The 279876-nt window shown below is 47.5% G+C and overlaps 3 protein-coding genes and 1 pseudogene across 10 annotated transcripts; 3 read left to right on the top strand and 1 right to left on the bottom strand.

Annotated features, from left to right (window-relative positions):
* Positions 1-58341: 58341 nt before the first annotated feature.
* LOC144116361 (serine/threonine-protein kinase Nek7-like) lies at positions 58342-189867 on the bottom strand. 7 transcript variants are annotated; one of them, XM_077651136.1, is made up of 9 exons: positions 189682-189867; positions 189369-189431; positions 132956-133044; positions 120900-121013; positions 97542-97650; positions 88153-88212; positions 85754-85848; positions 61727-61840; positions 58342-59462 (listed from the first exon to the last, which is right to left on the bottom strand). In XM_077651136.1, exons 1-9 carry the CDS (start codon positions 189767-189769, stop codon positions 59319-59321), a joined length of 876 nt encoding a protein of 291 aa, XP_077507262.1. In that variant the 5' UTR covers positions 189770-189867; the 3' UTR covers positions 58342-59318. The 7 variants fall into 7 exon arrangements, with proteins under 7 accessions (XP_077507262.1, XP_077507258.1, XP_077507259.1 ...); XM_077651132.1 differs by having other exon boundaries at positions 88105-88212; positions 189682-189864; XM_077651133.1 differs by having other exon boundaries at positions 88105-88212; positions 120900-121010; positions 189682-189864.
* Positions 80697-81634, top strand: LOC144113241 (uncharacterized). The gene has a single exon (XM_077646247.1). The coding sequence runs from the start codon at positions 80867-80869 to the stop codon at positions 81632-81634; it is 768 nt and encodes a 255-aa protein (XP_077502373.1). The 5' UTR covers positions 80697-80866.
* On the top strand, positions 82518-84700 carry LOC144113176 (uncharacterized; annotated as a pseudogene).
* Positions 189868-193904: 4037 nt separating the features above from the next.
* LOC144116360 (large ribosomal subunit protein eL34-like) lies at positions 193905-223072 on the top strand. Of its 2 annotated transcripts, none has more exons than XM_077651130.1 (4): positions 193905-194082; positions 194214-194307; positions 204540-204643; positions 206177-206425. In XM_077651130.1, exons 1-4 carry the CDS (start codon positions 194018-194020, stop codon positions 206337-206339), a joined length of 426 nt encoding a protein of 141 aa, XP_077507256.1. In that variant the 5' UTR covers positions 193905-194017; the 3' UTR covers positions 206340-206425. The 2 variants fall into 2 exon arrangements, with proteins under 2 accessions (XP_077507256.1, XP_077507257.1); XM_077651131.1 differs by lacking the exon at positions 206177-206425 and adding an exon at positions 222937-223072 and having other exon boundaries at positions 193911-194082.
* Positions 223073-279876: the final 56804 nt, after the last annotated feature.

Genomic DNA, 279876 nt, shown 5'->3' with positions numbered 1-279876 from the left:
GGCTTTGGCAGGATTATGACAGCCGGGGAAGAGAAGGTGGTCCGCTGATGTGCAGGGGAGGCCCAGGGAGCGGTAGCCAGCCTCCATGATAGTCCTTGCGGAGACAAGGGCAGGGCATACACACAGGAGGTGTTGGGCAGTCTCTTCCGGGTAAGTGCAGAAGAAGCAACCCGGGGAGTCAGAGAGGCCGATGCGGAAAAGGCGGAGACTGTCCCGGCGAAGGAGCGCAGCTCTTTTATACATATGCCGTGACGTCAATCATAGCGCAGCGCCCCTAGCGAAAAGAGCGGGAGTCAGGTGGTGGCTGCGGCCGCGCGAGTTGGGGCCCAGCTTTTCCTCCGTGACGTCACGCGCCGGCGCAGCGCCCCTAGCGGGAGGAGCGGGAGTCAGGTGGTGGCTGCGGCCGCGCGCGACCGCGCGAGTTGGGGGCCCAGCTTTTCCTCCGGCTGTCGTGACGTCACGTCACGTGGTTGCGCTAAAGGTCAATGGTGGCTGCCCGGCCGCGCCCAAGGGCTGAACTGAGTGATTGCAATATACAACGCATAAAAATGTTTTGAAGCGAATAGCTTCCCTACGCTAGTCAACACCGCGCTTCACGCGAGCCGGCGTATGTCGGAGCACGAGTGATGTCACGCACGGCCCAGTTTCTCTCTCTCGCTCCCTAGTCACTAGTGCGCTTGCGCCGCTAGTGGCATCGAGCCACTAACCGTACACTCAAGAAAATCGCCCATCTGTACCCCGGAGACGACGCGGCCCTCCTCACCGCCCTCAAAACCAAATACATCGACACCCCCATCCTCCCAGCACAATCTCGTACACGGGAGGCCCAAATGAGAGGCTGGACGCCCCCATCACCACTGCCGAGGTATACGCCGCGGCTCGATCTGCCTCACGCAACACGGCAGCTGGCGCGGACAAGATCAGAAATGGGATGATTCGAAACCTGGGCAAGTCGCAGATCGAGGTCCTCACTACTTACATAAATGACACCCTATGGGAGGCGGGAGAACTCCCTGCAGAGCGTAAACACTCCTAAATCGTGACTATCCCAAAACCAGGTAAACCACCAAGCCTGGAAGCATTACGACCCATCTCCCTCACCTCTTGCCTGGGCAAACTATACGAGCGCGTTATCCAGACCCGCCTCCAAAACTACATAGAGGACAACAACCTCTTTCCACCCACTATGATCGGCTTCAGGAAAGGTCTTTCTACGCAAGACGCTTTCCTCCTTCTCAAGGAAGAAGTACTCACTAACATCCCGAGAGGCGGCGAGCACCTAATTATGGCACTCGATCCGAAAGGCGCTTTTGACAACGCTTCTCACGGCGCCATCTTGAAAGAGCTCAACATCCTCGATTGCGGACCCAAGACCTTCAACTACATCAAAAACTTTCTCAGCAACCGCACGGCCACGACTGGCATGGGATGTGTCCGCTCCGGCACAGAGCAGACACCCAACAAATGCACTCCCCAAGGCTCTATCATCTCTCCTCTCCTCTTCAATATAGCTATGATCGGCATGGCAAAAGCACTCGAGGCTATTGAAGGCATTGGCTATACTATCTACGCCGATGATATTACCATCTGGTCCACCTGGGGTTCCCTTGCCGACAAAGAAAACACCCTACAAGAGGCAGTCAATTGCGTAGAAAGACAAGCAAATTGCGGCCTCCGCTGCGCACCCGACAAATCCGAAATTATCCGCATTCAGGGCTATGCCTACAAATCTCCCGGCGACATCGAGGTTTACCTCGAAGGCACGAGAATAAAGGAAGTCCTTCTTATCCGCATCCTGGGCCTTTGGCTTCAGAGCGACAGGAAAGCCAACCACACGTTACAGCGTCTCCGGACAACTGCCCTCCAGATCTCCCGCATGATTCGGCGCATCACCCGCAACCGAAAAGGCATGAGAGAGGAGGATACAATTCGACTGATACAGGCTCCAGTTATGAGCCGCCTGTCATACGGTCTCCCATTCCTACCACTTCTGGGGAATGAGCGAGACAAAGTAATGCCATCATCCGTACCGCCTACAAACATGCGTTAGGCCTCCCGATGTACACGGCCAGCTGCCACCTCGAGGACCTGGTACTGACCAACACAATAGAAGAAATTCGAGAAGCCGTCCTAGCATCGCAAAAGGAACGCCTCCTCACCACCAAAGCTGGACGCGCAATCTTGGAAAGAGTGGGTTCCCCGGCTGACATACGCGCCGTCCAGGACAACCGAGACCTACCCTCAACTCTGCGAACTCGCGTGTATGTAGCTCCACTCCCGAAGAACATGCTCTCGGACTCACAAAAGGGACGACGAAAGGCGCGAGTGGACTATCTGCGCCGCACACATCGACAGGCACAAAATGCTGTATACGTCGACGCAGCCATGTACCCCGATTCAACAAACGCGGTGGCGGTCGTCTTGGACACCAATTTCAAGGAAATCGCCAGCACGTACCTCCCTACGAAACTGCTCTCCCACAGTAGCAGAAACTGCTGCAATTGCCCTCGCAATCCAGCACGGCGATGCTACGGAAATGAGCTAAAAATTATTACCGACTCCCAGTCCGCGTGTCGCCTCTTCCTCTCTGGCAGACTTCCACACTCCGTCGCTCCCATTCTGACTACCCCACAAGTTCAAAATTCCACATGCAAGCACCAAATCACTTGGACTCCTGGGCACGAGGGGCTCGAGGGAAACGAGGCAGCGGACAGTCTAGCTCGAGGATATACTAACCGAGCGACTAACCTCCCCGACCTCACCCCTCTCCCCTCTAGGTACGGCGAGCGCCTCCTCCTTCTCCGAACACAAAGACAAGTCTATCCCCCACCACACCGTAAGCTAACGGCGGCAGAGGCGAGGGACTGGCGACAGCTACAGACGAACAGCTTTCATAACCTACACAAGTACCACATCATCTTCCCCGACAGATATGACAGAATCTGCCCCTGGTGTGGCGGAATTCCAACAACATATGTAACGTGGGGCTGTTCCGGTCCCAAGCCCCCCGAACTAGACAAACATCGCTCCGAGGAACAGTGGGAGTCTGCCCTGCTCAGCTCTGACTTGGCGACGCAGCGAAAGCTGATATCCCAAGCAAGAGCAACTGCGGCGGACATTGGGGTCCTGAAATAAGGACTCCACCCAAAATCTGTATTTTCGCCTCTCTATCCTACGTTTAATAATAATAATAATAATAATAATAATAATAATAATAATAATAATAATAATAATAATAATAATAATAATAATAATAATAATAATAATAATAATAACTGGTTTTGGGGGAAAGGAAATGACGCAGTATCTGTCTCATATATCGTTGGACACCTGAACCGCGCCGTAAGGGAAGGGATAAGGAAGGGAGTGAAAGAAGAGAGGAAGAAGGAGGTGCCGTAGTGGAGGGCTCCAGAATAATTTCGACCACCTGGGGATCTTTAACGTGCACTGACATCGCACAGCACACGGGTGCCTTAGCGTTTTTCCTCCATAAAAACGCAGCCGCCGTGGTTGGGTTCGAACCCGGGAACTCCGGATCAGTAGTCGAGCGCCCTAACCACTGAGCCACCGCGGCGGGGCTCCTACGTTTTTGGAATAAATGTTTTCTACTACTACTACTACTACTGTCCTCTTTCTCTCCCTCCTTCATCGCTTCCTTTACGGCGCGTTTCGGGTGTCCACCGAGATATGTGAGACGGTTACTGTGCCATTTCCTTTCCTCAAAACCCAAACAAAACAAGTGAGCCAACGGCGTTCATAGAGTTCATTGGCGTTGACAATTTGCAAAGACCGTTAATTTTCAGGAAAGGAAAGGCGCACAACCGGGTCCGTGGAAACCTCAGTCTCGCTTTCGCCTGGAATTTTCTGGATTAGCTGAGCTAATCCACATTAATCTTTTTGAACGGGAACCTTGCCGTGGCGTTCGATAACGTTGCATTTTCTCCTTTGTCTGCTCTCATTCTGAGGTGATCGAGTAACATTTTTGAAATGAATTTGCATATCGGCGCGTAAATATGGTCGCTACGTAATGGTCGTAGGCGACTTCCGAATTTCATTATTTTCATTTGTGTCTGGCTCGCAGTGGGATGCTGACGGCCTCCGTCAACTGCCCGCAATTTTGTTGGCCATTGAGACGTCGTGGTTAGAGCAGCATGCTGGACTGCTCAATGTGCGCAGTGTAGTAGACGACCGTGTTGCTTTGCCGTCGACGCCGGTTTACTCCATTTTCGGTCACTGACCGGTGCTGCTTGTGCTGCGGTGGTGTTTCTAGAGCTGCGATTTTCTCTGCAGTTTCTGGAAGGCAACAATTATTCTTCTAGCCCAATTATTCTTCTAGCCCGGAAGACTGGAGGTAAGTAACGCTCCTCAACATGAACTACAAAGCTTTTGCAGCTATTGTAGTCCGGCGCTTGAGGGGTGTGATGGCAACCCTTATGGGTAACCAAAAAGCTTGCTCAGTAACGGACAGAGAGATTAACAGACTCTCATTCGTCACTCGCGATATTGCCCGCCGCGGTGGCTCAGTGGTTATGGCGCTCGGCTACTGATCCGGAGTTCCCGGGATCGAACCCGACCGCGGCGGCTGCGTTTTTATGGAGGCGAAACGCTAAGGCGCTAGTGTGCAGTGCGAAGTCAGTGCACCTTAAAGATCCCCAGGAGGTCGAAATTATTCCGGAGCCCTCCACTACGGCAGCTCTTTCCTCCTTTCTTCTTTCACTCCCTCCTTTATTCCTTCCCTTACGGCTTGGTTCAAGTCTCAGCCGAGATGTGAGCCAGATACTGCGCCATTTCCTTTCTCCAAAAACCAATATTCATTTTCAGTCGCAATATTCCCTCGTACACTCCGGGGCGCTTGTTGGGAGGTCTCTGTTTAGATCAGGAAAAGGCGTTTGATCGCCTCGGGCATGGTAACATTTTTGGAGCACTCAGGGGTATCGGGTTCCCAGAAGGCCTAAATAAGCTCATTCGTAAGGCATACGAGGGTATCCGCAGCACTCTCGCTATGGATGGCTGGGAGAGTTCCCCCTTCCCCGTCACCCGTTGGTTTCGACAGGTTTGTCTTCCCTCGTAAATACTGTTTGCGCTGAGCATCGAGCCTTATCTCAGAGCCATAATACATCTTTGCTTTCGTGGCCTTCCAATCCTGAACAGTGGAGCAGTTAAGGTGGCGGCTTTTGCTTACACTCCACCCCAGGAAATAGATTGCGTCAGTCGGATCAGTCGGATATAATTAATGTGGATTGCTGGGTCCGATAACTGTAATTCCATGTGATAATTCAATAGAAGGTGATTCGACGTTCTAGAAGAAGACTCATGCAAACCTTAGAGGGTCAAGACAACCGGTGCTGGTGGTAGTGGTTGTTTATTAAAATAATAGTAAAAAGGAAGGAAAAGATTTTTGCTAGCCCCGGCATCTGCCATCGATACTGAAGCACCTGAGCTGGGGCAGCGGAAATAAAGGATAGCAGGCAGAATGGAGAAATGAAATGAAAGAGGTGAGGGGACAGGAAGAGAGGATACGGGGAGAAGTAATATGTACAAACTATTTACACAATAAGAAATGTGTCCAGGTTGTGCGCGTGATTAGTTCATTTTAGAGGAATTAAATCACACACGCGCACAGCACTGCGTTCGCTACAACTAGAGTGGGGCGTCCAGTTATTAATCGTTCAAGGTAGAACTCGCGGAGCGTTCGGTCACTGCGTGTCACTAGCCGACGGAGAACAGACGGGACGTCAAGCCCGTGTGTTCGAGGAATGCACAGAGGCTCACCGATGTTCGCTCACGAGTGCGCGCACTGCCCTGCGGCCACAATAGCGTCTTGATGGAGTCTGGTAGTATGCCCTGCGCCCTATAGGCCGCGAGCATATCGCGACGAGCATCGGCGAACGCGGCACAGTGAAGGAGCAGGTGTTCTAGTGTTTCCACTACACCGCATCCGTCACACACATCACTCGTCGCGATTCCGGGATGCACCCGTCGTTCTCCGGGCCACACGCAGCCAACGCGCGCGCGGAGGATCATTGCACGTTGTGACCGTGTAAGTGCGCGACAGCCGGTGATACTGTCGATGCGCTCACCTCCTTCGATGCGTGGGTCGGGGTGCTGCTTTCGGAGATGGTCGTGGATGGCCGCATGCACGTCCTCCAGCGCAAGGGGCAGATCGCTGGCAGGTATTTGGTGTACAACGGTCGCGAGGTCGTCAGCTTCTTCGTTGCCGGCGATGCCGCAGTGACCGGGCACCCACTGTGCACGCACAGCACATCCTCTCTGCGCGAGGCGCTCGATGCGCGAGCGAATTTCCCGCACTAGTGGAGTACCGCGGCCGTTAGATTGCAGGCGGGTGAGGGCGGCGCGGGAGTCGCACAGCAGAGCACTCCTTGGCGGCGGAGGGCCGAGGGTGAGCAGCAGGTCCAGCCCGAGCCGGATCCCCATCAACTCCACCGTGGTGGAGGAGCCCAGGAAGGCTGCGTGTTGGTGGCTGTGCAGTCGCAGGGCGGGGATGGTGGCCGCCGCAGCAAGGGAGCAGCTGTCGCGGGCCACTGAGCCGTCGGTGTACACGAGGAGATGGTCCTGGAGCTCCTCGTGTATGACGGCTCTGGCCAGCTGCTGCACAGCACAGAGGGGTGTGCTCCGCTTTCCTGCAATGCCGACGATCTCTCGCTGTACCTCCGAGGCAGCAGGCCAGGGCGCGCAGGACCCGTAGGCGGGTGTGCCTTGTGTCAACTGCTCATGCTCGAGCAGCATTATTTGTCATACTCGAGCAGCATACTCGAGCAGGTTATTAACATGGATACAATCGTACCTATCTGATCACCGTCAGTTTGTCGAGCTGCATAAAACATACTCCAATTACGTTCCTGTCGATTCTGGCGTTCTCCATGGATCCGTCCTCAGCCCCCTACTGTTTTTGTTGTTTATTAATGATATTGTTAAAGACCTGGCAGTACGTGTTAAGTTATATGCGGACGACTGCGTGCTGTATGAGAAAATAAGTTCGACTGATGATCAAATTAGGCTGAATAATGATTTTGCAAAAATAGTTTCTTGATGTGAGAACCGCGCCGTGATTTAAAGGATATCCGGCGGTAGTGAAAAGCCTTTATTGAAAGAGGTGAGGCTCTCTAAAGAGCCCCACAATGGGTGGAGTCCTTATTCCGGGACCTCATTGGTCGAAGCCGCCAGCTTAGCCCTCTTGACCAAAGCCTTTTGGGCCTGAAGGTCCTAACAGCCAAGCAGGGCCGCCTCCCATTCCTCTCTGGTAGGGTTGAGTAAGGGGGGGGGGGGAAGAGCTGAGTTGCGCTGGCAAGCCCAAACCATGTGGTAGGTGTCAGCCACTTCCCCACAGTGTTTGCACCTGCCAATGAGCGCGGGATCGAAGTGTTTTAGTACTGCCGGGCACAGCATTGTGTTCGTGAATAATCGGAGCAGAACGCGTTCGTTTGCTTTCCCCAGTCCCTTTGCAGGAGCCGGGGAGAGGCGATGCCTATCCTTATAATAGGATGTGATAGCTTTGAAGGAGAGTAAGCAGCTACCTTCAGGTTCCAGGTGCTCAGGAGCCAATGGGAACGCCCGGTGATTGAGTGCTCGGGCCGCCGCGTCTGCAGCTTCGCTTCCTGCTAGGCCCTGATGTCCCGGAGTCCAAACCAGGCAGCGGGGAAGTGTCGCCGTGTACAGCGGCTAGAAAGAAAAGCTCAGCCAGGGCAGCGTCGTGCCACTCGGCCCAGCAAGTAAAAACAAAAGCTGCAGAAAAGATACACTTTTTATGTATTCGCATTTTACAGTATTGTTTATTTCAATTAACAGTTTTGTGCAGCTCCTTGAAACCAGCGATTCTGATTGCAGTGACCGAGCCTTCGTTGTAGATTTCAAGGACACTGCCTAATTATGTTAGCTGAATCAGCAGCGCTGAATCAGCGCTGAGTATTAAGATATTCGATACAAAACTGCGTGTATGACGCCGTCGTCGAGCGTTTGGTAATCCTCCGTTCAGAATCAACAAAAGAGAGAAAAAAAAAAAGTATCACTCCGCGCTGTTCTGTGGGCGTGTGCTGAGGCGGGCAAAAGCCCTGATTTTTACTTTTTCTCCATCAAAATTTTTTTGAGGGTGAAAAAGAATCAATATTTTTTTATTCTTCGGCGGGCGCTCGAAGCAAGCGGACGTGTTTTTAGGGTCTCGCCATTGAGGCCACAGACACCGAGGACGAGCGAAGGCCTGTGTTCGGCGGTGACAATGAGCAACGCAGGGCAGGCCGCTCACGCTCACGATCACGGAGACGAGCGCCATCCAGAGCAAGGTCGTCCAGCACCATTCGGCGAATGCAGGCCGAGATCGCTGATCTGCGGGACACGGTGAGGTGCCTGACGGCGGCGCTCATCACCACCTCGGAGAACCTCGAGTCCGTCATCGGGACCTTGGACGTGTCGTCGACGGACCCACGCGTTCTAGCCTTGAAGGACGCCATGGCGCTCGCTCACCAGACGCAGGACTCCATGGCGGCTCCCTCCCCGCCATTTCTGACCACCCCTTCGCTTCCTGCCGCCATTGCTACTCCTGGGGAACCGGCTGAGATGCCCTCTCCCCCTGATGCTGCTGCGGGCTCACCCTGCATCAACCCCCCTGTTAAGTGGAAGCCCACAGGGCGGTTGGGACAACCCCCCCCCCCCCCCCCCCCGCACCTGTTACCAGGAGCGGTCATGCCCGGGGGGAAATCGAATGTACGTCGAGGCGTGACGCCCGCGCTTAGGGTGAGCTGCGGCACTAATCCTTTCTGTTCCGACGCGTGGCAATCGGTGTATCGAATGCGCATGCAGCGAGCTGCGTACGCGGAGTCACGCGCCCAGCACGTTCCAGGAGGAGCGAGGTCCACTGGGCTCGGACCGGCGAGCCCTGGGCTCCGCCCACTTGCACATACGGTGCCACTGCACTGCGGTTGGTTAAAATTGGGCGAGAGCTGGCTTACTAAAGCTCCGCCCAATTATCGAAGGGGTTAAAACCCGCTGCAAAGAATGACAGGACGAGCGCGCCGAGTCTCAAGCTCGGCCGTTTTTAACAGCCTTTTTTAAACAGCCTTTCTTTAAACTGCCTTTCCTTTAAACTGCCTTGTCATCACTGCCTTGTATTTTGGTCCCGTCTTTAATAAATAAGTTTTGTTCTAAGAAGTTGGAATTGCTGCCCCAACCGGCAAGACCTGAAGTGCTCTTCGTACTGCTAACCCCGTTCCCATCGGTAGGAGGGCAAGGAAAGTTTAACTCCCCCTTCCCCTTCCCCTCCCCTCCCCTCCTGAAGCAGAGGAAAGATCCCGCAAATAGTTTCCTATAATAAACTGCACATCTGCAACCAAAATTTTAACTTTAACCCAACGTTTCGAAGCCGACTCGGCTCCTTCATCAGGGGTGAGTGAGGGCAGTAGCTAGCGTCTTTTAATTATGGAGGGGGGGGGGGGTGGTGAAAAGAACGATAGCTATGTCGCGAAAGGCACAGGGGGGGGGGGGGGGGGAGGGAGGGGGGTTTAGGCGCACTGCACGCTGCAAAGCGCAACAGTGTTTGTGGGCTTGCAAACACTGTTGCGCTTTGCCTACCTGTTCCCAAAGACCGGCCGCCGAGAGAAAGAGCCCAAGGCATTGTCTACCAAATTCCATGCGCCGACTGCGACGCAAGCTACATCGGCGAAACCAAAAATTTCAAAGAAAGAATTCGGCAACATAAGAACGACGTCCGCAAATTCGCAAGAGAGCGCAATCCAGTAGCCGAACATTCCGAGGACTCCGACCATAGAATGAACTTTGAAAAGACTCGCATCCTCGGAACCGAAACAAATTACCACAAGAGGCTCCTTCTGGAATCCTGGCATATCCAAACGAGCAAATGATGGAGGAAGATGTCAGCTCGCGGAGGCTGTTTGACACCCTGCGGCGCATCACTGAACCACAGGCAAACCGTCAACCGCTGGCCGCCCTCGCAATCTCCAGCGGACACAGCTTTGAAAAGTTGGCAGAGCGGTTTGCCAACCAGTTCGCGCCGCCCAGCCCGCAAACGCAGCTAACATAGCTGCTCCTGAGAGCCCCAGAAGCAACGACAGTCCCTCGCCCGTCGCCTCGGAAGGTCCATGTGATGCGCCGTTCACCGCGGCGGAACTGAACGATGCACTACAGCGCTGCCGCCGCCGCTCGGCGCCGCGACCGGGCGGGTACGTCACACACCAGATGCTGCGAAACCTGGATGCGCAGCAACGACAGATCCTCCTGCCGCAGATCAACCTGGTGTGGGAACGCGGGGAGCTACCGGAGGATTGGCGAACCGCGGTCGTTTGTCCCATCCGAAAGGCAGGGCGCTCACCTACGGAGCTGAGCGGACACCGGCCAGTGGCATTAACATCGGCGGCAGGTAAGCTCATGGAGCATTGGCGTTGCAGCGTCTGAACGAGCGGGCTGCGGGGGCTGATTTGTTTGACGAGCGGCAGACGGGTTTCCGTTGGATGCGGCGCACGGCTGATTCTATATCGGACGTTGTTACAGCGCTGGAGCATGCCAGGGCAGCAGGCCAGGTTGCGCTGTTGCTGCTACTAGACGTCTCGGGCGCTTTCGGCAACGTACACCGCGCACCAATTCTCGCGGTGCTTGAGGGGGCCGGTGTGAGCGGGCGCCTTTTGCAATACGTTCACGGCTTCCTGAGCGGGCGCACCATGCGCGTACGAGTAGGGGGGGTAAGCTCTCCAAGCCTCGCCCGGTGGACATGGGCGTGCCGCAGGGTTCTGTCTTATCACCATTTCTGTTTAATGTGGCCATGTCTGTGGTGCCGGCCTCCCTCCCCACGAGCGGCCGACATCATGTATACATGTCCATATATGCCGACGACATAGCTCTGTGGATCCGGGGACCACGGGCGAGGCGCTCCGCGTGCGGGGGTGCTTTCAGGGAGCTCTGACCGCAATCGATGCCAGCTTGCGCGGCCTTGGTCTGTCGCTGGGCGCGGACAAATCGGTGGCCATGGCCTGCTTTTCGCGCCCGCACCTTCCGCCACTGTCACTGGCCGGGACTTCGATTCTTTAGCGTAAATCGGTGCGGTACCTTGGCCTGGATATCGACTAACGATTTTATTTTCTCCCCGCGGCGGCCAAGGCCTGTCTGCAGATGAAGAGGATCACCGCCGCCGTGCACAAGCTCACCGCTCTAGGCCAGGGTGCCCCAGCAAGCCGCGCTGCGGCTATACAATGCCGCAGCTTTGGGGGCGGCGCTCTATGCGTTGCCGCTCGTCACTGTGCGCAAGCCGTGCTGGAAGAAACTCGAGCTTTTGCACCGCAAGTCCCTGCGCGTGAGCCTAGGCTTGCCCAAAAACTCGCAGTGCGCCGCAACGTTCACCGAGGCAGGAGCGTGGCCACTTGAGCTCCAAGCAGCGCGCAGGGCACTGAACCACATCGACCGGCTTCACCGCGCACCGGACGGCGGCTCGCTGCTGTAGCGTCTGCGCTCGCACCCGCGCTCACGAATTGGCACGGCGCTGCTCCAGTATGAGCAGTTGACTAAAGGCCCACCCCCCTACGGCTCCTGCGCGCCCTGGCCTGCTGCCTCGGAGGTACAGCGAGAGATCGTCGGCACTGCGGGAAAGCGGAGCACACCCCTCTGTGCTGTGCACCAGCTGGCCAGAACCGTCATACACGAGGAGCTCCAGGACCATCTCCTCGTTTACACCGACGGATCAGTGGCCCGCGACAGCTGCTCCCTTGCTGCGGCGGCTACCATCCCCGCCCTGCTACTGCACAGCCAGCAACACGCAGCCTTCCTGGGCTCCTCCACCACGGTGGAGTTGATGGGGATCCGGCTCGGGCTGGACCTGCTGCTCACCCTCGGCCCTCCACCGCCCAGGAGTGCTCTGCTGTGCGACTCCCGCTCCGCCCTCAGCCGCCTGCAATCTAACGGCCACGGTACCCCGCTAGTGCGGGAAATTCGTTCGCGCATCGAGTGCCTCGCGCAGAGAGGTTGTGCCGTGCGTGCACAGCGGGTGCCCCGTCACTGCGGCATCGCCGGCAACGAAGAAGCTGACGACGTGGCGACCGCTGCACACCAAATACCTGCCAGCGATCTGCCCCTTGCTCTGGAGGACGCGCGTGCGGCCATCCACGACCATCTCCGAAAGCAGCACCTCGACCCACGCATCGCAGGAGGTGAGCGCATTGACAGTATCACCGGCTGTCGCGCACCACGGTCGCAACGTGTAACGATTCCCCGCGCACGCATTGGCTGCGTGTGGCCTGGGGAACGACGGGTGCGTCACGGAATCGCGACGAGTGATGTGTGTGACGGATGCGGGGAAGTGGAAAAACTGGATCACCTGCTCCTTCCCTGTGCCGCGTTCGCCGATGCTCTTTGCGATATGCTTGCGGCCTATAGGGCGCTGGGCACACGACCAGACTCCCTCAAGACGCTATTGTGGCCGCAGGGCAGTGCGCGCACTCGTGAGCGAACATTGGTGAGCCTCTGTGCATTCCTCGAACACACGGGCTTGTCGTCCCGTCTGTTTTCCGTCAGGTAGTTAGGCGCAGTGACCGAACGCTCCGCGAGTTCTACCTTGGACGGTTAACAACTGGACGCCCCACTCCAGTTGTAGTCAACATAGTGCTGTGCGCGTGTGTTTTTATTGCTTCATCATGAACTAATCACGAGCACAACCTGGACACATTTCTCATTGTGTAAATAGTTAGTGTATATTACCTCTCCCCCAATCCTATCTTACTGTCCCCTCACCTCTTTCATTTCATTTCTGTATTCTGCCTGCTATCCTTTATTTCCGCTGCCCCATCCTTCAGTATCGATGACAGACGCCGGGTCAAGCAAAAATGTTTTCCTTCCTTTTTACTATTATTTTAATAAAAAACCACTACCACCACCTCCCTCAATTTTGAATCCATGGCCCTCCCTCAACCTCAATTCCAACTGGCCCTCCTTCATCTTGCCCCTCACTATCAGTCGCTTTAAAATTCGAGTTATTTTTGTTTTCGGCAACTTTTGGCGTTATGGCTGCGTAATAAACATATAAGACAAGCCCTCGAGGCACTCCTGGACGAAAGCCTACATGCTTATATTATTGTGCGTGTACTATACCGATGTAAGGAAATGCAATCATAGCGGAGCCTAGGCGCTCCGCTGCTTGAATTTCTTTTGATCGAGCTTTTACCTGGGTCGCACGAAAACGATGTGAGAACCATCCTAGAGTGACTGACGGACGGCTCTAGCATCTTCTGCCTGCCACCCAAGTAATACTGCGATGAAAAGAAATGAGAACTGTGGAGCGCCAAGGACCCGCTTGTTCGCATTTCTTTCCATCTCACCTGTACGTGTGTGTAGCGTTGTTTGAGCTTATACGTGAGACAAAACCGACACAGTTACAAGTTGAGCCCCAAAATATCAATCTGTCTTTACTACTGGAACGCATGCATGCATACATGTGCTCTGCACTTATAACATTTCATTGTTGTCTATATGCACTGCTCAAATTAGACAGCGCGTTGTTGTGTCTGTGTACAAAAACTAATGTACGCCAAGAATATTTAGAAAACAATGCAGTAGCGTTTACCAAGACAATTACAATAAGGGCTAAATACAGAATAGACTCACAACAAGGAAAGTTTGTAGGTCGCTTAATTACCCTTACCCGATGGCATTGTGATAGCGCTGGGACTTCTGAATTTCACTGCTTCTAATCTCCCGCCATTTTTTTGCGGTTTGTGGCATGCTCGTCTGACGACGCTTCCACGCGCGCTGATGAAAGGGGATGAAGACGATGCTTTCAAACTACAGCGTGAGAGACTGGCAGTTTAACGCGCGTGAACGCCGGTAATTGACGAAGACGACGACATCGCAAGCACAGTTTGAGATAGTTCGTTCAGGTAGGATGTTAAGATTTCTTCCAACTGATTATTCAATTAAGGGAAGTGTATGAACCAACTTACTCTAAACCGGAGTGGCACTTCCTCTTGGTGATGTGCTCAGCCTTACCTCGCGTCTAGTGGTCTATTGCTCTCTTTTTGCGATGTGCTTCGTGGCATTTCCTCAATGGTTTGTAAATAATTTAGTTAATGTAAATGGAATATGTTTTCAACGCAATAGATATCACGCTTTAAAACAAGCTGTGGTGATGGCATATTGGTCTGAAGCAGCGGCCAGCGGAACTGACTTTTTAGCGCTGCCGCGGTTTAGCATCCCACTCCCCTAGCTATGAAGTTTTTTTTATTTCTTTAGTGCCTTTTTCCCGGTGTGATGCCGGCTTTCGGCTGCAGAGAAACTTTTATGCTGTCGCTTAAAGTAAAACTTTATTCAGGCCACTTCAAAATCAAATTTGTCGTTAAATGCAGCAATTGGGCTGAATAATGGTAATAACGAACTCCACGAGTCTTGAACGACAAAATCCTGTGGTTGCTATTTTAGTGCCCTAGCGCTTCCACTCTGCCGCAAAGCGGTGTCTGTCTGCCCGAAGCCTGCACATAGTACGTGGGCCACCTTGGTCACGTGACGTTGTGAGGTCATTACAAGCTGCCCCCGGATAGTGAGAAACTGCCCACCGTGGCAGTTCAATTAGTGATTAGTCGCGAGAGATCCCTCAGGAACAACATGGGCCTCAAAAGGCCCACCGATGGCAGCAACTGCTATCGCAGGGCAGTGGCGCGTAGCTTAACTGTTGCACCTCTGCGCCGGGAGCGGAATCAGGACTCGCAGGGATCGGTGAATGTAGGGACTGACCAATCCTACCGCAGTGCTAAGGCTTTGATTTCGGCTAGTTCGTTGTAGCTGTGAAACATATTGACTAGCACATACACAGACAGGGACCAGAGTAAGAGTAGAGTAAGAGACAGGGTGTACCCTGTGTCTTACTGTGTCCTGTCTCTTACTCTTACTTTGGTCCCTGCCTGTGTATGCGCTTGTCAATATGGTTCTACCGCAGTACAAGTCTAAAATGATGCAATATCACGCAAACTGACATCATATGACATATCAGGCTATAGTAAGTAAGCCAGTTCAGCCAGGTCAAGCAAAAGCATAGAAAGTGCGGATAAACCGTGCAAACCCGAGGCTAATGGTGCTAGAGCACGATAATTCGTAGTCAACCCCAAGCTAAAACGCCTGTGATTTTTTTACTTCCATGTCTGCGCATTATCCATACCTTGAGTGTCAATTTTCTACAATGCCTGCAAGAAATTTGGTTCATATAATCAGGCGCGCGATTACGCGGCTACCGCCCTTACCAGGGAGAGAAATAAACCAAGAGATGTTCCTGTTATTTGGAGAGCAGTGCAACTTTTTCTTTTTTAGCACGCCGTACAATGCAAGGCGGAGCAAGCGATGATTCAGACCAAGGTGATTAAGGTGCTGCTTTATTTCATGGTAAGACTACAGTTGTCGCCCTTGCTCAACACATTGTCGCACCGCTTTCCTATACTGCAATTCCAGCGAAAGTAGACAGATGATACGATTGTACTGAACTACTCACAGTGTGAATGAAAAATTCCACAGCAACGCCGCCAACACGCTTTGATTTGACAGTGGAATTTCGTAGAAGCATTTTTGCGCCGTAGCCAGTTCTTTGAAACCTCACTAAGCTGAAATCGGGCTTCGTTCCGGGAAACAAGGCTTAAAACTTCGGAATTCAACAACCTCACTGTGTGCAATTTTTACATGTTTTACTCCCACTCTTATCATCCGACAGACTCGGGGCTGTTAATGAAAATGCTGACTGCGGTACCACGGTTCCCGTTAGACCGGCGGCCACCCGCAAGGCCTGCAAGTGCCCCCTTGTTAGCGCACTATACAGGATGTTTCATCTAAGTCTTTACACAATTTTAAGTAATAGGTTTTTTAAGTTAGAAGAGCACTTTTTTCCGCATAGCACTGTCACCGGTGTAGTACATCGAGGCGACGGAGAAGGCGTTCGCTCACCGCCTTTCGTGTTCACCTCGTGTACCTCCGGACTGCAGAAACTACGTCTTCCCCGGGAACCTTCACCCCAAGAATTAGTGCTTTAGAACGGGAATTTATAGCGTGCTGCACAGACAAAAAACGTTATAGTTCGGACCACCACCCTCACCCTCAGACAGTACATCTTGCCCTCCCTCACCCTCAACTCATCATGTGTTCTCTCTCTCGCCCTCACTTCACCATCTATTTCCTCTCTCACCCTCGTACTCACGAATTTTCTCGCGCCCATCCTCCCTCACCTCACCGAGTGAAATCCTGATGAGGTCAGGGTGAGAACGCCCTCATGAGGGCTCGCCCTCGTGAGGATGCCCATCTCTGGCCGTGGGGCATGGAATGTTCACTGTTCGGGCTAGGGTTGTGGAAGAGTGAAGGGGGAAGTTGGAGAGCTGGACACAAAGGCCTGTCTCCAGGGCCCATTCCTGCCTAGTGGCTGCGCACCTTCGCGCGCGCTCGGCGGAAAAAGTATGTCATACTGGCCGCCGAACTTTCCATAAAGAAGTAGAAAAAGACTCACAGGCGTTGGAGGGCGCGTAACTTCGACCGCGCTAGGAGCACCCTCTCCCCTTCGTTCTCGCGCTCGGCGTCGACGGGGCGAAAGAAAAATCGAGAACCTCCCAGAACAGACGATTGCTCCTACCCAATAGGAAGACGAGACCGGAACGGGAAAAGGAGTTAGTTTTTACGGAGAAGGAGGGAATTTGTACAAGGAACTGTATGCGTATGTGAACGCCTGCTTTTGCGCTAGTAACAGACAGACGCGACGAGCGTCTATGAAAAGAAGTTGATCGCGGGCTGCGATTCAGCCCTGAGCCGCCGGTTAAGCTTGCATAAGACCGCCCGCTGAGGAGCTCCCGGGGGACGCACCACTCTCGGTCAGCCACGGACTATCCAGCAGCGTGCGCCAGTCATCGGGACGGCCATCGTTGGACACCTGCGGTCGCGACGGACTGACCAAGTGTCCGTTGCGGTGAACAATTAGCATCTATTCGTGCGAAAATGCTCAGTCGGAAGAATCAAAGTGGTGCGTCTAAACGAAAGGCTAAGTTAGAAAGAGAAGAGCGCGAAAAGAAGCTACCAAAGATGTCAAAGTACCTACTGAATGCAGCTTCCGCGGAGCAGTATGATCGCTCTACCCAGAAACCGTGTCAAACTCCCAATAGTACCGACTGTGCTTCTGTGGAGGACTTGCCAACTTCATCACCACCGTTTCCTGGCAAGAAGCAAGGTTTTACTCATCTTGGTTGTCTGGATTCTGTGAAAACGGTGCCAACCTCGGTCGTCCATATTTCTGAGCAGCCGACGCTAACCGAGCCCTGTCCTGTTCCTGAGTCAGCAATGTCTGTGCTACTTGGCCGGGCCCCTGCCACAGAGCTCCAGGTGTCCGGTTCGCCACGCCCGATTTCTACTGCTGCTGATCAACAGGTGCCAAACCTCCCGGATGAGCCTCCTTCTACTGACGAGCGCCAGGAAACAATACTCAAAGAACCGACTCACTTGTTTCCTGTTAGTTTGGCTTCAAATAATCACGTTCCCACCCACAACGTGTGCCTCGAGGGGACGAATGAGACGGATTCTTGTTGCGGCAACAAAGAATTACAGACAACCCCGCAGAAAGAGGTACTTTGCGAGATTCTCCGAAGTGGCCATGCTAAGTGGCCGGATGTTACTACTGACAGCTTTCGGAGTGTGTTTTGAGAAAGGGCCATTGTATTTTCAAAATCTGGCAGAAAATTATCCGTCTTCTGAAAGGCAATACAAAACTCAGAAACTCTATATGTCACCTCATCTTTTCGTGCGAAAGGCTGTAAATGGGGAGGCGTACGAGCGACACTGGTCAATGTACTTGGAGTCCAAAGGTTCCGTTTACTGTTTCATGTGCAAACTATTTTCGATTTCAAGCAACCCGACTGCTTTCACCACGCACGGCTTTTCTGATTGGAAAAGAGCAAACGAAAAGGTTTGCGCACATGAAAATAGCGTCGAGCACCGGAACTGCGTGGCAGCATGGCTCGCCCGCTCTAACTCGAGCAGCACAATTGACAAGGAGCTGGTTAAGCATCTTGTCACTGAGACCGCTTACTGGACAGAGGTGTTGAAGCGCGTAGTCGTTGTAGCTAAGCTTCTATAGCTCAGCGCAACCTAGCGTTTAGGGGCAGTGAGGAGATTTTTGGTTCACCGAGAAATGGCAATTATATGGGAGTGCTTGAGGCCATTGCCAAGTTTGATCCCTTTCTAGAGGAGCACATCAAACGCTACGGGAACAAAGGAAAAGGTCACCCATCGTATCTGTCAAAAATCATTTGTGATGAATTTATCGAGCGGCAAAGGCTGTCAAGGAACGTCTCGTTGACGAAGTGAAACGCGCAAAATACTTCTCTTTAATTGTTGATTCGACTCCATACCTTACTCACGTTGATCAGCCGTCAGTTGTTTTACCATGCTATTTAAATGGGAAAGTGCACGAACGCTTTCTTAGATTTGTTCCAATCGAATCGCATACCGGCTTGTATCTTTTCGATACCGTGATGTCCCTCTACACGACCAATGGCATCTCAGTTGATGATTGTAGGGCCCAGCTTATGATAATGCGAGTAATATGTCAGGAAAATACAAAGGACTGCAAGATGAATCAAACACCTGAACGAATTGGCAGTCTACGTCCCGTGTGCTGGTCATTCACTGAACTTAGTTGGCGCGTGTAGCGTTGACAGTTGCCTTAAGGCCGTCATATTTCTCACTGTAATTCAGAGACTGCATGTGTTCTTTGCTGCCTCACCTTAGCGATGGAGGTATATTTTGGAGAGCATGGGCGGAACTGGCAAGCAGCTTGTTTTGAAAAGTCTATCTGAGACCAGGTGGTCAAGACACGCTGAAACATGTAAGGCCATTGTGAAAAATTTCAATGCAGTCTTGTGCTGCCTTGAAGCTATATCAAAGAGCGAGGAAGAAAACGGTGACACTAGGAACGAAGCGCACTCTCTCTTCAAGAAAATGACAAAACTAGAGACTGCATTCATGGCGATTTTCTGGAGTGAAATCTTGGAGCCCTTTGACAAAACGAGCGTAGCACTTCAGAAACCAGGCATAGACATTTCAACTGCTGTAGACCTGCTGAGCTCTCTAGAAGGCTTTGTTAATTCTTTGCGACCTCTCTTTGATACCTTCGAAGAGAGAGCACGCACACTATGTAGCAATGAATGTTATCAGGATGAGGGCAAACGCATCGTTTTGAGTAAGCACCCGGGCGGAAAAAGCGATAGTGCGCTACAAGGTAGAAAAAAGTTTATCGTAGAGACCTACAATGTTGTACTTGACAGTCTAGGCTCTGCTTTGCGAGTGCGAAAGGCTGCCTACACTGAACTCTGCGAAAGGTTCGGATTCTTAAAATTGCTGACAGAAGTTCGAACAGACTATATCTGATTTCGCCAAAACGAAGGCGCCAAAGATGCCATTTTAAAAGAGGACTGTTTGCGCTATGCATGAATGGTTCCTATAAGTTCACTGTGTCGCCTCCCAGCCTCCACGTTGCGAATGAAACGCTGAGCAGTGTAATTCAAGATATGCAAATCTTCGTTGTTCGTCTCTTGTTTGTTCTTCCTGTGATATTTAGTGTGCTTATAAAGAATTGTATTTTTGTTGTTTTTGAGAGTGCAACGTTTATTTGGTGTCGTCCTTGCTTGTCGTACCTTTAACGAAAATATATTCAATGTTTTGTAATTACAGTTGGTAATTTTCATCTGTATTCTAGTGCATTTTTATGGTGTTTGTGTTACCTTAAGTATTGTATATACTATTGCATATTTATAGAGTAACGTGTACAACGATTACTGCAGTCTGATGCTTGAATTTTATTAAAGAATGTTTTGGATACAACCATGCGTCTCCTCACGGGATTAAACTTAGTGATGCAAACAAAGCCTAGCATCAGAAGGGTCGACATATGAGCTGTGTTGTCTTTTCTACTTTCTTGTTCGTCTTGAGTGCACCATACTTTTCCTTAAAGCCTAGTTTTTGCCGAAAACAGAATGCAGATTAATCACAAAGTGAACATATCTGTTGGTGTTTACAACAGCACGCGTTTCAAGCAAGTTTTGTTGTTTTCTGGAAAAATTTGCAGCGCAGCAGTAACAAATACGAGACGAGAAGGACGCAAACACAAGCGCTGCTGTTTTCCTTATAATAATAATCCCGTTGATCGCACTTCGTTCTTTTTAATTTGGTGGAATTAAAATGAAACATGACATATTTCCAGTAGCGCAGCAGGCGACGGGGGGGGGGGGGGGGGGGGCGCTCAGTGTAGGGAAAGGGGGCCTGCATGCGCATTAGCCCCGGGCTCCCATTTTTCTTAATCCGGCCCTGCCCAGCGCGCGCCTATTGCCGCCGCCGACTCATTCAGTTCTCAGTGGGCGGGAGTCAGCCCCTTAAACAGTTTCTTTTGGAAGCCTTTTCGTTGTCTTCCTGACTGCTGGAGTGTCGTCACCACAACGTGACAGTTTGCATCAACCTTCGAACATTTGAAAATAATAATAATAATAATAATAATAATAATAATAATAATAATAATAATAATAATAATAATAATAATAATAATAATAATAATAATAATAATAATAATATAAAATTCATTACGTAAATGAGCATTAAATAACTAAATAAAAAAAAAACTCAGACTCCCCCCCCCCACTAAAAATCTTCTGGAGTCCCTGTACGTACTCAAATAACTAAATAATAATAATCCCCCATCGAGGTGCCCCCGCATCTGCTTTACTGTCTCCGCTGACAGTAAAAAGGAACCCATGGATCGCTTAGCTTGACAGCAGAGTCAGACGTCGCCGACTTTAAAATGACCCCCCCTCCCCACACAGAAACTTTGGAGCTCGTCCCTCTTCAGGGGAAAAAAGGTCGTCGGCCCTTGGCGACCCTGACAAGGCGTTCGTGGTCTCACTCCCTGTTGCGCTCGACGCCTACCGAAAGGTCGCATGACGACCGGAAATGAGCGGTTTCCACGAGCCAACCTCGGTACAACAGAACAACGTGTACGGCCGGTCAGCAGCCGGGGAGGAGACGGTGAGACACGCAGCAGTGTTCGGGGGCAGCCATCTGCACTTGGTGGCGGCAAGTGTACAGCGCCCGAAGCGCGCGACGCGCTATCATTCTAGTAACCCCTCTCCACTTCCCACGGAGACGGCGAAAGGGGAAACAACCCACCGGTTTCTAACTTAACGAATACTTAGTACTTCAGCATTCTGATGTCAAAGCATCCTTCCTCAGTTGGTGTCATGGCTGATGAGAATTTCGCACCTTTGTAGTTTGCCAAAAGGGAATTCAAGTAATATATACATCCAGTTTCTACCAATATCTGCTTGGAAGTCAGGTACTGAAGCCTTGTCCTCGTGCACACTGGATGTATGAAATGAAACTGACAATGAACGGTTTATGGGGCTTTAACACATCGGAAAGCAACCCGGGCTATGAGGGACGCCGTAGTGAAGGGCTCCGGAAATTTCGACCACCTGGGGTTTTTTTAACGTGCACTGACATCGCACAGTACACGGGCTTCTAGTATTTTGCCTCCATCGAAATTTGACCACCGGGGCCGGGATCGAACCCGCGTCTTTCGGGTCAACAGCTGAGCGCCATAACCACTGAGCCACCGCGGCGGCGGTCTGACAATGAATGAACCATATACTTCGTTATGTATTATCGTCAACCAAGAACGGATTCTTGTAACTTGAAAACCAAAACACTGTGCATGTTTAGTTCAGAACTTTTGCATCAAGTTGTAGATTTAGAATATGGTTCAGAATGTATGTAGAACCAAAAACTGGCACAGAGTTCAATCTTGGGTGTGTTTACACTGTGAAGTCTGTTTCAAAGTGTACAATGTACAGTAAGCACTGCAAATGAACAAGACATTGAAAACAGAAACAGCAAAATGAGAAGACAGCGAAAGGAGAATGAGTACTAGTGCATTTGATTTTCCACTTCGATGTCACGAAGACTGTTGCATGGAAATGGTAATGAAGTCTGCCTGCATTTCTTCTGCACCACGAAATATTTTTGTGTTAAGTTCACACTTCAGTTTCATTTGACACTGATGGTATATGGCACCCCAGTAAAAAAAAAGACCATTGGAACCAATTGGACATTCCAACCGGTTACAATTGAATCTTCCAATTGGCTCCATTTGTTTTTAGCCACCCGACCAATTGGGCCCAACTGCACCAACCAATTGTACCTATTAGACGAGCTAGGCAGTTACTGCGCCCAGGTAATGTTCACATAATATACTATACGCTCATACTATGCGCACCCGCCGCGGTGGCTCAGTGGTTAGGACGCTCGGCTACTGATCCGACCGCGGCGGCTGCACTTTTATGGAGGAAAAACGCTGAGGCGCTAGTGTGCAGTGCGAAGTCTGCGCACCTTAAAGATCCCCAGGAGGTCGAAATTATTTCGGAGCCCTCCACTACGGCACCTCTTTCTTCCTTTCTTCTTTCACTCCCTCCTTCATCCCTTCCCTTACGGCGCGGTTCAGGTGTCCAACGATACAGGAGACAGATACTGCGCCATTTCCTTTCATCATATTATAATATAAGTAATTACAAGTAATTTTCTTTAAAACCAATTGATTGACATTGCAAATTAAAAAAATAAGATGTTAACGTGGAGTGGTAGAGGGCGGGTCTCGTGAGTGACCCGGGGGACGTACTTCGCGACTGGCGAGTTTGAGACAGGCGTGCAGGTCTTCAGACGTTGGCACTTGGAAAGGCTTCCCTCAAAAAATTATTTATTACAATAGTTACAAAACTTATTTACATATGCCGACAGATTTCGGCCTCTCCACTTTAACTAAAAAAAGGCAAAACTCCAACACTCTCGCGACTCCGGGCCACCGTCGGCCACCACACGGCCAACCCGCCCGGCCGCCGCTCAAGCAACTCGCTTCTCCAACTCTGCGACCCCGGCACCACCACCGGCCGCACACGACCGATCTGTCCGGCTGCCACCAACCAACCTCCCGCGCTCTCCTTAGCGCGCACCCATCTCCTTGTCCTCCCGCCAAAACTACACCCTCAGCCAATAGGTGACTTTCCCGCCACATTTCGGACGCAACATATCACAACACAAAAGAAAAGCACACAATATAAAACACACGCCTTGCAACACAAAAGAAAAGCACAAAATATCGAACACACGGCTCGCTGCAAGCTGCCGTGGCTAACTAGAAAAATGCCACAACGAGCGGAGAGAAACCATTTACGACACATGCGTCCTGTTAGCCGCTCTGGCCTAGGGTGCCCGGATGCCCGCTCGCCTCCGGCGCTGGCCCATCGAGCAAGCTGCTGCGGCCAACTAGAAACATGCCACAACGAGCGGAAGAAAAACCATTTACGACACATGCGTCCTGTTAGCCGCTCTGGCCTAGGGTGCCCGGATGCCCGCTCGCCTCCGGTGCTGGCCCATTGAGCAAGCGGCCGTGGCTGACTAGAAACATGCCACAACGAGCGGAGAGAAACCCTTTACGACACATGCGTCTGTCGGACCATTCCCCATCGCTTAGGCCGAGGCTCCTGACACTAGCGCGCGACGCCGCCCTGAGAGCCTCTAACACGCAGAACACCAAAGTAATGTTCAACAGTCTAGCAAGAGAACAGCAGTTCACAGTGGCAGCAAAGGGGCTGGAAGTGGTAAAGGAATACGTATACAGCTGATCCGAATCATGAGAGAAAAATAACTACAACCTTTGTCCGTAAAAGTTCGAGACTGATTTATTTTCTTCTCCAGAAATGATTCCCCAAAGCAAATGTTGGTGCTTATGTGTAGCGCCATCTTTTCGGGCTGTCCTCAGCTATTTATGTTAATTGCTGTGGCAGCCGCTAGATGTGACTAGTCGTCTGCGCATTCTACTGTGAGTGAATGTGGAGAGGTGGACGTGCATCTCGAACAGCGTGTAAACGTGAAATTCTGTGTGAAGCTTGGCAAGACAGCCACACAGACGCATGAGTTCCTTCGTGACGCTTACGCCAACGAGACATTATCGCGGGTGCGAGTTTTCAAGTGGCACAAGAGGTTCGCTTCGGGGAGAACGTCGGTGGAAGACGAAACAAGGCAGGGGCGCCCTTCAACCTCACGTAATGAAAACAACGTGGCTCGGATCAGGGAAATCGTTCAGCAAGGGCACAGAATTACAGTCAGCAAGCTATCAGATGCTATCTAGATTAGTAACGCAACATGCCACCAAATTTTGCGTGAGAACTTGGGGAAACGAAAGCTGAATGCCAGACTTGTGCTGCACTCCCTCACACAGGACCAGAAGGACATACGGGCATCAGTGAGCGCTGATTTGCTCTCCGAGGCAGAGAAGGATGCTGCATTCGTCGACAGCATCATTGCTGAAGACGAAACATGGTGTTTTCAATACGATCCTCAAACAAAGAGGCAGAGCGCCGAATGGCGGTCCACAAGCTCTCCGGCGTCGAGAAAGGTGCGGCGACAGAAGACCAAAACAAAGATGATGCTGATAGATGTTTTTTTTTCGATTCCAGAGGTGTCATACACCACGAGTTCGTCCCACAAGGGCAGAAGGTGAATCAGGAATTTTATATCCGCGTGCTCCAACACATGCGTGAAGCACTGCGACGCCGTCGTCCTGACTTATGGGCATCTGGACAATGGAGCCTTTTCCACTATAACGCAAGGCCGTACACTGCTCTCAGCGTGACAAAATTTCTCGCCAAGCACAGCATTACTGAACTTCCCCATCCGCCATACTCGCCTGACCTCTCCCCATGCGATTTTTTTCTTGTTTCCTCGTGTGAAGAGAGCCCTAAAAGGTCGCTGGATGGGGAGCGTGGAGGCCATTCAAGACGCCAGGACAAAGGAGCCGATAGCCCTGCCAAAAGAAGCGGTTTCCAAAACCTCAAGAAACGTTGGAACGTTGCTGTGTAGACTGCAAGGGAGTGTATTTCGAAGGGGTGCTGCACAAATGATTTCAATGTTAAATTTTTTTAATGAACTCAATCTCGGAACTTTACGGACAAAGGTTGTAGAAGGATAAGAATGGGGTGGAGCGCATATGGCAGGTTCTCTCGGATCATGAATGACAGTCCAATCTGTGTCGGCGTGGAAGACATCGCGTGGCCTGCGACCGGCCGTCCCCCCCCCCCCCCCCCCCCTGCGCATTTGCACGCCCCTGCGCCGAGTACTCCTGTCATGCGCGACGCAGCATCCCGCATTTATTTCCATATTATTTATTTGTACATAGTGTATATTACCCCTACCCCTATCCTTTCTCACTATCGCTGCCCCCTTTCTTTCCCTCTCCCTGTCCTTTTATTCCCGCTAGTCAGGTGCTTCAGGTTCCAATGGCAGATGTCGCGGCTAGCAACATCTTTTTGTTCCATGGTTATTTTATTAATAAATAGCCACTAACAACAACATTACCAATTTCCCTCAAGAGAAAAGTGTACAACAGCGGTATCTTACCGGTACTCACCTACGGGGCAGAAACGTGGAGGCTAAGGAAAAGGGTTCTGCTTAAGTTAAGGACAACGCAGCGAGCCGTGGAAAGAAAAATGATAGATGTAACGTTAAGAGACAAGAAGCGGGCAGAGTGGGCGAGGGAACAAACGCGGGTTAATGACATCCTAGTCGAAATCAAGAGGAAGAAATGGGCTTGGGCTGGGCATGTAATGCAAATCCAGGCAAGCTAATCGCTGGTCCGTAAGGGTAACGGAGTGGATTCCAATTGAAAGTAAGCGTAGCAGGGGGCGGCAGAAGGTTAGGTGGGCAGATGAGATTAAAAAGTTTGCAGGCAAAGAGTGGATGCAGCTGGCAAAAGACAGGGTTAATTGGAGAGACATGGAAGAGGCCTTTGCCCTGCAGTGGGTGTAGTCAGGCTGATGATGATAACTCACAATTAAGTTTAGCAAAATACACAGAGTGAGACACATTTCTACAATTTAACATATTATGAATGTGCAAAAGGAAAACTGATTTGTGAGGACTGCAGGGAGACACTGTCTGGTGCCAATCAACATTTTTACTGCAAAACTGAAATTAGAATACTTTTGTGGAAATTAAGACCAACATACCCGCATATATCACACAGGAGAAACACTACAAATTCCGACTCCAGTAGCATATATTAGCTCAATATGTACATCCAGTGAACACACTTCAGCTCCAACTTATATACCCCATTTATGAGGCTCTCATGCTGGGGCCTATGGCGCTTGCCCCCTGAGTGCAGTTAATTTAATTTTGACCACAGTAAATTAGTTGGTGGAGATGTTGAATACAATTTACTAGGTTAAGCTGCTGGTAGCTTTCATTATAAGAACCAGATTAGTTTTGCCTTGTGTACCAAATATACAAACATTCATATGGACACAGTGGGTGCAGCTAGCGAGACCAATTGAATGCAATGGGTAAGACCAATTGGGCTCACCAACTGAAATACCAGTTCGTCCAATTGGTTATACCATTTAGACTGTCCAGTTGGAACACCATTCAGTTGGAACCAGTTGGAAACTGAACAGGTCCAATTGGAACCAGTTGGAACCAGCTGGAAATCCAATTCGTTCCAATGTTTTTTTTTTTTTTTTTACTGGGATGTGCTACTGTGCTCAATATGAGCTGCAACGCACAAGATGTGGTAACTCAGTTCTGAAGCAGTGCGAGCCCAGTGCTGCAGGGAAATTATACATTCAGGCGTCACTGCTAAGCTCAACTACACTGGATGCCTGTGCAACTTGAGTGCTTTGCGTGTAAGCCCCCGTTGTGTAAGTGTAAGCCTCTGTTGGTTCAAAGCTGCTGAATGTGCGTCTGTGATGTGGTGAAATATTTTGCTTTGAAGTTCAACGTTACAGCTAGACGGGCAAGTTGGTGATGCTTTATTAGAGCAACAGTGCAAAAGATGTGGACAGCAGGGAAGAAAACATAGGAAAATAGAGCAGCGCGTAACAAAACAGGACACAAAGGAGAGACACAGAACGACACGAGCGCTCGTGTCGTTCTGTGTCTCTCCTTTGTGTCCTGTTTTGTTACGCGCTGCTCTATTATTATGGATCACCGACTCGCCCAACAAGCAACACTTCTGAAACACAGGACGAGAGCTGAAACGCACGTGGTGCGACATGGAATCAAGGTTGTGTACCCCGATTCCACGTAACAGCACGTCTATAGCTAGGTTGTTTGCTTGTTCACTCGTGCTCACCTTATATTGGTCTTGTTTCCTGTGAATAACCCATTAAGACCCAACATTGCATACAAGATACAGAGCACAAAAATAAATTTTCATTGTTGTCTGCATATTTACTTGAACTGCTAGCATACTTCAACGCTCTTTTTTATTTATTTATTTATTTATTTATTTATTTATTTATTTATTTATTTATTTATAAATCCTGTCAACCCTCAGTTGACAGGATTTATAAACAGGCGCATGTGCCCGGAAAAGATAATGAAAAACAGGCGCATGCGCCTGTTTCCCCTCACGGATCACTTTCGTCGTGGTCGCCTAGGTTTCTGACAGTCGGAAGTTAGCACCTGTGTTGTGTGCATGTTTCTTTGTCCCTTGTCCCGTTTTGCGCTACCCTCACATCAACTGATATGTAATTTTTCCTTAATGAATCTCCAAGTTTTTACATTTTTGCGATAAAGAATCATGTCCTGGAAATTGATAACTTTTATCTGACCATTTCAATGGGTGGGAATTAATGTGTTAAACTTTAGTTGTGAGGCAGCACTTGTCGTGCGTTTTGTTACCCCTCGTTAACGTCTTTTGCACTCTTGCCCTAATACACCTCAGGCTAACAAGGCCTCTAAACCATATTTCAGTCAATCTTGGGGAGTTGTGCTCAAGATTTTTGGGTAGGAAACTACTCGGTCGCTATAAAAAGGGGCCAGAGACGCCCCTCACATGCACATTGTATCAAAGGGAAAAGGGTAAGTTACTTGACACAGCCCATCCCTCATTTAGTGGCCGACTGTGTGCATTTGATATGCAACCACTTCTGCTGATATTGCAGGCCATGAAGCATAAGATGCACTACTTAACAGAAGAGTGCATGCACTAGCTTTTCAAAAATGCACATATAATGATCCAGGCAAATTAGCGGGCATGTGGCAAAAGTTTCGTGTGCTTACAATATTTGCAGAATGCATGAGTATCGAGGTGTTAGTCGAAATACAGCTTTCAGTCATAAGATTTAGTATTTTGTTTTCAAATACTTGGGATCAATAACCAGTAAATTATCACGCTACACAATTGGAGAGCCACATCGTTACATACAAAATTATGCTGAAAATTCACTTTTATTACGCCGGCCTTATGGTTATTAAAGGGACTATGCAATAAATTAATTGAGGTTACATAATGCAGACGAGAGATTGGCATTCGACCACTCGTCACCCCTATGCAAGAATTTTTGAGCTAGCATCAATAACAACCAAGATATAGAAGATTAAAAATTACGCTCCACCTCTCCCCCCTCAACTCGTACACCCGGGGCACCAGAAAAAAATAAAGAAAACAAGCCTGGGACTGGACCCCGCCTATAAACACGTCATCTGCTGACGTTCGGGTTGCAACTTCCGGTTGTCGCACCCAGCGCCCCAGCAGCAGCATCGGCAGCGTCTCCGCGGTCTCTCTTCGCCTTTCTGGATTGCGGCGCGCGTCGGATTCTTTTGCTTGTCGCCTGTTGCGGACGAAAAAGACTCTGCGGGTGGCCCCGCAGCTCCCGACAGAGGTAAACTGGAACCATATGCGCGAAGGCAGTGACCTGGCTCGCGCGGCGGCACGAGCAGACTTTCACGGCTACCGGAAGTGTGCCCGCGACGTCGTGGCTCCAACGAATGACAGCGTGTGATGGCCTGTCGACGTCAGGGAACTAGTGACGCATATTTTCACGATTTTAGTTTCAAAATCCGTCACTACGAGAACACCAATCGGACCGCGAATTTTGAAAAACATGGTTTTTAAAAATTCATAATAAAACTCCGGCTCAGTTTGGAAGGCTCATACTTAGTGTAAATGCTCTTTAGCATCATTCATAAGCACTGAAAACCTTTACAAGCGACTTTTAATTAATTGCACAGTCCCTTTAAAGGACCTGCATTAAAAGTCTCAAGCTGTTTATGATTGACCAGACACATAACTCTAGGGGGTTTTCGAAAGTTTTGAAAGTTCTTTATTTAGCATAAAGCATGACACACAACTTCAGGGACCCAATAGAAATTGTTTAAAGGTCTCAACCACTGTAAGCTAATACATATTATGTAGACAACAGCAAAAAATAACGGAACTATTTAGCAGTAAACATATTACAGCAGTAGGCACTGGACACTAGTGAAAACATCAAGTAAACATGTTACTTTTAGACAAAAACACAAACCAAAGCACTAAAGGATATCGACTAGGATGAATTCAGCAGAAAATGATTGAACTGTTTTTGAAGGGCATGAAAAGTAGGCAAAATTTGAACGTTATAATCAAGACTATTCCACAAATGAGTAACCATAAATTCTAGTGTTTGTCGACCATAATTCGGCTGTATTACAGGAAGCAAGATCTGATGCCTTGTAGTAGATATCTTGGTGTGTAGTGAGTGACGAAGATGGTTTATGGGGGTTTAACGTCCCAAAGCGACTGAGGCTATGAGGGAGGCGGTAGTGAAGGGCTTCGGAAATTTCGACCACCTGGGGTTCTTTAACGTGCACTCACATAGCACAGTACATGGGCCTCTAAAATTTCGCCCCCATCGAAATTTGACCACCCGCGACCGGGATCGAACCGCGTCTTTCGGGTCAGCAGCCGAGCGTCATAACCACTGGCCACCACGACGGCTATGAGTGATGAAGACATACTGTTGTTAAATTTAGTATGTTGTGACAGATTTTATAAATTAAGCAAGCGATATTATAACTCCCTTGGTCGCATATATTTAGGATACCCAGAACAGTAAATAATCCGGATGTGCATATTGTATATTTTGTGCGACAATTCGAAGAGCTCTTTTTTGAAAAGCATATAAGGGGGCCATGTGTGATGACTATGTGCATCCCCAAACAAATATACTACAATGTTTGAATGAACAAAGGTGTAATAAAGGTTAGCAAGTACTGTGATGACCCCCATAATGCGCAGGTCCACACGGGACGGAGAGGCAAAGAGACACCGTATGGCTCAGTTTAAACAAACAGGTATATTCAATAATTACACATGATTAAGGTTATACATCAGAGGCTGGGGCGTCCGAGCTTACGTGCCGACGACTTCATGGGGGCGATGGAGTGGCTCCGGAGTTGGGCTCGAGCGGTTGCTGGCAGAAGCTGCACGCCGTCGGGCTTCGGCGCTGAAGGCCCTCTTGGCGAACGATGTCGTCCTGAGCGTCTATGCAGTAGAATTTCAATAGTCGTCCGTTTCTTCGAGGATGGTTCACAAACCCTTCCTCTAGTGTCGTTCGGCTTGGAAGATGAACAGGAGGCGAGCTTGTAGATGATGACAGCAGAGCATATTTTACAACATACATATGCAGAGAGTTAAACTGGAAAAAGCAGAACTGAATTTACAAAAGAACAAACTTTGCACTACTTTACTCATCGACCGGGCAGGTTAGTGCCTAAGTAGCATCACATTACATGCTAAGCATGGAGCCCCAGCTCAGACTGGACTGCATCCGTTTACATGCGCTTTTAAGCACTTGATTAACAAAGGACTAAGGGCGGTCATTTCCAGTGGCCCGCCCAAAGCATCAATTCTCCAATCCAAAATAACATGCGAGATGGGGACAACCCCCTTGGGTTGGGCTTAGCCTCGAACCCAGAGTCTGTTAACAATACAAACTAAATAAACAACAAAAACGCCACCACTCTCTCTCAAGTGAGAGTATACACAGGCTCTCTCTTCGGAGCTAATTCACTAGCGCCTGTCTTTCCACATTCTTGGCGAGTACTGCCTGTCCGCCATGACAGGTGTCCGTCACGGCCCTTCTGGGAAGCTGTGGGTGCCTTCCCGGCGATAGCCCACGACAAAGGGGGGGGGGGGGGGGGAGGGAAAGAATGTTGTCTTCGCGGTAGCGCATAGCGTCGGCTGTGGTACGGCGCGCTCTGGCCCGCTGACAGCTCCCTTGTCCTGGAATGTGCCCGGAAATTGGGGAGGATAAAGCCTGTTTCCCCGGGGCGGCGGCGGGTCCGGTTGTTCTGGTCGTCACTCAAAGAGCATGGCTGGGTAATTGATGATGCCGCTGTCACGGGTCTCCGTCTACGCCGCGCCGTCGAACGTGGATCCTCGTAGCACACACGGAATGTCACACTCGCTCACCCTCCAGAAGAATGTTCTCCGAACATTTGAGTCCACGCAGCTCCCCTTGTCTTTCTGAATCGCCTCGCACAGTGCGTCCGACAAAACACTTTTCGCTGCACTCAACACCACTGCACAACACCATATGCCTCCGCTGTCAATACTGGCGTCTCCAGGGGCAGCACTGATCTTCTTTTACAGATAAACATGAAACTCAGCACCCAAGCCTCTCCTTTCTAGTCCAAGCTGGACGAAATAAATTTACCACAGTTATAAAGGAGCTCCCACTTCTAGCACGATCACGGCACAGACAAAAATATAGATAACGAAAGGAAGTAGGGCAGGTTCTGCATGCGCTCCGCATGCTCTCCTGTGAAGGTGTTACTTAATGACAGAAAGGTTTAACTACCAACTCCGATAACTTAACACATAAGCACATAGCAATGTTATGAGCTGCGGCATTACACAATTCTAACCAGTTCACAACTCCGCTCTGTTTACGCCATTAGTCCGACTTAGCTTTCCGATTTCGCCGCGGATATCGGCCTTCATGAGTCATACTAAGTAAGTCTGTGCCCCTTTGTCTGCTTTGGGACTCGCGAGGGCTCGTGGCAGGAGCCTCTCCAGGCGTTATCTGCGCGGCAACCTCGCGCGCTTCTTCTTCTAGCAATGCATGAAGTAAATCCGGTGGCATTCCGGCCGTCACCTCTGGCGCCTGCCGAACAAATGCAGGAGAGGGCGTTTCTTGCGAACTATCTGCGCGCTCCGCTTCACTTCTGTCCCCATCAAAATCCGCGCTTTCCCTTTCCTCATTTCGTGAATACTGAACCGGTGCCGACTTGAGGCGATTTGCGTGTATCCTTATCAAACGCCGGTTCACGTCTCGGACTCTGAAGTTTACCGGAGAAAGCTTCTCGACAACCTCGCACGGTCCTCTCCACTTCGTCTGGAACTTACGAGCTAGCCCAATCTGCCTTTGGCAGTTTTCAATGTACACGCTGTCCCCCACATCAAACGGCGCGTCTCTAGCACTGCGATCGTGCACCTCCTTCCTGCGCTTCGCCGCTTTCTTTAAGGACTCCTTTGCGATGTCCCTCGCCACTTGCAAGCGCGATTCTAGCTCAACCTTATAGTCGTCCAGTGAAGCGTATGGGACACGACGGGGGCCCTCTGGCACTTCACTAGGCTGGTCCGGGTCTCGGCCGTAGAGAAGAAAGAATGGCGATTCGCCCGTGCTCTCGTGTGCTGCGGAATTGTAGGCAAACATTGCATACGGGAGCCACAAGTCCCAGTCCCGCTGGTCGCGCGAAACAAAATGCGACAGGAACCCGGCCACGGTTTGGTTCAGTCGCTCCACCGCGCCGTTGCAAGCCGGATGGTACGGTGTTGTCTGCTTCTTAGCGATCTTAAGCAGCTCGCAAACTCTCCTCATTAGCTGCGACACGAAGTTCGTTCCCCGATCTGTCAAGAGTTGCCTCGGGGGTCCATGTCGGAGCACGATCTGTTCGACAAATGCTCTTGCAACCGTGTCTGCCTTCTGATCTGGGAGTGCTACCGCTTCCGCGTATTTTGAAAGGTGATCGACAAATACTAAAATGTACTTGTTTCCGGAAGTGGTCGTGGGCAATGGGCCCATTATGTCCATACCTGTCCGCTCGAAGGGAGCCGAAACCTCAGGGAACGGCTGAATTGGAGCTGGTCTTCGTCCCTTGGGTGTTTTTCTTTCGAGACAGGAATGACACTTCGCACAGTAGTCTCTAACATCCTGTCGCATGCCACTCCAAAAGTACAAACGCTCCACACGCCTGCGTGTCTTTGCTACGCCAAAATGACCGGCGCATGGCGCATCGTGAAACTCGCGAAGAACCCTTTCTGTCCACGACCGAGGTATGACGACTCTCTCCCAAGCGGTTTTCTCTGGTCTCCCTTTCCTGGTTGGCCTCGTGCGCCGACACAGGGTGCCGTCTTTGTCAATGAAATAACCTAGCTGTTCGGGGTGAGACGGTGCGCCCTCTAAGCTTTCGATTATTCGCTTCAGGTCAGGATCTTTGCACTGCTCTGTGCATAATTCGGCGGGGTCGACTACGGGGACAAACTCATCTATAGCTGCCACGGCAGCTGTGCGGCTGAGTGCATCAGCATTCAGATGTGTCTTTCCTGACTTGTGCTCAACTTCAAAGCAGTATTCCTGCAGGTGTAGATTCCATCTAGCGAGTCGCGAGCTAGGGTCCCTGACACTCATCACCCATTTCAGAGGATGGCAGTCTGTGACTAGCTTGAATTTGCGGCCGTAAAGGTAGCATCTGAAGTGCTTTACTGCCCAGACAACGGCGAGGCACTCCCTTTCCGTAGCTCCGTACTTTTGTTCTGTGGGGCTCAGCTGTCGGCTAGCAAAAGCAACGGGATGTTCTTTGCCCTCAATAACCTGAGATAGCACGGCACCAACTGCGAACTTTGACGCATCTGTGGCCATAACGAAGGGCAAACTAAAATCCGGGTGGCGCAACAGCGGTGCACTCATTAGCTTCCTTTTCAGGGCCCCAAAAGCATTCTCCGCGTTTTCGTCCCAGCGAAAGGCGACATTTTTGGCTGTTAAGGCGGTGAGCGGCTTAGCGAGCTTGGCGAACTCCTCTATGTGCCTTCGGTAGTTACCGATCAGGCCGAGAAACTGCCGGACCTGGCGGACGCTAGTCGGGGATGGAAAATCCGAGACACACCTTAGTTTCTCAGGGTCCGGTCGCACGCCGTCAGCTGAAACAACGTGCCCGAGGTATTTCACCTCGTTTTTGAGGAATTGGCACTTAGAGGGCTTCAGCTTGAGACCCGCTGCTCTTAGTCGCACCAAAACCTGCTCAATATCGCGCAAATGGTTATCAAAACTGTCACTGTATATGATAATGTCATCCATATACACGAAGCACAGCCTCCCCAGAAGACCTGCCAAGATAACATCAGCGGTTCTCTGCCAGACAGCAGGGCTGTTGGCCAGACCCATCGGCATTCTTTTCCATTCATAGTGCCCTGAGGGCGTGTTGAATGCCGTTTTCTCGGCATCTGCCGGATCCATTGCTATCTGCCAGAATCCCGCCGCCATGTCCACTACCGTGAAGTACCTGGCAGAGCCCAGCTGAGAAAGCGTCTCCTGTATATTGGGGATGGGGTATGGATCGATGCGAGTTACGGCATTTAGTTTGCGGTAGTCCACTACCAATCGATACGAGCCATCTGGCTTTTCCACCAATAGTGCTGGTGCTCCCCAGGGTGACTTTGAGTGTTCGACAATGCCGCGATCAATCAGGTCCTGCACCTGCCGCTCCATCTCCTCACGTTGGGAGTAAGGAATCCTGTACGCACGCTGGTAAACGGGCGATGAAGTGCCGGTTTCTATCCTGTGCTTTATAACGCCACAGCAGCCCAAATCCAGGTTGGACGCGGCGAATACCTCCGAGTAGTCGTTCAGCAAACCAGCCAGAGCCTCCCTCTCCCTGGATTTTACGTGAGAAAGATCGAACGACACCTTTGGAGCAGCCGAAGGACTAGCATGCTCTACAGTTGCGAGTACCGTATCGGTGGGCTCACGTTGCTCTATCGCAGAGGTGAAGAAAGCCAATGTTTTGTTCTTGGGAAGGCTCAGTGGCTGCTGGCTACAGTTAACCACCCGTAGGGGCACTCTGTGGGCGTCATTAACTGTCACGAGGCACGCGGCTGCCTTCAGGCCATTGCTGAGAGAGTCGACCGGCTCAAGCACTCCCACGGCGCCGCTCTCTACATCTGAAGGCACAAACGCGTACAAAATGTGCTCCGACCAAGGAAGGACGACCGCCTCCTCGACCAGCCGGACGGCAACCCGCGAATATACCTTCTCCAATGATCCCACTGTTTGACGGGTGTCAATATCGGTAATGCGAATCTCAGCCCCTCTCCTGTTCAAAAACGGAACTTTTGAGCCGCCCGCATTAACCTCTTCCTCAGAGAATGAGACTACTACCTTCCCTTTTCTCAAAAAATCCTGCCCTAATATACCTGACACTCCGTTTGGCAGAGACACCGTGTCCGGGCATACGTAGCAGGGGTGCTCCAATGCAATTCCGCCGAGAGAGAAGTGTAACCGGTAGAGTCCACTTATGCCAAGAGGATCCCCCGTTATGCCTACAAATTTGGTTGCCATACCACCAGACGCTTCCAACACCTCGCGGTCCCCCTTCCTTCGAAGCGTGTTAAAACTGCTCTCCTTAAGCAATGTCACCTTTGACCCCGTATCTATCAACAATTCCATACAACAACCATTTAACTTGCAACGCACAACAGGGCATGCCTCGTCGGCCACACAAACTACCACCACCTCATCATCTACTGCTCCCTCCCCACGCTCCTCAGGCTGGGGAGGACTAACTAGTTTTTTGACTCGGTATCTGGAGCCCCGCTGTAAGCTTGCTTAGGGCGTGTCTCGCCTGCTTCTCTTTGTGGCTCCCCACGGCGCACGTTTTGGCAGAACCTGGCGATGTGTCCGCGACCCTGGCAAGCGAAGCATACGATTTCTTCAGAATCTCGCATACCGCGCCTGTAGCTTTGTGGCGGTCTCCGGTTTCCAGCGAATGGGCGCTGTTGAGCGCGCGCTTCAACCTGGCGTTCTACCTGCTGAGTTAGCAGCTGTTCCAAGCGATCTAACCGCTCTGTCAAGAGAGCAACCTCAGGGTTGAGCACCGCTCTCTCTATGACGCGTACTCTCGCTGCGGCTGTCGTTAACGCCTCATTTCGTTCCTCATCCAATGCGGCCTCCACGGCTTGGTCGAAATTGCTCGGCTTGCGCGAGAGCACGAACCGGCGCACGGGGTCTTGCAGACCAGCCACGAACAAAGCGGTCATTTCCTCTTTAAGTATATCCTCCGCGTATTTCTTCCTTAGCTGGTCTCCTTCCTCCTCCCTGCTTAACGTATCGCGTGCTAGGCGCTGAAGCCGCGACGCAAATGTTCGCACGTCCTCCCCTACCATCTGTCCGGCGTCACGGAACCTCTGTACCCGCACGTGACGTGGTTCAGTGTCGAAATGCTCAAACGCGAGCTTCTTAAATTCCGCAAATGATTTTGTGGATTTTACTTTTTCGTCTCGCCAGGCAAAATCATGAGCAGCTCCTGCCATCTTACACCTCGCCATTCCCAGCATTTGAGCATCGGACCATCCCCCCATTTTCCCAATCTCTTCTAGCATGGAAAAGAAATCGCCGATTGGAACCCCTGTCTTATCTCCCGTAAACGTCGGAATGACGCTTCCTAATGCCAGCATGCTTGCTCCGAGCGACGGCTGTGGAGTGGGAGCTCCCTCAGATACAGTCATTTTTTTTTTCAAGCCCTCCAGTGCCTCAAGCCTCTCAAATGGGGGTAAAAGTCCCACAATCAGTCCCGTGATTCCCTTTTGATTACAATTTTGAAGTCATGAATGTCACAGCATTCAGAGGACATTTGCTTTTGAGACCCCACTTCTGACACCAGTGTGATGACCCCCATAATGCGCAGGTCCACACGGGACGGAGAGGCAAAGAGACACCGTATGGCTCAGTTTAAACAAACAGGTATATTCAATAATTACACATGATTAAGGTTATACATCAGAGGCTGGGGCGTCCGAGCTTACGTGCCGACGACTTCATGGGGGCGATGGAGTGGCTCCGGAGTTGGGCTCGAGCGGTTGCTGGCAGAAGCTGCACGCCGTCGGGCTTCGGCGCTGAAGGCCCTCTTGGCGAACGATGTCGTCCTGAGCGTCTATGCATTAGAATTTCAATAGTCGTCCGTTTCTTCGAGGATGGTTCACAAACCCTTCCTCTAGTGTCGTTCGGCTTGGAAGATGAACAGGAGGCGAGCTTGTAGATGATGACAGCAGAGCATATTTTACAACATACATATGCAGAGAGTTAAACTGGAAAAAGCAGAACTGAATTTACAAAAGAACAAACTTTGCACTACTTTACTCATCGACCGGGCAGGTTAGTGCCTAAGTAGCATCACATTACATGCTAAGCATGGAGCCCCAGCTCAGACTGGACTGCATCCGTTTACATGCGCTTTTAAGCACTTGATTAACAAAGGACTAAGGGCGGTCATTTCCAGTGGCCCGCCCAAAGCATCAATTCTCCAATCCAAAATAACATGCGAGATGGGGACAACCCCCTTGGGTTGGGCTTAGCCTCGAACCCAGAGTCTGTTAACAATACAAACTAAATAAACAACAAAAACGCCACCACTCTCTCTCAAGTGAGAGTATACACAGGCTCTCTCTTCGGAGCTAATTCACTAGCGCCTGTCTTTCCACATTCTTGGCGAGTACTGCCTGTCCGCCATGACAGGTGTCCGTCACGGCCCTTCTGGGAAGCTGTGGGTGCCTTCCCGGCGATAGCCCACGACAAAGGGGGGGGGGGGGGGGGAAAGAATGTTGTCTTCGCGGTAGCGCATAGCGTCGGCTGTGGTACGGCGCGCTCTGGCCCGCTGACAGCTCCCTTGTCCTGGAATGTGCCCGGAAATTGGGGAGGATAAAGCCTGTTTCCCCGGGGCGGCGGCGGGTCCGGTTGTTCTGGTCGTCACTCAAAGAGCATGGCTGGGTAATTGATGATGCCGCTGTCACGGGTCTCCGTCTACGCCGCGCCGTCGAACGTGGATCCTCGTAGCACACACGGAATGTCACACTCGCTCACCCTCCAGAAGAATGTTCTCCGAACATTTGAGTCCACGCAGCTCCCCTTGTCTTTCTGAATCGCCTCGCACAGTGCGTCCGACAAAACACTTTTCGCTGCACTCAACACCACTGCACAACACCATATGCCTCCGCTGTCAATACTGGCGTCTCCAGGGGCAGCACTGATCTTCTTTTACAGATAAACATGAAACTCAGCACCCAAGCCTCTCCTTTCTAGTCCAAGCTGGACGAAATAAATTTACCACAGTTATAAAGGAGCTCCCACTTCTAGCACGATCACGGCACAGACAAAAATATAGATAACGAAAGGAAGTAGGGCAGGTTCTGCATGCGCTCCGCATGCTCTCCTGTGAAGGTGTTACTTAATGACAGAAAGGTTTAACTACCAACTCCGATAACTTAACACATAAGCACATAGCAATGTTATGAGCTGCGGCATTACACAATTCTAACCAGTTCACAACTCCGCTCTGTTTACGCCATTAGTCCGACTTAGCTTTCCGATTTCGCCGCGGATATCGGCCTTCATGAGTCATACTAAGTAAGTCTGTGCCCCTTTGTCTGCTTTGGGACTCGCGAGGGCTCGTGGCAGGAGCCTCTCCAGGCGTTATCTGCGCGGCAACCTCGCGCGCTTCTTCTTCTAGCAATGCATGAAGTAAATCCGGTGGCATTCCGGCCGTCACCTCTGGCGCCTGCCGAACAAATGCAGGAGAGGGCGTTTCTTGCGAACTATCTGCGCGCTCCGCTTCACTTCTGTCCCCATCAAAATCCGCGCTTTCCCTTTCCTCATTTCGTGAATACTGAACCGGTGCCGACTTGAGGCGATTTGCGTGTATCCTTATCAAACGCCGGTTCACGTCTCGGACTCTGAAGTTTACCGGAGAAAGCTTCTCGACAACCTCGCACGGTCCTCTCCACTTCGTCTGGAACTTACGAGCTAGCCCAATCTGCCTTTGGCAGTTTTCAATGTACACGCTGTCCCCCACATCAAACGGCGCGTCTCTAGCACTGCGATCGTGCACCTCCTTCCTGCGCTTCGCCGCTTTCTTTAAGGACTCCTTTGCGATGTCCCTCGCCACTTGCAAGCGCGATTCTAGCTCAACCTTATAGTCGTCCAGTGAAGCGTATGGGACACGACGGGGGCCCTCTGGCACTTCACTAGGCTGGTCCGGGTCTCGGCCGTAGAGAAGAAAGAATGGCGATTCGCCCGTGCTCTCGTGTGCTGCGGAATTGTAGGCAAACATTGCATACGGGAGCCACAAGTCCCAGTCCCGCTGGTCGCGCGAAACAAAATGCGACAGGAACCCGGCCACGGTTTGGTTCAGTCGCTCCACCGCGCCGTTGCAAGCCGGATGGTACGGTGTTGTCTGCTTCTTAGCGATCTTAAGCAGCTCGCAAACTCTCCTCATTAGCTGCGACACGAAGTTCGTTCCCAGATCTGTCAAGAGTTGCCTCGGGGGTCCATGTCGGAGCACGATCTGTTCGACAAATGCTCTTGCAACCGTGTCTGCCTTCTGATCTGGGAGTGCTACCGCTTCCGCGTATTTTGAAAGGTGATCGACAAATACTAAAATGTACTTGTTTCCGGAAGTGGTCGTGGGCAATGGGCCCATTATGTCCATACCTGTCCGCTCGAAGGGAGCCGAAACCTCAGGGAACGGCTGAATTGGAGCTGGTCTTCGTCCCTTGGGTGTTTTTCTTTCGAGACAGGAATGACACTTCGCACAGTAGTCTCTAACATCCTGTCGCATGCCACTCCAAAAGTACAAACGCTCCACACGCCTGCGTGTCTTTGCTACGCCAAAATGACCGGCGCATGGCGCATCGTGAAACTCGCGAAGAACCCTTTCTGTCCACGACCGAGGTATGACGACTCTCTCCCAAGCGGTTTTCTCTGGTCTCCCTTTCCTGGTTGGCCTCGTGCGCCGACACAGGGTGCCGTCTTTGTCAATGAAATAACCTAGCTGTTCGGGGTGAGACGGTGCGCCCTCTAAGCTTTCGATTATTCGCTTCAGGTCAGGATCTTTGCACTGCTCTGTGCGTAATTCGGCGGGGTCGACTACGGGGACAAACTCATCTATAGCTGCCACGGCAGCTGTGCGGCTGAGTGCATCAGCATTCAGATGTGTCTTTCCTGACTTGTGCTCAACTTCAAAGCAGTATTCCTGCAGGTGTAGATTCCATCTAGCGAGTCGCGAGCTAGGGTCCCTGACACTCATCACCCATTTCAGAGGATGGCAGTCTGTGACTAGCTTGAATTTGCGGCCGTAAAGGTAGCATCTGAAGTGCTTTACTGCCCAGACAACGGCGAGGCACTCCCTTTCCGTAGCTCCGTACTTTTGTTCTGTGGGGCTCAGCTGTCGGCTAGCAAAAGCAACGGGATGTTCTTTGCCCTCAATAACCTGAGATAGCACGGCACCAACTGCGAACTTTGACGCATCTGTGGCCATAACGAAGGGCAAACTAAAATCCGGGTGGCGCAACAGCGGTGCACTCATTAGCTTCCTTTTCAGGGCCCCAAAAGCATTCTCCGCGTTTTCGTCCCAGCGAAAGGCGACATTTTTGGCTGTTAAGGCGGTGAGCGGCTTAGCGAGCTTGGCGAACTCCTCTATGTGCCTTCGGTAGTTACCGATCAGGCCGAGAAACTGCCGGACCTGGCGGACGCTAGTCGGGGATGGAAAATCCGAGACACACCTTAGTTTCTCAGGGTCCGGTCGCACGCCGTCAGCTGAAACAACGTGCCCGAGGTATTTCACCTCGTTTTTGAGGAATTGGCACTTAGAGGGCTTCAGCTTGAGACCCGCTGCTCTTAGTCGCACCAAAACCTGCTCAATATCGCGCAAATGGTTATCAAAACTGTCACTGTATATGATAATGTCATCCATATACACGAAGCACAGCCTCCCCAGAAGACCTGCCAAGATAACATCAGCGGTTCTCTGCCAGACAGCAGGGCTGTTGGCCAGACCCATCGGCATTCTTTTCCATTCATAGTGCCCTGAGGGCGTGTTGAATGCCGTTTTCTCGGCATCTGCCGGATCCATTGCTATCTGCCAGAATCCCGCCGCCATGTCCACTACCGTGAAGTACCTGGCAGAGCCCAGCTGAGAAAGCGTCTCCTGTATATTGGGGATGGGGTATGGATCGATGCGAGTTACGGCATTTAGTTTGCGGTAGTCCACTACCAATCGATACGAGCCATCTGGCTTTTCCACCAATAGTGCTGGTGCTCCCCAGGGTGACTTTGAGTGTTCGACAATGCCGCGATCAATCAGGTCCTGCACCTGCCGCTCCATCTCCTCACGTTGGGAGTAAGGAATCCTGTACGCACGCTGGTAAACGGGCGATGAAGTGCCGGTTTCTATCCTGTGCTTTATAACGCCACAGCAGCCCAAATCCAGGTTGGACGCGGCGAATACCTCCGAGTAGTCGTTCAGCAAACCAGCCAGAGCCTCCCTCTCCCTGGATTTTACGTGAGAAAGATCGAACGACACCTTTGGAGCAGCCGAAGGACTAGCATGCTCTACAGTTGCGAGTACCGTATCGGTGGGCTCACGTTGCTCTATCGCAGAGGTGAAGAAAGCCAATGTTTTGTTCTTGGGAAGGCTCAGTGGCTGCTGGCTACAGTTAACCACCCGTAGGGGCACTCTGTGGGCGTCATTAACTGTCACGAGGCACGCGGCTGCCTTCAGGCCATTGCTGAGAGAGTCGACCGGCTCAAGCACTCCCACGGCGCCGCTCTCTACATCTGAAGGCACAAACGCGTACAAAATGTGCTCCGACCAAGGAAGGACGACCGCCTCCTCGACCAGCCGGACGGCAACCCGCGAATATACCTTCTCCAATGATCCCACTGTTTGACGGGTGTCAATATCGGTAATGCGAATCTCAGCCCCTCTCCTGTTCAAAAACGGAACTTTTGAGCCGCCCGCATTAACCTCTTCCTCAGAGAATGAGACTACTACCTTCCCTTTTCTCAAAAAATCCTGCCCTAATATACCTGACACTCCGTTTGGCAGAGACACCGTGTCCGGGCATACGTAGCAGGGGTGCTCCAATGCAATTCCGCCGAGAGAGAAGTGTAACCGGTAGAGTCCACTTATGCCAAGAGGATCCCCCGTTATGCCTACAAATTTGGTTGCCATACCACCAGACGCTTCCAACACCTCGCGGTCCCCCTTCCTTCGAAGCGTGTTAAAACTGCTCTCCTTAAGCAATGTCACCTTTGACCCCGTATCTATCAACAATTCCATACAACAACCATTTAACTTGCAACGCACAACAGGGCATGCCTCGTCGGCCACACAAACTACCACCACCTCATCATCTACTGCTCCCTCCCCACGCTCCTCAGGCTGGGGAGGACTAACTAGTTTTTTGACTCGGTATCTGGAGCCCCGCTGTAAGCTTGCTTAGGGCGTGTCTCGCCTGCTTCTCTTTGTGGCTCCCCACGGCGCACGTTTTGGCAGAACCTGGCGATGTGTCCGCGACCCTGGCAAGCGAAGCATACGATTTCTTCAGAATCTCGCATACCGCGCCTGTAGCTTTGTGGCGGTCTCCGGTTTCCAGCGAATGGGCGCTGTTGAGCGCGCGCTTCAACCTGGCGTTCTACCTGCTGAGTTAGCAGCTGTTCCAAGCGATCTAACCGCTCTGTCAAGAGAGCAACCTCAGGGTTGAGCACCGCTCTCTCTATGACGCGTACTCTCGCTGCGGCTGTCGTTAACGCCTCATTTCGTTCCTCATCCAATGCGGCCTCCACGGCTTGGTCGAAATTGCTCGGCTTGCGCGAGAGCACGAACCGGCGCACGGGGTCTTGCAGACCAGCCACGAACAAAGCGGTCATTTCCTCTTTAAGTATATCCTCCGCGTATTTCTTCCTTAGCTGGTCTCCTTCCTCCTCCCTGCTTAACGTATCGCGTGCTAGGCGCTGAAGCCGCGACGCAAATGTTCGCACGTCCTCCCCTACCATCTGTCCGGCGTCACGGAACCTCTGTACCCGCACGTGACGTGGTTCAGTGTCGAAATGCTCAAACGCGAGCTTCTTAAATTCCGCAAATGATTTTGTGGATTTTACTTTTTCGTCTCGCCAGGCAAAATCATGAGCAGCTCCTGCCATCTTACACCTCGCCATTCCCAGCATTTGAGCATCGGACCATCCCCCCATTTTCCCAATCTCTTCTAGCATGGAAAAGAAATCGCCGATTGGAACCCCTGTCTTATCTCCCGTAAACGTCGGAATGACGCTTCCTAATGCCAGCATGCTTGCTCCGAGCGACGGCTGTGGAGTGGGAGCTCCCTCAGATACAGTCATTTTTTTTTTCAAGCCCTCCAGTGCCTCAAGCCTCTCAAATGGGGGTAAAAGTCCCACAATCAGTCCCGTGATTCCCTTTTGATTACAATTTTGAAGTCATGAATGTCACAGCATTCAGAGGACATTTGCTTTTGAGACCCCACTTCTGACACCAGTGTGATGACCCCCATAATGCGCAGGTCCACACGGGACGGAGAGGCAAAGAGACACCGTATGGCTCAGTTTAAACAAACAGGTATATTCAATAATTACACATGATTAAGGTTATACATCAGAGGCTGGGGCGTCCGAGCTTACGTGCCGACGACTTCATGGGGGCGATGGAGTGGCTCCGGAGTTGGGCTCGAGCGGTTGCTGGCAGAAGCTGCACGCCGTCGGGCTTCGGCGCTGAAGGCCCTCTTGGCGAACGATGTCGTCCTGAGCGTCTATGCATTAGAATTTCAATAGTCGTCCGTTTCTTCGAGGATGGTTCACAAACCCTTCCTCTAGTGTCGTTCGGCTTGGAAGATGAACAGGAGGCGAGCTTGTAGATGATGACAGCAGAGCATATTTTACAACATACATATGCAGAGAGTTAAACTGGAAAAAGCAGAACTGAATTTACAAAAGAACAAACTTTGCACTACTTTACTCATCGACCGGGCAGGTTAGTGCCTAAGTAGCATCACATTACATGCTAAGCATGGAGCCCCAGCTCAGACTGGACTGCATCCGTTTACATGCGCTTTTAAGCACTTGATTAACAAAGGACTAAGGGCGGTCATTTCCAGTGGCCCGCCCAAAGCATCAATTCTCCAATCCAAAATAACATGCGAGATGGGGACAACCCCCTTGGGTTGGGCTTAGCCTCGAACCCAGAGTCTGTTAACAATACAAACTAAATAAACAACAAAAACGCCACCACTCTCTCTCAAGTGAGAGTATACACAGGCTCTCTCTTCGGAGCTAATTCACTAGCGCCTGTCTTTCCACATTCTTGGCGAGTACTGCCTGTCCGCCATGACAGGTGTCCGTCACGGCCCTTCTGGGAAGCTGTGGGTGCCTTCCCGGCTATAGCCCACGACAAAGGGGGGGGGGGGGGAAAGAATGTTGTCTTCGCGGTAGCGCATAGCGTCGGCTGTGGTACGGCGCGCTCTGGCCCGCTGACAGCTCCCTTGTCCTGGAATGTGCCCGGAAATTGGGGAGGATAAAGCCTGTTTCCCCGGGGCGGCGGCGGGTCCGGTTGTTCTGGTCGTCACTCAAAGAGCATGGCTGGGTAATTGATGATGCCGCTGTCACGGGTCTCCGTCTACGCCGCGCCGTCGAACGTGGATCCTCGTAGCACACACGGAATGTCACAGTACATTAACGAGGAAGAAATTTCAGCATCATAGAAAGTACATATGGCCGTATGAGGGTTTTTAATCAATAAACGGACAAGTAAATCAAACATGATATGATTATCTGCCATAGTACAAAAATTGTGTTGATAGCATGCTGATTAGGCCGATTATTGTAAATTACAACTGTATGCTGAGAAACGATATTTTTCCAAAGTGAAAAACGATAAAAACGGTTTTACTAGGATTCAGGTTGATTGCATTCGCTATGCACCATTTATGCATAATTTGTAATTCTTTATTTTCTAATCAGGGCACTTTCATTGCGGTCTGCTAATACTAGGGTCGTATCATCGGCATATAATACATTTTGGGCAAAAGTTAATTGGGAAGGCAGAACATAGATATGAAGCAAAAAAAAAAATGTCCCAAGATGGAGCCTTGCGACATATGCATATCGCACACCTCGAAGCATTACTACAAAATTCATTATTAGGAGTTCGTGAAATATGACTTGGTCATTGAGTTACACCAAGAAAACCTTAGGTCCCGATATGGAACCATACGTCTCTCCAGACTACACGGCCCAACTTAAATTGAACGTTTCCGAAAAAATAGGATGTGCAAGTGCGCGGGCTGGATAAGAAAAATGCCGGCCAAAAAACACCAATTGGAACTTGTGAAAATACTAGGAGCTATTCACTAGTCTTTTAAAAATGGGTCCTTTTTGACTGCGCGGGGCATCATTTTCAGCAATTTATTCGTTGCCGTCGCCAGTGTTCGTCACTTCGTACATTTCCGCGACATTTCTAGGCCACCTTATGAGGAACGAGTGGCCAATTTCACGAAGGATACATGTTCGGAGCATCACAAGTGCTCCGCGCGCAACAAAGGATCGCAGCGTTACGCTAGCGCATCCGGCGGTTTCACAGAACTTACGTCCTGCAACATGGACGGCGTGTCGGCTAGGCAGATGACGTTGGCGGCGTCCTCCGTGCGGCTTGTAAGCACAGCGTGGCTTCCGGCCCAACACCGCGTGCCAGCTGCACACAGACCTCCCAGCACGTCTCTGTTCTGCGACGAAGTGATGAAGAAGGCGCTTGGCAAGGTTGGCGTGAATTTCCCACTTACGAGAAATTCATTTCTAGGTGACAACTTCATTGACGTCGAACACGAGATGCTCGAGCGCTTCCGACACTGAATCAGCAAGCATCGGCCGGTTGGCTGGCTTCTCCGGTTTAAAATTTCAGCAGATTTTTCAGTAAAAAATATTAAAAACTAGTGCAAGTGCTACTTATACATGCAATATAATGTACTGGTGCGCCCTGCTACTTCTGACCCTTTTCCGCATATCATATTTCATTGTGGCTATAGTGAACAAGAATACTGGGGCACGATATTCGCCGATCCGCCCAGAGCGGGGCGTACCCTTGACGCGTACATCGGGGCGGTGCCAAGGTACGTTAACGCAGAATCGGATGACGAAATTGGAAAAAGGAAGGTATGACAACAATAGATACTGTTTGTCTGCTACTTGGCGCCAAGTTCAAGAAACATCGATGCCCAAAGCGCGCCTGAAGCCGAGCATCTGCGGCGCGTAGGTGCGTACGCGTCTCGTATTACAGCCACTGAGCGAAACGGTGCAATGCGTTGCGGTCTCAGCGTATCAGTGCATACACATGCGTTGGCCAGCAAAGGAATATATGGCTCTAGCGTTGGTTCTCAACGCGACACGAATAGTCGCAAGAATAGCGAAGACAGTTTAGCGGTAACTGCGTGAAGCGATGTTCTTCGCGACGCTGCCGCTGCTATACCCACAAGAAGCGACGAAACGCCCGGAAAGCGAGCACACCCCTTCTGCGACCCAACGTTGACAATGGTCCCCGCCACCCACCGCAAATACTTGCTCACAGTCAGTTGGGCGACGCGGACGTTTGCTTCATTTCCTACGGTGCCTTGACACCCACCGGTGGCGAAGAAGCGCAGAGCACCTGCCCAGGCTGTGACCTGCCGCTCCACCGACAGCGCACCACGAATTCTGTCGGCCTGCGACTGGGATGGGCCGTCGGTCTAGTCGCAGACGGCCTGCGATCGAGTTCAGCCCGGTTGGAATTCATTCGCAGCGTCGGTGTGTTCGCTCTGCGACTGACCAATCGGGAGCGCCGAGACGGCGTGCGACGCGGGGTCAGGTGGGAGCTGCTGCCGTGGCGGAAGCAAAACTGTTTATTGTAATGAAAGCATACCAAATATTGGCTTGCATCTAAAATTATGCTGGTCATAACGTCATCAACGCATTTAGCGTAGCGTTTCTGTCGCGTTTAATAATGGGTTTCCAATGCGAACATCAAGCAACCCTGCCTGTCCCTCCAACCGAATTCGCGGGGTACGCGTTGCATGTCAAAGCACTGACCGAAAATCGCACTGCGGCGTCATCGTCTAGGCCGACTATTTTCGTTGTAGTGGTAGTATGTGAAACGGGCCTAGCGTCGAAATGGACTTCGCATACCGGTGACGTACCGGTTTACCGCACTCAGCTCGCGCACGCGCAGTGGCTCCCCCTCACCTCAATGCCACTGCGCATGCGCGAGCGTCAGGCCGTGACGCCAAAGAGATGCGGTGGCGTCAGCGTCAGCAATAGCTTCACTTGAGCAAGGAGAGTGGGAAAGGGCAGAGAAGAAGGTTCCTAGTGGCACATCAACAGGACCAGATGGTATCCCGATTATGTTGATAAAGAAGTTAGGACCAAAATCCAAGCAAACATTAATACAGGTAGTGAACAAAATGATAGTGGATGAGAAAGTCCCCGATGAATGGCGATTAAGTAGAATGAACATGATATATAAGGGAAAGGGGGACAAAGCAGACGTAAGTAACTATCGCCCCATAACAGTGACGTCTGTGGTTTACAGGGTGGTGATGCAAATTATAAAGGATAGACTGCAGGCTTGGGTGGAGAACGAGGGGGTGCTAGGGGAACTACAGAATGGGTTCCGGAAACAAATGAGGTTGGAGGACAATCTATTTTCATTGACACAGTGTATAGAAATTGCGGAAAAGGAACATAGGCCCTTATTGCTAGCATTTCTGGATATTAGGGGAGCCTATGACAACGTTACTCAGGAGCATTTGTGGGACATATTGGGCACATTGGATGTGGAAAATGGAGTAATTAATCTTTTAAAAGATATATATAGAGGTAACAGAGTGCTCATAAAATGGGAAAAAAATGTATCAGGGCCTGTAGAGATACAGCGGGGGCTTAGACAAGGATGTCCTCTGTCCCCTTTGTTGTTCATGTTGTACCTGCAAGGTTTGGAGGCCAAGCTAGAGGGGAGCGGACTAGGTTTCAACCTATCTTTTTTCAAGCAAGGGGAATTGATTAAACAGACATTACCGGGACTAATATATGCGGACGATATAGTGATAATGGCTGACAACAAGGAAGACCTGCAGAAGTTGTTAGACATATGCAGTACAGAGGGAGATAGATTAGGCTTCAAGTATAGTAAGGAAAAATCTGCAGTCATGACATTTAATGAAGAGGGCGGCGAGCATAGAATACAGGAGTTCGTGCTAAAGGTAGTGAATGAGTACAAGTATCTTGGGGTGTGGATAAATAACAGTGTTGAGTATCTGACAGAGCATGAAAAATATGTAATGAATAAAGCTAGTAGGAATGCAGCTGTCATGAAAAATAGGGCACTGTGGAATTACAATAGGTATGAGGTGGTAAGAGGGATCTGGAAAGGGGTGATGGTCCCTAGCCTGACCTTCGGGAATGCGGTCCTGTGTATGAGGCCAGATGTTCAAGCAAGGCTGGAAATTAGGCAACGGGGAGTAGGGAGGTTAGCTTTGGGAGCACATGGCAATACACCAAATCAGGGGGTACAGGGTGATATGGGATGGGCGTCTTTCGAGAGCAGAGAGGCTAGCAGTAAGATAGCATTTGAGGAACGATTGAGAAGGATGGAGGAAAAGCGGTGGGCTAGGAAAGTTTTCAGATACCTGTATATAAAGAATGTTGACACGAAATGGAGAAAGCGAACTAGAAAATTGACAAGCAAATATCTGGACAGCAGTAAGGGGGCAAATAAGCAATTATCGGTTAAGAAAAAGGTTAAAGGAACAGAGAGAGCTTTGTGGAAAACAGGGATGCTGACGAAATCGGCACTAGAAACATACCAGACCTTTAAACAGGAAATTGTCAAAGAAAATATCTATGATAATTGTAGGGGAAGTTCTTTGTTGTTTGAGGCCAGGACTGGAGTTTTGCGGACTAAGAAGTATAGAGTCAGGTACCAGGAGATAGACACTTTGTGCATTGCGTGCGGAGAGGAGGAGGAAACGGCTGAACACTTGATACTTTTCTGTAAAGGGCTTCACCCTACAATGGAAGGCAGCGGGGCTGACTTACCCAAGGCATTGGGGTTTAGGGATAGTGAAGGGAAAGTGGATTTTAAGAGGTTAGAAGTAACCAAGCGAAGGTTATCTGATTGGTGGCTAAAAGCAAGACAGGAGTAAAATTTCACAAGACATGGCTAGGTGGCTTGAGCCACCGCCCGATGTAAAGGGTTCAGCCGTATCCATCCATCCATCCATCCATCCATCCATCCATCCACTTTCGTTGTGCAGGCAAAAAGCGGGACCTTCCACACTGGGTGCCCCACGCTTGCGCGTTGTTGGGCACAATCCACGGCGTGCCGAAAAATTGTGGTGCGGTTGGTTGAGCGGCAATGCAGAAGAAAGGAAGCGGCAACAGTGTTCACGAGTTTATTGCAGTCAGATAGGCGCGAAAGTGATGGACAGGGGCCGAGGAGCATTAAGACAAGTTCGGCCACGGATCGGCTTCGCGGCTAATTATTACCACCGTGCTCATGGGTTATTACGCCGAGCTCGTTTCGCACCTTGGGTTATTATATTGCGTTTCCGCATTCAAATCTAATCAGTTGTTTCGTGTCTCTGACTTAGCATTGTAGCTGTTCGGTCGCGTGGTGAACTGTGCAAAACTAAAGTAGCGCCTGCAACTCGCTCTCATTCTGTCGTGCTCTCAGCGTAAGTTTAGGCGCGATATTCCGTGTGCTTGGGATCGTAAGTTGAACGCAGGAGGCTATTTTCAGATGCTTATCACCTTCAAGCGCGGCACAGTGTGAACGCTGAAGGCGACTGGCGGCAGCTTTTTGTCCTTTTTTTTTGCGCGAAGCGATATGCTCGGGACGTACGTTGTCCGGGTGATAAGCATCTGAAAATGCCCCCCCCCCCCCCCCCCCCTGCGTTCAACTTACGATCCCAAGCACACAGAATATCGCGCCTAAACTTACGCTGAGAGCACGCCAGCGCGGAAGTTCCCCGACTACAAAAGCCGCTGCGCCGCTGGAGCCATTTGGGGCACGACACCGCATATCAACCGGTCATGCAGACGCCTTTCCTTCTACTGCAGGCTATCTTATCCTGGACCATCCCCACCACACCTTTCAACGTTTTCCGTTTGCGACCCTCTGCTGTGCGCGGCGCCGAAGAATCCGCCTGGCTGCCAGTTGAGTCTACGAGCTACCACGCAGACGACGAACTTCACCTGCATCCGTTGCTTCCGGCGGTGAACAGGATCATCATCTGGCAACGTGGTGCCAGTACCAGCGCGGAAGTTCCCCGACTACAAAAGCCGCTGCGCCGCTGGAGCCATTTGGGGCACGACACCGCATATCAACCGGTCATGCAGACGCCTTTCCTTCTACTGCAGGTTAGTTACCTACCCTGTGCCACATGTTTTCGCACTAGTGATCGCTTCCTGCTAGCGGTGTCGTGCCCCAAAGACGCCAAAGACGCCATTGTCTTTTGCCATATATTGTTATGTATTGCCTCCTCCTTTTGTCTTCACGCCCATTTTGCTTCTCTTTTGCTCATTTTATCTGGAGATATCGAACTAAACCCAGGCCCTACCGAAAACGATGCCCCTCCGACCCTCGAATCTATCTCACAGGCCATATTACGCATAGAATCGAGCCAGAACACTATACTTTCTGAGCTCGCCTTGATCAGGTCGACTCAAACAACCATTGAAGACTCTGTGCGTCGGCTTTCATCACGCGTTGAAGTACTTGAAAAAATTGTTGAAAACAACCCTGAAAATGATGCCGCATCTAAAGCTACCCCGGACTTGACTAAACTTTCTTCTGACGTCAAACTGCTGACGACCAAGTACGATGACGCCGAAAATCGCTTACGCCGCTCGAACTTATTGTTCTTTGGAATCACAGACGATCTCGGTGAAACTTGGGCACAATCTGAAGAACGCGTTGTTTCTTTCTGCTCGGACAAGCTTGACATTTCAATTGAAAATCATCAGATCGAACGTGCGCATCGATTGGGTCGATTCGAGGTAGGCAAAAACCGCCCAATCATTGTAAAGCTAACGCATTTCAAAGACAAATCAGGGATATTGCTTGCTGGTCCGAAGCTGAAGGATACATCGTTTTCTATCCGCGAGGATTATTCAGCCAAGGTACGCGTGGCTAGAAAGAAACTTTTCACTTATGGTCAACAGAACAACGCCTCTTTCAAGATTCGTTTTGACAAGCTGCTGATTGGCAAAAAGGTTTTCACTTATAATGCAGATACGGATTCCGTTGTCGAACTAAAACCATAGCGATTACTGAAAACACCGAGACCCCCACAATCGCCTCATTCCAATCCTTCACAGCGCAATCGCTCAATCGATACCTACAATAATGTTTCGCTTTTGCTGACAAATATTCGGAGTTACCTGCCCAAAAAAGAATCGGTTGAGGCGCTTCTCGACGACCACAGCACTGACATCGCATTATTCACTGAATCCTGGCTAACATCCGATATAGATGATATCGAAATTTTGCACGACAATCAATCATTTCACTCCTACCGGCGAGACAGAGTTGGTCGTCGGGGAGGCGGCATTCTCGCTCTGGTGAAAACAAGCCTTTCTTCTACCCCAGTTGATATCAATTGCCATAGCGAAATACTCTGCATTAAATTTAATTTTCCCTCTTGCACCAACATTCTAATTGCATGCTATCGAGCCCCCGACACGGATCCTTCTTTCATAAGCGACCTTCACTCTGTTCTTGAAGATTTGCAGTCTAGATTCTCTCATGCCAACTTCATACTCTGTGGCGACTTCAATTTTCCAGACATCGATTGGGATAACTTGACTGCGTCATCTCGTCCATCAAAATATTTCTTGGATCTGGTCCTTACGTTTAACCTTACCCAAACAGTGTGTGCACCAACTCGAGGCTCAAACATACTAGACCTCGTCCTTGTATCCAATCCAGAATTAGTTCAATCGCTTTCGTGTACTAGTGGTCTAAGTGATCACTGTATCATAACTTTCAACCTGTCCATTGAAATTCATATACGCCAACCGTCTGTTAAATACATCCGTGATTATTCTAAGGCCGATTTCCCAAGCATTAACTCCCACCTTGAAGAATTTCTTCAGACGTTTCAAATTTCCATACATAGCAGATCCGTGAATAACAACTGGTGTCTATTTAAAGAGAAAATGTTATCGCTTATAGAAGCTTACGTCCCGCTCATCTGCATTCGTGGGGATGCCAATAAACCATGGTACTCAAATCCGCTGAGGAAGTTGTCGCGAAAGAAAAAACGCCTATTCCGTAACGCAAAGAAATCAGGATGCGCTAGGAAGTGGGACAAATACCTTGCAAGTCTGCACGAATAAACGCAGTTATTACGATCTTCAAAACGAAAATTCTACTGTCACGATCTCATTGAGATAATGCGGGTAAACCCCAAGAAGTTTTGGAACTTGCTCACGCCCAATAAAAACAGTTCGCACAATATTTCCCTGAAGGCACGAGACGGCTCCGATGTTCCAATTTCCGAGCGCTCCGACGTCATGAATTCCTATTTCACGTCCGTATTTACCCAGGAGCCAACAGCAAGCATTGTTTCCGTGCCAAGTCTAAACTATGCACCTATGCCACCTGTTACCATCACAGCAGAGGGAATTTTAAAACTCATAGATAATCTAAAGATATCCACTTCCCCTGGACCAGACAACCTCCCTGCTAAGATTTTTAAAGCAACTAAATATTTCACGAGCCAAATCTTTCAACTCATTTTTGCCCAGTCTCTTAATACTAGTCAGATTCCAGACGACTGGAAATTAAGCAAAGTTGTCCCAGTTTTCAAAGCTGCAGATCGCTCCGACCCCTCAAATTATCGACCAATTTCACTGACATGTATCTCTTGTAAACTTTTCGAACATATAATATACTCGCACATCGCATCTCACCTTGACCACAACCGTTTCTTCTTTCCCAATCAGCATGGTTTCAGGGCAGGTTTTTCGTGCGAAACTCAGCTGTTCGAACTTACAACTGATCTTCACCTAAATCTAGACTCCGCCTTCCAAACCGATATAATTTATTTAGATTTCGCCAAGGCATTCGATCGCGTCCCTCACCAGCGTCTCTTTTCCAAACTCTCAGCTCTGTCACTTGACCCGCTTGTCTTATCCTGGATCCACTGTTTCTTAACCAACCGCTTGCAATTCACCGTCATCGCCAGTCATGCATCTCAAACTACTAGAGTAATCTCCGGGGTTCCCCAAGGATCGGTTCTTGCTCCATTACTCTTTTTAATCTTCATCAACGATTTGCCATCTGGTATTTTATCATCTGTCCGTCTCTTTGCGGATGACTGCGTCATTTATCGCCGCATCAACAATAGCAGTGATCAGGAATTATTACAGGATGACCTAAGCCGAATTCAGAAGTGGTGTTCCGACTGGCTAATGCAGCTCAACGTTTCTAAATGTAAGTTCATGCACATCTCACGTAAACGTTCGATTCTTCATTTTTCGTACTCCCTGAACTCCATAGCGCTGTCTCAAACTAATTCATACCGGTACCTCGGCATCGAGATAACAACCAACCTAACCTGGGCTAATCACATCACGAAACTAGAGCTAGTGCCTCCAGATCACTCGGATTCATCAGGCGATCACTTTCCATGTCCACAGCAGCCACCAGACAACTAGCATATGAAACGTACATTCGAACTAAACTAGAATACGCCTCAACAATATGGAATCCTCACCAAGCCTACTTGATAGATTCACTCGAAGCCATCCAGAATCGGGCAGCACGCTTCATCACCTCCCAGTATAAATCTCAGCTCAGCATCACAGCGTTGAAATCATCTCTCGGCATCAAGTCATTAGCCTTTCGCAGGAAAACTTCAATTCTTTGTCTTTTTCACAAACTGTACTTTAACTTTCCAGCACTTCGAGAAAACCTTCTACGAGCTCCGGTACGATCATCTCGTCGTTTATTTAACTCCTTAAGCATACAGCGTTTGCACGGCTCCACCAATTATTTCAATAAATCTTTCCTTCCCAGTGCTATAGAAAGCTGGAATAACCTCCCCGAACACATTATCATTGAGACTAATCCTTCCAGATTCAGACAGCTCCTAATCGACCATCTCAACGACAAATAATTTTTTCCTGCACCCTATGCCAGCTTCCAAGCCCTGCTAACTGACCATCCTGTGCTACTTCCTAAGTTGCAATTTGTTTTTGTTTATATTCCTGCTACACTCTGTCATGACGTGATTATTTGAATTTGTTACTTCTGTCTTTTTTCGTCTTGTTCTACTTTTTTTCTCTATTCTATATTTTCTACATTTTTCTGTATTTTTATATTCCTTCTATATTTATATTCATTCTATTTATATTCATGTATGACGGCTGAACACCCCTGTACCCCCCCCCCCCTTATGTAATGTCCCTGACGGGACCCTTAAGGGTTAATAAATGATGATGATGAAGTTGATTTTTGCACTGTTCACCGCGCGACCGAACAGCAACGATGCGAAGAGACACGAACCAGGTGATTAGATTTGAATGCAGAAACGCAATGTAATAACCCAAGCGGTGAAATGAGCCCAGCGTAATAACTCACGGGCTCGGCGGTAATAGGCGCGAAGCCGATCTGCCGCCAAACTTGTTTTGCTCCACGGCCTCTGCCCGTCGCGCCTATCTGACTGCAATAAACTTGTGGAAACTTATGCCGCTTCCCTTCTTCTGCATTGCGGCTCAACCAACCGCATTACAATTTGTCGGCATGCCGTGGATTGTGCCCCAAAACACGCAAGCGTGGCGCATGCACCCAATGCGGAAGGTCCCGTTTTTTGCCTACACAACGAAAGTCACTGCTGACGCCAGCGCCGTCGCATCTCCAAGGTAGATGTACACTGGTAGCGAAGGCTCCATAGACGCCCATTGGTCCAAAAAATGGCGGCTCGTGGGCACTCCAGCGCCCCCTAGATTTTGGGGGGCAAACTACGCAAACGTGACGTAGAATGACGTCACGCATACGTATGCTTTTGGCGCGAATTATAAAGCGGTCTTTCTGTAGAATCCGCGTTTTCGAGCCCGTACCTCTCGAAGGTTGCTGCCTTTCAGCGCGCCCCAACCTTTGCCAGTCAAATGTGCTCGAGTTTCTGCTAGTTATGGCCTTGTTAATGTGCAATTGGGAACGCAATGAAAGTGACTGGTAAAGGAGGGGCAGCATAGAAAGGCAGCGCCTTGGCAACACTTCCAGACACTGGCGAAGCATGCATGATTCGTAGTGCAAATACTGGTGCTAGTACTTTTGAGAGCTTTTGAGTACAGCAAGGTATGATGCACAAAGCACTGGCTCAAGTGCACAGTTCGCAATAGAGTACGGCAAGTATGGTTTTCATAGTTTCATATTCATTGTTTATTGCAGCAACCAAACAAATACAGTCACAAAGCACACCCTTGGCACACAAACAAAAAATACATGTCACAGGCAGCACAAGCAGTATTGTTTAAGTTGGCTAATCATCTCAATAGTCACAGTGCAGACAGGAAAAAGCCCTGAAGTGCCACGAACGTTGTCAGTTAGGAAATTGAAAAGTATAGAAAACAATGCTACGACAGCTTCAATTGAAGCAAACATAACATGACATAAGTAGGCGCATCAACACAGACCATAGAGCACACTGGGATTATTCTTCACATTTAATTTCTTCAGCTGAAAGAATATAGCAGGTGCGTTTACATCTGCAAGGCAATGTTAAAGCCAGCTTTAGCACCCTCAAACGTGCTCAACGTAGGAGCAAATGCCATACATTGAAAAAGACATGAAGCCAAGTACGCACGAACGGGTTACAGCTATGAAACACGAGCGAACAGCCCGGCGAAACCATATCGAAGCTATCGCGCATACCTAGTGCAGACGACACACCTGTGAAAGTCAAGCGGGAATCGGTGTAGCGTGACACCAATGGTACTATCCACGCTGTCGCAGTGTACCGCCTTGGTGTACCACGGAGCATCGTTTCTTCACATGCCGCAAGCTCATCTTGAAATGAAGCGCTAAGCGCTTGAAAAGAAGAGCGCGAAGCGTGCAAAGACGGAAAAAGACTTCGCACTGGCCGCACGCCGAAGGAAACGACAAAACCGAGAAAACTGCCGCAGCGGTCCAGCGGGGTGCAAATCTTACCGAACGGTGACAAAGAAGCGACGTGCAAGGACGACGAAAACTTTGCAAAAGGAGCATTTTGAGACCGGCGAGCTAAATTTATACGCTTTACCAGGCGCGCCATCGCAGACAGCTGGCGATAAGAAATCGCCACTGTGGCCGGGTTAGCCGGGTATCGAAACAAGGCCTGCAAAGACGCGCTGTAATGCACCGCACACTCATGAATAGGGGGCAGGTCAAGAGTGTTGCAAAAATAGAAAATTTGCCAGGTTTTAATAAAATGACTTACCTCTTTCATAAAACAAGGTGCTAATATAGTTTTTCTTTTCTATTGGCAGATTACATTCCAATTTTGTAGCTTTATCATTTCTTTATATGAGTGTTTTGCCCCCCATCCTCTGGTTGTGCTGCAGTTGCTGCAGTCGCGCTAAACCACTTTTCGGCCCAGCCTTCGCCACCACTTTAAATCCGCCTTGGCATCTCTTTGGTCACGGCCTGACGCTTGTGTATACGTCTCCGGCATGCTAAAAACGTCTAATAACTCGTCCAGCGCGTCAATATCGTCTTCGTGCACTCTCCTAGACCGTTGCTCGCACGGCCACCCACGCATTAGACGCTGTAAACAGCCGCCATTTCTTTGTGGGCGATTTAGGTGCTACCTTTTTCGCTGTCAAGTTTCAGCCCGCATAATTAGGTGCGCAACGTCATCACTGCAGCCGTGTTCACTACGTAAATAGCAGCCGCCGCGGTGACGCAAAAATTTAATAAATGTAATATGTGCGCCGGCCAACGCCGACCAATAGGAGCGGGGCAATGTGGTGGCATTGTGAGCTTTTTAGTCGCGTTTTAGTAATGAGAGCGGTAGTCGTAATACGCAACAACGCCGGCCGTGTTGATTGGAGTCGACCGGTCGATGCACCCACGACGATATCGGCTATGAGCCGCCCATAAGGGAGCCAAGGTCAGCTGCCCACCTTTTCAGAGGCTGATTTGGGCGTCGGTTTTTTTAGGCGTCACTTTGTTCCGGTGCAAATCTGCGCTCCCTTCGCTTCCCTCCACGTGTACCGAAAATGCGCGGTCATTGCGAGCTGCTCGTTGTGTGGTGGCTCCATTGCCACTGCGTCGCACCTGTGACAGAGGCGACAGAAGGCCTTACCATTTTGAAGTTCTCCTTTGATATTCACGACAGTGGGCAAGCAGAACACCATGACGTAATTGCGGAAAATCGCCACTGCAGCGCAGTTTTCACGAAAAAGGAGACGACTATTGGTTATCGTTTCATGTTGAATTTGTTGCTCTGCTAAACTGTTCCTGAAAGTTTTTTTTTTTTTTTTGCAGCCATTCGACTGTCAGAACTTCCGATAATTCGGACCTCTTTTCAGTCCCATGATCTACCAATTAATGTGGTTTTACTCTACTGGGAACCAATACATCACTGATAACTTTTCTTCAACCATGCAAACAGTCAGACTGCTGGTTGAGTAAAGGCATCAATGCATTTCACCCACATTTTATGTTGCGCTAAAGCATTCAGCTATGTTTGCATTGCTATTTATATGCTTAAATGTCTATAAAGCAAATCACATATTTAGTCTGTGATCATATTAATGTGCACCTGTAATTCAAACAAAAATCCCTTGGCCCTTGAAGTTTGAAGTAATGAGAGTCTACTGTATGCAGATCAACCAGGTTGTGTTGGCTCAGTAGCATAGCTGTTTTGTCTTCACTTGGATGAGTAGACCTCCAGACGAAAGATTCTTTCCATCATATTCCTCATACCTTCCTTTCGAGCAGAGGCTTTTGCCGAACTGAGTGCACATTAAAACTTGAGGTGATAAATACATTGCTTCGGTGCGAACCTGTTTTCGACAGATCATTTTTTTAGGAGGGGGGCGTCAGCCACGTCTTGATCAAGACCCCCACTGCCACCGTATGCAGTTTCTACCTGCCGATAACAACTTGGGTATGGGGGCTCATACGTGTTGGCACCAAGCACCGTCACCTTGAGACTTTAGGCGGGGCTGTACTGAGTTGAAGTGTTCCTCTTCGTTTGTTATCTTACAGCGACAGATTACTGAAAGTCTTTGAGGTCCTTAAAGAATGTCTTTAGAACTCCCCTACACTGGAGTCAAGAGACAAGAATGTGAATTACCTTGTAAAACCACTGCAACTGCTTGAAGGAAGTGACTAACATGCCATGCACACTTAACAGATACTCATCAATCGTGGTCAACATTCTGGAAACCTGCTGAAGTAAAGTCCTTTATTCAAAATCTTTCACAAAATATGTGCTATAACGTGACTGTCAACAGAAAGCTGCTGGGCTCCTATGACTTGCTCAGGCAGCTACAGCCTTGTAAAGGTATGAAAATAAATGTGTGTGCACACAAAATAGGATTTTCAAAGATGTACACAATGCTAAAAGATCGCTTGAATTAAACTTGCCTTACTATAACATGCATTAGAAAAACGTGCAACCAAGCATCATAGCAGCTGACTTTATCCCACATTCAACCAGTGTGATGCAAGAACATTCTGAAGTCACAGCAAGAAATTAAAGTGGCACCTGCAATATGGGAAGCACCGCAATAGCACGAAAACACTCGCTGTTATTCTGCTATAATTTGTGGATAATGCAATATGGAGGTAAAATATTCTTGAGTATTTCCTGTTGTCTGGGATTTGTTGTTCTGCAATAGAATGTTGCGGCCACACACCTGCCATCTCGAATCCATTACCATTTCAACAGTAACTTGGGCCTCCAAACCTGGCAACATTGCACGATATTCTGTGCGCAGTAATCAACAGATGGAAACGAATTTCATGAGCTTCACACTGTGCCTTTCTACAAAAGCTGAAGGTCTGCATCGAATTCTCATAATGGGCTGTCTGCGTACTTTGCCATAAGCCAGAGGGGAAGGGTCCTGCACTATTGGCATGTTGGCTTTTGACAGGACTTGTTCATCTTTAGTCTTTACTGAGCACTACTGAAGGCAGCTACATTTTCACCATCCAGAGGGAACTGCACACACAGTTGCAGTGCCACAGCTAGGCTACTAGTTGACTGGCTAAAGGCCTGACCTCACATCCAATCACATGAGCGGTGCCTGAACATGCTACTATGCCCTTTCCAGTGCCGACCAAATTTCGCATCTAATGTGCTAACATGTGTGACAAGAAAGCCAATGCCGCTGCTGCCAGTTGAGATCACATCAGGTCAAGGATGGAGTCTGCATCTTGCATGCAGCTGCTCGCACAAAGCGCTCATACATCTGGGTGGCCACGGTGCAAGCATAGCTCATGTCCCGGCGCTTCATGAGGTTTGGATCCATGCAGACCGAAACCAGGGCACGCAGCTGGAAGAACAAACAACAGATACAGGCACACTGTAGAAGTCACTTCTCTCTTCTGACCTGCCCTGACTAGATGGCTATATATATTTTTTTATTTCTCAAAAGGTTTAGATTATTTAAACATCACGCACGACTACCAACATAAAGAGGGCGTCAAGTGCACATGCACTTGACCCCCTAAAGAGCAAAGAAAGCCTTAGGAGCAATGCAAAAAGGGAAAGCAGCTGGTGATGATCAGGTAACAACAGATCTGTTAAAGGACGGTGGGGAGGTTGTGCTAGAAAAACTAGCCACCCTGTGTACACAATGCCTTATGACCTCGAGCGTACCGGAAGCTTGGAAGAATGCTAACATTATCTTATTCCATAAAAAACGAGATGTCAAGGACTTGAAAAATCACAGACCGATCAGCTTACTGTCCCTAGCGTATAAGGTATTTTCTAAAGCAATCGCTAAAAGGGCAGGACAACCTTAGACTCCAATCAACCAAATGAACAGGCAGGCTTTTGTAAATGATACTCGACAATAGACTATATTCACACTGTCAATCAGGTGATAGAGAAATGCGCAGAATATCACCAACCCCTATATATAACGTTTATAGGATACATATATGACGGAAGCCAACAGGAGCATAGGGGATGGATTTTTTATTTTCTAATAATTAGTGGTTTTTTATCAATGGCAGATTAAAAGAAGAAAAAGAAAACAACCACATGCCGCCAGTGGGATCCGACCCCACGACCTCAGAATTTCGCGTCCGGTACTCTACCAACTGAGCTACGGTGACAGCTGTTCACTCCTCTGCTTTCGGGGTATTTATGTGTAGTGTAAGCGAACTTGAGAGTGTTCACCAGTGCCACCCTCGTCCATAGCGGCGGACGTAGTACGTCCTGTATTACCATGAGTGCCACATAGGAATGTGGCCGAATGGTTAGGGTGAAGGTTGTGCGAGAACCCTCTAATGCTACCTATGGCATCAAGACTGCCAGAACCGAGGCCCACAAAACAGCACTAATTTAACACAAACCACACAGAAACACAGACAGGACGGGTGCTGACTCCAATTTCGTTTACTGAAGGCCACATGTTGCGCATATATATATATATATATATATATATATATATATATATATATATATATATATATATATATATATATATATATATATATATATATATATATATATATATATATATATATATATATATATATATATATATATATATATATATCCCAAAGATGGTGAACGCCTGCGCATTTCCACTATGTAAAAAAAAAAACATCAAACAGATGAAAACGTCTGAAATTAGAGGGTAGATTCCTCTTCGTCGCATATTTTTTAGCAGCCTGTGTTCAGTTGCTCACAGAGAAATAGAAGTGGTGCTGACACACGTCACCTCTCTTTGTGATAAAAATGCTTCTGCCAGTTCGCGAGCTAATCTATCTTTACTTCTAGAATTTTGATTTCCCAAGTCATGGTTGAGTTTTTTTTTTTTTATCAGTGCAGGAGCGGCAATGGGCAGGTAGATTTTCGAATGAATCTGTCATGTTTTCTAACGATCTTTCATGTTCCTGAGCACAATGGTTGACGCAGCGCTCAGTTTGACCAACATATACCTTGCCACATGAAAGGGGGATCTCGTAAACCATACCTGTGGCACACGGTACGTAGGGCTTAGTGTGTTTCGTTCCACAGCCAGATGTTGCATTGGCACCGCTGCTAACCTTGGAGCACATCTTGGCCAATTTGCAAGAGGCGGAGAATTTTTAGATTGTGGGACACCTTGTGAGTACACGGTATCACCATTGGTTTGGCTTCGCTGAAATCTTTTCGGCGTTGCCCCTCTGGCCTACCCTTGAGTTTCTGCAGCGGTGGCTCAGTCACGGCAGTCAAGATGTGGTCAGGGAACCCTGCCTTACGCAGTCTTTTTACCTCACCCTGCGAGAGCATGACTTGAGGAGTGCAGATTCCATTGATTTGATTCCATTGTTTTTGATTGAGCCGAATCGAACGGTTAAAAATATTTCTTGGCCCTAGGAAGGTAGCGCCAGCAAACACTTCCGTCCCCCAGCTTAATGTTCAGGTCCAAATATTGGAGGCAGTCCTGCAGAGTACGTAGTGAGGCTGATGATGACTGCGAAGTGCACATGCTTCTGTCATTCGCTCCTAAGACATCAATTGGAACTTTTGACCTAGTCTGACGTAGCTTTCAAGAAACCTTCAAAACCAGCAGCCAATAGTACAGTATGGGTTTTTACTCACCTCGTCAGAATAAAGGTTGCTTGGAAGGGGCGGGTAGTCACTTGCAACTATCTTCTTGAAAAGAGAGACTAGGTTTTTGGTGTCACTGCTGAATGGGCACTGCAGAGCTGCCAACTGCCAACAAGAAAACATGAAGAACAATGCACACTGCAGTGAGCGAAGAGGAAATGCCTGGCAGCAGAATAGATAGAGGTGCTGGCTTCACTAAGGCGAGAGAAATCTTAATGTGATTGTTAAATTTGACAGGCGACATCATGAAACTAAAAACAAGGTCACTTTTCCCTCCCTTCGTGCCCACGTAATACATTACATGGCTACATTGTGCACAAATGGCAGCCCAGTGCGTGATGTAAAGTTTCATGTCAGAAACTGATCACAACTGAGGTGAAAGATTTTTTTATATATCCTCTAGCAATGTTTCAACCCAAAATAGGGAAGGTGGTTCAGAGAAGAAACTGACCGAAAAGGCTGTCTTCTCAGTACTATATTTTTAAAACAGAACAGCGCGCACTATGACAGGGGCACGAGGAAGACACGACACAGACGAGCGCTGACTGGCAACTCTGAGTTGCAAGTCGGCGCTCGTCTGTGTCGTGTCTTCCTCGTGTCCCTGTCAAAGTGCGCGCTGTTATGTTTTAAAAATGACTTACCAACTCGTCTAAGCATCCGTTCTCAGTACTATAGAGGGACCTAGCTGGAAACTAGCACAGGGGACTCTACAAATGTGGCCAGACGCATGCAGTCTCAAACTACCGCTCCCGCTTGTGCCCCAGCTTGCTTCGGTCTCCTCATGCTTTGTCTAGCATCAAACGTGTTGCTGAGCACAGGCAGAGACAGGACCCCTACCCAGCAGTCTGTAAAACCCTAGAGCCATCCTGGAGCCCGAGTTCTCTGTTACACGTCTCTTCCTTCTCCTTTTCGGCCAATGATGCCAAGACGACCTTGGTGTGGGCTAGTTGGTTCATACTGCTACGACACAGACTGACAAAGCGCAACGGAACTAGGACGAGGAGAAGAAACACGAAACACAGGACAGGCACTACTACCAACTTTTATTGCGTCATAAAAAACCAGCACAATTTATACCATTCACATGGACCACGTGATACACTGTCAGCCAGTGGAAATTGCGAAGGAAAAAAAACAATTCTGCCATAACCCTGGTCAACCTGGTTGCTGTCACCAACTGCAAGTCGAGAGTGCTGTCGTACTGCCTCAAGAGAAGAATAATCCCGCTAGAGGTTCAGGCCTTAATTGGTGGACTGGCGCCTTCCTGGGGCCACGCACGACGCGTAGGCAAGACAAGTGAGGTTGTACCAGGACTGTCTCAGATGTATCATCCAGGACGAGTGTTGCAGCCGTGGAGAAGCCAGGAAATTACAGGACTATAAGAGGCTCGCAGCCCAAAGCACAGAGTTTCTGTGGCAGCGAGCACGCCTCAGCTTCCCTGTTAAGAGCAAAGGAAAAAGCCTCGAACAAAATCAAGTCACCGTGCTCGGAGGCGCCAGACTTCCAGAGGACATCAAGGATATTCTGCAGAAAGGGCCTAAGTACTCATATGAGCCGACGGAATACATAATAGACTGCGGAATTATTTTAGATATGGAATTCATTTTTACAATGAAGAGCATGGCACTTGGAATACACTCATGTGGTACCCCATTTTCCTGAATGAATTCTTTCGAAGGAATGGAATCTAGGCACACAAGAAATGAACAGTCGGAAAGAAAATATTTGAAGAAGTTAATCATCCTGCCACTGATACCTAGGTCCGCTAGGTCGGAAAGAATCCCAAACCTTCAGGTGGTATCGTTAGCCTTTTCCATGTCAAAATATACTGTCAGACAGTCTGTATATAAACGCTTCAGGGACTCTGTCTTCAAGGTGAATGAGACTGTCATTTGTAGAACATGCTTACGTTTCTGGACGATTCGATGAATGATGAGAAAGCGGCAACGCTGAAGCTTGTCAAGAATGCCTTTATTCCGTCGCGGCAGCCGGGCAGGTAAAGCACGTGCAGCATTCTGCTGTGGCGCATATATTGTCCCCTGATACGAGGATTTTTCATACGCGTCATCATGAACAAGATAACACAACAATACGTTCCGCATGACAGAGGGTGTTATCAGCAGAAGAACATAACAAGGGATTTTGTTTTCAAGGTGGACGAGATGGTCATTTTGTAGAACATGCTTTTTTAAATCCACAATGGTTGATATCAAGAAGTTCACACGATTCAAGAGTAGACATTAATCTAATATTTAGGACACTTTCAAAACATTTGGCAAGACAACTCGCGAGAGCTATTGGCCTGCCGAGGTAGGCGGCTTTCGAGGTTTCAGGAGTGGCACTATCAAGGCCTTTTTCCAAGCCTCTGGCATTTTCCAGATTCCCATATTTTGTTAAAGGATTTCAGAAGAGCATCTACAGCAGCTTTAGACAAGTAGGCAATCATTTCGTATTGTATTTCATCAGGGCCGGGTGGTGTCTGTTTGGCAGTGGACAGTACTGTAATGATTTCTCACGGTGTAATAAAATTATTGTAAGGTTTGTATTGCTACTTGTCAGCAGTTGTTATGTCCTCGCACTTCAAAAAAGACTATGTGTAGTGCGAGGAACTATAAACTTTGGAGAAATGTTTCCCTATTAAGTCTGGCTTTCGGTAATATTGTAAGCATTGTAAGCTATCAGAAAAAGAATTGTGAAAAGAGAAAAGCTGCCATTAAGTTTACAAACTTGTTCCCCCACTCATTCGGATGCAATTGAACTGTTAATGAATGATACACAGTTTTGCCACGAAGTTTTTGCAGCACTGTGATGGACGTGCCATGCTTCTGCTTGCGCCTTTTTAAAACTGATTAGGTTTTGTGTGTTAAGCATCTTGGGCAGAAATGATTCCCCAAAACAAAAGTTGGTGCATATGTGTAGCGCCACAACTTTCGGGCTAACCTGAGCTATTTATGTTAATTGCTGTGGCAGCCGCTAGATGTCACTACATGTAGAAAAATATGTTGACATTAGTCGTCTGCACATTCTACTGTGAGTGAATGTAGAGAGATAGATGTCCACCTGGAACAGCGTGTAAACATAAAATTCTCTGTGAAGCTTGGCAAGATAGCCACACAGACGTTTGAGCTCCTTCGTGACGCTTACGCCGAGACATTATCGCGGGCGCGAGTTTTCGAATGGCACAAGAGGTTCATTTCGGGGAGAACGTCGGTGAAAGACGACACAAGGCAGGGGTGCCCTTCAACCTCACGGAATGAAAACAACGTGGCTCGGATTAGGGAAATCGTACAGCAAGGCCGCACCATTACAGTCCCCATGCTACGAGATGCTCTTGAGATTAGTAAGACAACATGCCACCAAATTTTGCATAGCTGAATGCCAGACTTGTGCCGCACTCCCTCACACAGGACCAGAAGGACATGCAGGCATCAGTGAGCGCTGATTTGCTCTCCGAGGCAGAGAAGGATGCTGCATTCGTCGACAGCATCATTGCTGAAGACGAAACATGGTGTTTTCAATACGATCCTCAAACAAAGAGGCAGAGCGCCGAATGGCGGTCCACAAGCTCTCTGGCATCGAGAAAGGTGCGGCGACAGAAGACCAAAACAAAGACGATGCTGATAGTTTTCTTCGATGCCAGAGGTGTCATCCACCATGAGTTCGTCCCACAAGGGCAGACGGTAAATCAGGAGTTTTATATCCGCGTGCTCCAACACATGCGTGACGCATTGCGACGCCGTAGTCCTGACTTATGGGCATCTGGACAATGCAGCCTTTTCCACTATAACGCAAGGCCGTACACTGCTCTCAGCGTGACAAAATTTCTCGCCAAGCACAGCATTACTGTATTTCCCCATCCGCCATACTTCCGTGACCTCTCCCCATGCGATTTTTTCCTGTTTCCTCGTGTGAAGAGAGCCCTAAAGCGTCGCTGGATGGGGAGCGTGGAGGCCATTCAAGACGCCACGACAAAGGAGCTGACAGCCCTGCCAAAAGAAGCGTTTTTCAACTGTTTCCAAGACCTCAAGAAGCGTTGGAAGCTGTATACAGTTAAACCTCGATGTAACGAACTTCAGTGTAACGAAATCCTCGATGTAACGAAGTATTTCAGTTTCTATAACTTCGCTTCCATAGAACACAATGTATTTTCAACCTCTGTATAACGAAGTAGTTCTGGTGCACTTTCAACGTAACAAAATTTTGTTGCTGGCTCGAGATGAACCAAAATAATTTAATAAAAGTATACTGCGAAGTTTAGTGGTTGAAAAGTGTGCGCGCACTAACCTGCGCCCCTAAAAACGGCCGCGGCGCAGCTGTACATGGCTGGCAATCACAATGATGATGACGGATGGATGGATGGATGGATGGATGGATGGATACGGCTGAACCCTTTACATCGGGCGGTGGCTCAAGCCACCTAGCCATGTCTTGTGAAATTTTACTCCTGTCTTGCTTTTAGCCACCAATCAGATAACCTTCGCTTGGTTACTTCTAACCTCTTAAAATCCACTTTCCCTTCACTATCCCTAAACCACAATGCCTTGGGTAAGTCAGCCCCGCTGCCTTCCACTGTAGGGTGAAGCCCTTTACAGAAAAGTATCAAGTGTTCAGCCGTTTCCTCCTCCTCTCCGCACGCAATGCACAAAGTGTCTATCTCCTGATACCTGACTCTATACGTCTTAGTCCGCAAAACTCCAGTCCTGGCCTCAAACAACAAAGAACTTCCCCTACAATTATCATAGATATTTTCTTTGACAATTTCCTGTTTAAAGGTCCGGTATGTTTCTAGTGCCGATTTCGTCAGCATCCCTGTTTTCCACAAAGCTCTCTCTGTTCCTTTAACCTTTTTCTTAAACGATAATTGCTGATTTGCCCCCTTACTGCTGTCCAGATATTTGCTTGTCAATTGTCTAGTTCGCTTTCTCCATTTCGTGTCAACATTCTTTATATACAGGTATCTGAAAACTTTCCTAGCCCACCGCTTTTCCTCCATCCTTCTCAATCGTTCCTCAAATGCTATCTTACTGCTAGCCTCTCTGCTCTCGAAAGACGCCCATCCCATATCACCCTGTACCCCCTGATTTGGTGTATTGCCATGTGCTCCCAAAGCTAACCTCCCTACTCCCCATTGCCTAATTTCCAGCCTTGCTTGAACATCTGGCCTCATACACAGGACCGCATTCCCGAAGGTCAGGCTAGGGACCATCACCCCTTTCCAGATCTCCTCTTACCACCTCATACCTATTGTAATTCCACAGTGCCCTATTTTTCATGACAGCTGCATTCCTACTAGCTTTATTCATTACATATTTTTCATGCTCTGTCAGATACTCAACACTGTTATTTATCCACACCCCAAGATACTTGTACTCATTCACTACTTTTAGCACGAACTCCTGTATTCTATGCTCGTCGCCCTCTTCATTAAATGTCATGACTGCAGATTTTTCCTTACTATACTTGAAGCCTAATCTATCTCCCTCTGTACTGCATATGTCTAACAACTTCTGCAGGTCTTCCTTGTTGTCAGCCATTATCACTATATCGTCCGCATATATTAGTCCCGGTAATGTTTGTTTAATCAATTCCCCTTGCTTGAAAAAAAGATAGGTTGAAACCTAGTCCACTCCCCTCTAGCTTGGCCTCCAAACCTTGCAGGTACAACATGAACAACAAAGGGGACAGAGGACATCCTTGTCTAAGCCCCCGCTGTATCTCTACAGGCCCTGATACATTTTTTTCCCATTTTATGAGCACTCTGTTACCTCTATATATATCTTTTAAAAGATTAATTACTCCATTTTCCACATCCAATGTGCCCAATATGTCCCACAAATGCTCCTGAGTAACGTTGTCATAGGCTCCCCTAATATCCAGAAATGCTAGCAATAAGGGCCTATGTTCCTTTTCCGCAATTTCTATACACTGTGTCAATGAAAATAGATTGTCGTCCAACCTCCTTTGTTTCCGGAACCCATTCTGTAGTTCCCTTAACACCCCCTCGTTCTCCACCCAAGCCTGCAGTCTATCCTTTATAATTTGCATCACCACCCTGTAAACCACAGATGTCACTGTTATGGGGCGACAGTTACTTACGTCTGCTTTGTCCCCCTTTCCCTTATATATCATGTTCATTCTACTTAATCGCCATTCATCGGGAACTTTCTCATCCACTATCATTTTGTTCACTACCTGTATTAATGTTTGCTTGGATTTTGGTCCTAACTTCTTTATCAACATAATCGGGATACCATCTGGTCCTGTTGATGTGCCACTAGGAACCTTCTTCTCTGCCCTTTCCCACTCTCCTTGCTCAAGTGAAGCTATTGCTGTAACCGGTCTATCCTCCTTCGATAAATTATGTACCACGTGCTTTGCTGAAAATTTTTCCGTCATCCTTGTTCCTATGTGTTTTATTGCTTCATCCCCTTCTAGTCGAATACCTTCATCTGTAACAATAAACCTTTGTTCTAGCCTAGTTTTATTACTCATTGCATTTAGATGCTTCCAGAATTTTTGGGCTGCTTTTCTATCCTTTTTATTTACTTTTGACATCCATTGGGCACCCTTTCTTCTAATTTTCTCATTAATCAAATAGGATGCCTCCCTTCTACACTTTATGAAGGTATCCCATTTTCTGTCTACTTCGGGTTTTGGTTCCCCCCTCTTCTTGGAATATCTGTGTTCCCTGGATGCTTCCTTGCGCTTTTCTATTGCCCTCTTGACCTCCTCATCCCACCAACTCTTGGGTTTGCATCTTTTCCCTTTTAGCTTTACTCGCACCTTAGCTAGCTCTAGCTCCAGTAATCGAGTTAATTTGGTATAAGTCCATTCTGTTTCACTATCCTCAAAAATTACTTTCTCGATTTGTTTGGCTGCTACTTCCAATTGCTTTTCTGAGTAAAAATTCCCCCCTGATTGTTCATCTTGCTTCAGTCCTGCATTGCTTTTTCTTCTGAAGCTCAACTTGATACGCTTGTGGTCACTACCTAGACTTCTGGAACCATGTTCAACTATGCTCATTACCGCTAATCTATTATACATCCTCTGTGACATTAGTGCATAATCTATCGTCGAGTGCAGACTCCCCGCCTCCCATGTTATGAGCCCTTCACACTTCTCGGTGCTGTTGCATACAACTAAATCATGCCTGTCACACATGTCCTGCAGCATGCTTCCTGTCGAATCCGTGTACCCATCCAGGTCTTCTATGTGTGCATTCATGTCGCCTAATATAATTATCTCGCCCTGTCCTCCTAGCTCATCAATGTCGCTTGCAATACATTCTAACATTTTCCTGTTTTCCTCTTTGGCATTAACCCCTGTCCACAGGTATACAAAGCCAAGGAGTGTTTGCTTGCCTGCCACTGTTCCTTTTAGCCATAAATGTTCCCTGCATCCCAGTCTAACCCTTTGAAAATTCATACTTTTATGAATGAATGCCCCAATTCCACCTCCCTTTCTGCTGCCCTCTGTTCTATTGCAATATTCCCATGCGTAGTCTGGGTTACAGGGTGGTTGCTCCATGTCTCTAAGATGTGTTTCCGCTAAACCATATACCATTAATTCCTCCTGTCTTAACTGTTCTTCTATTTCCTCCCATTTCAGTCTATTCCTGCCACCTTGCATGTTAATGAAACCTATATCTGAATTAACTTGGCCCTTGCGCTTGCGTCTCTTTCTTCCCCTATGGTTCCATTGTCCGTTTGATCTTAATTCTTCCTTCTCTACACTGGTTCCTTCAGAGCTCTGGGTCCCCCCAAAAAAGCTGTTGCCTGGCGACCTATCCTACTACCCACCTTCTTGCCAGTGGCCCCACCGTAGTGGATGCCATCCTGTGCAAAAGGGTGGGGCCTAACCTCGTACACTTCCCTGTTGACCTCCATCACCTCGTATCTTAGTCGTCGACTCAATAGCCTAATTAGCCGATTAGTCTCCACGACCCTCCTTTCCGTTTCGCGAGCCTGCCTCTGGACCTCTGGGATTGTGCATATGGTCACATGCACACTCTCAGAGGCCTCTCTAAGCCTACGCATCCCCACCTCCAACTGCGTCTCAAGATTCTGGCTCCTCCCCTGCAGTACATCATTGAGACCAGCATGGATGACCACAAGGTGTTCGCCATCCATGCTGCACCACAAGGCACCATAAGGTGCCGTTTGCCGCGCCATCTGGGGTAGCACGGGTGACACTGCCGAACGTTGTGTCGAGTAAGTCCGCTAGAGGACACTAGCATCGACACATTCAGTCGCGCAGTTTTCTCGCCCACGCAGTCTAGGCCTTGCCACCGAAGCGTGCACGGCAAGTTTTCTGACGGTTTTGTGCTGCTGAAGTGTACGCGTCGATGTGTCTCGCGCTGTGTTTTTGTGCGCGCGTCTGACATCTCGGAAAGAATGAGTGGGAAACGCAAAGTCCTAGCTCTTGAAGAAAAGGCGAATGTGCTCAAAGCCGTGGAAAATGGTGAAAAGAAGAAGGATGTCGCCGTCCGGTTCGGCATACCGCAGAGCACCCTTTCGACGATTTTGAAAGCAAAAGACTCTATCCTCGAATCCCTGAAGAACGGAACAAACGCTCAACGAAAAAGGTTGAAGGTTCCCACTTTCGAAGATGTGGATAAGGCGGTCTTTGCATGGTTTGTGTCGGTTAGGGAACAGAACATTCCCATATGCGGCGCATTACTGCAAGAAAAGGCGAGGAATTTTGCCTGTCTGTTCGGCCACGACGATTTTCAGGCCAGCAGCGGGTGGCTGCACCGCTTCAAAGCCCGTCATGCTATCGTGGGCAAAATCTTAAGTGGTGAATCAACATCAGCTGACACGACAGGATCGGCTTCTTGGGTCGACACAGAAGTGCCGAAGATCTTGGCGCACTATGATCCAGCCGACGTCTACAACGCCGACGAAACGGCATTGTTCTATCAGATGCTGCCGTGTCGTACGTTGGCATTAAAAGGTGAAAAGTGTCACGGTGGGAAACATAGCAAACTGCGCATCTCGGTCTTGCTTTGTGCCAACATGGATGGCAGCGACAAGCGTGTGCCGCTCGTGATAGGGCGCAGCAAGAAGCCGCGGTGCTTCAGCAATTCGCGCCAGCTGGAAATACAGTACGCATCTGACGCGTGATATTTTCCGTCGCTGGCTGCAAGCCTTCGACGCGGACATGAAAACCGCTGGACGCAAAGTGTGCGTCATCTTGGATAACTGCTCCGCACACCACATTAAAGATTTAGAACTGTCGCAAGTTGAGGTGAAGTTTCTGCCGCCGAACTGCACGTCACTAATTCAGCCCCTGGACCAGGGCATAATAAACAGCGTAAAGTGTGCATATCGCCGGCGGCTAATTGACAAGCTGCTGCTTGACCTCCGACTAGAACGCCCCACTAAAGTGGACTTGTTTCAGGCCCTTGAGATGTTGTCCGCGTCCTGGAACTCCACCTCAAAGGAGATTTTTGATAATTGCTTCCGCAAAGCGGGCTTCAAGACAGCTGAAGCAGCTAGTTCTGAAGCGGACTTGCCCGCGCTGGAAGAAGAGGCGCTTGATGAGAGGTGGCAGCGTCTTCGCAGCGACGGTGCCATCCCGGAAGGAGTCGAGCTGGATGACTATCTTTTTGGAGACTCCTGTGTCCTCGCGACGGAGGAGGTGACGGTGGAAACGAACGTGAACGACGTGTTGGGAAACTCTCAAGACGACAGCGAAGGCGAAGCCGACGATGAGTGCGACATCCCAACCACTCGCGAAGTGGCCGACGCGATTGACGTGCTCAAGCGGTTTGCTAGCGCAGAAGAAGACCAAGATGCCATCCAGTCACTCTGGGCATACGAACGACGTGTGACGCCTTTGTTGATGAAGAAAAAAGCGCAGAAAAAGATAACAGTCTATTTTCACCATTAATAAAGCGTTTTGCCGTGCGTGCACCGCACTCACAACACGTTTTGGAAGTTCCTTTGCATGCTGGGAGGCGAATTTCGGCGTAACGAAATTTCAATTTAACGAAGTAAAGTGCCGATTTTTCCGACTTCGTTATATCGAGGTTTAACTGTATAGACTGCAAGGGAGACTTTCGAAGGGGTGCTGCACAAATGATTTCAATGTTAAACGCATTTTTTTTTAATGAACTCGGTCTCGAAACTTTACGGGCAAAGGGTGTATGTACACCTGGACAATTTAACAGTATCGTGCACCCATCAACCCGCATGTTTGTCAGCACCTTATCATCATGGCCCGGAGCGGCGAAAACAAACGAGGTACGCGCATTTGTACACATGCGCTTACTCTCGCTTCTTTCACCGCTCTGTGCCATGATCTCTACTGCTTTCACACGGATGCATTCGCCAGTCACAGGCAGCGATCTTGCACGCTGCTGCCGGACAAATTCCGCAACCTTTCCTTCCAATTCCGGATACGCTGCGGTCCGCCCACGGCATGATGTTTTCTTCTGGTTGCCACAAGTTGTGATAAGCAGCTTCTGCCTCCGCCAGTACCAAATGCTCTTTTCAGTGTGGGAGTTTCGGAGTGCCGTACCCTTCCCTGGACGGCGAGGCGCACCGTGGAGGCGCAGGAAAGCGGACGCTTTCCTCCTTCCCCACGGGCGAGTAGCCAGAAGGTCTGCTCGACAGCGCTGCGCCGCCTCCTTCCTCAAAACCGGTCGCAAACGCGCACCGCCAGGCGCCGCCGAAGCGGTCGCTGATTGGCCGAATGTGCCAACGGGCAAGTGCGCCGAGATCGGCGGGTACCGGCCGTGGCCGGAGAGAGACGCGACAATGAGCCGCGACAGCGAGAGGACGTCAGGTAATTACCTCCCTTCTTCCCTCTTGGCTGTCGTCATCTTGCCCCGTCAGCTGCACGATCAAGCCAGACAGCAAGGGTCGCAGACAAAGATTCAAGCAGCCAGCGACTTTGGGAGAACCCAATAAACCCGGGAAAGCGTCCTGTTCCGTGTTGTGTTAATTTCGCTTTTCCGCTGCGCCACCATGAGAATGGCCGCGCGTGGTGTGCGATACCGGGAGCTCGGAGTTCACGGCCTAGACCTCAAAGGAGGCTCGACGGCCTAGAAAGAACCCCCACAACTGGCGCCTCAACGTGGTTCTCATGCGCAGACGCGCTTGAGCAACTCGCTCCCGGCAAACATGGTGGATCCGCAGTCTACACTGCCTGATCTGATGTGGCCCACAGAGCTCGGCCAGGGGTCTAGGGAATGCCCTGCCCCAGGCACTCCAGCAGCGGACTCAGCTCAACAGACGGGACGACACACCGCCGCAGGCGCGACGTACAGGACACCGTGGATGCCAGAAAACTCCACCAGATGCCATGGTATCAGCACGCCAGGCCTTGGCGCTCACCCATCATCGGCGCGTGCCGCCTGGGAACAGGCGGGCACATCGCCCTTCGTCTCACACCTGCCAAACAGCACAACCGAGACCGCGCAACATGTGACGAGGTCACCGCTCATCACAGCTCTTGACAGCGAGACACCCGCAAACGCGACAAATCTCGCCGAAGTTCTGGCAAGCGCGTTACAGCAAGCACTGCAATCCGCACAGCCCAGCCCGCGGATCAGAACTCCGATCCCCAAGTACAGTGGCTACCAGCGATCAAACGAGCGCTAACCACTTTTTGCTGGCTCTCGTCCAGTAAGGTCAGACAACTGGCACGAGTGAGCGTGATATGCTTCGGAGAGTGATCCGGGACGGAAGGGCATTCAGCTACAAAAGCGCAACGTGCCCCTCCAACTCGTGCGGGGAAAGGCGTGCTCCGGTGGTGATGCGTGCCTTGTCGTGCGATGGAATCAGCGTAGACGATGACACCACTTCATTCACCTGCCTGGACTCATGGTCCCCGCCATTCTCGGACGAGATTTCTTGGCAAAATCGGCAATCGTAGCTGACATCGGCAACGGCGGCTACCGGGAAAGCCCGTTCACGCCACTCAAGCCGTTCGCTACCGCGCCCGCCGCGGCTGCTCGGATGTCAAACGTCGAAGTGGAGAGGAGGAATGTCTCCCGAGAGAACAACGCTCCCCCCCAGCCGCTGGAGTCATTAGCTGCGGCCTGTCCCCGACACCGCGGCTTTTGTGCGGACAAGGACACGAAATTACACAGTCTCCTCGCAAACGCGGGTGACTTGACAGAGCGTGAGCGCAGCCGCATCTTCTCCTTGTTAGCGACTTCAAGGAGATATTTACGGACCACCCCGGCTGCACACAACTGGTGCAGCACCGCATCGAAACAGCGGACGCACAGCCTTGGAAATACAATCCCAGACTGGTCAGCCCCGCCAAACGGCAGGCGGTTGACGCGGCGCTGCAAGAGTTGCTCGATAAGGGCACTGTTCACCGCTCAACGAGTCCCTGGGGATTCCCAGTCGTACTCGTCCCGGAAAGGACGGTAGCTCGTGCTTGTGCGTGGACTACAGGCGATTGAATGCAGTCACACAGAAAGATGCGTACCCCTTCCCAAGCATTGACGATATCGTCTCAAACCTCGGAGGAGCGAGGTATTTTTATACCCTGGACGCTAGCAAGGGCTATCTCCAGGTAGAGATGCAACCAGGCGACGAGTGCATAACGGCATTCACATGCCACAGGGGTCTCTATGAGTTCGTTAGGATGCCCTTCGGTTTGTCCGGAAGCCCGAGCACCTTTCAGCGGCTGATTGACCGTGTGCTTGGCGACGCCAAATGGCATCATGCCCTCGCCTACCTGGACGACATCGTAATCTACTCCCGTACCTTCGAAGAGCACCTCGATCATCGCGGGGATGTCTTGAGAAGGCTCAGAGAAGCAGGCCTGACACTCAACCCCGCCAAAGCACAGCTGTGCAGAGCGGAAGTCAGCCTACTCGGCTACCGCGTGCGCCACTTTCTCGGGATGGTCGGCTACTACCGCCAGTTCATTCCTAACTGCATACGCCTGCAAGCCCCCCTGACAAAGTTGCTAAGGAAGGCAGCCCCGTGGGAATGGGGAGAGGAAGAGCAGACGAGTTTTCGTCAACTGGCTCAGGCCATCGCCGGTCACTGAAACTGCCAGACCTAGACAGGCCATTCATGATCCAGACAGATGCCTGCAATTTCGGAGTGGGCGCAGTGTTACTCCAGATGGAGGACGAACAACTCCGACCCGTGGCATTTACCAGCTGTGCGCTGACGCCGGCTGAGCGCAACTACTCAGTGGTGGAGAAAGAATGCTTGGCAATCATCTACGCACTACGAAAATTCGAGATGTACGTAAAAGGAACCAAGTTCACGGTCGAAACCGACCACATGGCATTGACATGGCTAACCAGCCTTCGTGAGCCGAGCGGAAGGCTCGCGCGTTGGGCCTGATGCTACAGTGCTTCGAATTCAAAGTGCGGTACCAAAAAGGGGCCACAAACGTGGTTGCCGACGCGCTGTGGCGCGCGCCGGTGAATGACCTCTTCCCAGACGGTGGAGACGAGGAGCCGCCGCAGCAACTTCCCCGCGTGTCGTTAGAGTGGAGCCGAGGGGATAAAGATCTCGCTCAATCGCATGCGCATCTCGTTGGTGTTCAGGTCCCCATCAAGAGGGCATTCAGCAGAAAAGAGCTTATCAAGGCTCAGCAGGAAGACTCGTACTGTCGGAGGCTGGTCGCTAGTCTTAGTTAAGAGACGGACCGCCCGACGAATCTATTCAAAGGGCGCCCGGGAACTGCAGCGAATGCGGTAGGCATGATCTCTAGTGCAGCTTGCAGTGCTGCGAGTGAGCTGGAGAGTTTCCTGCTTGATGTCGACGGAGCTTTGCTGAAATACGTGCCAGGCAAAGAGGACTCAAACAAGTGCTTCAAAGCCATCATCCCACACCAGCTCAGGCAAGCTGTGATGCAGCATTACCACAATGCGGACGGCCATGGGAGCGTGCCAAAGACATGGAAGAAACTGTGTCGGTTCGCTACCTGGCCTGGAATGAAGGTTGAAGTACGTAAATACGTACAAACCTGCCATGTCTGCCAGGACAGAAAGCCAAGAGGGGGAAGGCCATCCGGCTTGCTTCAGCCGACCGTGAGCACAAAGCCATAGAAAATCGTGGCTTGCGACCTGATCAGACTGCTGCGCGCAGCAAAAGAGGGCACAGATTCGTGCTGGTGGTCACTTGCCACTTGAGCGGGATCGCTGAACTCTATTTGCTGCGAAAAGCCACTACGAAGGAGATCCTGGAGAGAATCTCAGGATTATTCTGCCGTTTTGGATTCCCCGACCGGATGATCACTGACAATACATCGTACATCACGTATGTCAAAGGTTTTTCGTGACACGTGCGCAGCAATGGGAGTACGGCAGCAGAAAACGATGTGCTATCATCCACAGTCCAATGTGACAGAGCGTCGCAATTGTGATGTGAAACCTTTGCTCGGGGCATACGCCCGGACGCACAGCGACTGGGACGAGCACCTCGATGCCATCACTTTCGCACTGCGAATGCACGAAAACTGCTCTACGAGCTTCACGCCGGCTTTCCTGATGTTCGGGAGGGAGTTACAGACGCCAACGGACACTGCCCTTGCCAAAAGGAGGGCCTCTGCTCCAGCCGAGACGGCAGCTGCCGACTACGCACGGCGTGTGCGAGAACGCATAGAAAACGCAGTGAGGGTGGCCAGCTGCAATCACGCGAGAGCCAGGGCAAGCCAGATGGCGGCCTATGATCGAGCGCATCGGGCCTTGGAATTCCAAGTGGGAGATTTGGTTCTCAAACGCAACCACGCGCTCAGCGATGCGAACACGGGATTTGCGGCAGGCCTCGCGCCCAAATGGGCTAGCCCATTCATCGTTGCTGAGAAGCTCTCGCCACTTAACTACAAGCTGAGGAATCCGAACTCGGCTCGACTCAGCGGTCCCATCTATGTAGGGAAGCTAAAAAGATACTCCCAAAGGGATGTCGCCGTGGAGAGGGAGGCTCTGGCCATGCGAAATCACGGGGAAAGGTCGCTGACCCCAACGCACTCCTACAATACCTGCAGCAAGCGAAAGCGCTGCTAAGGGGACACAGTGGACGAAGGGAGCCCGAGCCGCGCCGAAGGCTAATTAGCGGACGAAGGACGGAGGGACCCCGGAAGATTGCACCCACCGGCACAAAGGGGCGGCCGAGGCCGCAAAGAAGTCACTGGACTTCAAAATTCCCAGAAGGGGACCACGCGATGACCTCGCCAACCCCTGCTCCTCAGACGAACCGTGACTTGTCTGAATGGCAAGCTACGACATATTAGAATCAAAGGAAAGAGCCAAAGGGGAGCGCGAACGCGTTTCCCAGAGGAAACTGCGGGAGGACGGTCGTCAGCCCACAGTGACCGCGGTGCTCACTTCGAACGCACCACCATGCAGGCATCGTCGCAATTGTCGGTGGAGCGAGCACGGGGACCCGTGCACGAGCGTCCGGCTGACCACCAGCGGCAACGGGCTCGCCGGCAATGGTCATGGAGAATTCGCGACCAGCTGGCGCCGCGGCCCCACGCAGGACCCCCGCCACGTCCACGGCAGCACGGAGGCCGCGACCGCAGCAGCATGGAGGCCGCGGTATGTTGAGACGGCAGCCGGCGCCGCGGCCACAAGCAGGACCACGGCCGCGACCGCAGCAGCACGGAGACCGCAGTACGTTGAGACGGCAGCCGGTGCCGCGGCCACAAGCAGGACCACGGCCGCGACCGCGGCGCAGCGGAGCAGCTCGCTGGCGGGCCGCAAGCGCCTGGCCCCCGCCACCAGCTTTCGGGGGCCGTGCCCGCATCTGCACCCCCCGGGTCATGCAGCCGGGCACCGAGGACCCGCTCTGGCCGGGACAGCCGGACCCCGATGGCCCGTCGCCACCTGGACACATCAGGCCGGCAATGCGCCACCAACTCCTATGTGAGCGTGGCGCCGTGGGATCGGCAGCTGCAGGTGGAGGCGGGCCTGGCGCGGGTCCCCTGCATTTTCCGGGGCAGCACCATCGCGGACCACCTGGCGGCGCACTCGGCCGCCGTGATGCCACCGGAGCCCGCGGCCGCGTACTGCACGGAGTGCGGCGGCTTGGTCGTCAGCCGGCGCACGCACGTCGCCTCCCGCTACCACCGGCAGCACCTAGAGGGGAGCGACCTCGATGCAGAGGTGGTGCGGGCCCGGATGGCCAGGGACCCTGTGTTCGCGGCCAGGGTGCTTCGGGTGGAGGTCGCCCCGGAGCCCCGAGCCCTGGTCGCACAACCCGGGCCCGGGACCGAGCCTCCTGCCACGACGCCATCCCCAGGAGCACTACCCCCAGAAGACGACGAGATCGGGGACATGGTGGTGGATTTTGATCTTCTGGGGGACTTATAGGCGGCAAATAAAGGTAAAGACTTTAATGGAATCATTGCAGTCTACCGTCCACTGAACTCAGGGGACGTTCGGTCTTTAGGGAGGAGGAGTGTGGGAGCTTCGGAGTGCCGTACCCTTCCCTGGCCGGCGAGGCGCGCCGTGGAGACGTAGGAAAGCGGACGCTTTCCTCCTTCCCCACGGGCGAGTAGCCAGAAGGTCTGCTCGAGAGCGCTGAGCCGCCTCCTTCTTCAAAACCAGTCGCAAGTGCGCATCGCCAGGAGCCGCCGAAGCGGTCGGTCGCTGATTGATCTAAGACATATAGAGTCAGGTACCACGAGATAGACACATTGTGCGTTGCGTGCGGACAGGAGGAGGAAACGGCTGAACACTTGATAGTTTTCTGTAAAGGGCTTCACCCTACAGTGGAAAGCAGCGGGGCTGATTTATCCAAGGCATTGGTGTTTAAGGACAGTGAAGGGAAAGTAGACTTTAAGCGGGTAGAAGTAACCAAGCGAAGGTTATCTGATTGGTGGCTAAAATCTAGACAAGAGTAAAATTTCATAAGTCATGGCTAGGTGGCTTGAGCCACCGCCCGATTTAAAGGGTTCAGCCGTATCCATCCATCCATCCATCCATTGGCCGAATGTGACAACGGGCAAGTGCGCCGAGATCAGCGGGTACCGGCCGTGGCCGGAGAGAGACTTCAACGAGCCGCGACAGCGAGAGGATGTCGGGTAATTACCTCCCTTCTTCCTTCTTTGTTGTCGCCATCTTGCCCCGTCAGCCGCACGACCAAGCCAGACGGCAAGGGTCGCAGATCAAGCTTTAAGCAGCCAGCGACTTTGGAGAACCCAATAAACGTTTGGTCCCGGGCAAAGCGTCCTGTTCCGTGTTGTGTTTATTTCGCATTTCCGCTGCGCCGCCGTGAGAACGGCCGCACGTGGTGTGCGATACCAGGAGCTCGGAGTTCACGGCCTAGACCTCAAAGGAGGCTCGACGGCCTAGAAAGAACCCTCACATGAGATCCTCCAAATTTGCACTGTGCCGCCAGGTTGCCGTGAGCTTCCGCGTACCCAGTCACGTTTTTCTTGAAGGCGACGGTGAATTGCCGTCGGGTTCCGCTAATTTCGAAACAAAACGTGAAAAAGGAGCCTTTAACCAAAATAGCTTTGCAACAACGGAAACACAAAATGGAGGTGCCACAACGTCGCCAAGCCGCGCTGCTGCTGATGGCGGTGGTGATGGAGGCTGTTGACTTCAGCCACCCATAGTTGCAAGACTTCCGTAGTTTTTCCGCCAATGACCCGTACATAAGACGGGGGTCTACTTTTCACCATGGCTTTTTGAAAAAACTTCTACCTACATTCCAGTTTTTATGGTATTTTTTAGCTGGATGTAAAGTCCACCTTCAACAAACTGGAAAAACTTTGCAAAATGGTCAACACAGGAAAAAAGCCGCCACAACAGTGTGAAAAGAAACACGAGAGGCCTTTCACCGAATGTAAAAAAGAAGTGGTCTACAATGTACCATTGTCCTGTGGATCATCCTACATAGGACAGACTGGACGTTGTTTAAATGATAGGCTCAGAAAACATAGCACAGCAGAGATATCAAACACAGCACGAGGAAGAATCTGCCTGAACACGTGACCTCCTGCAACTGCACTGCAAATCTTGACAAAAGCAAGGTTCCCAGGAGATACAAGCAACAGCATGTGCACGAATTATTTGAAGCACATGTCATTCATAAAAGAGGAGTGAAGTGTGTGAGCACACCTTCTATCACTTTGAAAAAAAAAAAAAGAATAGTTTTCTTGATTGCTAAGAACGCGGAGAATCTTGCTGCTTGGTTTTAAATTTTTTATGCTGTGGGCATCACCCTGGGGTATAAATTGCGTCGCTGCAATAAAATTTCTTCCAGTTGATAGTCAGCGCTCGTGTTTGTGTCTCTTCCTTATAGTCCCGTCTGTCGCGCTGTTATTTTTGTGTCATGAACCAATTGACCTGGCTAATTACACTCCGGGGTGCTCATGTGAACCAAGGCGTGACGAAGTGCGCCATCATTGACACAGGTGATGCATACTGGGGCCTCGAGGCATCGTGGCAGAATCAGCTAATTGAGGTGGCAGAGCTGATCAACAGATGCTGATGCCGCCATATGTTCTGGGTAAGAAGGGATGGGAGATAGGGGTGCAAGGGTAGTACGGCTGGCAATGGTAACAGGCTAGCTTGGTGAGTTTGGAGAGGTCCACAGCCGAGGCACCGGCCAGAATCATGTGGATTTTCATCGGAAGCCACAGGCAGCAGAAGCTGTGTCATGCAATGTAAAAGGTGACTGGGGTCACCAAGCTCTTCTGTTGACAGACACTGCTGGAAGAGCGTCGTCTTGACCTTGTCATAAGGGCCAAGACGTCTACTACCTCGTCAGCCACTGTGAGCGGTAGTGAGGAGTGATGTGAGCCTGGCTAGGTTCAAGTGTGCCTTTATCTGGATGGCAGAAGGACAGCAACAACTGCTGTGGCCTGGGGAGTATGGACCGAGCAGGCCCTGGATGGCTCTACCTCTGCTCAGCCACAGCGACAGGAATCAGGTTTGTCGGATGCAGAGTGCAGGCAGAGACAGGCCAAACCCAAGAACAGATTTTATTCTAATTGTATCCGATAAAGCCACTGTAGCATGACTGCGCACCCTAAATGCGCAGATACTCTCGGCGCACGTTCCCGCGCCTATATAATCAAATTCTTGAATAAAGCAATCGTTCTTCTTGTTCTGGCCATCATGCTGTTGCGTCGTCCTTGCTAGTTACATGGTGTCAGAAGTGGCCGCCGCGGACCGAATCCCAGCAGTAATGGCGCGGAATGGACCTACTGAAGGTGCCGGAACCTTTGCGTCTATCGGGCAACCTATCGGAAAATTGGCTGCGCTTCAAGCAAAAGTTTGAGCTGTATCTGCAAGCAACGGCAGTAAAGAAGGCCCCGAAAAGTGATGCTTCAAAAGCTGCACTCTTGCTGAGCTTCGCAGGAGACGAAGCGCTCGACATCTTCAACAATTTCCAGTACAGCCCCGGAGAAAGCAAGAAAAGCTACGGAACTGTGGTGCAGAAGTTCAATGCTTATTTCTCCGAGGTAAGCAACGAAATTCATGAAAGATATGTATTTCGTACAAAGAGCCAGATGGAGAAGGAACCTTTTGAGAAATTTGCGCGCTATTTAAAGAGACAGGCAACCCGGTGCAATTTTGGGGATCAGCACGATTCACTGATTAGAGACCAAATTGTGTTTGGTACAAATAACTCAAAGCTTCGTGAAAGAATGCTCGCCGAGAAAGACCTAACGCTACTAAAAGCTGAAGAATTGGCGGCACTAAGGAGCCAAGTTTGGAATAAGTCAGAAGACTGCGTTGACAGTATTTCAAGTCGCACAGTCTCGACGAAAAAACAGCAGCAACGCGATAAAAAGCTGTGTCGCAATAATCAAGAGTACTGCTGCAGGAAATGCAACCGTAAACATAGGCCTAAACAGTGTCCAGCGTTCGGTATTATATGTCATTCTTGCCACAAGTTCAACCACTTTGCAAGTTGTTCCCGGAAGTCGACCACCGTCAGTGAAGTCGGTAAAGCCGACTAAAATGACTGAAATTCTTGAAACAACCTCCCAAAATGGTCACAGGAAGGACTGGACAGTTAAAGCACGTGTAAGTGGCTGTGAAGTCATGTTCAAGGTGGACACTGGTTCGCAGGCAAGCTTGCTACCATTTTCAATATACCGTAAGCTTCAAACCAAAGAATCATTGCAACCTACCTGCTCAGTGCTGCGAGCATACAACGGGGGTGTAATTTCAAGCTACGGAACAACATCACAGAAAGTGTCCGTGGGAGCCAACGAGATTACCATCAAATTTTTCGTCGTAAAGAATGGGCGTCAAGCCATCCTAGGACTCGATGCCAGTGAGGCGCTCGGGTTGGTTCAACACTCGGTGGACACTGTGAATGCCTTCCCTGAGTATGAACTTTTGAAAGAATTTAGGCACGTCTTCCAAGGGTTGGGCTGCTTCAAGGTTCCGTACAGCATGGTCCTGGAACCAGGCGCAGTTCCAGTCGTTCAGCCGGCCCGTAGGGTTCCACTGGCACTTCAGGAACCTCTGGAGAAAGAACTCCAGCGGATGACGCGTGCGGGAATCATCGTCAGAGAAAGGGAGCCCACAGACTGGGTAAGCCCTCCGGTCTTAGTAAAGAAAAGACGGTGCTTTAAGGGTTTGCATGGACCCCAGAAGAGTAAACATGTACATCAAGAGGCAACACTTCCCCTTACCAAGGCGCGAGGACTTGGAAGCACGACTAACAGGAGCTACCTATTTTAGCTGTCTGGATGCAAACGCTGGATTCCATCAGGTGCCCCTGGACGAGAAAACGTCCAAGATCTGTACGTTCGCGTCACCTTTCGGCAGATACCGCTTCTTAAGGCTACCCTTTGGTATCTCGTCCGCTCCTGAGGTGTTTCAGCAGGCGCTTTGTCAGATATTTGATGGTCTACCTGGCGTGCTTATCTATATAGACGATATCCTGGTCTGGGGCTCAACGAAGGAAGAGCACGAAAAGCGCCTGGTAGCTGTGTTGAAAGCTGCTGAAACAGCTGGGTTAATGTTTAATCCTCAAAAGTGCAAGTTCGGCGTAAGAGAGCTACGTTGTCTGGGTGATATCATAGGCGAGAAAGGCATATCGCCAAACCCAGGGCTTGTTAAAAGTTTGGTTCAAATGCTGGTGCCAACATGCAAAGCCGATGTTTACCGTATGCTTGGTGTGTTGAACTACTTCGGCAAGTTCGTGCCGCAGCTATCTGAAAGAACAGCGCTATTAAGAGCCCTTATCAAAGCTGGCACTCTGAGTGGACGGAAAACCACGCCAAAGAGTGGAAAAGCGTCACGCAAATTTTGACCACCGCGCCCGTGTTAGCGATCTTCGACCCGCGAAGGGAAACAAAGTTATCTTGCGACGCATCGCAGAACGGCGTCGGCACCGCTCTTTTGCAGTGTCACAACGAGTGGCGGTCTGTAGCTTACGCATCCCGAGTCCTTACTGAAGCAGAAAATCGTTATGCTCAGATAGAAAAAGAGGCCCTAGCAATTTGCTTCGGATGCGAAAAATTTCACCAATTCGTCTATGGGCGGAAAGTGACGATCGAAACGGACCACAAGCCACTTTTGGCAATTGCTCAAAAGGAAGTCGGTGACATGCCGCCTCGTCTTCAACGATTCTTTCTGAGATTGCTCAAGTATGATTTTGCCTTGCAGTATATTCCTGGGAAGCACCTTGTGCTTGCTGACATGCTGTCCCGATCGACTGCTGACAACCAAGACAAGGCTGGTGCCACGGACGACGTCGAAGTTCACGCAGTCCAGCTACTAGGCAGCAGAGTCACAGCAGAAACGCAGAAAGAACTGCAGGAGGCAACTGCCCATGACTGCTACCTGCAGTCTGTAATCACTAGTTTGTCGTCGGGGTTACCGGTACAAGGTGACCTCAAGCCTTTTGAGCAAGAACTCTCAACGGAATACTTTTAAAGGCATCAAAAATGGTTATCCCGAAAAGCATGCGTCAAACAATGCTGCAAAGGATTCATGCAGGTCATCTCGGCATGCAAAAATGCAAGGAAAGAGCCAGACGTCTCGTATTTTGGCCAGGGCTCAACGCTGCGATCACTTCTATAGTGCTAATGTGTCCTACATGTCGCAAGTACGCTTACAAACAGCCGCAGGAACCGCTTCAAATGTGACCCATGCCAGGCTGTGCATGGTATAGAGCTGGGGCTGACATTTTTTCGTTTGCGGGAGACTCGTACATCGTTGTTTTTGATGCCTTATCAAACTTTCCAGAAGTCCAGAAACTGCTGGACACATCGGCGCGGTCAACCATTGCAGCCCTCAGTGCTATCTTTGCAAGATTTGGCGTGCCAGTTGAAGTATGTACTGATAATGGTCCGCAATTTTCTAGCTATGAATTTGCTGTATTTTCAAGGAAATTTGACTTCACACACATTACATCCAGCCCTCGTTATCCGCAGTCTAACGGGCTTGCGGAAAAAGGTGTGCAGATTGTGACGCGCATCTTGAAGAAAACTGCAGACTCGGGGGATGATTTCTTGTTGGGCCTGCTGGCTTACCGCACTATCCCACTGGAGGACGGGCGATCCCCTGGTGAACTCCTGCAAGGAAGGCGTCTTCGCGCCAACCTCCCGGACTTCAGTGCTGTGACTGCGACCGATGTCAAAAAGCACAGTCAAAAACAAGCTGGAAGGCCATTGCCTCCTCTCCAAAAGGGTACCATCATGAGGCTCAGAGATACTGCATGGTCCCGAAAAGCCCAAGTGATGGGTATGCCCTAACCAAGATCGTACCTGGTAAAAACGGAGGATCAGAAGCTCCTCAGGCGCAACCGCCGTCACCTACTGCAAACCGGCGAACGGCTCTTAGAGGCAAGCGATGACTACATCAATACCACCCCTGCGGACAACGACGTTGGCTACCATTCAACAGCGACAGCTCCAACCTCGCAAACAGTCACGCGTCAACCATCGACAACGGGCGACCCTGCAACACCGGTTATACCACCGCCAGCTTTGAGAAGGTCGACCCAAACCGTGAAGCCACCGTAACGTCTTCAGTATGACGAACGTTTTAATCAAGTGTCTGTATAATCCTTACGTGTGGTGCAATGAACTTTCAACAAGTTTTTACTTGTTACCGGAGGTTTTACTTGTTACCGGAAAGGGATGTATCCGATAAGGCCACTGTAGCATCACTGCGCACCCTAAATGCGCAGATACTCTCGGCGCATGTTCCCGCGCCTATATAATCAAATGCTTGAATAAAGCAATCGTTCTTCTTGTTCTGGCCATCATGCTGTTGCGTCGTCCTTGCTGGTTACACTAATCTCCCTGAGCTCATGTCTCTTCCTTCTCCTCTTCGGCAGCTGATGCCAAGACAATGGTGAAAGGGTGCACTAAGGACGCAGACCAGTGATGGCATGTCACTTCGGTGCTGCCTGCGGCACAACATGCTAATGACATGAAAAAATGCTGAGGGCTTGAACAAGTATCTCGCAAAGGTTGGGCTTTTCTCGGAGGAAAAACCCACTTCAATAGCCAATTAAAGCAAGAAGAGGTCGTAAACAGACGTTTCTACTGGTGTGTCTTGTTATCAGTCTGCATACATTTTGAAACCAAGGAGTATTTTTTTTTCTCCAGTCAGAAAAGGGGAGACAATGTTCAGACGTCCTGTTTGCTTGTGCTGCACAACTGCTTTGTTCACATCAAAAGGTGCAGAGTGTGCCAACTCAAGTCCCAAAGCAACTTGGGCTATGAGGGGCGCCATAGTGGAAGGCTCTGGATAATTTCGACCAGCTTGGGTTCTTTAACATGCACTGAGATTGCACAGCACTGTGGCCGGGATCGACCCCATGGCTTTCAGGTCAGCAGCCGAGCACCATAACCACCGCGGTGGCTGCATGCTTAGGAAGAGAGCACAGCACTGAACTGGATGCATCACACTGCCATGCATATGCACAGGACACAATGCTCCTGCACTTTTAACCCTTTTAAAAGAATTCACTTGGCCCTTTGTCAGAGTAGTAGTGCTTTCCTTGTTTCTCACAAACACATCGAGACAGCTTTGAAACGTTCAGATATACATTTGACTAGCACACTTTGGCTGAGTCGTCAGCACCGTCAATGATGTACAGCTCAGCTCACCTCATAAAGAAGGCAACCAGCTGACCACACGTCTGAGCGAAGGTCATACTCCTGTTCCTGTACCCTCTCTGGTGACATGTAGTAGGGTGTCCCCACTAGAAGAAAAGGCAAGAGGCGAGTCGCTACCACAAATCATATCTTCACTGAAAAAAATGAAGGGTTGAGAATTTAGGCCATCTTTGCACAGGCAATGCGCTATTCCAATTACCACCGACTCTCTTGTTAATTCAAAATTCAACGGCCCAGACATTTGAACCAGTTTAGATCATCAGAAGTGCACCTCCATAAAATGCAAGGCTAAATGTATTTTGCTCCGTGGATGCCTATGCACAGAAACAGTATTTTGGGACCTTTTCTCTGTGTAAATGCAGCTATAAGCATTAGAACAACATAAAATATAAGTGAAGGGCACTGATGCGTTTATTCAACCAGCAGTCTCCAACTGGTTGTGTGGCTAGAAAAAAGTTATCAGTATTGTGCAGGTTTCCCCCAAAAAGTAAAATGATCAATTCGCGCCTGAAAATTTTATCCTTATGGTGAATGATGAGCGCAAACATTAGACAATCCACGAAGAAGAGAGAAACACAAGGACAGGTGCTACACTAACAACTGCTTTATTCTTCATGAAACCGAGACAAGTTAACATCGATACAAGCACAGGAACTTATACTTCGCTGCGTAAAAGGAAACGGAACTGTCTCCAATGCAGTCGTCTGCTTTTTCCTTAATGTGATAAGCTTTTAGGGCCAACTGTGCATGCTCCTTTTTGCTTCTGACAAGAATTGACGTCTCTTCGAATCGCGGTGCACAATTGTGCACCTTTGTCAACTTCATTCTTAACATTTCATGCATGCTCCCTGAGTCGCTCATTAATACATCGCCCTGTCTAGCCACGCAAGCCTTTCCACATGAAAGAGGGAAGGTATACACCACTCCAATGGCACATAGGGCGAAGGTTGTCCTGTGCCTGATCTGGCAACCATGCCTTTTTTGTCTGCTTGCACAAGGGTGGCCAAAGGCTTCAAGAAGAATAAAGCAGTTGTTTCTTCTCTTCTTTGTGGATTGTCTGGTGTTTGCGCTCATCATTCATCATAAAAATATCATGCATCAACTAGCCCCAACTGAAGTTTTACTGAAAATTTTATCAGTGAAAAAAAAATGGGCAATGGCCGTCCGGTTCTGAGTGAGAACTGTGGCAATGACAATCGTTAAAGCAATGCTCTATCACGTGCACACTGTCCACAAGGTCGTAGGCAAGACAGCCTCACAAGTGGCGTCTATGTGAGAAGGCTTCACCGCACAACCCACTAACAGCTCATGATGAGTGCACAGTTTTGGGGCAGAAGCGAGGGGAATGCACATCGGCAGTCAGAAAACGAAACTATGTGGCTATGAGGGCCCTCCACAGATTCAGCGGGTAACAAATGCTGCACAATCGAGGCGGCTTTAGGAGGAATATCTATTGATCTTTAAAGCGCAAAGCTGGGCTAGTTGGTGATCTTTAGATTCTGTGCACATGGCAACTAGTGCTAAAGACAAGGACAGAAGAGAGCATTCGTGGTGTCCGTCCTTCTTTCTTCTGTGCTTGTCTTTAGCGCTAGTCACCACGTGCATTGAATCTAACAATCGTTCGCTTTATCGAGGTGTGACCGGCGCCACTGACCTGATATATCCAACTTTAACCAGCATTCTTTTGTATGCTGGGGTGTCAGAGCAAGATAAATTTTGAATTAACAGCTGTATGCATTAAGCTGGCTTAAAATGCGCTGAATACATAGCCGGCAAACCGGAAATTTCAAATTTGTCAGAATTAACTGAAAGTATGAATAATCCGAGTTTGAATAACTGTGAGTCTACAGTAATGAGTTGTAGAACCTGCCAGAGGATGCAGAAATTCCATTGTTTATAGTAAAGGCTGTTTTTGCAATAAAACCCATAACAAATCACTTTCCAGGCAAGTTACATCAGTATTCTGATTCCTTGCAGGCACTAGCATTTGGAAAATTATTCAGTCGACAATTTCCTTCATCCAATTCATGAAGCTTGATTGATTACAGAATATAGATGAGATTAAAACAAACAGACTGATAACTACGAGACTAGCTGCCAGTCTAATATAACAGTGCACATTTGGGTCAGTTTCAAAAAAGAAAACAAAAAGGCATAAAACAAACATGTATAAGGCATTCTTTAGAATAAACCTGGCAATAGATTAAGTACACATACACACCAAATAAAATAAAGCACAATGCAGGAGTGATTACTCTCTGCATCCACACAGCCATTTGCAGCTCTTGCCAATCAGATATGACTGGCACCAATACCATGCACTGCCATCAGCAGCCACTTACAAAGGGTGTTTGCAGCAGTGCTCTTGAGGTTAAGAAAGCGTGCCATACCAAGGTCTCCCAGCTTGGCCATGCCGTCACGAGTGATGAACACATTGGCAGGCTTCACATCTGCAAGTATAGTCTGAGGTGTTGTACCACAGCATTCCCTTCCATTGTTGCTGAGTGCAATGAAACGGACAGTCATCGCCACCTGTGCAGTCGTTACTTTTTACAAGCCATGGTACAATGGAGCATAAAGGCAAGTTGGTCAGACATGCTAAAGAAAAGACTGATGCTGCGCCATTCTTCTCTTCAAATCACTTCGGGAGTGCTGCAGGGCTCTGTGCTAGGACCGCTACTCTCTTTAATTTACATCAATGATATCGCTTCAAACATTTCTTCACAAATGAGACTATTTGCAGATGACTGCGTTGTCTACAGAGCCATTTGCAATCAACCTGATATAGATGCACTTAAGCATGACCTAAACAGTATAGCCTCCTGGTGCCAAAACTGGGAACTTAGCCTGAATACAGACAAATGTTACCAGGCAACATTTACTAAATCTAAAATCACTAGTGAACCCAACTACAAACTGGGTGATTCGATGCTAAGAAAGGTGAATGAAGTTAAGTATTTAGGTGTTCTTTTGACGGCTGATCTGTCCTTTTCTAGCCATATTACCACGACTGTCCAAAAAGCCGGGAAAATGCTTAGCCTACTCACACGAACCCTTAGGACTGCCCCTCAGATTCTAAAAATTACAGCATATCAGTCGCTGGTAAGGCCGCAATTAGAATATGCGTCCGCATTATGGGATCCCCACCAGCGGTACCTGATTGATAAAATAGAAGCCATACAAAACCGCGCTGCCAGATTCATATCAAGGCAGTACTCCGGACACTTAAGCGTTACAGAAATAAAGAAACAAGTCAGACTAGAACCGCTACACATAAGACGCCAAAAGCACCGCCTGAAACTACTACATGCAATATACACTGACTCGACAGGCATTGACAAGCTTACATACCTCAAACCACCCCATTATGTTTCAAACAGAAGAGACCACAGTTTCAAAATACGCGAAATTACCTGCAAAACACAAACTACATAAGTATTCCTTTTTTCCCCGCAGTATTTCTGAATGGAATAAGCTGCCGGTTGACGTCGTGGGTGCTCCCCGAGATGTATTTTTAAGTCTAATCAGTGATTTGTAATTGCACTGTTCTTTTAAGCCATTGACTGTACACTTTGTCCTCAAGCGCATGCATGCATGTTTTTTTTTGTCTTTTTTGTCTTTTCTTCTGTTCTACTGATCTTGATGCATTGCTCCTTTGCCATCCCTCCCTTTTGGGGTTATTATATTCACGTACTCGTCACTTTATGCTGTACCCACTCCCCTGCTAAAATGCTTCAGCGCTGCAGGGTGTACTCTAAATAAATAAATAAAATGGAACAAGCATTTGGCGCAGTATGTGTTACAATGCGTCGCCAGTGTATTTACTCAGTTTCAATGCAGGGCCTTAGATCCTCTTTCAAAAATGGCAACACTGGCACTAACCACCAGACTAGTTTAATTAACAAACGTTAGTTAACTACTTCACCAGCATGATTTCTTAAATAACCGACGTCTGCCACGGCTTACAATTTGTTCCTGAAAAAACTTTTTTCCATTTCCACCGCCCTATTTTTTTGGAAACTTATAAAAGCTACTGCTGAAACACTTGGTATCACAAATGCGAGATGAAAGAAATGGGCAAAAAGCAGCACCAATGGAATCTAATCACTCTTGCTGCCTTTGCCAAATACATGCAACAAAAAGGAACCACCACAAGAAAAATGAATGAGCATGGGCTGAGGGTAGCAGTACAATAGATGTACACTGAGCTTGAAACAGGCTTTCGAAAATGGTATTGGCCTCGCCTTGGCTGTGTGTTTGGCTTTCCATCCTGCGCTTTGATGATGCCATGGCACACAGTTTTTCTGTCCACTAGGCCACTGCTGTGGTACTCCGAGCACTTGCAAGTTTCCCGTCTCCTTTGCAGCACAGCTGTTAACAGGCACACCACGTGCCTTTCCTTGCACTACAGTACGCAGTTTGTGCAGACGCAGTTTCTGGTCTGTCAGATCTGCACAGGTGTGATGGTGCCCTGCCTTTTCTGTGCCAGTAAGAAAGCTTCCCCAAAGTCGGGGTGCGCTTTCTTGCGTTATATTCTTTCCCTGATAGCCACGCAGACAGTGCTATTGCTCGGAGTCACTGTGGTTCATGGCCGCTGTGAAAGTTTGTCATGACCAAAGGGCGCATGAAAACAGTTCATCTTACGTGGATCATTTTCTTACATTCAGTCCTACATTCAAGCCAACCAAATGGTCTCTTATCCGAGATGGCGGATGTGGCTTTCAACGTCTTCTTACGAAAATTCTTTTGCACATTAGTAATGCTTTCAAACTTAAGCACACAAAATTTCAGCACCACCTCTGAAGAAATTATTCTACAAAACGTTTCTTTCCTACACCTTGTGAAAAGCCTGCAGGCTCGACACAATATGACTGGTTCAACATTCACTCCATTTTTTATTGCACACCACATGTGACAACAATATTTTTTTTTCTACAACACAATTTTTGCTATTTTCACTTTTAAAAGCAGTTGGCATAGACATGACTAAACTGTAAGCAAGACATCACATCAAAATTCTACGATCCTTCAAATGAAAGACTAAGATTGTTATTGCATATAGTGAAGTTGTGCGAGTGCAACCTTAACAAAACATGGTCAACGAGAATAGACATCTGCTCCACAAGGTGAGCGTCTAGTCAGAAAACTTGAACAAAGAAAACAAAAACAAATGCAGTTTGAGCAAAGTGGAAGTAATGATTTGGAGGGGGCTTCCTTGTCCCTCTCATGCAAACTATTTTTCTAGACCACTTCTCCCCGGTGGATTCCAGCACAAAACTTTGGGGCAGCATTACAAAGTGAGGCATACGAGCAGATACAATGGTTTTGAAAAAAACAATTTTTTGGCCATTTTTCGTTATTTAAAAGCCACATCCCACCTTTGTCTTAATAGAAGCCACTTTCCAGCTATGTGCATGCACTAACAAAGGCAGTTTTCTTTCCAGAAACGGCCCACGAAAAATCCACCCACACAAGAACACTTTTGAGCGAGTCACCTTGCACACACTTTCAACTCTAAGTTGCTCACCTGGAGCTGAAAAGTAGTTCAACAAAATGGCACCTCCTGTTTCAATTACACAACCCTAAACAGCAGCACATGGGATATGAGGGACATCGTCAGAATTACTGACAGCACACGAGCACTTTTGCGTTTCACCTCCGTCTAGACATAGCCATGCCTTGGGATTGGCAGCTGAACACGAATACCACTGCGGCAAAGAAATTACAAGGACAGATTTATTTTAGTAGTGCTTGTTTAAGGGATAGTCGACTCATGATTTAAGATGGACTGCTTTATAGCGCAACACAAAGCACATATCACACAAAGGTAGATGGAACAAGCACTGACAAACAACTGTTTATTGGGAAAGAATGCGTGTACGAAAATACTCTGTTGTTATTATAGAGTAAAACCTCGTTGATACGTTCCCCGTTCATACAATTTCCCTGTTCGTACACTCAAAATCGCGGACATTAAAAATGTCCCATAAAGTTACACTATTTTTCCCGGTTAATATGTTCCCGGAAAACACAACTTCCCGGTTACTACGTTTAAAATTGTGACAAATTATGGTTGTATAATACGTTTACTGACCAACCGCACATGTGCAAACATACAAGTGGGCCTTGTAGAAACAAACATACACTCGCCAAAAGTTTCGACGCAAAGGAAATACGACGTTACAGGGCCCGTACGGGTCCCTTGATCACATAGAGCGCCACATGGAAGGGTGGTGGCTTAAGTCGAGGATGTCATGAAGATGAGGACGTCATGGTTTCATCTGACGTGAAATCTATGTTCACGTGCGTCCCTGTGGACTTCGCAGTACAGTGCTGCAAGAAAACGCTTTCCGTAGACAGCTCATTGCCTTCAAGGACTCTGTTCGACGTGGACGACCTATGCCGTCTCTTGCGATTTTGTCTCGACAACACATATTTTGTTTTCAACGTAACTTTCTACAGGCAGCGCTTCGGCACAGCAATGGGAGCCTCTATCTCCGTTGTCTGCGCCAACATCGCATTAGAAGCCATTGAGATAACAGCTATTTCCACGTTCCAACCGGCACCATTGTTGTTCCTACTCTATGTGGACGACTGTTTCAGCATTATGCATCACGAAGATGTGCAGCCTTTCCTACTTCATTTAAATTCAATTCAGCCATCAGTACAATTTACCGTGGAAAAAGAAGCCAACAGAAAAATCCCTTTTCTTGATGTCCTCGTGCAGCGAAAAACAACTGTGCTTGAAACCTCAGTATATCTAAAACGGACGCACACCGAGAAGTACCTCAACTTTCAGTCCGCACATCCAATTGGTCACAAGCGGTCATTCGCCAAACCGCTTTTTAATCGCGCTTTCACCCTATGCTCGAGCCAAGAAAAACGCTGCGAAATGGACAGTGAAGCAAGACTTAAAAAGCAATGGATATCCTCAGCAGCTAATGAAAAGCCAAGAGCACTCCGCTCACGCCTCCCGTCCTGGCCAGGAGCAGAAAAACGCAGAAGCCAACTGAGCGAGCATTCCTTATGCTTCGGGGGTAAGCGAAGCACTTGCATGCATTTTCAAAGGCTATGACGTGCACATTTCTCATGTGCCTACCAGCAAGTTAAAACAATAGCTGGTCCGGGTAAAAGATTGTCTAGATCTCTCAAGGTACCCGGGCGTGGTATACAAGATACCGTGTCAAGTCTGTGACGCCGCTTACATTGGCCAAACCGGAAACTTCAGACGCAGGATCAGAGAGCATCAGAATGACGTCACGAACGACTGCTCCACATCTAATGCTTTGGCGGAACACAGTGTATCAACGGGACACACCATCGATTGGGACGAAGCATCAGTCATCGCCACAGAGAAAAACTTATCATTGCGCCTTCTTTTAGAATCTTTTCATATACATAACAAGAAGCATGCTCTTAACAGGACACGTGGAAATCTTCCAGAGATCTACAATCGGACATTACACAATTTTAACTGTACTTAAGCCACCGTCCTTCCATGCGGAGCTCTATGTGATCAAGGGACCCGTCCGGGCTCCGAAACGCCGCATTTCCTTTTCGTCGAAACTTTTGGCGAGTGTATGTTTATTTCTACAATGTTCGCCCCTCGCCAGACGGTATTCCGTCAAACTCTGGACTATACAAGTGGGCCGAACGAGAGAGCACGTAAGTCACCCGCCGAGGTGCCTTCCCTGCAGTGCCTCTATGCAACGAGGCGAAGCACCACCACCAAGAACAAAAAATAAAAGCGCGCTAGCATTCGCGACGGCCGTTCCTCCGGGGACGCGGTATGAAGAGGAGAAACGCCGAGGTTTCCTCGCGGTGCATGAGGGAAAGGAGGCGAAGCTTCGACGAAAAACAGCGATGTGCTTATACACGAACGGGCCGGGTCTGGGAAACGCAGCTTAAAAAAGCATTTAGAAGTACGGAAAGCTGAGCAAGTTGGTTACTGTTATCCATGGTAAAACAGCGCGGAAAAAACACAAGGACGGAACAAACACGACGACACGAGCGCTGACTTTCAACTGGTGATTTATTACACACGTGTGTACATATACTATTCCCGCCAAGCACTACACAGAACAAAAAATATTCACGAAACACTGCGTCATCACTGAACACATTAAATCTACCTTGCTGCAAATGCATGCTCCAAACAGGGGATTTCGTGGTTAGCCAATGATAATGAGGGCTTGCTAATGCATGCTGCACCCCCCTTGTCAATATGATATGCCTCTACTAGTTCCCTTACTATCTGCTCTTTATGTTTGACGATGCCGGATGTCTGATGAAGCAATGGGGCACACGTGTGCTTAGGTTGCCTGCAGTGCAGCGCCAAATTCGAACCAGCTGCCCTGTCCAAAGAATTGTGATGCTCCCTCAGCTGTTCGTTAAGACATCGCCCAGTCTGGCCAACATACCACCCACCGCATGAAAGAGGGATCTTGTATACTACACCTTCGACGCACTCAACCCTCCTCTCTGCGTGTGCTGTGGTACAACCACCACCAATCGTCCTTCCTAGTAGGGAACCACCTTACGTGAACGCATTAGTGAACCACCTGGCCGCGAACGACCTGAGACCGCTGATAGCAGACAAGGAGGGGTGCTTTGTTGTTATTAAGGAGAGTGTGTTCTCGGACAAAGCGCTTGCTGCCATCTCCAAGAATTTGACAAATGCAAGAAAATTCCGCAAAAGTTAAGAGACATGCCGTCGCCCTTCTTAAAAAGGCCAATCTCGACCGTTTGTGCGAGTCCGTAAAGAAATCGGAACGCAGCACGCTTGAAATATTTTTTACGGTTAAAACCCACAAAATAGGCTATCCGTTTCGGTCCATAATTTCGGAGAAGGGAACTTGGCAGTTTGTTGTTTCCAGCTACTTACAAAAGGCGCTTGCTTCCCTTGCTTTTGAAGACCCTTTCCGAACGCGAAACTCCGACGTCGTCTTGGAGTACCTTCAGAACAATAATCCTGGTGACTGTCATGTGTTCAGCGTGGACGTCGAGGATTTATACTATTCAATTCCTCATGAGTGTTTGCTGCGCTTTGTAAGGGAATGTATAATTGAGGACAATGACGAAGTGCGCTTCCGAAATGTTTGCGGTGTATCTGTTGATGCTTTCCTTGAAGCGCTGTGTATGTACCTCCGGTCCACCATTGTTGCATGGGATGACAGTGTGTTTATACAGCGTTCCGGGATATGCATTGGGTCTCGTGTGGCTCCGCTGCTAAGTGTCTTGTTCCTTAGCAGAATTGACAAAGCAATTGCAGGAGAGTTACCGGGCGGTGTACTGAAAGTACACAGATACGTGGACGATTACCTCGTTTTTGTTGAAAACGAAGGATGCACGCAAGATGTCGTGAACACATTTGTCAGAAATGGTCAAGGGCTTGCTTTCACCACGGAGACCGTTAACCAAGGTAGGATACAATTCTTGGATGTGGAGCTGAGACTTGAGCCCGAACATGTTTGCTGGCTGTATTCGCCTCGTTCCGTCAAGCCCCTACTCAGCTTTCAGTCGGGGCACTCTAAGCTGGTAAAGGATGGCATCGCCCTGTCTTGTGTTCGCGCCGCCCTCAACAAGTCGTGTGTCCATATCATTGAGGAAGGTGTGCAAGGCCAGATTTCTAGGCTTAAGGACGCTGGTTTTCCTAAGGCAACTATCGGAAGGTTATGCGAAAGGCTGATGGCCAAAATCAAATCGGAGCATAAGCGTGCTCCTCAGGAAGATGAGATCACGAATCGCCGGAAGATTGCTGTCATCCCTTACGTCCATGCATTATCACGCCGTCTGAAGAAAGTGGGGCGAAAATTTCTAGTTGATGTATTTTCGTCTCGCAGAAAATTAAGCAACATTTGCCGAGCTGTGCAGCGGAAGCGAGAGTCCCTACTAGGAAGGATGATTGGTGGTGGTTGTACCACAGCACACGCAGAGAGGAGGGTTGAGTGCGTCGAAGGTGTAGTATACAAGATCCCTCTTTCATGCGGTGGGTGGTATGTTGGCCAGACTGGGCGATGTCTTAACGAACGGCTGAGGGAGCATCACAATTCTTTGGACAGGGCAGCCGGTTCGAATTTGGCGCTGCACTGCAGGCAACCTAAGCACACGTGCGCCCCATTGCTTCATCAGACATCCGTCATTTTCAAACATAAAGATCAGATAGCAAGGGAACTAGTAGAGGCATATCATATTGACAAGGGGGGTGCAGCATGCATTAGCAAACCCTCATTATCATTGGCTAACCACGAAATCACCTGTTTGGAGCATGCATTTGCAACAAGGTAGATTTAATGTGTTCAGTGATGACGCAGTGTTTCGTGAATATTTTTTGTTCTGTGTAGTGCTTGGCGGGAATAGTATATGTACACACGTGCGTAATAAATCACCAGTTGAAAGTCAGCGCTCGTGTCGTCGTGTTTGTTCCGTCCTTGTGTTTTTTCCGCGCTGTTTTACTATAGTTAAAAAAGCAGAAACGACAACCAGCCGCCGCGGTGGCTTTCCCACAGTACTTGGGTGCAAAGGGGCGAAGCATCCGAAAATGAAAAGGAAGAGATTTTGGTCAATTTCGTCACTGCCGTCGACGGATCATACGAGTTCCGAATTTCCTTCCGCGCTAAAGACAGCGCGAACGCGGACTGAATTCAGCGAGGACTGGAATAATATCTGTTCAGCTCTTGTGCTAAGAAATGCCAATCAAGATTTTTATAAAGTGAAATTGTCAATAAATGTCTTTTTTCCTCACTCAAGAATTACACTTCTCAAAATAAGCCGGTTTGGATCATACGTTTTCCCGGATATGTTTTTTCCGCAATAAAAAAAAACGTACCAACGAGGTTTCACTTTACGTTGTATCAATCACATCATCAAACATGTGCTACCAGGGTAAAATTGCTCTTTGTTTCAAGCACACTTACGTGTCACTGATACATTGTTGATCCCTTTTTCGGATAAAAAAAAAGCTTCAAGAAGTTCCGATGCCACAGTGTCGTGGCTTCTGCCCAAGATCTTTACACCCAATAACTTTGGTTTCCATTTTTAGAGTTCTGAAAGGCCGGAAAAAGGAACCAGAAAAGAATAATGATGTGAGACTGACAGTGCACATACATCGAATGACACACATTGTGAAACTATGTGCTCATTTTTTTAGCCTGCCATAAACTTGCTCAGCTGTGCCCCCGCATTATAGTAGATGCGAAAAAGAAAAAAGTTGGATGCAGGAAACAGTGCACCAGGCCACTTGTGAAGGGTGCAAGTGGTGTGGTGTGGCACACTGCACAAATCGGTAGGGCGGGCAAACATGAGCTGCCAGTACAAAATGGTGCGAACTGACACCGGCAGAAGCACTGAAATAACTGTTGACACTGACGCATATGTGAACTCCTTTTCTATCTGAAAAAGGAATCAAGAATGTATCAGCGACATGCCAGTGTGCTTCTCCTTTTCCTGGCAGCACAAGTGCGATGTATTACTACATGAGAGCGCACGCGTTACTTCCCAATAAACAGCTATTTGTGCTTGTCCCCTGTGATGTATGCTTTGTGTTGTGCTACACAGCTGTCCATCTCAAATACAAGGACTGAGAAGGAAACAGTAACCATATTGGCATAATTAAATTCTAAAAACTATCTTCTATGACAAAAATAGTAGACACACTGCAGATGATCAGTTAGGTAAAAAGAGTGGCCCTGTGTATCTACAATCAACATTGTAAGCACTCTACTGCCTTTTAACAAAACCTGCCCGTGAGCATCAGGTGCATAACAAATGAAGAACACACCTCTGTGCATTATCCTTTTCAGGTGCATATACTTGAGAGCAGCACACACTTGTGAGAAATACCTCCAGATGGTGGGCTCAGGAATCAGCCTTCCGCACCGCCTGAAATGCTACAGCAAAAGAAAGAAAAAATGAACACAAGTGCGCTTGCTTCACTGCAAATAATGAAAATGGGCAAAGAGGTGAACTAATTAACCACATTTCACTGGTCCTACGTTGGCTCTCTTGTTCACCTTGTGTGTATTTTCAGGGTATTGCTTTGCTATTTTAGGAAAGCTTTTAAGGAACTTACAAATGCTGGAAGGGGAATCTGAGAGTAGCTAACTAGAAAGCTGTCTCCAGAAATATTCGCATTTTTACGTAATAGCTAGATCAGTCTCGAAAGGCCTAAAGTAATAAGCTATGGAACGAAGCTGCCTATGTATGGTACCACTAAGAGAATTTTTTTTAGAAGGAAAATGGCCAAAATGACACTACATGAGCTCAAATTCCTCACACAATTTTGGTTCACAAAGTATCCTCTAATAATGTCTTCATTGCCCTGTTTCGAATGTTTCCAGGGTCGATGCTTCTGCATAAAAAGAATATGAAGCAAAGAAAACAGTAGAAGAATTTGTTTCTGAGCTAGTTAGTGGAACATGACCAGAAATACAGCCGACACATAAACATCACACAGGAAGACAGGACGTACACGAGGCTGACTAACCACTAAGCTTTACTGACACGAAACGGGTGCATATATAACACGATGAGGGGGAGAAGGGAGACTGAGCGAAAGATATGCTTCGTAACGGTGAGCAAACAGCCGTAGTCATGTCACAGAGACCAGCTGTGTAAAGGGCCAATCCTTGAAAATAAACGAGCTGAAAGCGTGAGTAAAAAGGCGTAAGCTAAAACCACAGAATGTAAAAAGTTAAAAACGCGCAACCGCCGGCACATGTCTGGGGGCGCAATGCACCGACTTAAAAACAGTAAAATTGGCCAAGATACTTGAACTCTCTATCGGTGAGCGCGACAGAAGGGGTGCTAACGCAAGCCTCCTTATGATTGGCAATGGCCACAGCTTCCAATACTTTGCGTTAGCTGGTCATTCTTTTTTTGTAAGGAATACCGTGTCCTGGAAGAGGGGGCTGCACCCGTTCGGCTTGCAGTGTTTACAATGCTGAGGCAGGTTGTTCCCTGAAACGTTCTTAACCGACCTCACATGTACCGCATGTTCGTTGAAACACCTCCAAGTCTGTCCAATGTACACCTTCCCGCACGACAAAGGAAACTTGTACACCATGCCTACTTTGCACAACATGTGTGGCCTTTGATGTCGTGTGTCGCACCTGGGCTCCACTTCTCCGTTGGTCACCTTAGCACATGTAGAGATAGCCTTCTTGGGTGCGGAAGACAGCACAGACAGCCCACACATTGCGGCAATCTTTTTGAGATTGTGACTAAGACCATGTGTGTAAGGGATGACAACAGTTGGTTTGCGGACACTCCCTCCCGTGGAAGAGCTGGACATACGACTGTTGGCAATGCCTTTGTACCGTCGCACCGACCAAGGTGAATTGACCATTTGCGGAGAAGTTTCTGCGCATGCGTGGTGAAGGCGCAGGCAGCGCCCTCTCTGGGCGGTTTGGTTTTTGGTTGGAAAACATGAGCCAGCCGTGCATTCCTGCGCTGTAGTGCGACGACTGATGTGAGCTGTAACTTCCACGTAACTGACATGTAACTGCAACGCGATTTATCTAAGCTAACCACGTGTTTTGCAACAGCGAGACTTGTACGTAATAAAGGCCGCGACGACATACAAGGCGCGAAAGACGAACCCGTTGATGGGGCCAGTAATGCGCACATCCAGCACGTTTCGAAACGGGTGTTGCTGCTTTATTTCGCGCTTACTGCCGAGTAAACACTGCTCGGTCGTTCTGGAAGAGTTTTGCCACCGACGCAGGAAAACCGAATGATATGGGCATGTTCAGATAAGAACGGTAATCGAGGTCCCATGACCATTTTTTGTTTTCAATTATATTTTTGCATGTGATGGGTAAATGTGTCCACACAAAGGAATGAACCTTAGTTTTGCAAGGAACTTTGTAGTTTTCTCGGAAAAAAATCGTATGTCACAAGAGGTGGAGAATGTCGTTTTTGCCACTTCTCAAAGTTGCAAGTTTGGAGCATCACTGCATGCACAATAAGTTGTTTTCGCGCATAATTATTTTTTCAGTACTTTATTACAACTTGTACTATACGAAGAAATAAAAAAACGTTTTCTTTCTCTGTCAATCTTCTGAGTAAAAAATCGCAAATTTCGCTTCCGGAGCTGTGCGGTGCCAAAAAGGCACTTTTCAGGGCAGCCTTAGAGCAAGATGCGTAAAGATCTTCGGGCTGAATCTTTTTCTCTATATTTTTCAGCTACTTTTAATCACTTCAGGCAAGTTTTGTAGCTCTACACTTGACCTATGTTTTTCAATATGGCCTCAAAATTGGCAGAAGTTCAAAAACGTCAAAAAAGTGACAACTTTGACTTGAATTTAAAAAAAAACATCATCGAATTTTATTAAAATTTGCCCTAATAATACTCAACATTTCATAATTCTAAGGCTTTAAAAAAGTATTGCATTATATTGTTTTAAAGTATGGAAATAAATACAAAACGGACTTTATGATTTCAATCCCTACGACTGCTCAGTATTCCCTCTTAGAATGCGCAATCGTCAGAAGCTGGTTTTAGTATTGGTATTTTGTAAGTAAATTTTAAACGCTACAGTTGCTGAGTTCATAAGTGTAATTTGTAAGCATTTTTTTCTATTACAATCAAAGGTCTAAAGCTCCTATTCGCTTTCGTACTGTTCTAACGGTGGGACCTAAATTACTGTAAGCATATTCCAACACGTTATTTTGGAGTGACGTGTGTGTAGGAGTAGTTTATGCAAACAATTAATGCACCCGTCGCACTTTCAAGGTGACTTTAACTGCTACCGCCGCTCCAGGGATGAACCGCGCTTTGCAGCCGCTCCTATAGCTATATAACGCCCGGCGCGACCCTGAAATTCACAGCATCATGTGTGCCGCCGCCGCACCGAGGCTTTAGCCGCCGCTATCATCTTTTCATCGCAACGCACCGAACGCCTAGCAGTTATGCCTCAGCCTTCGACCTTCGACCGAGATAACCCTTGTGAGCGGATGTTGTTCGGATCTCGAATTTTGTGTGTCGTTTTCCAGGCCTGGTAGACCCGGTGGGGTCGTTTTCTGTACTCACGTGTTTTCTCTGCGCTGGAGCGCTCCCTCGACAAGCATACTTGGTATATCAGTCTCAGCTCGTACGCCAGACCGAAAGAACATCAGTGTCGACGGTGGGCAGCCTGTGTTAAAAATCCATTCATCTGTCCATCTCCTCTTTTTGGAAAAGCAGCTCTGGGCCCTGCATCCGTCACCTGCTCTTCTGTCTCGCGATAATCTCCGGAAGCGGTGAGCTTTTGCATTCATGAAGAGATTTCCGCGGCGAACGTTTTGTGCCGACTACTCAAAAAGGCACAAACAGAGAATTGAAAAAGGACGTAATTTTCGCAGTGTAAAGACACTCAATGTCACTGCTCTCAAAAAAGTCCTACTTCCCGAAGAAGCTCTCCGAGTACGAGAAAGTGACTTCATCTGTCAGAATTGTTACCGTCGGTTCAAGGAAGACATAGATAATATGCAGGCAGAGTCATCCGAAACATTAGAAGAATTCCGCCCTGGGGAAGAAATCGTAGAAAATTTAAATTCAAGTGTCAGCCTTACCTCCGAAATCTCGCCCCTAAAGCCACCGAGCGCTCTAAAAAAACGCCTCAGACTTTCCTATGCAAAGCGAAAGCAGGAAGAGGTGGCAAGAGCTATGGTGACGAAAATACGATCGGGGATACAGGCAGCATATAATGTCCCAGAGACTTCGCGTGCGTCAGAAGAAAAGTGTGCGCAATGCAGCAGTTGGGAGGACAACCTACATGCTGCCTACAATAGGTGCACGTCCTTTCAAGAGCGTTGCCAGCTGCTGACACTGCTACCACGCAACCTAACCGTGAAATATGTGCAGGAAGTTATTCCAGAGGCAACGAGGTACGTTATCCAAAAATCGAAGAAGATGGTGGATGAGGAAGGCGTATGGTCAACACAGGAGAGATATACAAGATGTAAACTACAACAGGAAGACATTACCACCGTTTTAGAATATTACACCATGGATGAACTCGATTGCTCTAGACAGACTCCGAACAAAAAGGATGTTGTGAGAATCGAGAAGGAAGGAGAGAAAGAATGGATACCTAAACGCTTCATGACGCGGTCCTTGCGAGAAGCATTCCGCCTCTACAAGCAAGCTCACCCTGCCTCCCAGGTTGGCCTCACAAAATTCATATCCTTGCGTCCTAAGTGGGTGAAATGCTCGCCACAGTGGCAAGTGTGTGTTTGTGTGTGCTGTGCAAACTTTCAGTTGTGCCTCGTGGGACTGCAGAACGCGTCCGGAAGGTTGCTTTCTCCCGAAGATATGCAGAGCCTCTGCGTATGCCAGGAACCTACTGCGTCGTGTTTCCTTAGGAATTGTGAGCACTGTCCACAAGATGGCATTTTCACTTCGGAAAATTTTGAAATGAGCAGCGAGGACGAGGTGTTGATTGCTTCATGGGAATACGGTGAGCTCGTTAAAAAGACTCTGACCGCTTCATCATTTATGAGAGAATGTCTAAGAATGACCATGAAATGGATTCCCCACAACTATATTAGATCTGTGCAAGCAAGAGCAATACATGAAGAAAAACACAGCTGCAAGAGAGGTGCAATTGTTTTGCATTTTGATTTCGCCGAAAACTGGACAGTTGTGCTTCCAGACGCAGTACAAGCTTACCATTGGCAGAAAAAGCAGGTGACCGTGTTTACTTGCGTTGTCACGTCAAGAAAATCGACTCGGAACTACGCCGTAATTTCCGACGATATGTCTCATGATTCAGCTCATGCATGCTTGGCTCTGTCAAAAATCAAAGCACACCTCGAAGACAACGCGCCAATCTACACCAAGATAACATATGTGAGCGACGGGGCTCCCGCTCACTTCAAGAATAAATATCAGTTTCATGAGCTACAACGCAGTGAATGTCGAGAAACGAAATGGATGTTTTCGGCCACTGGACACGGCAAAAATGCTTGCGACGGCGTTGGTGGGCTTGTCAAACATCGAGCATCACACCACAACTTGCGGAAGCCTGCAAGTGAGTCCATACAAACAGCCAGCGGCTTCGTAGACGCAATTAAAGGAACGCTAAAGAACATCACCATTCTGGAGCTCCCACAGAGGGAGCTTGCAGACTTTCGCGAAACGAAGAAGGAAGAATGGAAAATGGCAAAGAAAGTGCCTGGAGTTCAGACGCTCCATATGTGGAAGTACGTTCAAACAAATGAAGGCAGTGCATCCTACGTGGCCTCCACCGCTGCTTCGGAATGGAAGAGACTGTGATCTGGTTTGTGCTTCGTGCTGGACAATATACTGTGCGCATACCGACTTCAACTGCTGCCGTTAATTTCTTGTTACGATTTTCTGAATTGCAATCTGCATATAAAGCGGCATCCCATTTGTAAATTGCGTTCCTATTAAAACTCCTCCTGATTAAAAATCTCGCAGATAAATTGTTCCTCTCAGAAGACGACGTTCTGTCTCCTGACATTGCCCTGTAGAACCTTTGAACACAGAGGTAAACAGATGCAGGTACGGAAACGTCGGCTTCAGAAATACATTAATATAAATTTTTATATATAAAGTTTTTTCTAGGAACCCACAAATTATCTAATATTTTTAAAAAATCGATTACATACCGATGTACCTTACGATGATAAATTAGAGAATACAAAAAAAAAACGTTTGACCGCCAGCAGTCAGTTCATGAGGTGAAATAACGAATTTATTCCCATTTTGACGCATTAAGAACGCCGCTAACAAGCGAGTAGAAGCTGTACAAACATTCAGGATGGTTCGCATATTGTGGTAATTGAAATGTAACCACGTTCAGTGAGTGCTAAATCAAATTTCTGACAGTTACTATTTCTAAGAGGCAGTAATAAGCAATTCTAGGTAACAAAAACATGAACTCAGTTTTGCATTTATTTTTATACTTTAAAACAAAATAATGCAACACTTTTTTGGTGTTTTAAAATTATCGAGTATTGAGTATTATTAGGGCATTTTTTAATAAAATTCGATGATGATGTTTTTTTTAAAATTCAAGTCAAAGTTGTCACTTTTTTGACGTTTTTGAACTTCTGCCAATTTTGAGGCCATATTGAAAAACATAGGTCAAGTGTAGAGCTACAAAACTTGCCTGAAGTGATTAAAAGTAGCTGAAAAATACAGAGAAAAAGATTCAGTCGGGAGATCTTTAAGCATCTTGCCCTAAGGCTGCCCTGAAAAGTGCCTTTTTGGCACCGCACAGCTCCGGAAGCGAAGTTTGCGATTTTTTACTCAGAAGACTGACACAGCAAGAAAACGTTTTTTATATTAATCGTATAGTGCAAGTTGTAATAAAGTGCTGAAAAAATACTTATGCGCGAAAACAACTTATTGTGCATGCAGTGATGCTCCAAACTTGCAACTTTGCGAAGTGGCAAAAACGACATACTCCACCTCTTGTGACATACAATTTTTTTCCGAGAAAACCATGAAGTTCCTTGCAAAACTAAGGTTCATTCCTTTGTGTGGACACATTTACCCATCACATATAAAAATTTAATTGAAGACAAAAAATGGTCATGGGACCTCGATTACCGTTCTTATCTGAACATGCCCATATATACTAGTATGAACATTCACCATTAATGCTACAATGTGCTTCCTCAACAGCGGGAGCACGGCCGAGCGCAGCCTCGCGTATATCCGCGCATTCTAACGCTCCCGCGGCCCGTTAGCACGCAAAGCAACGCTCTGCCGTATCAGCACGAGCCGGGATTGAGATTGTAAAACGGGTCCTTTAATAATCAGCTAAGTGTGCCCTGAGGCAAAAGGTGTTGTGTTAAGTTAGCAGAAACTCCCGCCCTATCAAGGAAGCGCAAACGTAAACGTCTGTGTGCATTAGGAAAGTGCATCCCATTATACTGTTACACTCGACCGCGCATAGGCGCACATTCACGCACATTTTCACTTCGTCATTCGGCGCTCCGTTGAGGTAGCAGAGTGCAGGTATTCACACATGGTCGTTTTTCAGGCTACAACGCGAAAATAATTCGCTACACCCTGTTTCTAAAAACGGAAATGGGATGTTCTCCTCTTCCATCATACTCTTTCGTTAGCTGACACACGTTTCCGGCCAATAAACAACACTAAAACAACAAAACAAGCGCACGTGAGCTGCTGAACGCTGCCTTGCGCATGCTTGCTCGAGAGCCCCTTTCCAACCAAAAGTACCGGCGGAGCTTCTCTGTTTGCACAACAGGCGGCGCTCGCTTTTCCGCAAATGGTCAATTGGTCCGTTATTCTTAAACACCTTCTCAGGAATGGTGAAAGAAGCCAGAGCATATCCAGGAAACCAGTGCTAATGGCTGGGGATGTCTCCATTCCTGAGAACTTTGAGGAATTTCTAATAAAGGGGCCAAAATATGTCCTTGAGCCTCATGTGCCTCCGCACGACCTGCTCACCACTAATAGGAGCATTGCCCAAAAAGTGAACGGTGAAGATAGAGGTGTCTGCTTGAGGGTGCCTCGCGGGTGCTAACCGTTGTGCGTGCCGTGTTCTAGATGAAATTGCTAACTACAGTCGAAACCCGCAATAACGAAATCGCCGGGGACAGCAAAAAAATTCGCTTTCGCGAGAATTTCGTTGCCGCGAAAATGAGACAGAAAAGATAGAAAACAGCCCGCAAAAAGAAAATTTATTGCCAAAAGTCAGTCAGCTTGGTTTGCCGAGCCTTGCCTTGCAGCAACTTCATGGTTCTATTCTCACACTGCAAGAAGTGATCCATTGCCACGTCGTCGTCGTGTGCGCCTAAGAACGACCGGATCGTGTCAAAGGCGTCCAACACATTCCTCGGGTTCGGGTTTACCGTCTCTCCATGTTGTGGACCTTGGTCCTCGGTGTCGTCAGTTTCGCACACGTTTTTTGGCTGGCGGAGACATCTCAAACGCAAACGTGCGGACTGCTGCTCATACACACCGCCACCACACACAACGAACACATGTGCACCGCTCGCAGGCCTAAAAGTGCAGCGCTGATGATCTAGTGTCGCCCCCTGATGGTGTCGCTGCGAGGCTGCCTTCGCTGAACATAGCCTCCGAGATAAACAACCACGCGGAACCGAACACAGAGGACACGCGCTGCGCCGGTATGGTGGCTAGCACCGGCTCAAGGTGGCTAAAGTTTTTAAAGTTGTTCCGGCTGCAAGGTTGCCAGGCGCCAATGCTCTCGCTGTAGCCACGCAAGCGCGCTATTGCAGTTTGCTCAATTTGAGTGCTTTTTTGACGCTGTTATTCATAATATGGGAGACAGTATGCGGACCGACGCTGCAGCAAATTTCGTTATCGTGGGATTGCGGTACAAAAATGTTTCGTTACCGAGAGATACGAAATACATTGGCCCCTATGGGCACTTGCCGGGATCTCGGAAATATTTCGTTGCGGCGAGAATTTCGTATTCTCGAGATTGCGCTATCGCGGGTTTCGACTGTATTTCAAAGACCAACAACTCGTCTTACTGCAAGCTGACAAAGATGGGGGAAGCGCTCATCTCTGCCGTGTCGTCGTTCTCTCGCCGTGTGTTCGCTTTTTTAACGCTGACCTGTTTCAAAGAAATACTTTACCAACTAGCCCAGCACCAAGTTTTACTAAAGCTAGGGCCCATCTGATGATTACACGAACGCTCCAGCGCTGATAAAAGCACCGCTGTGGCCACTCCTCGCTTGGCGATCATCGAGTGGCTGGAGTCGTAGGGGAGAAACTGCTTATAGGCGCAGGGTTTGTACTTTCAACAGATGTGGGCAAGGGAAAAACTCAGCACTAGTTCCAGGAACCGAATGGACTGGTCCTCAGGGAGTTCCGATGTGAAGACCAAATCAAGACTGCTGGTGCGGAAGATCTCCAGGATGGTTTCGTTGCAGTCACAAGCATCAAGCACGACATCTTCAGCACAAAGGACAAGGAAGTCGTCGACATAACGGAAGACCGCCTGCACCCTACTGTCGTGAAGCGCATCCTATACGTTCCTCCCAAAGGCAGCTAAAAACACATCACACAGGAGTGGAGCAACCCAACAACTGATACAGATGCTCCTTTTCTGGATGAAACTCCTACCCTCGAAACAAACGACCGTTGCTGACAGGTAGGTGCTAAGCAATTCAAGAGAGGAATCCAAAAACATCCCGGCGGAATTCTGGAACGCTACCACCCCTAGTCCTTCCACCATCGCCCTAACTTCTAGAAGAAGCTTTGCGTGGGGAATAGAGTAAAACATGCCTTGGATGTCAATGGAAAAACCCAGCACCACATCCACACCATGCTCATGTAGGAAGTTAGTGACAGGGACTGAGTTGCCGATCTTGAATGGATCTTGCGACCTAACCTGCGAAAGATGTTTCGTGAGGAACCCCGATACATGTCCAAGTGCCTCCCTCAGAAACAATGGCACGAAATGTTACTGGATCTTGTGTGTTTCTGCTGTGAAAAACACAGAGAGCATGGCCTTTTTGGTTCCCTTCACTTGAGTGGAGAGCTTGTTGATTTGTCCTTGCTCTAAGGAGCTCAGTATCTGCTTCTTGGCTCGCTTCACTTGTCTCTCGTCAACTTCAGTGAAGTTCTTGTGGATGGGCTCCGCTGCCTTTATGCCGTATTTCCCAGCATCTAAGACCACAAAACCTCCTTCCTTGTCCTAAAGGCACAGTTTCAAACCCTTCTCCTTCAACTCGTTCACCATTGGTGCAGAGCTGTGGCTTCCAGGCTGCTGGTTCAGTTGACGAGCAATGCAGTCAATCCCTTCATCTATCAGACGGGTTGACTCCACCTGGCCAGCTTTGTTGGCAACCCTCATGAGGAGGCCTACCTTGTCTGCGGCATCCACTCTTGGCTCTACCGCAAACTTACGACCATGTTCTGACAGCCTTCTCGCTTTTCTCAACAGTTCGACGTCACCCAGGGTAACCAGCGGGGATCTTGCGATGGGCTGTTTAACTCCCCCAGAGAAGCGCATCCGAAGGACGGGGAGGAAACATCTTTGCCAGAGCTCCTAGGTTCAAAATCTAGTCATGGACAGTATCTTGTGGAATTCACCTGGCGTAGCATGCTTCACTCGCAGAAAGTCCGTCAAGAGGCGCACTTCCCTCCAGAGCTCTGAACGCAGGACCTTGGCTATTCTTAAGGCATGCCCTGGAGAAGGACACATCACGCCAAAAAGCCTGGAAGCTTGATCCGATGGCGTCTTCTTCATTCACCACGACAACAACCTTGCTCTGCATTGCACGGTCGCGATCAGCATACTTATAATGCGAGGGTGAAGAAGTAGCAAGAAACATGAAGGACAGGCTCAGGGAACTAGAAAGAAGCTTTAGATTTGTTAGATTTGTTTTTAACTCATATGGCCTTGCATCTGTAACTGAGCTCGTGAGGCTAAGTGGGTTACCCCCAGCCAGTGAGCGCAATCGTGTTTGTCGATTAAAGCTTTTCTTCCAGCTTAAAAAAGGTCATTATAAAGTTAATACTTCCAATTACTTTGCTTACTCAGGTTATAACACAAGACAAAGGCATGCACTAACAATAACCCCTTTGAACGCACGAAATAACTGCTTTAAATATTCTTTTTTTTCCTGAGGACAATTACAGACCGGAATAAACATAATAGCGAGACTGTTAACCATAATTCTTTACTGATGTTTGAAAACTGCCTGCAAATGCTATGAATATGAGTGTGTTTATATGCTTGTATTTTGTCTGTTTTTTCCCCACCCTGCTATGATCTGTACTAGATCACAGTATCTATAAATAAATAAATAAATAAATACATAGATAAGAATTTGTTTCTGAGCTCATGACCAGGAATACAGCCGACAAATAAACACCACACAGGAAGAAAGGACGTATACGAGGCTGACTAACAACCGAGCTTTATTGATGCGGAGCGGGTACATATTGCCGCCAATATTTGCAGTGTTTGTTCGTTTTTCAAATCTGCCGCGACACCACCTTATCGCTTTGTTTGCGACGCAAGACGCGACTAGATTTATCTCGATTGATCGCAGCCAGGCAAAGCTGATTCTACGTTGTTCCGGAATGTTCTAGTAACTTTGCGCCCTTTATCTCGAATGTTCGCTATCAGCTTTAAATTGAGCACGGCCGACAGCGGCGGGCAGTCTGTTCGACGACTGCCGAGCACGCTTGTCGCTTCGCCGCCGCCGAGTGATTCAGTCCATTTTGGGTGCAAGTCAGCCCAATAAACAGTTCTTTTAGAAGATCCTTTCGTCCGTCTTCATCGCTGCTTCGACTGCCGTCACCACTACGTGACATCTGGTGGAGATGCTGGGTAGCCTTCCATGTTCCGGACGCCCCCTTCAAGTCGTGAAGCCAGCCCTGAGCGCTTCGCACCCGAGGACGAGCCAGCAGCTCAGCGAGCCAGCCGACGTCTCCAGGGAGAGGAGCCTGAGTTCGGGAAACTGCCGGACCGCACAAGACAGCGAAAAGACGCAGCTACCAGCACTGCAACCTCGCCAAAGATGTCGACACCGATCATACTGCAGCAGCCGCGGGTGCCGCCAACTTTCAATGGATCCCTAGGCGAAGACCCTGAAGAATGGTTGGACCAATTTGAGCGCGTGGCGTCATTCAACAAGTGGGATGATGCGGGAAAGATTGGACACGTTTTTTTCTCATTGGATGGCTCCGCACGCACGTGGTACGAAAACTACGAGTCGTCCCTTACGACATGGGAGCTATTGAAGAGAGAACTATTGAAGGTATTCACCAGTATCGTGAGGAAAGAAAGAGCCGAATGACTCCCCGAGTCCTGGATCCAGCTTCCGAATGAGCCCGTCCGCGGTTACGTCGTGGAGATGAAGCGTCTATTTCGCCGCGCCGACCCCGGGATGACCGAAGAAAAGAAAGTTCAGTTTTTAATGCGCGGCGTAAAAGAACAACTCTTTTCAAGCCTCGTCCGCCAGCCGCCAAAAACAGTCGAGGAGTTTATGCAAGAAGCCTGCACGATTGAGAATACCCTCGACGTTCGAGCTCGGCAGTACAATCGCCCTTCCTCTGCCTGTGCAATTCGTTCGGACACGCCGGCCACCACCAGCGACAGCTTGCGGGAAGTTATCCGCGAAATCGTCCGAGAGGAGCTACGCCGATTACTGCCATCTTCCCCACAGCCACAAGCAGCGACTCTGATGGATGTGGTACGGGAAGAAGTGCAACAGGCACTTGGCACCCCGACGGCCACAGAACCCCAGGCCATGACCTACGCCGCTGCAGTAAGTACTGCTCAGCCCCAGCGACAACCCCCACGTCCTCCCCGAGATGAGCCAATCGTTCCACAACGCCGCCTCCCAGCCCCCACCCGCCCAGCCTATGACCGACGCTCAAGCCCCAGGAAATGCGACGCCTGGAGGACTTCCGACAACCGGCCGTTGTGCTTCCATTGCGGTGAGGCCGGCCATATTCTTCGTCACTGCCCGTACCGACGTATCGGTCTTCGAGGATTTGCCGTTAACGCTCCACGACCACGCTTCGGACAACGTCCGCACGAAATCGACGAGTACCTGCGTCGAGAAGAGTACACGCCGAACCGCTTTTCGCGCTCACCATCGCCGTCAACCTCGCGCTTTGCGTCGCCACGCCGCAGCTACGCAGCCGCGGTACGAGGAAGGTCGCCCAGCCCCCGTAGGGGAAACTAAAGGCAGCAATCTCTGGAGGTGAGGTTGCTCACGAGCTAAACGCCGAAGATCCTCCACCGACCACGCCCCATGAAGACGCTGCACCCGCGACGCCGCATGAAGAACCGACACTCGCTGCACCGACGCCGCACACATTGAGAACCTCGACCACGACGCAGGCTGCCTTGAAAACGACGCCGCCACCCAGAAGAGCTTCGACCACACGCCCCACCCGCGACTCGCATACGCGACGAAGCCGTGACCCGACGCCAAGAGCGACGTGCAATGCAAGAGCCAGGACCTCTGACTTAGAAGTGACTATCGACGGCCGGAAAGTTACCGCTCTAGTCGACACAGGAGCCGATACAGGAGGTGATGAATGGAACATTCGCTGCGCAGCTGAAAAAAGTCACACGGCTTGGGACGACCCACAAATTCGCACTGCTGGGGGCCACCTCATTACGCCATCAGGACGATGCATAGCGCGAGTGACTGTCAAAGGACATTCCTATCCTGCGACCTTTGTTGTGCTACCGCAATGCTCCCGCGAAGTGATCTTGGGTATGGATTTCCTTAATGAGCATCAGGCGATCATCGACCTGCGATCCAAGCTGATCACACTTTCGACGGACGAAGCCATCGCTTCGATGAAAACTCGGGAAAATCACGTTGCCCTAAGTGTCCTGGAGGAAGAAGTGAGCGTCCCACCCCGTTCAAGCGTTATCGTGACCGTAGGCGCCACGAAAGCCATAAACACTGAAGCCATCATCGAGGGGAACATGCAGTTGCTACTAGACCGAGGAATCAGCATCGCAAGAGGCATCGCACATTTCCACAATGGCCAGGCCGAAGTACTGCTGACTAACTTCAGCGAAGAATACCGGCATATTAACAGAGGAACGACGATTGCTTTCTACGACGAAATATCTGACGTACGAAATTCCTTCGCCCTCTCCGACCCCTCCGCAGAAGATCCGCCTGACCAAGAGAACTCGCCCACTTTCGACATCAACCCAGCCCTGCACCGGAACAGACAAGACCAGATCCGCAATCTGCTTCAAAACTACAGTGAGTGCTTTTCGACATCGCCGAAGGTGCGACAGACGCCAATTGCCAAGCATCGCATTATAACGGATCAACACGTCCGACCTCTCCGTCAAAGACCCTACCGTGTGTCTCCGCGAGAACGACAAGCCATCCGGGACCAAGTCGAAGAAATGCTTCGCGATGACGTCATCCAGCCTTCAAACAGCCCATGGGCGGCACCGGTTGTTCTAGTGAGAAAGAAAGACGGCGCACTTCGATTCTGCGTGGATTACCGCCGCTTGAACAACATAACAAAGAAGGACGTCTACCCCCTCCCCCGCATCGACGACACACTGGACCACCTCTGCAACGCCAAATATTTCTCATCGATGGACCTCAAGAGCGGCTACTGGCAAATTGAGGTCGACGAAAGAGATCGCGAGAAGACAGCATTCATAACTCCGGATGGGCTGTTTGAGTTCAAGGTGATGCCATTTGGTCTCTGTTCCGCACCAGCGACGTTTCAGTGAGTAATGGATACAGTGCTGGCAAGCCTGAAGTGGCAGATTTGTCTGGTATATTTAGATGACGTCGTTGTCTTCGCCTCGAACTTTGAAGAGCACCTCAAAAGACTTCGAACAGTACTAGACGCAATCAAGTCGTCTGGCCTAACCTTGAAAGCAGAGAAATGCCACTTTGCCTACGAAGAGCTGCTGTTTCTAGGCCACATCGTTAGCAAGGAAGGAGTACGCCCAGACCCGCAGAAAACAGCCGCTATTGAACAGTTTCAACCGCCGGCCGATAAGAAAGCAGTGCGCAGATTTCTCGGACTATGCGCATATTACCGACGATTTGTGAAAAACTTTTCGCGCATCGCCGAGCCCCTGACCCAACTGACGAAGGCAGACGTGCCGTTTAAATGGGAAGCGCCGCAAGCAGAAGCCTTCAAGGAACATCAGCGTCGTTTACAGTCCCCACCGATCCTTGCGCATTTTGATGAAAACACCGATACTGAAGTTCATACCGACGCAAGCAGCGTGGGACTAGGCGCCGTTCTCGTTCAAAAAAGTGACAGGCTGGAGAAGGTCATCGCATACGCTAGCCGTTCCCTTTCTAAGGCCGAGGCTAACTATTCGACCACTGAGAAGGAGTGCCTTGCCATCATCTGGGCTACGTCGAAATTCCGCCCCTACCTCTACGGACGGCTGTTCATGGTGGTCAGCGACCACCACGCGCTCTGCTGGCTTGCCAATTTGAAGGATCGCTCTGGCCGACTAGCTCGATGGAGTCTGCGTCTCCAGGAGTTTGACGTCACCGTCGTTTACAAGTCCGGACGCAAGCACACTGACGCCGATTGCCTCTCACGAGCCCCTGTAGATGCACCGCCGCTGGACGACGATGAGGACGCCTTCCTGGGACCCATCAGCGTAAGCTCTTTTGCTCAGCAGCAACGCTCGGACCCCAACCTAAAAGGCCTCATCGAGTACCTGGAAGGCAAGGTTTCTTCACCCCCCGCTTCATTCAAGCGAGGACTGTCTTCTTTCTGTGTGCAGAATGAGGTCCTTGTGAAGAAGAACTTTACAGCGAACAAAACAGCCTACCTCCTTGTTGCACCTACTTGTCTCCGCGAAGAAGTTCTACAGGCTTCACACGACGAGCCGACAGCTGGACATCTCGGGTTTACTCGCACCCTCCGCCGCATTCAAGACAAGTATTACTGGCCACGACTGTCTGCCGATGTCGCACACTATGTGAAAACATGCCGAGATTGTCAGCGACGAAAGACTCCTCCCACACGACCAGCAGGATTTCTGAACCCCATTGAACCTCCCTCAAGACCCTTTCAGCAGATTGGCATGGACTTGCTTGGCCCTTTTCCAACGTCAACATCTGGAAATAAGTGGATCATCATAGCGACCGACTACCTGACCCGCTACGCCGAGGCGAAAGCCCTACCGAACGGAACAGCAGCAGAAGTGGCCAAATTTTTCGTGGAGTGCATTCTTCTTCGACACGGCGCCCCCGATGTGCTCATCACGGACAGAGGAACAGCATTTACGGCGGAACTCACGCAAGCCATCCTGCGCTACAGCCAAACCAGCCACCGGAGGACAACTGCATACCATCCGCAGACCAACGGACTGACCGAGCGCCTGAACAAAACCATCGCCGATATGCTCGCTATGTATGTCGATGCCGAACATAAAACCTGGGATGTCATCCTGCCTTACGTCGTCTTCGCCTACAACACCGCAGTGCAGGAGACCACCCAGATGACGCCTTTTAGGCTCGTCCATGGCAGGGAGGCCACGACCACGCTAGACGCCATGCTGCCCAACGTTACAGAAGAAGAGAACGTCGACGTTGCCGCCTACCTTCAACGCGCAGAAGCAGCTCGAAGGCTTGCCCGATTACGGATCAAAGATCAGCAGCGGTCCGACGCCAGACGCTACAACCTACGAAGACGCAACGCGGAATACAAGCCAGGAGACCAAGTCTGGGTGTGGACGCCCATTCGCCGCCGTGGATTGAGTGAAAAGCTTTTGCGCCGCTATTTCGGCCCGTACAAGGTTCTTCGTCGGCTGGGTGAACTGGATTATGAAGTCATCCCTGACGCAATGACTGCATCCCAGCGACGCCGCGTACGACCAGAAGTTGTCCATGTAGTCCGTCTGAAGCCAAATTGTGCGCGCTAAAGGCCGCTGCATTTCCATGCTCTATTTTCGCAAGATCTGTTTTTTCCCCTTACTAGTCGCATTATTTGTTTTAATGCATCGGGTCGATGCTTCTTTGAGAGGGGAGTAATGCCGCCAATATTTGCAGTGTTTGTTCGTTTTTCAAATCTGCCGCGACACCACCTTATCGCTTTGTTTGCGACGCAAGACGCGACTAGATTTATCTCGATTGATCGCAGCCAGGCAAAGCTGATTCTACGTTGTTCCGGAATGTTCTAGTAACTTTGCGCCCTTTATCTCGAATGTTCGCTATCAGCTTTAAATTGAGCACGGCCGACAGCGGCGGGCATTCTGTTCGACGACCGCCGAGCACGCTTGTCGCTTCGCCGCCGCCGAGTGATTCAGTCCATTTTGGGTGCAAGTCAGCCCAATAAACAGTTCTTTTAGAAGATCCTTTCGTCCGTCTTCATCGCTGCTTCGACTGCCGTCACCACTACGTGACAATATGCACCCTGCATGCTCCTGCTTACAATAGTGGCAGCAACGGTGTCATTCCAGAAATACTTACGCACTTCTTGTAAAAACAAAATGACAATACTGCCTATGTTAATACGATACAAGGAACAGTCGAGTATCAAAGACAAGAAGATAAAAGAAAGGGAAAAGGTGCAGGTTAACTATTCATCACAAAGCAGTATAAGAGATGGAAGTAGTGCTGAAATTGTAGCTACAATGTACAAGGCAAGAGTGAATCCACGTGAATAAGTGTAGTTTGTTTACCAAGTGATGCAATTGGTGCTTTAATCTTCACTTCCTATAAATGGTTCTGCTGAAAGGCATGGTGTATCGCAGCAGTCATCATCATCATTAGGGTCGTATCTTTCTGCGCTGTGCACCTTGAAGTCCCTATCCACAGCTCAGATATTGAGCGAGCTCACCGAGACTTGGCCGCTTCCGCGAAGATAGAAAACTTCCCATTATTGTTAAACTACCTAGCTTTAAAACCAAGTCAAACATTCTTTTCGCCGGATCTAAGCTAAACTTTTTCAATTCGGGAAGATTATTCAGTGCGTGTACGTACAGCTCGAGCAAAACTAGACTCGTATGGCCTTGATAGCAACTTATCTTTTAAGATACGCTTCGATAAGTTGGTCATGGGAAAAAAGCAGTACACCTACGATGACGAGTCAGATTCTGTCCATGAGTTAAAATCATAGCGTTCACTGAACAGTTCAAAGCCTCCTGAATCTGCATCAAATCAGCCGGTACAATCCCGCGTCAGCGCAGCTGCGCATCACGAGATATCATTTGTTCTCACAAACATCCATAGCTACTTACCCAAAAAAGACTCCGTCGAAGCCATCCTCAAAGATAACCTCACTGATATTGCTATTTTTACGGAAACTTGGCTAACTCCTGAAATCTCATCCGAAGAGCTGCTCAATAATGTGTCATTCACTATACACAGGCGTGACAGGGTGGGACGCAAAGGCGGTGATATCCTAGTTTTCGTTAATCAAGCCATGCCTTCATTTACTGTTGATATTGAAAGCCATCATGAAATCCTCAGCGTAAACTTATCCCTTCCTGGATGCTCTATCATACTCATCGCGTGCTATCGAGCACCTGATTGTGATCTTTCCTTCGTCAATGAACTGCACTCGGTACTTCTCGACTTAAACAGCCGCTTTCCCAGAGCAAATTTTATACTTTGTGGCGATTTCAATAACCCAGACATTGTTTGGGATAATTTAACCGCCACTTCTCGTCAATCCAAAGAATTCATTGATCTTGCACTTTTGTTTAACCTCACCCAGACAGTTAACATGCCAACTAGGATCAGCAACATGCTTGACCTGGTTTTTGTTTCAAATCCAGAAATGATCCACTCAATGTCTTCTATAAACGGTCTCAGCAATCACAACGTAATGTTATTTAATTTAGCAGTGCAAAAGCCGCTTCGCTACCCTTCCACTAAAGTTAAGAGGGCAAATTTCCCTCTTATAAACGCCGAACTGGACAACTTCCACACTTTCCAACAGCTTGCTTCTTCAAGAACTGTCAACCAAAATTAGTTATTATTCAAGCGGGAACTTTTGACATTAATTGAAACCCATGTCCCAGTCATTTACATTCGTGGCGATGCAGGTAAGCCATGGTTCAGTGGTTCCCTAAAGAGGCTTTCACGTAAGAAAAAACGCCTTTTTCGCATTGCTAAGCAGTCCAACTCAGCCGTCAGGTGGGAAAAATATTTCACGTGTCTCAAAGACTGCACGCCTACTGAAGCAGTCCAAAAAAGTTCTTCCAGGAGGATCTTCTGCACATAATGAACAAAAATCCCCAAAAGTTTTGGAATCTTCTTTCCCCGGTAAGTCATCATATGCACAACATATCACTTTCTAACTCGGATGGCTCACACGTGCTGCCAGACGATCGATCTGATGTGATGAACTTGTACTTTTCTTCAGTTTTTACCCATGAGCCGAAAGATAATATTCCCAACTTTCCTGGTACCAGTTTTTCACAGATGCCGGCCATTATAGTCACTGCGGAAGGTATAGAAAAGCTTATCGACAAGCTGAAATTACCAAGTAGCCCCGGTCCTGATATATCATTTCTGCCAAAATACTTAAAGCCACCAAAGTCCCCACCAGCCGTATATTGCAGATAATATTTGCCCAGTCCCTCGCTCAAAGCGCTCTACCAACAGATTGGAAAATTAGCAAAGTAGTTCCTGTATTTAAAAGTGGCAACTGGTCTGATCCATCAAATTATCGCCCAATATCTTTAACATGCATCGCCTGCAAAATAATGAAACACATCATTTATTCTCAAGTTACTGTACACCTTGATAACAATGCATTCTTCTTCGCTAATCAGCACGATTTCCGCTCTGGTCTTTCTTGTGAGTCGCAGCTTTTTGAATTCACGACTGATCTTCATTTAAACCTTCATTCATTTTTTCAAACTGATGTTATATTCTTAGACTTTTCTAAGGCTTTTGATCGCGTTCCTCACTTGCGACTCATCTGTAAGCTTTCTTCTCTCAGCCTAGACCCATTAATCTTATCATGGATCAAATGCTTCCTCACTGACTGCTTTCAGTTCACCGTCATAGGAGGTCATCCTTCAGCCTCAACGATTGGCGTCTGCACGTCACGAATACAGATCCGCGGTGCTACTTTCGCTGGTTGCTTTGCTGTGCTGCCCGAGTGCTCCAAAGACCTGATACTCGGTTTGGATTTCCTTCGGGAGTACGATGCCGTCATCAACCTTCAGGAGCTGGTCGTGTCATTTTCCAATCAACCCCCTGTTGACGGTGATCCCGAGCCATGCAGGACTAAGTTACGCGTCAATGGCGACCACGTTTTGATCCCGTCAAGATCCAGCATGTTTGTTACCGTAGATTGCGATAACAGCACCGGAATTCGTAGCACTAACTAACATGTCGCTGCTCCTTGGACGGCAAGTCTGTGTTGCTTGAGGAATTGTTGAACTGAACAATGGGCGAACTGAACTCTTGGTGACCAATTTTGGCTGTGAACCTCAGTGTTTGCCTGGCAGAACAGCTATTGCGTATTTCGAGGAACTCTGCAAATTCGCGGGACCACACGCTTTGTCCGGAGCTCCAGCATCAGTGGACGAACCGACCACTCCCATAAAAACTGACGTGAACGCAAATCTCCCATCTAATCAGAAACGCTGCCTGGAAACCGTTACCCAGTCTTTCTGCGACTGCTTTGCCTCGACCTCCAAGGTTAGGCAGACACCGCTCACAAAGCACCGAATTATAGTTGACGCCAACCAGCGGCCGTTATGTCGGCCGCCTTACCGGATCTCTTCGAAGGAGCGTGATACCATTCACCGCCAAGTTCAAGAAATGCTCTAGGACGACGTGATACAGCTGTTGACGAGCCCGTGGGCGTCGCCTGTTGTTCTAGTAGCAAAGAAAGATGGAATCCTACAGTTCTGCGTTGATTACAGACGTTTAAACAGTCACAAAATAGGATGTTTATCCTCTCCCGCGTATTTATGACTCCCTGCACTGGCTGTGCCACACCAAGTACTTCTCATCGCTAGATTTACGAAGCGGCTATTGGCAAATCGAGGTGGACGAACGCGACCGGGAAAAGACCACCTTTATTACACCGGACAGTCTGTACAAATTCCGGGTGCTTCCTTTTGGCCTGTGCTCGGCTCCTGCAACCTTCAAGAGGATGATGGGCATCGTTCTTGCCGATCTCAAATGAAAGTCCTGTCTCGTGTACGTTCGAAGAGCACCTGAGATGCCTGCGCGCTTTGTTCGAAGCAATTCGGTCGGCCGGTCTTTCCCTGAAGCCCGAAAAGTGTCACTTCGCTTTCGAAGAGTTGAAGTTTCTGGGCCACATCGTGAGCGCTAAAGGGGGTTAGCCCAGATCCCGATAAGACTGCTGCCGTGGCTGCTTTTCCTGTGCCCACCGATAAGCACAGTGTGCGCCGCTTTCTGGGTCTCTCCGCCTATTATCAGCGTTTTGTGCAGAACTTCTCCCAGATCGCTGAGCCCCTCACCCGACTCACGAAAGGTTCGAAACAAGTCTGGGTGTGGAGCCCAATCCACATGCGGGGACGCTCTGAGAAGCTTCTACGCAGATACTTTGGCCCCTACGAGGTGCTCCGCCAGCTCAGTCAACTTACCTACGAAGTTCTTCCCCAGGGAACAGTTCGCTTTTCTAGACGGCCGACCTCCGAAGTTGTCCACGTTGCCCGGATGAAGCCGTACCACGGCCGCTAGCCCCTCGCGCGTGTCTATATCATACGCCAGACACATGCGACTACCCTTGTTGTCCTGCCTCCCATTGCTGCCGCACCGAGTCGGTGTCTTTCAGAGAGGGGGAGCAATGCCACACTACTAACTCCTCTAGTGGCGCCATACCGTGGCTAAACTGCATTTCCTGGCAGTTGGCAAGCCTCAAGCCATCTTGGGGCTAGATGCTTTGTCGTCTTCATCTCTCGTGCTGCCTGCTGCCTTGCATGTCCCAACAACGTCTTGTGCTTATAAGTAACGCAAGAAAACCAGCCCTGCTTACGTAAACCGTTTCTCGGTGACAATATCAACATTAATGCATTATTGCTATCCGAACAACTCCAATCCGTGAACACAGGATCTGAACACCGGGACCGAAGTGAAGACCAAACTGCTAGCACACCTAGTTCTCATTTGGTCTAACTAGGCAAATCGACCATAATTTTTTTATTCAATTCCACACAATGCACTCATGAACTGCGTGAAAACTTGAAATTCTGATTTCAATGATAAAGTTCAATTTAGAAACGATTCTGGTATGCCAGCCGGGTCCCTGTTAGAATCACTTGTTAGAGTTTTAGTTAGTATACTTTTGTTGTCTGGCTGGATAAATTCTTGCTCCACAAAATTGGCACTTGTATTGGGTCCCGCATTGCCCCTGTCTTGCGTGACATCTTTCTTGGCCATGTTGACAGAGTGCTGCAGGCTAATAAATCTAAATTGACGCTATGTCCGTTAATAAAAATGTTGATGACTATCTACTGCTTGTGCCATCTTTTCGATTCCCCATTGTGTAGAGGTCATTTTAGAAGTGTTTAGAAAAAGTAGACTGGGTCTAAGGTTCACGTTTGAACGACCTACTGAGACTGTTCTACAGCTTTAGGCCCATCACTCTGTTTTAATAACTGGCATGTGTGCCGCAGATATCGCCTTAGGTCCATGAAGGCCTTGCTTCACTGCAATTCTGGGCATTCAAAGGGTGTTAAAAATGGCACTCTTTTCCCATGCCTTAGGTCAACACTCTCAAAATCATGTGCAGAGGGTTTTCTTGAAAGCTTCAATGAGCAAGTCAGTAGATTAAAGGCTGCTGGTCACCCTGATGAGCTCAGAAAGTTTGCCTGTGAAAAGCTAATTAAGTGAATGAAAGGGCCCTCCCTTAAGCGTCCACCTCAAAACAAGAAGTGTGTAGTTCTGCCATATGTTCACCATATTTCTCGCGGTGTTAGCAATGTGGCAAGACGGTACGATGTGGATACTGTACTGTCTGCTCCAAAAAAAGCTTTCTAGCGCACGCAGTCTTGTTAGCAGAAGAACAGCCAGACAACAAGGATCCAGTTGTAAAAGCTCCAACGTCAAGCACTAGTTTTGGTATGTGCCTTTGAAAACCGCAGTTGTTTCTTCTCATGTGTCCTTGAAATGTGGCAAGTGTTATGTCGGACAAACAGAACGCTGCCTAAATCAGATTAAGAGAACATGAAAGATCAGTGCCTTATTCAAAGCTTCTACAAGTGTGAATAGTGTGAGCCCCTTTTCAATGATAGAACCATTTTGGCAACACACAGGGACAAGCACATATGTGAAATAATCGAGGCTTTCCACATAGCAAAAAAAGGGCCCGACTATGTAAGTGAGCCTTCCACTATTTCGTATAAGAAAGGCTACCTTGCCATCTCACATCTGTAACTTTTTTCTAGTTCACGACTGATTATATTTTGCTTTTATTGATTTTTATTGCAGTCCTTGCTTTGCTCTTTGTTGGCCATTTCCTGGCATGATACATAAGTGAGTTTTTTCAATAAAGCAATTTAGGTGCGAAATAGCCCTTGTGCCGTCTTCCTGCCCTCTTTGTGGTCATCCTTTTGAGATGAGATAGGCTACACAATGCAGACAATGCAGGTGACGAGAAGGAAATACTTCATATCCAGGTTTGATGCAGAACGAGGAGGCATGGCTCGCAGACCATTCACACTGAGAAGAAATCACAGACATCATTCATGGCAGCATCACATGCAACACTTGCCTGTATCAACCTTGCCAAGTCACCGCTGTCTGCAAGCTCAAGAACAATGTTGAGGTCCCCACTCTCAATGAACGAGGTGTAGTACTTGATGATGTGCGGGTGGTCCAGCTTCTGCTGAAGGAAAGGAAAAAGGACGTTTTGTAGATACTGCAGTTAAACAGCCAAACTCACAAAACTAGCTGGCCCAAGCCATTTTTGATATTTCTTCAAGGAACACTAAAGATGTTTTTGTATGTAATCACTTCTAAAAGGCCTCTGGACCATGTTCCCTAAGTTTCATGAATATGCAGATTAACTTCTGTCATAGAACAAAGTACCGTTATTTTTTGGCAATAATTCACAACTGATGTATTTCCACGGGGCTTTTTCTACCAAAAAAAATCCCATCAGATTGCCTGTACCTGGTGCATGGCCCACAGAGGCCAGGTACAATCTTGCAGTAGACATTCCCCAAACACAAGAAACATGCGCCACTGTCGCTGATTGCCATTTGCAAAACAGTTACCATCATGAATGGCATGTTTCTGAGCATCAACTTCCAGGCCACCCCCAGCGATTTCCCCGAAAGCCTCAGCCAGGCTCAGTTCTTAAGAGAATGGGTGTGCATGACAATGGACCAAGCAAAGCTCAATTTTGGGGTGGCCCTGCAGGGTAAGGATGGCAACACAGCACATGACATGGTTAGGACCACCTGAAATTCCACCTTGGAATGACCTTGGCCAAATTTGACTACCATAGATGTGTCTGTCTTCCACCCAAGCACACCTATATGGTGCTTGGGTGGAAGGCAGGCTTGACATAGTCTCAAAATTGAATTGGCCCATCCCTGAAAATTGAGTTGACCCAGATTTGGAACAGACACTCCCAGAATGGGTTTGGCCCACCCTCAAAATTTAGGTGGCCTACTGCGCTTTCGCACAATATTTCATGCTTAGTAATGCTAAAGCGCAAGCCATTTTCTTGCCCTGTTCGTCAACCGTGTCACCTAAGGACAAAGCTGAGATATCAAAAGTGTTTTACACACAACTACATCCTTCTCGGACCTTTTTGAGACTTCCAACACCTTGCCTTTTCAAAGGAAAGTGTAACTTGCAGAATGAATAAAATAGCCACTGGCAGCTGTTTGTTGTGGGAAATGAACCAGTTTACTTTGACAAATAAGGTAAAAAAAGCCAAATGCCTAGGACAATTTTAATGGGTACAGTTTCACTACATCAGGAAGCTAATCATTGCCTCGAGTAACAAAGTAGAAATCCAAGAATTAGATCAGGAATTAGACATGGAGATATTTGTCATAGAGTAGCTGCTAGTTTCCACAGAGAAACTAAGCTCAGCTGTTTACAATAGTAAAATGTTTCCAAAAGGCAGTTTACAAGTAAAAAAGGATTTAACACGATTTTATAAACATTGATCATCATCATCAGCCTGATTACACCCACTGCAGGGTAAAGGCCTCTCCCATGTCTCTCCAATTAACACTGTCCTTTGCCAGCTGCATCCACCCTTTGCCTGCAAACTTCTTGATCTCATCTGCCCACCTGACCTTCTGCCGCCCCCTGCTACGCTTGCCTTCTCTTGGAAACCCCTCCGTTACCCTTAGAGACCAGCGGTTATCTTGCTTTTGCAGTACATGCCCTGCCCAAGCACATCTCTTCCTCTTGATTCCGACTAGGATGTCATTAACATGCGTCTGTTCCCTCACCCACTCTGCCCGCTTCCAGTCTCTTAACGATACACCTGTCAGTTTTCTTTCCATGGTTCGCTGCGTTGTCCTTAACCTGAACCCTTTTCATTAGCCTCTACGCTTCTGCCACGTAGGTGAGTACCGGCAAGATACAGCTGTTGTACACTTTTCTCTTGAGGGAAATTGGTAACCTGCTATTCATGATCTGAAAAAACCTGCCATATGTGCTCCACCCAATTCTTATCCTTCTATTTATTTCCCTCTCATGATCTGGATCAGCTGTCACTACCTGCCCTATGTAGACCTTTACCACTTCCAGCACCTCGCTGCCTATTCTGAACTGCTGTTCCCTTGCTAGACTATTGAACATTACTCTGGTTTTCTGCATGTTAATTTTAAGACCCACCGTACTGCTTTATCTGTCTTAACTCATCGATCATGATTTGCAGTTCATCTCCCGAGTGACTCAGCAAGGCAATATCATCAGCAAATCGCAGATTATTTAGGTATTCTCCATTAACTCTTATTCCCAACTGTTCCCAATTCAGGCCTCGGAATACCTATCATAAACAAATGGTGAACAGCATTGGCGAGATCGTGTCTCCTTGCCTGACACCCTTCCTTACTGCAATTTTATTGCTGACTTTATGGAGGTAGCTGTGCCATTCCTTTATATATCTTCCAGTATTTTGACATAAGGCTCATCTACACCCCAATTCCACAATGCCTGTATGACTGCTGAGGTTTCCACTGAGCCAAATGCTTTCTCATAATCAATAAAGGCTATATATAGGGGCTGATTATATGCAGCACATTTCTCTATCACCTGATTGACAGTGTGAATATGATCTATTGCTGAATATCCTTTACGAAAGCCTGCCTGATCATTTGGTTGATTAAAGTCTGAGATTGCCCTGATTCTGTTAGCGATTACCTTAGTAGATACCTTGTAGGCAACGGACAGTAAGCTGATCAGTCTATAATTTTTCAAGTCCTCGGCGTCTCCTTTCTTATAAATTAAGATAATGTTTGCATTCTTCCAAGCTTCTGGCACGGTTGAGATCACAAGGCATTGAGTATACAAGGTGCCTTGATTTTCTAGCACTATTTCCCCTCCGTCCTTCAACAGATCTGCTGTTATCTGGTTCTCACCAGCTGCTTTTCCTCTTTGCATTGCTCCTAAGGCTTTCTTTAATTCCTCTTTCGTTAGTGGTGGGATGACGTATTGCTGTGCACAACTGTCTCTCTCATCACCGTTCCGATTAAATTGGCTACTGTACAGATTTGTTAGAAGTCTTCCGCTACTTTAACTATGCTATCCATATTGCTAATGACATTGCTCTCCTTGTCTCTAAGCGCATACATCTGGTTTTTACCTATGCCTAGTTTCCTCTTCACAGCTATTAGGCAACCTCCATTCTTTAGAGCATGCTCGATTCTTTCCATATTAAACTTTCTTATGTTGGCTACTCTTGCACTTATTTATTAATGCTAGTTATATCCTGTCTGTAGGGTTAGACACCCTCATATTTTGGCATTTCTTAATCAGATCTTTCGTCTCCTGAGATAGCCTGCCGGTATCATGTCGAACCGTCCTACTGCTTACATCTACTGTGCACTCCCTAATGATAGCTGTCAGATTATCGTTCATTGTATAAGCATTAAGACTGTCTTCCTCAGTTAAAGCTGAATATCTGTTCTGCAGCTATATACTGAACAAACATTGATCAGGGTGCAGGAATTGGGAGAAATCAGGTTTTACCAGAAAATCAAGGGCAGTTTACCAATTTCCCTCAAGAGGAAAGTGTACAACAGCATAATCTTACCGGTACTCACCTATGGGGCAGAAACGTGGAGGCTAACGAAGAGAGTTCAGCTTAAGTTAAGGACAACGCAGCAAGCCATGGAAAGAAAAATGATAGGTGTAACGTTAAGAGATCGGAAGCGGGCAGAGTGGGTGAGGGAACAAACACGGGTTAATGACATCCTAGTCGAAATCAAGAGAAAGAAATGGGCTTGGGCAGGACATGTAATGCGAAGGCAAGATAACCGCTGGTCTTTAAGGGCAACGGAGTGGGTTCAAAGAGAAAGTAAGCGTAGCAGGGGGCGGCAGAAGGTTAGATGGGCGGATGAGATTAAGAAGTTTGCAGGCAAAGGGTGGATGCAGCTGGCAAAGGATAGGGTTAATTGGAGAGACATGGGAGAGGCCTTTGCCCTGCAGTGGGTGTAGTAGGGCTGATGATGATGATGATGATGATGAAGGGCCCTAAATACCAGATGCAGAACAATAAGGCTAAGGCTAAGTACAGTATCACCATCACCAGACGACCTGCTAAAACTACCATGCTGCTACCTACTGCCGGTTATCACTGCAGCAGCATTGTTACCCACCCTCTCATGTCTTCTTCAATTTAAGCATCTTTCCTTCAAAATAAAAATTCAGTTGTGAGTCAGCACTCGTGTGTGTCATTTCTTTGTGGTGTCCGCGTTTCTTCGTGCTGTTTCTAAGTACCTACTAGACACCCAAAGAGCCCTTCATTTATTGAGACAAAAATTGACATCATTTGACATAAAACTGGATCTACCGCTAACAGACAAAGCACAGCAGCAGATGCGCCACACTGCACAGTATTAGAAAACCTGCAGCATGCTACAGGTACTAGGAGAGAAAAAGAACCACACTGCAGGTACTCCTTAAGTTAAAGGGACAATAAGGAGAAATTGAAGTTGGCTAGTATCAATAGAATACCAGCTCGAGATCACAAAAACGACACTCTTACTGAAAACAAAGCTCTTGTACAGGTATCGCCGCCACAGGCCAATCTCACAAGTACAAGCGTGATGACGTCATAGGACAAGAGACGCCACCTTGGAGGAATTTTCCTTCCTTCATGGATCCACGAATCTCTGAGGTTGACAAAGGAAGGTTGCGCGATTCAATATTGAAGTAAGTTTTCTTTGGCAGTAGGGCGGAGCTGTTGTATTCGAGCTCTCAACTAATTTAATCCATTCACAGTACACACCTGAAGGGACATGCAAGTGAGAGCGAGAGCCTGATCCAGTGGACCCCATACCTCCGGAAACGCATGGAACCCGTTGAAGCGTCGTGCGTCGGCTTTACTTTCAAGCCGCCAACTTTAAATGCGAGCGCCCTTGAGCACCCATCAGTTTGTTGTGCAAAAAAAAAGAAACAGGCCCTTGCAACCGTGGGAAACCTCCTCGACGCCTCCTGCTGCACCGTGCAACGGCGCTGACTGGCACAGCTGGGAATGTTTTGTCGGGCGAGCGTACGAAGACACAAGTGCTCGTTATACTGCTAACTGCAGCGCCTTGTACGATCACCGACCATCGTGCCATCATAGTTTTTCATCGACCGTGGCGATAATCTGACCAGCCTGAACAGGCTCCTTCGAAGGTTAGTAGCACTTGAAGCGGCACTTGGAGTTCCTCTGGTGTTCGGCACATGTAAATCGAGGCATGTCAAAAACAAAACCACGGGGCATACAAAGCTCATACACACGAAGCACCATAAGAAACCGAAACTCTCCTGGCCGCCTAAGCTACTCAATGGAGCCGCAAACAAATGAGTTAGAGGAGAGCAGAGTCACAGTCTCTGCAGGTTCCAAATCTCTTTTTCTTAACTGCCTTGTATCTTGCCTCCCGTCCCTAATAAACGATTTCTGTTAAGTGCTCACTGAGAAGTTTCCCTCATGTGCACAGAGTGGCACCAAATGTTCTGCCGACATCCGTAGCATGCTAATGTCCACCGTGCGAGGCGATGACTGCGATTCTTTAAACTTCTTTTCTTCGCCAACATACTTTTGTCAGTTGTGCGACAAGACACAGCGAAAGCAGTCGCAGCGTCAGCCGGCAAACACATCGGACCGCTAGCTTTGTTTGCACTATTGGTAGAGCCTGGTGTTGAGATTATTTATAAACGTGTCTTTGTATAGCAGGCATGGTGCACTACAAAAGGCCTGTGATTCATTTTAATCAATTTATATGTTAACATTCATGCTTTAGCTTTATTAACTTGCTTTTACGTTAACATTCATGCATTTTCTTTACTAACTTGCTTCGGTCTATTTTATAGCTCGGTGAGGGTGAGAGTGCGCTTTAAACCTCAAGCGCGCTCGGAGAATCGTGATCGAGCCAAGCAGGATCAGGCTCAATTGCACTTGAGAATGGCTGAGTGAAAACCTTTGATATGCATTGAATTCGATTAGCGCTGACTCAATGAGGATCGGAAGTGCCCATGTAACAGGGTTATAACTCCACAAGGCCAGAAATTCCGTCTTTTCGAACCAAAAGACGGAAAAGCCGGAACTTCTGGCCAGATTGAATGACAAATGGGAGCGTCTCGTCGTCGAAACATTTTACATCGGCACTACGGACAACTGTGTTAGCAAGGCTTCCATTTCCTTATCATCCAAAGAATTTTCGTTTTTGCGGGGGCATGTGTAGCCTAGTGGCCTGTTTGTGCCCTGGTGATTGAGCAGTGCCTCCTGATTGCGTTTGATGCTTTCGTTGTTCATTTGATTAGCGATCTCAGTTTTGTTTCGGTTCTGTCATGGTTTGAGATGTTTTCCTATGCTTTGGATTTCATTCACCCCCCGTTTTTAAAACCGTTGTTGTCTTAAACTGTTGTCCAGTCTTTCATCTTTTTGTTTTTTTAAATGACTCGGTGCCTATTTTCACTGTTTTTGTGACGTAGCTTCTTGAGCTGATTCATGGTTTTTTTACCCTTTTGACCTGGTGCCTTTTTTCACCGTTTTTTTGTTTTTTGACGATGACCGATGTGGTTGTTTTTGTTTCCCGTTTTGTTTGCTTTAAAAGGGGGAGTGCTTCGTCTCTCGGTTTTGGTGTCAGCACCTGCGCTTGTAAGCGGTTCGAGCTTCAGTGGTATCAGATGGCTACAGTGGTGTGGTTTTTGTTATGAATTTCCTAACTTTGCAGAACGCGTAATTCTCAAGTGTGCACTGTCGCTAAGCGTTCCTTTGCTTTTGTTTCCATAGAAAGGGCCGGCCCGGTATAAGATTATCTTGTAAGCGGTTGGTTCTTGTGTGGTCTGTTTATCGCCTGGGCAGATTGTCACGTGCCATATTGATCAGATTTGAAGTGCGTTGGGGATCGCTACATATATTTGCCTTGTATGCCTTCCTTTAGTAAAGTTGTAAGTCTGCGTTAGTGTGTGTCTGCCTCCCTTTCGTCCGTGTTCTTGTTGCGCAGTTCGTCTTTTTTGCATTATGATCAACCAACTAGCCCGACAAGTCCTGTCGGAATTCAGAGCTTTTCAAGGAGACGTGCTTCCCTTAAAAAGCTAAAGACATTTGGGATATCAATAAGTGCATCTTGACCTAAAAGCAATGCTGGGTGAAGAGGAATGTGTTCTTTGTGAAGTTATGTCCATGAAGTTATGTTTGTGAAGTGGGATGGAAAGGGGGCTCGTTGAGCCTAACCGTGCATTTAGGGTAATGAGTCGGTGACTTGGAAGTTAACAGGGACATGTATGAGGATAGCACCCACCCTTTTGCTCAGGATGGCATTCACTACAGTGGCGCCACTGGCAAGAGGGTGGGGGTAGAACGGGCCACCAGACAACAACTTTTTTGGGGGCACCCAGAGCCTTGAGGGCACCAAGTGTAGAAAAGGAAGAACCAAGATCAAAGAAACGATGGAATGTAAAAGGTCGACTTGTGCTGGAGGCCTTCCATATTAAAAGGTTATCTGATCGCTGCGCGAGTGATGCTTCTTCGCAGATTTATACCGTTGGATGTGCTTATCTTAATTCTTTTTTGCCATAATCGAAATGCGGTTGTTTGACGTGTGTGCGTCCACTGTCTTTGCGCATGCTCGTATTTTTTCTACACATTCCGTGAGTCACACCTCAATAAATGTTTGGTAGTAGTGCTTGTCTGATGTCGTTTGTGTTTCTTCTCATTCCTTGTCCAAATTTCGTGCCCACTTCTTTTATATCATGCAAAGCCAACTTGCCCGACGACACACTCTTCTAAACAAAGGAACCATAGGAAAAGAAACAGACACGAGCGCCAGTGCAGAGCTAATTCATATGATTAGCATACATTAACATGCAAGGTGGCAGGAACAGGCTGAAATAAGAGGAAACAGAAGAACAGTTAAGAGGAGAGGAATTAATAGTATACGGGTTAGCGAAAACACATATTAGGGACATGGAGCAACCACCCTGTAAACCAGACTACGCATGGGAATATTGCAATAGAACAGAGGGCAGCAGAAAGGGGGGTGGAATTGGGGCATTCATTCATAAAAGTATGAATTTCCAAAGGGTTAAACTGGGATGCAAGAAACATTTATGGCTAAAAGGAAAAGTGGCAGGGGAGCAAACACTCCTTGGCTTGGTATACCTGTGGACAGGAGCTAACGCCAAAGAGGAAAACAGGAAAATGTTAGAACGTATTGCAAACGACATTGATGAGCTAGGAGGACAGGGCGAGATAATTATATTAGGCGACATGAACGCCCATATAGAAGACCTGGATGGGTACACAGATTCGATAGGAAGCATACTGCAGGACATGTGTGACAGGCATGATTTAGTTTTATGCAACAGTACCGGGAAGTGCGAAGGGCTCATAACATGGGAGGCAGGGAGTCTGCACTCGACGACAGATTATGCACTAATGTCACAGAGGATGTATAATAGATTAGGGGTAATGAGCATAGTTGAACATGGTTCCAGAGGTCTAGGTAGTGACCACAAGCGTATCAAGTTGAGCTTCAGAAGAAAAAGCAATGTAGGACTGAAGCAAGATGAACAATCAGGGGGGAATTTTTACTGAGAAGAGCAATTGGAAGCAGCAGGCAAACAAATTGAGAAAGTAATGTTTGAGGATAGTGAAACAGAATGGACTTATACCAAATTAACTGGATTACTGGAGCTAGAGCTAGCTAAGGTGCGAGTAAAGCTAAAAGGGAAAAGACGCAAACCCAAGAGTTGGTGGGATGAGGAGGTCAAGAGGGCCATAGAGAAACGTAAAAAAGCATCCAGGAAACATCAATATTCCAAGAAGAGGGGGAACCAGAAGTTGAAGTAGACAGAAAATGGGATACCTTCATAAAGTGTAGAAGGGACGCATTCTATTTGATTAATGTGAAAATCAGAAGAAAGGGTGCCCAATGGATGTCAAAAGTAAATAAAAAGGATAGAAAAGCAGCTCAGAAACTTTGGTAACATCTCAAATCCATGAGTGATAAGACTAAGCTAGAGCAAAGGTTTACAGTTACAGATCAAGGTATTCGGCTAGAAGGGGATGAGGAACAAGGATGACAGGAAAATTTTAAAAACGAAGAAATGTTGCACATAATTTATCGGCTACATGTCACTCCCACACGCACCGAGAGCTTCTGAATAAAATAAACGCGACTTCGTGCCGCAGAATTCGTGAAAGGTGGCCTCTCTGCTGATATTGATTCAATCTTTCATAAATTAAGCGAAAATACGTTTTTGTGCAACAGACCGCATTAACCATGACAAAAATTGTTTTCTGTTAGCCCTGCGACTAAGTTGAGCTCACAGCGATAATTTGTTAATGTAACTGGCACACCACGTAGCTGGCGAGAAGAAAGCCCTATTTGTGGTTGGTGCTTTATGGCCGGCAGGAAGGATTAAGAGCATATAGGAATTGAAATTGCATGTTAGCTGTGTACATAATGCTTGATACTGACCAAAAAAATTTTCTCTGTGATGGAGCACCAAGACGATAGCAATACAAGCGCGAGCGCGTGCTAAGCGCCAGCATAATTAACGTGAATGCCGAACTAAATGTCATGATGAACACATCAATTTTATCCTTATGATAACGCAAAAACTTCCTGCAATACAACCACACTGTGGAAGTATGCTGGACAATGTTTTTTAGCACACGCAGGGCAGTAATTCAAGGCTACATGCAGGCAGGGCCACGGAGCTGCCGCAGCCCCGCAGTCCCCAAAGAAACGCCCGCACAGCGGCGTGCCAGTCGGCGGAAAACGGCAGCGTCCGAGAGCGGCTCTGGATTCTGGTCTATAGAAATACAGTGGGGGGCTTAGGCAAGGATGTCCTCAGTCTACTTTTTGTTCATGTTGTACCTACAAGGGTTAGAGACCAAAAATAGAGAGGAGCGGAGTAGACTTCAACCTTTTTTTTTCAAGCAAGGGGAATGGATTAAACAGTAATTACCAGGACTAATATATGCCGATGATATAGTGCTCATGGCTGACAACAAGGAAGACCTGCAGAATAGTTGTTAGACATATGCAGTACAGAGGGAGATAGATTAGGTTTCAAGTTTAGTAAGGAAAAATCTGCAGGCATGACATTTAATGATGAGGGCGGCGAGCATAGAATACCGGAGTTCACGTTAGAAGTAGTGGATGAGTACAAGTATCTTGGGGTGTGGATAAATAACGGTGCTGAGTGTCTGACAGAGCATGAAAAATATGTAACGAATAAAGCTAGTAGGAATGATGCAGCTGTCATGAAAAATAGGGCACTGTGGAATTACAATAGGTATGAAGTGGTAAGAGGGATCTGGAAAGGGGTGATGGTTCCTAGCTTGACATTCGGCAATGCAGTCCTGTGCATGAGACCAGATGTTCAAGCAAGGTTAGAAATCAAACAACGCGGCGTAGGGAGGCTAGCTTTGGGAGCACATGGCAATGCACCAAATCAGGGGGTACAGGGTGATATGGGATGGGCGTCGTTCGACAGCAGAGGCTAGCAGTAAGATAGAATTTGAGAAGCGATTGAGAAAAATGCGGGAAAAGCAGTGGGCTAGGAAAGCATTCAGATACCTGTACATAAGGAGTGTTGACACGAAATGGAGAAAGTGAACTAGAAAATTGACAAGCAAATATCTGGACAGCAGTTGGGGGGCAAATCAGCAATTATCGGTTAAGAAAAAGATTAAAGAAACAGAGACTCTGTGGAAAGCAAAGATGCTGACGAAATCGGCACTGGGAACATACAGAATCTTTAAGCAGGAAATTGCCAGAGAAAATATCTATGATAATTGTAGGAGAAGCTTTTTGTTGTTCAAGGCCAGCCTGAGAGTTTTGTAGACTAAGACATACAGAGTCTGGTACCACCAAATAGACACGCTATGCAGTCTGTGTGGAGAGGAGGAAACGGCTGAACACTTGATACTTTTTGTCAAGGGCTTTACCCTCCAGTGGAAAGCAGCGGGGCTGATTTACTCACAGCAGTGAAGGAAAACTAGATTTTAAGTGGGTATAAGTAACCAAGAGCAGATTATCTGATCGGTGGCTAAAATCAACGACAGACAAGAGTGAAATTTCCCGAGTCATGGCTAGGTCATGGAGTGAACGGCGCCTTGTTGTGTCTTGTGGGAGTGTGTAGTGCCAAGGTGTGTCTGGGTGGAACACTGTTCTCAGCGGAATCTGCCGTGCTGCCTCACTCAACGCATAATGTTATCCTAGGCCACGGAGCAAGACTATATAGGAGGTGAAACTCCCGTCAGCGCGAGCGAGCGCAGGCGACCAGATAAAGTCACAATTGTATGCGCCGACGGGGCCGTATCCAGCGGCGGCGCCATGCGGTGCCTCGTAGAAGCCTCAGCGAAAAAAAAAATGCAGCGCCCGGGCAGGCTAGGGTGCCTCGATGCGCGCGCCCCCGCTTAGGGTGAAGTCACCCTTTGAACCACTAGACGCCACCTAAACCGGTTTTCGCGCGCTCCCTTCGCCATTGCGTTCCCCGTGTCGACCTCGCCGCTCTACTGTCATGCGGGCGTCACTGCTGCGCACCTGCGTTCGCGCGCCTTTCATCGCCGTGCAATGCCTGGATGTTGTGTTCCTCAGTGCTCCAACCATTCGAGAAATGGTTGGAGGATGTTCCAGTTTCCAAGAGACCCGAAAAGGAGGCTTCTGTGACTGGTCTGTATCAAGCGTGACAAGTGGCAACCGACGAACTCCTCATGTGTCTGTGGTGTAAGTGCCGCATGTTGCTTCAGTGCTGTTTTGTTGCGATTTACCGCTTTTGCGTTTAGCCAGTTAAGTGTAGCACATTTTTATTAGTCAGATGTCATTTCCGCACTATTCGTTTTGCTCGGCGTAAAAAAAAGGCACGCTTCAGCACCGAACCGGCCATTGCCTGTCGCTCGCCTGTTTGCATCCGAAATTGCATGTCACAATGTTTTCGCAAGTGGTTGCATACCAAACGTGCTTTCGCCGCTTCTGTTCATTAGAAAATAATTGCCTTTACGAGGTGCTTGTCAGCGAACCGCGGCCAGCACGAATCAAGGCACAGAGGACGAGAACAAGCGAGGGAAGATACGCTGTTGCAATTACTGTGCATCTGGATCGTCTAGAAGCCAATACGGATTAATTTACTTACGATTTTTCTAGTTTTTGACACATATGCTGCGTTGGGTAGCGTGCGCTGACTGTTAGCCCGATGCTTCGTCCAACGCTGCCGCATTAGGTCTGTAAATGAGATTAAGAGAATATATTATGTGCAGATTGAGGCGCTCATTAGAGTAATTCGACTTATATATTTGGACTACTTTGTTTTCTTGCGTGCTTTGTTCATTGTTTTTATTATCGAGCAGGAAATTTGGGGCTAATTCCAATAAAAAATTCATCTGCAGGCTCATTTCGAAGACAAGAGCTTCGAACAAAACCGCGCGGACGGATGGAAGAAGCTCAAGCCCAATGCTGTCCCAACGGTGTTCTCATTCCGAGGTCAGATACCTGTTAGCCTTGGTGTTTGTTGCCATGTTGCTTATCGCCTCGTCGTCTACATTTGAAAATGTTGAGTGAGGAAGTGGTTGGTGTGCATGCATATTAAATTTTCTGGCCCGTCTTCTATGGACCTTTTTCAAAACTTTGGAGGTCAGCTTCTTGGCACAACAAAATTCCTTCACCCCGGCCACCAAACCAGCTTTGGGGTAAAAAAAAAAAGGTGCAGTGCTGCAGATATATATAGCCTGAACAATGCCGCGTTCCTTTCCTTTACAAGACACACTGTCGGAATAAACGGATTAGCACCAGCTTTGCCTAGCCACTAATTTTGTTGAAGGGGTGAAAAACAGCTGCACGTGAGGTTTAGGATGGGCCGCCATGGTGAAGGATTCTCTGCAATGCAGAAAAGCTTACTTTCGGAGTTTTGCAAAAGGACAACTATTTTAAATATGTAATCTGCTACTTTTGCTTATTTATCTGCTTCCAGAACTTGCTAAAGAGCGAAGGCCACCAAGGGACCGAAGTGCGCATGTGCCTGCATTACTCAGTGATGACGCTGCCGCACAAGGTTCTTCACCAGAAGTGAGAGACGTCCTTCCCTTAAACACGCAAGAATATCTTCCAGTGGATTCATCGTCTGACGGAGTGATAAATGAGACATTGGTGGGTACAGCAAGCAGCAATTCTAGTGAGCAACTTACTTCGACCACCATGGATGTACGGCCTCAAGAAACTTAGTTCTTGTAAACCAGCGCAACGGCTCAAAGCCAAACAGAAAGGGACAAAACACAGCACTGAACTAACAACAGAATAAATTTATTCAGGGCAACATGCAGTGGTTAAATACACGCTGGTATCACAGAATAACGGAAAAACAGATAAAAACAAGACAAAATAAGAAAAAATAAGAAAAAATCTCGTTTCACAGCCTATCTTTGTGATTGTGCGAAAGCTTTGCCGAAGCACGTAATCTATGACATTAGGTATCCGTGTTCTTTTTCCGAGATAGCAACAGAAGGGGTGCTTATGCATTGCGCACCTATCCTCATGATTTCTGATGCCTCAATTATCTCCCTTGTGAGCTGGTCTTTGCTTTTTGCTACAATTTTACTGCTCTTGAACATTGGGCGGCATGAGCAATCCCGACAGTGAATCCCGATATGGCGGACGGCACTCTTCACATTATTGTTGTGCTCCTTAATTCTTTCATTTAAACACCCACCAGTTTGGCCAACGTACGACCGACCAAAAGACGGAGGAATTGAATATACCAAGTTGTCTTGGCACTGAACATATTTCTTCTCATGCTTCTTCGTGCACACAGGAACATCGCGACGTGTTTTGTTTGGCCGATTTACACGGGCACACAAGGTCCTCAATTTTACAAGGGCTGAAAACACATCTACTCCAGCTCGTTTTCCTATTCTTTTCAAATTGTGCGATAAAACATGAATGTAAGGAATTACGGATACGTTTTTTCCTCGGCTGACTTGGTTGGCAGTAGCGCCAAGTTTCAACTTCTTGAGCATTCCCTCCGCCACCGAAGTTAACATGTGAAGCGGGTATCCTGCAACAACAAGCCTTTCAACCTGGCATGAAAAACTGTGTGTGGTCTTATTTATGCCTCCAAGATTTTTTCATGGCATTGCTGAAACAAGATGTGGCAATGCTTCGTTTCACTAGCTTAGAGTGTGAAGAGCAGTATGGAAGTAGAGGCTTCCTGCTTCTAGGTTCAAAGGCCCAGCATACATGAACATCATTAAAAAACAGTCAGGTCTAAAAATTTTATGGAGTTATTAACAGGCACTTCATGAGAAACTGCAGTGGTTCGTGCGACCCAACCCTTTGATTCTGAGGTAGCAGAGCTGAGGAAGAAGATAGTACATCTCACAGTAGCCAATAATAGGCTGAAACAACACCACAAAGAATCTAAGAACAGTGTCTAAAAACTACAGAAGCAGAATCGCAAGCTGCAGAAAGAGGAAGCTAATTTCTCACAAAATACGAAGTTTTTAAATCAAGACCAAATTCGTGCCCTTTCTCCAAACAACAATCGTGGCAATTCATGATCAGCGCAAAGAGTAAAGCAAGACCTAAAAATTAAATTTGCTTGTGAAACCACTGGGTATGAAACGCTCAGAAAGATTGGCTACCCTCTCCCATTAAGCAGAACGTTAGCCAGAAGAATTCAGAGTTTCTGCCAGGTATCCTGCATGAAGTGATCGACAAAAAGAGGTCGAAAGCAGAGGGAATAGAGGACGCAGAAAAAGACTGTTCTCTTTCTAGATGAAATGGAGATAGCACCCGGATTTGAACTCGACTGTGGAGAAGACGTGCTTTTGGGAGGAACGACCTTGCCATCGAAGCCTGAAGAGGCAGCCAACCATGCTTTGGTGTTTATGCTAGGTGGGGTAAACCAAAGATAGAAGCAAGTGACTGTCTACGAATTTACTGGTAGGCATGTGGACGGCTCTGTACTCAAGACATATGCCCTGGAAATTGTCCAGATATGCAGCCGGATTTCTCAATGAGTACGGGTAGTCACCTGCGACATGGGTGCAGCAAACTGCGCTATGTGGAGAGAATTTGGCTTTTCCATTATCACCAAATAACCACCATTATCACCAAATAATAATGGACAAGCCGCATGTTTTATCTATTGACGAAGCTGTTGCTGATGTTCTCGCATCGTCCAAAACGGTTGCAAAAGGCTTAAAATTTGCCTTTGAACTCCCTAGTGGAAACTGTATACAGTTCCTTGACCTGAGAATTCATTTCTTGGACGGGCATATATGCTGGATGTACAATCCTAGGTCTCAAAAGGCACTCCTCCCTTACAGTAGTGCTCATTCAAAAATAATCAAAAGAGCAATAGCCATGAATTGCCTCCATTCCACTTTGGAAAAATCATGTCCGCATCAAATGTTTGAAAGTGTCCAAACGCAAACTGAGCGATTGCGCATGTCCGGCTTTCCTCCAGCTTTATTGTCAGCTGTTGCAGAGACGCTGCTACAAAAGAAAAAGTGCATCAAAAAGACGGATAAGCAAGACCAGAGGCTGCCAACTCAAGTAATTCCATATCTTCACAGAGTTTCTCATAATCTTAAGAAAGTTGGAAGCAAATACGGTGTTAATGTGCTCTTCTCCGCCCCAAGCAAGCTATCAAAAGTTTGCCCAATGATGATTAGTAAGAAAAGGCCGATTTGCACTATAAATCACCAACTCGTTTTCACCCGTTGCACTACTAAGGTAGTGTACAGCATTCCGCTCACTTGCAATAGAGTGTACATTGGTCAAACGGGACGCTGTTTTAATGAGAGAGCTAGGGAGCATTATAATCTGGTGAAAGAAGGGAAGAGTGGTTATCTTGCTATCCACTGCCGGGATTGTAAGTGTAAACCCATATTTCGGAAAGCTAAAATTCTTGGGCGTGGAAGAGATCGGGTGGAAAGAGAGATTATTGAAGCATATCACATCAGAAAAGCAGGTGGTCAGTGTGTCAGCACCGCTTCCTTTTCTCTTCTTGATAATGAAATGGCGTTTTTGAATTATTGCGGTTGATGGCCACGAGGCGATAGTAGCGCTGTACTTAACCTTTGGTATTCTCGATAAAAATCAGTTGGAAGTGCAGAATTCGTCCTGTCGTATGTGTCTTTTTCGTCCCCGTTTTTTCGTGCTGCTTCGTTTTCTCAAGATGGATCATTACCAACTGGCCCAAACTTCGGTGCTTTTGCATACCAATTTAAAGTCATGCCATTCGGACTCTGTAACACGCCGGCTACCTTTGAACGAATGATAGACTCCCTTATTCGCGGCTTTAAGTGGTCGACCTGCCTCTGCTACCTTGACGATGTTGTGGTGTTCTCGCCTACTTTTGCCACGCACCTCGAACACCTCTCCAGTATTCTGACAGTGTTCCGTAAGGCCGGACTCCAGCTGAACTCATCGAAATGCAAATTCAGTCACCGCCAACTCCCTATTCTCGGACACCTGGTTGATGCTTCTGTTGTCCGCCCAGATCCAATCAAATTTCAAGCCGTCAAGGACTTTCCTCTTCCTAGGTCGTCGAAAGATGTGCGCAGCTTTGTCGGCTTGTGCTCGTATTTTTGCCATTTTATCAAAGATTTCGCCGGCATCACTCGCCCCCTCACTGACCTTCTTAAGAAAGACACCCCCTTTAACTGGGGCCCTGCTCAAGAGCACTCATTTTCCTCCCTCGTTCAATTGCTAACCTCTCCGCCCATCTTAGCCCATTTTGACCCGCCGTCTCCGACAGAGGTTCGCACCGATGCCTGCGGATATGGGATCGGTGCTGTGCTAGCCCAACGCCAACAGGGACAAGATCGCGTCATCGCTTATGCCAGCTGCCTACTTTCCGCCACAGAGCAAAATTACTCCATTACTGAGCGCGAGTGTCTCGCCCTTGTCTGGGCTGTAGCTAAATTCCGCCCGTACCTACCTATTCGGCCGCTCATTCGCTGTTGTCACTGCACACCACGTTCTCTGTTGGCTGTCTTCACTAAAAGATTCCACCGGTCGCCTTGGTCGCTGGGCTTTGCGCGTCCAAGAATATTCATACTCTGTAGTGTACAAGTCCGGTCGTCGCCACCAGGACGCTGACTGTTTATCCCAGTACCCTGTGGAGCCACCTGACCTAGAAGACGCTGTGGCCCTGCCCTGCCTCTTAGCTATCACTGCTCTCACCGATATCGCCAACGAACAGCGCCACGACTCATCTTTATGCCCTATCTTTGATGGCCTCCGCTCTGCAAACCAATCTCCGTCTCTGCAACTTAATGTGCTCCAGGATGGCATTTTATATCGCCGCAATCTACGCTCCGATGGTCCTCCATTGCTGCTCGTCATACCCCAACATCTACGCTCTTCTGTCCTTGAAGAATTGCACGATCTGCCGACAGCCGGCCACCTTGGCGTGTCCCGCACGTACGCTCGAGTGCGGCACCGCTTCTTTTGGCCTGGCCTGTATCGTTCCGCCAAGCGTTATGTTGCCGCTTGCGACCTGTGTCAACATCGGAAAAGGCCCTCTACTTTGCCTGCCGGTCTCCTACAACCCATCGACATCCCTCCGGAACCTTTTCACCGTGTTGGCCTCGACCTTCTTGGCCCTTTTCCCACGTCCCTCTCCGGCAACAAGTGGATCGCTGTCGCAACTGATTATACGACTCGGTACGCCATCACGCGTACTTTGCCTACCAGCTGCGCTACCGATGTCACCGATTTTCTTCTCCGAAACGTCGTTCTTCACCATGGCGCCCCTCGTCAACTGCTCACCGACTGTGGTCGTTATTTTCTGTCCCGAGTGATTAATGACATTCTTCGTTCGTGTGCCACTCAGCACCAGCTCGCGACAGCTTACCATCCACAAACCAACGGGCTTACGGAACGGTTCAACCGCACGCTCACCGGCACGTTAGCAATGTACGTCTCGCCAGACCACCGAGATTGGGACGCTGCCTTGCCTTATGTGACTTTTGCGTATAACTCTTCACGGCATGACACAACTGGCTATTCCCCTTTCTACCTTTGGTTTGGTCGGCACCCCATCTTGCCTTTGGACACACTCATGCCGTCTTCTTCAGTCGCCACCACTGCTTACGCTTAGGACGCCATCGCCCAGGCCTCGCTGGCGCGCCAAATAGCCCATAGTCGGCTCCGTGCCTCACAAGCTTCCCAGAAGTCCGCCTACGACCGCCATCACCGGGCGGTCAAATATGAACCCGGATCACTCGTCCTTCTCTGGACGCCATCACGCAGCGTCGGTCTCTCCGAGAAGCTCCTTTCTCACTACCGGGGCCCTTACCGTGTGGTGCGCCGTGTCACCGACGTGAACTATGAAATTGCACCCCTTGAGTGCTCGCCATCGTCCTCCGGCCCCTCCACCGACGTCGTCCATGTCTCCCACCTAAAACCTTATCACGGCGTTCATACGTCGCCACTCTAATGCCGAGATGGCGTCTGATCAGCCGGGGGTCCTGAAGCGGGAAGACGACGACGAGACTGAGCGAGTGAACGGGCGGACGAAGACGAAGACGACAACGAAGTTCCGACTGTGTTCCGAGTGCCGTTCGTAGCTGTTCCTGGTGTACATAGCTGTAAATATATTCTTTCCCGCAACAATATTTTCTTTTGATTATGAAATAGATGGGCACTATATAACTCGAGTCCACCATTTCAGATATCTAGGCATCACTATAACTTCAAATCTAAACTGGCAAACACACATCAATAACATATGCTCAAAGGCCAAAACAAAACTGTGGTTGATAAAAAGAAAACTGAAGCTGGCTTCCACAAAAGCAAAACTAACAACCTATCTCGCGCTGGTACGACCAACACTGGAATATGCGAGCGTCATATGGGATCCGCATCAGAAAAACCGAATTGACAGGATTGAAAAAGTTCAGAGAAGGGCGGCTAGGTTCATTTTGTCAAAATATAGATTTACAGATTCAGTGACTGACATGCTTCGTGAACTAAACTTGCCTCAACTTTCAAAGCGAAGGAAGGTTGCCAGGCTAAAAATGTTTCATCTGTTATATAATAACCACTTCAACTTGAACACAAACATCTACTTGAAACAGTGTTCCTCTAGAGCTGCGAGATCTTATCACAAAGATCAGGTTAACCCCATGACTGACCTAATCAATACCTTTAAATACTCCTTCTTCCCCAGAACCTTAGCTGAATGAAATTCCTTGCCACAGGACATTTTACAAGCAGACAATCTACACCAGTTTGAAACTTATCTGTCCCGTTATTTAAGCCTATAGAAACCATTTGCCATTGCTGTCATTCATTATGTTCTTTACCTGCGATTCCGATCCTCGGTGATCTGAAACCGAGCGTATTATTATGAACACTTACCTATCTGACGCACTTGTGGTTTTATATGCTGGCAAGATGATTTCGTATAAGTTGTATAAATTTTGTACTTGTGGCTGTGTGTAGTTCTTGAGTTGTATGCATCCACCCTGTAACGGCCTTACGGCTGACAATATCAATAAATAAATAAATAGTCCTTTAGAACCTGTAAGGACAGCTTCTAAGCTCTAAAGTTTTCATGCTCAGTGATGATACAGTAAGCAAGAACAGATTTACATCCTCGAAGGTGAAACTAGAGCATGTACAGGCCGTCTTGGACTATGACGCTGCCAATAAACTTAAGGTAGCACCAAATTTATCAGAAATCCACATTAGTGTGGGACACTTCCCCAAGATGAAAGTCAGAGTCGCTGTCCAGCTCTTCCGCGGAGCCCAGCCAGCTATTCAGTTCCTAATAAAAGAAGGAGTGATTGAACCAGAGGCCGAAACAACAGCGTTGTTTATGGACCTCGTTTCTAGGTGGTACGCCCTCATGTCATCGCGTCATTCCACCATGGCGTTAAGCCACAGAAACATTACTAAACATCATGCCGCCTTCGACACACTGCGTATGGCAATAGACACGATCAGAGAACTGAAAATGGGCACTGGATCTCAGTGGAAGCCATCGCAAGCAGGGGTCCTAATTGCAATAACGGCTGTGCTTCGCCTTCAAGAAGTGCTTCTTGGCAGTGAAAGGTATGAATTCCTTCTGACGAGCAGGCTGTTGCAAGACTGCCTAGAAAACTTTTTTTCTGTGGTGCGGCTCATGAAGCCAGTGCCCACTGCATACGACTTGAAGTGTGCACTTTGACTCATCAGCGTCAGCCACTTTCATCATACTCCCAGGTCGACAAGTTACGAACTTGATGACCGTGAATACCTTGTCGATCTGCTTGCACACGCCAAGAAGAAAAGTACAGAAAACGAAGTCAATGAAATCAATGTTTCGGAAATCCTGTTCATTGAACAGCTCACGTCAACCGAGTGCCGTATTTTGTTTTACCTTGGCGGTTTTATTTTGAAAGGAATTCTAAAATTCATAACTTGTGCGCAGTGCAAGGCTGCTCTCCTTGGCAACCCTGACGATGAGTATGCTTCCCTCACTGCACTCAAGGAATACATCAGGGATGGACAAAACCTCATGTATGCCAGCAGGGATGTAATGAAAACACTGAAAAACTATGAAGAGCATTTTACAGCCGTCAATTCATGGTGTACCGGCACATTTTTCACCATGAAGTCACCCCTTCGTTCTTTAGCCGCATATCTTGAAGAGATAGACAAGCCCTCTGTGAAGATTTGCATGGCTCACAAAGAGTGAATAAGAAAAATGCTGACTGCTGCGTATGCCAGAGTGAGGCTCCGAATTCATCTTCGCCAAATTCCGAGCCCTCATTCTAGTGGCCACGAAAGCAAAACTTGTGCTGGAGTCAGCCTTGTGTAACCGAGCCAGAATATGAAGTTCCACGAAAGTTTAGCTTCGAAGCCTGAATTCTGCATCTATGCATATATGCAGGAACAACTCTTTTGTCAATTACAGTCATCTATTTAACACAGATGTATACTTTGAAAAAGGCCAATAATCTTCACGTTCCCATTAACAGAAATATTGGTAACTTTATTGTGTTTTCATAACCACTGAATAAATGATTTCATGTTTGCTTGGGTAACAGTTTGTGTTTATCTAGGAATACCGAAATGAATAGGCAAGTGCTTATATTTTATTACCATTGCTGATAATCGATGTGTCTTCAAAACGTGCGAAACCAAGACGCTGTGCCATTGACCGTGTCTGCTCAGCTTCTTACCTTGTGGAAATACGGCGGGGGACAGCCTTCCGCCCCACCCGCACTCCCACTCCGGTGATGCAGCGTTCCCGCTCGCTAACCGCGGATGAGGTTCATGCTCGAGGGACAAAGGGAAGGGATGACACAGCGTGAACACTCATATGCTATTTATTACACTTGCAATTAATACACAGAGCGGGCCAGCTAGCTACAAAACATCAACGAGGCATTCCTCTGAAATAGGAGGCTACGTAAGAAGGACTTCTGGCTTACCGGCTGGGGCAGGGGCGCGACTTCGGAAGTATCGGCGGCGAACATTTGTATGCGCCGACAATGGCGGCCGGGTTTTCCAGTGCGCGCCGCATTCTTGGGGCAAAGCCATTCCCTAGTATTTGCTGGAGAAGGTGACCAGAGCGCGCATTTGCTGCGCTCGCTTCACTGCCTGAAACCAGAAGTCCAGCGGCAAGGCACAACGGATCCCCGTGCGCCTGCCGCGGAAGGTGACGAGAGCGTGCGGCTGCAACCACTCGTGACACTGGCCGGATCTCGAAGAGACTCTGTCCGGTCCCGCAGAATTCTACGTAACCTACGAGGTGGCGCTCCCGTCACCGTTCCCTTTCTCCCATGAGGGAGACTTCCCTCCTCGCCCAGCCGAGGCTGTCTCGACGCACACCGATGGAGATGGTCGGCCGCGTCGAAATGGAGCGGGAAAACAGGTTTCCACAACCTATTCATTGCACTCACTTGTATTGGGACATTTATAGCTAAAATTTTAAAAAAGAACGCCAAACAAGCTTGGACAGATATCACCCATTGCGTTTCAGCAATCTACTAAACTTGTTAGTTTGAAATTAACTACGAAAGAAGTTAGCAGAATTAAATAATTTCAACTGAGGGAGGTGTGCTCTAAAATAAATTTTCAAAGTCCCCCCTCCACGCAATGGTTTGTGTCATTTTTCGAGCGTTCTGTTCGCCCGGAGATTAAACATACGTAGGAAGTACAGCACCAATGGGTCTGCCAATACCCGTGTTCGTATGCAGAATATGCCTTGACATAACCCTCATCGAGATTTAACTCATCTTAAAAGCGGCTCAAAACTTTTTACTGCATGCTCCTCTGCTTAGTAACGGTTCCCTTCATCCTAATCTATCGCAAAACTCGGTAAATAAATGTTTTCAGGAATTTTTTTTCTCTCCTTCTCTAGGAGGATGGTAGCTTGACGAGAGTAAGCTAGCTGACGACGCAAATTTATGTTGGGGTTGAGTGCTGTTTAGACGCACCAACGGGGTCAGTGCATAATTAGAGATAGGTTTTGAACAAAAGCGATAGATTCGAGAGAAGCTTCACTGACAAAATTGGCGCATATCTTGCATACCCGGTTTCCCTGTTACCGTCGACACCTTGATGTTGGCTGCTTGTCCCGTTTTTAAAAGCAGAAGGCTCTCCAACAAAATTTAGTATTCTATTCTCATGTAAAACAGAACATTTTTCTTATTTTAAGCGCCCGCAGAAAGCAAGAAACGAGCAGCCCTCCCCCCCACGAGAACGAAACCTGCATGCCGCGGGAGCAAGAATGGCGGCCGCCGTAGCAGACGACGCAGATGTCCTCACCCTGAGCGGGGGCGCGTGCATCGAGGCACCCTAGGGCAGGCTAGGGTGCCTGGATGCCTGCTCGCCTCTACTTTCAGGGTGGGGACACCCTTTGTACTACTCTGCGCTGCCGTTTCCCCCTCACAGCGGCATGTTGGGTCTCATGCGTCAGTTGCGTGCAGTGCGCTATGCGTCTGGCACGGTTTCTGTACGGTTGCGTGGCAACTGTAATAATGCTGCTGATCTGGAAATAGACAGTACATATTTGTTTCACTCATGGCAGTAGTGTTTTTGCAGTTTTGAGAGTATTTTATGCATGATGCATTCGCTCTGACTACACGAAAAACGAAAAGTTATGACGGACTGCTGTGTTTTTAAGTCAACGGCTGCACTTTAAAAGGACAGACGTTATTTGGTTTCCCTTGATAGGATAATATGGACTATATTAATGTCACCGAATTCCATATAATTATGCTGCCTTTGTTGTTTTGAACGTAACTGTTCCCAAGGCCCCTAGTTTCCCTTGTATACAAGCAGCGCGGAGCATGCACATCCTGCCAAATATAATATTTTTGCATAGTCAACATTCACTTTCCAACGTTTCCTGAAGTGCCTTTGTCTTGTTGCTGCACCGTATGTGAAAAATTCCACGTAACAATGGCAAATTTCTCTTCCAAGTAGTCTATCACCTCACTGCTCTGGAGTAGAAAGCTGAGGACACGTCTGAAACCAAATGGTCATATTTTCTAAACTGCGTTCCTTAGTGGCTTGTACCACAACAAAACAATGCAAATGGTTGCGCTTCCCTTTGGATGGTGTTGACTACACGTAGACTGATGATGCGATGCGATGACATCTTCCTAATTCGTAGCGATTAAGTCGCTTTATTCGAGGACAAATTTTACTAAACAATTTGTTTTTTCCTTTCAAAACATGAGGAAAAATCATCAAAAGCGACTGATGCAAAAAGAGGCCTCACAAAATCAGCCCCTGATAACTATTTATTTTCAATACCATTGTCCCTGCCATGGTAAACTAAGAAAGAGGAGCCGGAGCAACAAAAGAAAAAATTGAAAATTGGTTTTTGAGGAAAGGAAATAGCGTAGTAATTGTCTCACATATCTGCTGTAAGCGAAGGGAGGAAGGTGGGAGTAAAAGATGAGAGAAAGAGGTGCCGTAGTGGAGGCCTCCCCAATAATTTCGACCACCTGGGGACGTTTAACATTCACTGACATCGCACAGCACACGGCCGCCTGTGCGTTTCACCCATCCCTGCTGCTGCTGTCATCAAAAGAGACAAAAAAAGTAATCTATAGGATATGGTTGCCCAGAAACACGAGTCAGGAATTTTACTGACGTTGCTGCGTGAGGGTAATGAAAAGAGCCTTTTTTCCCAGTTGTGGTTTCTTTAAATGAGATAACAAAAGGAAGGAAAATAAATCGTTACTGGAGAAAAAAGCCGCCTTGTGTTCGCGTCACGCAGCCACGGCTTCTTTGCTTACTGACGCACAGAAGATAGGTTTGGCGCCAGGATATTCGTAGTGAGCTGGCGCAAAGAAGGAGAGAGGAGAGCCTTCCTGCCTTCGTGGCATTAAGTTAAAACCAATATTAAACTGAACAAAAAGCTGCGACGAGAGCTTCACATACTCGCTTACCCGCAAGAGCGTATAAATAATACTGCTGCCTTATTGCGAAACACCTTTGTGATCAGGCTGTGAAGCCAAAGCCACTCGGCAACTTTTGATGTGGCCTGGCAGGTTTTAGCACTCGCCTTTCAGCTTTCTTGGCCTACGTCATCAGTGCAAGCTCTTGTGGTCTGGTGGTCAAAACATGCGACTTTTGACAGCGTGGTGCAGAACGTGCGATATGTACTGAGACGGCAGTAATCGGGAGAAGAAAGGCCGCGACTCGTAACAATGACAACGTGCTTCTAATCGGAAGAAGGCGGCGGAGAACGCACAGAACTTGCAAAACCGAGGCGAAAACGGGATACGCCCCTTTGCTTCAAGTGAGCTCGTAATGTGCGTGATGTAGCAGTCAGAGACCAAGTTATGAGGGTCTGTTGTGTTCTCGGGTGTTCTGCCCGCACTATTGAAATGACCCGGCTATTTGGCTTTGTTCGTGACAGCGCGCGCCGAAAAAATTGCCTATCGCAGGTCAAACCAGACTGGCTGAACAACAGTAAACCTCAAAGTATGAGAGGTAAGGCATGCGAAATGCTTGTTTTCCAGAACAATTTCTGCTTGGGACGGAGGAATAATGCACTACTTATCTTTGCATCCTCATAATTATTTAAATTAGCAGCCATGAAACGCACCTTCTCGTATTGATTTCATGGCGAACGAAAAGCTGCCTGAATGGCAGTCTTTGGCCAATATGGAACTGTAGCTCGAAATAAGTAATCCTGATTGTTGGAAAAGTAATTGAAGTGGGGAGTATTCGGGTCAAAAGGTTGCACTGGAATATGCTATGCAAGTTGTAAGAAGGAACACTGCGCAGAATAAACGCTACAGGAGAGAACCAACACGCATGAGTGCACCGACTGTTCATAAGGCGCCGACTTTACCGGCAGGTTAGCTGCGAAAGATAGTCTACTTTAGAGTAACTACCTCTGATTCACTGTTTAAAATATCTCTGGTACCACTCTGTCAAGGTAGAACACCAAATTTTCTGAATTCCTCGAGGCAGATGCAATTTTTTCTTCGAAATGGCGCACCGCCGCATTGCGCTCAATGCAACTGAACAGGAGAGTGAGACCCAACATGCCCCCACCGGGAGCAGCATCTTCACCCTGAAAGCGGCCATCGAGGCACCCTAGGGCAGGCTAGGATGCCTCAATGCCAGCTTCGGGGTGGAGACAACTTCAGCGGCACCGCCATATTGAATCACACGGGATCAGCGGCGCTAGCGTTTGTAATGGCGCCATTCATGCTCTCGGCGTGCTTCAAAGTGCTTTAACTTGAACAGCCTTTTGCAGCGAGCGCTACACTGGGCTACCTGTTGAGATTTTCGCGGTACATGGGAGAGGCCAGTTGTGATTCAATATGGCGGCGTCGCTTAAGTTGTCTCCACCCTGGAACAGCGGCGCTGGCATTGAGGCACCCTAGGACAGGCTAGGGTGCCTCGATGCCAGTGCCGCCGGGGTGGAGACAACTTCAGCAGCGCCACCATACTAAATCACACGGGATCAGCGGCGCTAGCGTTTGTAATGGTGCCGTTCGGCGCGCTTCAAAGTGCTTTAACTTGAACGGCCTTTTGCAGCGAGAGCTGCACTGGGCTACCAGTCGAGCATTTCGCGGTACATGGGAGAGGCCAGTTCTGATTCAATATGGCGGCGTTGCTTAAGTTCTCTCCACCCTAGGGCAGGCGGCTCCGGCGCGCTCGCTCTCCGGCGGCACGTGCTCAAAGCAGACGACAAGCAGACGACACGGGTGTTCGCTTCAGCGGCCACGCCGTACCGTTGTTTTTCTGCGCCCTTAAGTCAAACAGCAACAGTTCTTGTCAGTGTCTGTTCGAGGGCCGTAATACTAACAGCGCTGCTATGCTCAGTGCGGCCTCCTTCGGAATTTGCTAGACTAAGATGGGACGCAGGTGTGTAACGAAAGTAAAAACAGTGCTAATTTTTACACAAACACACAGAAAGACCAGAGCCCGTCCTGTCTGGTCTTTCTGTGTGTTTGTGCAAAAATTAGCACTGTTTTTACTTTTGTTACACGATGTTACACCAACTAGCCCACCAAGAGGTACTGTTAGACGCAGGTGTTTTGTTCGAAATTGCAAAAGCGGTTACAAGTGTTGCAGGGAGAAGGTGAGCAAGGTGAGAAGTTGTAGCCGTTTGTTTCCTTCTTGGCTGACGTGTAGTCATAAGCGCTGCGCTGTACGACGCCCGCGTTCTCCAGCAGATGAAACGTAGCGTGGTCACACACTCGACGAACGTGAAGGCATGTTTGCCTTCGACGAATGCCAGAAGCACTTATACCCATCCAATCAAAGTCATCGCGCGGGTGTCAAACAAAAACCCTGCGTGCAACCAGAAGCTACAGATCATCTTGTAGCGGTCATGGAAAAGAACGCGTTTTATTTTTTACTGTGCTCAAATGGTTGAAGCGTAGCACCAAAAGAAGCGCGCGAGAGTGGCCTCAATAGAAGTCAGGCGCGCGCGGCCGTACGGGAGCAACACGCTCGACCGGTTACCTTGGCAACCGAAACAGCAGTAATTTCTTTACAGGCCGCCAGCATGATAGTGGCGCCGCGGGCTTGTGACCTTTTATGGTCGCCGCAGACAGCAGAGTTTCCACTCCTAAACAGTTTTCCCCCGTGTGCTAGGCATAGACTTTCTGGGCATGTGTGATGCCACGTCGACTGCTGTACGGGTGAGATAAGTGATAAGCGTTGACAGTGTCCTTTCACCGAGTTTTTTGAGGCATCCCCACTTTGTGGCGATGTGCTTTGTGTGTCCGTAGATACCATCATGCCTCCGATGTGTACACTGTGCGTCCCGGTTTCGTCCCGCCATATGAACAAGTGTTTTGACGTTATTGTCGTGCCAAACTTCATCCATCCAGCCATGAGAGTACCCGCGGACCGGTCCCGATGCAAGTGTTGTATTCTCGTATATAGCTATAGCTATACTAGCTATACTGTGGAAAATAATTTTTTACATTTAAGAGACACTTTTCAGAGTGAATATCTTTTTAAAAAATTGTTAGCACTTAAAATGCTACACTTTAGAAGCTTCCGTTTTTACAGTGCTGAAAACAAACGTTTCATTGGTGTAATCTGCTATTGCGGGACGTGCCATATGTCCCTCAATAGGCTATATTCATGCCGTGAGAAACTTGCCGGAGCCCCTGCTTTTCTATGAGAAACTAGTTTGTGCGCACTAAGCGCCGGCTCTCGGCATGTCCTGGAGCTGTGCTTACAGATTTTGCCAAGAAAAACATGAATTAGGAAGCGCATACCTCTCCTACCACAAGTAAATACTGCCCGCGTTCATACTGACAAGTGCAACATGCAGGTATTTGCATGAATTAAGTCATGAGGTGGAAGTCGTTCCCACATGCAATGCGCAGCCACCACCAGTTTTCAAAATGAACCAAATGGAATCCTCGGCGAGTACGGTTAACATAAGTTGCGCTTGTTGAAGTACTTTGCGCTTTTAACAGATAAGTGTTGTGGGGACCTGGCCCGCCGTCCCCTGTGGTTTGCATCCCCACGATGCGTCCCTAGTTAGTTAACTAACAAGGGACGGTGCAGGTGGCGCAGCGACATGAGTGCCATGGACGGCGTGACTACTACGCGCACGCAGGAGAGCACCTCTTCCGCTTGGGATTTCGGTGCGTGTGGACTGTTCGGCACGTGCTCCACTCTTTGCCAGTGGGCCGAGAAAGTGGCAGGCAGAGCATTCTCCAACATCTCGTCCCGTCCGGCTTCAGTTTCTCCTTGCCCTAGAGTGGGCGAACATTCACTTGTAACCTTCCTGGTAAGTCGGATGACCTCAATTCCTTAGCGTTTTTTGTTGCTAGCCAGCGTTATTGTTTTTGCAGCAATAAATGCGTTTGTGCTGGCGTTTTGCTGTAGCAATAAATGCCTGTTTGTGTCAGCCTTTGTTTCCTCAGAGCAAGGCCTGCCATGGTCGGCATGCACTTGGTAGCGTACGCTATCATGGGGTGGGGTCTGGCAGTTTTGAACAGTGTCAGCCGCAATTAATTGGGGGAAACCATATTTATTTATCCATTTAATTAAAACCCCACATCTGGCAGCCCAACGTGGGGGCTTGCTCTTGGAACATTGGACGACTGTCTGTTCGGTTCGAGAAACGCTCTGCATAGGCTTGACAAGTGCTAGGCCTAGAGTGAATTTTGATTGCTAGGACCTGCGGCATACTTTCTTCAGTGCGAGGTGTGTTGCGCTGCAGCATGTTTGAACTTTTCGACATGCTCAGCATGTTTTTCATCAAATTTTCCCTGGAGTTTCATCAGCACGAGAACCACTTGTTCCGAATCAAGGAAGCGTGAGGCCTAGTGCCTCACGCTCCCTCGCTAGGCACTCACAAGTTGCTAGGCAGTCACAAGGAGTGCCTAGCGACTGTGTGCGCTGCGCAAGTTCGACGTCTATTTGGACTGCACGAAGTTCATTGTGCAGACCGATCACAGCGTGCTCAGCTGGCTGATGAAGCTTCGTGAACCTCCGGGCCGGCTGGTGCGCTGGGCGCTCCTTGTACAGCGCTACGACTTTTCGGTGCAGTACCGAGAGGGGAGCACGAACATCGTTGCAGACGCGCTTTCGCACGCCCCTCTGCCTGCCACCGCCATTGCTGGAGGCAAACGGCGAGGAAGAAAAGTTGTTCCACCCGCTCGGGCAAAGGAAGAGGGGGTCGAAGTGGAGAGGAGACGTCTTCCCCCTTTGGGGAAAGCGATGGCGCACGAGCGCAGATGGAGAGCGGTAGCGGGGCTGTTGGCAAAAAGAGCTACGCGGAAGCTGCCTCCCCCCGTGGGGGGGCTGACAAGGTCTGTGCACTAAGCTGGGTACACAGGTGTCAGTCGCTCGGTAGGAAGCCAAAAGTGGGACAAAAAAGATGACCCACAAAGCTTTGAATGAGCTGTCCCTTCCTGTGAGGGCGCAGCCACATCGCATGTGCCGAAGGGGCCTCCCCTTAGGGGCAAGCCCCACACTGGGATGGAAGATAACTAGCCTTTGAGTTGTCTCCCTCTGGTCGCAATGAACACGGCTCCCCCATCGCGGATAACACAATCATATTCAGCCGTGAAGAGCTCCTGAGGGCGCAGCAGGCTGATTATTTCTATAGACAGATTAAAAGCCGTTTGGTTGAGACAGAGCGCTGCAACTCTGCTGGCATTGCAATGAGTGCGAAAGGGCCAGAGCCAGCCTGCATTGCTGGTAGCCCCGAAGATTCGTTCCTGCTGGACCCGGATGGGCTCGTGTTGAGGCACATCGCTACCGATGATGAGTCCATTGATCTGTTTAAGGTAATGGTACCAAAAAGTCTGGGATGCACCACTTTGTGTTATGCTCACGATGAGCCACTGGCCGGACATATGAGCGGCTCAAAGGTCTTTGCAAGACTCAGCCGCACTGTCACCTGGCCCGGCATGAAGCGGGACATTTTCCGCTAATGTTGGACCTGCCATGTTTGTCAGACGGTGAAATCTCACGACGGCATCCGCTGGGATTGATGAAACCGATTGACAGTCAGCGGCCGTGGCAATGTGCTGCCTGCGACTTAATGGGGCCTTTCCCTAGAAGTAAGCAAGGTTTTCAGCACCTGTTGGTAGTGGTTGATCACTTTACTAAGTGGGTGGAGCTTTTTCCACTCCGTAAAGTGATGTCCCGGGCTGTGCTAGACAAGCTAATGGATGTTTTCATGCATTTTGGCTTCCCCCAGCGCCTGATCATGGACAACGCGTCATACTTCACGGCCCGGGTGTTTCGCGAAACGTGTTCTTCCTTTCGGATAGAGCATCGCCTCACGTCTCCCTACCACCCCCAGTCTAATCTGAAGGAACGCTGCAATCGCACCGTAAAGTCGATGCTCACGGCCTTTGCCCAGAGCCAGAAGGATTGGGCAGACCCCCTAAACGAGCTCGCGTTCGCAATTCGGACTGCTGAGAACCGTTCTACGGGTTTCTCCCCTGCATTTCTCACTTTTGGGAGAGAGCTGGCAAATACCCTGACTGTTGTCACACAGCGCCAAAAAGAGGTTGAGAGTGTGCCGTGGGAGTGTTCTTCGTACGCGGCGCAGCTTCGCACCAGGCTAGCGCAAGCCCTCAGTAGGGCACAGAAACGCCTGGGTGCTGCTCGAGCCCAGCAGAAGGCTCAGTATGACAAAAGCCACCGAAGCGTCTGCTTTCAGGCAGGTGACTTAGTGCTCTAACGCAACCATGCCCTCAGTGATGCCAGCAAAGGGTTTTCTGCTTCTTTGGCCGCTAAGTGGCTGGGGCCTTCCCTGGTGGAGAAACAGTTTTCTCCCCTTTTGCATGAGCTGGTGGATCTCCAAACAGGGCGCACCCGCGGCCGCGTTCATATCGCCGACTTGAAAGCCTGCCATTGTAGGCCGCAAGAGTCCACGCCGGGGCCCGGTGACCTCGCGTCCAGTCAACAGAGCCCGCCTGGTGCGTCCGACCACTTTCGGCCACCGCATCGCTACCCTCTCAGGAGCCGTGCATCATAATGACAGCGCGCCCTTGACTCCGGACTCTTCCGGTAATGAGACAAACGCCTCGCTGTCCCTTCCAACCTCCGTGAGCGCACGCCTCTTCCGAGAATTTTCTCAGACAGGTAGGCGCGCGCATTTGTATAAATGTAAAAAAGTGCATGCGGAACAGTTCTCTGGTTGTTTGATGTATTTAGTTTTTCTTCCATGTGTGCGCCTGTGTGAATTGCAAGCGTAGAGGTGTGGCGCGGGAGGAAAGAGCAAGACGAACGCCACCGAAAGAGCCGTTCGTGCCATTAGAAGAGGGAGTCTGCACCCTGCTGTTTCTCGAAACGGCCGACACCCGGGGGACAGACTTTCAACCTCCAATGCAGGTCGGGATGTTGTCCCTTTCTTTCCCCTCGCTCCCTTTAGCAGGGCAGAGGGTCAGCAGGCCGGGGCACCTGGACCTGCTGCCTGTATGTGGCCTCTTCCTCCCCGGACTCGATGTTGATCATGTATGCGCCAGCGCACGCGTGTGTGTGTAGGAGGGGGGTATGGCTGCCCAGCTTCAGCATAAGATGTGGGTCGCCGGTGCCTCCCTCCTCTGGGGCTCTGGCCTTGCAGAGACCACCATGATTCACCAGTGGCCCCTCTGTGCTCAAACCTCGAGGACAGCTCGTGAGAGAAGTGCACGGGCTCGACGGACTACGCCAGCGTACCAGCAGCGAAACTGCACGTCATGTCGCCGACACCACTGCTGCCAACGATGCCCACCAGACCCGGCCATCTTTGCAACCGTCGTCGCCGCCAAGCTGGCCACCAAGGAAGACGGATGCCCGGGGCGGCTGGAGTGGAGTTAGTGGCTCCGACATCTCTACGGAGGCCAGCAGACGGCGGCCTGAGGAGGTGATGCGTCGCTACCTGGGCCTGTCAAGACGGCGCATCACCACCGATATCATACGCGTTGGCCAACACCTGGACCGCCCAGCAAAGAGTGGAGCGGGGCCAGCTCCACGTGCCTTTCCCGTTTCATGGCTATACTATAACCAAGCAGGCTGCAGAATCGGGCGGCACCCATATGCCCCTTTCTCCGGACGTTGCCACCTGCGAGGCGTGCGGTACACTCGTCATACACGACTCGCACTACATCGGGCGTCTGCATCCCGAGACCAAGGAGACCACCACCGTCCCTGCAGTGCCCTGTGAGCAGGCACCATCGATGTCCAACGGTAGCTGGCGGCGATGGTGCGCGGCTGGATGTAGGTCGACCCGGCATCTGCAGCTCTGGTGGCCGCGGAGGAGTGGGCCTTGGTGGTGAGGGAGGTGACCAACACAAGCGCAGCTGACGCTGGGTAGTCGATGGACGCTCTTTAGTGCCATGACAGTTTCTTTTGTTATTTTTAGTACTATATTTTCTCTGGTTCTTTCGTTTCTTTGTATAGTGGCTAACCATTTGCATAGCATTGTGTAATCCGGAGTGAATGTTATCCTGCATTATTTGGTTTTTGGAATCCATATAGTATCTCACTGTCCATTGTTTGCTTATCCCTTGTCATTATATTTCTGTATTTTGCATTCATTCATATTTAGCACTCACCTTTTTTTTATCGTAGCGGAATGAAGGGCTGGAATGGAGGCTGGCAGGAAGGACTCCTCCTTGCAGTGCCATTGCATGTTTGTCGACGGGTGTACGGATGGCTTTCCAGGCCGACCAGGGCACTTAAGGAGAGAGGGATGTGGGGATTCGTGCTGTCTCAAGGGCAGCCTGTGCTGTTCCTTTTCAACTCCTGCAAAACCCTGTCCGCTAACAAAGGCCTGGTAAGGCTCTGGGCGCTGCCTGACCTCCCCGCTGGGCCCTCCGGTCACGCGGGGATCCCTGCTGCGCTCCACGGTGTCGTGCTACATTCTCCTCTGATTGGGCCGCGGGGGAGTGACGTAGACGCAAAGTTGTGCTTGTTCCGGGGCCGGTCGCGGGGGCTCGGGAAAGTTCGAGACAGGCGTGCGACGAGGGCGGAACACGGGCCGGACACAAGCGGCAAGGTATGTGAGTGACCGTTATTCGCTGTCCCCAAGGCCTTTACCGACGGTCATTCGCGTGCCTTGTCGTACAGGCCCCTAACATCACACGCCGAGAGCCTCGCGCACTGCTCTTGCGGAACCTGCGAGCGCCCGGCGAAGCCCGCCGAGTAACCACCGCCGCTGACCTGAGGCAGCCGCGGCTTGCACCAGAGTTTTCCCGCCGCACTGGTCTGTGCGCGCCGACCCGTGTCCGCACGCGCATCTGCTGGGGCCCGCTGTCAGGTGACGGTGGACGCCAGGTGCGCACTAGTTGAAGGAGTGCCATACAGTGCTTATGTTTGTATTGTAGTTGTCTGCGCAATAAATATGTGCGTTGTGAACGTGCTAGTTCTCTTGGATTGAGAACACACGAGCGCGGCAAGAGCAGACTGGACCCCTTTCGGCTTGGTGCTCGAACCACACAGTGGGTCTCTCTCTTCGCACACCCCCGGGACATGTAAGGAAGCCCACTTTTGGGCTATGTACTGACCCTACACGCGGAGGGATTTAAGGAAGAGCCCACAAGATACACGAGGCGAACATGAAAGGCGGGGAGCCGCATGTCTTCTCCATCGCCGCGGCCATGTTGTAGAAAATAAACAATGGAAGTGCGCAAGAACAGCCACAGCTAGGCTTCTAAGAGAATGGTGGTCTCCATTCCCTTCGAAGGGAATGGAGACCACACGAAGACTCGCTCGTGGTCTCAGCATGCGGTCTCCAGTAGCAATTTCCAAGGGCTTTCACTCCAAATACAATGAGGGCATCCTCCGGAACAGTATGATCGTGAGACCCGGAAAGCGATAAAATGCAGCCCATTGAAACCGCAATACTTCCCGTTGAAACTGACATGCTCTTCCCATTTTCAAAAACGTATTCTGAATATCTCAACAAAAACTGAAGATATTACAGACTGAGTCCAAAACAGTATGCCATTAGGAATTCAACAATTTTCAGCTTCAAATCTAGTCAAGGCGGTAATTCATCGGTTATTAGATGAGGCAGATCAGCCGATGGGGCAGGCAGGGCTAGCGGATGTATGAGATCCCTTCATTATACCACGCGACTTTCGGTGCAGCGTACAGCCCTTTCTCTCCCTGCATGGAGGATACTGTCTCCCCGTATGCATGATTATACGAATTATATGCATGACGCATCGTAAGTCTTCAAAAGGGGAGTCCCCTTCAAAAGTGCGTCTCCTGGCCAGTGCTGCCACAGCGGTCAGAGGAGAGTAGCAAATTTTGGCGTCAAAAATCAGCATAAATCAGCAGATTTCCGTATATGTTGGGATTACTTGTTTAAAGATGTTTTCTCTTTACGGTATGGCTTATTCATTTATTACGGTACGATATAGTGATAAAAGAAGTCCCACTGTCATCATCAGAGTTGCGGGCACGGCACGCATCCGAACATGGCCTCAAATGTGCTCATCTTTGCCTGTCTGCAGGTTCCGCTACTGACCGGTGCATTTACAACGCCATCAACTATGTTCAGCGAGCTGGAGTACAAGCCGATCACTGAGCCTTATCTTCAGCCGGCCTCAGTGACGGTGAGGTGCGCTGTCTACCACGGAATCTACCCCAGAAGTATTCACCAATCACCGTCGACCACGGTTCTGCCGATTGTCTACATAAGCAAGCACTGGGATCCTCACAAACTCAGTTGCGGGCACGGCACGCATCCGAACATGGCCTCAAATGTGCTCATCTTTGCCTGTCTGCAGGTAAGACAGAGTGCACCTTCATTTCAAAGCAACCATTTGTCTCTTATTGTCGTGCCGTGCCCCCGCACACTGTTCTTGATTTGTGTGATTGCTGGTCTGTATTTATTTAGCTTGTGACAAGTGGGGATGTTGAATTGAACCCGGGTCTCCCTACCGTTGATGAGAAGCTGGAACAAATTCTTCAAACACTAAAGGAACATATGAAAGAATGGTTGCTTGGCGGGCTAGTTGGTTCATATCTAACATGTGTTGCAGCGCGAACCACAAGAAGGGACGACGACAGACAGAGTGAAAAGAGCGCTGACTTCCAACTATTCATTTTCCTGATAGGCCACGCATTTATACACATTTGAACCTTCAGCAGGAAAAGGCAGGCAAAGCAATCAGCATGAAAGGCATAGGAGATTAGGACAATCACCATCGATCCAGAAACTTCAGCTCTTTCTTGGTTAGAACAACTGATGGCATGCTTACACACCTGTCCTCTGCACGAGCAATACTTGTCGCCTCTATTATCTCCCTAACACACTGATCATTGTGTCGAGCAACGATTGTGCTTTTTTGGAACGCAGGCGCGCAAGGTTTTCTGCGGCGACGTGCAGACTCATTGCCACAATTACGACAGTGCGTGCTAAGATGGCCCTGGTCACCATCATTTACATTCTTGTTGTGTTCTTTCAATTTGGTATTTATGCACCTGCAGGTTTGTCCAATGTATTCGCGTCCGCAGGACAACGGAACGCGATATACGACACCATCGTCGCAAGTGACAAACTGATTCTGGTGTCTAATCATGCACGATTTTTTCTTTTTTGCTGTAGCACGGGTTAGTCTTCTTGCACAGAACTGATAGTTTGAGTGGGGCCGAAAACACAACATTAACGCCTACGCGCTTTCCAATCTTCTTCAAGTTGTGGGAAGTCTGGTGGATATACGGAATGACTGCCACTTTTTTGCGTGCATCCGGGCCTGTCACGGCATTCTTTTCAGATTGCCGGACGTTTTTCATTTTCTGGAGCAAGCCCTCGGCCACAGAAACCACAAGGGCCTCCGGGTACTCTGCGTCAGACAGGCGTCTATTTTGCAGGGCTAGACTTTCTTTGATCATATGGTCGCAGGACTTAGTCAGGGCATTTACAAAACAGTGCTTTACAACGCTGCGCTTCACAAGCTTGGAGTGGGCAGACACAGCGGGTAATAAACCTTTTTTCCCCCGTGGTTCATACCCCCAACAAACATGGTCATTGCAAAACTTTAGTCTTAGTTCCAAAAATCTAATGGAATTGTTGCTGGGCAGTTCATGCATCAAAACTAAAGGTGCTAAGTTTCGCTTGAATGTGTCAAGCACGTCTTCGGCTGTTACATGAAAATCCGCATTGGTGTTGTCAGTTATGATTAAAAAGTCATCTACAAATCTAAAGACTTGGACAACACTTGTACCTTCGAGACATCTTTCAATCGTTCTGTCATGCATGGCTAAAAACATGTCGCTAAGGACCAGGGCAATACATGATCCAATGCATATTCCGCGTTTTTGCAGGTAAAAACCTTTGTCCCAGGTGGCAAACGTAGATCGCAGGTACACATCAAGCAATTCTAGAAAGCCACTAACATGTAAACCACAACTGTTCTGGAACGAAACGGCACCCATCCTATCAATGGCCTGTTCAACACATGATAGCAGAGCATCATGCGGCAAAGAGTAAAAAAGGTCTTTTACGTCTATGGAAAAGGCAGATACATTTGCAGTCTTATGCTGCCGCAAGTATTCAACAACCTGTTTGGAGTTCCTAACAAGGAATGGGTCTTCAATTGTTAGCATGGCCAACTTATCCTGCAGAAAAAGAGCTAAACATTTCTGCCACGTTTCCTTTTCTGAAATAATCACACGAAGTGGGCAGCCATCCTTATGTGTTTTTGCGGAAAGGAACATGTCTAAACAAGGTTTCTTCTTGTCCTGAATTTGCTTGACGAGTGTTTGCAATCCTAACCGCTTGCACAGTTTTTTTTGCCACGGCCTTAGCTTTCTCGCACACTGTCTTTCTGCATACGAGGGAAGTTTTTGCCGCCTCCCTTTCGCATGAACTTCGGGATCATCAATCCTTCTGTGGGTCACGGAACTCGGATTCTAAAGATTCTACGGTCTGAATGGCGAAGACAGGCCCGGCTCTACAGGGAGTACCTGTTTGTGCAAGTGAACAGGGCTGCCTCCTACTGTTCAGGTGCACGTATGTGGCAGGAATGCCGTAGGAACATCGATCAGATGACGGAGGTCCGCTGGCATGGCTTGCTACCTTGGCTTCGTACTCTTCAGCCCGTCAAGAATAAGGTGAGCCCCTGCAACCCTGTTCACGTCGAAGGTGACGCGGATATTCCGGCTGATATTCTACGCACCCTAAAGCTCGGGCCAAAGTGTGCCGTCCAACCTAGGATGAATGCGCCAGAAAAGTTGGCGATGGTCAGACAAGTTGCAAGACTTGCACCGGAAGATCAGAAGAGCAGCTGTATATCCCAGGGAGTGGATGTTCTCGAGCGTTCAGTGAGGTCGAGACGCACTGTGCTGTTAAAAACTGTGTCTGACTTTTTGTGCAACAACCAACTTTGTGTTCTTTCGGCTGATAAAGAGGGTGGTTTTGCCGTTTTTCCGCATGACCTCTTCCGAAAGAAAGCTTCCGAAGCTATCGAGAGCAATTTTAATAGAATGAACGAATTAAAACTAAAGAAAGCTAAGGCCGTGGCAAAAAAACTGTGCAAGCGGTTAGGATTGCAAACACTCGTCAAGCAAATTCAGGACAAGAAGAAACCTTGTTTAGACATGTTCTTTTCCGCAAAAACACATAAGGATGGCTGCCCACTTCGTGTGATTATTTCAGAAAAGGAAACGTGGCAGAAATGTTTAGCTCTTTTTCTGCAGGATAAGTTGGCCATGCTAACAATTGAAGACCCATTCCTTGTTAGGAACTCCAAACAGGTTGTTGAATACTTGCGGCAGCATAAGACTGCAAATGTATCTGCCTTTTCCATAGACGTAAAAGACCTTTTTTACTCTTTGCCGCATGATGCTCTGCTATCATGTGTTGAACAGGCCATTGATAGGATGGGTGCCGTTTCGTTCCAGAACAGTTGTGGTTTACATGTTAGTGGCTTTCTAGAATTGCTTGATGTGTACCTGCGATCTACGTTTGCCACCTGGGACAAAGGTTTTTACCTGCAAAAACGCGGAATATGCATTGGATCATGTATTGCCCAGGTCCTTAGCGACATGTTTTTAGCCATGCATGACAGAACGATTGAAAGATGTCTCGAAGGTACAAGTGTTGTCCAAGTCTTTAGATTTGTAGATGACTTTTTAATCATAACTGACAACACCAATGCGGATTTTCATGTAACAGCCGAAGACGTGCTTGACACATTCAAGCGAAACTTAGCACCTTTAGTTTTGACGCATGAACTGCCCAGCAACAATTCCATTAGATTTTTGGAACTAAGACTAAAGTTTTGCAATGACCATGTTTGTTGGGGGTATGAACCACGGGGGAAAAAAGGTTTATTACCCGCTGTGTCTGCCCACTCCAAGCTTGTGAAGCGCAGCGTTGTAAAGCACTGTTTTGTAAATGCCCTGACTAAGTCCTGCGACCATATGATCAAAGAAAGTCTAGCCCTGCAAAATAGACGCCTGTCTGACGCAGGGTACCCGGAGGCCCTTGTGGTTTCTGTGGCCGAGGGCTTGCTCCAGAAAATGAAAAACGTCCGGCAATCTGAAAAGAATGCCGTGACAGGCCCGGATGCACGCAAAAAAGTGGCAGTCATTCCGTATATCCACCAGACTTCCCACAACTTGAAGAAGATTGGAAAGCGCGTAGGCGTTAATGTTGTGTTTTCGGCCCCACTCAAACTATCAGTTCTGTGCAAGAAGACTAACCCGTGCTACAGCAAAAAGGAAAAATCGTGCATGATTAGACACCAGAATCAGTTTGTCACTTGCGACGATGGTGTCGTATATCGCGTTCCGTTGTCCTGCGGACGCGAATACATTGGACAAACCGGCAGGTGCATAAATACCAGATTGAAAGAACACAACAAGAATGTAAATGATGGTGACCAGGGCCATCTTAGCACGCACTGTCGTAATTGTGGCAATGAGTCTGCACGTCGCCGCAGAAAACCTTGCGCGCCTGCGTTCCAAAAAAGCACAATCGTTGCTCGACACAATGATCAGTGTGTTAGGGAGATAATAGAGGCGACAAGTATTGCTCGTGCAGAGGACAGGTGTGTAAGCATGCCATCAGTTGTTCTAACCAAGAAAGAGCTGAAGTTTCTGGATCGATGGTGATTGTCCTAATCTCCTATGCCTTTCATGCTGATTGCTTTGCCTGCCTTTTCCTGCTGAAGGTTCAAATGTGTATAAATGCGTGGCCTATCAGGAAAATAAATAGTTGGAAGTCAGCGCTCTTTTCACTCTGTCTGTCGTCGTCCCTTCTTGTGGTTCGCGCTGCAACACATGTTAGAACATATGAAAATGCTTGGTGATATTAAGCGCGACCAGCGAGCAGTACAAAAGGACGTTAAAGAAAATGGTACTGCTATAAAAATTCTCAAAGACCGTCTAAATAATCTTGAATCTGCACTTTCCAGTGTAACCAAGACACAGAAGTAGTCAACGAGTTAAGAAAAGATACCACTCAGCTTTCGAAAAAGGTAGATGATTTGGAAAATCGCCAGCGGCGTAATAACTTGATCGTATTTGGACCGCCTGAAGAAGATGAAACCCCTGATGATCTGTCAAAAGCTGTAAATGAAAAATTATTCACTGTGGTTGGTGTCTGCCCTACCAGTATAGAGCGAATGCATCGCATAGGAAAAAAGGAGCATCGCGCCGGCCGGTGATTTTCTGATTATACGACTTCAAAGAAAAGACTGCAATTTTAAAAAACTGCAAAAAGCTTAAAAACACGGGCATTTCTGTTGGCGAATATTTTTCAAAGGGTGTGGTTTATCACAGAAAATGCCTCTGGGAAAGTGCCAAAAACGAGAAGTTAAAGGAACACGTGTGTGTCTAGTGCACAACAAGTTATATGTCAATGATAAGGCGTACTACTGGGACAATGATGCTGCGACGTGTGTGGCTTAACAGGTAGCTCGTCACAGCTCTAACGATAACACCCCGGAGCAAGCGGAGTCGCCTTTCTGACTTGCTAACCGTTATAAATTTGAATGCGCGAAGTTTAGTGAACAAGACTTCACATTTTGAAAGCATCCTTCTTGAGCATGAACCAGACATAGTCGTCACTGAAACGTGGCTTAACGAGTTTATGGATAGTGCAGAACTTCTCCCACCTAATTACACAGCTTGCCGTAAAGACCGTGGAACCAGAGGTGGAGGTGTTTCCGTTGTTTACAAATCCAGTATTTTCTGCGTTGAAATACCGTCACCACCAGACCTAAAGTGCGTCTTGTGCAGTATGAAAATCGGTACTACCTCTTTCACAGTCATTGCGGTACCACTGAAGATTATATACAGTCACTAAATGATTACTTAATACCCCTGTTTGCTAACACAACAAAGAAAGTTATAATGGCTGGGGATTTCAATCTGCCCCATATAGACTGGATAAATTATAAGGAGGGTACGGTTGATGTGGCAACATCCCGTGCCTTTTTAGATCTCGTATTTTCCATAAATCTGGTTCAGCTTGTCAGCACGCCTACACGAACGCATAAATCCGGAAAATCCCTACTTGATTTAGTCTTTCTGAGTCAGTCAGCAACACAATATCATTCATGCTGTGACGTCATGAGTGGTCTTTCCGACCATATGATGGTAATCGTCCGGCTGGCCATCAAGTGCCAAAAACCCCGCCCCGCAAAAACTGCGCTAGTCCCTGATTTTTCTAGAGCAGACGATGTAGGAGTACTGGATTGTCTAGAACAAGGCTTCAACGGTTTCATTAATTTTGTAACTCTTGAATCAAAATCTGTAAATCAGGCTTGGGAACGGTTTAAAAAACTAATTCATAAATACATAAAATCCTTCATTCCTATGCGCATCAAGAAAGTTTGCAAGAGAAATCCATGGATATCGCAGAATATTATTCACATGAAGTGCCAGTTGAAACGTATGAGAAGAAAATGCACAAATACAACCTCAAATGCAACAGACGAAAGGGTTAAAAACCTTTCCCAGGCATTTAAAGCAGAGATTGCGAGAGCAAAACAGCGGTTTATGAATGAATCATTGACTACGTTCATTAAAACATCTCTGGAAAAATTCTGGCGGTACCTGTCAAAACAGAAATCCCCCATTCCGTTCTTAAAAAATGCTACTTGCACAGTTAGTGATAGTAGTGAAATGGCATGCCTTTTTAATGATTATTTCGAGTCCGTATTTACCTGGGATGATGGTACAACACCGCATCTAGAAGACTCACCAAACATACAGTCTTTACCGGATATAAAAATTAGTCACGACGGAGTTCTTAACCTTCTTCTTAATCTGGACACGAAAAAATCCGTAGGACCGGACGAAATTCCTAATACCTTCCTAAAAAGGTACGCAGAATGGTGTTCCTACTATCTTGTAGAAATATTTAACAAGTCTTTTCTATCTGGTGACGTCCCTGGCGACTGGAAGTATGCCAAAGAAATACCAATACATAAGCAAGGAGCAAAACATGATGTAACAAACTACCGACCAATATCTTTGACGAGTACGTGTTGCAAAACATTTGAACACATATCAACTAAACACTTAATGGAATTTGTTGAAGCAAATGGGGTGCTGGGAAGCCACCAGCACGGTTTCCGGCACGGATATTCCACTGTTACCATATTAGGTGAAGTTGTACATGACATTGCCAAATGTATCGACGAAAGAGAGCAAATAGATATCATCTTTATCGATTTTAGGAGAGCGTTTGATAGAATATCCCACCAAAAGCTACTACTGAAACTTCACAACTTATTAAATAATATTGTAATAAAATGAATTGAGGCGTACCTAGCGCGTAGACAGCAGTTTGTTTTTCTTAATAATGTTGGCAGCTCAAATAAAAATGTACGATCAGGTGTTCCACAAGGCTCTGTGATAGGTCCTTTGCTTTTCTCTTTGTATGTTAGCGATATGAGCACCGGCTTTTCACCAGAGATAACGATTAAACATTACACAGATGATACTATTAATTATTGTAATGCAAAATCTCGTGATGATCAGAAGAGACTGAATGACCATCTGGACATAATCAGTACCTGGTGCAAACGGTGGCAAATGGACATGAACACAGAGAAGACTGTTTGTATGCATATGACGCGTAAAAATCAACCCCTTGTATTTTCTTATAAAATTCATGATGTCATTCTAAAAGATGTCGCTGAGTTCAGGTACTTGGGCTTGTGTCTCAGATATGATCCAAATTGGTCATCGCATGTAGACCAAGTTTGTGATAAGGCGATCAGAAAGCTTTGGACGCAATAGAAAGAAGCTAACTCATGCCACACCAGATGTCAAGTTGTTCGCATATAAAATGAGTCCTGCCACTATTTACTCACACAAGCCCCGTTTGGGAGCCGTACACTGAGCAGAATATTTTTAAATGTGAACGTGTGCAGAACAAAGCTCTTAGGTTCATTTATAATGCTTATTCTAGAATGCAGTCTGTTTCATAACTAAGAATAAAGGCTGGATTAACCACTGTTAAGAAGAAAATGGAACACAATAGGATTGTTTTCGTTTATCACATTTTATGTGGCTATTACAAAGTAAACCTCAAAAGGTACATTGCAGCAGACAGTTCCATCCAGTCAAGGACAAAACACAGTAAACATATCAAACCATTGACTTACAGGGAAGACTCTTTTCATTATTCTTTTCTCGTGAGGACAATAGATGACTGGAACAAACTACCCAATGAAGTTATAAATTCTGAGACTAAGGGCTTTGAAGCTGCACAATGAGAATATTCTATGAGTGCATAAAAAAAAATGTTTTGTATACTAGCCTTGTTACCTGTCACCCTCCAAGTGATCTATGTACATTGCTCTCTGTTTTCTTTTATTTAACTTCTGCCAGTCAGACCTACTCTTAATTACAATTGTTGTACTTTGCTATTATGGCCACGCGCCTTTCTTCTTCAAATTGCACCACAGCGGCTGACGTTTTTGTGCGCTATTCAAATATTCTTGTTTTTTTTCCTGCCATCAGTGACGTGCGAAAATTCCTAATGTTCAAAGAGTTTCTTTTTCTGTTTTTGATTGTATTTTACATGCAAAAGTTCTAGCAAGATGTTTACTTTGTAAAACTGCAACTCCTGCCTTGGCCTGTGCCGGCAGTATGAATAAATAAATAAATAAATAAATAAATAAATAAATAAATAAATAAATAAATAAATAAATAAATATCAAAATCAAAGGAGGTAGGTAGCGACACCAAGTGACCATGCGGGCGGCCGCCAGTCCAATGTGAATTGTGGTACTGCAGTCAACATTTTCAATATCAGCGGCGAGTCAGATGATCAGAGTGCAGAGTAAAACATATAGAAATTATACCTGGTAATGCTGCTGAAATCTCATGCTCTAAGCCTTGTTTCACGAAACAGAAATCCGATTTCAGCTCAATGAGGTTTCAAAGAACTGGGTGCAATGCAAAAAATTGGTTTTTGTTTTTGAGAAGGAACTGGCGCAGCAATTTCCTCACATCTCGGTGGACACCTGAACCACGCCTTAAAGAAAGGGAGGAAGTTGGGAATGAAAGAAGAGAGAAAGAGGTGCCTTCGTGGCGGGCTCCAGAATAATTCCGACCACCTGGAGATCTTTAACGTGCACTGACATTGCACAGCACACGGGCGCCTTTTGCGTTTTGACTCCATCGAAACACAGCAGCGGCGGCCGGGTTTGAATCTGAGAAGTACGGCTCAGTAGCCAAGCGCCCTAACTACCGAGTCACGAAATTCCACTGTCAAATAGAAGTAGGGAAGAGTCTGTTGGCGGCGTTGGTGGGGAATTTTTTCATTCACACTGTGAATAGTTCAGAACAGTCGTATCTTCTTTGTTTTCTATTTTCGCTGGAATTGTGGCATAGCAAAGTGGTGCAGCAAAGTCTGGTGGGCAAAGCCAACCACTGCAGTCTTACCATGGAAAAAAAGCAGCAGCTTAACTACCTTCACTTTAATCACTGCTCCGCCTTGCAAAAAAAGAAATCTGTACTGCTCTTCAAATAACACGAAAATCTCTTCGTCAATTTCTTTCTCTGGTGGGACGTGTGACTAGGTAATTACGCACCCGATTTTATTAATCAAATTGCTTGCAGGCATGGTCCGAAATCGATAGTTAAGCAATGCGAAACTGGAAGCAAAAAAATCACGGGCGGTTTAGCTTGCGGTTAACATGAATTATCGTGCGCTAGCACCAACTGCCCTTGTTTGGCATTGTTTATCTCGACTTTCTTTGCTTTTGCTTGACCTAGAATTGGCTTAAGTTGGTTGATATATCATACGATGTAAGTTTGCGTAATATTACATCATTTCAGGCTTGTACTGCTTTAGAATTGGCCATTGCCTAAATTCATAGATCCCCAAGAGCCCCGATTCCACTCCTGGCATAGTGGTGCAGTGGTTAATTAAGCGACGCGCCACTGCCCTGTGATGGCAAGTGCTGCCATCAGCGGGGCTTGTGAGACCCAGGATGTTGTTCCTGCGAAACCTCTTGCGACAAATCATTAATTGAACTGCCATGGTCGGCAGTTTGCTCACAATCAGGCGGCCAAGTTTTCAGGACGTCCAATAAGAGGGCTAAGTCGAGCTGATTGTTTCATGCTGAACGAAACAACAAAACAGCGCTAACAAACAGGACGATAGACAAGAACACATACACAAGCACTGACTAGTAATCATATGGCTTATTGCGAAAAAAGGCGGCAATATATAGCAGCAGGGCAAGCCAAAGCACAGAGGAGAAACAAATGCAGCCCAATCAAGGTCCTGACATACATCCGGGAGCAATCACAATCATGACATACATCCGGAAGCTATCACAACTGTCACTGATTAAAAAAGCGAGCTCCTGTGGGAAAAGAGCCACCGACGGTTGGCTGACACGTGTCACCTAATCCATGCATGTGAAAAGCCTGATATTAGGTGTGAGGTCTGATCTTTATATTCGGCCACGATGGTGGTCTGGTTCAAGAATGCCTCGTAGACTTCCCAGTAAAAAAAAAAAACCACTGGAACCAACAGGATTTCCAACTGGTTCCAATTCATTTTCTAATTCCATTGCTAATTTTGTTTCCAACTAATTCCGAAACTAATTCCATTTCCAACCCGTTCCAAGTGGATAGTCCAAATGGACAGTCCAATTGGACCAATTGGGTTTACAATTCGTGTACCAATTGCTTATGGTTTACGGGAGTCTAACATCCCAATGCGAACCAGGCTATGAGGGACGCCGTAGTGAAGGGCTCCAGATAATTTTGGCCACCTGGAGTTCTTTAACATGCATTGACATCGCACAGTACACGGGCCTCTAGAATTTCGCCTTCACCAAAATTCGACTGCCACGGACGGGATTTTTCGGGTCAGCAGCCAAGCACCATAACCACTGAGCCACTGCGGCGGCTGTATCAATTGCATCCAGCTGGTCTGCCGATGTGAATGTTTGCATTATTGACAAACAAGGCAAAACTAATATGTTTCTTACAATACGAGCTATCAGCAGCTTAACCTAGTAAATTATACTCACCATCTGCACCACCACTGCGGTTGAAATTAAATAACTGCACTCAGTGGACAAGCGCCACTGACTACAGGATGAAAGCCTCAAAAATGGTGTATATAAGTTGGAGCGGAACTGTGTTCTCTGTACATATTAAGCTAATATACGCTACTAGTTTCTGAATGTGAAGCATTTCTTGTGTGTGATGTACGAGTATCAGTTGGCCTTGATATCGATAAAAGCATGTGAATTTCAATTCCATAGCAAAAAATGTTGATTGGCACCAGGCAGTGTGTCTCCCTGCAGTCCTCACAAATTAGTTCTCCTTTTGCACATTAATAGTATGTTAAGTTGTAGAAATATTTATCACACTGTGTATTTTGCAAAACTTGATTGTGAGTTATATTATGAGAATATTTTCTGGATGCAGACTACCTGACCTAATGGGTCCACAATTGGTTGGTCCAGTTGGATCTAGTTGGGTCCAACTGGCTGGGCGGCTAAAAACAACTGGAACCAATTGTATTTTCCAATTGGAACCAATTGGAATGTCCAATTGGTTACAATTATTTTTTTTTACTGAGTTTGCAATCGGCGGAATGAGTGACTATGTTATTTCGGCATGAACAATTTTCTACGTCTTTCGTGTGCTCGCTTAGTCGCTCATTGACGCACCGCCCTGTCTACCCGATGCAAAATCTGCCGCATGACAGGGGACTCTTATAAACACCACAAAAACAGTTGACAAATTTCTTTCCGCGTTTCTTCTGACCACCTTCTTTGTAATTTCTTGGTTCACTCTCTTGCACAGCCTTCCCAACTTATTCCTGGCGATAAAAAAGCTTCACCCCCGCTTTGCTCACAATCTTTTTCAGGTTGTGCGAGACATTGTGAACATATGGTATGCACGCAATGTTCTATTTAGTTTGAGCGAAACCTTCTGAATTCTGCTTTCAGCTAGTATTGACTCTGCTACGCTCGATAAGATCTTCATCGGGTAGCCTGCAGTGGTAAGCCTGGTGACCTGTGCATCAAAGCTGTCTTGGGTTTTATGTCTCTCACAAAATTTTTTGCTATCCTGCGCTTAACTATCTTACAGCGGGCCAACTAGGATGATATGGTAGATGAGGAGGTGATGGCGCTCTTTTTGAACAAGCTGTCGGGCTAGTTGGTGCTGATCCATTGTGGTTGAGAGCGCTTAGACACACGGACAGGGGACAGAAACAAGAAAGACGACGGCGCTGAACTTCAACTTTATTCCAGAACCACCGAAACACTGCATATATGCCCAAAACACAGGCGCCAACAAGCGGCGGAATTTTTATGCACTCGTGGCATCAGAAATGATATGACAGTAGTGGCAAAACAACAAAGGCTAGAAACAAAAAAACCAAAGGATAGGACAGGAAAGGATAAAACCAGAACAAGGTGAGAAAAAAATTTGTCACCAAGTCATTTTTGACATACCGCCAACAAGTGAAACAGTGGTGCGGTTTGACCAAAGGAATTTTCAAGAACTGGTGCCATAACATGAAACCAAAAAATGCACACAAACACAGATCAACCACAGTGAAAAATGAAGGTGTAATGACACGAAAAAAAAAAGCGCAATGGAAACAAAAAAGCACCAGAACAAGTTAACACGTGAAATAGTAAAAGCCACCGAGATTTTGAGGCTCCAGGGTGAAGTGTAAGGACACGCTCGGTTTCAATCTCAGAAAAAGAGATTGCCTTTTTTTTCTGAATCTGTTTGACCTAGGCCTGGTTTTACAAATGTGTTACATGCTTTGCTTTTTCCACCAACCTCAGTTTTATCAGATTTATTTTTTCGCTTTTAGCCTTTATCCTTTTTGTTGAATTTCATTTGTTATTTTATCTTAGTCTTTCGGTTTTACTGTACCTCATCTTCGACCTTTAGCCGTGTTGTTTGCTGGCTTCACCTTTGTTGCTCATGCGTGTATTTTACCCCATTTTATCCTTTGTTATTTAGCGACTTCATCTGCTACGTTTAGATGTTTTAATTGTTGGCTTCACCTTTGTTAAATTTTCGTTTGCTTACCCGATCACCATTTCGTTTTCATTGCGTGCTTTTTTCTTGCCATTACGCCTTTCTCATTTTTCACTACGCTCGACCAGTGTTTGTGGGTATGTTTTGGTTTCATGTTATCGGACCAGTTTTTGGAAATTCCTTTGATCAAACGACACCACTATTTCACCTGTTGGAGGTTTTTTTCCTTAAATGACTTGGTAAAGTTCTTTTGTCTCATCTTGTTCTGGTTTTATCCTTTCCTGTTCTATCCTTTGGTTTTTTGTTTTACCACTACTTGCCATATCACTTCTGTTGCCACGAGTGCATAAAATTTCGTCGCTTGTCGGCACCTGTGTTTTGGATATATACAAGGTCTGTTCTGAAAGTAGCAGGACTGGTTTTTTCCTGGGCGAATGGGCGGACGAGAGGCAGTCTGCGCGCGCAGGTTCGGTGAAGGGGGATATTGGGAACGCTGGGAAAAATTGGCAGTCGGCTCTCGGCCGTTGAAGAGAGCAGGTCGCTTGTATTGTGAACCCTTGTCGAAACGCCTCATCACGCAGAATCATGGAGCAATTACTGGGTCAACGATAGGCGATCAAATTTTGTGTAAAGCTTGGTAAAACGAGCAGAGAGACTCACGACATGATTAAGAAGGCCTACAGTGATGCTGCCATGGGCAGATCAGGTGTTTTTGAGTAGCACAAGCTGTTCCGAGAAGGTAGGGAAAGAGTGGAAGACGACAATTGCTTCAGACGCCCTTCGACCAGCAAGACCAACGAAAATGTGTCGCGAGTGATAAATTTACTGCACACTCATCACAGGATGAGTATCAGAATGGTTGCTGATGACTTGAGCATTCCTCAAACCCACGTTTTTGAGATGACAGAAAACTTAGCCATGAGGAAAGTGTGCGCGAAGTTGGTGCCACGAGTGTTGTCAGAGGAGCAAAAGGCCAACCGAAAAGCGATCTGCCAGGATCTTCATCATGTGAATGAGGATCCCGATTTTTTGGACAATGTAGTGACTTGTGACGAGACGTGGGCGTTTGACGTTTGAATACGACCCAGAGAGAGAGCGGCAGAGCTCAGAATGGCACACCCCTTCTTCCCCACACCCCAAGAAAACGCGAATGAGCAAATCCAAGCAAACGTCCATGCTCACTTGCGTTTTTGATCGACATGGAGTCATCCACGAAGAGTTCCTACCACCCGGACAAACAATTAATAAAGTTTTTTACGTGGAAGTCCTCGAAAGACTGCGAAAACGCATTTTTCGTGTCCGCCCAGCCATCGCCAACAATTGGCAGCTGCACCATGACAACGCGCCGAGCCGCACAGTGTTCCGCATAGTGGAGTATCTTGCCCAGCACAAGGTGGCAACGCCGCCTCAGCCCTCCTACAGCCCCGACTTGTCACCGCCAGACTTTTCTCTATTCCCGAGAATAAAATCGACGCTCAAGGGGAACCATCTCAGATCAGTAGAGGCGGTTCAACAGGCTGTGATGAGGGAGCTAAACAGCATTCCGGTCCAGGCATTCCTGGACGCGTACGAAAACTAGAAAACCCGTTAGCAGCAGTGTGTAGATGCGAAAGGGTGCTACTTTGAAAGATTATAATCGTTTGTACTATTCTCATGATGAAAAATTTTATAAAAAATGAGCCCTGCTACTTTCACGACCGACCCTGTATGCAGTGTTTCGGCGGTTCTTGAATAAAGTTGAAGTTGGGCGCCGTCGTCTTTCCTGTTTCGGTCTTCAGTCCGTGTGTCTAAGCGCTGTCAACCACAATGGCTTCTTGACACTGTGACATCATTGATACGTGATTTAGCGCCTATATTTTATTTATCTATGTATGTACATACTGCAGACCATGGTTAGGTCCAAGTAGGACGGACACTGTACAGAATGAGTAAGTCAGAAAAATCACATAGCAACTTGCAGTTTACAAAAAAACATATGCATTCAGTTACAAAGCGTGGCTTGTGTCAAACAGGTCAATGTTGGTCCATGGGGGACAGAGAGTTCCAGTCCGCTATTGTGTGGGGAAAAAAAAAAAATTTGAACAGATTTCTGCATGCAAACTATGGTGCTAAAAGGCTGGTGCAATAGTGTCATGTGCTTCTTGCGGGCTAAGGGAATAGATATGATGGCGGTTCAAGTCCCAACTTACGGTTGAGCAAGAGGGAAAGAAAATCTAAACACGTACTTTTTCGACGACATTCAAGGAGGGGGATACAATGAGCCTGCATTATTTCAGAGGGTGAATTAGATTTGGAAAATTTGGAGAACACAAACCTAACAGCTTTCCTTAGTATTTTTTCAATCTTCTTTAAGTTAGATGTCGTATGCGGATCCCAGACTACACACGCGTATTCGTGTTTTTGCCTGATCAAAGATAGATAACTAAGAAGCTTTACGTTGGGAGGGGAATTCCGAAGTTTGTGTCTCAAGAACCAGTTTTCTGAAGGCAGATGAACAGATGTTGTCAACGTGGGCGTTCGATGACAGATCATGAGTAATTGTAACACCTAAGTACTTGACTGCAGTGACTTCATTAAGTGTGGATGACCCAAGAATACATGCATGTTTTATGGGATTCCTTTTACGAGTGATGCAGTGAGAAACAGTCTTGTTTGGATTTAAAGCCTTCCCCAAGGAATGCACCACTTCACTATGTTAGCGAGGCTATCATTCAAGTCTATTTGATGTTGAGCACTCAAGATTTCGCGAAATAACACACAGTCATCAGCACATAATCTTACCTGAACACCAGGCAAAACTTCATTGATAATATCACTAATGTACAGTAGAAACAGTAAAGGCCCCAGAACGCTTCCTTGGACCACACCAGATGTGACAGGAAGGCAGCCGGATTGTTGTTCACCAAGAGCGGATGTACTGATTTCTGTTATTTAAATAATCACTTATCCAAGAAATAAGAATAGCGGGAGGCAAATGGAATGTAGTCTTAATATTAGGCTGCTGTGGGGAACTATGTCAAACGCCTTGCTAAAATCTAGAAAGATTGCGTCAATCTGACCATTAATATCTAGTACTGAGGCGAAGCAATGAACTATGGATACCAGTTGCGTCACGGTAGAGTAACCTTTCCGGAAACCGTGTTGGTAATTTTTTATTTATTTATTTATTTCAAGATAACCCTAAAGGCCCTCCTCACAAGGGTATTACATAGGGGGGTAAAAATTCGAACATGAATATACAAGAAGAAACATGAGAACAGAACAAAAAACAAAACAAGAAAAGTGCAATAACTGATAGCCAGCAAGTATCAAAATGTGGTGGAACAAAAACGCAAAATGAACAATAAAAAAACGTAATAAACAGAACGAAAAAACAAAACTCAAACACATTACGGCGAGCAGAACAGAACAAGAAGAAAACTACACATTGCTTTGATTTTTTAAAAGTTCATGAAATGACGTCATATTCATTTCAGTTGCGATTGTGGAAGGCAGCCGTTTCCAATCAATAATGGTTTTGGGTATGAATGATTTGGCAAAACTTGAAGTGTAACATGTGATGCATTTTATCTTGAAAGGATGGTCAGGGCGTGGAAACACTACTGAGGATGAGTGAAAGAAATCGTCGCGAAGCAACAGATGATGGTAAATTTTGTGGAAAAGAGTTAAGCGAATTAATTAAGGTCGAATTAATGTAATATAAGCAAGTTTATGCATGTGCGCCGGAGCATGTCGAAGGTTACGTTTTAAAAGGCCAAGAGAACAGTTAGCAGCTGCTAGAATCAAGGTGATATGATAGTTCAAGGTTAAGTCTGATTGAAGGTAAACTCCTAGATACTTGTAAGTGGAAGTTATCTTCACTGTTATGTCATTAAAAGAGTATGTGGTTGGGATGCAATAAGAATTTCTAGTAAAGGAGACAAGCTTTGTCTTGGAAGGGTTTAGGGTCATAAGCCACAACTGGCACCAAGTGTTAATAGAATCGAGGTCAGTTTGTAAAGATTGTCAGTCAGAGTCGTTTGTAATGGTTCGGTACACAACACAAACGTCAGCAAACAGTCTAATTTGTGACAAAATGCAATTTGGCAAGTCATTAAATTAGAAAAAGCAGGAGACATAGCACACTCCCCTGGGGTACACCAGATGTGACATGGGCCATTGTAAAGTTAAACCATTAACAGAAGTGACCTGAACGTGAGATGAAAGGAAGTCTTTAATCCATGCTAGTACCTGAGGGTGAACATTAAGATGCGATAGCTTGAGAAGTAGTCTATGGTGAAGAACCCGATCAAATGCCTTCGAAAAATCTCAGAACAAAGCATCTACTTGAATTCCAGCATCCAAAGAAGTAAATAAGTCGTTAGTAAATCCGGCGAGCCGAGTGTCGCAAGAAAATCCCTTGCGAAAACCGTGCTGATATTTAAATACGATGTTATGATCTTCAAAATATTGAATGAGTGTGTATCACATGTTCAAGGAGCTTGGAGAAAGAGCAAGTCAATGAAATGGGTCTATAGTTCAGAGGATCAGAGCGGATGCCAGATTTGAAAATAGGTATTACCTTGGCCCCACGCCAGTCGTGAGGGATGGAGCCAGATGATAAACACTGAGAAAAAGGCGCAGACACGACTTGAAAAATACTCTGAGATATGTTTTTTAGTATTTTGTTGTTAAAGACCAGTGGATCCGCGTTTGTGGTAGATTTATTATTATTTAACAAGGAAAGAATACAGTCTTCACTAATGACTACTGGGGGCATAGAATCATGAAATGAGTAAAGAACAGGAGAGGTGGTGATGACTTCTTGAGTGAAAACATACGAGAAAGCATCATTACAGAGCTGAGCAGAATGTGCATCGTCTAGCTGGTCACCCTTAGAACTTGTCAAGAAAGAATCAGGATGCAAATGAGAGTTAATTACACTCCAAAACCTACGGGGGCTATTAGGCAGCATGGTGGGCAAAACGTCACTATAAAACTGACGATGGGTAGCTTTAAGCATTTTCTGGGAATTTTTATCACTTTGTATTTTTCCCATGTGTTTAATAGGTTGTTAGCAATCGCCTGTCGATACAACGTTTTTTCTTATTATTAGCTCTTCGGAGCAGCCCGTTGAACCAAGGTGCACTTTTGCTGCACTTAATTTTGATAACCGGTATGTAATTTATAATGAGGTTAATTAGGGTAGTTTTAAACAGTATCCAGTTCTGTTCAATGGAACGGGATAAAGATTCAGCCAAGAACTTCTCAGGAAAAGAGGTTAATTCATGATTCATTTGGTCAAAATTAGCTCTGCTGTAAAACCTGATCAGCCTGGTGGTAGTTTTTTCTGTCGTTCTGCAATTGATGCACCCAGTAATAATGTCATGGTCAGAAAGACCATTAACGTGAAATATTTTAGAACATCAGGATTATTGGTTAGAATCAAGTCGAGAATGTTTGCAGTGGTACCCAAGGATCGCGTGGGCTTTGTAATGAGCTGAGTTAGATGAAAATCAAGACAAGTTTGTAGGAAAGCGTGCGCATCCTTGTGACTAGGAGAAACAGATAGTGTTTCCAAATTGATACCTGGGAAATTAAAGTCACGAAACATAAGTAGGACAGAACTTGGAAAACGCGTACACACATCGCTCAATAAGCGACAAAATTCATCTGCAAAGCTATCATACAGGTCAGGTGGACGATACAACACACCGGCAATAATTATTGTAGAAGTGCATTTCAAGGAGATGAATACACACTCGAGAAAAGTAAAAGCAACAATTGGTATAGAAATCAGCTCTTGCTTAATCGCAATAAGCACACCACCTCCTCTTCTGTTCTTTCTGTCGCACCGAAAAAATTTAAAACACGATTCGCATGAAAGGATGTCATCATCTGATATATAATCGGTTAGCCACGTTTCAGTTAATGCTATTAACGAGGTTCCAGAGGAGTCGATAAGGAAGGAGAGGGCATCACTTTTCACTGTAATGCTTCTGATGTTAGTATATAGGAAGCAAATGTTATCTAAACACTTCGGTCTTATCAAGATTGGCGGTGCACGATCAGAAGCAGCATGATGATTTGAATGTTGTCAATCGGCAGAAGGCTCAGACGTGCAGCCCGATTGCCAGCAGTGTCCCAGAGATAACCGTCGTCGTTTACATGAAGTTTATTAAAATACCGACGAATCCGGTCCCCCCCTTCTTTATCGTCTTAGAAAACTATAACGCCTTCGGGCAAATGCGGGGTAACTCTTGAATAAAGAATAAAGAATAAAGAACTGCCACAGTTTACGCCGTTTATCACGAACAGCCTCAGAGTAGTCGTGTGATATGCTAAAATTGGTGTTCTTTAGTTTGTAGCCAAGACTAATGAAGGATTCGACTTCTTTCTCACTATAAAATTTGGCAATAATGGGACGTTTCTTGTCAGTCGAAAGACGCCCCAAGCGGTGAGCTCTGGCAACGGAAGTGACAGTGATGCCAAGTTTCTCTGAACAAAATTCTCTTACATACCGCTCCGAGTCTTCTCAAGGCTCAGATGGATCAGAATCCTCTATGCCAAAAAACAACACGTTCGACCGCCTTGAGCGATTTTCCAGACCACCAACTTTGTCCTGAATTTCTTTAGTGATATCAGCATTTGACACAGGTTGACTGGAAAGAACAGTTTCAATTTTCCATTCCAGTTAAGTAACTCTTTTAGTTAACTGTTCCAGGTCGTTCCTGAGGGTACCGAGTTACACAAAAAAAATTCGTTAATGCGAGTGGCGATAACATGCTCCATCAACTTGCAACAAGACAAAAGTAATGATATAGGGCGGTAGTATTTTAATAGAAGTCGGTCACCGTGTTTAAAAATGGGCACAATTCGGGCAGTCTTTTATTCACTTGGCACTTTTGCTGATAACAAAGAGGTGCGAAACATAGTAACAAGAAAATTGGCAATAGATTCGGCACATCTATGGAGAAAAATGTTTGGAATATTGTCAGGTCCAGACGATCTTTTAGTTTTCAAGTTGAGGAGCATTGAAAGCACACCTCCGTATTGTTACGAAGGCGACGAAGCTGGCAGTAGCGTGGCACGGAGCACTCGCGCTAGGCCAGCCACCATTAAATCATCTCATATCCATCAGTCAGCCCGTCTCATTCTTCAGCTGGCCGCCACATAACATCTGGTATGAGGTGCGAAGTTCATCCCCATCTTGGTCCTGGAGCTTCGGTGCCCTCCGTCAGCTGTGGTTGTCGGCCGTGAGTTCCTGATGCGCACCGCCCGGCTGCGCCCCAGCCTACCAAGCCCGAACCGACCTCCCCGTTGCTACCCCATCCCGTCCCCTGCCCCGACCACCTGACACGACGAACTGAGCGGATGCAATGACCACACCTTCCGACCCCACCAACCCAAGACACCACCCACCTGCGAGGACACAGCCCCTGCCCATGCCGTTCAGCGCATCCAAGGGCTTCGACTCTCGGCTCCTGGCGGCCTGCGGCCCTGAAGCATCGTGGACCAGGACTCATTCGCCCATATCTTTCAGTGTAGCGGCCAGCACTTCACCACCATGCCATTTCTGTTGTACCATCCTCTGAACCCGTCACCATTGAGTGAGTCTCTTCATCGGTGTCTTCTATTCACGGTCGGGATGACCACTCGGCAGCCCCGGGTAGTGTTACAAAGACGACGAAGCTGGCAGTAGCACGGCATGGAGCGCTCCCGTTAGGCCAGCCGCCATTAAATCATCTCATTTCCATCAGTCAACCTGTCTCATTCTTTGGATGGCCGTCACGTCACAGTATGTAATAAAATTCGCTTCAGAGGGGTAGGCAGGTGCAGCATCAAGTGTGTATGGTTCCGACACCGTGAACACGCTGCGGCAGTATTCGTTGAAATGGTGAGCAATGGCCCTTTGATCATTTACTAATGTATCAGCAACTAATACTTTAGAAACCGTTTTTTTTTGTGTCACTTACAAATCCCCAGAATTTGCTCGGGTCATTTTTTATAAATTTGGGAGAGATATTTTGAAACAATAAACTTTTGGTCTGTGTACTGCACTAGTGAGAGCCCCTTTAAGCTCCGAAATCAGATCTGGCTGCACATGTTTTTTTTTTTCAGCCGTTTTATTTTGTGCTTAAGAGGAACAATTCACCAAAGGCGTTTGTTTGCAGACATTTTTGTGCTTTGTAGGCACAAAATTATCTAGACAGTAATGACAGATTTCCTTGAATTTGGTCCAAAGTGCGCATGTGTCTGTTCCATCAAAATCTATAAGGCTTGTTTCCAAGTGGTGTATTAGGAAGGTGTCATCAGCACGTGTGTAATCTTTGAACGTGCATACTTGTCGCTGTTTGTGTGCGCTGCACGTGTGAAACGGTACAGAAATGCTCACAAGGTGATGGTCAGAAAGCCCTTGCTCAACTGATACAGTGCAGTCATTAAGAGTGCAAGGTACAAATGCCAAATATAATATGGAATCGCAACTGCGGCCTTCACAAGTTGGCTGGCGTACAATTTGGGCCAAGTCATGTGTGAACATAATATTAAGGCGAATACATTTAATGGCTCATACCTGCGACCACGACCCTGTCCGTCTGTCCGTTACGCTCTTACGCCATTGGTAGTTCACTGCGCATGCACAAGGTGGCGCCACTGGCGCGCCCGCCGTGCCCATGCCAGACGTCTCGTTGCTGACGACCGAGTCGGGTGCCGCGCAACCTCCCTCCTGGCGCTCGCTTCAATGGAGTCTCAGAATGCGGGCAAATGCAAGCGTACTATTTTCCCCCAGCTACACAGCGACAGAAGACCAATGAACGAATGCATCGGCATCGGCCTAATGCTTCTTTCCGTCCGTCCGTTCGCGAAATCTGTCACACTATAGCTGTCAATCAAATGAATTCAACTCGATAAGAAAAGAAATCCTTGCGCACGGCAGGATTCGAGCCACCATTCTTCCGTTCCGCAGCTGAGCGTGCTAACGACTACGCTACTTCCTGCCTACACATATGTACAACTTTTTCCGTAAAGTTCCGAGAATGAGTCCATTAAAAAAAATGCATTTAACATTGAAATCATTTGTGCAGCACCCCTTCGGTTTGGTTTATGGGGATTTAACGTCCCAAAGCGATTCAGGCTATGAGGGATGCCGTAGTGAAGGGCTCCGGAAATTTCGACCTCCTGAGGTTCTTTAACGTGCACTGACATCGCACAGTACACGGGCCTCTAGAATTTCGCCTCCATCGAAATTCAACCGCCGCGGCCGATATCGAACCCGCGTCTTTCGGGCCAGCAGCCGAGCGCCATAGCCACTGAGCCACCGCGGCGGCTTTCAGCACCCCTTCGAAATAGTCTCCCTTGCAGTCTATACACAGAGCTTCCAATGCTTCTTGAGGTCTTGGAAACAGTTGGAAAACGCTTCTTTTGGCACAGCTGTCAGCTCCTTTGTCGCGGCGTCTTGAATGGCTTCCACGCTCCCCAACCAGCAACCTTTTATAGGGCTCTCGTCACACGACGAAACTGGAAAAAATCACATGGGGAGAGCTCAGGCGAGTATGGCGGATGGGGAAGTACAGTAATGCTGTGCTTGGCGAGAAATTTTTTTCACGCTGAGAGCAGTGTGCGGCCTTGCGTTATAGTGGAGAAGGCTCCACTGACCAGATGCCCATAAGTCAGGGCGACGGAGTCGCAGTGCATCACGCATGTGTTGGAGCACGCAGATATAAAACTCCTGATTCACCGTCTGCCCTCGTGGGACGAACTCGTGGTGTATGACACCTCTGGCATCGAAAAAAAACTATCGGCATCGTCTTTGTTTCAGTCTTCTGTCGCCGCACCTTTCTCGACGCCGGAGAGCTTGTGGACCGCCACTCGGCGCTCTGCCTCTTTGTTTGAGGATCGTATTGAAAACACCATGTTTCGTCTTCAGCAATGATGCTGTCGACGAATGCAGCATCCTTCTCTGCCTCGGAGAGCAAATCAGCGCTCATCGATGCCCACGTGTCCTTCTGGTCCTGTGTGAGGGAGTGCGGCACAAGTCTGCATTCAGCTTTCGTTTCCCCAAGTTTTCACGCAAAATTTGGTGGCATGTTCTCTTACTAATGTCGGGAGCATCTAATGTCGTGAGGTTGAAGGGAGCCCGTGCCTTGTGTTGTCTTCCACCAACATTCTCCCCGAAACGAACCTCTTGCGATACTCGAAAACACGCGCCCGCGATGATGTCTCGTTGCCGTAAGCGTCACGAAGGAGCTCATACGTCTGTGTGGCTGTGTTGCCAAGCTTCACACAGAATTTTGTTTACACGCTGTTCGAGATGGACGTCCATCTCTCCACATTCACTCACAGTAGAAAGCGCAGACGACTAGTGACAACATATTTTTCTACATGTAGTTCCATCTAGCGGCTGCCACAGCAATTAACAGCTCAGGTTAGCCCGAAAAGATGGCGCTATACGTACGCACCAACATTTGTTTTGGGGAATCATTTCTAGAGAAAATAGATCAGTCTCAAAACTTTAACGGACAAAGGTTGTAGTAACAATTGTGTACTTAACATCTTAACCACACATCAGTGACACAAGCGGCAACACCGCGCTACAGGCTTTCGCCTCACCGCACTTTAGGTCAACAAAGTGCCCTCCTGAATTTTTTGTAGATAGCATTCACAGGTTTCCTAGATCCTATACATTCAAGGAGATCCCAGCCGAAGATTCAGATCGCTGATCAGCAATATTTTATTCTTTGTGTATTTTGACATATGGATTTGCAATTTATCTAGGTAATCATCGTTGACATCAGGGGGCCTATAAAGCACATTAAAAATTAGCCATGTCCCCAGCAGGACAACTTAAGGCACAGGCATTCAAGATCGGGAACGTCTTGTCTTTGGTTAAAGGGGATTCAATTTGGTTTTTGATAACAGCTACGCCGGCACCCCTTGAGGGCCCGTCTTTCCTGAATGCTTGGTATGAGGGCGGAAAAACGGCGTCATCAGTTATAAAATTTTGTAACCAAATTTCTGTTATAAGTTATAACGCATATGTGGGAATCGTATTTGAGCAGTAAAATTTCAAATTCGTCCACCTTATTTACAATGCTTTGGGCGTTAACATTGATTATTCTCAGCCATTTTTCAGGCTTAAAAAGGGCCTCGCTGCCGCGAATGCACTTATTTTGTGCAACCATGTAGGTGGGAGTGGGGGCTAGTAGGCTATTTGAGTTCAGTGGGGACCTGTTTAGACTGCGCCTGAAGGTGGGCCCTGGAGCGAAGCGGCTCTTCGTCGTTTTGTTTTGTAATGGTACCTTGTCATTTTTATAGTCATCCCAGATGTATGCCTGACTGTTTATGAATAGCCTGGTAAAGGACAAAGATACCTTATCACCCTTATCACAGTTCAGTTTAGAACTGTCCCAGAGCTTTTTTCTAATACCTCTGACTTTGTGTGAAAAGTCTCCACCAAGAGAAAGCGAGCTGTTTTTCATAATTTCATTGTTGCGTTGTGAATCCAGAGGCTTAAAGATAACTGGCCTAACTTTGTTCGGTGCTGGCCTTCCTAAGCGGTGAATTCGCTCTATGTCAACTTTGATGCATCCGAGAGTTTTTTCAATTATCTTTTCATTAATAGCGCTTTCGAGTGATTCCCTAGTCTCCTCTTTCTTCTTTGAGGCTGTAAACAATTATGTTCGACCTCTTGCTAAGATTTCCAAGTCTTCAATCCTGTTCTCCAGGACTTCAAATAGGCGGTTCAATGAAGCAAGCTGGTCATGGCAGGAGGCGACTTTACCTTGTAGCGCTGACAGGGCATCTATTTTGTCTTCTATGTCAGTGAGTCTCTTTATATCTGTTGCATTTTCTTTCAGTTGTTTCGCGATTTGGGACGAGTCGGGGCCTGGATTTAGTATGACATCTCCGGCCAGTAACAGCAGTTCTTTGAGGAGCAGAGTGACTTGGCAGCAGACATTTGGGCACGGCAGCACAAATAGGAAAGGGTCATTGGAACGAAAGCATTTTCCATAATATTTCCTCACCTGTGGAGTGAACACGAACTGGTTAGACACTTGCATCCTTATAGTGCCGCCGTGCCCAGTAGCCGTGCTGCTTGTCGGACGGCAATATATAGTGGGACAGCTCAGGGGCGTTGTCCACGGGTCATGCGCAAATCTCACGAAGCGTGTAGCTGCTGAGTGGAAAACTGGTGCTGTCCTGATTCTGTGGTGGACAGCAGCAAGTACTTCAGCCGCGTCAGCAACAGGCGGGCTTGCGGGTCCGATGAAAGCGAATAGCTGTGTGCTGAACCACATCTGCAGAGTGAACACAAACGGGTTAGACACTTGCATCTTCATAGTGCCGCCATGCCCAGTGGCCGTGCTGCTTGTCGGAGGGCAATTTATAGTGGGACAGCTCGGGGGCGTTGTCCACGGGTCAGGCGCACATCCCACGGAGCGTGCAGCCGCGTCAGCAACAGGCGGGCTTGCAGGTCCGATGAAAGCGCACAGCCACATCTGCGGAGTGAACACGAACGGGTTAGACACTTGCATCCTCTGCCGTGCCCTGTGAGCAGCAGCGTCATTTTCAGTTATTAATGACAGCATATGCTTGAGTTAGGCTACATTATAGGCTCGAAATAAACTTTTGTCGATATGAGCTTAGCTAGTTCGCAAGCACTGCGAAAACTCTGTCGGCACTGCAACGTGCACCAAACTGAGCACAGTAAAGTGCGACAAAGACCTTCAGCAGTAATTTTTCTGCCCTTTCACTTTCTTTCGCCGCGTTTCTGTGCATTGATTAGCGTCTATGTGCGCGGTAAGGGCATTACGTTTCTTCGTGATTTTGGCGCTTTTGGCGCTTACCCGAAAAGGAAATTCAGTCCAGTCTTTAAGCTAGCTTCTGAAGAAACTATACTTTAATCACCCAGACAGTCACACTACATATGGTGCCTACACAAGTGCGGCCCTTACCCGCATAAATACGGTATGTGTATTTATCGCGCGCCGATTATATGCAGATAGAATTGGAAAAAAAAATCAGTTCGTAACACTGGCCATGGTGCGTGCCATCATGTATTACTCGATTTGCCAATTACAACAGTGAACAAATCATCTTTTTAATGTTTGGGTACATCAAACAAGCCAGAAACATCAAGATCCTAGAGCCTACAATTTCTTCTCGTGATTGGCTGCTTGTTTAGATAAAAAGAAAAGGTTTACCAGCAGTCCATATTTTCTCACGAGGATGTGGGCAGGGCTTCACTGCAAACTGCGTTGTATCCGACTATATATAGAGGATTTGCAGCATACGTTGGTCACATTTGCGGAAATAGAAGAGGCAATGTAAACTGTTTGAAGTGGCAGCCAGAGGCTCATTAGAGCTTAATATACAGTCGCAATTAGTGCTCAAAACGTGTTTTCAACTAGCGGCAGAAATGCACTGTGATCGAACCAGCAGACAGCATTTGATCGCTTATTCAGCCACTTTGCACATTACGTCTGGGAAACGATGATGCAATCATTTTCTTGCCAGAAAGCAGTGTTTGATCTAGACTTAACTGCACTGAAGCTCGATGAAGAATCTTCATTTGGTGCAAACGTCCGCCTCAAAAACCAATACTCTTCATATTAGCTCAGTTTTTAAGCAATGCACTGCTTTCATGTAGCTGCAATATGCATACTATTAACAAAACTCCAAACTGGAAACATTGACGACGCACTGTCGTAGCGTCAACAAAGTACATCGCTGGGGAACACATGGTTCTGGGGGCTGAAACGCCTTAGCAACCTGCCGAACACCCTTAATCTCTGCGTTTTGTGCTCTTTACATCGTATGAAAAACCAGCGCTAAAAAACAAAGGACGAGACTAGACACACAGAAGGCGCTGAACTTACAACTGAATTTTAATCGAAGTAAGAAGTCAATTTATACAAAACACACACACGTGTAAGGACGTCTTGTCAAACACAGATGTACAGCAATCACCCACATGCGATAAGAAAAAAGAACATGAAACATATTTCCAAAGCACATGCGCTATCGTCAACCCCGCTACCCACAATGAAGCAAGCTCATTTCCCTGCTTAACAAGTTAATCCTTCTGTAAGCCTTCTGTGCCTACTGTGTGTCTAGTCTCGTCCTCTGTCTGTTTTTTAGCGCTGGTTTTTAATACGATGAATCACCACCAACTCGCCCAATCCTCAGTTCTTCTGCAGCTCTTTACATGTTGGCAGAAACATGCTTGCTTTTTCTAATATTCGAACATTGTAAAATAGCAGAGCATTTTCATTTTTGACATGTATCTTCGCATTCCAAACCACTGCTACCACTGCGATCTCAAGCGCCGTACAGAGCGATCACTGGCTTGTTGCTTCCAGAAGAGGCCGTGTGGCACTGCCACCGTCTCTGGAACGACCACAAGGCTAAGAACAGGTCACTAAGGACGGGAGTAAGGACTACCATGCGGCTAATTTTACATCGGGGAGACCAGACGGTACATCAGTAAGCAACTATGCGAACACGTGAAAGACACAGAAAATCATTCACGCCAAAATAACATAGTCACTCATTCTGCCGATTGCAAAGACTGTGAGGCGTTGGACTAGACCACCATCGTGGCCAAATACAAAGATCAGACCTCATGCCTATATATCAGAGGCTTTTCGCATACAAGGATTAGGTGGCACATGTGCAACCAATCGTCGGTGCCTTTATTCCCACTGGAGCTCTCCTTTCCTAATTAGTGACGATTTTGATTGCTCCCGGATGTTTGTAACGATCTTGATTGTGCCACATTTGTTTCCCCTCTGTGCTTTGGCTTGCCCTGCTGCTATATATTCCCACCTTTTTTCGCAATAAGCCATATGGTTGCTAGTCAGCGCTTGTGTATGTCTGTTCTTTTCTCTTGTCCCGTTTTTCAGCGCTGCTTCATAGTTTCGTTTTATGATGTCACAACGTCACGTGACCTAGGTGGCCCATGTCCAAGAAGCAGGCTTGAGACAGTTCCATTTCGGCGGAGTGGAAGCCCTAGCTGTAAGGCACTAAAATGACAACCACAGGATCGTTCACTCAAGACTAGGGGAGTTAGTGATTACCGTAATTAAGCCCAAATGCTGCATTTTAGGCTTATAATATACTCCTACACATCTCCAACCAAAAACTTTAATTTAAAAACCCGACATTTTAAAGCCGGCTCGGCTCTTTTTTCAGGGATGACTGCAGTATCTGGTACGCTAACTAGGGTCAGTGGCTAGCGTATGCATGGAGAGGAGCAGGAGGTCGAAAGAAGGAAACCGGGGATGAGAAAAGGGGAGGGGTCAATGGCGACTTTTCTTTTTTGAGCTGCACAGCGAAGTCGCAAAGTTTCCCTTTGTACGGTTGATGTTGTTCGGGGTAGTTTGAATGCGCCAGGGTTCGAGTAAGAGCCTTTTTGGTAATCTGTGTAGGTTCCGCAGATGCTGGCTTCGTCGAAGTAGATTCTGTGATGTGAGTCTTTGAAATGTTCGAATCAACTTCGAAGAAAACAGCATCCTCGGAGCCGAAGCAAATTACCAAAAAAGGCTCTTACTAGAACCCTGGCACATTCAAGCTATCCCAAACATCAAACGCACAAAAGGAAACAGACTTTGCTCTACAGCTAAAAAAAAAGTTGCGACTGATCCCCTCCGCAGAGCCCGACAACGTGACTCACAGCCTTAACCCCTCCAACTCCCCCACACATTTCGCACCCCGGGTTTCCTTCTTTCAATTCAATTCAGTTTATTTTCCAAGAAGTTTGGAAGGATATCTGGGATAAAAGCTGTAAATCACAGCTTGATATAGCCCAGAAGACCTCTACGAGGCAGTGCTGACATAGTTGCTAACAAGAGTTAACAGAAACAACGGAAAGAGAGAATAGTAGACACTGTACAAAAGCTCTGAAATCCAAGAAATGGACGAAAACTCGTCTGGTCGAGTTGAATCATAAAACGTGATATAGAAGACGTATGGGAGCCCAAACGTCTTTTGTGTGTTCTTTTCTTTGTTGTGGTCGGCGTCTTCTATGTCACGTTTGATGTACAAAAACTCTGCGTAGTTTTCCCAAACACAAACAAGCTTAGCTTTCAACATCATCAGAAATAATACAAGAATACATTACACATATATATTTGAATAAAACTGTTGATTTATACAATCATAACTGAACCCAAGATCCCGTAAAGGTAAGAGAAGTAATAGCAGCAGTGGCGACAGCAAAGTGTTCAACGTCTAAATCATCGCTTATTCTTGTGCAGATTTCCGCCCACCAGTCGAAATCAACTCCCGCCCACCGCTGCATCATCTGAGGAACGGTCGGCACACGTGGATTCTGCTGCAGCTGCGCATTCCCATTTTCCGGCTGCACTCCTGCAGGCCTTCCGATGCTCCCCGCTTATAAACTCGGGACGGCATCAACGGACCATCATAACAGCAGTGGCGACAGCGAAGTGTTCGTCTAAATCATCGCTTATTCTTGTGCAGGTTAGTCTTGTCACTATGGTGCCACTTTTTTTTTTTTTTTTGTCCACTGCTATATTATTTTTCTGCTGTCGCTGCTGCTGCTGCTCTGGTTTCTTTGTCGTGTTAACCATGCCTACCTGTGCCGAACTAGCAAAATGAATCGATGATATCGAGTCGAGGCTTAAAAAATCAAGCCGACCAAGCTTCCGAAACTGTTTTTGGAAAATACATGCTGAATTTGCAATCTTCAGGGATTGACATTGCTACCTTCAAGACTGAGCTTGACCATGTAGTTAATAGCGTAACATTTCTGAATGACATGGTCGAGAAACTAAAAACCGAAAACGCCCTTCTAGCTGCCGATAACAAATCACTGATTGAACAAAACACCACACTATCAGCCAGGATCGCAGCAATGGAACAATATTCTAGGATAAATAATGTCGAGATCAAAGGTATCCCGGTGACGCAAGGCAAAGATTGCGTGGCAGTCTTGGAAACAGTCGGAGAAAAGATTGGGTGTCCCATATCACCTGCTGATCTGGACGTCGTCCATCGCATTTCTACAATGAAAAAGGACACAAAGAACATCATTGCCAGATTCCACTCGCGTTCAAAGGGAGACTTGGTTAAAAATGCGCGCAAGGCGCAGCTTACTTTATCCGATATTGCAGTAACAAGCCCTACTGATAGCCCCGTTTATTTCAACGATCACTTGACTGCTGCGAACAAAACATTGCTTTCTAAGGCCCGCGCACTGAAGAAAGCGAACAACTGGAAATTCGTGTGGACTGACAATTGGCAGATCAAGGCTTGCAAAACAACTGACAGCACGGTCTATAGAATTTCAAAGGAAGCCGATCTCTCCATTATGAACTAGCCAACCAAATTGCCTGAACCAAGAATCATGTCAGAATACTTCTCATCTTCCGAGCTAAACCGCTTTTTGGCCACCTCTTCACGATCAGCCATTCACATTAATGTGCGTAGCCTTCGTAAAAATTATGATGCCATCTGTGATTTCCTTTTCACCTTACCAACCTCATTTTCGATCATTGCTGTTACAGAAACTTGGTTGAATGGCAGTGACAAAGACATATTCTTTCCCTTCATATGCCTCCGAATAGTGTCACAGAGGGACATCGGATCATGGTGGAGCAGCGATATACAGTATTGTGCGTTTTTATCGCTGACACATTCAAAAATTTCCCCGCCTCAACAGCTGGCTCATTTGCAGTGAAACTGCACACAGAGCTTGCGTATTATGGTAACTTTTGTATTGTAGCAAGTTTGACAATGGTACTTACTTAGTTCAGGCGCATATGATGCGAAAACGTAAGCGCCTACGAGAGATCGGCGAGCCAAAACCCGCAGACGACGCTTTTTCGCTGAGAACCGGCAGTGGCGCCATCTGTTTTCGGCAGTGGAAAGCGTCACGACTAGGCCACCGAGGCGAGCGTTGCAAGGAGCGCGGGCCCTTTGAATATGCCGTTCGGCATTTGCGTCTGCTTCAACTGAAGCGCTTACAACATTTTCGGCTAATTGAGCGGAAAAATATCAAAACAACTGATTTCGGCTTTTCGGACAGCCGAAAAGCCGGACACAAAGTCGGACAGCCGAAAAGCCAGACTAGCCCATGACCGTAGTGATACTCTGAATCGCTTCTGACGAAGGACCATAGTGTTTGAACCTGACGCTGGTTAGAGCGTACGAGTCTTGGGTCGAACTCTTCACTGGGGAGTGAAACACGAACCACCTTTGCAGGTTGAGTTGTTCGAAACTGGGTTTGCTCCCGAAGGGGCGCAGCGGGGTTTGCAGAGCCTCCTCCAAGCACACACCCCTGAAGAAGCCGGGCCGGGGGTGGCTTGTACCCATTTTTACCGGTGGGTGTCTGGCGGTGGGTTCCAAACCAACCACCTCCAGCAGCCGAAGCGGACGCCCAGACCACTAGGCCACGACTGGGAAGAAATAAGGGATTTGGGTAAACTGTTAATATATATTAGGAATAAAATCGGGCTGAGGATTGATCCTTGTGGCACGCCCATGTTAGAAACCTTAACTTCAGAATAAACACCAGATACACAAACAATATGAGGTCTATTACATAAATAATTTTTAATTAGTAACAAAGGAGGTCCAGTTATACCGATTTCCTCTAACTTAAGAAATAAAACTGCGTGATTTATCGTGTCAAAAGCCTTTGACAAATCAACAAAAACAGAACCAGCAAACTTGCCCTCGTCCATACGCCGATGATACCACGATATATAACTCCGATAGTAGCATAACTGCGCTTACGTCCAAACTTAACCAAGATTTAGCTAATATATACTCTTGGTGTTCTAAACATATGCTAAAAATAAACGCTGATATAACTAAGTTTGTATTGTTCACATCTCCTCAACGACAAACTACTTATGTTCCCCACATTTGCCTAGGCCCGCATGTCATTCCAGTGAGCGAATCATCAGTTTTTGGGAGTAGAATTAGATCGCCATCTAAAATTTCATTCCCATATTTCTGGCATTAAATCGAAGATAGCATATGGCTTAAGAATTCTCATCAGAACTTGCCCTTACTTTAATCAGTCTGTACTTTTAACCCTGTATAACAAGTTCATTCATTCCCATCTCTCTTACTGTATAACATGCTGGGATAACACCTACAATACTAATAAAACATCATTACAAGTAGTTCAAAATCAAGCAGTCCGAATACTAACATGCGGCCCCTTCGATTCTAATGCTCAATCTTTACTCAAATCACTGCGAATTATCTCCGTACCTCAACTTGTCCAACTTAACCTTGGTATCTTCATATACAAAGTAATTAATGAACATATATCATTTCCATTTATCCCAAGATCAGAGCTCACCAACACCAGCACCATAAGATTTGCGAGTAACAGGAACCTAATTCTACCTCAAGTACGCACCAATTATGGGAAGTTATTTTTCATCATTCTCCTTATGGAATACCTAACCAGTATAATTAAAAAACACTAAATCTGTATGTAAATTTAAAAATGAACTAAAAGCGTTAATCCTTCACAACAACCTTTAGACACACTACCACATTTTAGAATTATAAGGTATTACATCAGATGTACACCGCGTGCTTTTAATATGTGCACTATTTTCCCCATCATCAATTAACTGTTCAGTTTTTCACTTTTTTAGTAAGTTTGTAATGTATAAGTAGTACTGATAACTGTATAACTATAAGCACTGTATAACTTCTATTTTCATTATTCTGCTTGGTTGATGTATATGCCTACTTACCCCTTTATATAATGAGTGTGTCACCACGGAAATATGTAATGGCATGATTGTTTCTTGTTATTACTACTTATTACTACTGCTATGTTTGCATTTATATTAGCATTTTGATTAACAATATAGGAGGTCCCAGTACAGTCGCTAACTACGGGACCTCCTTCTGTATACATTTACCCAGACTGCATTTTCCTTCTTGATTAAATAAACATGATTCTGAATACATCAGTGAAGCAAACATACAAAAACGCTACTATTTATAGGTTGGAAAAGGATTCTTGAAGTTATTTAAATGCGCTTAGCTTGACATATTTATGTTGATTGAGTATTTGCGGGAGGTTTGCTGTAATGACTGAAATTTGTAAATTGTGCAGAAATGCGGAGTATGCCATAAGTCAGTACTACGAGTAGGTATATGTGTTTTTTTGGGTGTAAGACTTGCTGTTTGCACTAATTCTGCGCAGAGGTCGAGAAGAACGCAAAATATGGAAATCGCATAACTTATTAGCTCTGACGATTTTTTACGAGGGCTGGCTCGTGCACTGGTATGGCGGCGCCAGCAGCGACCACATCACCAGCACCGCCTCGTGGCACCCGCCGTGTTAGGTGGGCGCCCAGTCACGGTACAGTGGTGCCACTGCACACTGCAGAAGACCCTGTGGTTTGGAGCGGTTGCTCTTGAAGTTTAAAGGCATGCCATAAGTGGAAATTTGAAGAGGTTCACAATGTTGCATTGCACACTTCAGGGACAAGGTGAGCTGCAGCACCACGGTGTAGAGACAAAATGACGAAAGCTAGACAGAAACTGCCAGTCTGGTTGAGAATTGCAAGAAATTTGTCGAAATACAGCTTTTTCATTTTAAAAATCCCAGAAGCTGGCTCGGGATTGTTTAATATTAAAATGCCTAACAATTTACTGAACAACTTGAAAACAGTAATCAGGGCGGCATGCAAATGTTTGACATCAGAAATTAAGCTGTTCCGATAAAGGAATTGCTCAACAAGCTAGATCTTTGGTTAAAAGCAGCAGCTGCCAGAACCAAATATGAGTGCACGACTGCACTGAAGAAGTGCTCGACAGTAGAGGCCCTCAGTCACAACGGCAAGGTGAGCGCAGCGTAACCAAGCGCGTGACAAAGCCCGTTTTCAGCCACTTAATACAGCAACACTGCACGGCATGAAATGGCCACCACCATCTGACCTGCCTGCAGTTTTGTTCACGGATGTCTCAGGTGAAAAGATGCCGCAGGTCTGACTTACCTGCTGCCAGACAACCACTGTGCAGATACGCATACTGTCACTAATTCGTCCTCAAGGGCATGCTCACGCCGTCATTTGAGTACCTTTAATTTCGCATCGAGCACGATCAGGTGCATGCGGGCAGGCTGCTCCAGAGACATGTGAAATGGAAAAGCGAGCAGCATTCACGAAGGACGTGTTCACCTGAAGGAGGGCCATTTCCTTCATGCAGCCAGCCTTGGACTTTTCGTCGCGTATGTCCTTCACCTGGAAATAAGCGAAGAGGCCATTCGAGCAAGGCGCCTATGCAAATGTCCAAACATAACACCGCCGGCACGCCGCGAAATGCTTGGCAGCGCGAGCACATAACCACAAGGAACAGGGCGAATGCAAATGACTGCGCCAAGCACGCAGCCTGTTGACAAGGGACGAGCGCCGACCTTAATTTTCTTGACGGCTACGAGCATGCCGTCACCGACGCGTTGTGCCTTGAACACGACGCTGAAGGTGCCCGCACCTATCTCGCTGAGAATCTCGAGCTTCCCTTCACCAGCACCGCAATACTTGGAATCGACGCTCGTCAGCTGCACTTCTCCTTGTGCCATCTTCGAAAACACGAATGCGCGGGACTGCGGCACTGCGCGAAGAGATTTCCTGCACCGCTCCCGACCGGATGGATGGATGGATGGATGGATACGGCCATGGAGGAAAGGAGGAGGATACGGCTGAACCCTTTGCATCGGGCGGTGGCTCAAGCCACCTAGCCATGTCTTGTGAAATTTTACTCCTGTCTTGCTTTTAGCCACCAATCAGATAACCTTCGCTTGGTTACTTCTAACCTCTTAAAATCCACTTTCCCTTCACTATCCCTAAACCCCAATGCCTTGGGTCAGCCCCGCTGCTTCCCACTGTAGGGTGAAGCCCTTTACAGAAAAGTATCAAGTGTTCAGCCGTTTCCTCCTCCTCTCCGCACGCAATGCACGTGTGTATCTCGTGGTCCGCAAAACTCCAGTCCTGGCCTCAAACAACAAAGAACTTCCCCTACAATTATCATAGATATTTTCTTTGACAATTTCCTGTTTAAAGGTCCGCTATGTTTCCAGTGCCGATTTCGTCAGCATCCCTGTTTTCCACAAAGCTCTCTCTGTTCCTTTAACCTTTTTCTTAACCGATAATTGCTGATTTGCCCCCTTACTGCTGTCCAGATATTTGCTTGTCAATTTTCTAGCTCGCTTTCACCATTTCGTGTCAACATTCTTTATATACAGGTATCTGAAAACTTTCCTAGCCCACCGCTTTTCCTCCATCCTTCTCAATCGTTCCTCAAATGCTATCTTACTGCTAGCCTCTCTGCTCTCGAAAGACGCCCATATCCCATATCACCCTGTACCCCCTCATTTGGTGTATTGCCATGTGCTCCCAAAGCTAACCTCCCTACTCCCCGTTGCCTAATTCCCAGCCTTGCTTGAACATCTGGCCTCATACACAGGACCGCATTACCGAAGGTCAGGCTAGGGACCATCACCCCTTTCCAGGTCCCTCTTACCACCTCATACCTATTGTAATTCCACAGTGCCCTATTTTTCATGACAGCTGCATTCCTACTAGCTTTATTCATTACATATTTTTCATGCTCTGTCAGATACTCAACACTGTTATTTATCCACACCCCAAGATACTTGTACTCATTCACTATACATTTAGCACGAACTCCTGTATTCTATGCTCGCCGCCCTCTTCATTAAATATCATGACTGCAGATTTTTCCTTACTATACTTGAAGCCTAATCTATCTCCCTCTGTACTGCATATGTCTAACAACTTCTGCAGGTCTTCCTTGTTGTCAGCCATTATCACTATATCGTCCGCGTATATTAGTCCCGGTAATGTCTGTTTAATCAATTCCCCTTGCTTGAAAAAAGATAGGTTGAAGCCTAGTCCACTCCCCTCTAGCTTGGCTTCCAAACCTTGCAGGTACAACATGAACAACAAAGGGGACAGAGGACATCCTTGTCTAAGCCCCCGCTGTATCTCTACAGGCCCTGATACATTTTTTCCCCATTTTATGAGCACTCTGTTACCTCTATATATATCTTTTAAAATATTAATTACTCTATTTCCCACATCCAATGTGCCCAATATGTCCCACAAATGCTCCTGAGTAACGTTGTCATAGGCTCCCCTAATATCCAGAAATGCTAGCAATAAGGGCCTATGTTCCTTTTCCGCAATTTCTATACACTGTGTCAATGAAAATAGATAGTCCTCCAACCTCCTTTGTTTCCGGAACCCATTCTGTAGTTCCCCTAACACCCCCTCATTCTCCACCCAAGCCTGCAGTCTATCCTTTATAATTTGCATCACCACCCTGTAAACCACAGATGTCACTGTTATGGGGCGATAGTTACTTACGTCTGCTTTGTCCCCCTTTCCCTTATATATCATGTTCATTCTACTTAATCGCCATTCATCGGGGACTTTCTCATCCACTATCATTTTGCTCACTACCTGTATTAATGTTTGCTTGGATTTTGGTCCTAACTTCTTTATCAACATAATCGGGATACCATCTGGTCCTGTTGATGTGCCACTAGGAACCTTCTTCTCTGCCCTTTCCCACTCTCCTTGCTCAAGTGAAGCTATTGCTGTAACCGGTCTATCCTCCTTCGATAAACTATGTACCACGTGCTTTGCTGAAAATTTTTCCGTCATCCTTGTTCCTATGTGTTTTATTGCTTCATCCCCTTCTAGTCGAATACCCTCATCTGTAACAATAAACCTTTGTTCTAGCCTAGCTTTATTACTCATTGCATTTAGATGTTTCCAGAATTTTTGGGCTGCTTTTCTATCCTTTCTATTTACTTTTGACATCCATTGGGCACCCTTTCTTCTAATTTTCTCATTAATCAAATAGGATGCGTCCCTTCTACACTTTATGAAGGTATCCCATTTTCTGTCTACTTTGGGTTTTGGTTTCCCCCTCTTCTTGGAATATCTGTGTTCCCTGGATGCTTCCTTGCGCTTTTCTATTGCCCTCTTGACCTCCTCATCCCACCAACTCTTGGGTTTGCATATTTTCCCTTTTAGGTTTACTCGCACCTTAGCTAGCTCTAGCTCCGGATGGATGGATGGATGGATACGGCTGAACTCTTTACATCGGGCGGTGGCTCAAGCCACCTAGCCATGTCTTGTGAAATTTTACTCCTGTCTTGCTTTTAGCCACCAATCAGATAACCTTCGCTTGGTTACTTCTGACCTCTTAAAATCCACTTTCCCTTCACTATCCCTAAACCCCAATGCCTTGGGTAAGTCAGCCCCGCTGCCTTCCACTGTAGGGTGAAGCCCTTTACAGAAAAGTATCAAGTGTTCAGCCGTTTCCTCCTCCTCTCCGCATGCAATGCACAAAGTGTCTATCTCCTGGTACCTGACTCTATACTTCTTAGTCCGCAAAACTCCAGTCCTGGCCTCAAACAACAAAGAACTTCCCCTACAATTATCATAGATATTTTCTTTGACAATTTCCTGTTTAAAGGTCCGGTATGTTTCTAGTGCCGATTTCGTCAGCATCCCTGTTTTCCACAAAGCTCTCTCTGTTCCTTTAACCTTTTTCTTAACCGATTATTGCTGATTTGCCCCCTTACTGCTGTCCAGATATTTGCTTGTCAATTTTCTAGTTCGCTTTCTCCATTTCGTGTCAACATTCTTTATATACAGGTATCTGAAAACTTTCCTAGCCCACCGCTTTTCCTCCATCCTTCTCAATCGCTCCTCAAATGCTATCTTACTGCTAGCCTCTCTGCTCTCGAAAGACGCCCATCCCATATCACCCTGTACCCCCTGATTTGGTGTATTGCCATGTGCTCCCAAAGCTAACCTCCCTACTCCCCGTTGCCTAATTTCCAGCCTTGCTTGAACATCTGGCCTCATACACAGGACCGCATTCCCGAAGGTCAGGCTAGGGACCATCACCCCTTTCCAGATCCCTCTTACCACCTCATACCTATTGTAATTCCACAGTGCCCTATTTTTCATGACAGCTGCATTCCTACTAGCTTTATTCATTACATATTTTTCATGCTCTGTCAGATACTCAACACTGTTATTTATCCACACCCCAAGATACTTGTACTCATTCACTACCTTTAGCACGAACTCCTGTATTCTATGCTCGCCGCCCTCTTCATTAAATGTCATGACTGCAGATTTTTCCTTACTATACTTGAAGCCTAATCTATCTCCCTCTGTACTGCATATGTCTAACAACTTCTGCAGGTCTTCCTTGTTGTCAGCCATTATCACTATATCGTCCGCATATATTAGTCCCGGTAATGTCTGTTTAATCAATTCCCCTTGCTTGAAAAAAGATAGGTTGAAACCTAGTCCGCTCCCCTCTAGCTTGGCCTCCAAACCTTGCAGGTACAACATGAACAACAAAGGGGACAGAGGACATCCTTGTCTAAGCCCCCGCTGTATCTCTACAGGCCCTGATACAGGCCCTGATACAATCGAGCAAAGCGCGACGGGTGGCGACGGTCGTCACTTTTCCTTCCTTCGTGCATCTAGCCAGCGGCGTGTTTCCAAACGGAAGTTCCGGTTACGTCACTAAACACAAAACACAAGTAAAACAAAACAACTTTCTGCTTCCGTTTCGAAACTGGAGTAGAGGCATCATGGGCATTTTGAGTTTCCGCTTCCATGTTCGTTTCCTTTCCAACCATTGTCGAGTGTGGCGTGGTATGTGTTGTTGTACGCTCGGTTAATAATCCGAGCAATCGAGGTTTCTGCTCATGAGCAGCCGTTTCTTTTAGTTGATCTTGTGTACCTAATCTCTTTCTGAATTCGCAGAATAAGCGATGGCACAGCGTTTAACCCTCCGGCGGCGCCTGTCGTACAACACAAATTCTAACCGACGGAGAATGTGAGTGTTGCATTGTGGTTTGCTATTGCTAAACGAAAAGCAGGTGTTTTACATAATTCCTGCAATGCATTCAAAGCATCGGGGAAGGCGAGTCATGCGTGGCTTGCATGGCTCCGCGCCGGTACTCGCAGCTCCAAGACTCCGGGAGGCAAGTTGGTCTACCTTTACCTCAAGAAGCCAGGCAGTATCCCGAAATGCGGCGATTGCAAGCTGAAGCTGAGAGGCGTAAGTATTGGCATCAACCTTCACAGTTCTGCGTCCATTCTAAAGCTTTGCAGCGTCCAATACGTGCAAAGTTTCGCTTATGGACGACAGAAATATTGCCCGAAATCACCCATTACTGCGTGCAAGAACCTCGTTCTGCTGGCAGAAAGTTGTGCGGGCAACATAAGCTTGCATAAATGTTGGGCAGTGGTGTTTTCTCATCGAACCGTAGAGTGCTGACGGGACCTGCAGCTTGTTTTAGCGGCGTTGAGCGTGATTACAAGTGACCATGTGGCATAACGACCGTTCAGGTTTTGCAGGCTTGGCAGTCCTAAATGTGCAGTTGCCTTGGTGTTCAGCTTCGGCCTTGGAGGGAAAACTTTATGCTTCTCGCTGTGTGAGACGGAATGCATAGGAGAGGTGAACAAGGCCAAGCCTCAACCTTGTTCTCTCTCTCTCATGCACTGCACACAAACTATTTTCTTTCATTCTGCATTTGTTTGCTGCCCTCGGTGTGATCTGTTCTTGCAGATAACGGGCCTTGTTCACCTTTGTCAATTTTGAGCGAGGTGATGTTTTCAGAGGTTTTAAGGGTTAATGCAGTGCAGGAGCTTTGGCCAAACTATTCAACACAACTCTCGGCCAGGAGAAAATGCGGTGCACACAGTCTGAGCTGTTGATGGTACATTGATTTTGTCGACTGTTCATGTGCCTTGTAATTTAAAGGCGCCAAAAACCACACACGCACATGAGAGAAGAGAACGGGACAGAGCGCCCCCGTTCTCTCATGTGCGGTCCAGTTCTCTCTCTTGTGTGGTCCCGTTTTCTTCTCTCTCGTGTGTATGTGTGTGTGTGCGCATGTGTGTGGTTATTGGTGCCTTTAAATTACAATGATCAGTTGCCAACTAGCCTAACAAGAAGCTTTTTTAAGCATGTGCCTTGGTGTGTCAGCATGTTGTGAAATTGCTTAGGATGAATGTTTGCTGAGATGGTGCTTATTTTGTGCATGACTTTACTTTCAAATGAGTCTGAACAGTTTGATGTTCATGAGCAGAACCACCTGTGCTGGAAGAATTGAGTTAGGCAAAAGTCTTCAAGCACTCCACTGTGTGCATGCTTAGCATCTCCAGGGTGAAAATTTGCAAATAAGAAAAAGAGTGACAGAGACGAATTGTGTCAAACTGAAGCAGATTAACGTTTTTAATTCTGCTAGGTTCGTGGTTTTTGCACTGGGTGAAAAATGTTCATTTTGGCAGCTGCAAAGAACAATGGCGCATGAAAGTGGATCTCAAGAAGAGGCCAGTGCGTGTTGCACCTCCCACACAGATGAAATCAAGGCTAGCACCACACTCGGGTTGCCAAGGCATATAGGTGGTATGCACTGGTGCACAGCAGTGCCACAGTGCTACAGTGAAATGCTGCCAGCCTCCATGCTCAGGGTGCATGTAGCAAACTCCTGCTCCGCAAGCAGGTCTTCTTTGCATGTCGCGTTTATACTGCCGCTTGCAATCTGCGTGATCGGAGGTGCGACCGGCAGTTGCTGGGCTCAATAGCCGCACATTGGCTACATCGTAAACGAACGCCACTTCGATTGGGCAGCCTGCTAGTTGGTCAAGCCAGTCAAGAAATGGGCAGCGCAGCGACGAAAGTTGGTCGCGGGTTGGGTTTCCTCCAATTCTGGGATCGAAGCTTGGATAGTGGTCAGTGACAGCAGTTGAAACCACATGTGGTTCAGGCATGTGGAAGAGATTGGTGACCTGGCCACTCGATGGCTTCCTTGCGTAACTGTGGAATGAATGCGCAAGGCCCTTGATTTGCGAGGTCTGTTACGCATCTGACCACCTTGCAGAGGCATCTGCAGCGTGTAGACGTTAGCGAATTGTGACACCACGGGTTCCTGAGCGTCCACAGGGACATTCCTGCAGGGGGATGATGGTGAGCAGTGTGTCACCACGAGCCCGAGCACCCGTACCTAGCCGAGCGTGGCATCGCCATGTCCAGCAAAAGCATTTGTTGGGCGAGTTGGTGTTTACGATGATCCATAACTACAGCGCAAACGACAGGACAGAGATGAAGAAGGGACACCACACAGCGCTGGTGTCCCTTCTTCATCTCTGTCCTGTAGTTTGAGCTGTAGTTATGGGCCATGTCCAGGGAAAGGGGGATCCTGGTGGTTGAGCCGATGCCGAGTGTTTAAACCTATAAGGCCCGTCGGAGGCAACACACCACTTTGGCCCCAGCTTCCTGTAGACGGCACCTCCGGCCTAACTCGACCGGGGGAAAGCGGTCGCCTTTTCCTGTCCTCCCCTCCATCTTTTGCTTTCCTATCTTTTTTCTGACTACTGTCCTGTCTCCTTCTCACTTCTTGGTCTTTCCTTTTTTCCTGGCAGCGAGGGTTAACCTTGTGTGGCCAACTACCCTGTGTTTCGTCATATTTGGATATAGTTGCAGTGTACAACTGGCGTGTGGGCAGGACTTGCTAGCAAGTTCCTGTCCCGTCCCCTAGTTGGGCTCCGTGGTGGGTGGCTGGCACCATGACTGAAAAACTTAATTTTTTTTATGCCTCCCCTTTTCCAAACATAATCGCTCTCTGAAAAGAGGGTGGAACGATGACGATTTTTTTCAGGAAACGAAGGTATCATTCCCAAAATTCTATGTTTTCTGTAGTGAAGCAGAAGATAAACAGTCAAGACTTGTGTCCCCGTTCCTGGTAACAAAGTGTTTGACAGGTACCTTGAGCCTTGGGTACAAGGTATCAAAAATGGCCAGCGGCAATTTACTCCTCGAATTGCGCGACAGCGTCCAGTACTCAAGACTTGTAAACATATCGATAGGCGAGATTCCTGTCTCTGTCACTTCACACCGATCTCTGAATACTGTCCGAGGCACCATCTCTGAAATCGATTTTGTTCATCTGTCTGAGAAGGAAATGCTTAGAGACTTACTGACCAAGATGTCATAAATGTTCAGCGGATAAAGATCCAGAAAGATAACAGGGAAATAGACACGAAACACCTAATCCTCACATTTAACACCAGCACACTGCCTGAAAGCATTAAAGTAGTCTGCTCGAAAGTAAACTTAAGACCATATATACCCAACTCACGCAGATGTTTCAGTTGCCAAAGGTTTGGCCGTGGCTCACAGAGTTGTTGCGGCCGCAAAACTTGTACGAAATTCTCTTCGAAGGACCACCAATCTGATGAATAAGTTGCTGCTCCGTGGTGCGCAAATTGTGAAGGAGACTATACTGCATACTCCAGGGCGTGTCCGTCCTGGAAGAGAGAAGTTGTTGCGGCTGCAAAACTTGTACGAAATGCTCTTCGAAGGACCACCAATCTGATGAATTAGTTGCTGCTCCGTGGTGCGCAAATTGTGAAGGAGACTATACTGCATACTCCAGGGCGTGTCCGTCCTGGAAGAGAGAAAAAGAAATAATTACTCTGAAAACTACTGAAAACATTTTTTTCAAAAAAGCAAGGTGATGCGCTCAAACAGATTCTCCTTCACTGCAAAAGCAAGAACCACACCAGGCCTTGGTACCTGCCCAGGCCAGACGCAGTAAGCCTGTGGCAGGGCCGTCCGCGCCCCTGGGTGGAGTGTAGCAACACTACTCTGCCAACCCCAAAGGAGGCCACGCAGACCCCCAGGTCGAGGTCTAACTCTAAAGTCAGCGTGTCTTCTGCACGGATGTTCAGTGCCTCTGCAGAGGCAATGACATGACCCACGGCAGCCCCGTGCCGTGCATGTCGGACGGACGGCGGGGCTCCTTGGATCAATAAAAAAATTTGAAGCTCTGTGTCATGGGCCCAATCCAAATTTGCACTTACTATGGTGGCTTTCATAATACAGTGGAACTGCAGAGGACTCACAAATAACTATAATAACATAAGACATTTTAAATACAATTCCTCCTGTTGCTTTATGTGTACAGGAAACCAGTTTAGGTCCTCGGCACACAAAGGTGTTGGAAGAAATATACTGTCTTCCCCCGTCACTGAGAGGGGCCGAGCAGACTCCCTGAAGGCATAGCCATCATTGTGCAACCTGGAGTAGCAGCTCGCGGGCGTGAACTGAAAACTAGATTCGAAGCCGTAGCAGCCACTGTGCATGCTTGCGAAGCCATTGCACTTTGTTCCATATATCTTGAACCACACATCGAAGTAACACAGCATGAATTGGAGAACCTTTTAGAACAGCTGCTCGAGCCATACTTGGTAGTTGGAGATTTTAATGCACACTCTTGTTTTTGGGGTTGTGAGAGAACCGATAGCAGAGGTCAGTTCATTGAGGATTTTACATATCCAACAATATTTGTTTATTGAACACCCGTAAACCTACTCATTTTTCCTGAACTAGGAGAGCAATGAGTGTTTTAGATTTGTCTTTTAGCTCCCCTTCGGTTTTTAGCGATTTTAAATGTGATGTTTTAGATAACCCCTGTTGAAATCTGCCTTCCATCCCCACCATCAGTCACCCCGGCAGAACCATGGCTTTGGAAGCTTCATTTAGCAGACTGGCAACTTTTTAGAGCAGAAGCCACTTTAAAAAAATTATTTTAGAAAATCTTAATGTCAGTGAAATAAATGAAAAGTTCACAAATTTTATTCTAGCTGCCGTACACTTGGCTATCCCTCAGTCTTCAGGAGTAGTCTGACAGAACCATAAAGTTTGTTGGACACCCCTCGTGTAATATTCCATGAAGGGACCCTTGAGGTGTTCAAATGAAGGGGAAAAAAAAAAAATAAAGCTTGGGGGTATATATGTTCGCAGATTAAGAGAACTTGTTGGGCTAGTTGGTAATTGATCATAGTAATTTAATGGTGCCAAAACCACACGCACGAGAGAACGGGACAGAGCGCCTTTTATTCACAACTGGTTTAATTTGCAGAAACCACATGCATGCATGTATATACAGTCAGCCAGCGCCTGCGCAAGGAACATTTCGCACATCAAGTCGTACACGCTGAGCTTCTTTCAAAAAACTGTTTTTCTGCCTTGTACAAAGATGCTGATGTTTCACTGATGCACAAACTGCCTTTCTTGCTGATATAAAATGCTTTGATCAGTCTCTTGCCTTTACGTTGCTACTTTTGGCAAGAATCCGCACCATTGAAAAGCATGACTCACAAGAGCGTGAAAGGCAGGATCTAATATGCTTAGGTAAATTTGGGCCCTCTTTATTTTGTTCCACGTTCCTTTCGTGTTCCCTGATTCACTCATTGACACAGCGCCCGGTTTGTCCTATGTAAGAATGACCGCACGAGAGGGGAATTTCTTAAAACTACCCCTTTGGCACATCTCGTGAATGGTCGCCCATTCTTGGTTCTGCAGCCTCTTTCTTTTTCATTTTGCTTTCTTTTTTTGACTCGAGGGCAAACTCTTCCGAGCTTCAGGGGGGCTGAGAAGACGAGCGGAACACCATGCCTGCTTGCAGCCTTTTTCAGATTGTGGGCCAACTTGTGCACATACGGCACTGCCACAGCTCTCACTGCCCTAGACTTTATCTTCTGCAAGACAACATAACAGCTCCAGGACCAAACATAACTGGGTACCAAGTCATGTCGGTAAAGGTAATGAAAAAGCAGACTTGTGTGCTGCCCAAGCTGGTGACAGGGTGTGTCCAAAATATTACGGAGCATGCTTCGGCGCTTGAAATTTTTCTCACATGTTCTGTAGAGGTGATATGAGCGTGTCTTCTGTTCTTACGCGAACGCGCCAGTGACGTGTGCTAAGCTGTGTAAGAAGTACCTCCGAATTTGCATTAGGTAAGGTGTGGTGAGAGCCTGAAGCACCGATGCGTGCTTCGTAATAATATGGCCGGGACTGTACCTTTTAAGGATTGCATGACCCTCGTACACCGTAAATTAAGAAAAAAAGACTAGCATATATAACATTCATTCGCCCAAAACTAGAATATGCCTCATCCATTTGGCACCCATCACAAGCGTACCTCGCCGCTGACCTTGAAGCCATACAGAATCACGCCGTCCGTTTTATATCATCTTGCTTTTCAAGGAAAACCAGTATCATAGCACTGAAAGATTCCCTGGCCATCCCTTCACTCGAGTCACGCCGCATTATATCTCGCCTCTGTCTTCTTCATTTCTACTATCACCCACGCATGAGACACGAAAAGCTGCAACCCCCGCACAGGACGTCTAGCCGCCTAAGCACGCATCAACTGTCGCACCTTAGCTCTAAAGTCGTCATTTTTTCCGGACGCGATAGCACTATGGAATGGCCTGCCAAATAACGTCGCATCATGCACTAACCGCAAATCATTCCGGGATAAACTAAATGACCATTTTTCATGAGGGCAAAAGGTTCCTGCCATATTCAATTCGGCACTTTGAACAGCTGATTATTTTTACTTATTTTTATTTTTTCTGTGTGATGCCTTTTTCACTATATTTTTCTCTTGTATTAATTGAGTGTTTCATATATATATATATATATATATATATATTCTTGTGCTTCAAACCTGTGAATTTTACTTTGCGTTGTATACGTGTGACAAGGTCATTTAACTGTTACATGCTCTTCTTTTCCTTTGTTATTGTTCTCATTTGTCAATTTATTCTTTCTCTTTTTGACCTTGATTTTGCTCCCCCCTTATGTAATGCCTTCGGGTCTTTAAGGGAAAAAATAAATGAAATGAAAAATGGCAGTCAACTTGGAGCAACGAAATAAACTAACTGTACTTGGTAATGCCAGTTTTAGGTAAATGGAAGTCATATTTGCACCAGAAGCATTTCATTCAAGTTATTTTATGTTATGTCTGTATAGGCCACACTCACCTATGGGGTCACTCTGCGTCCAGCCGGCCGAGAAGGCGAGCTTCCATGCCAGCGACACGCAGGCGTTACTGGTGCGCTACACGTTTCCCGAACCCGTGGCGCAGAGTCACAGCCACAGCAGGTTCAGACGAAATAGGCAATGGCAGAGCGCGCTAGAAAATAGTTTATTGTCCTTACGGGAGGCAAAGCACACTGCGGAAGAATGTTCTATCTGATAAAATATATGTTGGGTTCGGGGGTCAGCAGTCATCAAAGGGTTCCCTCGGGGGGCAGTCAGGTGGAGGCCAGCAGCCAGAGGGAAATTCCCCACTTCGAGCTCCTCCTTTTATACCCTGCGAGCATTGCACTCATGGGCTCAGGAATGCAACCCCTTCCCCAGGTCTCCAGTGCGCTGTCGTGACGTCGTGTCAAGGTTGGGGAATGAGCAGAGTTGCAGGAGTGCCATCTCTCCACATTCCCGGTGGTGCAGGGAACGAGGAGGGATACCAGTGTATCCCACACAGCTTACACAACTTCCTATTGGCAAGTGAAGGCAAACCTGCTTGTGAAAAATATGGAGATGAACTAACAGTTAATCACATTTTATTATGATGCACAAAAGTCGAAAAACTAAAGAAAATGTATTGTACGGCATTTTATAATAAACACATTCCTTTGCACCCAATGTTACCCTTGGCAGAAAATGCAATTGTCGACATGTCTTTTTAAAAGAAGCAGGTTTCCTTTAATTTTTACCCACTGCTTCACTTCCTTTTTTTTTTTATACACCTCCGCCGCCTTCTCATCCCTGGGAAGAAGGCTGAGGTTTTCTCGTATTGGTTGGAAGCCTCAACATCCTTGCCCAGCCAAGGATGGTTACTGAGGCTACCCGACCTTCTTTAAAGCTTTTAATATTAGCCATTCATAAAATTTTTCTTCCTTCTCACTAGGTAATACAAACCAATGTTTTGGCCCTCTACACCACCGATAATTATTATTTCTAAAAAATTCTGCAGAAAACAATTTCCCTATACCTTGAGTTTGGTGGTGCATGATGGCCTGAGTTGCCTGTGTGCCATCAAACCCAACACAACCTTCATCTGACCTTGGTATAATGCTTCAAATTTTAATATCCTGGCCGTGAAGGTCGCATTTCGAGAGGCGAAGTGCTAGTGTACTGTGCGATGTCAGTGCATGTCAGCTACCAGGTACTCTGTGTCGAATTTTGTTCACACAGTGCACAACTAGTGCAGAAATGAACTACCTAGCCCAGATGGTTACTGTATGAGGGGCCATTGTAATAACGAGGCTGCCCTAGTCCCATGTGCATGCATTGCGTTTAGAGGACTCCCACATAAGACAGAATCAGTGCCTTTTTCTTTGAGATTTACCCGGTGTGCTCATGCACCACAGAAGCTGTAGCGAGTGGCAAGATCACCGATCTCTTCGCTGTGAATGCGCCTGAAACGGTTTTCATGGAAGTGCTATCACTGACCGCTATCAGAACTTTGATCCCAGAATAGAGGAGGACCCAATGCTCGACCAACTTTTGCAGCTGTGCCAATTCTTCGACCGGCTTTAGCAGCGTTAACAAGCTTAGCTGCCCGCTCAAAGTGGTGTCCATTTAAGACGTAAGTTACGTGCAGCTATTGCACTCGGTGACTACTGGCCGTATCTCCGATGCACACAGATTCCAAGTGGCAGTCTAGATGAGACACTTGAAGGCGCACACGACGAGTGTTTACTATCAACCAAGGCTCGGCATAAATACGGAGCAAACAAGACAAAGAAACTAAGGAACAAAAGCCAAAGATTTCAGGACCGCCATGTCTGCAACCCAAGGGTTTCTGCACTTCTCGTCAGGCGCTCGAAACTTGTCAAGAGTGGCATTGCTCAGTCATGCATAAAAGCAGCATTTTTAAGTCGTGTCACCATGTGGTGAAGACAGATGTCAAAGCTCAAGTCCCCCAGTTGTCAACCTGTCATTTCCTGGGCTTGCGAGAAGGTTGCTAGAATGGTAAAAATTGTCAGTGGATAATCTAAGCATCCCCCTGAGGATGGGCAGCGGTGGAAACTTGCAGTTGTTCCTTATATTCATTGTACGGCTCGTGGGCTTTTCTGTTGTCATCGTCTGCTCCGAACAAGCTTAGCCGAATTTGTTGCGCGTTGGAAAAAAAAGGCTGTTGAAAAAGAAAATGTGACATCAAACATGCAAAGCTGATGGCAGCCTGCAAGAGAAATGTGGTATTTAAGATTCCTGTGTGATGCAATGCTGTGTACATCGGCCAAATTGGCCCTTGCATTAATACGTGACTCATTGAACACTGCAGAGTGGTAAAAAATGGTACAGGCACTCGCCTTGTATCTCGTGCGTAAGCACCAGGAAACTGATAAAGCCTGTGAAGCCCACCTCGATTGAACATCCGTAATGTTTACACATCAGGTTCAGAAGACTGTTAGATTGTGGAAGCCTACTACGTTGCCAAGACTGACCACTGTGTCGGTGAGCCATCTGTCGCACTGACGGGGAAAGAGATTTTCTTTCTAGATTGTAATAGCTGATGTTTGGTTTTTGTTCCTTAGTTTCCGACAGCAGCGGTGGCCTAGTGGTTGAGCATCCACCTCGCATGCGGGAGGCGCGGGGTTCAATCTTCAGTGCCGCAGGGTACCCAGCGGTGATGGTACAAGCTTTCCCCTGGCCTGGTGCTCGGCTACTTTAGGGTGAAAACGCTTGGGAAATGGGTCCCTGACCCCAACTTGAGTAGAAGAAAATGCTTTGTGGATTGGCGCTCTTTGGCCATGGATGCCCTTGTGCCATAAAAATACATGAGCATGCATATTTTGTGTGTCATACTTGCTGTCTTGCTCTGTTGTATTCAATTAGCTTTGTCTCTACACCAACTAGCTCAAACCATAGTGTTGCACGTAATGTAGCACATTCATTCTAGCTCAAAAGGGCTGAAAATTAGGCAAGTTGGTACGAATTCATAGTGCTGTGGCACCACAAGGACAAGGACGCAGACGGATTGACGATAACACTGTTGTGCTGTAGACTGAGTGTTGTCGTCACTGTGTTAATCCTTTTCTTTGTGGTGCACAGCACTATGAAATCATTCTAGCTTCATTTTGATGTGCATGCTTACTGCCCCACTAGGAAGGAGTGTTAGCGCCCCAGGTGTTGCAGATTACCCAAGCCCTTCTGTGTGGCATCCCTCGGGCAGGACATTAAATCCCACTGAACTTTGATGGAGGCTGGCGCCCTTACCTGCTGGCAAAATGGAATGCCAGCCTGAAGTCTGGGCTTTAAACCAAGTGACATTTAATGCCATTCAGGAGTTATAGCTCTGCAGGGCTGGTTCATGCGACCTTGTTACGAGACAGATGTCTGTGCAGAATATTACCAGCTGCTTTCTGCATCCTAAAAGTACTTATGAAGCAGCAGAATATTGTGTTAGCCAGTGCACTTTGTTGCAGATAACACCTGCAAGGCCTAGGGAGCTTTCTGCACTCAGCAAGCGCCACAAGACTGTGACACGTACCTACGGCGGATCGCGCTGTGGCAAGTGTGTCAGAAACAGGTGAGGAAAAGCTGTTGTTGATCGGTTTTAATGTTTTTCATGTATGTCCATTATAATGCCTAGCAGGTATCTGCCATTTTCTGCTGGGTTTCGCTTATGGACAAAATAGAAGGATCTTAATCATTTACCACCCATGGGAATGTTTCTCATGGGTGGAAAGGCACACAAGCGACATTGCATTATATGGAGGTCGGTAATATATGTGGGCTTTTACGGTAATAGTTTATTATATGCAGGGGCGCAACAGCTGTGCTAAGTTATGCCAAAAGCAGTGTATTTGTTAAAATTGCAGCACGGTATGCTGAAATGTCCTGACTAACCGCAAACGTTTTCAGTAGCGCTAAATTTTGCAAAAAATAAGGGCCATGTTGGCAGATTATAGATCTGCTGGTTTCTCAGATGTTGCCAATCCAATCCAGTCACAGAGACGCAGCAACGAAAGTACACGTGCGTATGTTCTTGGTATGGACGCCAAGTGACTGTCTTGGTCGGACTTTTATTTTACTTTTATATATGCCCATTTGTTGGGTGTTGCAAACATGTGATTTTGGGTGGGCATATCTCCTTTTGTCGTTAGCACTGCTTTAGTTGTGAGCAGAAATGGGTTGTAGCGCCGAAAAAGACAACACACAGCCAGTGCGACGAGGCAGGCGCAACTTTCAACTGTTTATTCACCGCAAATGCGAAGGACAACAATCAAGATTGGTAGCAAGAACCACACATACGCGCAAGGGTTTTACAAAAAAAGTGGATAAAGATAGGTGAGGCACACAGGTATCTCACCCCCGTGTATCTAAAAAAGCAGTTGCATTCTTATAAATGGTGATAGATGGGGCACTAACACAATCACTACAGTTGCTTTTAATATAGAAGGCCTCCAACAGTTCAGGAAGGGGGGGGGGGGGGGGGGGTGATATTTTAAAAAGTGATTTTTTAGGGTGATATTTTAAAAAGTTACAGCATAGCTTGTTCCGCCACGATTAACCGCATCTGCTGTGAGCTATCTGCACATAGGAAGGTGGACAGGTGGCCCTGAGGAGCATACACCAGCCGCTGCGCAGGCGTATTGAGTTCCCGGCCGGCTCCTCAAGGTAGCGGATTGTGCTGTGCTAAAAATCTATAGTACCGTATAAATGTGTGTAAGGGCCTCACCCTGTTTTCCCAAAGGAAATATTTCTTTTAAAAAATCGTGCAAGGGCCGCACCCAACCATTCCACAACCCACGCGGGAATCTGCTTCGCTATGCACGCGCTTAGGTGCTTCCAGGTGCCACCCATGGATGGCGCCCGAGGCCGCTAGTCATCGTCAACTTTTTCCTTTGCCGTGAGCTCTCCATATTAGCATCAGTATCACCAGCTGCAGCTTTTTGTGGCTGTCAAAGGCACGGGAATTCTGGTAGCATGGTAGTTCACAGTAGTTCTGGCTTTTGTGTGCTGCCACCGAGTGTTGCAATTTTAGCATGATGGGCAAACAACTTAATAGCTACACGGCTGGGCGTTTGTTCTCGGAACACTGCAAGCGTGCGGCGTGCAGGAAATTCGACGTGAACGAGAAGTGCGTCCGACGATTGTGCAGCCAAAAAGATGCACACAAGCTGCAAAAAGCGCACTTTCCGAGGCAAGCCGTGCAAGTTTCCCGAACTGGAAGAAGAGCTGCTCTGCTAAGTGATGGAAGTGCGCGACTTCTTGTGGGATGAGCGTGCACCAAAGCACAGCACCAGCTCGGAGTCGGAATACTCCGCGAGTGACGACTGAACGTAGAATAAATGCAACTCATTCCCTGGTTGGTTACTTTTTTCCCTGGTTGTTTGCAAAAAAAAAACATTCTTTTTGCAAAGCGTGTTAATGTGCCAGTAAAGGGTGGTTCTTTTCTTCTTTCCTTGTCGTACAGAGAGGTTGTTCCTCCGTTCTTCTTTTTTCCAACGAAGTACTGAGCCAGTAGGAAGACAGGGACTCTTGTCGAGTACTGATATAGGTTTTATCTACACAGACGACTATTTACAAGGAGTATGTACATGACAGCATGATGTCTGACCAGCCGCCCCGTGGACCCACTCCACGGCTACTCGAGAGCACGGTCTGCGTGCCTGGCTCCGGTCGAGACCAAAATCTCTGTGTCGCGATGGCGGCAGAGCATCGCGCGCCCCCGCTCTCTCTCCCCACGCGAAAAGAAAAAAAAACAAGAAGTTGAATTATTCTTAAGCCGCGAGCAGGAGGAGCCTCGTCACTACATGTGTTTTTGCTCTCTCCCTAAAGCCCCGGCCTTGGCGCCATACGCAGCTTGCAAACGCGGCGACGAACGCTCTCCCCGCAACAGGGACCGCGACACCCCCCTTGGGGCAGGTAAGATGCCGCTAACCGTTCCCCGATGAGGCTAGCAAATGGGCGCGCAGCCACCGGGCATTGTCCGTACCGTGTGGCGCCGGCCCTGTCAGAAAAGGGGTGCCCTCGATAACCGCAAGCGCGCCCTCCGCGAGTTTAACCCTTTGAAGAAAGCCGCGAGGCGCACATGCTGCCCTTCCCTCTCCCCACAACAGACCTGTGGGCGATCCGCACTCGGCCACGGAGGATGCTTTCTTCCCGCAGGCCGCGACCGGGCGGAAACGCGACCTTCAACTGATAGGGGAGACCTCTCGTTTACTTTGGTAAAAAAGAACACGCTTCCAGTGAGCTTCCAGTGAAACAGCGAACGCCGTCCAGACTAACGACCGCGATGCTTTCGCCGTGCCGCTCGTAGAGCGGCTTTTTCAGTCGTTATTACGGCGCCGGTTAAAATGGAAAGAGGCGATTGAATGGCGCCAACCTTACACCTCCCTCCCAAGATTCAATAATCACTAAATAGATTCATTGAATTACACAGATAACAAGGTGGGACGCCAACGCCACTTTCCGTAACACATTCCTACACAAGGTAGTACAAAATTCCGCTACAAGATAATACAAAAGAAATGACAAACGTGTACATCAACAAGGCGACATGCAAAGAGTGTCCAAACCCGTCCCAGGGTTACAGTTCTCACACCGCATTCCGCACACCGTTCGCACGCGCACAGCTGGCAGGTTGATGTCCCGGGACGCACACTGGTCTCAGTTCACACGGCACAGGGACGATGACGCGTGCTTCAGCGCCACCCTGTTTATGCCCCTAGTGAACGCTCCGGGCCTCGAGTCAGTCATTACTCCCAACAACCATTTGGGAGACGCGAGAGTGCGTCTGCATTCGCATGAATTCTACCGCTGCGATGCTGGATCGTCACATTATAGCGCTGCAGCGCCAAAGCCCAGCGGGTAAGTTTCGCACCTCGGGGTACGCTCCTCGTGAGGTACGACAGCGGATTGTGGTCGGACACAACAGTTACCTGGGCACCGAACACCCACGTCTCAAACTTCTTTAATGCCCAAATGACCCCGAATGCTTCTCTTTCGATCGTGGCCCACCGCATCTGCGTCGGTGTAAAACGATGGCTTGCGAAGGCGATCGGCTGTTCCGAACCGTCATCGGCAGTTTGCGATAAGCAAGCACCTGCAGCCACAGCTGAGGCGTCCATGTAGAGTAAGTATGGCCTCTGTGGGTCAGGTGTACTCAGCGAAACGGCTGCACCTTTAACTTTTTCAGATAATCAGCGGGCGAGTCTGCGAGGTCTGCCGGCAGCTCAATATCACCTGCCCAACTGTTCTTTAGTATCGCGAGTGGCCCAACCGGGTCCCTACCGTACAGCATCCGGAAAGGCGACACACCGGTCGTGTCATGGGGCACCTCTCGATATGCCCACAGTAAAAACGGGATGAATCTGTCCCAGTCCCTCGCGTTTCTTTCAATAACGTGAAACAGCATATTTTTGAAGACTCTGTTCCACCTTTCCACCGCTCCGTTACTTTCTGGGTGGTCAGGAGTCGAGAATCGTGGAGAACAACCCAATCTCGCGAGAAATTCTCTCGTCAAGGCGGCGGTGAAGTTGGTCCCGCAGTCGGAACATACCACCTCAGGAACGCCTGTGCAGCTGAAGGTTGCTAATAGGGCCTCGCAGGTAGCTTTAGCGGACAAAGATCTCAAGCAGACTACTTCCGGCCAGCGTGTGCACAGGTCAATTACGCAGAGTGCATAGCGATGCCCTCTCGAAGAGGGTGGATCGAGCGGTCCGATCACGTCAACATTCACCCTCTGGAATGGCACTTTCGGCCGCGTGAGTGGTGCTATCGGCACTCGATCAGCTTGTCTCTTGTCCGAGCGGACCTCACAGCTGTGACAACTGCTGCAGTGGTCTCGAATGTCTTTCTCCATGCCTGGCCAGTGGAAAGAATACTTAATGCGCGCTTTAGTTTTGCGGGCACCAAGGTGGCCTCCCCAGTAAGATTCGTGGGCCAGACTAAGCACAGCTTTGCGGCGCGATTCCGGTAGTACCAATTGGTGCACCTGCTCTCCTAGCACGTAGTCTTTGTGATAGAGAAGCCCATCAACTGTAAACATTCCCGCCTTGCCCCTTTTTGCACCTTGCCAGGCCCGACGCAAGGAATCGTCGTTCCGCTGTTCATCACGGAATTTCTGCGCGTCGCTGCTTTGTATCGGCTCAGCTTCGCGCGCCTCGCTCCGCACTTCTACCGCTTCTGACGGAGTTGCTACGTTGCCAGCGGTGCCTTCCGGCTCCGCTCTCTCGGGCGTCTCCGGTCTATCGATTTCGCACCCCTTCAGCTTGTTTTGCTCCGTCACTGCTAGCACCCGGGCCTCGGTGTTGACCTGGCGTGCATCAAGCAGTTGCTCCCATGTGTCACCTGATATTAAACAATCGGTGCACTTCAGCTTGTCTGTAAGAGCGCACATTACTTGTGTCTCTTCCACCACCTCCTGTATGGGTGATTTTTCGCCAATTAAAGCTAGAGGCAGCAGTGCTAGCTTAGCACTCACTTTCTCGCCAAACGCTGACACCAGCTCTATGCTACCGTGTGGTGTTACTAGCTCCTCCGGCACACTGCTTTTACGAATCACAGTGATATCGGCGCCGGTGTCGACAATAGCGTCAATTACCTTGCCGCTGCAGTCTAGTTTTACCTCCCTCAAGTTGGTACGCAGAGAGCAGGAGTCATCCAGGGCTACTCTCGCTGCTAGCCTGTCTCCATTCGCTGGTCCTACTGATTTGATTTTAGTCTCCTCGCGAAGAAGTGGGCAGTGCGCAGCGTAATGGGTGGAGTCACCGCACCGAAAGCATTCGCCCTGTGGAGCTGACTTTTGAGCTGCCTTGACTAATTTGCCCTTTCGCGGCTCTTCTACTCGAGGCTTAACGCTCCCTTGTGCATTGAGCGGTTTTTTCAGCTCACCTTTAGCCGCGCCCTTCTGTTCAATTGGCCTAAGGCCGCTGCCCCTCCTTTGTGCGCTACCCTCTCCCGCAGCCTCTTCGAAGGTCTGCAGAAGGCGAGCTAGCTCGTCAGCCTTAAACCATTTTTCGCCTTCTCGAAGCTTAACGTACTTATTGGCTTCTTCATTTAAGCCCGCCTTCAGCTGATCAGCGACGAGAAGCTCCAAAAGGTCTTCAAAGTTCGCGTAGCTGCGCAGACGCGTCGTGAACGCTTTCCAAGTCTCACTTGCACGTTTGGTAGCTGACTGGAACCGTCTTTGATATTCGGCTGAAGACAGCCTTAGCTCTTCAAGCACAATTTTCTTCAGCACCTCGTAATCACGGTGCTGAGCCGGCGTGAGTCGCGTTGATAGGTACTGCACCCTCTCCGCAACAAATGGGAAAACAATCTGTCCCCAAAACTCTCTCGGCACTCCGTACGCCTCCAGCGAGCTCTCTGTGGATTCGAACCAAATAGGTACTTCCGCACCAATGGGGAATTTCGGAATGGCACCTGTTAACAATTTAGTGTAATTCCTCAATGCCATCCGGCTGCCTAGCGGTTCTCCTTCGCTCGCATCGTCACGTGTGCGCCTTGCGGTGGGACCATGAAGTCGAGCGAGCTCAACTTTGAGTTCCAAGGCTTTGCGCCTCTCCTCCGCCATTTTCAGGTTATATTTCATTTCCCTCTCAGAGAGACGTGTGTGGGACCCATCACCGCTGCCCTCGCCACCCCCGCTATCGACCTCCGCGGTGTCAAGTCGGTCGAGGTCTAGCTCAGGAAACTCGTCCGCACTGTCCTCCCCACCTGCGCTGTTTCTGCCTTCAGCGTTTCTAGACATTTTGTGAGGGTTCAAGTAGGCAAATCTCGTCTCCATATAAAACCACTGACTCGAGTAACCCTGCGTTCACCCGAACATAAACAAGAGGACTCGCTTGGATCCACCGGTGTGAACGTCAGTCGGTCGGAAGTCGCTCGCCGCCAAGTTCGCCGCTTTTCCGCCGCGATGGTGCTGGCTGCCTTCCGGTTGACTTCTCCCCTGTTGCCCGTGTGGTCCTCTTCTGACCGTGGCTGTGGGTTGACGTTCCTCGCCGATTCCGGTGACGACCTTCTCGCAGTTACCCTCAGCAGGTACACCGCCTTTGGTGTCCTACGCTTGGAGGTGCTTGCTATCGTCTTCCACTTGTTGTCTTCCGAGTCTCCTCCGATGCAGTTCTTCATCCTGTCGACTGCGCCAGTAAAGGGTGGTTCTTTTCTTCTTTCCTTGTCGTACGGAGAGGTTGTTCCTCCGTTCTTCTTTTTTCCAACGAAGTACTGAGCCAGTAGGAAGACAGGGACTCTTGTCGAGTACTGATATAGGTTTTATCTACACAGACGACTATTTACAAGGAGTATGTACATGACAGCATGATGTCTGACCAGCCGCCCCGTGGACCCACTCCACGGCTACTCGAGAGCACGGTCTGCGTGCCTGGCTCCGGTCGAGACCAAAATCTCTGTGTTGCGATGGCGGCAGAGCATCGCGTGCCCCCGCTCTCTCTCCCCACGCGAAAAGAAAAAAAAACAAGAAGTTGAATTATTCTTAAGCCGCGAGCAGGAGGAGCCTCGTCACTACATGTGTTTTTGCTCTCTCCCTAAAGCCCCGGCCTTGGCGCCATACGCAGCTTGCAAACGCGGCGACGAACGCTCTCCCCGCAACAGGGACCGCGACACCCCCCTTGGGGCAGGTAAGATGCCGCTAACCGTTCCTCGATGAGGCTAGCAAATGGGCGCGCAGCCACCGGGCATTGTCCGTACCGCGCCACGCCGTGTGGCGCCGGCCCTGTCAGAAAAGGGGTGCCCTCGATAACCGCAAGCGCGCCCTCCGCGAGTTTAACCCTTTGAAGAAAGCCGCGAGGCGCACATGCTGCCCTTCCCTCTCCCCACAACAGACCTGTGGGCGATCCGCACTCGGCCACGGAGGATGCTTTCTTCCCGCAGGCCGCGACCGGGCGGAAACGCGACCTTCAACTGATAGGGGAGACCTCTCGTTTACTTTGGTAAAAAAGAACACGCTTCCAGTGAGCTTCCAGTGAAACAGCGAACGCCGTCCAGACTAACGACCGCGATGCTTTCGCCGCGCCGCTCGTAGAGCGGCTTTTTCAGTCGTTATTACGGCGCCGGTTAAAATGGAAAGAGGCGATTGAATGGCGCCAACCTTACAATGCAACCCAAAAAGTGGCTCTCGAATCTGGAAAAAGAAAGTGCAGCCCTTACACATGTTTATACGGTAATTCAATTATGTTTTACACTTAGTTTCTTTTCAGACATAGTTACCAGGAACGGCAAAGGATGGTGCGCGGTGGCACGTCATTTTTTGGTGTGTAGGAGTTGCACCGACAAAAAATGAAACAAAAGTGCAACCTATACACTGGAGAATATGGTATATATCTGCTCCAAACACTCACTTTTATGCATCAAGGCACTTTTGGCGGCTCCAAAAGCTGGTTGTCTTTTTATGCGCAACATGGTTTCTTTAAAAGCAGCAGACATATGTGCAAGTCTGGATCTGGTACACCTTGCTAATCAAGTCAAGGACTGCAAACAGCTGAGCCTCATGCCATTGTTCACCGTGAAAACAGACAAGGAAGGGAATCCGTTCCGGGCAATAATCGATGGTGGGAAGACGTAGCAGAGGTGTGTTGCGCGCTTTCTAAAGGGAACCTTTCGAGACTGCTGGTGGAGGACCCGTTTAAAGTCTAGGGCTCTGAAGAAGTCATCGTCTTCTGGAAGAAAGGCACGCCAGTTGCCTGTGTATGCATGTATCTTATGCCGTTCAGGCGCTGGGTCCACATATGTGTACACAACTGAAACCTCGTATTTTCGTACGCAAGGTGAATTTCCACCTTTGAATACCGTGCTCTTACCATTTTGACCATTCCTGTCAAGTTTGTGGTGCCATCTCTTGCAGTGACAGCAAAATGCGTTTGTAAAAAAAAGAAAATATGCACATCACGTCGTTTTTTGGCGGGATGAGTAAATAGATTTTTTTGCATTCTATCTTCACAAATGATGTGAATGATACAATTTAAGGCATGGAATCTGTTGATAGGGTAAAGTAGAAACTGCACACCAATTTTCGTCATAGGTGAAGAAAGTGCTGCGGTGGACGTTCAGAGTTCCACGTCTATGAATGTGGACACAGCGCTTTAATGCCAAAAATATCAAAATGGCGTTTTCTCCCCACAACGCGCCCTTTTTTTTTTTATGGACGCATGGTACGAAATGGGCTTACTGCTTACGGCCGTTGAAAACTGTGCTTGTACTAAGAGAACGGTGGACGACTCCAGCGCTGAAGCATTTTTCTTGAAAATAGCCGATGGAGGAGGACTCCAAAGAAGTGCGGCGGACTGAGCAATGAAGACCCGCAGATGGTCGCAAAGAACTGCCACTTAGCTGAGCCGCTGCCAACAAACACAGTGCACTATGACCAGTGCTTGAAGTGAGGGAGGTCTAGGAGCGTCTTATACCCCTGCCACACGGCAAATCTAATGTCATTCCCATCGAATGACATTTGTTCGACTTAATGTCATTTATTCTGCGTGCTGCTACACGGCCAAAAGTAATGCCATTTGCAAATGATGGCGATTGCGATGGAGAAAAAGTGCAGCATAAAAACATTTCGATCTATGCTTTAATATGTTTCGAAAAGTATTGTTTTGCGAATGGAAACCGATTTCAAAATTTTAATCCTCGTTTCAATAACGCGTTGATCACTGCTATCCACCAGGTCCAAGCCAAGCCAAAGTTCAGCCAGCGGCGGCAGACAAATGGCGGACGTCACTACGTCGCTTTGTGCAATGGATTCGCGGCAGCGGAATGCGATCGCTGCGAGTCTATGCTTGCGAGCACAAAGACGCAGCAGGCTGGCCCTGTACAAAGGCAGATTAGCGCAGCTGAGGGTAGCCATACGCCATCAAGAAGCAGTGAGCGCTGACCTTGAGGATCGACTTATCGCCAATGCCTTCGCGACGCGCCTGCCGCTGGCTCATGGGCTGGCTACGGCTGGCTTTGGGCCACGCTACACAAAAAAGCCAAAAAACATGCCTGCTCGTCCATTCCGGTTGGTTGGTAGCGAGAGTGACAGTTTTATTTTTTCTGGTGCTATTCGGTATTATTATATAAATAAATGAACGACCACAGAATTATACGGGCGTTGAAATATAATGCTTGTGTCGCGTTTGAAATTTATGTTCGGTGCATATTCTCACCAAGTCTCTGGTGTCGAGGGAACACATTAGCTCGGAGTTTGCTGGCGAATGAGTTCCCCAAACTCATTTGATACCTAATGTCGTTTTCATCGAATGTCATTATATTTTCTCGTGTGGCAGCAAACTAATGTCGTTTTGAACGAATGTCATTCGATGGAAATGACATTAAATTTGCCGTGTGGCAGGGGTATTAGACGCCCTACCAATATTCAAAAAGGGATCAGAGACCACCTGTGCTAGATTGTAGTATGCATGAATACGAAGGAAGCAACCAATTTCAGTGGCAGTCAGATCATTTTTTCTCTAACGTGTCGAAAATTCGCTGCAGTTTTTAGCAAGAATCATTACATTTTGTGTGAAACCAGAGACTGAGAAAAATACAAATTGCCAGCACTACACAAGGGGGGGTGAAAATGGGGAACCCATGGCCTAACACCATGGTCAGTTCAGAGCTGGTTGCTCAGCTCCAAGGCTACAGAACAACAACCAGCACATTTGTAGAGCGAGTGGACAGTTTTTTCAGGTCTCTGACATAAATTGAGCAAACAACTACCTTGAAAAATGATTTCTCATTTTTGCAGAACCCATGTGTAAAACAGGCTGCAAGATGCTCTCTGTCCCTTTCCACCTGTGCTCAGATCACTAGATACCCCTTCGATGCAGCTGGACTTGAAGCAAAGCTTATGATTGAAGCATCCATTGGCTCCAACTTCTGAACCCGTTAATTACACAACGGTGCCGACGTGAACGCTTCACATCGAAAGCCACGTTCGGTGCTCAAAATGCCGAATTTTCCTCTACATGTCACGGAATGACTGCTTTTATGTGTTTTATAAGTCATGAACTACAGAATAATTGTCTGAAGCGTACATTCTCACAGCTAAACATTTATTCATGTCTAACGATCAGTTAGAAAAGACGAGCAAATATAGTAGTGTTTACATTCATGCATCAGGTTTAAAGGGACACTGAGGAGAACGCTATCAAATTTTTTTGTTAGCAAAATCTGATAGTTCGTCATTTCATGGCTTTGTTGCCGCTTGTCCGGGAGGGAAAGATGCATTTATTTCAAAGAAATCTGGATTCGAAGTTGAAAAAGTTTTTCCCGCCGCTCCGATTCAAACTCGAGAACTCTTGTGACGTCACAGGACGGAGTGACGTGAAACATGACGTAAACAGAGACTCCGTGATTTCTGACGGCTAGCGGTGCGGTCTAGCAGCTGCCGAAGTGAAAGCTACCGCCACTGCACGTTAAAGGCATCTATCGGGGGTCGCTACTGTCGCTTCGTTTACGTTTGCACTGGCATCTTGCCAGCGTCACGATGGATCCCGTTCCCAAACCCGACGACGTAGTTCTCGCAAAAACTCCGGCCTGCATTTCAGCGACCTCAGCCCCACAGAGCGTGCGATGCTTTTGAGGGAGCACGGTTAGGTTAGGCGCCGGCGGGTCGTTTCCACCTTCCTCGGTGAGCAGCCGTTGCAAACTACATATCATAACCCCAGTCCGGGGAGTCGTGAGGGGCCAGGACAAGGTCGGCGCCTTGCGCCCATTGGAGGCTGGCCGGGACTTTGGGGCCAACGGATTGTGATTCCTTGAACGGCGCGGTTGCACGGCGCAGCAGGCGGCGTCGAGGTCTCCCACGGTTGCAAGGGCCAAGTTATTTATTTTTTTGCCGCAAAAAAACGGATGGGTGCTCAAGGGCGGTCGCGTTTAAAGTCGACGGCTTGAAACTAAAGCCTGCGCACGACGCTCCAACAGGTCCACTGGATCGGGCTCTCTCGCCCACTTGCACGTACCTTCAGATATGTATTGTGAATGGATTAAATTAGCCGAGAGCTCGAAAAGAACAACTCCTCCCAACTGCCGAAGCTGTTGAATTACTTCACAGCGCGCACCTCGCCGCGGAGCCGAATCAGTCTGGCCAGGCCGGCGGCGGCTGGCGCACTCGGCGCGAAATAGAGACATGCTCCAAGTCTCCCCGCCAGTGCGGTCAGAGTGTGCTGAAGCCGCCGAACGCGTCGGCGGTCAAGCGCAGTTGGAGTATAGAAGGTCGCGCTTTGGCTGACGTGACGTTGCCATGCAGCGCGCACGTTACGCCGGAGCATAAACGCGCCTTAACAGAGCCTGCGCTTAACCGCTAACCAACGTATTCGGTGGTGGCATCTATGGGAGCCACTGAAATCCCCCGCCCACTCACTGGATAAAAGAAATCCTGTGCCGAGGTTCAAAATCGAACCAGGGCCTTTGGCGTTTGAGGCGGAGACGCTACCACTCCGCCACGACTGCTCAAGTTACAATCATCAATAAAGGCGCATCTAGTGAATGCACTCTTCTGATGCAGAAATCTCCACACTTTAGCTAGGTATATCCTGGCCTAACAGAGCTAGGCCATCAGCAATTTTCCTGAACTGCCCTGTACCTTGTCTCCTGTCCCTAATAAACGATTTCCGTTAAGTATTTTGAAGTTGACTGGCACAGCCGGGAATGTTTCGCCGGGCGAGCGTGTGCATGCGATCACCTTGTATGATCACCAACCATGGTGCCATCATAGTTTTTCATCAACCGTGGCGATCATCTGACAAGCCTTAACCGGCTCCTTCAAAGGTTAACTAGCACTGAAACGCTTTTAAATCTAGGCACGTCAAAAACAACCACGGGGCACGCAGAGCTCATAGACGCGAGGCGCCATAAAAAATCGAAACTCTCCTGGCCGCCAAGCATCGGTTTTCTTTGCTTCCAACATTCAGGTTGTCTTTTTGTCTGCCTTCCTTGTGTGATAAAAGTGCACTATTGGCTTTAAAACAAAACTTCTATATTGAACCGCGCAACCTACCTTTGTCAGCCTCAGAGCTTCGCGCACCATGTAGGAAGGAAAATTCCTCCAAGGTGGCGTCTCTTGTCCTATGGTGTCACCACACTTGTACTTGCGAGATTGGCCTGTGGCGGCGATACCTGTATTTTGGTTCTTGCTATTTTCTACCTTACAAGAGCTTTATCAGTAAGAGTGGCGTTTTTGTGATCAGGAGCTGGTATTCTATCGATACAAGCCAACTTCAATTTCTCCTCAGTGTCCCTTTAAGGCGCTATGTCCACAAATGTGGATGCAAATAAAATGTTCTTAACTATGAATATTTAAGAACATCATTTCTGCTTAATCCACTGATCTTCATTTATGCAAAAAAAAAAAGATTTTTTCTTTTCAGCAGATTTAATTGGCTCCTGAAGAAGTTAAAGACATGTACTTTAATATTCCATTTGCGGCTGCATTAACTGCAGTTTAATGTGTTAGGGCAGTTCGGGGCAGTCAGGTTCCAAAATGAGTGTGGCAATAAGAGAGTCAGGTTTCCTACATTTGCTGGAAAAATACCTTAGTTCTTTCGTTGTGGAATTCGGCTCGAAGTTATACGTGCAAAACTGTGGTATTAGTATTGAGCCGTGCATTGCGCTGGTCATTTCGGATATCTGTATGGCAAGGGAAAACCGGGCCTAGAAGTCAAGGCTGGCATGGTTTGAATAACTGGAGGCATTTCGTTTTGTTGGTTTTCTACATTGTTTCCCTTTTGCGAGTGCGAATCGATTTTCAGTAAGCAGAATATTAGACGTTTTCCTTGAGGTTTTTTCGCCGGGCTGGAATTCACGTTCGAGCTGCCACAGAACTCTGTGATTAGACATTTGGACATAGAGATTGTGGAGGTCACCCAGGAAGGCGACCACGGCCACATATTTATTGAGGGCCGCCGGAGAGGTGATGACTATGGAGTGGCGGCTGTGTCCGGCCCTGGCCAAGGTCCCGAGCGTTCTCCAACAAGTGCTCGGGACACTTCGCTCTTCTCGGCAATGCGCCACTGCTAGTCGCACGGGGATGCTACAAGGCTCCCCCCTGGGCGATCGGTCAGTACATGGAGGAGCAGGTATGTGCAGCAGTGATGCACAAAGTGGTGGTAAAGTGCTGGTCAAGTCATGAAAGAATCATACAGGGCGTGCGGGGCCGTAGGCACGGCTCAGGCGGGCAACCCTGGCTGTGGCGCTGCGGCCGAGGTTTTGGGTGGCGTCGAGGGACGCGGATTGGCAGGTGAAGATGGGTCAGTTTGCGAAGTGGACCCAGTGCCGGTGTGTCTGGTGTAGCAGTTAACAGCTGGTGCATGAGGGACGGCGCAGCAGAGGGAGTTAGGTGTGTTGCGGGTCGTGAGATTCCAGCAACGGTCACCGGGCCGAGCTGCCCGGTACCCAGGCGGCCGCTACGGGAGGTGCAGTGAGGTGGGGAAATGGCTGTGGTGGCCTGCATCTGGCTGCTGGGACACGCTTGCAGACAGCCGCGGACTGATTGCCCTGAACACGAGCGGCGGCCTTGCCATTGGCGCAGAGCAGGTCGTGCAGGGGGACGCCGACGAGGTAGCGGCAATCGGAGGTGCCCTCAGCACCATGACAGCAACTGGGGGAACGTCCACTGGCCTGGTCAGCCTAGGCCTCTTGCTAGATGGCGGCTGATGAAGCTGCATCGTGGTTCGAACCTGAATCTGCTGCGGGCTAGAGGGTGTGGCAGTGGTCTCCCGTCAAACTTGCATTTCGTGGCGGCCGAGTCAGTGTTGTCAGGCTGCTTTGAAGATGCTAACACTGGCAGGGAGCAAGAAGGGCCCACATCAGTGCAAAGCCGAAAGTTGGGCGGGTTAGATAACGTTTATGATGTCTGCGTCTTTCTCTTTCCGTCCCTCGTGTTCCTTTTGCGTTATTTTTTTTATCATGGACCCACATCAGTGGCCTGGTTTGGCTTCAGGACAGGCGCTGGCACCGGTTCAGGATCCTTTTCAGGCAAAGTAGGACGGGTGACAATTGCCGTGCTTGGTACTGCTGTCACCGGTTTGGCCCTCTCAATCTGCGTTGTAGGATTTTTGGTGCGTTGTGGACCTATGGAGGGCCTGTGGGTATGGCTGTCGGGCTTTGGCTTTGCTGAGAGTGCGTTAGGAACAGCTGGCCGAGGCTCTGACAGCGCTGCAGAGGCCTGTTGAGCTCTTCGCTGGTGTGGCGAGGCAGACGGAGATGCTGAGAAATGGGACACGATACAGCCACAGAGCGTTCCTTGTCGTCGGGAGGCTGTGGCGACAATGGCAGTGGTGGGGACTGGGCCGAATGTGTATCTTGGTGGGAACTATTGCAGTAAAGCATAGCAGAGGCATCATTCGACAGGATCGCGGACGGACACGAAGAAGCGCAAGGAGGCAGGTCCAAAGAAGCGCCGAGAGCACATGTGGGAACAGGACGTGCGGCCAAGTTCGTGTGGAGCCTACCTGCTGTGTCATGAAGAGGGATGACGGGGCCGGAGACGCTGGGCTGGAGTGGTGTGGAGGCGGGCAGTGCTGTGACTAAGGCGGCTTGGCGGAGAGCAAGGCTGGTGCTGGGCCAGCTGCTCGCGGCGATGAAAGTGGGTATGCAGCGTTGTAGAGCGGCAGCGGAATGTAGCAGGCGCCGAAGTCCGCCAAGACGTCTGCGCAGCTCATCGTATGGCCGGCAGCCCCGGGTAGAGCAGGCGAGCCGGCTCAGCAGGTTGAGCGGGTGGATATCGCAGAGGACTGAGTTTAAACGGCTGGATGGTGATGCCATTCAGGAACAGCGCGGCCTCAAACAAGCGAACCACCCGCTGACGCCTTGAGGCCGGAACACCGGAAGCGGCGGGTCGAAGGCTGGGTCCTGCCAGCCCAGCATCCAGGAACGCAGCTGGGGGAGAAGTTGCGGCTCGACGGGTCACCACAATGTGGAGGTCGCCGAGAAAGGCGACCTCGGCCACATTTTTTTAGGGCCGCTGGAGAGGAGATAACAGTGGAGCGGCCGCGGCAGTGTCCGGCCCTGGCCAAGGTCCCAAGCGTGTTCTCCAGCGCATGGTGGATACACTTCACCCTTTTCGGCATTGCAGCACTGCAAGCCGCGCGGGTCGCTACAAGAGGAAATGTTGGAAGCACACGTGTTGGACATACCTGACGAAAACGGGAAAAAGCTTGTCTAAGTTATCACTCTACGCACTCTTAAGTTGGTGAAAAGGAGTGTAGCAAGTAACAGTTTGGCGCATGTGTTGAGAAATCGTGTTGTCATCGGGTAGAGCGTAGCATCAAGAGACAAGTTGATAAGCTAAGGGTGAGTGGGTACCCTGATGCGCTTATAACTTTTGTGGTTGAAAAGAGCCTACAGAAGCTACTGTTTAACATTAACAAAAGACCGCAAGAAAAGTATGTGGAGCAGGCTACTGGAGTGGTCGTCATTCTATATGTACATAATGTTTTTACACGCCTTAAAGTAGCAAACAGGGAAAATTAGTGAGCCTTTGTCATGAAATGAAAAAAGTTAGGAAGAAAGTTGCTAACTCATGTGGTATTGCATACCAAGAAAAGTTCGTAGAATGCGTTACAGGTATAGTCTGTAAAATTTGTCATTCGGCATGAGTTACATAGGCCAATCAGGCAGATACCTAAACACCAGGTTAAAAGAGCATAGCAATAGCTTAGAAAAAAATCCCGGAAACGTCCCCACTGCGCAATTCACAAGTGTTCACCTTGCTTTGAACAGACTACAATTTTAGCTCGTGCAGGAGACAAAAAAAAAGGGAAATAAGAAGCCTTCGAGATATGGGAGGCTGGTGAAAACGAGTGCGCACCGTCGGTGTTGTTATCATGTGAGGAGTTAGAAATAGTCAAGAAGCGAAAGTGCGTGCGGCACAGCCGGTGGCAATGAATTGATTGTTTTGAGCATGTGCACGAAATGTATTTATGTGCCCTCGTACCAGAATAAATCTTAGTGTGCGCTTGTCCTATGTCAGTCGTTTCAATTGTCTTTTCCTTGTGTAGCGCGTTTTTCCATCAAAAGAATTGAGAGCTAACATCAAACGATAGTTCCCTCACAAGGTTCGCAGGTTACCGCGACAACTCACTTCAGAGCTTAACTGTTCTGAGGGTTCTTCTGTACAGTCATTAACGAATCGTAACTAAACAGACGGGGGCCCACAAGTGTTGCTGTCCTTAGTACACGTTTAAACTTGCATGGCCGAACTGTGCATTTTATTAGTCGAGCCCACATATGTCGAACCCGGATATTATATTGTTTCTATTGAACGGTCATAACCGCCATCATCATCAGCCTGACTACACCCACTGTAGGACAAAGGCCTGTCCCGTATCTCCCCAATTAACCCTGTCCTGTGACAGCTGTGGCCACCCTATCCCTGCAAACTTCTCATCCACCCCCTACTATGCTTCCCTTCCCTTGAAGTCCAGCCTGTTACCCTTAAGGACCTTTGGTTATCTTGCTTCGCTACATGCACTGCCCAAGCCCATTTCCCTAAGAGTATAACACTATTGTTTACATTTATTGAACTCCTGTTCAGCAGAACATTCGATTTATCGAATGGCGGGCCACGCCCCTGCAAGTGGCGCTTCTCTAAGTGGTGAACACTTTTCGCTCGTGGAAACAGTTTTTGATGCTCGCCCTTGGGCCCTGCTGTGAAACCACACGGGATATGTTGTGGCCTTTGGTATTTTGTACTCATTTGCTACACCACATCGCTGTCATGCAGTGCAGCCAACCTTACTAAACCTGGTGAAGGCGTTCCGGAAATGAACTGCACCTTAAAGTACTAGAGACACCTAATTTTAATTGAGTGATTTCTTCTTTCAAACGATGTCTTATCAGAATACATGAATCGCCACATGGTATTCTCCTACGACCGCTCAATAAGTTATTGAATATCTTCTCATGCTGGTTTGATTTTATCAACTGAATGATGGCTATGACACGTAGTTGTACTTTAAGTCATCTAAGGTATGAAAAAAAATTGCGATATAAATGCTGATACGTAGTTTTAATTCACAACGCTTAAACCAGCCTGCTTGAAGAGCCAGAATGAAAGCAAATGATGTATCAGCAGTCATATTGCCGTTTATTTTTTTTCGGGCCTTGTGTGACCTGAAAAGGTCATTTACACACCACAGCCATCATTTCGTTGATGAAACCGAAATAGCGCCAAGAAGAAATTCTCTTCTGAATTAATTATCAGTGGCAGGCGAACATGGCGTGGTGATCCATGCATATTAATGCCTAAGCATCATGAAATAAGAAAGCACACAAGCAAGAATGTGGTGTCTCCAGTCCTTCAGTTTCAATGAAATTATTCTGTGTGTAAAATATTGGATCAGACATCTTACGACAGGCAGCTTGCAAAGGACAGGGTTAATTGGAGAGACATGTTTTTCGCCTTCAGTGGACTTACTCAGGCTGATGATGGTGACGGGCACTGCATAGTTACAAAGCAACGTCCGCTACAGCTTTGATATGAAGCAGGTTAGGCCTAGCAATGCTTAGCGATCAGTGTGCTGCCAGCATACCGGCAGATAGCATGTTGCTGCACAAGGTGTCACTACTGTGTGCAATGTATTAAGAATGCTGCTATGTTCTGAACGAGACACTTGCATCAGAACCTGGTCTACATTCACTTCCTTGATGCCAGCTATTTGACTTGAGGAATTGGTATTAGATATATAGGGGAAACTTGTTTGAGTATTATATTGTCAATCTGTTTTTCATTGTCTCTTCGGTCTAGGACACTTATCCAAGGTGCTGTATTTGTTAGAGCTCTTGATTGTCTTGGGCTGATCTTAAAGTAGTCTCCTTGCTATTGCTATGCAGATTGGCTCTCAAACTTCCATTTTTCTTTCTTTTCTCAATGGACAGGATCATCAGGGCTTTCCTCATAGAAGAACAGAAGATTGTGGCCAAGGTGCTGAAGGCAAAGCAGTCTGATGAGCCGAGAAAGATGTCGAAGAAGTGAAATGCATTGTGAAAGAAATACACGAATCCGTTTAAACCATGTTCTAGTAAATTTGCTCGTCTATTTTTCAGTTTCGTCTGTATTGGCCGAAAGACTTGTGCTAGGGTGTCTTTTCTGTTGAATGAGCTTCGTGGTGCCCCAGATTGGCAAACGGAAAGCAAAGTTCTCGTAGTGCATAGGTCATGTTTTTTTTAAGTGGCAGTACACAAACACCTTGGAATTGCTTCACTAGTTTCAAGGTGACACCAAATGGAGCACAAGATGAATGTCTTGGCAGTTAGTGCTAGCGCTACTTGCCTGACAAGGCATCAATGGAAGGTGCCACATCATTTCGACTTTGTTTTGAACATGCAAACTACGGTCCTGCAGAGCCACAGGTAAGGCCCTTAGTTTCGCACAGTTGCGTGGCTATGAAAAATTGCGGATTTTAGCATTTTTTACGGAATTGCCTGCAGCCAGCCATGCACTATTTGATATTGTTTGTGGAAGTCTACAGAATAAATGATTGGACTGCAAATGTCTGAATTCTTCTGAAGCATAAAATCTGGTAACGAACAAATTTCTGCTGGTGCCTTTGTTATTCTTGCAGAATGGAAAGTTGGGCTAGTTGGAAACTGTTCATGAGGAAAAAGGGGGCGCAAACAAAATGGAGACACAAAGAGGCATCCGTCCTGTTGTCCTTTTTCTATGTCTCTTATTTTGTTTGCGTTCCCTTTTTCATGATTAATTGTTATTCTTGCTTCATCTGCTCAATCAAGCTGGTGCATCAAGCACCAGTTCTGGCAGCAACGCTTCTATGGGATGGGTCGAGATACCTCTTAGAAGCAATATTACCACATTTTCACACATTTAATGATAGCAGAAAAAATGGACAAGACTGAACACAAGCCCTACTTTTTGCGCTATGGAACTGCTTGAATTACCCTGTAGCCTGAACAGTCGCCCTTGTGAATCATCAGCTTCAGAAAGCACTTGGTGTTTATTGTGAACCAAACTACTAAACAAGTATCCTTTTTTTTCACTTTTTTCGTCCACAGAGAGCGAACCCACACTGCTATGGGTGAGCTTGCCAACTTCTCAGCGACCTTGGGCCATTGAAGTGCGAAAGTTTCTGCTTACTTAGAAGGCTGCATACATTAAGATGGAGCGAGCTTCTTGTATATTGCAGATTTTGTTCTCACTTCATGGAATTTAAATTTTCCGCTTCAGATTAGGGTCATAGTGCCTGATATAGTGTAGCAGGCATGACGCAAACTTTAAACAGTTACGGGGGTACTGTCTACAACGTACATAGCTGAAAAATTGGCAAAGTTGTTACTAGCGCATATCCTTGTTGTGGAATCATCCGGTCTCCATGCTATGGAGAGATGCTTTGGCCAGTGCTTTCACCCCTGTGCTGTCTTGATAAGGATGACAAATCAATGGGCTTTTGTGAAATTTAGCAGTCCTTTGTATTGTTTGAAATGACCACCAGAATTACGCTTAAGGGGACAGGGTAAGCAGAAAATAAAATATTGATTTTTACTTTAATTTTTGATACTGCATCTTTTCCAGTATCGCACTTCTTCCTGCATGGTATATTTTCCTTCAGAGAATAGCTTTAAAAATAAAGCAATTGGCCAGGCCACTTTTTTTGTAGAGGCAGTGTCTTGCCAGCCAATCGAAACACTATTCCATGACCATAACTGATTGTTTCTGAGTTCAGTTGGAGTAAAAACAATTGGGAACATTCTTGGTGCTCCATGCTTATATTTTAGTCCACATCGGGGAGCAAGCTCCAATAATGCCTGTTTAATAGCACAGACACTAAGGATGTATGTTGCTGGACTAGTTGGAATTTGTCGGACATGGGATCGCAGCACTTGCAGATGACATAGGACTGCAGTTTTTTTTTTAAGCGAAATTTATTGCCCCAGGGCATCAATGATGGGTGAAGGTGTGATGAATGATGTAGTAGAGATTAAGTGAATGGAAAAAGGCTAGCTGATTTGATGGAAGTCCAGTAGAGGACAATGGTACAGTCCCTGCGTCCAGGCAATGTATGAAGGAGGGTTGCTTGGTGAAAGACCCGCTACTATCAGGTGCCAGATCCTTGTAGGCTTGAGAGCTGGGCAGTCCCACAGCAAGTGATAAATGTCGGCTTCAATGTCCTCGTGTTTACATATCGAACACCCTGGCCAAGGAAACAAATCTCGGTACGGAGGCCACTTCCGAATGACGGCTGGTGTGAGGGCAACCCGGATCCTCCTATGCTCAACCTCCTCTGCACGGGTAAGACCGCGGGGGAGAGTTACCGCACATGGAGGGATGAGAGCACATGTGCGGCGCCGGAGGAGTTCCTTTCTTGATGAAAGGAGGGTAAAATTGTCCAAATGAATGAGCCGAGGCAGTGATGAGTCTGGATTCGCAAGGCGGGTTGCTAAATCTGCCCGGCTTTGATAGGTCAGCAGATCCCGTGGGAGCCACTCAGTACGTACTGGCTGCGGGATGCGAGCTGGTGGATGTCCTGACATATCGTTGGACAGCGGCGAACATGTCTTAGCAACCGGACAACTTGAAGGGTGTTGGTGCGGATGACAATGCAGGCCGCAGGGAGCATAGTTATGTCGGCCACAGAGCAGAGTGCTTCTTGAACTGCAACAAGCTCAGCACAAAAGGACGAAGGGGGTTCCATAAGCTGAAACCAAAAGGTTGGATTCAGGGCAGGTCTGCACGAGCAGTAGATAGCTGTTGTTGCTTTGCAGTCTTGTATGCTTGCGTTTACGTAGACAACAATGGATCCTTCAGGCAGGCAAGCATCTTGTTCCTCAAATTTCTGGCGAAGCAACGATGCCGAATTAGCAGATGTTGGCTGGCGATTATCTGTTGGCTTGTCGTTGAGCTGTACAAACTTTCATGGGGGAAGAACTGGCGTTGGCGGCTGAAGAAAGGAGTGTGACGTTGCATAAGTCCTCAATGCATGCGTGGAGTGCGATAGACTGGCCTTAAGGCTGCGCGCTTCACGGTGCTGCTGCACCAGCTCATCAGTGGTATTGAGCTGTGCATTCTCTTGTAAAGCTATGACCGGTGTGATCGGTGGAAGGCACGTAATGGTGCTCATAGCCTCTCGGTTCACGGCTTCAAGGTGATCCCATTGGGCTCTTGTAAGATGTTGAAACGGCTTGATAAACAATACGTGGCTGCAGAATTGCCCTCACCAATTGCCGTGCAACGAACGAGCCTGCGCCACCAGTTTTAGGAGCAATTCTTCTAATCAAACCCAAAGTCAATAGCTTGCCTTTTTGCCTGAGAAAGCCATGCAGTCGCTGATCCTGATTGGTGAATCATTAAGCCAAGGATTTTTACACTAGGACTTTCCTGTAGTGGGGTGCCTGATAGACAAAGACGGATTGGACTTGCAGCAAGTTTACGGCGTCCCGAGCGGTCGGCGACTGACGTGTATGTTGTTTTTTGCACGGATAGCTGAAGTCCGATGGATGATGTGTAATTAGAGGTAACATCCTAGGCAGATTGAAGGGCAGCCTCCCGAGTACGGAAATCTTTGCGAGTACTCCACACTGTGATGTCGTCAGCGTACTCAAGAAGCTTTATGTCACGGATGTCATGTAAGCGCCAAGCCAGCGGGATGAAAGCAATATTAACGTCGGCGACAATTCTGATCCGTGGGGCACGCCGCAGAGAGGAACAAATTATCCGACCGCTGAGGCGTATTGCAAATTTTCTGCCTTCCAAAAATGATTCGACAAAACTACGCACTCTCGGAGGGAGATGAAGCATGTCAATGGAGTTCAGAATGGCTGCATGACTGACGTCATACCTTTTCAACGTCCATTGCTAAAACGGTACGCACATTGCGGCTGCGGGTAGATGGCAAAAGTGCAGATGCCAAGACAGCCAACCCGTCCTCTGTACTAATGTATGGACAAAAGCCGATTTGAGCGGGGTGATAAAAACCGTGCTGCTCTAGCCACCGTGACAATCGTGTGGCTAGCACTTTCTCCGCCAGCTTGCACATTGTAAGAGTTAAGGAAATAGGTCGCAAGTTTGCAAGGTCATCGGAGGCTTTTCTGGTTTCGGGATAGGAATCACGACAGCGGATTTCCAGCTCTCGGGCACTACGCTATCCAACCATACTTTGTTTATGGTGTCTAGTAGTTGAGGGAGAGCAGCGCTACTCAGGTTCTTGTACACCTCGTACTGAATATTGTCCGGTCCGGGCGCTGTTTTCCGTTTCGCATCATCTATTGCAGCCAGCAACTCAGGCATAGAGAATGGACACGCAATTCCATCTACGTCGACATCAGACTGCATTTGATATACACGCACTGGGATGCCTGCCATATTTAAACTAGCGGCTGAAGAAGGCATAGCATCGTATTTTGGGAAAAACTTTCGCGCTGTTTTTTTGGCGAAATCATCTGGTGACAAGTTAGCCGCGAAGCATGTGGTTGCTGCTGCGTCATTCTAACGGCAACCGGGTTCCATTGTACAGAATGTTCGCCAGAGAGAGGCGTTCGAGGATTTTGCAGAAAGTTGTTCGCACCACTCATGCCACTGCCGCCGAGAGAGGTCGCGTTCATATTTGCGTGCCTTAGCTGTAAGACAGTGCAATCGCGTACGTGCCTGCGATGAAGTAGGGTCTCGCGTAGCAGCCAGCTCGGCTTGACAGCGTGCCGCCCACAAGTTAAGAAGGCCGAGGTCTGGTGCCAGTCGACCAACATCGGTCCAGGTGGTAGTTGTAGCACTGTTGAGCGCTGTTTGTATGCGCTCAACAAGGATTGGCGAAGAATCTGAGGAGAGATTGTCCATACAGGAGTGAAAACTGTCCCAGTTGATCACAGAACATATGTAGCATAAAGGTCGGAAATGTGAGGTGTGAAGACCGATGATGATAGGGTGATGATCACTTCCCCAGCAGTTTGGCTCCATGTGCCAGGAGGGAGTACTGGCTCCATGTGCCAGGAGGGAGTACCCGGGCCTGACCACCACGTCATGTCTGGAGCATAGGAAGCATTGTGAGTTTGACGCACTGGCCGTGTTGCTGTGTCAGGATGGTTGAGCAGCATAAATTGGGCATCCGTGAAGGCGTCCCGCACACGCCTGCCACGAGGGCTTGAAATGGGGTACCCCAATCCTGGTGAGGTGCGTTAAAGTCGCCTCCAACTAAAATCGGACACCCGGGATACTGCCGACGGACGCTTGTTAACCAGCCAAGATTAATACGGGAGGAAGCACCACCGGCTGGTCTAACGTAAAATGAAACGACCACAACGGTTCCATTCTAGAGTTTCGCAGCCACCGCCACTACCTCTTGATACGACGTGCACCAGTTTTGGAGAGCAAGGCGTACATGCGGAAAACGTTAGTCCTAGTCCACATACACCGCCGCCTTTCCTAGGGGAGCAGCAGTTTGTACACGATGGTCTATCATTCAAGGAGACATGTAGGCACTGAAGCCTGGAATCAATGGCAAGGCGTTTGTTTCCTGTAGCAGCATGGCCCGTACCTGGAGCTTGTGAATTTGTAGTCGGGTCTTGAGCTCTCCCTCTGTGGAGTTCGCTGACCTTTCCGCGAACTCGTTGATATTGTGTCCGCAGGGAAGGCCGCTCAAGTGGGGTCGGAAGTCCCCAACAAAGGGGCCCGTCCCGTCCCTGCCTCCCCCTTCGTGCGGCGGACGTCCTCGTTTACGCCGCGCCGTCACGGGGATGACCCGCCGGGAAAAACGCTAACCATGTACAGCTGTCGACATGTGGTTGTTAAGGGGTTGACGAGGTTTCGGGGGCGCACGAGATACGGCTGAGTATTAGCCAGGTGACCGGAAACCCACTATTTCCGTAACGACTGTGTTCGTCTCTTGTGGTGTATTCTGTAAACACTTTAGGGATCGTTTTGTCGCGTGTGCGAAAGAGATAGGAAAGTGGTAACGGCTGGGCCGTGGGAGAGGGTGGTCGCGTTTGTGCTGTTTGTCTATTTGATTGCAACCTCTCCTTTCCCAAATGTTTAATCAGCTCTATTTCCCCAATCTGTGATTAGTTGGCGGAAACCTTATTTTCCTTTCCCTAACCACTGATTGGCGAGATGGGTCGTTTGTTATCTTATTGGTTGCTGTCCCCGCTAAGGGCGGAGACAGAGGGTTTAAAACCAAGCGCTCTGGGTTGAGCGGGGGCTGAATTCGTCTGATCCAAGATTTAGTCATGTAAATAGTTTTCTCCTTGCTTTGTTTCTTCTCGTTTTTTACCTATGTTGTAAATAAATAGTTAACCTTCTCCTTTCCTTGAGTAATGTGAATGTTTGCGAGTAGAACCACCGGGTCATCAAGAAACCCCGATTTCATCATCAAGTAGTTTCCTCTCATCGCCACGGGAATGGGAAACTCAACTGGCGCAGTCGACACAGGATCGCAACTTCTTTCTACTCAAGGCATTGGACGGAAGGTGAGAAGAACAAGTCGGTGGACAAGCTGTTTGTCCTAAAGGAGAAAACGTGAAGCTGCGTCGAAAGACGACGTCGAGAGCTTCAGGTCACGGGTCGAGTTCGAGAGGACGTCGGAGGCTCAAGTCAGCGAGGAGCTGAAGGAGCCGGGCAACAACAAGCCATCGAGGGTTCGAGTCAGCGAGCTGCTGAAAAGAACCAGGCGTCCACCTCGAACTGGTTTGAGTCAGCGAGCTGCTGAAAAGTAACCAGGCGACCAAGTCAAGCCAGTCACACGAGGCAGAAGTCAGCGAGCTGCTGAGAGATCCAGAGCTCAAGTCGTCCGCATCGAGGAGCCTGTCGTCATCACGGAGGACGACGAGATCACCGGGGCAGAGAGCAACCAGTAAGGTAGGAGACCTTTCTGCTTTCTCCGAATTCACCATGTCGGTGTAGTGTTTATGTGCTAGAAAGGATAGCGCGGAAAACGGAGATGGCTGCTGTACGGTATGATCAGGAGGGCAGGATGCGATGCATTGAGCAGGAGGAGGCTGAACAGCTAAGTGAAATTGAAAATTTGAAACTGCAAATTGAACTGGAAAAGAGAAAACTTGCACAGATGCAGTTAAAATTAAGACGGGGCGAAAGTCGATAGCGAGGCCTTATTCGCATCAGTTCAATGATTTGTCTGTATGAAATTTGGGCATTCAATGATTGAGTGTCCAAAAGAGCAAGAACAAGATGTTCCCGCGGTGAGGGGAGATGTGTGCGAGCTAGTAGCTCAGGTAGAGATACTGGCGCCGGCATGTGGCGACTTGCAAGCCGAACGTCAGAGTTTTGAAGCCTGTGTGGATTCAGGGACCGAAATAACAAAACAGGAAGTTTGGGTTCTCCATGGAGCAGGAGCTGATCTAACGTGTTGTGCCGAGCCAAAAGAGTACTGTAGTCATAGGGGCATTAGTCACTCCTGTGGCGAACGTGCTGTCAGAGCAACCGAATATAGAGCAGACCCAGGAGGCACTTGAGTGTGTTGCTCGCGATCAAGAGTTCAGCATCTTGACCCAGTCTGTGTGCGCTAACTCTGACGCAGTAGTAAGGGTCGAGGACGAGAAGGCGGATCTGAGTGCGAGAACGTGCTTTGCAGTCGATGGAAATCTAGCTGCCAAAGAGGAGTTGTCTTACCAGCCGGTGCTGACACTGTACGCACTCACAGTGACAGCAGATCTAGCTAGAGGTGTAGGGCAGCTGGTAACACCGGAAACACACGCACTAACAGAGCACTCTGAAAGGGAGCAGCTTGAAGAAGAAAATTACAGTTCAGATTTCGAAGAGCATTTCGAAAGTCCCCACGATTCGGTTCGCGACAAACTCGGGGCTTTAGTAGAGCTTCAGGCAGATCCGAACGCTGCAAATGTTCCTGCAGCAGATTGGGAGTTAACAGGAACAGCTGCGAGTTTCGCAGCAGATAGGGAACTGGGGGATTCGGATACTGCACCCATCCCTGCAAGCTTAAACATGGAGCATAAGACCTCATTACCAGAAGAGCGGGAGCAAGCTGGTCAAGGTAAATGGGAGAAAAGAATGCTTAAGGGCATGGTTTTCTTTGAAGAGAATGCCGGCTGCCAGCCGTACAGGGAGCTAGCGCTACCTGAAGAGCGATGTAAAACTGCATGTGAAGTAGCCGGTGACAGGCCTATCCCAACTGTGAAATTCAAAGAGGCAGAGAACGCAGACATGATGGCAGCAGCAATCTTGGTAGAATGCTGGGAGCTGGTGAGCTTTGTTGCTTTTGATGAAAACGACGATGTATACCCGATAGCAGCGGTAGCCTTCACAACCGGCGCCGTGCCGGATAAATTGGAATTTTGGTCCAATCTTGTGGACAAAGCTAAAAGGAAACATCTTCTTTTTCGAGATGTAGGTGGCTAGAAATCATTCTGCCAATTTGGCGCACCGATCTGACATGGTGGATTCTGGAATGTGCAGATTGGTGTCCTAACCTTGTGTGTGCGGATTGAATTAACCGCAATGTGCGCGCGTGTGCGCGTGTTTGTGGTCTGATTGAACAGCTGAGCATACATGTGCGCGCGTGTGTGTAATTTTGTTCCAGGAAACTGGCTGGACTTTTATGTCACACTGACAGCAAGTGTCCGCGTGACATTCTTGGTTGGGAGGTGTGGAGTTCGCTGACCTTTCCGCGAACTCGTTGATATTGTGTCCGCAGGGAAGGCCGCTCCAGTGGGGTCGGAAGTCCCCAACAAAGGGGCCCGTCCCGTCCCTGCCTCCCCTTCGTGCGGCGGACGTCCTCGTTTACGCCGCGCCGTCACGGGGATGACCCGCCGGGAAAAACGCTAACCATGTACAGCTGTCGACATGTGGTTGTTAAGGGGTTGACGAGGTTTCGGGGGCGCACGAGATACGGCTGAGTATTAGCCGAGTGACCGGAAACCCACTATTTCCGTAACGACTGTGTTCGTCACGTGCGGTGTATTCTGTAAACACTTTAGGGATCGTTTTGTCGCGTGTGCGAAAGAGATAGGAAATTGGTAACGGCTGGGCCGTGGGTGCCGTGGGAGAGGGTGGTCGCGTTTGTGCTGTTTGTCTGTTTGATTGCAACCTCTCCTTTCCCAAATGTTTAATCAGCACTCTTTCCCCAATCTGTGATTAGTTGGCGGAAACCTTATTTTCCTTTCCCTAACCACTGATTGCGAGATGGGTCGTTTGTTATCTTATTGGTTGCTGTCCCCGCTAAGGGCGGAGACAGAGGGTTTAAAACCAAGCGCTCTGGGTTGAGCGGGGGCTGAATTCGTCTGATCCACGATTTAGTCATGTAAATAGTTTTCTCCTTGCTTTGTTTCTTCTCGTTTTTTACCTATGTTGTAAATAAATAGTTAACCTTCTCCTTTCCTTGAGTAATGTGAATGTTTGCGAGTAGAACCACCGGGTCATCAAGAAACCCCGATTTCATCATCAAGTAGTTTCCTCTCATCACCACCGGAAGGGGAAACTCAACTCCCACTTTCGTGGAAATGCCTCTGCAGTTCCACTGCAGCACGACTGGAACTTGCCATTTTTAGTTCCTAGCCCAAGCGCTGTAGAATCATTAATTAAAAGACTAGCGCATAAAACTGGGACGCAGACAGAGAAGAAGACAGGACGAGCGCTCATCCTGTCTTCGAGGATTAGCGCTCGTCCTGTCTTCTTCTGTCTGCGTCCCAGTTTTATGCGCTAGTCTTAATTAATGATGACATACCAACTAGCCCAGCTTTCCGCATCGATAGCTGTAGAATCACGGACGTCGGGTTGGACAACTGGTTGACCATAAACCAGAACAAAGAAGTCGCAGAGTTGTCCAGTGGCATTGCAGTAATCTGGGAAGAAGCGGCAGAAAGGTGGTGTTGCTGCGCCATTGATAAATGTGGCAGATGATTCCACTGCCTGTCTACGTCGAGCGAGCCGTTCACAGTGTTGCCGGAGCTTGGTGACCTTTGCTAAAAGACGTGCGATTTGTTCGTCGACTACGGCCATATCATCCTGTGGTAGTTCAGGCACACTGCGCTGCTTTGTTGGCTGTTTTCGGAGGCGTTCTTTTCGCACAGTATCGTTAGAAGGCTGCTGAGCTGAAGGATCATGCGAGGTGTGCTCAGGGAGCTCCGGCAACTCGTCGTCATCCCACTGGAGAGCTGTGAACCGATTGGATGTCTGCAATGAAGTTATACTGTCATGTATTGGCCAATGATTAGTCATTCGACGACGAGCCTTTTGTGTTGCCTTTTGTTTGTCGGACAGCTTGGAGATATCTCGTGGTCGTCGGATTTACAAAGGCCGCATCGATAAGCCACTTTTCCTTCCGGTGTACTTTCACCGGCAGCAGTGAAGGGGCAGGATTTGCGCATATGTCCAGTACGGAAGCAGTTATAGCAATATACCGCACTCGGTTTATATGGCCGAGGCCGTAAAATACAGCCATAATAGTACAGACGGGCTGGTAGTGTCAGAGGGCCTTACAAGGTGACTATGCAAGAGCGCCCCTTTCACATGCGTCGGGCCTGGATGACACGGTGCGTGGGACAGTACAGCTCACGCTGGAGTGCAGTTTGATCCTCGGTGATATCGACGTTGTAGACGACGCAGCGCTGCTAGTTTCGAACTACTGGAAGTGTTTCTTATTTTTTGTAAACCTGAATATTTCATGTTAACCTTTTTTCATCATTTTTATTAGTATTATTATTTAGTGGTCTCGTCTATGCTGCCTTGTAAGGGTTGCCTGGGCCTCGTCAAGCGGTTTGATTACAGCTTTTAGCCTGGGTGACCCACCAGCCTTTCTGGTAAATAAAGATCAGTTCAGTTCAGTTCAAGTAGCAGCCTTCAACTAAATACACTTGTACTGGCACTGAGATTTCACTTGTTAGTGAAATACTGGTGAGCGTTTGTAGCCGTTCTATGGCAGTCAGAGTAGGAAGCCACACTGCAATGGTGTCGGACTTTGTCCTGGCTGTGAAGCCCTGAAAACCTTTGGTTCCGAGGCACGCGTCCAAATTAGCTTGTAAAATCTTGTTGGCTATATCCGTGAGGCTTTTGTTGGCCAGTGATTTAATGGTCACTTTGTAAGAAGACGATCCGGGTGTAGGCTCCACAGAGTTCTCGATCGTAAGACAAGTGCGCTTACCTTGGGAGCCATCACTTGCCGAAGATGGAAGTTGGCTCTCGTTTGAGGGATGCTTGTGAGTTGCACAAGGGCACTTTTTCACGGCTAGAGGTGCCGATGAGTTCATTGGATAAGCCAGGTTCATCATGCCGTGCAGTTTGAGGCTCATCCAATGGTGTAGAGTTGCCCTGCTGGCAGATCACTCACGAGCAGTCTGGCATTTCGGGAAGGCAGAAGGGGTGCATCTGCTGGTGAACCGCGAGCACAAAGCTGGACCAGGCGCCGCGGATCAGGTGTCGACTGCGTGGCAGGCGCTACCACGAGAGACGCCGGCAGAGCTACCTCCGCCAGCGTGGCAGCGGAGGCACTAAGCCTAGCGTCAGTGCCCAGCTCAGCTGCACTCATGCATGGTTCCCAGGAGGCCTCAGACGGTGGGAGGACGTCCAGAGCTTCATAAGGCGAGGATGCATTTTCTTCAAATAGGGCACGTATTTACGTGGATGGCGAGGTTTTTCTGAAGAGCGAAGTGCACTTCTTCACACACTTCTTCCCCAGGACAGTGCAGTCCTCTCTGTCCTTGTCTGCAAGCACTGCGATTCCATGATACTACTCCCGAATTCATAAATCTATCCTGACTTCAAGCCGCAGCTTAACTTTCACAAGTACGCTCGCGAGTAAAAAATAGCACTAGTGACGTGCCACTGGAGCAGCTGATAGCAACGCTTGGCGCTGTGGTTACGAACACGCCGATAAAAAAAGCGCCAGGCGTGTTCGCACTGTGCTGCGTCAGCTTCACGATGCGATTTTTGCCGCTCCGGTGACATTGTGCTCATCCTTTTTACTCACGACTGTACGTCTGGCCACTGCGCTTGACTTCGACACGCTCAAGACTGCTTCCGCTACAGTGTTCTAGAAGGCTTTGTAGTGGCAAAAGCGGCGCTCTCCCCGTGAGGCTTTAGAAGCGGTTGCCGCGGCGCGGAGCTGGCGTAGACTCCTCGGCGCTGGCGTAGGTGATATGGGATGGGCATCATTTGAGAGCAGAGAAGCTAGCAGTAAGATAGCTTTTGAGGAGCGATCAAGAGAAATGGGGAAAAAGCAGTGGGCTAGGAAAGTTTTCAGATACCTATATGTAAGGAATGTTGACACGAAATGGAGAAAGCGAACTAGAAAATTGACAAGCAAATATCTGGACAGCAGTAAGGGGGCAAATCAGCAATTATCGGTTAAGAAAAAGGTTAAAGGAACAGAGAGAGCTCTGTGGAAAACAGTGATGCTGACGAAATCGGCACTGCGAACATACAGGATCTTTAAGGAGGAAATTGTGAAAGAAAATATCTATGATGATTGTTGGGGAAGATCTTTGTTGTTTGAGGCCAGGACGGGAGTTTTGTGGACTAAGACATATAGAGTCAGGTACCACGAGATAGACACGTGCATTGCGTGCGGAGAGGAGGAGGAAACGTCTGAACACTTGATACTTTTCTGTAAAGGGCTTCACTCTGTAGTGGAAAGCAGCGGGGCTGATTTATCCAAGGCATCGGGGTTTAAGGACAGTGAAGGGAAAGTAGATTTTAAGCGGGTAGAAGTAACCAAGCGAAGGTTATCTGATTGGTGGCTGAAGTCAAGACGAGTAAAATTTCATGTCATGGCCAGGTGGCCTGAACCACCGCCCGATTTAAAGGGTTCAGCCTTATCCATCCGTCCATCAGAGCAGAAACAGCTCGTCGGTACGCGCGGTGCGCGGCCACGCGAGGCCGACAGGACAGTCGCGCTGTTTGTTGATGCGTTATCACATAAGTATGGAACGGGGTGATGGCAGTCGCCACCATGCTCAGCTTTTTTTCCCTTTATTTTTGTTCAACTGTGTTGTAAGTTATTAAAATTCACCATTTTCTTTAAATACGTCTTTTTACACTTTTAACCTTATGGAACCTCTGCTTTTGAGCCACCAATCTTCCAATTGCATTTTGCTAATTTCCAGCGCAGTTTAGTTTACATGACTATTGTTATCTCTAAACCCCAGGGCCTCAGGAAGAGTGACTGTGCCAGCATCGATATCGGGATGGATACAATCACATTTTAGTATAAAGTGTTCTATTGTTTCTACAGATTTACCACACACACCACATGTATCATCTTCTTTGTTAAATTTCTTTTTATAACTGCACGTTTTAAGACATTCTGACCTAGCTTCAATGGGTAGGGCACTGCCTCTTGAGTTATCGTAAAGCGCTTCCCTCCTGATCTGCTGTTCCCAGTATCGATATAGTTCTGCACTATGTGCTTCTTTTCCATTGAATTTATCCCATTTTTACCTTCCACGTTTTTAACCTGTCGTTTAATGATCTTTCTCTGTCCTCGTGTCTGGCATACTTACTGGTTAGCTTCCTAGTTCTTTTCCGCCGTTGTTAGTCAACCCTCTTTCTGTATACTTACTTAAATACCTTAGCTGCCCACCTGTTGTCGTCCAATTTCCTCAGGCGTTCTTCGTATAGTATTTTATTCTGAGCTATCTGCTAACAGTACACCTCCTGGCTGCTAACAGTACAATATCGTCCCTATACAGTAAACCCGGTAGTCGTTGCTCAAAAACTTTCCGCCTAATCTGTGCGACAGATTATCGGTTGACAGCAAGAACTGAATGGAGGGCCAGTGAGGGTGCAGTTTCCGCGAAGGAAGCTTGAAGAAACATTGCTCAGGAAGTATGGGCCAGCGATGCTTGCGGCTATCTGCAAAATGAAGCCCACATGTTTCCAAGAACCGTTTGCCATGCAGCTGCCAGTGCTAATCTTTCAACAGCTCTCTGATTTACTTCTAATCTCGGCTGAACTTCTGCTCTTAAGCACAGAACCGCATTCCCAAAAGTAAGCCCCGGCACCATTGTTCCTTTCCAAGTACATCTCAGTACTTCATTCCTTTTGTACCCCTACAATGTCCTCTTTCATTATTCCAACATCTCTTCGTCATTTTGCTATGAGAGACTGCTCGTGTTTTTCCGTGTACGTCTGCCCTTCGTTTACCCATACCTCAAGATACTTGTTTTCGGCCACTCGGGGTATTTCATGGCCTTGTTTTATGAGCTCCTGATCGGTTGTATCGTTGAAAATCATCACACCGCACTTAGCTGCGCTAAAACTGAAACCTAGACTGTCTCCTTCGTCTCCACATCAATTAACCAGAGTTTGCAAATCTTCCTGGCTATCTGCTAACAGTACAATATCGTCCGCATACATTAAACCCGGTAGTCGTTGTTCAGCAACCTTTCCGCCTAATCTGTACGACAGATTATAACCTAGATTGCTTGCTTGTAGCCTTCTTTCCATCTCTGTACTCTGCGTCAATGAAAACAGATTGTCCTCCAATCTCCTTTGTTTCCGGAACCCATTATTTAGCTCCCCTAGCACCCCCTCGTTCTCCACCCAAGCCTGCGATCTGTCCTTTATAATCTGCATCACCACCCTGTAAACCACAGATCTCACTGTTATGGGACGGTAGTCACTTACATCAGCTTTGTCCCCCTTTCCCTTATACATCATGTTCATTCTACTTAACCGCCATTCATCGGGGACATTACCATCCATTATCATTTTATTTCAATTCAATTCAAGTTTTATTTGCATCTATACATGTACAGATGACGGGAGTACAGACAAAAAGCCAAATGAATTCGGCTTGACGGGGTCTGTACCCCCTACAGAAATGGCACTGTGCACAATAAGAGAACACTAACGTACAATACTGGATAAACGAGAAAAAAAAGCAGTGAACATTGTATAACACAAATACATACGGGTAAAAAAATCAACGATAGAATGCTACAAGGAATTATATTACAGAAAGCGAATAGTATAAAATGATGCAAATAATAGTCTTGAAATTCACATCTAGAAATAATAAGTTAGTTACAAGCAGAGAAAATTGGTCAAGCATTTATGGCGTCAGTGCATACCAGGGAAAAAAAGGGAACCACAGTGAGCTCATTAAAAGGAGAGATAGGTGTCTATTGAGTTTCTAATGAGTTTAACAAAGATGGCAGTGCGTGGCGTAACATTTGTTGACCGTAGTTAGTGCGCGCTTTAGGAACGTACCATGTTTCTCTGTGTTGTGTGTTGTAAATGTTAGAATTCATTGTCAATAGAGATAAATGCTCGAAAAATATCGCGTTCTGTTTTTTCGCAGTAGTGAAACGCTTGAGTAAAATACTACGATATATGGAGGTGACAGGTTGTAAATTAAGGGTGCTGAAAAGAGGCTGCGTATGAGCGTCATATGAAGAATTGGCGATAGCGCGCACTGGTTTCTTCTGCGATAGAAGAAGTTTTGTGATGTTAGACATCGTGGTGTTTCCCCAGACTAAATGACAGTAATTCGGATTTCACAGGAGGAGAGAGTTATAAAGCAGTTTTTTGACGCTCAAGGGAAGAAAAAATCGAAGTTTCGTTAGTATTCCCACAACACGAGCAATTTTGTTAGCAACTGAGTCTGTATAAAGATTCCAAAGTAAGTTTTCTTGAAATACGACCCCGAGGCATTTAATGGATGGCACAAAGTTGATAATCGAGGAACCCATTTGCAAATGGCCGTCAATGTGGACATTTTTGTTTTTAGGTTGAAAAAGTACAGCCTTTGTCTTGTTTTTATTTATAGACAGTGAATTCAATGAACTCCATCGATTAAGTTTACTTAACGCAGCGTTCGCAAGAGCCAACAGGTCTCTTGCACAACCAAATGTAAAGAACAGACTAGTGTCATCAGCGTATATGATGAATCGGGCAGTGGTGTCAATATTCATTATGTCGTTGACATAAATATTAAATAAAGGTCCAAGAATGCTTCCTTGAGGTACACCAGAATGAATGGGTAAGTTATCGGAAATAGTTATTTATTGAAATCCTCTGACACCTGAACTGCAGATAGCTTTTGATTAGGCCAAGGAATGGGCCCCTAAAACCGTAAATTTCAAGCTTTGTTAGCAGAGTGGTATGGTTAATTGTGTCAAAGGCCTTTGAAAAATCGATGAAAACGCCTAGTGTCACTAAATTTTGCTCAAATGCTTGTAGTATTAGTTCCTTTTGAGTTAGTAGAGCTAACTCTGTCGAGCGACCCTTTCGGAAGCCGAACTGGCAGTCAGTAATAATATTGCGTTTCTCGCAGAAAGCGGTCATTCTCAGTGTTATTAGTTTTTCTAGGCATTTTGAAAATACAGGCAAAATGGATATTGGTCTGTAGTTAGGTTGTTTTTATCACCGGCTTTGAAGAGCACTGTAACCTTTGCGGGCTGCATGCGCTTGGGAAATATGCCATTCACAAAGCACAAATTATACACATGCTCAAGAACGGCATATCATATCTAAAACGTGTTTTACGGGGCGTATTTGCAGGTCATCAATATCGCAGCTTTTACTATTTCGCAGAGCGGAGAACGTGAGATAAATTTCTTCGGCGCTGGTTGGAAGTAAAAAAGCACAATCACAATTTCTGGAATTGAGGTACTCTGCGGAGCGTGGATCGTGAAAGCTATTTACAAGGGACACAAGATAATTATTAAAAGCGTTTGCTAAATGCACGCCTGATGGACGTTCCCTGTTAATTATCAGTTCTCGTACGCCCTCTGAATGCTGACGTCCAATGTTAAGCACTGTGCTAAGGTTTCTCCACGTGATATCCGTTCGCTTTATAGCTTCAGGATTAAACAACCTATGAAGGTAATCTTTCTTGGCTTGTCTGAGAGTAGCAATTAGCTTATTTCGAAATTTCTTAAATTCGGATAGATGGCACGTGTCTCTTGTGTCTAAAAAACGTTTGAATAGAGCATCTTTTTGTTTGATTAATTTCATAAGTGCATTGGTTATCCAAGGTTTCCTAGCTTTTCTAGGCTTCAGTGTTTTAGGATGAAAAGATTCCGAGTAAGCCTTTTTGAAAAGACGCAGAAGTGACTCGTACGCGGCATCTACGTCAGACTGATTGTACACCTCAAGCCAATTTATTTTTGATATTTTTGTGTGCAACTCCTCAAGTGTAACCGGATTAATATCTTGAATAGTCACTGGGGGACACTGCTTCGGTTCTTTAGCCGAGACATACGATTCCAAAAGAAGAAATACTGGCAAATGATCACTAATATGAGCGCTGATTACTCCGGAGTTAATAGTTCGAGATTCAATGTTTGTAATAAAAACATCAATCAAACTTTCACAGTCATTGCTAATGCGAGTTGGAGCAGTAATTGTGTTAAAACATGCATTAGCTTCTAATAGTCGAGTGAAATCAGTACGTAGCTGTGTTTCGTTCAACATGTTAATATTTATATCTATCGCCGCCCAGGACGAGTTCATAACTGTTTTCATTTGTCCACGATAAGAAGTTTTCCATATATGTAAAAAACTTTGCCACGTTCCCGCCTGGAGGGCGATATAAAACAGAAAATATGCTTTTTTTATGAATGACAGTCAAAATTTCAAAGTCCGGTGTGACCGTCGTAAACTCGTCGATTTTTTCACACTGAAAACTTTCTCTGGCCATGAAAAGTACTCCTCCACCGTTCTTGACCGAGCGATTTAAGTAGTGTCTTGTGTAACCCGGGATCTGTATTACTTCGTGTTTGTGTCGGTACCATGTTTCACAAAGCATAATAACATCAAATGGAAAGCCAAAACATGAAAGCAAGGCACACAGCTCATCAGACTTATTGCGCGCTGACTGAGTGTTTAACAGGAAGGAAGATGTGCATGGCTTCTTACGATAAATTTTAGTCACATCCGCAGCGTTCAGCGATTTACTAGCCATCGATGTGAGTGGCGGTTTGAAAAAATGCTCGGATTCCTAGATCCTCATTTCATCTTATCGATGTCTGCAACGCAAGATATGCGCAGTACATTCGAAGCGTCTGTTTTGCGCGCGAAAATTTTGCCGCCCTTTGTCCACGCGTACTTCCATTCTTTTTCCTTCTTTCGCTCAACAATTTGTCCAAGAAGTTTCTTCAAGGCGGGGCAAAGGTGTTCATTAATATATACCGGGGGAGAATGGGAACCATCAGCACTCTGGTAACCAAAATCAGAGGTTAAAATTCGATTCTTCCTGGCCTTTTCAATCACCGCTTCCCGTTTCGCACGAGAGCGGAACTGCACGACAATGTTAGGACATCCTTTGTCTTTCCTTGGCACACGATGGCATATGTCTACATCAGAATCAGAAATGGGTTCACTTATGACGTCGCCTAGTTTAGTCAAGATTGAAGGCAGGTTCTCATCGTCGCTTACCGGAACACCTTTAATCTCAATGTTCCGGTTCCTTGAGTACTGTTCTTGGTTTGTCACCCGGTCTTCAAGGTCAGATAGTTGTTAGACAGTTTTAGCTGTGCGTACGCAAGTGCTTGCGAACGCAAAGAGCTACGGTGCTGCGTGCGTTACGCTGTCCGCTCCGAAGTATAGTTTTAGCTGACCGTGCCGTAGCGTCCCTCAGGCGCACGTGGCGCCATCTAGTGACAAGAAGTCAAACCACATCAACGCTCGGTTGAAGAAAATTTCATCCGTGATTACTGATAACTACTGTGAGTGCATTGGGAGCCTTTTTTGTTCCAAGAAGAAAAACTATGCAAACCGAAGAAAATGCAAGATCTGGCTAAAAGTTAGAAAACTGCTTCGCCAGGTGTCGTTGCTACGAGGAAAACACACTGAATATAGTTAGGCCTAGGAGCTTGAAGATCGCCAAATTATCTGAAAAACAGGGGCTAGTTATCGCTTATACCGCTACGTGTGGGCAAGATTAGGCGAAATAAAAGCGAACCGCTACCATTTTAGCGAGCTATTGCGTCGGAGAATCCAGCGGCGATATGTATTTATTCCGAAGCGGGCGAGCAGGGCGCCGCCATCTTGTCAAAGTTAGCGTACGCAAGCCACGCAAGCGCCGCAACGCAAACTCCGCTGGCTACCGTACGCAAGGCTACCGTACGCAAGACGCAAGGCTTGCGCTTGCGTTCTGCGCATGCGCACTACCGTCCCCGCAAACTCTCGCGTACGCTAACTCTTTGCGTACGCACAGCTAAAACTGTCTGTTGTTTCAGTCCTTTACATTCCTGTGATAGGGCTGCATTTTCTTTCTTTAGCGCTGAGTTTTCCTTTTCTAATTTTGCACTGCGCTCAGCCATAGCATCAAACTGTTCACTAAAAAAATCTACGGATTTTTTCAGGTCTTTATATTCTTTTCGAAGTTCTTTCTCTAGTGCACTGCGCATATCTCGCATTTCTTGTTTAAAATCTTTCAACAGTTTTGTCACTTCAGAAGGCATTTCAAATTAGCAGTTCAGCAAACACTTGTACAAGAGCTTGGCAACAGCGGCAGGGGAAAAAAATAAAAATTGGCTACAAATGATTGCACAAACCTGTGTATAAAATGCGCAGATTTACTGAACCGGTCGCCACAGCCGCTGCTGCCAAGTGAGGATCAGCGGTGAGGCACAGTTCCTTTTGTAGTCGGCACCTCTTTCAAGCAGCCAATCCTGGTCCACGGCTCGCTGACGTCACACTGGAGGCCACGGCAGTTTATAGATGAGCGGCCTGTATTAATGTTTGCTTGGATTTTGGTCCTAGCTTCTTTATTAACATAATCGGAATACCATCTGGTCTTGTTGATGTGCCACTAGGAACCTTCTTCTCTGCCCTTTCCCACTCTCTTTGCTCAAGTGAAGCTATTGCACTAACCAGTCTATCCTCCTTCAATAAATTATGTGCAACATTTCTTTCTTTAAATTTTTATGTCATCCTTGTTCCTATGTGTTTTACTGTTTCATCCCCTTCAGTCAAATACCCTGATCTGTAACAATAAACCTTTGCTGTAGCCTAGTCTTATTACTCATTGCATTTAGATGTTTCCAGAATTTTTCAGCTGCTTTTCTATCCTTTTTATTTACTTTTGACATCCATTGGGCACCCTTTCTTCTAATTTTCTCATTAATCAAATAGGATGCTTCCCTTCTACACTTTATGAAGGTCTCCCATTTTCTGTCTACTTCAACTTCTGGTTTTCCCCTCTTTTTGGAATATCTGTGTTCCCAGGACGCTTCCTGATGTTTCTCAATCGCCCTCTTGACCTCCTCATCCCACCAACTCTTGGGTTTGCATCTTTTCCCTTTTAGCTTTACTCGCACCTTAGTTAGCTCTAGCTCCGGTAATCGAGTTAATTTGGTATAAGTCCATTCTGTTTCACTATCCTCAAAAATTACTTTCTCGATTCGTTTGGCTGCTGCTTCCAATTGCTTTTCTGAGTAAAAATTCCCCCCTGATTGTTCATCTCGCTTCAGTCCTACATTGCTTTTTCTTCTGAAGCTCAACTTGATACGCTTGTGGTCACTACTATAGACTTCTGGAACCATGTTCATCTATATTCATTACCCCTAATCTATTATACATCCTCTGTGACATTAGTGCATAATCTATCGTCGAGTGCAGACTCCCCGCCTCCCATGTTATGAGCGAATGGCTTAGAACTGGACGGCGCCTTAGAAAACAAACGACCTCCCCTATCCTTTCTTCCTATCGCTCCCCTCTACACTTCTCTTCGATATTCTTTCCCTTTCACCTTCGCCGGCTGCAGCTCGGGCGCTTAAGATATTAGGAAGCAATTTCCGTGGCCGGCAACATTCCTTTCGTTCCGTTTTTTTTTTAAATAAGCCACCACTACTACTTTCCTTGATGGAGAACGCCGACGGCGGACGAGGCAAGCCATCTTTTCCCACGCTGCCTGCGGATGACAGAGGACGATCTCGGAAGTGTTGATCTTCCAAGAAGTGGAGTTCACTGGTCGCTTCTGCGGGTGCGTTCCGATACCTCCACGTAGACGGCTACTTAGACGTCTAGCCGGACAGCCGCCATCTTTGGACGCGTTCCGTTTCTCACGAAGCAGTCCAAGATGATTGCTTCGCCGAAGTCAACATCGATGCAGGCTAACTCCTTGTCTAAAGCTGGCGGAATTGACGTACGCGGAGCGATTCGTGCTCTTTGCGGGCGTCGGACTGTAGCCGGAGTATGGAAAGGCATCGTCCTTCAAGTGTGAGTCATTCCTTTAAGTTAATTGGTACGCAAACTAGTGGCTAATTAAGCAGTCTTCGTAGACGTGCGCTTCCTAGCAATGATTCACGCAGGAGAGAATCGTGCGGTTGAGAGATTTGCTACAGCAGCGGACGCTGTAGGTCTGTTTACATGATGATATCTGACGATGCCGGCTCATAGCGCTTCATTTTATGAATTAAAAGTCGTCGCTGTCGTTGGGTTCTTCGCCGGCGTTAAGACGGCTGGCGTAATGGTTTACAAATGGCTTACAAATGGTTTACAAATGTTGCTATATTAGCTGCATCAACTCTTTCGTGCCCATTCTTTTTTACCTCTACAGTCTGAGAACAAGCACACCGGCATGTTGCGAATTAATAAGGTAGAACTTTGGGCTTGTTGGTGCATCAGTTTTGAAAAAGACAGCGCATGAAGGCAGGACATTGCAGAGACAACAGGACAAGCGCTGACAACTGCAGGTTTATTTGAAATCCACACTCGAGGAAACCAGTGCGCATGTTCAGCCACGCAGCAACAAAGGGAAAGATTAGGACGCCGATACAGTAATCATGAAAACATCCCGTGTACAAAAATTCAGAGCCCCAGACAAAAGGTAACAGCAAACGCCCCCTTTGTTCTTTAACTTTCAGCACGAAGAAAAGTTTTTCTTTGAATTGAGGAAACAAAATTCTTTAAGCAAGAGAGCAAGGGAAGCTTCGCTATTACAATTGTCCCTTCCAGTCCTTTGGATGTTAGACGCCTCAAGAATTTCACTGGCAAGCTGGTCTTTGGCACGGCCAACAACCTTTGTTTTGTACAAAAGAGGACGGCATGCGTAGTCCCTAAAATGCATGGGCAAGTGCCTACCTCTTACACCCTCGACTGAATTGGAGTGCTCGCCTAAGCGATCATTCAAGCATCGGCCAGTTTGGCCTATGTAGACGCTGCCGCAGCTTAGAGGGATTTCAAACAACGCAAACAGTGCACTCAACAAATTTAGTTGCATGCTTGATGTTGCAAGCTGGTTTCTTGGCAATATTCCTGCTAGATAGAGCGCAAGGACTTGAAAGTTTTCGGGGGGCTGTGAAAACCATATCTACTCCGTATTTTCCAGCTACTCTTTTTAAATTATGCGCAATGCTGTGGACGTAAGGCAGTACTTCAAATTTCTTTTTCTGATTTTCTTTCTGGGAACTGGACCGCGTTTCTTCTCGACGTAATTTCTTCGTCAAGGTTTCTGCAACTGCCGTGAGAACTGACATAGGAAAACCAGCTTGTTTGAGTTGCTCAACTTGGAGGTCAAAACTTGAACCAACCCACTCTGTGCAAACTAGACTTTAAAAGCGCGGCTCTAAAAGACAACGAAGCTATTCCTCTTTTCACGAGTTTAGAATGCGAAGACTCAAACGCCAACACAGCCTTAGTCGAACGTGGCACATAGGCCCAACAAATGTGGCTAGTGTGGTTAAAAAACAATCTAAAATCTAAAAACTGCAGTGAATGATGTTGTGGGAGCTCAAAGGTGAATTTCAAATAAACCTGCAGTGTGGATTTCAAATAAACGTGCAGTTGTCAGTCAGCGCTCGTCCTGTGTTGTCTCTGCACTGTCCTGTCTTCATGCGCTATGTCTTTTTCAAAAATGTTGTGAATTGATTTTAGTCTGTGCAGGATTAAAGCTCGCTGCTGTATTTAGGTTTTTAGCCGCCGCCGAGTGCCCCGTACGGCAGACAGTTTAATGGCACGCATGCGTTTTTCCGTTGCAGTATAACCTTTCGCGCATATTAATTTTGTGTTTACAGTCTTTCGTTTTGTTTTTTATGTTTACAGGGTTGTCTGGACGGGCACGCTCGAGGAGCATTATTCTCTTGAGGACAACGACAACAATAGCGTCAATAATAAAAAAATAATGGCATATGTCTTTAGCGTCGTCTTTGGAGAGCGGACACTTTCCGTCCCTGCTACAAGTAGACTGACCGATAGGCGCTGCCACAAGTCTGATTTATGCGTAAAATTATTGCAGCAAAAATATGCGAACTGTTGAAAACGTGTTTTTAATTATCGTCATTGCGAGGTTTCCCGATTTCAGAAAGCGGGAGGCTATATATATTCTCAGCAGCATTTGAACGAGCCGTCAACTAATTGCATACAGAAAACTAAACAGCAAGCTGGTTTCGATGTCACTGAAAGTGTGTCGTACACATTAGGAAAACAGCGAGAGCTCGTGGCTGTCGTCGTCCAGAGCTCCTCGCCGACACATTTTTTGTTTATTTTGCGCTAATAGCAGTTACGGGGTCAGCCTAAAGGACGTATTGAACAGTATGCTAATAGTAATTTAGAAAAAAATAAAATAATAAGCACGCAGTTTTTTTAATCTGCAACTATATAAAACGGAAGTACGACCGACTTCTCCCACGCGGATAGGAACACTTCTAGAAGGGAATGCGCGTCCTTTTAGAAACAGCCCAATTCGTCATGAGCGCCATTTTCTGGTCCAATGCGCAGCTCCAGCAGTGCAGCACTCTAGTTTCATCAGTGCGAAAGAACGGATTAGGTGTCGGTGGATGTGGTAGGGTCCTCCTATACGCGCCGACAATTTTATAAAACTGCGTGATACCTTTAGACATGTCAGTGGCCTTTCGCAATGCTCCACAGAAAACAAAATGGCGACTGCCTTGTGGTTTATGTCTACTCACTCGTTTTGCCTGCTAGAGGTGAGTTTACAAAAAAAAAAAACTGATGTTCATGATTCAAGATACTTCCAGAAATCTGCTCTTCCAGGAATACCAGCAATGCCGTCTATGAATCTGCAGTGTTAGCTCCCATGAAAGTGGCTCCCCAGATTTAGGCTGTGCACAGCCTACGACGTTCGATTCCGAGCCATATGGGACTCTTTAGTAGCATCTCTGGAATCTTCGGAGGGGCGACAATTAGTACCATGAAAGGCGCATACTGTTGAAAATGTAAATTTGATGCTAACTGTAAATTGGAGAACAAATAGAAAAAAACTGTGTTTGTCGATGGATGTCGATGCCGTACTCATGCTTAAACTAAGATGTCTAACTTTTCGTGCAGCTTGACAATGGCGGCAATCAAAAGTAGGGTATATTATTTATATTTATCATCTTCAGGTATTAAGCAGTTCAAAGAAGCACATAAAGGCAACAAATGAGCTTAAGGAAAATGGAACGGTACGCTGTGATGTGCTGGTTTTTCCTTTTTGCTTTCTTGTGAATTTTTTCCTTTATCACATCACTTGCTGACAATGTTCAGCAAGGCTCTTGCTTGTGCTAGCCTTTCGTCTCGTGTCCCGTTCTTGTTGAGCTGTGAGCAAAAATGCTGACAATGTGCTTAGAGAAGTGCGCACACATTCGGTGAAAGAACATTCAACGTCGTACCTGCCATTTAAACACACAACACCATTGCACCAAGGCGTCGATCGTTTATGGTTCATGGGGGTTTAACGTCCCAGAGCGATTAGGGCTATGAGGGACGCCGTAATGAAGGGCTCTAGAAATTTCGACCACCTGGGGTTCATTAACGTGCACTGACATCGCACAGTACGCGGGCCTCACCCGGCCGCGGTGGTCGAATTGCAATGGAGGCGAAATTCTAGAGGCCCGTGTACTGTGCGATGTCAGTGCACGTTAAAGAACCCCAGGCGGTCGAGATTTCCGGAGACTTTCACTACGACGTCCCTCATAGCCTTAGTAGCTTTGGGACGTTACACCCCATAAACCAAGTCTAAACCAAACCAGTACACGGGCCGCAAGAATTTCGCCACTATCAAAATTCGACCGCTACAGCCGCAATCGAACCCGTGTCTTCCGGGCCAGCAGCCGAGCGCCATAACCACTGAGCCACCGCGACGGTGCGCGTCGATCGTTATGTTTCTAAGTTGTATATACGCTGATGTCCGTAACGCCTCGGGTCAGTGTTTTAGTTCGGGCGACTCTTTTATTTAAAAGAGTGCGGTGAGGGGCTAGTCGGTACGACATTATGAAAACAAAGAATAACTGCGCAAAAAAACTACGGGACAAGGAAGAAGAACTACACGAGACAAGCGCAGACTAACAACTGGTTTATTGCACCAACGCCTCCTTCCTTCGACAACAAAGCGCATGCATGCGCAGCAACCGCAAACACAAAAGCCATAATCATCACGTCAAACCAAGAAACTCCAACTCTTTGCGGTACAGGTGTATGGAAGCCTCGACAACAAAGCCTTCGACAACAAAGCGCATGCATGCGCAGCAACCGCAAAGACAAAAGCCATAATCATCACGTCAAACCAAGAAACTCCAACTCTTTGCGGTACAGGTGTATGGAAGCCTCGCTAACACAATTGTTAGGCCATAATTTCGCGATTTCCAAGGCTTCGATAACTTCACGTTCTTTTTGTCCCTCGCGCGTCCGATAATCTTAGTCCTGCCGAAAAGTGGAGTGCAATCTTTATCGTCATGCTTGCAGGTCTTACAATGCCTAGGCAGATGCTGCCCTCTAGAATCAGCTAAGGAATTGGCATGCTCTAATAATCTAATATTGATACAGCGGCCAGTTTGCCCTACGTACACCTTACCACAGCTCAGCGGAATCTGATAGATTACATTCGATCTGCATTGCACAAACTTGTTCCTGTGGTTGGTGCTATACTCAATCTTCTTTTGCCTATCTGGTATAACTGAATTGTACAAACGCGACAGCTTGCAAGGTGCCGAAAAAAGGACCTCTACGCCGAATTTACCGGCGACCCTCTTCAGGCCGTGCGAGACACTGTGAACTTCATACTTCCGCCTCTGCTGTGCATCCGCCCCACGAGTTTGGGCGGAAGGACTTCAACAGGGACTCGGCAACAGCCTGAAGGAGGGCCAGCGGAAAACCGGCAGACCGAAGGCGATCCACCTGTGCAGCATCAAAGCTTGCCTTAACCTTATGAGGGCAGGACTTGGTTAACGAAGCCCTGAGGCAAGTTGGCGAGATATCCCTCTGACGGCCGTATCGTTCGGGTGTTCGGATACGTCGATGACTTTTTATTCCTTTTAAATATTGACCGCAACGACAACTTGACACAGGTGGCGATGGAGGTTTTACCACCTTTTAAGTCTGCTTTTGTCAGTTTTAATTTTACCATTGAACTTCCTGAAAATTCTTGTTTGCAATTCTTAGACTTAAAATTATTTTTTAACAATCCTGACCACCTATGCTGGACGTACATGCCTAGGTCAAAAAAGACACTCCTGCCCTTCAACTCGTCTCATTCGAAGCTGGTCAAGAGGGGTATTTCGTCAACCTGCCTCAGGGCTTCGTTAACCAAGTCCTGCCCTCATAAGGTTAAGGCTAGCTTTGATGCGCAGATGGATCGCCTTCGGTCTGCCGGTTTTCCGCTGACCATGGCAGGAGTATTTAACTTTTGAGAGCTACGCGGTTTCTTTGAAACGTCTTTTGTTACTTGCTGGGGATGTAGAAAGCAACCCTGGCCCTAACATGCAGGAGGTACTTACTGAAATTCGAAATATGGCCATTGACATAAGAGCTATCAAGAGCGAAAGTAAGGAAACGCATCAATCTTTAGAGGCCATCCATGATAAATTGGACACGCTAGCGCAGCTTGAGGTGAAGATTAAAGATGCTGAAGAAAAAATTACACACCTTCAAAATAGCTCGAATAGTCTTGAACGTAAGGTAGAGGACCTTGAAAACAGAAGCAGGCGGTCGAACTTAATCATTTATGGCTTAACTGAACGTGAAGATGAGACAACCGAAAGCCTAGAAAAAGAAGTAACTGACAGCATCCTTCAAGACAAACTTGGCATGACAACCTCTGGGATTGAAAGAATACATCGCTTGGGCGCAAGAAGGGAAAACAAAACGCGTCCTGTTATCTTCAAACTACTCGACTCCAGAGATAAAGCAAAGATCTTGAGCAACTGTTCGAAGCTAAAGGGATCGTCTTTCTCGGTCAGCGAAGACTTTTCCCAACGAGTACGCAACGTAAGAAAAAAGCTGCGGGATAGCTGCAAGGCTAATCGAGATAAGCACGATAATATTTTTCTCGTGTACGACAAGATTAGGATTAATGGCCAACTGTTCTCGTGGGATGCTACGAAAGAACAAAAAATACCAGTATCAAAAAACACGCTCGATCAGAGCAGCGACCGAGAAAGGAACGATTCAGACGACTAGTCATAGCAAATTTAAATGCTAGGAGTATCGTAAATAAATTAGTACAGCTAGAAAGATTTGTTCTTGAATACTGTCCAGATGTTGTAACCATCACTGAAACGTGGCTGTCCTCCGCACATATCGAACGATATCGTCCCGCCGCGCTATCTTATATTGCGCAAAGACAGGCCTTCTCGTGGCGGTGGCGTCATGATTTTGATTAGGGTATATATATATATACTACGCTCTTGCCGGACGTCGGTGGCGCTGAGGCACTTTGGTGTAAGACACTTGTAAATGAAGCTCCGATTTATGTTGGCACAATGTATCGTACACCAAATAGTAGCGCAGATGTCATTGAGTCTTTATCAGAATACATGCAGCCTCATCTAAACCAATGTAGAAAAATTATTCTTACAGGAGATTTTAATCTCCCAGGCATAGCGTGGGAAGATGTGGATAGAGGATCCACTGACCAAACCAGTGCCGACGCGCTTCTTGACATCGCATTTGCTTTCGGCCCCAAACAAATTGTGCAGGAACGTACCCGTGTTACAGACACCAGCCACAGTGTTCTTGATTACTTTTATAAACAATTGTTTCGCTGAGGATGCCTCTTTATATGAGATACTTGACGGTATATCTGACCACCGGGCAACCATTTGTTCGCTCTCCTTAATTGCACCAGCACGCGCGAAAAAAAATAACACGAGTATACGACTGGAAAAATGCTGATGATGTTGGAGTTCTTGATGTCTTTGTTCACTTTTATTCAGAATTTGCAACAATGTGCGCCGATCCGTCGGTATCATGTGAGGACCTATGGTTGACGTTTAAGCGTAAAGTGGAACATTGTATCTCACTATATGTTCCCACACGTGTAAAAACTGTAAACAAGTTTAATCCTTGGATAACTCGAGACATTATACATGTGAAGCGCAAGCTGTCACGGCTGAGGAAACTTATACGACGAAAACCATCGACAACACACACTGAACACATTCGCAAACTCTCAAATGATCTAAAGCAAGCAATTAGGACTTCAAGACACAAATATACAAATATTACTCTTAGCAACTTTATCAAAACTGCTCCCCAAATATTTTGGAGATATCTGAACTCTCGAAAGCACAAACTAAGCCATGTACCTCCGCATGAGGCATTAAAGATAGCTAATGACTTCAATCTGTGTTTTCAATCGGTTTTCACGCTTGATGACAATTCTGTGCCTCACGCAGATTCTCAAATAAGTGACTGTAGCCTAGACCTGCCCGAACTAACACTAAACGAATCAGGAATTTTTGCCCTTTTACTTAATCTTGACGAGAAGAAATCTACTGGCCCAGATAATATTCCGAATACGTTCCTCAAGAGATACGCAGAGTGGGCATCGAAATATTTGCTCCTTGTTTATAAGAAATCCCTAGAAAACGCGGAAGTCCCGAAAGATTTGCTCCTTGTTTATAAGAAATCCCTAGAAAACGCAGAAGTCCCGAAAGATTGGAAAATCGCTAAGGTTGTTCCTGTTCATAAATCTGGAGACACTAAAAATGTGTCTAACTACCGCCCTGTTTCACTCACGTGTGTTGCATCCAAGGTATTTGAACATATCATTCTTAAGCACATCGTAAAATTTCTTGAAGAAAATAATCTACTGAGTCCTAACCAGCACGGCTTTAGGAAAGGGCTATCAACTACAACTCAACTGCTGGAAACGATCCACGATCTCGCATCCGCACTGGACAAACGCAGCCATGTTGATGTCTTATTTTTAGACTTCTCGAAAGCGTTCGATCGTGTATCACACCCAAAATTGATGTTTAAACTTCAACACTTCCTTGGCTGTAATAAAATAACAAACTGGACACAAAATTACCTTTCAGACCGCTACCAGTATGTGCAATATGACGGACACGCATCGCACCATGCCAAAGTAATGTCTGGCGTACCTCAAGGAACGGTATTAGCACCCATATTGTTTCTACTTTACATAAACGATCTAGCGTTCAATCTTAACGCAACAGTCCGAATGTTCGCAGACGATTGCATTATTTATAAAGAAATTAAGTCACACGATGATCAAGTCACATTAAACAATGCAATTGGTCGAATTGAAAAATGGTGTCGAGAGTGGCAGATGACCTTTAATCTCGAGAAATCAGTGTGCATGACTCTATAAAAAAAAAGAACCCGCTCGTTTTCTCGTATGAAGTCGAAAATAAACCTTTAAAATCAGTCCAAAAATACAAATACCTAGGTGTTGTCATCGCCTCTGACCTGAAATGGGATAATCGTGTAGAATATATATCGTCAAAAGCACTTTCCGCACTCTTTTCTCTTAAGCGATCTATACCATCTGCATCTCCCGACACCAAGCTACTGGCATACCGTTCTCTCGTCCTTCCTGTGCTTGAGTACAACATCCTCTGCTGGTCCCCGCACACACAGAAATGCATAAATAAGGTAGAAAGCATGCAGCGGGAAGCAGTAAGGTTTATTTTTAACAATTGTCAACGTAACGACTCCCCAACTGAACTCTCAAACAAGGCAAATCTCTCCACTATTAGTAACCGTGCCCGAATCTCATGCCTTAAATTCATCTTTATCCTCTTAAACGCTGCCCTAAATATGGATTCTGACCTCTACTTAGTTCCTTCACCAAAACGCAACACCAGAACGAAACATTCACTGCACTTAACAGAGTATAAGTTTAATACTGACACCTTTCGTTATTCATTTTTTCCACAAGCGATCAGGGAATGGAATATGTTACCTGGTAATGTTGTTAACTCTGAATCTTTGAAGTTTTCTTTGTAACCTGTCATAATGGTTTATTTGAACTTCTTAGTGAAGCATTGCACGTGCTTTTGTGTTGCTTAATATTGCGTCATGTATTTTGAAACTGTCTCCCATGATTATCCATTTTACAATTTTATATCAGTTGTATGAACCTTCTTTGTGATTTTTTCTTTTGTGACGTACCTAAAAAGAAAACCAACCTGTTCCCATTCCTGCAACAGCCTCGAAAGAGGCTAGCAGTATGTTCCAAATAATAAAATAATAAACCAGTTGTTAGTCTGCGCTTGTCTCGTGTGATTCTTCTCTCTTGTCCCGTCCTTTTTGCGCAGTTATTCTTTGTTTCCATAAAGCTCTTTTATTATTGGCAGTTTTCAAACACCTTGAACGGAAGCGCTGCTGTTGGCGGCCAATTTTACGACTACCTAAGCAGAATATGCACGGCCTAGTACAACTACCAGGTCTAGAGCCATCGCACCGGCATAATTTTGTCCAGCTTTTCTTGCTGTCTCTACTGAAGCAAAACATAGTATATCATCAATTCGTTATTTGTGTTAATTTTTTTTACTGGATCTTCCCAGTCTTCAAGCCCGAATGGGCAATAAACATCCTGTGAAACGAAATCCCTGCATTCATTTCTGTACACAACTCCGTAGCAGTAGACTCCCACTAGTGCTTGCTAGATTAGATGTGTGTTTGTTAGGTAAACGTTTCTTGTGGTTTCTGAACAAAATGGCCAAATTTCCGAAAACGGACGTCATAATAGCATTCGCTATCAAGCGACAAAAAAGTAGCTTTGTTGAAGTGCTGCGAAATTGACGTTTCCAGACAATTCGCTTCGAAGTGAAAAAAAGAGCTTCAGTATAACATTACACACAACAAACGCAGGTCAGTGTGGTAGCCCATTTTGTAAAGTAAAGAAGCCACCGGTCATAACCATTGGGCAGTGCCCTGGTAAACGCCCAGCCACCTGAAAATGTCGGCTCGGGCAATCCTGCAACCATTATAAGCATCGCATATTGGATATTTTCAGTGCATGAAGACCCTGCAGCTTGCTCCAAACAAATTTGCTGACGATTCAATTGCGGACAGCGAGAGTTTTGAAGAACAAGAACTTGTACACCCAGAGCCCTACGTCAGCCGTATTTGCCGGAATTCAGCGCCATGATGGTCAACCCGCAGAATGGATCCTTCCAGCACAACTTCTTCGGCGTTGTCAACCACCAAATATTTCATGTCGCAGGTATTACCCTACCCTGTTCCTAGTTGAGTCTGTCATACGAGCAATGGATAACTCAAAAGGTCATTGCCGTGTGTGTTGTGATTTGTCGTTTGCGGATATGGCTATGATAGTTCAGCCGTCCCGCAGCTCTGCACCGTACGCCGCTGCGCTGTTCTGCGTCGTGCTGTTTTGTCGCTGTGCTGTTCTGTCGCTGTGCCGTTTTGTCCGGCGTTCCGTTTTGACGCGTGCTGTTTTTTTCCCTGCGCTGTTTTGTCGCCATGCTGTTTTTTCCCTGCGCTATTTTGTCGCTGCGCTGTTTTTTGTGCGCCGTTTTGTCGCATGCTGTTTTGTCGTGTGCTGTTCTTTCATGGCACCCTCCGACTGGCCTTATATTTAATGTTTACGCAAACCTACGCACACTGGAAGATATTTACATTTCAGTTCTGTGCACCCAGTTGCTCACAAACGGTCTGTGGTTGTCTCCCTGATCAACCGTGCCATACAGGTCTGCAGTCAAGATGCCAATCTAAAGAGCGAAATGAAAAGAATAGAGTCGGATCTTCGAAGAAACGGCTACCCTCTTTCCTTCATCAGGAACACCGAAAGAAGAATGCCAGCGAATCAGCCTGCCTCCGAAGAACGCGAGAGCACAGAAAAACCAAAAGAAAACCGAGCTGCTGTACCATACGTAGCGGGAATTAGCGAAGCGCTTGCACGTATTTTCCGCAAGCATGGCGTCAACATCGCGCACGTCCCCGCTGGCAAGGTGCGAACAGAACTGGTGAATGTGCAGGACAAGCTCCCTCGTGAAAGATTTCCAGGTGTTGTGTATGAGATTGACTGCGCCGATTGCTCATCAATATATATCGGTGAAACAAAGGACTTCAGGAGACGCCTGAGAGAGCACCAGAACGACGTCCGAAAGCAGAAAGCAGCATCTAACGCCATCGCCGAGCATGTGCAAGAATCCGGCCACGAGATTAACTGGGATCAAGTAAAGATATTGACAACAGAAAAGAACACATCAGCACGGCAGAATCTTGAGTCCCTTATCATACAGACATCGTCTAACACATTAAACAGGAACGACGGAACTCGACATCCTATCTATGCTAAATCATTAAAAACGCTACTGGGTGCTACAAAAGGACGAATCCGTGCGCCGATTGCTTCATAGTGAAGAAGGGAGCCGTAGTGCTCCCGAAACGTCTTTTCATCTTTTGACTTTGGCCAGTGACCAGCAGTCCTCATAGCCAGATCCATGCATCTTTTCTTTTGCCGTACCTTGCTGCAAATATTGTAAGTTCGGTACATAAACTTCAGTTAACCTCTTTGCTTCCTGATAAAGTCTCGCCATTCATAATTCGTCGTATTTCACCACCGACTGGAAAGGGGCGCACCTCTGGTGCAAGCTGCTACGTGTTAAAATTTAATTCGCCATCGGCGCAGAAAATTTAGTCCATTTGTTTGATTTTAGTTCGTAGCCTGCAGAATCGGCAGGTGCCCGTCTGTTGTCCCGATGCCAAGGCAAGTCACTGCCTTCTCTGAGCGATTCTGTGCCACCATCAGCAGCGCAGCGGAACGAGTGTTCTCCAAGACGGCCTGGGGTCGACCTTAGCGCTGCACTGCGAAATAGCCCAAAGCGCTTCACGCCAGCAATTTTTTTTCTGTTTGGAAAGATTTGCATGAAGAGTTCTGTAACTTTGAATACTCTTTTCTGACGCCGTGACGCATAAAACGCACATTCTTGATTTTTTTCTCCCATCTCCTACCAAAATATCTTACATTTGCACGAATTTCTGTGAGTCAAATTTTTCCAATGAAATATTTTTGTCTTCGTAGGCAATACATATCGTGTTTTGATTCTACAAATTTTAACTTAAGGTAATCAAACAAAACCGAACCGATCTCACCTAACGTAATGCTACCCCGCCTAAGCGTACTGATTTGCGCTCAACCTGATCTGACCGAAACCAAGAATGGTTAACCTCATTATCACATGATCAGATTCCCGGGAGATTACGTGATAGCTGTCATTCGCGGGAAACACGCACTCGCTGGCTTTTCGTGAAGAAATGAAGGAAAGGGACAACCATCGGCCTTCGGATGGGTGGAATCGAAAAGGCTGTCCATTAGCGGCGATGATGCTCACGCGGTCGCGTTGGAGCGAAGCGCAGGCGAGACGTCAATATTGAATGCTGTACACACGCAACAGGGCCCGCAGACCGCGCCACGTGATATCGCTCGGCGGTAATCCGGGCACCCATTAAGAGCGCAGCGTCGGCCACCAAATCGGATTACGCGGCAGGAGATTAGCCGGTGCGACCGCGACTCCGCCACTGCGCCTGCATTATCGACGAGGCCGAAAAAAGCGGTGCTGAAACCTTCCCCGCGGCTCAGAGGCGTGCAATGCGATACTCCTGGGTCGCGGCTTAAAGAGCTGCCGACCGGAGAATCTCTCGAAATCATCGGGGTCATGTGTGCGCACCGGCTTTTCCCGAAGGCAAGCCGTACTGAGCTTTATGCAGCCAGCCTGGGCGCCCCTTTCGCCACACAGGGCAGGAAACGAGCGCCGGGTTCGAGACTGAAACGCTGGCTGCCTATCTGCGCCAGGCGAACAGCTCGCGTCTTGTTCGTCGCTTCCCGCTGCGCCATGTGGCCTTTGCGGTGCGCATAATTTACAGCAAACAACGAGAAAGAGCACGCGCAGCATGGACACTTTTCAATAAACCGCCATTTGCAGACAAATACTGCCTATGCGAGGTGTTTGTGTTTGCTCCCATGTATCCCTTCACTCAGTGGTAACGAAGCGGCCCTCAAAGCAGGCCTTCCAGTCAGCGGCGTCAGCCCCACCGCCACGACGTCGGAGCCAATCGCCTTACATCTACTAGCATGTGGAAGAAGGCAGTTGACGTCATGCATGCACGCGCATTCCGTAAGCGGCTCGTTACAGCCACGAGGGCTGACATACTGCGGTAGGGATTGAGGCGCTTTTAGCTGAAGACCGGCTTTACTGGTAACCAAAAACTGTTTTGAGCTCTCATCGTGCACCTGCTCTGCCGCTCAACCCCTGCCGTGAGAAGCCAAACTCCTCGCAGCGCCATTACGAAGAATGGGCGTTTTCCCCCTCTCGACGCTCCAGTGCAGCTCCCCCTTGCCAGTCTGCCTTCTCCTTGCTCGGGGTCGGAGGGAGCCGCGTGGCTCACGTCTCCCTACAAGGACGTGAGCCAGTGGCTGAAAGAAATCCCCACTGCCAGAACACATGCGTGCTGCTCAGTGTTTTCTTCGCGCACGTACACAAGGAAGATTGTCAGCTAAGAAAAACTGGTGCACTCCTCACTTGTAGGCAGCAGTAGCGATGAGATAGTCTGTACGACATGTCCACTTGATTTTCGGTGTCTCGGCATGTCTTTTTAATTTTATTCACTTCCGTGTTCCCCGTGATGTCGGCCTGACGAATGAAAGGAGCTACCGTTGGCAAGAACATTTTATGCACGCAACCAGAGGCAGAAAAACGATCACGCACGAAAAGAACAAACGGACACCACAATCATGTGCGAGCATTAATCGGTGAAAGCTGACTGGCACGATAGCGGCCGAGAGAGCTGCAGGCCTGTTTTGACATTTCACTGGCGACCGTCCGGTTGGGCGTCTCTACGCTCGCATAAGAATATTTAAGATGTTAACGCTGACCGCCCGCCGCGGCGGATAGCGCGCGCAGGTCATGTTCGCCTCCCAGTGCATGCGCCGACCGCCTTTCGGTGCCGTTTTAAGGCCTTTAATGGCCCACACTTGCGGCCTTGTCCGGTCTCAGGTCATGTCACACAGATGACTAGATAAGGAGAAAACCCTCGTGCACGGCGGGATTCGAACCACCATCCTTCCGTTCCGCAGCCGAGCGTGCTAATGACTACGCTGCTTCCTGCCAGACCATATGCAGTTCTCCTGAGCCTACAAGGTCCAGTGCGGACAATTAAACCAGCCACCAAGGAACGTGGACGTCGTGGGGAACTAGAAGCATCAACGAAGGAAAAGAAGAGAAAAGAGAACCAAGACAAGGAGATTGTTAGTCAAGAAAGAAGCCGACGAAGCAACTTGTAAATGTACGTCCAGAAAAATCACGGCAACTAACGAAAGATAATAAAAGCCACTGAGCTTGCCGCCCCCCCCCCCCCTCCCTGGCTGTGGTTGCGCTGATGATGTAGACCCCTTTTTATATTTTTTATTTTCTTCTTCCTCTTTTCTGAAATGCAAAATTATATATATATATATATATATCTAATTGACTCAAGCCCGTTGTGTCGCAAGACGGTGCGGGCAGGGCAATTGTTTTTTCTTTAGCCCAATATAACCTCTGTCTAGGAAACTTTTTTTTTCTTTAGCCCCGCCTAACCTCTGTTTAGCGTAAGTGCACGGACAGGGACACTGTATTTTTCCTTCTTTTTATAGTCCCACAATAGTTTTTATCTACCGTAAAGACGCTGGAGAGTGCTTGCGGAAAGGCGTGGAATCAGACGGATGCCTCCCAAACGCCCTCCTGTGTCTCCAGCAGTTAAGATTCACAAACAACTGTGTACTTAACATCTTCAGCCCACATCAGTGACACAAGCATGAACACAGCGCTAAAGGCTTTCGCCTCACCGCACTTTAGGTCAACAAATTGCCCTTCTGAATTTTAGGCGGTGAATTGCGCTGCCAGAATGCAACACAAGGTGTGGACGTTAGGTTCTCGGCGTCCACGTTGTGGCAGGCACAGTGCACGAACAACTAGCTTCGGTCTGGGACCAGCCGCAGTGATCGCTGTGCAAACGCGCATGGAGGCGCGGGCCGACGCCGTGGGCGGTCGTCGCGGCCTATCGGGGTCAAAAGTGGTATACTCCACACAGCAGGCGCCGGAGCAACGGATGGATGGATGGATGGATGGATACGGCTGAACCCTTTACATCGGGCGGTGGCTCAAGCCACCTAGCCATGTCTTGTGAAATTTTACTCCTGTCTTGCTTTTAGCCACCAATCAGATAACCTTCGCTTGGTTACTTCTAACCTCTTAAAATCCACTTTCCCTTCACTATCCCTAAACCCCAATGCCTTGGGTAAGTCAGCTCCGCTGCCTTCCACTGTAGGGTGAAGCCCTTTACAGAAAAGTATCAAGTGTTCAGCTGTTTCCTCCTCCTCTCCGCACGCAATGCACAAAGTGTCTATCTCCTGGTACCTGACTCTATACGTCTTAGTCCGCAAAACTCCAGTCCTGGCCTCAAACAACAAAGAACTTCCCCTACAATCATAGATATTTTCTTTGACAATTTCCTGTTTAAAGGTCCGGTATGTTTCTAGTGCCGATTTCGTCAGCATCCCTGTTTTCCACAAAGCTCTCTCTGTTCCTTTAACCTTTTTCTTAACCGATAATTGCTGATTTGCCCCCTTACTGCTGTCCAGATATTTGCTTGTCAATTTTCTAGTTCGCTTTCTCCATTTCGTGTCAACATTCTTTATATACAGGTATCTGAAAACTTTCCTAGCCCACCGCTTTTCCTCCATCCTTCTCAATCGTTCCTCAAATGCTATCTTACTGCTAGCCTCTCTGCTCTCGAAAGACGCCCATCCCATATCACCCTGTACCCCCTGATTTGGTGTATTGCCATGTGCTCCCAAAGCTAACCTCCCTACTCCCCGTTGCCTAATTTCCAGCCTTGCTTGAACATCTGGCCTCATACACAGGACCGCATTCCCGAAGGTCAGGCTAGGGACCATCACCCCTTTCCAGGTCCCTCTTACCACCTCATACCTATTGTAATTCCACAGTGCCCTATTTTTCATGACAGCTGCATTCCTACTAGCTTTATTCATTACATATTTTTCATGCTCTGTCAGATACTCAACACTTATTTATCCACACCCCAAGATACTTGTACTCATTCACTACTTTTAGCACGAACTCCTGTATTCTATGCTCGCCGCCCTCTTCATTAAATGTCATGACTGCAGATTTTTCCTTACTATACTTGAAGCCTAATCTATCTCCCTCTGTACTGCATATGTCTAACAACTTCTGCAGGTCTTCCTTGTTGTCAGCCATTATTACTATATCGTCCGCATATATTAGTCCCGGTAATGTCTGTTTAATCAATTCCCCTTGCTTGAAAAAAGATAGGTTGAAACCTAGTCCGCTCCCCTCTAGCTTGGCTTCCAAACCTTGCAGGTACAACATGAACAACAAAGGGGACAGAGGACATCCTTGTCTAAGCCCCCGCTGTATCTCTACAGGCCCTGATACATTTTTTTCCCATTTTATGAGCACTCTGTTACCTCTATATATATCTTTTAAAAGATTAATTACTCCATTTTCCACATCCAATGTGCCCAATATGTCCCACAAATGCTCCTGAGTAACGTTGTCATAGGCTCCCCTAATATCCAGAAATGCTAGCAATAAGGGCCTATGTTCCTTTTCCGCAATTTCTATACACTGTGTCAATGAAAATAAATTGTCCTCCAACCTCCTTTGTTTCCGGAACCCATTCTGTAGTTCCCCTAACACCCCTTCGTTCTCCACCCAAGCCTGCAGTCTATCCTTTATAATTTGCATCACCACCCTGTAAACCACAGATGTCACTGTTATGGGGCGATAGTTACTTACGTCTGCTTTGTCCCCCTTTCCCGGAAAACTGAAAAAACGGAAAACTGCATAGTAGCGCCATCTGAAGCACGACATTGAAACGAATCAAGCGACAACCCTGCAGATAATAAAGGGCTCTCACTGGCTGCCTCGATCCCAGATGCCGCCTGTAGGTGGCGTTACGATGCAGTGTCCCGTTGCTCCGGCTCCCGCTGCGTGGAGTATACCACTTTTGTCCCCGATAGTACATGGTGGCTGGGTTGTGTTGGTTGTTGCTGTGGCACACCTGAGGGTTTCAGCCGGTTCCAGAAGCCGATTAGACGCGATTATGGGTAAGAAGTGCTTCGTAACCAACAGCAGATTGGGCTACCAGAGTTGTGTGGACCAAGTTTCACTTTTTAAAGCTCCGTCAAAGCCTGCTGGGCTAAGCACATAGAATATTGCAACCGAGTGACCAAGTCTGGACGAAGCACTTTCCCGAGCATACGATATAAAAGTTCAATGAAAAGACACTTTTAAATGCACCTTAGAAACCAGTGCTTTTGGTGAATGCTGTGCCCAGTATTTTTCCCGGCTGTCCCAAATATATGAAAAAAGAGGCAAGTTCAAGAAAGCCTCTTAGAAGACGACAGTCTGCAGCCACGTGTGCCAAGCAGGCAAGCAAGCGGTCCGCACCCGCCGCTGCCGCACAGCCCTGAGGGACGGCCTGTCTAAAAAACAAAAAAAAACACGCCGATCCAGCATGGAGCCCTCAAACGAAATTGCGCACAGGTGGCTGGAGTTCAGCATGCGTGTAAGCTCATCAAGGAACATACCCTTCTGCCACTAAGAAACTTGGAGGTGCCTCCTCACTGAAGTGCAAGCTGCGCCTTCATCGGCATTCCTGGTGCTGTAGGGTTTGTTCTCATGTGCACTGGCCCGGGTACTTAACGTTATAGGTGCTCAACGTTAACTGTACATACCATGGCAGTGGAGCAATTAATTTCGGTCGGCGATATTGGTGCCAGTTTCCACCCGCTGTGCATTTTGGTGCCACAAAACATCGTAAGACATGCCGGTAACATTTATAAAAAATATGCAGCTGCATAATTTGCCGGACCTTGAAAGCTCGATGGAGAATTTGGTGGCCCAGCATTATTGAGGTCAACAAGTCGCTTTGCCATGCCAACTGCAATTATTCTCTACTGAAATAATAATAATAATAATAATAATAATAATAATAATAATAATAATAATAATAATAATAATAATAATAATAATAATAATAATAATAATAATAATAATAATAATAATAATAATAATAATAATAATAATAATAATAACTGTTTTTTGGGGGAAAGGAAATGGCACAGTATCTGTCTCATATATCGTTGGACACCTGAACAGCACCGTAAGGGAAGGGATAAAGGAGGGAATGAATGAAGAAAGAGGTGCCGTAGTGGAGGACTCCGGAATAATTTCGACCACCTGGGGATCTTTAACGTGCACTGACATCGCACAGCACACGGGCGCCTTAGCATTTTTCCTCCATAAAAACGCAGCCGCCGCTGTCGGGTTCGAACCCGGGAACTCCGGATCAGTACTACTGACATCCGCCAATCCCAGTTTGGAGTCGAGTATTTGGAGTCGAGTATTTTACCTCTGTGCGCGCACGCCAGGCTTTCCTTGAGGCAGACAACAGCTCAGCACCGTCGGTGCCGGCGTAAAAGATCAGCTTGGCTGGAGGAATGCCAGGGGAATTTCCAACAACAATTTTCGCGTCGCGTAGCCAAAAGTGCATTGCACTAGCCATTAAAATGTCACAAATGCGCACTTGGTTTCCTTTCGGTCCATGTGGTCGTTCACGTAGCGGTGCAGGCATTCCGCAACGCAGCACAAGAGCGTGGGTTCTATTCCTGGCTGCAGAGGCAATATTTCTGATGCAGATGAAATGCGGAAACGCCCTTGAGGTTTCTCTGCACATTAAAGAACCCCGGTTGGCCGAATTCGTTAGCCATGTTCCCTACAAGGCCGGCACCATCTCACAGCATCGGCGCATTACACTACGGCTCAAGCCATGTCTGAATGTACGCGTAGGCTCTTTGGCCCAAATATGGAAGCCTGCGCGGTGCGGCCAACCTTTTATTTTTAAGAGTCGGTATAGTTAACTGTGCTCTCAGCATTAGTGCAGATGAACGAAAGCTTTGCAGTGAACGCACTTCCATAATGAGCTCGGAAGGGTCGCAGGGCAGCGTCCTCGTTGCTGTTCCACCCATTCATGCAGTCCCAGCACCAAGTCGCCCAAAATTATTCGGTGTCGGCAACAGCTTCAATGATTCTGTGCATTGCAGCACTTAACAAAGTGCCCGTACACGCCGCGGCACCGAACGATCGCGCAATATTTGCATTACAGCCGCCGCAGTTCGGCGACTAGACATGTATGTATGTACATACATGTCTAGTCCAGCTACCATGAACCGGGTGCAAGGAACCATGCCACCCACATACGCACGCTCCTTGCGCCACGTGTTACGTATATAAGTCGCGACAATTTCTTGTCCCGCTCAGTGATCAAGGAACCCGTACGAGGTTCCGAAACGTCTTTGAATTTCATGACATGGTCAGTGACCGCATTCCTTTTTCTTTAATACAATGCCTGACCAGACGAACTTTCGTCGAACCATTGATTAAATACAACTTCCACTTGGCGTTGGCCACTTTCATCAATCCGTGCGATACCTTATGTATATACGGTATTACAACCTATCATTCTCTATTCCCCTGCTCTTCCGACTTCTTTCCTTGCCTCGTCAACGATTTTAGCACTTCTTCTGCCACTGACGCGATCATGTTGTAAGGGAACCCACTATCGGTCTGTTGACTAATTTGCATGCTGATGCGCAGTCATTTTGTGATTGCAGGACTTCGTGAGGCTCTCCATCACGCACGAGTGGGCGACACTTCTTTTGACAAGCTTACACTGGCTGGAATCATACCTCATGATGCTTTTTTCACTTTTTGTGTGATACCACCAGCAAGTATGGACAGGGGTTTCCTGTATTTGAAGATCGATGAATCATCATCGCTTATTCAGGTAGTTGATAAGTGAAGTCAAGGCCATCGAATATGCGTTTAAAAAGCCTGGCCATCGCATCCGCGTCAACAGGCTCGACAGTGCAGGAGCCAGGCACGAGCCAATGCATATGCCGCCTCGTTGTGCTCACACTTTTCCTTCACACTGCACGCACAGGGATCTGAGGTAGAGCAGTTCAATGAACCCACTGACGCTCGTCCCACATTCATTCTGGAACTTCGTAGCTCCGTAGCTGTCAGTACTCTCCTCGACTGCAGAAATGGCACCGTCTTGAGGAATTGAATAGAACATGTCTTTAACGTCCACAGACAAGCACGTCACCGGTTTCCCTTTCTTCAAGAAGCAGAGAGGGTTCAGAGCAGGTCATCTGCTTCTTGAAGAAAGGGACACCGGTGACGTGCTTGTCTGTGGACGTTAAAGACATGTTCTATTCAATTCCTCAAGACGGTGCCATTTCTGCAGTCGAGGAGAGTACTGACAGCTACGGAGCTACGAAGTTCCAGAATGAATGCGGGACGAGCGTCAGTGGGCTCCTTGAACTGCTCTACCTCAGATCACTGTGCGTGCAGTGTGAAGGAAAAGTGTGAGCACAACGAGGCGGCATATGCATTGGTTCGTGCCTGGCTCGTGCACTGTCGAGCCCTCAAAGCAGAGCTTGAAGGCAGGAACGCGTTGGCATGCTTCCGCGATGTAGGCGATTTCTGCTGTGTTTTAGTGCGGAAAAAGCTGGCTCGATTGACGCGGATGCGATGGCCAGGCTTTTATTTATATATATATTTATTTATTTATTTATTTATTTATTTATTTATTCAGCACTGCCAGCCTTGGTAGGCCCGGACAGGAGGGGCAATACAACGAGATACAAGGCATGGTAGCATTTAGCACACAAATTAAAAGATAAACAAACCAAAGACAACACATGCGTGATTCGAACAAAAAATAGGCAAATTGAACACGATTTTTTTTCGCCAGAACTGGACATACAGCATCCAAAATTCTTTAAAAAAATTGACAATGCTCTCAGCGCTTATTAGTCCACTCAAAGAAAGCTGGTTCCACTCAGTTATTGTTCGGGGAAAATAAGAATATTTGTACAAGTTTGTTTTGGCACGATAAGGTGTTAAGGACTGGGCGTGATGATGTCTTGTTAATCGCGTCACTAGTGGTTTTAAGCACGGATCCGGGCTCATTGATAACTTATTTTTCAACAAAAAGAGAAATTTTAGTCGCAAAAGGTTTGGTTTATGGGGGTTTAACGTCCCAAAGCAACTCAGGCTATGAGAGACGCCATAGTGAAGGGCTCCGGAAATTTCGACCACCTGGGGTTCTTTAACGTGCACTCACATCGCACAGCACACGGGCCTCTATAATTTCGCCTCCATCGAAATTCGACCACCGCGGCCGGGATCTTTTAGTCGCAAAAGTTTTCTACGAGTTTCCACTGTCTGTATGCCATTAACATTCATTAAAGTTGTAGGGGAATCGTTAGTGAGGAATTTAGAAAAAATAAAACGAAGTGCTTTCCGCTGAATCATTTCTAATGCTTGGATACTAGTTTTAGTGAAAGTATCCTACACCGTACAGGTATATTCTAATTTTGGTCTAATGATTGATGTATAAGCTAAAAGCTTAGTTGCGGAAGGGGCTCGTTTTAATTTGTATCTAAGGAAACACACTTTATGGAAGGATGATGCACAAATGTTCGAAATGTGAGCATTCCAACTTAAGTATTAGTTATTGTTACATCAAGGTACTTCTACTGCGTTACTTCTGATAGGCATCGTGATGATAGTCGGTACTGGTAAGATAGACTGTGTTTTTTGTAAGTTAATCTGATGAAAACTGTTTCTTCGGCATTTAGTTTCATATCGTGTCTGTAACACCAATCTTTAATGCTGTTGAGGCTAGAGTTAAGCACTACTTGGTCCTCCGGATTTGTAATTTCTGTGAATAAAACGCAGTCGTCCGCGAACAGCCTAATTTGAACTGGTTGTGTGTTAGTTAATTGAGAGTTTATTGGCGCAAGGGCGACTAAGGCCAAAGAGCGCCAAACCGATGCTTATTTACATCTAGTTTACAAGCGAAACTGATGTCATTATGATACGCGGTGCGCAATAAACAAATAAAAGATACTAAAAATCCAGTGTAAATGGCTGGAACAAATTCACAAGGTCTAAATATCATTACTTAAAATGCGGTATATTCATGGCGGTAAAAAAGGAATGGAATGCTGTCTGAATGTAGCATACTGCCAAGAGCAAGAGGGCGAGGAGGGCGAGGAGTTGCCTCCCACTGTGCATGGCTACGGTGCCCCCTTGTCTGTGGCAGGGTACCCTTTAGATGATGTAGTAGGAAAAAAACTATAAAAAATTTAATATTCCAATGCTATTTAAAAACTCCATAATTTTATCAAATGGTACCGTAGGTTCATCACCTAACAGAAGAGATGGATGGAATGGTACGTGACGTTTGTAAATGTCTGGAAAAGGAGTATGACGATGCGTTTCATACAATGGACAGGTTAAAAGGATGTGAATGACTGAAAGCGGGCAACTGCAGTGCTCGCATTCTGATGGATTTGCTCCCTTGAGTAAATAATTGGGTGTTAAGTGTGTGTGTCCGATTCTTAGTCTTGAATGTATGACTTCATAAAATCTGTTTTTGTGATGGCAATCCTTCGATTCTTTTATGTTTGGCTTTATGAGGTGCAGTCTATTATTTAGTGCATGGTTTCATTCGACCTGCCATTTAGATTTCAGCGCTCGCTTAATTCTTCCTTTATAGTCCTGCCAGGGGACCTTCATTTTGCAGACGTCACTCCTGGTTGCATTTCCTGCCACGGAGTCCGCGAGCTCGTTTCCGGGAATTCCAACAGGGCTTGGAACCCATCAGAAATGTACGTTGTAACCGCGTATCGCAAGCTGATGCAGTTTTTGCAGGATATGCAGTAAAAGAGGGTTTTTTTTATCTATGTTTCGATCTAATTGCAGTCATGGCACTTCTGGAGTCTGTGTATATTACTGCGTTTTTATTGTGTTGATTACTTATGTCGTCCAGTGCTGTCAATATTCCATATAATTCCGCAGTGTACACACTTGCTTTTGGGTTAAGTACAATGACACGAATGGTTGAACACTTTTGCACGGCGGCTGCACCAACCCTGTCATGAGTTTTTGAGCCGTCTGTGTATAAAGCTGTAAATTCATTATATTTTCTTCAATTTTAAAAAAACTCGCTTTTGTATAAATGCCAGTGGTGCAGCTTTCTTGTCATATTTGGCTAATGCAAAATTACATTGCACGGAAGTTTTCATCCAAGGTGCGACGCCATTTTCGTATGGGAACAGATGCTCTACAGAAAGATTGAGTTCGTATGTTTCGGCGGTCTGGTCTATCCTGATTCCTATGGTTTGTATGCGTGTTGTGTTATTTAGGAAGAGAGCCGTCTGACCTGTATTTTCCAAAATAAGTTTGGAGGGGTGTTCCCGCAATGATAAAATCTTTAGTGCGTATGTCAGTGTTAAGAACGCTCTTCGCGACTGCAAAGACAGTTCGTGGCATTCCATCTATAGGCTTTGAATAGGTGACGTTCGGTATGCGCCTAGAATAATCCGGAATGATGGACGGGGTCTAGAGCTTTCAATGTGGATGGTCGGACTGAAGAATAAACAACGCACTCATAGTCCATCTTTGAGCGTATCAGTGATCGATATAGGCGGAGTAAGCAAAGCCTGCCTGCACCCCATGTCTTGTGAGACAGAACTTTCAGGATATTTGTAGCTTTCCGAGTGCGGAGCTTCAGCTGTTTGATGTGTGGTCCGAATGTTAGTTTTTAATCGAAGATCAAACCAAGAAACTTTTGTTTGGTTTTTACGGGAATGGTTTTTTCATTGAGATGCGGGGATGGATGTGGAAGTAGGCCTCGTTTGCGTGAGAAGCAGACTTAAACAGTTTTTTCTGGCGAGAACCTGAGTCCATTTTCATCCGCCCACTTTGTGAGGCGATTGACAGTTGTTTGTATTTGTCGTTCGTAGATATCAAAGTTGCAGGATGCAAAGCTGGTTTGCAGATCATCTATGTACAACGAGTATTGCACACTAGGCGGGATGATATTAGTTAATGAATTTATTTTTTAAGGAAAAGAGCATCACACTCAAAACGCTACCTTGGGGGACTCCATTTTCTTGAACGAACACGTCAGAAAGTGCTGCCCAATCGGACTCTGAAGGTACGCAAGGAAAGTGTTCAATACAGCGCAGCATTTTTCCACCAATTCCAGTGTTTACGAGGTCCTGGAGGATTCCATACCTCCAGGTTGTGTCGTATGCTTTTTTTAGATCACAAACTACTGACAGACAGTATTGGCCATTCGCGTGAGCCTCCCGGATGTGTGTTTCAAGGCGCACCAATAGGTCTACCGTAGATCGATGACGTCGGAAACTGCACTGGAATTGATCTATTCGCTTATTAATTTCTAGAATGTAAACTAGCCTCGTATTGACGAGACGTTAAAAGGTTTTGCAGAGACAGCTGGTCAGAGTTATCGGACGATAGCTTTCTGCAAGGCATCGGTCTTTCTCCGGCTTGAGTATTGGGATGACTATTGCAGTTTTCCATTCACTAGGCAGTTCACCTTCGTTCCAAATAGGGTTAAAAAAGGACAGCAATGATTCAAGTGAAGAAGGAGGGAGATTTTGCAGCATGGTGTAATGAATTCCATCTGGACCAACCGCAGTGGCCTTGCAGTTTGCTAACACGAGTTTGAGTTCATACAGTGTGAAATCGCAGTTGTACTCTCTCCTTGCGCTTGAGTGCGGTAGCCTCTTTTTTTCGGCGTTTTCTTTATGTTTCAAAAACTTCTCTGTATATCCTGCAGAACTCGATAGATTATCGAAATGTTCTGCCAAGATATCTGCCTGTTCTTTAAGGAATGTACTCCCCGCATCAGTTTTGTTAAGAAGAGGGATCGTAAACGCCCTGTTTTCACCATCCATCTTGCGTATTTTTTCTCACACTAGTTTATCTGCAGTACGACTGTTTACTCCAGAGACGAACTTTTTCCATGACCCATCCTTTGCTTTCCGCCGAACATAACGCCATTTCGCTTTTGTTTTTTTAAATGCTACGAGATTTGTGATGGTTGGATATCGTTTGAAGATCTGCCATGCTTTGTTTTGTGCTTTCCTCATTTGACGGCAGTCTTCATTCCACCACGGTTTTGGACGTTTTGGAAGATTTCCACAAGAACGGGGGATTGATCTTGAAGCTGCAGGGGCACGGCACCGTGAACGCCATGGAAATCTTACCGCTGCGGATTTTGCAGGCCGCGTTCCTATGTGGTTCCTGCTGTTTCCCGGATCCCGCTGCTTCATCGCCATCCGCTGCCGCTGAGCGACCTTCGCTCTCGCCTGCTTTTTGGCCATACGTAGTTGGCGACCGATTTTTCATCTGGCAACATGGATCTTCAGCTACTATCTCCGACATCGACGACGCATATAAGAGCAAGCCCGGAAACACCCACCTCGGGCACGGCACCGTGAACGCCATGGAAATCTTACCGCTGCGGATTTTGCAGGCCGCGTTCCTATGTGGTTCCTGCTCTTTCCCGGATCCCGCTGCTTCATCGCCATCCGCTGCCGCTGAGCGACCTTCGCTCTCGCCTGCTTTTTGGCCATACGTAGTTGGCGACCGATTTTTCATCTGGCAACATGGATCTTCAGCTACTATCTCCGACATCGACGACGCATATAAGAGCAAGCCCGGAAACACCCACCTCGGGCACGGCACCGTGAACGCCATGGAAATCTTACCGCTGCGGATTTTGCAGGTTAGTTATTTGGAAGGCGCTGCCTGTGTGAAGAGCAGTGATTACTGTCTATTTACGGTGTCGTGCCCTGGAGAGTGTATTGATGTACTGAAGCGTGTATTGTCTTTGCCTTCTCGCCTTTACCTATTTTTTTATGGTATGCTGCTCTCACTGTCGGGTGACATCGAAAGCAATCCTGGGCCTATGAATGCAACTGAAAGAGAAACATTGGAAGCCCTCTTGCTGACTGTCCAAAGAATTGAAGCTGGCCAAGCTGTAATACTTAATGAAATCAAAGGTGTTAAAGAAAGGCAGGATGCTACCGATAAAGAAGTCAAGCAGCTGACGTTGAGAGTGGCAGCCCTCGAGGCAACGGCAACCTCACTTGATAGGCCTGATTCTCTTGTAACTGACAATGCCATACAAGCCATTTCTTCCCAGCTTTCTAGTATTTACTCAAGGTGTGATGATGCTGAAAATAGATTGCGCCGAAATAACTTGCTTTTCTTTGGCATCGACGATGTGGAAGACGAAAGCTGGGCAGATTCTGAAGGGAAAGTCATTGCATTTTGTTCAGAGCACCTAGATTTATCTATGACTGCTTCACAGTTTGAAAGGGTTCATAGATTAGGCAAATTCAAAACTGATAGGCACAGACCAATCATTGCCAAGATGACCTTCTTTAAAGACAAGCAGAACATCCTTTCAAATGGCCACAAATTGAAGGACTCCAGTTTTGCAATCCGTGAGGATTTTTCCGCTACAACTCGTGAGGCTAGAAGCAAGTTGACCAAATTTGCAAAGTCACAATCCAAGTCTTATAAACTGGCATTTGATAAGCTTAGAATGGACAAACAAACATATGCGTATGACCGAGCCACTGATTCGGTCATATTAGTATCACCATAGCTAGGCAATGCACCTAGATTGCGTGTTTGTCCTCAGTCCACGTCATGCCCCCAGGCTCCGACGCTGTCCCTTTCATTTTCTAATATCCGAAGCTTGATGCCTAAACGTGATCATCTCTGCTCTTTTCTGCAAGACAGTGAATCTGATATAGTTGCTTTAACTGAAACTTGGTTGCACGCCGGTATCAAAGACAATGAAATCTTTCCAGACGCCCATGCTTACAATATCTACAGACATGACCGTGCAGATAAAAGAGGGGGTGGGGTGCTTCTTGGTATTAAAAAAACGTTACCATCCACTGCTATCAATTCTAACTCAGACCTCGAAATAGTTTGGGCTGCCTGCAAAACTATATCTTCGAATTTACTTTTTGGAGTGTGTTACCGTCGCCCGATTGTACGACTTCTTTCATTCATGATCTTCGTCTAGCATTGCTGCCGCTGTCGAACACAGTTCACCTAGCAACATCTACTTGTTGGGTGATTTTAATTTCCCCGAAATAGATTGACCTTCTTTGTCTTCAACTAGTCATGCTGCAACAGAATTCATCAACCTAACACTAGATTTCAATTTATTTCAAGTGATTAGCCAGAATACGCGTGGTTCTAACATTCTTGATTTAGCTCTATCCACTGCTCCCGATACCATAGGGCCGGTTATGTATCTTGACGGATTTAGCGATCATAAGATGTTGCAGTTTGATATTCTAGTTCCGAGCTTGTTTGCAGGTATTAAAACTAAAAAAATTAGAGATTATAGTAAAGCACGATATGATGAAATTAACACGGAACTTGCCTCATTTTTCAATGAGGTGTTTTTCCCGCTAAGGAACGAACGATCTACCGAAGAAAACTGGTTGCTCTTCAAACACAAACTATCTGCACTGATAGAGAAACATGTTCCTCTGATTACAATAGCTAATGACATAAAAAATCCATGGTTCAACAAGACCCTCCGTCGATTACGGAATAAAAAGAAGCGCCTATACAGAAAAGCTAGATCTGCTCCTTCTTCAACCTCGTTGGAAAGATATAAACTGTGTTTGAAAGCGTACTGTTCTGCTGTTACCGCTGCCAAAAACAAATACTTCACTCATGATCTGCCGTCACTTTTGCAGACTAATCCTAAGAAGTTTTGGCAGACTATATCTCCCGAAAGTAAACATGACCTCATACAACTACACAATACTGATGACTTGCCGCTAGCTGACACTGAATGTCCAACCGCGTTCAACAGATTTTTTGCATCAGTGTTTACTAAGGAAGATTATTCCAGTATGCCAATTGTTCTCGAGTCTGACTACCCATTCATGGAGCCCATCACCATTAGTGCTGAGGGTATCGCATCACTAATTAAAAATCTAAAGTTATCATCATCTGCCGGAGTGGACAACATTAACTCGAAGATACTTAAAAACACCATTTCAATTTCCAGCCAGATTTTGTGTCATATATTTCAGCAATCATTATCCTCCGGAGAACTGCCCACTGACTGGAAAAAAAGCCAAAGTCATCCCTGTCTTCAAAACGGGTAACAAAAACTCTCCTGATAACTATCGGCCTATTTCGTTAACATGCATATGCTGTAAATTACTTGAGCATATTATCGCTTCTCACATTTACAACCATCTGGAACGAAATGACTTCTTCTTTTCAAATCAGCATGGTTTTAGGAAAGGCTACTGACCTGCATTTCAACATGGATGATAACCAGCAAACAGATTGCATTTTTTTAGATTTCTCAAAAGCATTTGACAGAGTTGCACATGGCCGGCTTTTACAAAATTATCTACCCTTTCCCTTGATTCCCTCACATTATCTTGGCTTCGAACTTTCTCTCATTACGTCAGCAATTCACAGTGTCAACGGCTCTTCCTCATCCCTATGTGACGTAACCTCAGGCGTACCACAGGGAAGCGTACTTGGACCCTTACTTTTTCTAATCTACATTAACGACCTTCCTACTAACATTTCATCCCGTTTACGCCTTTTCGCAGACGACTGTGTTGTTTACCGTAAGATCGCTTCTGAGACTGACCACCTGACCCTTCAAAATGACCTTGGCACTATTGTTGATTGGTGTCAAAACTGGCAAATGATTCTTAACCCTAATAAATGTAAATCAATGACTTTTAGCCGCAAGCATGTTGTTTCTAACTTCATATACTCTATAAATAATACCTCTATATCAAGGGTTACGTCGTACAAATACCTTGGAATTCAGTTCACACCAAATCTTTCATGGTCTTCTCATATTTCTGCAGTCTGCAACAAAGCGTCGAGGACATTAGGTTTCATACGCCGGAACCTTCGAAACTCACCTAGCTCCGTTCGAAAACTTGCATATTTTACATTTGTTCGCCCACAGCTGGAATTTATCTCACCTATATGGTCTCCCCATCAAAAATATCTCATAGATATGCTCGAGTCCATTCAAAGCAGAGCTGCCCGGTACATTTTTAGCAATTATAGTCCCCTCGCAAGTGTATCCCAGCTTAAATACCTTAATGACATACAGATACTTGAAATTCGTCGCTCCATTTCACTTCTGTGTTTATTCCATAAATATGTTCACACCCGTCCTTCGTTGTTACCTCTGGCATCACCTTTCCGCTGTTCACAACGCTTACACAATCAACTCAGCTTCAACCGGATATATGGGAAGACCCTGTCGTTTAATTCCTCTGCATTACCTAGAGCAATAAAACTCTGAATGATCTTCCTGACAACATAATCTCTTTCATTGATCCTGGTGAGTTTAAAAAACATCTATGTATACATTTATTGCCATAGTGATGTTCGAAATGTACAACAGTTTCATTTGTTCTTAACGTTGTTTCGTGTCTGATGTTATTTTAACTCGGTTTTGTATAAATTTCGTGTTCCTTTCTTGTATTTGACTTGTACCGCGTTCTTGCACCGATATTTTGGTTTTTTTTTCCATCTGTATGTACATCTGTATTTGCCCCCCTCACCCAATGCTCTTCGGGGCCTGTGAGGTACTAATAAATAATAAAATAAAATAATAATAAATAATAATAATAATTATCTTTGTGATCGCCGTATTTTCTTCGTCTTTAGTTGGATGTGCGAGACGAGACCTTCGTGTGTTATTATGGCATATTCTTTAAATACATCCCATTTGGCATGTCCCAGCTTCCACCGAGGACGCCAAACAAACTGCGTTGCGCATGGAGTAGTGGCTTGAAGGAGGATAGGAAAATGATCGCTACCAAAGGGTTTTGCATCACGCTCCACGAGTAATCCAGGGATAATCCGGGGGATGCAAGCGACAGGTCTTTTGAAGAGTAAGTTCTGTTCGCAGTGCTAAAGTACGTTGCGCCGCGGTTGTTCAAGATAATACTGTTTGTTGCGTCAAGTAGCTGTTCGATGATTTTCCCATGCATATTTATCTTATCGCTGACCCATAGTGGGTGATGAGCATTCATGTCTCCAAGGATCAGAAAAGGTTTTGGTAACTGATTGACTAAGTCTAAGAGGTCATTTACCGAAGAAATATTTGGTGGAAGATAAAGAGAGACCACAGTAGTCAGACATTTCAGCTGGGCTCTTACTGCGGCAGCTTCTAAAAGATTAACTCCTTGACTATTACACCGCAGTTCGCGACAGTGGCAACACCACCACCAGCGGTGCCAACGCGAACCTTTCGAAACAGTGCGTAGTGTTTGAATAGATTTGTGTGTGTGTTGTTTAACAGTGTTTCTTGAACGCAAAACAAGTGTGGTCTGTGTTCCTCTAATAATATGCAGATATCTTCATAGTTATGTCTTATGCCACGACAGTTCCACTGTATCAATGAAACAGCCATATTTAAAAATGAGGGAGTGTAGTCGCAGGGTAAGTATGAAGAGGGACACTATTCGTAGTTATAAACTATGCCTTAAAGACTACGTCACGTTCTCACCTGGAGTTGTGATACGGATTTTTCCTTTGCCGCTGCCACCACGGCCGCCAGATGGGCGGCGGTCCTTCAGCGGCAAACATGCCGGTAGGGTTACTGAGACCTCCATGTCCTCCACAGAGAAGCTGGAGGCTAGTTCAGTGCTGCGATGGTTCGTGGCCTTCGCGTGAAATTTTTTGGGTGCAGCAGCTGCATTAGGCTCCGCTCCAGGAGCAGAGTTTGTTGGGGCAGCCTTTGGCTGCTTTGTGAGGGGGGGAGACAGGTACAGTTCAGTGTTGCTGTTCTGGGTGCCTGTCACCGAGGAGGCCACTGCCGATGACGCCGAGGATGGGCCTCCGGCGGAGATTATATGATCTTCCCGAGAAATCTTCAGGCGTGTGGATTGTGCCACGGCCTTTTGTGGATGGGGTTGGGACCTTGATGTCGACACCAGGTCCACCAGCTCGACCCGTGTGCCAACTGAAACTGAACGCGGTTGCGGTCCTCGCTTCACCGCTTCAGCAAAAGTGCCCTTCTCTTGGAAGGTGAATCGCTTCCTAGCCTCTGGGTAAGATATGTTCTGTTTTATCTTCAAGCTAATTATTTCTTTTTCTCGCTTCCAGATAGGGCACAACCTGGAGTACGCGCCATGTGCGCCAGTGCAGTTAATACATTTCGGAGTGCGCTCACATTTCTCTTCGGTTTGCTCGTCTTCGCCGCAGGTGACGCATGTAGGCTTGCCTCGGCATGACGTCGAGCCATGTCCAAAACGCTGGAATTTGAAACAACGCCTTGGGTTTGGTATATAAGGGCCCACCTTGCAATGTAAGTATGAATGGAGTCTGGTAAAGTAGTGGTATTAAATGTTAGGACAATATGTTTTGTCTTTATTTCTGCATTGTTCTTTCTGATTGTGATCCTGCGGGCGGAAATTACGCCTTGCTCGGCAAGTTCTTCTTCAATCTCTCCATCAGTGCTTTGTAAAAGTTCGTGTTCTGAAATGACTCCTTTGGTATAGTTAAGGCTGCGGTGAGGTGTGACCTGCACATCCAGTTGGCCAAGCTTTTTCGTATTTAGCAGTCTGACGCTTTGGTCTTTAGTCTCAATTTTAGTCTCCTGTTCTTTGCTTCTTCGCTTTGAAGTCTTTTCCAACACAGTTCCTGATATTCTTTGCAATTGCAAGGCTGACAAATCAGCTACAGGTTCGTCGGTTATGGAGTGCACAACAAAAAACTTTGGAAAGCTTTCCGTCGACATTTGCGGCACATGTTTCACGTCGGTCCGGCCCCTTTCAGAAGGGAGTTTTCAGAAGGGACCGATCAGAAGGGAGTTTTTTGTTGGCCATAAGATAGTGTATGTTGTTCGGCAGCCGCGCTGGTCACCCACCATGGAGGCCAACATGGGAATGCTTTAGACGTACTAACCATACGCGGCCACTATAACTTTATGCATAAGGGCCAAGGTAGACCAGTACGCACAGGGTTATCCCTCGCTGCCCGGAAAATAAGAAAATAAGGAAGGAGTTAGATGACAGGATAGGTGGGAGAGAGAAAATAGGAAAGAAAAGTGTGGAGGGAGTACAGGAAATGGAAACTGGCTGATTTCCCCCGGGCGGGTCAATCCTGGGGTACAGTCTGTTGGAAGCGGGGGCCAAAGTGGAGTGTTGCATCTGCTGAGGGGCCTCTAAGGTCCAAATACTCGGCGTCTGCTCAGCCACCAGGATTTCTTTTTCCCTAGACACGACAAAGCCACGCATAGCCTAAGCGTGGGTGCTGGGGTACGTGGTGGCGCACTACTCACCAACATCCCCTAGAGGGGACGCCCCTGCGGGCAACTGGTTGTGTGATAAGGTCGACAATATCGTTTATATAGATAAGAAATAATAACGGGCCAAGGACGTTTCCCCGAGGGACTCCAGACGTTACCGGGAGGGAGCGCGAGGAGTGATCACCAACACGAACAAATTGGGTTCTGTCAGTGAGGTACGCAGCAATCCATTTGATCAAGAAAGAAGGTAGACCGGCGAATTTGAGTCTTCAAATAAGTTCGTTATGTGAAACAAGATCAAACGCTTCCCGAAAATCTAAAAAAAATTACATCTACTCGGCCTGATCTATCGAGGATTTTTGCGAAGCTGTGCACAACTTAAGTTAATTGACTTACAGTCGAGTAGCCTTTCCTAAAACCATGCTGAAGTGGAGTTAGAAAACCTTTGTTATTTAGAAATTCAGTTACGTAATTGGCAACGATGTGTTCTAACATTTTACAGCATGATGATAGCAATGAAATGGGGTGATAATTCTTTAGGAGGGCGGAGTTGCCTTTTTTGAGCACAGGGACTATACGAGCCGCTCGCCAGTCAGAAGGATGGTTTGCCTACAAAATGGACGCTCGGAAAATAACGACTGAGAACTTTGATAACATTTCAGCGTAACGGTGCAGGAATACATTGGGGATGTTACCTGGTCCTGGAGACGAACGTACGTAGTTTTAAGTTCAGAAGCATCGCGCAGACACCAGGCAAAGACACCAAGTCACACTCATCGTCGATTTGTTGGTGGAGGACATCGCTTTGCGCATGTCTGACTGGAATGGAAAAAAGCACTCTGGAAATATTCATTAAAATGATTCGCGACTACTTGCTTGTCATGAATGATAGCATCGCCATGCAGTATTTGATCTACGGGCTTTCTCTTTATGGATAAATGGCTCCAAAATTTATCAGGCTTATTCTTTATAAAGCTAGGCAAAGTAACCTGAAAATAGTGCCGCTTGGCTCTGCTCACAGTGTGGCCCGTGTACGATCAATGGTGCGCTGGCAGGCGCCGCTCCGTTTCAAACGTTTCGGTTTCCTTTTGGTTTGTAAGATACATCGTGTAATCCAAGGTGTTGGTTTTGTACGCTTCCTGATTTTGTTTGGGATAAAACTGTCGAGACAATGACTGCATATCTCCTTAAACTGGTGCCATAGTAGAGTGACGTCAGACCCATTAAAATCACTTAGTCGAAGATCAAGAGAGTCCAGCACACTTTCGTCGCTTGCGCGTGGAAAATATTTCACAGTTTCAGGTTGTACGGACAGGAAGTCGCGTGAAGCATTGAAAACACATGGAAAGCACGCAATTTTGTGATCAGATGTGCCAGGCTCAACAGTCACTTCAAAATTTTCAATTGAACGGCTAACAAAGACTAGATCCAGTACGGAACTAGAGGAGTGAGTAATATGAGTAGGCTCGTTGACTACTTGTATTATGTTTTTAGCAAGAATTATGTCAAACATATACTTAGAATGACTGTTGTGCATACTGTCAAGGGGTGGTTTGTTTCAAATAGTACCAGGCAAGTTGAGATCACCTGTCAATATTATTCTGTCATGAGTAATTGTAGCCATATGTTCACACAAATTATTCATAAATTAGGAGTGAGAATCGGGTGCTCTATATACAGCAAATAACAAAATACTTTGTCCAAAAAACTTGACTTTTAAGGTGACACTCTCATGGTTGTCAATCTGCAGATAAATGCAGACAATGGTTTTTTACTAGAAAGGCAACTCCGCCCCTCTTGACTCGCGATAACGGCGAAATACGTGAAAAGTGCTAGGAAAAATATCATCATCAATATCCTCATGTAACCAAGTTTCTGTTATTACTGCTATAGGTGGGTTATATTCAAAGGAAATAGCTTCCAGTTTTTCGCTTTTGTTCACGATGCTTCGCGCATTTAAATTCAGCAGCCGTAGGTCTTTGTCTCTTATTTTAACAGCGCAATAAAACAGCGGAGCACAATGAAGAATGGACTTACCGGGTGACACCTCATTGATTAGGCGAGTTGTTTTCAGTTCCTTTTTTTATTCTCATACCATATAAAGAAATTTTTGCGATCTTCAGTTTGTCGTTGACTAAAGACACTTTTTGTTTCAGCAGTCTCTCTTCCTCAGCGCTTTCCTAGAGAAGTTTTCGCTTTCTGAGCGTATCTCTAGAGTAGTCGTTCTGCACCGATAATTTTACACCTTTTAGCTTATGACAGTTATTCAGCACTTCTTGCTTTTCGTTGTAATCTAGGAAAATACGATTACTGGTCGGTTGCCACTGCCTCTCCCCTAGCCTATGAATCCTGCCAACCGAAGTGCAATTTACATTAAGTCTTGTAGAAAAAAGGTCGGTGATAACTTTCGTTTTCAATGCAGTGCAGTCCATCTTCGTCTTCCCTAATGCCTAAAATAACTACGTTTGAGCGCCTACTGCGATCCTCCATTTCTGTAACCTTCGCCTGAAGAAAGTTGACTGTCTTTTCCAGGGCGTACACAACGGCTGCTCGCTTTTCTAGCTCCGTATACCTGAGATTCATATCGGAAATAAGTTTTCTCATCTCCGTTTGTTCCGTCCTGAGTGCAGCTATCTCAATCGTCAGTTTATTTTACCCTAGCAGCAGTTTTTGTAGGAGTTCAGTAGTACTGGAATCGCCTAGACAGGCACCAGGGTTTGTTTCGACGTCTCCGCACAAAAGCAAGGTGCATACGCAGTAAACATTATGCACAGAACAAAGGAAGATAACCTGCACAAGGCACCAGAAATGATTCTGTAGCCACATACTGACGCTGGTTCCGCTGAGCCCACTGATGCAGGAACTTGCTAGCCGGTCTTTTAAATACAGCTCTGACGAAGTCACGTGTCCCAAAGGTGGCGCTGCAGATGTGACGTCACAGGGTACGCAGTAGGGATGTCCATGTGCCGATGACGTGGTTGAAGAAATGATGCATGTGTGCCCTGATGATGGATAAGGTTGTGCATACGCTCCGGTCAGACCAAGGAAGATAACCTGCACAAGGCACCAGAAAGGATTCTGCAGCCACATTCTGGAGCTGGGTCCACCGAGCCCACTGAAGCAGGAACTTGATGGCCGGTTTTTTAAATGCAGCTCTGACGAAGTCACGTGTCCTAAAGATGGCGCTGCAGAGCATGAAAAATATGTAATGAATAAAGCTAGTAGGAATGCAGCTGTCATGAAAAATAGGGCACTGTGGAATTACAATAGGTATGAGGTGGTAAGAGGGATCTGGAAAGGGGTGATGGTCCCTAGCCTGACCTTCGGGAATGCGGTCCTGTGTATGAGGCCAGATGTTCAAGCAAGGCTGGAAATTAGGCAACGGGGAGTAGGGAGGTTAGCTTTGGGAGCACATGGCAATACACCAAATCAGGGGGTACAGGGTGATATGGGATGGGCGTCTTTCGAGAGCAGAGAGGCTAGCAGTAAGATAG

This window comes from Amblyomma americanum, chromosome 1 (assembly GCF_052857255.1).
Source record: "Amblyomma americanum isolate KBUSLIRL-KWMA chromosome 1, ASM5285725v1, whole genome shotgun sequence".
Lineage (NCBI taxonomy): Eukaryota > Metazoa > Arthropoda > Arachnida > Ixodida > Ixodidae > Amblyomma > Amblyomma americanum.
Note: the sequence above shows the minus strand (reverse complement) of the source record. Positions and strands in the feature narration are given on the sequence as shown.

Coding starts and splice junctions, on each gene's coding strand:
- LOC144113241 (XM_077646247.1), top strand. CDS start 80,867: ATGGACCTACTGAAGGTGCCGGAACCTTTGCGTCTATCGGGCAACCTA.
- LOC144116361 (XM_077651132.1), bottom strand. CDS start 189,769: ATGGCACAAGGAGAAGTGCAGCTGACGAGCGTCGATTCCAAGTATTGC. Junction 121,014..132,955: donor TGTCAAAAACTAGAAAAATC/GTAAGTAAATTA, acceptor CCTTTCCTTCAG/CAGAAGCTGGACCACCCGCA. Junction 59,463..61,726: donor GCAACCTTTATTCTGACGAG/GTGAGTAAAAAC, acceptor TTGTTCTTCCAG/CTGCGTGCCCTGGTTTCGGT.
- LOC144116360 (XM_077651130.1), top strand. CDS start 194,018: ATGGCACAGCGTTTAACCCTCCGGCGGCGCCTGTCGTACAACACAAAT. Junction 194,083..194,213: donor AATTCTAACCGACGGAGAAT/GTGAGTGTTGCA, acceptor CGGTACTCGCAG/CTCCAAGACTCCGGGAGGCA. Junction 194,308..204,539: donor GCAAGCTGAAGCTGAGAGGC/GTAAGTATTGGC, acceptor ACTTTGTTGCAG/ATAACACCTGCAAGGCCTAG.